The following is a 223185-nucleotide window of genomic DNA, read 5'->3' on the forward strand; positions in this document are numbered from 1 at the left end:
CCTCTCTTCTGTCTCTTCCTGCCATCCTCCCGTCCCTGACTTTCCTCTGTACTTGGAATAGATGCCTGCCCTCAGTGTCTCTATTCCACTGCTCCTGTCATCTCTGCACGACCACTGTCCATTTCAGACTTTTTGCCTCTGCCTTGCTCATTGAAATTACAACAAAATTCACACTACTAAGTGCTTGTTTAGCCAGTACATCTGCTGCCTTGTTCCCTTCCACCCCCACATGGGCTGGGATCCAAGTAAATCTTGTCTGTATACCCATATGTCTAACCCTGCCATGGGTTTGTAGTACCTCATACAGCAGGTCTTGTCTGCTAAGTGAGCTAAAGGACTGCAGACTCATCAACACTGCACATGAGTCAGAGCAAATAACTACTCTGTCTTGACTTCCTCCACCCATTGCAAGACCAACAGTATGGCCATCAGCTCTGCTGTATATACAGCCAGGTGATCTGGCTGTATATACGAGTAGCCATGGTGGGGTCACAGGAATAGCTATCGTGGGGCTAAACTCCCTTCCATACAGTCACATCTCCCTTGCCTGGGTATCACCCACCCACCAAAAACTTGTGTTCTGTCCTCGCTCATGTTCCCAGCATGCCTGTAGAATCCATTTTGCAGGATGAGACACCCGTGTCCCTGTAGATTGACCAAATAATTATTTGCTAGCTGCTGTCCCCTAATCTGCAATGGCATATCCCCCATCTCCACCTGTAGTGCGGACACTGGGGAGGTCCGAAACGCCCCACTACATATTCTGACTCCTTGTCCCTGTATGACAACTAGCCTTTCCAGTGAGGTCCGGGCTGCCGAATCATACACTGTAATGCCATAGTCTATTACAGATCAGATGAATGCAACATACATGGTCCTCAATGAGGAACTCCCAGCCCCCCACTCCTTCCCCGTCAGACAGCGCATCACATTTAGTACCTTCTTACACTTTCCCACCACTCTCTCAATGTGTTCTGCCCAGGTCAGCCTAGTGTCAAACAACACCCCAAGGAACCTGATGGTCCCCACCCTCTCCAAGTTTCTCCCATATAACCTCAAGCGTACCTCATCTCCCACCTTCCTCCTGGTAAAGAACAGAGTTTTCTCTACAGAGAACCTGAGTCCCCACATTAACGCCCAATATTATACCTCATCAATTGCTTCCTGCACCTTCCTGACTATGTATGGCACATTTCTTCCCCTCTATCATAAGGCTCCATCATCTGCAAATAACTAACTCCCAATATCCGGCCATACCTGAGAGTAAACATCATTGATCATGATTGAGAACAACAGAGGACTAATCACACTCCTCTGCGGTGTACTGTTATCCACCATTTAGCTGATTGATCGAGACTTCCCCACCTTCACCTGGATAGACCTTCCAAACAGGAAGTCCTTTATCCAGTTGTACGTTCTTCCTTCTACCCCCATAATATCAAGCTTGATTAGCAACCCCTCCTTCCACATTATATTATCTGCACATCAAAAAAAGACAGCCACAACAGTCTCCTTGTTCACCTGAGCCTTCCTGACCTCTGCTTCTAAGCAGAGCACTGGGCCGTGGTTCCCCTCCCCTTTCTGAACCCACTCTGATGTGGCGATACTAGCCCCCTGCTCTCCAGGAAGTTAGTTAGCCTCTCCATAATCATAGTTTCCATAATCTTCCAATCATGTGATGTTAAAACTATTGGCCCATAGCTTGTGGCCTTGTGGGCGCTTCCCTGGCTTCCGGATTGGTACCACTACTGCTTCCTTCCAGCTGCCTGACAGTTTCCCCTCCTCCCACACTCTGTTGTACAACCCCAATACCTTATCCAGTGCCTCATCTCTAAGACGGGTCAACATGACGTAACACAACTCATCTTTCCCAGCCTTGCCTATTGCCCTTTTCATTTCTTCCATGGTAAATGGTGCATTCAACAGATCATTTACATCCTCCCTATCCAGCACTCCAGGGTGCTCCTCTCGCGTTCTCTCTATACCCCCGTCTGTCTCTCCTCTGACAGATTAGCCGAGCTATGCACTTGGACAAACACTTCGGCCATCATCTCTGCGTTCTCATCTGTTACTGCCAAATCCTCCCCACTCATCAACACTGGATAATCCCACTCCCTTCTGACCCCACTCATCCTCTTGATCATCCCCCACACTTCTCCCACAGGTGTCGCCCTTCCAAAGGTGTCACAGAACTGATGCCAAAATGATCGCTTTGCCTGACGGATAGTTCTCCTCACCAGGGCCTGGGCCTGCTTATACTGAATCAGATGTTGGAAGTTATTTGTCCTTTTCAGCACTCTAAATGCCCTGTTCCTTTTCAGCACTCTAAATGCCCTGTTCCTTTTCAGCACTCTAAATGCCCTGTTCCTTTTCAGCACTCTAAATGCCCTGTTCCTTTTCAGCACTCTAAATGCCCTGTTCCTATTCCTCACCGTTGCCCCACACTCCTCCTCCTCCTCCCTGAACTCCTAGGTATAGCAACAGTAGCTGCCCCCACTAATGCTGTTCTCACCCAGTTATTCATACTACCCACACCCCCTCTCATATCCACCTGAGCCATCACCTGTTCACTCAGCTCCTGAAACTGGTCCCACTTTGCCCTTCCAAACACCCACCTGCCTACTCCATCCACTGACACCTCCTCCTCCCTCTGGGCCTACTGGGCATACTATGGGGTAATGATCACTCCCTACTGCCGACACTTCCCATATCTCCAACTCACAGATTCCTGCCATCGCACTAGACACCAGAGTGAGGTCCAAGGCAGACTCTTTCCCTGTGGCAACATCAATCCTGGTCCCTCGGCCATCATTCAGGCACACCAGGTCTTTCATTTCCACCAGATTTTCCATCACTTGGCCATTAGTTCACTACCACTAGCACCCCGCCTCTCAGCCACATCTCCATCATTCTCTTTACAGGCTGTTTCACATATTCCTGTTCAATTCCTTTGCCTAACATCCTGTAAGGAAGTCCTTGCTTTATGAAGGTGGCACATTCCTCCCCCTGCCCTTACATCTATGTCCCTATGAATCACCATGGGCTCCCGAGTGGGCAGCGGCCTAAGGCAGTGCATCTCAGTGCTAGAGGCGTCACTACAGAACCTGGTTCGATTCCAGGCTGTATCACAACTGGGTCTCCCAATCACAACCATGATTGGGAGACCCAGCTTCGTTCGGGTTTGGCCAGGGTAGGCTGTCATTGTAAATAAGAATTTGTTCTTAACGGACTTGCCTAGCTAAATAAAGGTTCAATAAAATAAATATCCCTGTATTATAAATGCTAAAGTCAGTTTGAGACATGTTTCCTGCACACAAATCACATCAGGCTTAGCTGGCATATCCTGCCCATTAGCCAACAGGCTTCGAGCGTTTAATTGTAGCATTAACACCATAACTAAGATACAATAATACATGACTCTACCCTCGGCTGATTGAGGTTATCTCAAACCTCGATCCTCTTCTCATGTCAACCCTGCCATACTGAGATGTCTCCCAGCCGCTTTCACTGTTAGCTGAATCCTCTCTGCTTTAGACTCTACTTTAGCAGTGCTATTGATAACTCCTGTTATGAATGTCCACCAGCTTTCTCTTGTTTATGTATACCATATCTCCACCCACCTGCCCTATTGTCCCCAATCTAGATCCTCCTACCCATCTTTCCCTAGAACCTGTATTTCCCTGGACATGGACCACCCTCACTGCCTCAGCATATGACACCCTTCTCTCCACTCTCACGTGTTGCACCTCCACTGCCTGTTTCATTGCCTCACACCCACCATGCGCCACACTATGAGCACCCCCACAGCTGCAGCACTTTGGTTATACACTTCCCATACTCATGCTCCCCTCCACGCCTGGCACACCTCTTTTTCTCTTTACAGGCTGTTGCCACATGCTCAAACCTCTGTCAGTTATAACATCTTAAATGCTTTGGTACATAAGCCCTCACATAATAAGTCATATATCCTATGGTTACTTTATTTGGCAGTATCCTGGCCTGGAAGTGTAACAGAATAGACAGGCTATCTACCTTCACTCAATCCCATGTTGCTTGCAATCTTTGAACATTCACTAGAGCTCCTCCTCTCAAGTTGTCGCTTACCTCTTTAATGCTAACACTCACAGGCACTCCTGTTATCAACCCTTTAATCATTCCAGCTGCTCCACACCACCTAACACTTCTCTATTTGCTTCACTCTGAGAGCTTTTTCCCTCTGCGCCATGTCCTTACAGAACACCAACCAGCTCCCATCTCTTAACACTTTAGCATTGACAACTTCCCCAATCAACTCTTTTATCACAGCTGTCAACCTTATCGGACTCATCGCCCCAACTCAGTGCTACTACACTGATCAAGCCACCAAACAAATGACCAGCCCTCTGTGTCAAACTGATTCTCCTGAGAGAGTTCAGGCTTTGGAATCATGACACCTCAGATGCCCTTGGCAGATAGAATAGCTTACTGTGTCCTGGAGCAATTCTTTAGGAGAGTCATTTTTTGAAGAAATGTACACTTAAAAATAGCATTGTTTTTTTTAGCTTGCTCAATAAGAAATGCAGCAGCCATGACTGAAGTCAAATAATACTTTAATGTGGGTGTCTCTTGTATGTGTGTTCGCACGTGACAAGGGTTTGCATATTAACTTTGCCAAAACAGTTAGTCACTCACCCTTTTAATTTGCTGTTTTTGTTATACTCTTGTGAATTGTTTTTTACTAGATTATTTGTAGTTTTTCATGTTGTTTGTATGTAATTTTTGTAATGACTTGCTGCTGCCCATCTTGGCCAGGACGCTCTTGAAAAATAGATTTTAAATCTCAATGAGCCCTTCCTGGTTAAATAAAGGTTTAATAATAAAATAACATGAAACAGTTTAGTTTATACTGAAATACAGTTCTCGATTGTTTACACATTCTGAAAGCATGCCTCATATTCTCAGAACTCTACACACAAAATCAAAAACACACACAATGGGCAAACCCCCTCAATTCTCCAGCAAAATTAAACTTTACATTCCAAACAAAGTTATTTCTTATCAAAATGGTATTTTGTTTTCAAATGACACACACAAACCATCATATGAATAGACATTTATAAGAACCAGTTGAACACTGATGTGCTCAATGTAAAACACTATGATGAATGGAAAACACTTCTTCTCCATTCATCATAATGACTTAGGCCTTTTTTTGGTTCAGTGTTGCCATTACTACAGACAGTACATACATAAGTGTGTTGTAAAATATTTGAGAATATTGTTTTTATACTCAGAACACACAAATAAACAGTAACAAATATATTTAATTTTCCCCACAAAAACAATGTACACAGTGTACATCCCATTCCCAACCAACACAAAGTTGCACATACAGTGGTCTACATACAAAACAGAAGAATTTAATGTACAGTTACAGTAAAAAAATGTAATTAAAAAAACTTTGCTACATCCTCTCTTCTGTTGCGGTCTGGCCACAGCACCTCATCCACATCACAAGCAATGTTTTCCCTGGCCAAGCAGCGAGGGAAATATCGCCTAGCATGGCGATTCCATAGCTTGGAGAAGAGGTATACGCGTTTGTAGATTTCGGTCATACACTTTCCATCTCCAGGCAGAAAAAAAATTACTCAATAGGATTGAGGAATGGAGAATATGGAGGGAGATAAACAACTAAAAAGCGTGGGTGGGCAGTGAACCAGTTACGAACCAGAGCAGCCCTGTGGAAACTAAACTTGTCCCAAATGACAACGTACCTGTAACGGCTGTCGTAGGAGAGAGAGGACCAAGGCGCAGCGGGGTGCGTGCTCATCATTATATTTATTAAATAAATGTGCTCATCATTATATTTATTAAATAAATGTGAACACGGAAAAACAATAAACAAAGAAACGACGACAGGAAACAGTTTAGCAGGCTATACACATAACAGCAGTGCTAAAACAACTACCCAGAATCTACGAACAAAACACAAACCTATATATATATAGGACTCTCAATCAGAGGCAACAGAAAACACCTGCCTCCAATTGAGAGTCCAACACCCAATACTAAGACATAGAAATACAAAGAACTAGAATGAACATAGAAATACAAAAACATAGAACATATCCCAAAACCCCGAAATAATAAATCAAACACCCTTCCAAACAAACCACCACCCCGAACCACATAAAACAAATACCCTCTGCCACGTCCTGACCAAACTACAATAACAAATAACCCCTATACTGGTCAGGACGTGACAGTACCTGAGCTGCTCTGGGCCATCTACCTGATCTGGTGGAATGAGTGTGTTGTGTAGGGTGTCCAGGAATGTGATCAGATGGGCGGTGTTGTAGGGGCCAAGGGTAGCATGGTGATGGATGATGCCGCGGTGGGTAATTCGCTGCACACATTGTGATGTTCCCTCCGCGCTGTCCAGGGACTTGCACAACGGCACGCTGGCCAATGATATTCCTTCCCCTCTTTCGTCTTTTTGTGAGGTTGAATCCAACCTCATCAATGAAGATGAACTGGTGCTCCACTGCAGCCACCTCTAGCTCAAGGACTCTCTGAAACACACATGACAATATCAGAAATAGACATGGAGTGGTCACTATTGTGAAGCACAATCATTATGATTACAATACTGAAATATGTATAATTTATGCAGTGTTGAGAGTATGCATAAATTGTGGGATTATATAGGACTCACTTGCACATAGTTATATCGCAATTCTTTGACTCTTTCTGAATTGCGTTCAAATGGCACCCTGTAGACCTGCTTCATCCTGAGATTATTTCTGCGCAAGACACGGTCCAGTGTTGATAAGCTTACCCTATCAATATTTTGAAATCTCATTGTTGTCTATTATTTTTCTTTGCATTTGCCGTAATGTTATGGCGTTATTTTCTAGGACCATGTTCATGATTTCAGTTTCCTGTTCAGGAGACAGAACCCGTTCCCGACCACCTTGTGTTGGTAATCTTTCAGTTCTGCCAAACAAATAGTAAAATACTGTAAATACAAAGTAGGAATACATTTCCCAAATACTTGAAACATACTTTATTTTTACAGTCCTACAGAACAGTCCACAGGCAATACTGTACTACTGTACTCATTGAGTACTGTATTGATATGCAGTACTGCAACTTTCTAGTGAGAGTAGATTTCTTACCTATTCTCATTTCGGAATGTCCGGATGATGGATGCTACAGTGTACCTGCTCAAATGTGTCTGTACTCTTTGCCCAGCCTCCCTCATTGTTAGACCATGGTTGACCACATGATCAACCAAAGTGGCTCGGATCTCATCAGAGATTACGGTCCTAGGCCTTCCTCATCCTTGTCCTCGTCCTTGTCCTCCCCGTCCTCCTCCTCTTACTCTCACTCCTCTGGCTCTGCCTCTGTTTCCAATGTTGGCATCCATTGCTCCAAAACAGAAGAGCTCACCTGTTGCCCTTTTATGCTAAAGCTCTGATTGCTAATTGTAAAACTGTGTGACGGGTGTTTGCCCAAGTGATGAGTCAGTGTGCATATTTGAATGGCAGTGTGTTCATTGTGAAAACAAGAGATTTTCTGCATGAAAATTGTGCCAAATGCAAAGAATTGTGTGTAGTGTTTTGAAAAAAGTGTGTTTTAGAACTGCAATTTGAGTGTAAAGCAGGAATTGTGCTTGTAGTTTAGCAGAATTGGTTCAGGGGGTTGGTGCATGAGTTACATGTTGTGGTCATTGTGTCTCAAGTACCAGTATATGTGTGTGAACAATTGAGAAAAACTGTAAGAGCAGTTAGTATCATGTCCAGCAGAAAGCAGGAATCTCAGGCCATAAAAGGGCATGCGTCTCATAGAGATGATGTCATCAGAACAGCCATGCGTGCTGGGTCTCCCCTTTCAGTTACAGAGAGAGAGAGAGAGAGAGAGAGAGAGAGAGAGAGAGAGAGAGAGAGAGAGAGAGAGAGAGAGAGAGAGAGAGAGAGAGAGAGAGAGAGAGAGAGAGAGAGAGAGAGAGAGAGAGAGAGAGAGAGAGAGAGAGAGAGAGAGCGAAAGAGAGAGAGAGCCTGTGTGTTACAGAGAAGGAAGATATTGTGTGTGTGTGGCCAAGGAAAAGGCAGGGTGTGTACGAGTGAGAGAGGATAGAAGCAAAAGGTTTGAGAAAGACTAGTTTACTAGAGGGAGAAGTGTGAGCAAGAGGAATAAAGGTTACAAAAAAATAGGAATACAGAAAGTGAGAGGGAGTGAGGGACAGAAACAAAAGTCATAGCAGCTGCTTCTCACCAGAACTGAGCCAAAGGGAACAGGAGAGTTTCTGCGCCATGGGCAAATCAGGTAAGACTACATGAGATTTAATTGTGTGTGTGTGTGTGTGTGTGTGTGTGTGTGTGTGTGTGTGTGTGTGTGTGTGTGTGTGTGTGTGTGTGTGTGTGTGTGTGTGTGTGTGTGTGTGTGTGTGTGTGTGTGTGTGTGTGTGTGTGTGTGTGTGTGTGTGTGATTACAAAAGAGGCTTAGCTCTCAGTTTGTGCCAATTGGCTGTTATCATGCAACAGGAAAAAGGGGTGGATTTTAAAAAGCTGTACATATTAATTTGACATGGTCTTGTAACGCCTATGCGCTAGGTCAGTTTCTTCTCTTCTGTGGTAAAGATGAAACCACTATTGAGAGTATCAGGAATAGCTGTGGTAGTAGGGGAATTCCCTATTTGCAAGCTGTGTCTGGTTATTTGAGTGTGTGTGTTTTGATATTGATTGACAGAACATTTTAGGGGCCAGTTTCCAGAACAATATTATCCTCCATTGAAAGTGGTATTTAGTTTAGGAATAAGCTAAGTCTGGGTCAAGGATCCAGCCCCAAGGACTGCAACCACTGATCCATCACAAGACCGTAACAGACTGTGTATTTCACTACACCCGCAATAACATCTGCTAAATATGTGTATTTAGCAAATAAAATTGTGTGTGTGTGTGTGAATCGCCTCATTGTGTGAATGCCAGAGAGAATGGAGATGCACGAGTAGGGCTGTGATTGGCACCAGGCTGGGGAGAGGGGGAGAGGGAGGATGTGTCCCCCATTCATTCATACCCTGGTTTTGTCTGTCTAGTAGTGTATAGACTCAGTCAAGCCTGGGAACAGCCATATGTATGGAGCTTACTGGAGATGTACTACTGCCTAAGTTACTGTCTGATTATCTGCAGCCTACCATTTTATTGAGTTGTATTAATGATTTGAAAATTTGATTGTATATTATAGTGAAAACAAGGGAAACAATAGACACTTATCCTTCAGTTTTTTCATGTCATCTTGTTTTATGTGATTCTCTCAGCTTCTAAGCAGTTTTCGGAGGAGGTGTTGCGGAGTCATAACGAGTATCGTAGGAAGCACCAGGCGCCCCCTCTGAAGCTGAGCAGCAAGCTGAGTAGAGATGCCACTAGGTGGGTCACACACACATTGGGCCCACCCCACACACACTTATCTATCTCCTCCACCCACCACCACCTTTATCAGAAACATGGCCAACTACACCCAAACCCTTACTTCCTTCCTTCCTTCCTTCCACTTCACCTAACCCCACCCATATATCAGCTGTCTTTATTTAACTATTACCACAACTATGTCCACCCTGTAGGTATGCTGAGTCTCTGGCCAGCACACGGATCCTGAAGCACAGTGTTGAGTCCAGTAGGGGGAGCTGTGGCGAGAACCTGGCCTGGGCCTCCTATGACCAACCAGGTACACACTCTAACCCAATGATTCTTAATGCTATGACCAACCACAAACATTGACATAGCCTGCATATGTGTAGATATGGAAATGAGGACAGACACATTATTCACTGTGTACGGTACAGATAGTAACATTAAAGAGGGCGATCCAGAGTCTCTGTAGGGTTAGGGTTTAGTTAGGTCTAAACTATAGAGTATCCTGTCCAGTGGCGGCCCAGGCAGGAACAGCTGGGGTCCGTTTCCCTGCTCTGTGTTTGGAGTGTGTTTCAGCAACAAGACCATGACTCAGAGCACAACTATGTCTGTGCACTGACCTGACAGTCTGCTGTGATTCATAAACAGTCTCCTATTGATACATACTATCACTGGGTCATGCTCAGTTCAACTCTCTCTGGACTTCTCCTCTGAAACTGGGGTTCTCAAACCTCTCCGTGTTCTTCTGACCCACCTAAATCTTTGGCAGCTTTTAGAGGGTTAGCACTGTTGCCTTGGACAGCTGCCATCTTGGATAATATTTCCTTGCCACTGTCATCTCTGTGGTTTTTGGCCCGAGTTGCTGTTAAACAATAGTCACAAAGGCAACAAACAAGTATAATGTTATGTGATAACCTGTAACCTTTGTCCTCTCTGTGTATAGGGAAGGATGTGGCCGACCGCTGGTATGACGAGGTACAACAATACAACTTCAACCGCCCCGGCTTCTCCTCTGGCACAGGTGAGACGTGTGCACACACACACATACACACACTCTGACTCGGTGTAGTGCTGCATGCCACAGTGTTGTGTTCACCCAGGCTGGGTTCAGGGTTGGACTGTGTGTTCTCTGTTCTATAAACGTGACGTAACCGTTCTGTGACTGTGTAGATCTGGGACTCAGCTCACAAACATGCATGTAACACTGCTGCCTGTGGGAAAATCACAGTTCTTTATAGCATTCCCAGTCTTTTCTGTCATTCCTGTTCCCTTCCTAAAGCTTCCTGCTCAGTGTGACCGACCCTGCAGCGTCAGGATCACTCCTATCAACTCATGTGCTGCTGATAGATAAAGGAGGAGAGGAAAGACAGAGGGGGAGAGATGGGAGTGTGCAATAGAGGGGAAAGAGTGTATATGGGGAGGACGATAGAGGGGGGGAGGAGATTAATATAGGGTTCTGTAGCTGTATATATTTAGAGGAGCAGTGCTGCAGACAGCTTCCTTCAGTGAATGTGTTTAGCTTGTCTCTCTTTTCTCTCTCTCATCAGGTCATTTCACAGCAATGGTGTGGAAGGGCAGTAAGAAGCTGGGTGTGGGGAAGGCCAGTGCGCCAGATGGCTCGTCATTCGTGGTAGCCAGGTACTTTCCAGCAGGGAACATCACCAACCAGGGACACTTTGACAACAACGTCCTGCCGCCCAAGGACTAAGGAACATATTGACCCATCACCCCCATCCCCCAGGAGCTGACCATCCAAAAGACATTTGCACTTTGACTTGTGTCCTTGACTTTATATACAGTGGCAAGAAAAAGTATGTGAACCCGTCAGAATTACCTGGATTTCTGCATAAATTGGTAGCACTGTTGTTACTCTCCCTAGGAGTGGTCATCCTGCAAAGATGACTGCAAGAGCACAGCGCAGAACACTCAACGAGGTTAAGAACAATCCTAGAATGTCAGCTAAAGACATACATAAATCTCTGTAACATGATAACATCTCTGTTAACGAGTCTACGATAGTAAAACACTAAACAAGAATGGTGTTCATGGGAGAACACCACGGAAGAAGCCACTGCTGTCCAAAAAAACATTGCTGCACATCTGAAGTTCGCAGAAGTGCACCTGGATGTTCCACAGCGCTACTGGCAGAACATTCTGTGGACAGATGAAACTACAGTTGAGTTGTTTGGAAGGAACACACAACACTATGTGTGGAGAAAAAAAGGCACAGCACACCAACATCAAAACCTCATCCCAACTGTAAAGTATGGTGGAGGGAGCATCATGGTTCGGGGCTGCTTTGCTGCCTCAGGGCCTGGACAGCTTGCTATCAGCGACGGAAAAATGAAGTCCCTAGTTTATCAAGACATATTGCAGGAGAATGTTAGGCTATCTGTCCGCCAATTGAAGCTCAACAGAAGTTGGGTGATGCAACAGGACAACGACCCAAAACACAGATGTATATCAACAACAGAATGGCTTCAACAGAAGAAAATACGCCTTCTGGAGTGGCCCAGTCAGAGTCCTGACCAGTGGCGGTTCTAGACCATTTCAACTGGGGGGGCCAAGCTGGGGCCAGTTGTACTGTTAGAGGGGCCAGTTACATTAGACGTTATTGCTGTCATATTGTTTTCTTCACTGCATTACAGGCATTAGCAGGCAAAATACCATGTTCATAATCATTAGTGTTCCGCGTTGCCACTGTCTAATAACAGATGTTAAAAAAGAACGATAGCAAAAATGTGTTATGTAAAAATTATTTCATACTCCACATTTAGGGGGGCCACAAGGGGGTCCAAAATTGTTGTCACAAGGGCACTACCCCCCCCCCCCCCCCCCCCCCTAGTGGTCTTGACCTCAACCCGATTGAGATGCTGTGGCATGACCTCGAGAGCAGTTCACACCAGACATCCCAAGAATATTGTTGAACTGAAACAGTTTTGTAAAAAGGAATGGTCCAAAAATCCTCCTGACCGTTGTGCAGGTCTGATCCGCAACTACAGAAAACGTTTGGTTGAGGTTATTGCTGCCAAAGGAGGGTCAACCAGTTATTAAATCCAAGGGTTCACATACTTTTCCCACCCTGCACTGTGAATGTTTACACGGTGTGTTCAATAAAGACATGAAAATGTATAATTGTCTGTGTGTTATTAGTTTAAGCAGACTGTTTGTCTATTGGTGTGACCTAGATGAAGATCAGATCAAATGTTATGACCAATTTATGCAGAAATCCAGGTATTTCCAAAGGGTTCACATACTTTTTCTTGCCACTGTATATGTGTGTGTGTGTGTGTGTGTGTGTGTGTGTGTGTGTGTGTGTGTGTGTGTGTGTGTGTGTGTGTGTGTGTGTGTGTGTGTGTGTGTGTGTGTGTGTGTGTGTGTGTATATGACAAAACCACTGTGACAAACAAATGCATAAAATATATATATATGCACACCATTGACCAAACCCAGACCATGCCAGCTGTGCCATCTGGAGGTGTATCAGCCACCCAACTGTGTTTCGACCTACTCATTCCATCGTTAGTGGGGATAGAGATTCACCTGTGATGTTCCTACAGTAATCTACTCAGACATTTCACGAATGCTAAACCCTTTGGTGACTGGATTGTATTTGTAAGGAAACAGTTGAGTTGAGAGAGCATATACAAACAATTAATTTCTAATGCTGGAGGATACATAGTAAAATCATTTCTGGTGAAATAAAATATATATATATATATACACACATACACACAGTACCAGTCAAAAGTTGACACACCAACTCATTCAAGGGTTTTTATTTATTTTTACTATTTTCTACATTGTAGAATAATAGTGAAGACATCATAACTATGAAATAACACATACAGAATCATGTAGTAACCAAAAAAGTGATAATTAAACAAATCGAAATATATTTTACATTCTTCAAAGTAGCCAGCCTTTGCCTTGATGACACCTTTGCACTCTTGGCATTCTCTCAACCAGCTTCACTTGGAATGCTTTTCCAACAGTCTTGAAGGAGTTTCCACATATGCTGAGCACTTGTTGGCTACTTTTCCCTCACTCTGTGGTTCAACTCATCCCAAACCATCTCAATTGGGTTGAGGTTGGGTGATTGTGGAAGCCAGGTCATCTGGCGCGGCACTCATTACTCTCCTTCTTGGTCAAATAGCCCTTACACAGCCTGGAGGTGTGTTGAGTTAATGTCCTGTGGGGAAAAAATTAGTCCCACGAAGCGCAAACCAGATGGGATGGTGTATCGCTGCAGAATGCTGTGGTAGCTATGCTGATTAAGTGTGCCTTCAATTCTAAATAAATCACCGACAGTGTCACCAGCAAAGCACCATCTCACCTCCTCCTCCATGCTTCACGGTGGGAACTACACATGCAGAGATCATCCGTTCACCTATTCTGCGTCTCAGAAAGACGGCAGTTGGAACCAAACATCTCAAATTTGGACTCATCAGACCAAAGGACAGATTTCCACCAGTCTCATGTCCATTGCTCGTGTTTCTTGGCCCAACCAAGTCTCTTCTTCTTATTGGTGCCCTTTAGTAGTGGTTTCTTTGCAGCAATTCGACCATGAAGGCCTGATTCACGTAGTCTCCTCTGAACAGTTGATGTTGAGATATGTCTGTTACTTGAACTCTGTGAAGCATGTATTTGGGCTGTGATTGCTGAGGCTGATAACTCTAATGAACTTATCCTCTGCAGCAGAGGAAACTCTGGGTCTTCCTTTCCTGTGGCGGTCCTCATGAGAGACAGTTTCATCATAGCACTTGATGGTTTTTGTGACTGCACTTGAAGAAACTTTCAAAGTTCTTGAAATTTTCCTGATTGACTGACCTTCATTTCTTAAAGTAATGATGGACTGTTGTTTCTCTTTGCTTATTTGAGCTGTTCTTGCCATAATATGGACTTGGTCTTTTACCAAATAGAGCTATCTTCTGTATACCACCCCTACCTTGTCATAATACAACTGAATGACTCAAACGCATTAAGAAGGAAAGAAATTCCACAAATGAACTTTTAACAGGGCACTTTTAACAGGTGACTACCTCATGAAGCTGTTTGAGAGAAAGCTGTAATCAAGGCAAATATTATCTCAAATGTAAAATATATTTAGATTTGTATAACACGTTTTTGGTTACTACATGATTCCATGTGTTATTTCATAGTTTTTACGTCTTCACTATAATTCTACAATGTAGAAATAGTAAAAATCAAGAAAAACCCTTCAATGAGTAGGTGTCCAAACTTTTGAATGGTACTGTGTTTATACAGTACCGTTCAAAAGTTTGGGGTCACTTAGAAATGTCCTTGTTTTTGAAAGAAAAGCAAAAGTTCTGTCCATTTAAAATAACATAAAATGTATCAGAAATACAGTGTAGACATTGTTAATGTTGTAAATGACTATTGTAGCTAGAAACGACTGATTTTTAATGGAATATTTGCATAGACGAACAGAGGCCCATTATCAGCAACCATGACTCCTGTGTTCCAATGGCACGTTGTGTTAGCTAATCCAAGTTTATCGTTTCAAAAGGCTAATTGATCATTAGAAAACCCTTTTGCAATTACGTTGCACCGAGGCATCCCACTCCTCTTTCTAATCTGGTTAGAGCCAGTTTGCACTGTTCTGTGAAGGGAGTAGTACACAGCGCTGTACGAGATCTTCTTGGCAATTTCTCGCATGGAATATCCTTCATTTCTCAGAACAAGAATAGACTGACGAGTTTCAGAAGAAAGTGCTTTGTTTCTGGCCATTTTGAGCCAGTAATCGAACCCACAAATGCTGATGCTTCAGATACTCAATTAGTCTAAAGAAGGCCAATTTTATTGCTTATTTAATCAGGACGACAGTTTTCAGCTGTGCTAACATAATTTCAAAATGTTTTTCTAATGATCAATTAGCCTTCTAAAATGTTAAACTTGGATTAGCTATCACAACGTGCCATTGGAACACAGGAGTGATGGTTGCTGATAATGGACCTCTGTATGCCTATGTAGATATTCCATAAAAAATCTACTGTTTACACCTGCAATAGTCATTTACAACATTAACAATGTCGACACTGTATTTCTGATCAGTTTTATGTTATTTTAATGGACAAAAAATGTGCTTTTCTTTAAAAAACAAGAACATTTCTAAGTGACCCCAAACTTTTGAATGGTACTGTATATACGTACGGTATATATAATGTTTTACTCATTATGGGCATGTTTTTGTGAGTTTGATTCAAACTGACCTGTTTTATGAACTGAACACTTATTTGACTGTATGTTTTGTATTCTGTTTGTATTTTAAGTTTGATATTTAACCAGTTTTATGTAATAAACGCGAATGCTTGTAAAATGCCCCATTTTCACTCTACAGTTGAAGTCAGAAGTTCACATACACCTTAGCCAAATACATTTATATTTTGTTTTTCACAATTCCTGACATTTAATCCTAGTAAAAATTCCCTGTCTTAGGTCAGTTAGGATCACCACTTTATTTTAAGAATGTGAAATGCCAGAATAATAGTTGAGAGAATGATTTATTTCAGCATTTATTTATTTCATCACATTCCCAGTGGGTCAGAAGTTTACATACACTCAATTAGTATTTGGTACCATTGCCTTTAAATTGTTTAACTTGGGTCAAACGTTTCGGGTAGCCTTCCACAAGCAGCCCACAATACAATGGGGGAATTTTGGCCCATTCCTCCTGACAGAGCTGGTGTAACTGAGTCAGGTTTGTGGACCTCGTTGCTCGCACATGCTTTTTCATTTCTGCCCACAAATGTTCTATATGATTGAGGTCAGGGCTTTGTGGTGGCCACTCCAATACCTTGACTTTGTTGTCCTTAAGCAATTTTGCCACAACTTTGGAAGTATGCTTGGGGTCATTGTCCATTTGGAAGACCCATTTGCGACCAAGCTTTAACTTCCTGACTGATGTCTTGAGATGTTGCTTCAATATATCCACATAATTTTCCTCCCTCATGATGCCATCTATTTTGTGAAGTGCGCCAGTCCCTCCTGCAGCAAAGCCCCCCCAAAACATGATGCTGCCACCCCCATGCTTCATGGTTGGGATGGTGTTCTTCGGCTTGCAAGCGTCCCCCTTTTTCCTCCCAACATAACGATGGTCATTATGGCCAAACAGTTCTATTTTTGTTTCATTGGACCAGAGGATATTTCTCCAAAAAGTACGACCTTTGTCCACATGTGCAGTTGCAAACCGTAGTCTGGCTTTTTTATGGTGGCTTTGGAGCAGTGGCTTCTTCCTTGCTTGAGCGGCCTTTCAGGTTATGTCGATATAGGACTCGTTTTACTGTGGATATAGATACATTTGTACCTGTTTCCTCCAGCATCTTCACAAGGTCCTTTGCTGTTGTTCTGGGATTGATTTGCACTTTTTACACCAAAGTACGTTCATCCCTAGGAGACAGAATGCGTCTCCTTCTTGAGCGGTATGATGGCTGTGTGGTCCCATGGCGTTGATACTTGCGTACTATTGTTTGTACAGATGAACATGGCACCTTCAGGCGTTTGGAAATTGCTCCCAAGAATGAACCAGACTTGTGGAGGTCTACAATTTCTTTTCTGAGGTCTTGGCTGATTTCATTTGATTTTCCCATGATGTCAAGCAAAGAGGCACTGAGTTTGAAGGTAGGCCTTGAAATACATCCACAGGTACACGTCCAATTGACTCAAATGATGTAAATTAGCCAATCAGAATCTTCTAAAGCCATGACATGATTTTCTGGAATTTTCCAAGCTGTTTAAAGGCACAGTCAACAATTCCCACTGGAATTGTGACACAGTGAATTATAAGTGAAATAATCTGTCTGTAAACAATTGTTAGAAAAATTACTTGTGTCATGCACAAAGTAGATGTCCTAACCAACTTGCCAAAACTGTAGTTTGTTAACAAGAAATTAATGGAGTGGCTCTAAAACGAGTTTTGTCGACTCCAACCTAAGTGTATATAAACTTCAGACTTCAACTGTACATACTGGACATGACGTGCAGTATTAGGGTGGTTAACAGTATCGCCCACTAGTGTGGTTATAACAGACAGTTTATTAGCAGGTAAAGAGAATGCAACATAGCAGCGATACAGATGTGACTGTGGCATTTATGCTTGGTGGGGGTCCTCTCACATTGTCAGCTCCTGTGGGAGAGAAGAAAGAGGGAGACAATTACTTTGGGTTGGATGCGTGACGAACGTATATTTCAAAACCTTTTTTTTCAAAACCTGTTGAAAAAGCACTGTTGCAATCATCAGCAGGTCATAACAACAACTGTAGGCCCAACGTGGACATAGTGTGTTACAACAGATTCCTGCCTTCATCACTCCCTCCTCACCATGATAGCGTTAACGATGTCGTTGGTGTTGTGTCTGAGGGCGCGGACAGCTTTAGAACGGGACACGTTTGCCTGGGCCATCACCAGCTCTATATCCCTCTGCTCCAAACCTCCCTCGTCCACCTGACAGACAGAGAGAGGTCAATGTCAAAGTCAGTTGCACTACTTCTGAACATGAAAAACAGTGCAACAGTTCTTATTAGCCACCAGGCTAACAACAGTAGAGAAGTGGTGTAAAGTACTTAAGTAACAATACTTGAAAGTACTACTTAAGTAGTTTTTGTGAGTATCTGTACTTGACTTTAACTATTTATATTTTTGACAACTTTTACTTCACTACATTCCTAAAGAAAAGTATGTAATTTTTACTCCATACATTTTCCTTGAGACCCAAAGTACTTGTTACATTTTGAATGCTTAGCAGGACAGGAAAATGGTCTAATTCACATACTTATCAAAAAAACATCCCTGGTCATCACTACTGCCTCTGATCTGGGGGACACACTAAACACATGCTGTGTTTGTAAATTATATCTGAGTGTTGGACAATGCCCCTGGCTTTCCGTAAGTTAAACAAAACAAGAAAATGGTGCCGTCTGGTTTGCTTAATATAAGTAATTTGAAATTATGTTTACTTAAGTATATTTTACCAATTACATGTACTTTAGTATATTTAAAACCAAATACTTTTAGACTTTTACTGAATCAGGATTTTCCTGTGTGAGTTTCACTTTTACTTGAGTCTTTTCCTATTAAGGTATCTTACTTGTACTCAAGTATGACAGTTGGGTACTTTTTCCACCACTGCAGTAGAGATGACTGAAATATAACAACACTAGACAGAATTGTTTCATATTAAGATCTAAAAGAACTACTGTACATGAAAGAGTAAGAATAGTGTAAAGATTGGTGTTTTTCCTTGACATAATGAGTGAGCATGCATGTCCATACCTCCTCCTCCTCGCTCTCCTCCTTGATGGTGAGGCTGGGTGGTGCAGGGGGCTCCAGGGGGGAGGGCTCCACCGGGACCTTAAACTTCTCTGCCGCTGCCTTGTGCACCTGTTGAGACAGGTCCTCTATCTAGGGAGGAAATAGGAAGAGAGAGAGAGGTCACCTTGGCCTCTGAACACAATGTAAATGAGAGAAAAGAGAGAGAGAGGGATAAAGAGTGAGGGGGTAGAGAGAGCAAGAGAGAGAGTGCGAGAGAGAGAGAGAGAGAGAAGGTTAGGATGTCACCTTGGCCTCTCCAAACACGATGTAGATGTCTGACGCGGGGCTCTTGAAGACGTCAGGTCTGCTGATGACAAACAAGATGCTCTTCGACTTCCTTATAGTGATCCTGGTCACACCGTGGACCGGCCGCAAGCCCAGCTTACCCATGGCCTAAACACACACACACACACTGGTTACACCATGATGCGGCCAAACACACAGAATACACACACATTTGCTCTGTGTTTGATTAGCTGAGTCTGCCACATGGAGCAGCTCTGTGTTCACATCTCGCCTTGCGGGCCTTCTTCTCACTGCGGCTCTGCTTAGGTCTGTTAATCCCCTCATCAGCAGGAGAGATGGGCTGAGAGAGAGAAGGGAGGACAACAAAATTAATTCAACACATCAAACCTGAGAACATTCTACAGTAGTTTACCCATATCCAGACTGATAATATGAACATATCTCTGAAGCTGCGACGCATTCAGAAAATACATAGCCCACAACACGCATCCTTCTTACCCCCCTACCTAAAGGTAATGACATCAATATGTTATTACATAACACACAGTGAACGCAAGGTTACCACCCTTGGAGGTGAGGCGACTTCTAGAGTGTTCTCTGCCCACACACGGTTGACTCACCTGGGGTTCTGAGGATATCAGTGGCACCCCCACTGGTTCTTCCAACTCTGGCACTGATCCCTCACTCTCCGACTCATTGCAGGAGCCCACTGTGGAACACACACACACTGTTACTCTCAGAGGACTGCATCACATCCTCATTGCTATGGTAACTAATGACTGAGATGTAGATGATGAGGACATGGTGTAGCCTGTTAGCACTCTGGTAATGGGACAGTCCATCATAAAGCTCTATGGCTAACCTAATCACCGATCTTAGAGAAGAAATAGATCACCTCATTAATTAAATAGCAACGACATTTCATCTCTATGCAATGGAACATGCATGTTATGACGTACAATTACATTCTGTACTACTGTGTTTCAACGCATGTAGCATTGTTCATTATGCTGCAGTGCTACCACACATACAGTACGCATAAATCCCCATCCATGATTCTATATACGTATCATCTACCAGGAGGTCAATTTTAGCTAGATTGACTCAGAGGTTTCAGGTTGACTGACGGTTGCCCTGAAATAACCTCTATTGAAAGATGTGCAATAACAGTATTCCTCCTGGATAAAATTATCCTCTCTCTGAGTATTTCTCCTCCATTATTCAGTAGCTGCAGCAGTGTTCTGTGGTCGATGGGGTATTACTAAGAAGCCTTCCTAGAATCTGAAGTATGTCCTTCATCAGGACCATAGCAGGACTACTAGACATATTCAGAGCCATCTGTGTGTGTGGAGTCCCTTCTCACTTCTCACTTCTAGGTGGAGTCACTTCTCAGAATCCCTTTCTCAAGGAGACAGGGAGAAACAGACAGACATAGAGAGAGATCTGGATTTGGAGATCACATACAGTTGTATTTGAAGGACAGGTCCAGCTCCTGTGAATCCTTGTGGCTGATTGGACAGTCTGTCTGTCTCTCAGTTGGTTGGCAGGAGGAGTGAAGCAGTATGTCTCGCTGATTGGAGGAGCCAGACTCATTATGAGAAGGGTTTCCCACAATCCCCCTGGGCTGAGTCATGTGACATCGTAGAGGAACAGCAGTGTCATCGTCATCACTGTCTGTGTCCATCCCATCTGCAACAAAAAGTTCACACAGGTTGGACTGATTCATGATTCACTGATTCTTGATTACCAAAAAGAGAAAATCAAATCACCCCCAACCCCTATCTCTTCTGCGTGTAACTCACCTCTGTCCTGTGGGCTTTGTGACTGACCTGTCTTGACCTGTCTGTTGGGCTCGGTGAGGAGGTTTGGTTGGGGTTGGGACTGGGACTGGGGCTGGAGCTGCCTGCGGATGTCTAGGACAGGCATTGTGGTTGGAGCCTCCAGCCGTGGCAGAGACTCCTGGGTGGGCTGGGTAAAGCTGGGGGTCGAGGGCAGGGCTGACGTGGGTGGAGATGGAAATGAGGAGGGGGTAGGGGACATAGGGACACTTTCGGTGGGTATAGGGGGGTGCTTAGGAAGGGCGATAGGGGTAGTAGAAAGGGTTGCAGAGGCTGCCTGAACATTGGTTGATTGAGGCTGAGTGTCTAGGAGTGGGGTGACAGGCTGGACTGTGGTGACGAGAGGCTGGGACTCCTGTATGGGGGTGGGGAGGTCCTCATCTGGTGGCATCGCGAAGGTACTGGGGGGAGGAGAGGAGGAGAGAGGAGAGGGGGAGAGAGGAGGAGGAGAGGAGGAGGGAAGAGGTGGGGGAGATGAGGAAAGAGGAGAGAAGGACAGGTGGGGAGGAGAGGAGGAGGGAAGAGGTGGAGGAGAAGAGGACCTATTCTGTTCTGTAGGGGAGGCATGGCCACTCCCCACATTGTTATCGTTGATATCCTTCCTGCTTTCTGTCTGGCAGCCAGACAGCGGCCTGTTATCAAGAATTTTCTGGTGCACTTCCGTTTTCACTTCCTGGTTGACTAGGAGAGTGGGAGCTATAGGGCAGAGGTTGGTAGGACTAGGGGGAGTCGGGGCAACGGAGACGTTTCTGTTTTCCCCTCTCCTCTCGGACTCTGCTTCAGGTTTGCCCTTCACAGGTGTCCTCTGTCTGGTATCTGCAACAGATTTTTGTCCCCTCATGTTCTTATTCTTTTGTTTCCCTGGTGGGGAGGCGTCTGCTAGGGTCTTGGCAGGGAGAGTTGGTTCCTGTGGTTGATCAGTAGACCCAGGGCCTGACGTAGATTGTCTGCGCAGCTGACTGGGTCTGTCTCTGCTCTGCTTCCTCTGCTTCCCTCTCCTCTCTGGCTGAGGAGGAGTGATGGCTTTCTCTGTGCTCAGCTCTCCCTCAGGTGCCTGACCCTGTGCAGGTTCTGGAATATTCTCTGTTGGAGAGAATCTCTCCTCTGCTCTCTCCTCCACCTCACTTTCCCCTGAGATACAAACACTGCTCTCCTGCCCTTCTAAGGCCATGCTCATCTTTGGTTGGTCAATGTGCCTGTCAGTCGTCTGACCGCCATCACCCTCTCTTTGGCTCACCGTCTGTGGCTCTGTCTCCTCTGGCTGAGGCAGTGAACAGAGTTTTTTCACACTTTCTACCGTGTCTTTGCCCACTGATAGGGATAGGGAAGTTTCATGGACAACTTGGACCTTCTCTACTGTGTCTTTGCCCACTGATAGGGAAGATTCTTTGGAGACTTGGACCTTCTCTACTGTGTCTTTGCTCACTGATGGGGAAGTTTCTTGGGACACTTGGACCTTCTCTACTGTGTCTTTGCCCTCTAATAGGGCCAATTCTTGGAATACTTGTACCTTCTCTACTGTGTCTTTGCGCACTGATGGGGAGGTTTCTTGGGAAACTTTGACCTTCTCTACCTTCTCTTTGCCCACTGATGGGGAAGTTTCTTGGGACACTTGGACATTTTCTACTATGTTTTTGCTCACTGATGGGGAACATTCTTGGGAAAATTTTACTTTCTCTACTGTCTCTTTGCTCATTGATGGGGAAATGTCTTGGGAAACGTGGAACTTCTCTACTGTGTCTTTGCTCATAGATGGGGAAGTTCCTTGGGAAACTTGAACTTTCTCTACTGTGTCTTTGCTCACTGATGAGGAAGTTTCTTGGGAAACTTCGACCTTCTCTACTGTGTCTTTGCCCAACGATAGGGATGATTCTTGGAATACTTGGACCTTCTCTACTGTGTCTTTGCTCACTGATGGGGAAGTTTCTTGGGAAACTTGGACCTTCTCTACTGTGTCTTTGCTCACTGATGGGGAAGTTTCTTGGGAAACTTGGACCTTCTCTACTATGTTTTTGCCCACGGATGGGGACATTTCTTGGGAAACTTGGACCTTCTCTACTGTGTCTTTGCTCACTGATAGGGAAGTTTCTTGGGAGACTTGGACATTCTCTACTATGTTTTTGCTCACTGATGGAGAACATTCTTGGGAAAATTGTACTTTCTCTACTGTGTCTTTGCTCATTGATGGGGAAATTTCTTGGGAAACTTGGAATTTCTCTTCTGTGTCTTTACTCATTGATGGGGAAATTTCTTGGGAAACTTGGAATTTCTCTTCTGTGTCTTTACTCATTGATGGGGAAATTTCGTGAAAAACTTGGACCTTCTCTACCGTGTCTTTGCCCACTGATAGGAAGAATTCTTGGGAAACGTGGACATTCTTTACTGTGTCTTTGCTCACTGATAGGGAAGATTCTTGGGATACTTGGACCTTCTCTACTGTGTCTTTGCCCACTGATGGGGAAGTTTCTTGGGAAACTTGGACCTTCTCTACTGTGTCTTTGCCCACTGAGAGAGAAGTTTCTTGGGAGACTTGGACATTCTCTACTGTGTCTTTCCTCATTGATGTGGAAGTTTCTTGGGACAGTCTGCCTGACTTGGAGTTGCTTGGTCTGATTTTATGGCTGAAGGATCCAAATGCCCCATCCAGCAGAGATAGAGCAAGGTCTGCCTGTTTGACTGCTGGTTTAATATCGGTGTTACTGTTGGGTCTGGAAATGGCTGCCTCTACTGAACCAGGGCTCTGGTCTGAGACAGTCTGTGGTTTACCCCCTGGTGGTGAGACACGCCCAGGGTTTTCCATGGACGAGGAAGCCTGTCTTATGTCCGATTGGTGTGTTGAGCTGTTCGTTGATGTTGTTGGCCTATCGGAGGCTGCAGCAGCCTGTGGTCTCACCTCTGTGAGTGGTATGTTTGAGAGGGACGCCCTCAGACTCACACTCTGGCTCTGGTGTCTCACCTCCTCTGACAGGGCATTCAGAGTCACACAGGTTGGCATTCCAGAGGATGGGAACACTGAGTCATTGTTGCTGTTTTCCTGCTCCTCCTTGTTTTCCGGGTGACTCTGCAGGTTGCTGACATCATCCTCTGGGAATTGGGAGCTTCCGTCCTCTCCTCCCCCTGCCTCTGATATCTCCTCGATGGACCTCCAGCTGGACAGGTTGGACTCTGGCACTCCCTCTCCCACAAGTTCAACATCTGCCATCTTGTCTGGCCGACCACACAGGCTGTTGTTGTCTTCTTCGTCCCCTATAATATCATCCACCTCATCCTCGTCTGTGCCAACATTGGGCAGCCCGGAGAGTGTCTGTCCAATCGTCTGTCCAATTGTCTGTCCAACAGCATGCCCCTCCACCTCACACAGTAACAGGCTCTGTGCCTCCAACCCACAGCCCTGCCCCAGAGAGAGAGATTGGGCCTCCCCTGCCCCCCAGGCCCCAGCACCTGCTCCTAACCCCCTCCTATCAGCCCTCCAGCCCCCATCCCCCCTCCTCCCCCCTGCGTCTGTCTCTGAGTTCTCCCTCTTGGGAGAGACAGCCAGGGGTGTGTGAGGGGAGCCCAGGGCCCCAGGGCCCCCGTCCTCAGTGCTCAGGGTGTTCTCCCTCAGGTTCTCCTGGGCGGGGTCACATGGGCAGATGTCAGGGGTCAGGGACAGGTTGTCAGCCAGGTCAGGTGAGCTCTCAGGGCAGGAGGAGACAGGGATGTTGCTGGGGTTAGGCTCTTTCGGGTACGAGAGCAGAGGGACCCCCTTGTTCAGGTCATTGGTGGCAGTGGTCCCTTCAAGGACCTGATGGGAGTCCACACCTTCAGCACTGCTGTTCTCATTCTTCTGGTCCAGTTCCAGCACTGACACCAGAAGCGGTTTGGACCGGATTGATGCTGCTGCCACCCCAAACACACGTGGGAGGGGCTTATGGGGCTCAGAGGTCTTCTGTTTAGGCCGGGGTGTGTCTGACTTAGAGGGGCGTGGCTTAATGAGTAGTTTGAACGAGTCTCTGTCTGTCTGCTCTGTGTGGTCCTCGTCTGAAGTCTCTGTGCTCTGTTCATCCTTCTCTCTCTCCGCACCCAGCTGTTTGTCCTTTCCTCTCTCCCCACTGCTCTGTTTGTCCTTTCCTCTATCCCCACTGCTCTGTTTGTCCTTCCCTCTCTCCCCACCACTCTGTTTGTCTTTCTCTCTCTTTGCACCGCTCCTTTTGTCCTCCTCTCTCACCATTCCAGCCTGTACTTCCTCTGCAGCTGCTTTGGCTTGACCTGCTTCTGTTGCCAGGGTCACAGGGCTGTTATGGGACGGCAGGGTTGCCAGGGTGACAGGATTGCTGTGGGACGCTGTCTCCTCGATTGTAGCAGCAGGGTTAGTGTTAGGAGTAGCAGCAGGGTTTGGGGTAGAGCATGTACCTGGTGTAGTTTTGGGGGTTGAGGCTGTAGCAAGGTTGGTGTTAGTGGTACAGGCCGTAGGAGATTTAGCGTTAGGGGCAAGAGCACTGTTAGTGTTAGGGGTAGAGACCGTAGCAGGGTTCATTTCAAGTGTACAGACAGTAGCAGGGTTAGTTTTGGGGGTGGAGGAAGTAGCATAGTTATTTTGTGGCGTTGAGGCTGTAGCAGGGTTAGTGTTAGTGGTACAGACAGTAGCAGATTTAGCATTAGGGGCAGGAGCAAAGTTAGTGTCGAGGTTAGAGAGAGATGCAGGCTTGGTTTTAGGGGTTGACACGGTAGCAGGGGTAGTCTTTGGGGTAATCGAGGCAGGGTAAGGGGTTGTAGAAGGTTTAGGGGTAAGGGTAGAGACAGAAGGGCTCTCCTGAGAAGGAGCGGGGACAGGAGGGTCAGAGGACTCTGAGGAGGTCTCCATTTCACTCCCACTGCCGCTGTTGGAGGACTTGGGGTGGGCTGATTCTGCAAGTTGGGCAGGTGCAAGTGCAGGTTGTGGTTGTGGTGGTTTGGGTCCTGGAGGATCCTCAGGCAGGGGCTCTTTGTCTCCTGGGGGATTGATTAGGCTAGGTCTGCTCTGGGACTGGGACAGTTCAGTGCTGTGGGCCTCTGGTCTGGTTTCAGGCTGAGGTTTGGCTTGGTGTGGTTCTGTGGGTGGTCCTGTGGGTGGTCCTGTGAGTGGTCCTGTGGGTGGTCCTGTGGGTGGTTCAGCATGTCTCTCTGTGCTGTACAGCCGCTCATCCTCTTCGCCATTATAAGAGGCGGAGTCTAGTGAGTCATCAGTGTCATCATGGAAACAGAAGGACTCATCCAGACCTTCGTTGATGGAAGTCTCCGACAGTGAATGAAGGAAGGAGGCCGAGTTGTCCTCTTCAGCTGGGTCATTTACAGCCTTACCCTCACCCTCCTCCTCCTCTTCCTCAACATCCTCACCCTCCTCTTCATCCACCTCTTCCTCTATCGCTATTTCTACCTTAGCCTCCTCTATCTCTACCTTAGCCTCCACTTCTTCCTCATCATCATCATCTTCATCATCATCCTCCACGTCCCCCTCCTCCTCTCCGGCCGCGTATGCATCCACATCGTTCCCTTCATTCCTGTCGTTTCCCTCTCCTCCCTCATTCCCCTCTTCTGTGGGGAAGAGAGTGATCTCCATGGAGTCTGCCTGAAAGAGGAGGCTGGTGTGGAGGGGAAAGTTAAGCAGAGAGGCTGGGATCATCCTCTCCTCCTCCTCCTCCTCCATCTCTCCATCATCACTGTAGGAGCCTGGGAACAGCAGGAAGGTACCCATCTCTCCGTATGGACTGGAGTTGTCCCCATCTGACACATCTGGAGAGCAGGTGTCCAGGGTAAGGTTGGGGGAGGCAGGGTTGACACTGGAGGTGTGATGGCTTAGGTTCCCCATGTCTGGGGCGAAGGGGAAGGAGATGGAGGTCAGCCGTGGGGAGTCTGCTCGATCCTCTGGGATGGTAATGGGAGGGTAAAGCTCCTCAGCCACACAGGCCTGCAGCTCCAGCTCCAGGCCTCTTTGCAGCAGGGGACTAGAGTACTGCTGTCCCCCAGCTAGAGCATCCTCTGCTGGAAAGAGCGAGCCCTCCGACTCCCCTCCCTCTTCCTGAGAGTCAGTGCTTCTGCCGCTGCTGCTCCTCAATGGGGAAGTGTCCTCTGTCACCCAGCGAGGGCGACAGCTACCTCTTGAGACTGTCGCTTCCTCACTCCTCCTCCCCCTCACCTCCCCTCTCAGCACCTCCTCCTCCTCCAGGATCACAGTCTCTGCTAGACCCTTATAGAGGCAGAACCGCCACTCTGCTGCTCCTCCTCCCTTCTCCTCTGCCCTCTCCCCTACTGCTCCCCTATCCTCTCCCACCTCGTCTCCGATTTCGGACAGTGAGCTGACAAAGCATGCAGGTGCCTCCTGCACCTCCTCTGCCAGGAGCAGATTGGGGGAGATGCAGGGGGAGGTGGAAGAGGTCCAGCTGCCCCCCTCCGCCGTGACGTAGGAGCCAGAGGGGGAGGTGAGGGGGGAGCACAGGTCCTCGCTGTCCGAGGGGGAGTTTTGTGAGAGGGGAGAGGCTGGAGAGCCGGGGTAAGAGCGATGTTTGAGGTGTGAGGGGTGAGCAGCCATCTTGATGGGGGTGGAGGGGGCGGTGTAGTACAGGTCAGGATCCAGGGATGAGGGAACGCCCACTCTCAGAGGGTCCACGGCATAGGCCGGCTCAGTGAAGGATAGGATAGCAGGGGGATAGGCTGGCTCGGACAGGGAGGGCATGGCATACATGGCACATACAAAAGGCATTTCAACATAAGGAGACAGCCCTGCCTCCAAAGGGCTTAAGCTGTCCGTCAAACTAACATCCACTGTGACCGGCTCTGAGGAGGGAAGGGAGGCAGGGATGAGGGGGGTTAGGAGAGGGGTGAGGAGAGGGCTAATGGGCAGGACAGGGATTCTCTCCTGCTCTTGCTCCATCTTTGGGGTCAGAGGTGAATTGTCTCTCTCCTGCCCTGTGTCCAGTTGGAGCTTTTCCCCAGCCTCGGCCTGTGGTTCTGAGGGAGGGTTAGGGACCTCCAAGACTGGGCCTCCGGGCAGGGGTATCACCTGGCTGCTCTGCCCGCAGGGGCACTTCCCTGTCAGGGTCTTCTTGGTCTTGAGCAGGGCCTCCTGGCCCATCACCACCCGTGTGTCCATGTTCTCTGGCTCCTTGTAGTCGCTCTCCACCTCTGAGCCCATCAGGACCTGGAGAACATAATGAGAACATTGGATGAACATTGGAAAAACATAAAGAGAAGAGGAGAACATTGGTAAACATATACACACACACACACCTTGATTCTCTCCATCTTCACGGGTCCGCTGCGGCGTCCACAGGGTCCGTGACCTCCAAACGTCCCGCTAAGCCGGATCGTGTTACTGTGGCGACGGTCGGAACCTTCAGGCTGGGGTCGCGGGGTCGCGGAGGAGCTGGGCGTGGCCCGGACCACCCGCGGCCCAAAAGGAGAGGTGCATGATGGGAGCAGCTTCTGAGGGGTGCTGGGGGAGGGACTAGAGCCGCTGTCACTAGGGGTGGAGCCACTGTCACTAGGGGTGGAGTCAGTGGAGGCATGTCTGGTCATGTCTGAAAGAGGAGCGAAAGAGAAGAAACTGTTTCTGTAAGGTAATGTTATGTCCATGAGGTCAGAATCACTAGCTGCTTTATGACGTGGCAACAGTAACTGTAAAGGAGAAAAGGCAACTGGAATTTCAGTTTACCTCCTGAATGTATTAAAAAGAATCAAATAAAAAAAGATCTGTAATGGATGCTGTAGCCTCTTTGCCTTTGTTGAATAGAAACAGTCCTTTCAGCTCTCTCCTTGAAGCTTGTTCTCCCTTCATTACCATTACACACACAGCCATACCTAGAGGGTCTAGAATGTGACCTAAATGTCAGAGAAAACATTTGACTGAAAAGACCACACTCACAGCAGGGTACACATCAAGTGGCATCAACATATCAATATATAAGGCCCCTACTGTCATTACTTGCAGTCCATCAACTACGGCTGGGTGAATGGAGCCCATTTACTGGCAGTGAGTTCTGAATGAATGAAATGTGTGCTCCCTCCATTTACAGGGCTCACTGCCCAGGGTAGTTCTTCTCAGGCTCTTTCCCTTCCACAGTAGTGACCCCTGACCCCCAAGGGAATGGAATACACCCCGAGTTTGCTGAAGTCTGGATATCTGGCTGTGGTACCTGCTGCAAGGGCAGTAGAGCCCGCACTGTGCATATTGGTGTTTTTCCCCTCTCCTCTGCCCCTCCTCTCATCTTTCCTCTCCCCTCTCTTATCCTATCAGCAAAGTCAGACTGACAGCTCTGGAGCCACAGGGCAAAGTCAGCAGAACAGACACACACACACATACACAAACACATACAGCAGAGCAGAGCACATAGATTAAAATAAGCAGAGCTCATAGATTCAAATATACAGTATATACAGTGCCTTCAGAAAGTATTCATACCTCTTGACTTATTCAACATTTTGTTGTGTTACAGCTAGAATTCAAAACGGATTAAATATATATTTGTATCTCACCAATCTACACACAATACCCCATAATGACAGAATGAAAACATGTTTTTAGAAATATTTTTAATTGTGCATGTTATTTTGGCATTAATATGTGTCACATATCAGTTTGCAAACAATGTAAAAAATAATATAAATCATGGATTTAATAAAGCCACATACAAACATGGTCTCTTTTTTGTTTTCTTGAGTAAGGCAGCTCCAAATTGCAGGTGTTTCAGCCTACAGTAGCTCAGTGCTTTCTGTGGTGGTGGGCAAGCCAGCAGAAAATATGCAGCGTTGCGGCGTGATTGGCTCAGTGTTCGGTCACTCATGGGGACTTTATGTCACTGCCAAGTGTAAGAGGAGACCTTGAAAATACTAGCCCTTTGGGTGTTACATTAGAAGTGCCCATCCAAGAAGGCTCAAGGTCATTGGCCACAGATAAAATGACGTCAAATCACATTATATCTACAGTAGCTTTGATTGGACTGATCATGTCAACATCATACTTTCACAATCTTAGCTAGCAGTCATCATCATGAATCAAGTCAACAATCCGCTGGTAAATCCTTTTTAATCCTTGTCATATGAAGAGAAATAATGAAGAGAAATTATAGATAAAATGTATTGGTGCTCATCGGCCATTGCACAAAAACATTATACAAAACAAGTTGGAAATCGCAAATTCAACGAGTGGTTTGGAAGGAATCAGTGACGGTGGCTGTGTGGTCCCAAATCTGGGATTAAGGGGCTCTTTTCCAAATTTAAAATGATAAACATTCAACGTTGGCCATGCTGTCAATGAAGCATTATTTGTGCTGCGCTCAAAACAACTGTTAACATGGAACTACGAAAACTTGACTTCACTTCAGTGAGTTCAAGAAAACTGTGAAGTCGGCAATAAATGAGTTCCGACTGGGAAAATACATTTTGAACGGTCATCCAACTCGGAATTGTAAATCCGGCCTCCGATGAAAGCACCATAAATCCAGAGAATGCCAGACTTTGTTGACAAAACTTGCCCACGAAGGACCACCGTGCCACCTTCCTGTTCAAGTGAGCATAGTGAGTCCAAAAATGTATTGTATGCTGCTGCATGCATGATGTAATATGCTAGGGAGATATGTATACTGTAGCTAAGTGTATTTTGTGTAGTAAAATGTTCGTAGCCCATGTGCTTCAACTTAATCATTTGGTCTATTTACCCCTCTTATTAATTTCATCTACTGTTCTGACTGTTCTACTGTAGCCTATAACCTGTTTCAGAGAAATGTAATCATCGAATATTGTAAGAGCTTTCATTGTCTGCTTATATGCCCCCTTTGTTAATCCTACGGTTCTGACTTAGAGTACAGGGAGAACACTGTAAGAACGGCCCATGTTCTGAATTCTGTTGCTGTACATTTCAAAAGTGCTAAACAAATAGTTATATTGACTAACGTTACATCCGTCCTAGTTCGCTCATTAATGTCTTAATCAAAATTACAGATTACCTCTTATCCGCTTGTCGTCCCCTTATGCCATAGTTTATATGCCTTGTAAATGAAGTTGAATGAACTGTTTCGCTGCCAGACAAGGCTCCACTGATAGCCAGTTGTATCAGTGGTAAGATGTTGGGACTGCTGTTGGGACAGCTTTATGTAGGCACTAACAGTTTGTGGGCACCATTTGTCACCGTTATAGTGCAATTAATGTATTGTTTAGTGTTGTGTAGTGGCTTTGCTGGCATGCATCCCACTTTTTATTTTTTTTGCCCCACCAAGATTTACATGCTAATTTCATCTCTGAATGTACATAGGTTTTCCACACCCCTGAGTCAATACATATTAGAATCACCATTGGCAGCTATTACAGCTTTGAGTCTTTCTGGGTAGGTCTCTAAGAGCTTTGCATACCTGGATTGTACAACATCTGAATATTATTCAACAAAGTATGAAGAAAGGTACTCTTGGAATATTTTTATTCTGTACATGCTTCCTGCTTTTCACTCTGTCATTTTGATTAGTATTGTGGAGTAACTACAATGTCGTTTTCTCCTATCACAGCCATTAAACTCTGTAACTGTTTTAAAGTCACCATTGGCCTCATGGTGAAATCCCTGAGGGATTTCCTTCCTCTCCAGCAACTAAGTTAGGGAGGACACCTGTATCTTTGCAGTGACTGGGTGTATTGATACACAATCGTTGGTGTAATTAATAACTTCACCATGCTCAAAGGGATATATTATGTGTCTGCTTTTTTTACCCATCTAACAATTATTTGTGAGGCATTGGAAAACCTCCCTGGTCTTTGTGGTTGAATCTGTGTTTGAAATGAACTGCTCGACTGAGGGACCTTACAGATAACTGTATGTGTACAGATATTAGGTAGTCATTCAAAAATCACAAAGTGAGTCCATGCAACTTATTATGTGACTTGTTAAGGTATGCTATAACAAATGGGTTGAATACTTTTCATTTTTTATTCATTTGTAAACATTTCTTTTAAAAAAATCCACATTGACATTATGAGGTATTGTGTGTAGGCCAGTAACACAAAATCTCAATTTAATCCATTTTAAATTCAAGCTGTAACACAACAAAATGTGGAAAAAGTCAAGGGGTGTGACAGAGAAAGGCCAAGCAAGAAAGTGAGAAACGTAGAAAGAGAGAGAAAAGACAAGAGAGAATGAAAGGAATTGAATAAAGAAGAATTCATATTGATTGATGGGTAACATTGAGAACATGCTGGTCCTGTGGGATATTCATCCCTGATCCTGAAGGGGCACTACATGCAGGGTGTCTGTTTGCCCTCTTCCGTTGCTTGATCGTACTACAGCTAGCACAGTTAAATAACTTCACAAGCTACTTCATGTACAATTTGAAAATATCATGCTACCACTGCTCTCAGTGCTTGGTGGTAAAATGATGGCCAACATGGTAGCTAGTTTATGCTACTCCTTCTCTTATTTTAAATTAGCCTAATGCTGCCTGCTCTCTTGTTTTCTCTTTACACTTTCGCTCTCTCTCCTCCTGTCCCACCACATCTTTCTCTCTCTTGATCTCTCGCTCTCTTTTGCTCTCTCTTGTGCACTCTCTCTCTCTCTCTCTCTCTCTCTAATCACACACTTCAGTGACTATGCCATCGTCTCCATAACCTTCAACAGGAACGAAGGATCATTTTGAGAGAAAATGACAGAATGGAGGAGAGGAACTAGGGCAAGAGTGCGAGTGGAGGAGGGAGTCTGGATCAGTCAGAGAGAGAGAGAGAAAGAGAAAATGAGAGAGGGGTCGACAAAGGGGGTATTTTCCATTCTATTATGATCAGCTCTGCTGTTCCTTACTGATGTTACGGTTCTGCATGGAATTAAGACAACACACTAAACTCCTTATGAGATTTCCCTGAAATACCCTGAGTCCTGTCATGTACTGTGAGTGCACAGACCAAGGTTATTATAGTAAATGAAAACTGAAACGAAAAACAAAATGAAAACTAATCATGAAAAAACTATTTAGTAACTGAAAAAAAATAACTAACAAATCTGTTTGAAAAACTAAAACTATTCTGAAACTATCTTTGACTCCAAAACAAACTCAAATAAAATTAAAACCATCATGAATTATCTTCAGTTTTAGTTTTTCTTCTAAACTTAGGGAATGTACTGTACTACTAAAGTAAAAAATGTATTGGACTGGTGTAAAAATGGCCAAGAGAGAGTTTGCTTCTCCCATATTTTTTGCACCAGTCTTGGCACTATTCATTTCAAATCCAAGTCACATTGAAATTGACTTTATCATTTAAACCTAACCTAACCTATGACCTGACCCATCACCTAATGTATTTACCAAAGAGTATCAATATACTGACAAGAGATAGACCTCAATGTTCTAACAATAGGAATAAATGTCCGGAAAGGCAGAAGGCAGGCGGGAGGAGGCGGGAAGAGACGGGAGGCTGGAACATTCTAGCCAATAAGAGAGCAGATTCGCAGTTGAACAATGGGCACATCTCCGATATAACATAAAATAAAATATATAATAATTCAAATGGCTTCAGCCTCCCTGAAACCTCCCTAGAAAATGAAACTAAATAATATACAACTAATACTAAATAAAAACTAGCAAATCAGGTCTGAAAATGAGCTGAAACTAAAGTGAATTGCAAATACAAATCGAAAAACGAATAGAAATAAAATCTCATAGAAAAGCACTAAACTATAATAACCTTGGTACAGACATAGGGATATGCACACATGCACACACACACACACACACACACACACACACACACACACACACACACACACACACACACACACACACACACACACACACACACACACACACACACACACACACACACACACACACTCTCTCTCTCTCTCTCTCTCTCTCTCTCTCTCTCTCACACAAACACTGACCAGAGAACAGGACTTTATTCTCTTCTCTCAACTGGGCCATCGCCATGCACAGTGACCTCAGACACACGTACGCATGCACACAAGCACTCACACAAGCACTCACACAAGCACACACACAAGCACACACAAAGACACACAGACAGACACAGACACACAAACACAGACACACACACACACACACACACACACACAGACACATACAGCGGGTGGAAAAAGTATTTGATCCCCTGCTGATTTTGTACGTTTTCCCACTGACAAAGAAATGATCAGTCTAATTTTAATGGTAGGTTTATTTGAACAGTGAGAGACAGAATAACAACAAAAATATCCAGAAAAACGCATGTCAAAAATGTTATAAATTGATTTGCATTTTTATGAGGGAAATAAGTATTTGACCCCCTCTCAATCAGAAAGATTTCTGGCTCCCAGGTGTCTTTTATACAGGTAACGAGCTGAGATTAGGAGCACACTCTTAAAGGGAGTGCTCCTAACCGCAGCTTGTTACCTGTAAAAAAGACACCTGTCCACAGAAGCAATCAATCAATCAGATTTCAAACATTCCACCATGGCCAAGACCAAAGAGCTCTCCAAGGATGTCAGGGACAAGATCGTAGACCTACACAAGGCTGGAATGGGCTACAAGACCATCGCCAAGCAGCTTGGTGAGAAGGTGACAACATTTGGTGCGATTATTCGCAAATGGAAGAAACACAAAAGAACTGTCAATATCCCTCGGCTTGGGGTTCCATGCAAGATCTCACCTCGTGGAGTTGCAATGATCATGAGAACGGTGAGGAATCAGCCCAGACCTACATGGGAGGATCTTGTCAATGATCTCAAGGCAGCTGGGACCATAGTCACCAAGAAAACAATTGGTAACACACTACGCCATGAAGGACTGAAATCCTGCAGCACCCACAAGGTCCCCCTGCTCAAGAAACCATATACATGCACATCTGAAGTTTGCCAATGAACATCTGAATGACTCAGAGGACAACTGGTGAAAGTGTTGTGGTCAGATGAGACCAAAATGGAGCTCTTTGACATCAACTCAACTCGCCATGTTTGGAGGAGGAGGAATGCTGCCTATGACCCCAAGAACACCATCTTCACCGTCAAACATGGAGGTGGAAACATTATGCTTTGGGGGTGTTTTTCTGCTAAGGGGACAGGACAACTTCACCGCATCAAAGGGACGATTGACAGGGCCATGTTCCGTCAAATCTTGGGTGAGAACCTCCTTCCCTCAGCCAGGGCATTGAAAATTGGTCGTGGATGGGTATTCCAGCATGACAATGACCCAAAACACAAAGCCAAGGCAACAAAGGAGTGGCTCAAGAAGAAGCACATTAAGGTCCTGGAGTGGCCTAGCCAGTCTCCAGACCTTAATCCCATAGAAAATCTGTGGAGGGAGCTGAAGGTTTGAGTTGCCAAACGTCAGCCTAGAAACCTTAATGACTTTGAGAAGATCTGCAAAGAAGAGTGGGACAAAATCCCTCCTGAGATGTGTGCAAACCTGGTGGCCAACTACAAGAAACGTCTGACCTCTGTGATTGCCAACAAGGGTTTTGCCACCAAGTACTAAGTCATGTTTTGCAGAGGGGTCAAATACTCATTTCCCTCATTAAAATGGAAATAATTTTATAACATTTTTGACATGCGTTTTTCTGGATTTTTTGTTGTTGTTATTCTGTCTCTCACTGTTCAAATAAACCTACTATTAAAATTATAGACTGATCATTTCTTTGTAAGTGGGCAAACGTACAAGATCAGCAGGAACACTTGCTCCACCAGGAACCCAGATATCACTTACTGATGGAGTATGTGGACTCGCTGTCTCCCTCCCTCTTTGTTTATCTCTGATAGCCCATCCTCCTCTTCTTGCTGCATTTCTCTTTGTCCTCTTTCCCTCCCTCCTTTCTTTTCCCTCTCTCTATTTCTTCCTTTTTCTCCTGTCTCCCCCTACCACCTCCCTTCCTTCCTCTCTCTGTCCCTGTGGTCTAGCTGATAGCTAATAGCCTCAGCACTTAGCTGCACTGTGTCTATCCCTTCCCAGGTCCAGGGTGGGAATGTTATCACTGGATTGTTATGCTGAGTCATGTCACAGAAGCTAAGCCCCTCTGTCACGTGCACGTGCGCACACACCCATCCACACACACACACACACACACACACACACACACACACACACACACACACACACACACACACACACACACACACACACACACACACACACACACACACATTTGTCACAGAGATGATTACAAGGACACAATAAGACAAGTGCCACTCTAAGATTTATTTGTTTGTTTGTTTGTATGTATGTGTGTGTGTGTGTGTGTGTGTGTGTGTGTGTGTGTGTGTGTGTGTGTGTGTGTGTGTGTGTGTGTGTGTGTGTGTGTGTGTGTGTGTGTGTGTGTGTGTGTGTGTGTGTGTGTGTCGCTCTGCCTACACACACCTACTTGGAGTGTGCAGGCCGCAGCAGGCTAGAACAGGCTGGAACTGCGTCACAGAGTGCTTCCACGGCCTGTCAGGCCCCAGAGGGAGCTTCTATTTCAGCCTTTGCTCCAAGACAGTCCCAGGCCTTGAGACAAGCCCCAGGAGCCAAGTGCCTCATAATACCTCTCTTCAGCTCTCTGCCTTTCCCCCTAACTCCCTCCCTCCTGCTCTCTCTCTCTCCCGCCATCATCCTATTCTGCTGCCTTCTCTACTCATCTAACCATAGCGTTCTCAGTGCAGGATGCACTCGTTGCAAAACAGTGATGTTTTGGATTAAAAGGCCTTCATCAGAACACTCCAAGTACAGTACAGACAAGACAGTGTAAGGATATGATTTATATTAAACCTAAACTAGTAGGATGGGTATTTTACGAAAAACTAGTGGCAGTGCAATATACTAGTCTTACTCCAAAAAGCCATCTGGATTACATCACAGCATTAGTGCCATACCAGCAGAGCTGATACGTGCTGTCTGAGACGTACATCTAATCCCTTTACTGTACGGTACCTTATACCATAAATCCTTTTACTATACCTGTACAGCACTTTATACCGTAAATCCCTTTACTATACCTGTACAGCACATTATACCGTAAATCCCTTTACTATACCTGTACAGCACTTTATACCGTAAATTCCTTTACTATCCCTGTACGGCACCTTATACAATAAATCCCTTTACTATACCTGTACGGCACCTTATACCATAAATCCCTTTACTATACATATACACTATAGAACCTATACAGGTGTTTGGGGGAACTTTTTGAGGCATTGTGCATTTACAGCATTGTCCACTAGTGTTGCTGCAGGTAGGAAATCCTAGAAAATGTTCTGTAATTGACTCGAGTTGTCTCCAATCAATCAATCACTGTCTGGTTGTGCGTGTGTCCAGCGACTGTCAAGCCAACAACTTAATTGTTACGCCAAGAGGTTTGAACCTCTTGATGGGCTCACTAGGTGTTTGGTTAAGGTCGCTTCACTAGCCTCTTCCTTCAGGAGAGTGTGTCCCTAGACTCCCCACACGTGTACACACCTCTTGGATGGCCTCACGGGCGCCATCCCACTTCTGACACCAATATAACAAATTTGGGGGGTAGCCCTGACCGGTACTTAAACCCAGATATAGTGACTGTCAAGGCAGTACCTTAATTGTTATGCCAACACCAAGAGTTCCAATTGGCATAACAATTAACTTCATCGGGGAAGGGGGCAGTATTTTGACGTCCGGATGAAAGCGTGCCCGTAGTAAACTGCCTGCTACTCAGGCCCAGAAGGTAGGAAATGCATATTATTTGTAGATTTGGATATAAAACACTCTGAAGTTTCTAAAACTGTTTGAATGATGTCTGTGAGTATAACAGACCTCATATGGCAGGAAAAAATCAGAGAAAAAATCCAACCAGGAAGTGTGGAAATCTGAGGTTTGTAGTTTTTCAAGTGATTGCCTATCTAATACACAGTGTCAATGTGGTGATTTTGTACTTCCTATGGCTTCCACTAGATGTCAACAGTCTTTAGAATGTTGTTTCATGCTTCTACTGTGAATGGGGAGAGAATAAGAGCATATGGAGTCAGATGACTGAGAAAATGACATAAGCTCAATCTCACGAGCTCCCGCGAGAGTTAGGTGTGTTCCTTTTCATTTCTGAAGACAAAGGAATCGTCCGGTTGGAATATTATGGAAGATTTATGATAAAAACATCCTAAAGATTGATTCTATACATCGTTTGACATGTTTCTAGGAACTGTAATATAACTTTTTTTACTTTTCGTCTGAACTAACTGCGCGAGCACAGTGCATTTGGATTACTCCATTGAACGCGCAAACAAAATGGAGGTATTTGGACATAAAGATGAACTTTATCGAACAAAACAAACATTTATTGTAGAACTGGGATTACTGGGAGTGCATTCCGATGAAGATCATCAAAGGTAAGTGAATATTTATATTGTTATTTGTGACTTCTGTTGACTCCAAAATGGCGGGTATCTGTATAGCTTCTTTTGGTGTCTGAGCGCTGTACTCAGATTATTGCTAAGTTTGCTTTCGCCGTAAAGCTTTATTGAAATCTGACACAGCGGTTGCATTAAGGAGAAGTGTATCTATAATTCTGTGCATAACACTTGTATATTTTATCAACGTTTATGATGAGTATTTCTGTAAATTGATGTGCTCATTCACCGGAAGTTTTGGGAGGCAAAACATTTCTGAACATTACACACCAATGTAAAATGGGGTTTTTGGATATAAATATGAACTTTATCGAGCAAAACATACATGTATTGTGTAACATGAAGTCCTATGAGTGCATAATCTAATGTTATGCTTTCGCCGTAAAGACTTTTTGAAATCAGTGTGGTTGGATTAACGAGAAGTGTATCTTTAAAATGGGATATAATACACTGCTCAAAAAAATAAAGGGAACACTTAAACAACAAAATGTAACTCCAAGTCAATCACACTTCTGTGAAATCAAACTGTCCACTTAGGAAGCAACACTGATTGACAATAAATTTCACATGCTGTTGTGCAAATGGAATAGACAACAGGTGGAAATTATAGGCAATTAGCAAGACACCCCCAATAAAGGAGTGGTTCTGCAGGTGGGGACCACAGACCACTTCTCAGTTCCTATGCTTCCTGGCTGATGTTTTGGTCACTTTTGAATGCTGGCGGTGCTTTCACTCTAGTGGTAGCATGAGACAGAGTCTACAACCCACACAAGTGGCTCAGGTAGTGCAGCTCATCCAGGATGGCACATCAATGCGAGCTGTGGCAAGAAGGTTTGCTGTGTCTGTCAGCGTAGTGTCCAGAGCATGGAGGCGCTACCAGGAGACAGGCCAGTACATCAGGAGACGTGGAGGAGGCCGTAGGAGGGCAACAACCCAGCAGCAGGGCCGCTACCTCCGCCTTTGTGCATAGAGGAGCAGGAGGAGCACTGCCAGAGCCCTGCAAAATGACCTCCAGCAGGCCACAAATGTGCATGTGTCTGCTCAAACGGTCAGAAACAGACTCCATGAGGGTGGTATGAGGGCCCGACGTCCACAGGTGGGGGTTGTGCTTACAGCCCAACACCGTGCAGGACGTTTGGCATTTGCCAGAGAACACCAAGATTGGCAAATTCGCCACTGGCGCCCTGTGCTCTTCACAGATGAAAGCAGGTTCACACTGAGCACGTGACAGACGTGACAAAGTCTGGAGACGCCGTGGAGAACGTTCTGCTGCCTGCAACATCCTCCAGCATGACCGGTTTGGTGGTGGGTCAGTCATGGTGTGGGGTGGCATTTCTTTGGGGGGCCGCACAGCCCTCCATGTGCTCGCCAGAGGTAGCCTGACTGCCATTAGGTACCGAGATGAGATCCTCAGACCCCTTGTGAGACCATATGCTGGTGCGGTTGGCCCTGGGTTCCTCCTAATGCAAGACAATGCTAGACCTCATGTGGCTGGAGTGTGTCAGCATTTCCTGCAAGAGTAAGGCATTGATGCTATGGACTGGCCCAGACCTGAATCCAATTGAGCACATCTGGGACATCATGTCTCGCTCCATCCACCAACGCCACGTTGCACCACAGACTGTCCAGGAGTTGGCGGATGCTTTAGTCCAGGTCTGGGAGGACATCCCTCAGGAGACCATCTGCCACCTCATCAGGAGCATGCCCAGGCGTTGTAGGGAGGTCATACAGGCACGTGGAGGCCACCCACACTACTGAGCCTCATTTTGACTTGTTTTAAGGACATTACATCAAAGTTGGATCAGCCTGTAGTGTGGTTTTCCACTTTAATTTTGAGTGTGACTCCAAATCCAGACCTCCATGGGTTGATAAATTGGATTTCCATTGATTATTTTTGTGTGATTTTGTTGTCAGCACATTCAACTATGTAAAGAAAAAAGTATTTAATAAGATTATTTCTTTCATTCAGATCTAGGATGTGTTGTTTAAGTGTTCCCTTTATTTTTTTGAGCAGTATAGTTGTATGTTTGAGAAATTTGAATTATGAGATTTTTGTTGTTTTGAATTTGGCGCCCTACTATTTCACTGGCTGTTGGCGAGTGTGTCCCGCAGGTGGGACGCTAGCGTCCCACCTACCCCCGAGAGGTTAAGGTGTTGGCTTGACAATCACTGGACCTGGGTTCAAGTCCTGGTCGCGGCAACCCTCCTGAATTCGCTGCAATATACTTCCAAGGTTGGTTTCATTGACTCTGCCCCTAATTGACCTATATTTAGCTACAACTTCCAATTCCGTTTGAGAGGATCAGCTTCAGCAAATTGAGGTGTAGAATCACTCATCTACAAATAGTATTCCCTGCCAAATATTAGGTTTGGTGCGATAAAGATTTTCAGAGCTACGCACAACTAGACATTGATTGATTGGAGGAGACAGCTTGTGTCAATTACCGAACATTTCCTAGGATTTCCTACCTGCAGCAACACTAGTGGACAATGCAGTTTAAATCACAGTGCCTCAAAACTCCTGTCCCTACCTATACCACATGTTCCTCTACTGTACAGTCTGAACCTACACAGAACCCTGGATGGAGAGAAATTGTGGGGGGCCTTGCTCAAGGGCAGGATCAGAGACCAGCAGCCTTCCAGTTCCATTGCCATTTTTGAACCAAAAACCTTTCGGCTGCTGGCCCGCCTCTTCTAACCTCTAGACTACTGTACCTTATACCCCAACTGCCTCTACTGTTGGAGAGATAATACCCTAACCCAGGGATCAACAACTACATTCAGCTGCAGGCCAAATTCGGACGCTATTTGGGGAACCCTGCCCTAACTCTTACACTGTATTTCTACTGTCTGACACATACATTTTATCCCCCGAGTAAACTTATCCCTCTTCACTTCAACACAAATAACTCACAAACATAATACACAGGTAAATACACAGTCTGGGAGATGCAACTCCTATACTCCAGCTTTACTGTCAAGTACAGCACCTAACAAAGAATACCTCTATTGTCTGCTAGATACAAACCTACCAGATGCAACATAACAACAATACCATAATAACCATATGGAAATCAATAGCTATGTTAGCAGTAAGTAGCATATAGTGAGATGTACACACACAGTTCCAGTAGTCGGTGTCTTATCTAACAAGAATAAGTTTTCAAATGCTCTGATTTACCCCTACATCTGTCCCTGTCTGAATCTGTTCCTTCCATATCTGGCCCTGCTGTTACTGTGTGGATGCTGCTGCTGAGTGCAGTGCTGTGTCATGTCCCTGCATGGTGAGACTGGGGGAAGGGAAGTAAAGTACAAGAGAGGGAGGGAGGAGCTGCTCCACTCTGCCCTGAGAAAACACACCGCCACTGGGCAGTGAGATGAGGCTGGGGAGAGAGTGGGGGAAGGGGATGTGGGTATGGGGTTAGTGAGGGGAAGGGGGAATATGGAGCTGGGGGTCAGGTAGGGGGAAGGGGATGTTTGTGGGGTTAAGTAGGGTAAGTGTTGTGGATGGGGGGTCTGGGGGTGAAGGCTAGGGTGCTGGAGCTGGAACTAGGACTGGGGATCACAGATAGACAGACACAGACAGACATGACCCAGCTCTACCGCTCTAATCCGTCTGTCTGTCTGCTTCCCACATGGCATTATAGAAGGTATCTATTATCCCTTCTTTACCAGCCTCTCTGTAACTCTTACATCTCCTCCCCTCCCTAGTGTCTCGCATAATCCTCACCCTCCCCGTCTCTCCTCTGCCACCTCCACTCTACCTTGTCCTCCTTCCCCTCTCTCATTTTCCCCTCACCCCCTTACCTGTTTCAGGCAGGCCTGTCTGCTCTGCTCCAAGCTCCGGATGTCTTTCTTTGGGGACAGATCTGTGAGAGCTCTCCCCCGGCATGGCTGTCTCTGGATCTCTTTGGCTCTGATGCAACAATAACTCCACACCACCCAGCAGCCAAGGTGAACAGAGAGAGAGTGCGCAGTAGAGGAAGGGGCAGAGAGAGAGAGAGAGAAAGAGGGTGAATGCTCAGCGTGCCTCTCTCTGTGGTGCAGCAGAGCAGTGATGATGCTATGAGTGAGAGTGTGTGTGGGTCTCGCGATGCTGCTAGTGTGTGTGTGTGTGTGTGTGTGTGTGTGTGTGTGTGTGTGTGTGTGTGTGTGTGTGTGTGTGGGCGCATATGTTTGTGTGGAATCTGAGAGTGAGCTGCAGTATTCTCTCTCATTCCCTGGCTGAGCAGCACCCCCTCCCCTCCCTCTTTCCTTTCCATCCCTCTCTCCTTCCCATCCCTCTCTCCCTCCCTCCCTCCCTCCCTCTCTCCCTGGTGATGACTTGATACTCAGCGATGATGTCAGCAGATTTCTGCTGCTGTCTGAGTGCTGCCCCCATCCTTACAGGAAGGTACTGCAGAGACAGAGGGCTGGAGAGAGGGTGTGCGGAGAAGACGGGCTATTGCAGAAAAAGTGATGGAGGAAATAACGGTAGTGAAAGGGAGCTTGAAGGAGAGAGTTACAAAGAAAGAAAAGAGAGGGAGACTTTCAGTCTCCTCCTCCCCCCTTTCCATTTGTTCCCCCCAAATCCCACAGATCACTGGCAGTCTCCATGGCAACCCCACGCTTCCCACGCTGGGTGCGTGAGTATGTGTGTATCAGGGGGTTTCTGCCTCTGCTCTGCCAGCTCAACAGAATCCCGTCTCCTCTCTCTGTCAATTCTAGCCCGGCTGGCATTCATACATCAGCGGTAATATCCTCCTCTCTCATCTGCTTACTCATATTTCCCTGCTCCTCGCTCACCTGAGGTCAGCAACACAGGGAAACACACTCCCCTCAGACAGGACCTGGTCTCTATGACAACAGTCAATACTGGGACTGCTGGCTGGCTGGGCTCAGCGGTGATGATCAACCAACCAATCAATGGAGTTACTTAGCAGCGAACTCTCTATACCGCAACATGAGCTCAACACTCATGGGGCCAGAGTTCATAAGGAACCATCTGAGCCTTTTTCATAATAACATATTTACGTTATTTACATATATGTTGGAACTGCTAGATAAATATAATATGTAGATCAGTCATGATTCTCTCATGTCAATTCTACAGCTAATTACTGTCATGTGTTACATTCTAGGCAGTGGTGTAAAGTACTTAAGTAAAAATACTGCTCTTAAACGCTAGTAAAACTAAATGCATGCTCTTCAACCGATCGCTGCCGCACCCACCTGCCCGACTAGCATCACTACTCTGGACGGTTCTGACTTAGAATATGTGGACAACTACAAATACCTAGGTGTCTGGCTAGACTGTAAACTCTCCTTCCAGACTCATACTAAGCATCTCCAATCCAAAATAATATCTAGAATCGGCTTCCTATTTTGCAACAAAGCCTCCTTCACTCACGCTGCCAAAAATACCCTCGTAAAACTGACTATCCTACTGATCCTCGACTTCGGCAATGTCATTTACAAAATAGCCTCCAACACTCTACTCAGCAAACTGGATGCAGTCTATCACAGTGCCCTCCGTTTTGTCACCACTACATATTCGTCGCCAGATCCACTGGCTCCAGGTCATCCAGGTCATCTATAAGTCTTTGTTATGGTGACCAGCTCACTGGTCACCATAACAACACCCACCCGTAGCACACGCTCCAGCAGGTATATCTCACTGGTCATCCCCAAAGCCAACACCTCATTTGGTCGCCTTTCCTTCCAGTTCTCTGCTGCCAATGACTGGAACGAATTGCAAAAATCGCTGAAGTTGGAGTTATATCTCCCTCATTAACTTTAAGCATCAGCTATCCGAGCAGCTTACCGATCGTTGCAGCTGTACATAGCCCATCTGTAAATAGCCCATCTGTAACTAGCCCATACAACTACCTACCTCATCCCCATATTGTTTTAATTTACCTTTTTGCTCACCAGTATTTCTACTTACACATCATCATCTGCACATCTATCACTCCAGTGTTAATTTGCAAAATTGTAATTACTTCGCTACTATGGCCTATTTATTGCCTTACCTCCTTAAAAGACAGGAAAACCGTCCAATTCACACACTTATCAAGATAACATCCCTGGTCATCCCTACTGCCTCTGATCTGGCAGACTCACTAAACACACATGCTTTGTTTGTAAATAATGTCTTAGTGTTGGAATGTGCCCCTGGCTATCCGTAAATTAAAATGTTGCCATTTGGTTAGCTTAATATACATTTGAAATGATTTATACTCTTACTAATATTTTTGTAATTTTTATATAACCTTTATTTAACTAGGCAAGTCAGTTAAGAACAAATTCTTATTTACAATGACGGCCTAGTGGGTTAACTGCCTTGTTCAGGGGCAGAACGACATATTTTTACCTTGTCAGCTCAGGGATTCAACCCAGAAACCTTTCGGTTACTGGCCCAACGTTCTAACCACTAGGCTACCTGCCGCCCCATTACATGTACTATTGATACTTAAGTATATTTAAAACAAAATACTTTTAGACATTAACTCAATTAGTATTTTACTGGGTGACTTTCAACTTTAGTCATTTTCTATTAGGGTATCTTTACTTTTACTCAAGTATGACAATTGGGTACTTTTTCCTCCACTGATTCTAGGTGAAACAATACATGTAAACAGAATCTTAAACATCCTGCTTTATCATTATAGCTGTCAGTACACGTTTCAAATCAGCGCTTAGCAACAACATACAGTGCCTTCAAAAAGTATTCACACCCATCAACTTTTTGCACATTTTGTTGTGTTACATTGAGATTTTGTGTCACTGACCTACACACAATACCCCATAATGTCAAAGTAGAATTATGTTTTTTGACATTTTTACAAATTAATCAAAAATGAAAAGCTAAAATGTATTGAGTCAATAAATTGTCAACCACTTTGTTATGGCAAGCCTAAATAAGTTCAGGAGTAAAAATGTGCTTAACAAGTCACACAATAAGTTACATGGACATGATATTTGAATGACTACCTCATCTTTGTACCCCACTCATACAATTATCTGTAAGGTCTGTCATGGAAATTAATTCTGAGAGAAACTTTGTCATTTCTTCAAACAATCATCTTTATTTAATATTGATTAATTATTGCAATAATGAAACTGGTCGGCCGAGAGCCTAACCTGTACAGAAATGCTGAGCTCTTTATATAGCTCACACTAACAATGCTTAGTCATGGCTGGTTCCACCCCTCCCATGCAGACCAAGGCTCCAGGCTCTCTCTATCTTGGTTACACCCACCACATCTTGTCTATGTAATGCAGTCTAACTCATTTGTCAGCTCAAGCCATCTCTAGTGACCACACGCCCAGATTAGCTGCAGGGGACTAGAGTGGAGACCATAAAAACACAGCATTATCAGGACAGAAATGTCATACTATTAATTAAATATTAATTGCTAACTATTAATATCAAACAGATCAGGTAAATACGTAATTTTTCTATCACAGGTCCCACAGGTCCCACAGTCGAGTGAATTTCAAACACATATTCAACCACAAAGACTAGGGAGGTTATCAAATGTCTCGCAAAAAAGGGCACCCATTGGTAGACGGGTAAAAAAAGCAGACATTGAATATCCCTTTGAGCATGGTAAAGTTATTACACTTTGGATGGTGTATCGATATACAGAGTCACCACAAAGATACAGGTGTCCTACCTAACTCAGTTGCCGGAGAGGAAGGAAACCGTTCAGGGATTTCACCATGAGGCCAATTGTGACTTTAAAACAGTTAGAGTTTAATGGCTGTGATAGGAGAAAAATGAGGATGGATCAACAACATTGTAGTTACTCCACAATACTAACCTAAATGACAAAGAATTTAACAAAAAAAATCCAAAACATGCATCCTGTTTACAATAAAGGCTCTAAAGTAAACATCAGAAAATGGGGCAAAGAAATAAACATTATGTCCTGAATACAAAGCGTTATGTTAGTGGCTAATCCAACAACACATCACTGAGTACCATTCTTCATATTTTCAAGCATGGTGGTGGCTGCATCTAGCCATACATGATGTCTTCGTAAGGTGGTTTGAAGCCAGATACAAATCTGATTCCTGGCCATGTGACTTGTGTCTGAATGTCAAATCTGATTTATTTGCTCTCAAGGTGGCTTTTTAGACTGTTATTTTGCATATCTTGTTGCTAGCTACTCTGTTGACAGTTTGACAGGAACACGTGGTAGCTAATTAGCTTGTTAATTGTTTACAAACGAGTGAATGTGCTAATGCTAAAGAGCTATCCAGCTAGCTAGTGGAGTGCCTTGGCTAGCCAAAAAGGTCTAATTTCAAAAGTTGGATAATATTATCCTTTGAGGCTTTAAAAGTGCTCTTATACTTGGATTTGTAATATTCAAATCAACTGGAAAATAGTCAATTGCAAGCATTGTCACCTTAGCTTGCTACATAACTTCTGCATGATAGGAAGCATGAGCACAACCACCAATCAGCTTACACTACCGTGCACACACCCGCCATTACTATGGCAACTAGTGTAGCCATGTCATCAAACGACTGCTGTCTGAACACACACAAATACGATTTGGTCACTTGTAACTTGCTGTTTGGACAGTCTGTATCCCAAAACTGATTTGAGCATTAAGACCTGCAGTATAAACAAGGCTTTAGAGACTTACCCAGAAGGACTCGATGCCAAAGGTGCTTCTACAAAGTATTGACTCTGGGGTGTGGATACTTAAGTAAATGAGACATACATTTATTTACATGTTTTCACTTTGTCATTATGGGGTAGTGTGTGTAGATGGGTAAACATGTTTTGATTGAATTCAGGCTGTAACAAAATGTAAATTAAGGGGTATGAATACTTTCTGAAGGCACTGTACGGCACAGACAACAACAGCTGTGTGAGCCGATCCCTCTTGGATACATTCAGCACCCCCCACAACACACACCGCTGACCCATGACGTTTGATAATAAATACATATTAGCTGTAACTTGTGAAGAGAAGCATCCTCAGGCTGAATACCACACCTCCATCAGGATGCCAATGATACCATTGAAGCTCATCCAACCCAATGTCCTCTCTAAACACACTGTGAGCGAAGTCAAGACCTACCAGAGCCATAGATAATGGGCTTGTTCCACATTGCAGGTGGATGATGTCTGACTGATCTACAAATAACCTTGCATCATAAATAACGACTTATTATTTGTAGATCAGTCAGTCACAATTGACCCACAATGGATCACAGATTTGATACTCTCATATACAGCCAATGTTATAGTCATGGAACATTGGTGCCAACATGGAAGACAGTGTGTGGAACATGTATATCAAAACTAAAACGTAAAATAATTTATTCAATCAAATCACTCAAAGCTCATATTGATAATTTAATTAGATCACTATTCACAGGTGATACACAGCTTTTAACATTCATTGGGGCATTGATTCTATGATGCTGCTCTCTATTCTCTTTGAGTGTCACTTAGGGACACATCCTTAGCAACAGAGGTCTTTCTTTCCTTGCTTTCTGCTGTAGGGCCCTCTTTCTCCCTCTGTTTGCTCTCTTCAGCATACAGAACTCTCAGGGGCCGTCTCCATGGTAACAAGGAAAGCCCCACGCATCGGCAAGGCATCCAAAGATAAAACGCCAAAAGAGATTTTCCACCAAGCGGCTTGTTTTAGAGTGGGTTGATTAGTGTGTGTGTGTGGTTGCTGTTCAGAGTTGTTTGAGACCAGATTGGTTCTGGTGAGCCGTCCTTGGCATCCTGGCTCTCCTCTTTCCAGTCCAGTTGAGTCTAGAACTGAACCAGACTTCTGCAGTTTGGCCTAGTTCACTTCGCCATTTCCTCAGCAATGGCCTTCCCCATCTTATCCTTCACATACGCCCCTTTCTGCCAATCAGACTTCAGCTCCAGCCACTCATAGTATGGCACCTAGAGAGGGACAGAAAGTACAGATTCAGGGGTTTGTCTATCAATAATACCCTTTACCTTGCAATACTATAGCTGACATACACCCAGTAGTGTTTTTATGCAAATCAGGTTTGGAGACAATCTAGAGGGTTCTCTCATTTGGGCAAAAGTCCATCCTCAGTCTTCTGTCCTCCGTCCCCCAGAAACCAATAAGTGGTCGAGGAGTGTGTCAATTCATTAGTAGGAAGAGTGTCCTACCCTCCTCAATAGCCACCTTTCATTGAGGATACTCATGTGTATCCTACCGCGGAAAAGTTTTCAAATCTGACACATACTTAAAAATTTTTTTTTTAAAACAGCTTTTGTTTCGTCTGTAGAGAAAAACATGCACGTTTAAAAACGATACGATAGGGCCTCCCGAGTTGCGCAGCATTCTAAGGTACTGCATCGCAGTGCTTGAGGCATTACTACAGACCCGGGTTCGATCCCAGGCTGTGTTACAACCGGCCGCGACCGGAGAGAATGTCAAGAGTGTGCAAAGCTGTCATCAAGAAAAGGGTGGCTACTTAAATATATTTTAATCTGTTTAACACTTTTTTGGTTACTACATGATTCCATGTGTGTTATTTCATAGTTGATGTCTTCACTATTATTCTACAATGTAGAAAATAGTCAAAAGAAAAACCCTAGAATGAGTAGGTGTCCAAACTATATATCTATATATATAAAAAAAAAAAAAAAAAAAAAAAATGATATGCTACTTATTCTTTTATATATAAAAAGTCTTGCACAACTCCTTACACATTTATTTTGGGATCCACCACTGTAAACGTCATTTGCCTAATGACGTGCAAGTGGAGAAGGACAGTCTCATCAGTTTACTAGTTTACCCAGCATGCACCACAGTGTTCTCAGGCTAACGCAATTGGCCTAGATGAGAGAGAGCGGTAAGATTGGCTAACGCGATTGTCCTGGATGAGAGCGAGAGAGAGAGAGCTGGGATTGGCTAAGGAGCTTGGCCTAGATGAGAGAGCTGCTGCTGCTATCCTCCAGGCTCCTGACTGACTATCAGGCCTTTTTATAACTGGCATCCTTCAGGGACAGACCAACCTGGCCCTGCATGATGCAGCATTACATCGCTTTCTATAGCATTAGCTAGCCAACTTTAGCATCATACGGTACACCGCTAGCCAGCGTTAGCCACTAGAGTTAATTTCTTGAGAAAAACTGTCCTAAAGTTGGAAACAAACATCATTATGTCGTCACCCAGAGTCCCATTATTCTATTTTCCAAGCTATATTCACAATATTTTATACGAGTGTACAAAACATTAAGAACACCTCTTTCCATGACAGACTGACCAGATGAAAGCTGTGACCCCCTATTGATGTCACTTGTTAAATCCACTTCAAATCAGTGCAGATGATGGGGTGGAGACAGGTTAAAGAAAGATTTTTAAGCTTTGAAACATGGATTGTGTATGTGTGCAAAATATTTAAGTCTCTTTGAACGGGTTATGGTAGTGGGTGCCAGGTGCACCAATTTGTGCGTCAAGAACTGCTGGGTTTTTCCACACTCAACAGTCTCCCGTGAGTACTCCCTGACAAAGGCCATGCAGCCGAAACGCGTCAGAGTTTTTAAACTTTGTTTCCATTGAACATGCCATACAAATAAAGGCATTTTAATTAATTATATGAAGAGTGCCTTGGTCCTCCTTTTTGTTTCCTGTGAGTATCAAGAATGGTCAGCACCCAAAGTGGAGGTGGTGTGTATCTCCCGCCTGGATTACTGCAACTCGCTGTTGGCTGGGCTCCCTGCCTGTGCCATTAAACCCCTACAACTCATCCAGAACGCCGCAGCCCGTCTGGTGTTCAACCTTCCCAAGTTCTCTCACGTCACCCCGCTCCTCCGCTCTCTCCACTGGCTTCCAGTTGAAGCTCGCATCCGCTACAAGACCATGGTGCTTGCCTACGGAGCTGTGAGGGGAACGGCACCTCCGTACCTTCAGGCTCTGATCAGTCCCTACACCCAAACAAGGGCACTGCGTTCATCCACCTCTGGCCTGCTCGCCTCCCTACCTCTGAGGAAGCACAGTTCCCGCTCAGCCCAGTCAAAACTGTTCGCTGCTCTGGCACCCCAATGGTGGAACAAGCTCCCTCACGACGCCAGGACAGCGGAGTCAATCACCACCTTCCGGAGACACCTGAAACCCCACCTCTTTAAGGAATACCTGGGATAGGATAAAGTAATCCTTCTAACCCCCCCTTAAAAGATTTAGATGCACTATTGTAAAGTGGTTGTTCCACTGGATATTATAAGGTGAATGCACCAATTTGTAAGTCGCTCTGGATAAGAGCGTCTGCTAAATGACTTAAATGTAAATGTGTATGCTGTGGTTAGGGTTTGTGTGTGCAATGGACAGTGACTGTCGTAATGACTGCCAGACTCTCTCTTTCAGTCCACCGCCCCCTCTCCTAGTCATCCCTCCATACCTCTACAAGGATAAAGCCAGCCAGTTTGAGGTGCCGTCTCATCATGGTGAATCGTCCCAGCAGATCTTTACTCCTGGAGCCATAGTTAGGAAACTCCCAGGTCAGGAATGCTAACCTGCAAAGAGAAGGACTGTCAGAACACATGCACACACACCCACCAACACAGACAACCTTCTTCTCTCACCTGCATGCCCCCTCAGGTAAGGACTTGGCTCCGCCTCCTCCAGGCAGGTGAGGGGCCGTCAGGGTCACCAGGTCCATTGGCTTAATGTCACTGTCCACCACCAGCTCTCCATCTTATTGGACACAACACATCAGTCACCTGTTGTTCCAGGCTTAAAGTGTTTGTGTGCGCGTGTATTCACCTATGGTCCAGCCATATATAGTGTTGACCCCGGTACGTAGGGCCTCTGCTTTCCCCCCCACCAGATTATCCAGGGCCCCCTTTAGTCCAGTCTGTAGAGGGGAGAGGGGGGAGTCCCGGCCCAGGGTGGAGGGAAGCAACATGGCCTCTGTAGGCAGGGTGGAGGACAGAGACTCTGGGTGTTCTAACTTGAGGGTAGCAATGATGTGGAGGAGCTTCAGGCGATAGTTCTCCACTCGAGTTTGACTGCCTTCTGTAAAACAGCAATATAGCAACGCAACATAAAATCATCAGAATCACCCAAGTCTGTACAGCTGAGAAAGTACAGGGCTATTAACACAGAACATCAGTGGATCGATCCTCTGCTGCCATCTCCTGGGGTGGACCAGTACTAGTGTGTGTGTGTGTTTACCTGAGAGTTTGGCAACATGTGTGTGTTGAGTGAGGGCCGTAATGTGCTGGGGCTTGGCCTGCTGTAACACACACAGAGACCACACCACGTCTGTCTGCAGGAACGCCTCCAGGCTCGGGAGAACACCCTCCAGGGCAGAGTGGACCTACATACACACAGAAGGAGACAGATGATAAACACTGACTACATTCTGGGAAGGTATTCTAGCCAAAAGCCTCTTCCCCTCATCAGCCAAAGTTGATAGAAATGTAATGAGCAACACTGACATGACTGAGAACCCCGTCTGTTCTACACATCATTTATCCTTGAGTATGCAGGCAGCATCACATCCAGCCGTGATTGGGAGTCCCATAGGGCAGCGCACAATTGGCCCAGCGTCGTCTGGGTTTGGCCGGGGTAGGTTGTCATTGTAAATAAGAATTTGTTCATAACTGACTTGCCTAGTTAAATAAAGGTTACAAAATAAATAAATAAACAGCATAAGGTAAATAAACAAACAAATTGCTACTCATTGTTTACCTTCTTGTAGAACTCCTCCCCCTTGCTGGGCTGGAAGTTCAGCCTGGCCAATGACATGAGCAGGTTACAAAGCTGCAGTGTGCTGTACTTCTGACTGTTCACGCTGTAGTGCTGAATATTTTTTTTTATCAAACAAAGGAAGAAAATAAGAGAGGATGAGTTAAGCAACATTGGTTATGGAGATGATGCTATCAGTTTAAGATGTGTTTAGCGGTGTCTGAGTGTGTGCAGACCTCAGCGAATGCCTCAAACAATGGGAGATGGAGCCACTTGAGGAAGGCTAGTGATTTGGCGCAGCGAGTGACATCGGCAGAACTAATCTCTGGCATTCTGGGTAACAACTCGGCTGCCAATCGCTGGAAGACCTGGGAGTGGTGGAAATTCAACTTCCCTGGGAGAGAGAGAGAGAGAGAGAATTTAAAGCCCCCATGCAGTCTTTGTAATTTTATTTTGAAATTATCACAGTCTAATAAATCACTGTTCAATGAATGAAAATATTTTTTATAATTTATTTCCCTGAACCTCCTTTGGCACTTGAAATGATGTCTGATTGTGTGAGCATTAGAAGGATGGTAGGATGGTCTAGAGCCCACCACTTACCCAGATGAACAATCATTGGTCTATTATAATCAGATCATGATGTGGGCCAAAAGTTCCATCCCACCAGAACAGGCTGAAATTCCAGGGGCCTCATTCATCAAACGTGTGTACATTTTTCTCTCAATTCTGGCGTACTTGGAGATTCTAGGATATGCATGTACGTCAAATTATTTGGATTTAGCAAACTGTCACAGTCAAGCAACATATACACGTTTTCATTCATATATATAAAATCATTGAACACATATAATGGCGCCCGAGAGGATGGGTGTGTTTTACGGTCTCCTAACCAACTGGGGTATTTTGCTAGTAACTTATTTTTAACATAAAGTCACTGCTACTGTCCCTTATGACCGAAAAGAGCTTCTGGACATCAGAACAGTGATTACTCACCTCGAACTGGACAAATATTTTTTCTTTAAATGAGTCCGACCTGAAGGATATACTGCTTCTCCGAGACCATCTCCGAGGTCATTCGCGTGAAGCAAAGACGGAAATACAGTGGGCAAAGGTCGGGGTGCCTTGTTGATTTACTAACTCGCCTACGAATCCTCACACAAGCATCAAATCAAAGTTTGTCACGTGCGAGGCCCTAACCAACAGTGTGATTTTTAAGTAAAAAAAAAAAATTGGTATTAGGTGAACAATAGATAAGTAAAGAAACAAAAACAGTAAAAAGGACAGTGAAAAATAACAGTAGCGAGGCTATATACAGGCACCGGTTAGTCAGGCTAATTGAGGTAGTATGTACATGTAGGTATGGTTAAAGTGACTATGCATATATGATGAACAGAGAGTAGCAGTAGCGAAAAAGAGGGGTTGGCAGGTGGTGGGACACAATGCAGATAGTCCGGGTAGCCAATGTGCAGGGGCACCGGATAATCAGGCTAATTGAGGTAGTATGTACATGAATGTATAAAGTGACTATGCATATATGATAAACAGAGAGTAGCAGCAGCATAAAAGAGGGGTTTGGGGGGGGGGGGGGGGGGGGGGGGAAGAGAATGATTACTTGTTCAGGAATTCTTATGGCTTGGGGGTAAACATTTTTTAAAAGCCTTTTTGTGCTAGACTTGGCGCTCCAGTACCACTTGCCATACGGGAGCAGAGAGAACATTCTATGACCGGGGTGTCTGGGGTCTTCTAAAAAAAATGTAGGGCCTTCCTGACACCACCTAGTGTAGAGGTCCTGGATGGCAGGCAGCTTAGTCCCAGTGATGTACTGGGCCGTACGCACTACCCTCTGTAGTGCCTTGCGGTCGGAGGCCGAGCAGTTGCAGTACCAGGCAGTGATGCAACCAGTCAGGATGCTCTTGATGGAGCAGCTGTAGAACCAATGCCAAATATTGTCAGTCTCCTGAGGGGGAAATAGGCTTTGTTGTGCCATCTTCATGACTGTCTTGGTGTGTTTGGACCATGATAGTTTGTTGGTGATGTGGACACCAAGGAACTTGAAGCTCTCAACCTGCTCCACTACAGCCCTGTCGATGAGAATGGGGGAGTGCTCTGTCCTCGTTTTTCCTGTAGTCCACAATCATCTCCTTTGTCTTGATTATGTTGAGGGATAGGTTGTTATTCTGGCACCAATCGGCCAGGTTTCTGACTTCCTCCCAGTAGGCTGTCTCGTCGTTGTGGCCTACCACTGTTGTGTCATCGGCAAACTTAATGATGGTGTTGGAGACATGCCTGGCCACGCAGTCGTGGGTGAACAGGGAGTACATGAGGGGACAGAGCACACATCCCTGAGGGGCTCCAGTGATGAGGATCAGCGTGGCAGATGTGTTGCTACCTACCCTCACCACCTGGGGGCGGCCCGTTAGGAAGTTCAGGTGTTTAGTCCCAGGATCCTTAGCTTAGTGATGAGCTTTGAGGGAACTATGGTGTTGAACGCTGAGCTGTAGTCAATGAATAGCCTTCTCACGTAGGTGTTCCTTTTGTCCAGGTGGGAAAGGGCAGTGTGGAGTGCAATAGACACTGCATCATCTGTGGATCTGTTTTGGCGGTATGCAAATTGTAGTGGGTCTAGGGTTTCTGGGATAATGGTGTTAATGTGAGCCATTACCAGCCTTTCAAAACACTTCATGGCTACGGACGTGAGTGCTACAGGTCTGTAGTCATTTAGGCAGGTTGCCTTAGGGTTCTTGGGCACAGGGACTATGGTGGTCTGCTTGAAACATGTTGGTATTACAGATTTAGTCAGGGACATGTTGAAAATGTCAGTGAAGACACCGGCCAGTTGGTCAGCACATGACCGGAGCACACATCCTGGTAATCTGTCTGGCCCTGCGGCCTTGTGAATGTTGACCTGTTTAAAGGTCTTACTTACATTGGCTACGGAGAGCGTGATCACACAGTCGTCCGGAACAGCTGATGCTCTCATGCATGCCTCAGTGTTGCTTGCATCGAAGCGAGCATGGAAGTGATTTAGCTTGCGGCTGTGCTTCCCTTTGTAATCTGTAATAGTTTGCAAGCCCCGCCACATAAGACGAGCGTCGGAGCCGGTGTAGTACAATTCAGTCTTAGCCCTGTATTGGCGCTTTGCCTGTTTGATGGTTCGTCAGAGGGCATAGCAGCATTTCTTATAAGCTTCCGGGTTAGAGTCCCGCACCTTGAAAGCGGCAGCTCTACCCTTTAGCTCAGTGCAAATGTTGCCTGTAATCTATGGCTTCTGGTTGGGGTATGTACGTATAGTCACTGTGGGGACGACGTCCTAGATGCACTTACTGATAAAGCCAGTGACTGATGTGGTTGTACTTCAATGCCATTGGAAGAATCCTGGAACATGTTCCAGTCTGTGTTAGCAAAACAGTCCTGTAGTTTAGCATCTGCTTCATCTGACCACTTTTTTTTTTTTTTTTTTTTTTTTTTTTTTAAATAGACCGATACACTGGTGCTTCCTGCTTTAATTTTTTCTTGTAAGCAGTAAGCAGGAATCAGGAGGATAGAATTGTGGTCAGATTTACCAGAGGGAGAGGGAGAGCTTTGTATGCATCTCTGTGTGTGGAATACAGGTGATCTATAATTTTTTCCCCTCTGGTTGCATTTAACATGTTGATAGAAATTATGTAAAACTGATTTAAGTTTCCCTGCATTAAAATCCCCAGCCACTAGGAGCACCACCTCTTTGTGAGCAGTTTCCTGTTCGCTTATTTCCTTATACAGCTGACAGTGCAGTCTTAGTGCCAGCATCCATCTGTGTTGGTAAATAAACAGCCACAAAAAGTATGGATGAAAACTCTTGGCAAGTAGTGTGGCAAACCTAAATCTGTTTTACCTAATATCTACCAGCATGTCACAAAAAAAACATACAAAGCTCTCCCTAGCAAACCATTTGGCAAATCTGACCATAATTCTATCCTCCTGATTCCTGCTTACAAAAAAAACTAAAGTACCAGTGACTCGCTCAATACGGAAGTGGTCAGATGACGCGGATGCTACAGGACTGTTTTGCTAGCAGACTGGAATATGTTCTGTGATTCATCCAATGACATTGAGGAGCATACTACCTCAGTCACCGGCTAAATCAATAAGTGCATTGACGACGTCATCCCCAGTGACATACATTTATTAATATTTTATTTATTTAAACTTTAATCGAACCAGGGTGTCTGTAGTGATGCCTCAAGCACTGAGATGCAGTGCCTTATACCGTGCGCCACTCGGGAGCCCGACCAGAAGCCATGGGTTACTGGCAACATCCGCACTGAGCTAAAGGCTAGAGCTGCCGTTTTCAAGGAGCAGGACACTAATCCAGGCGCTTATAAGATATCCTGCAACTCTTCCCTCTTCCCCTCTAAAATCTGACATTTTCCCCACAATTATTTTTATATTTTCCCAAATTATGTTCCGTTTAATTTTTCACTCTTAAAATTACAATTGTTCATAAAGAACCAACGAAATTGGATGTTCAGAATCCATGTCAATGCTTAAATTACATCAGAAGAAATTTGCAGTGAAGCACGTGAAAATAGCATGTACTTTCAGAATTGTTTGCCGAGCTACTCATGTGTGAACCACTAGAAGTTGTGTGCACGCATGGTTTGAGATTTGCGTGGAGACGCACACACTTTCCCATCAAGTTCAAAATGGATAAATACCAACCTTTGTGGTAAAACTGGCACACGCAAGGTTAAATACTTTTTTTGTGCACGCACCTTGATAAATGAGGCCACAGGCATTTTTTTCAAACAGCTCTTACACAAAAAGGGCATTTCATCATTTTCACAATTACAGAGTGTTATTTCAACCTCAGTGTGAAAATATTAATATACTTACCCCCTTTAAATCTGTTGCAAAACTGAAAAATTCACAGCTGAAATATCAGATGACCGCAGGTAGTTTGATGTTAGGAAGATTGTTAAAGGAGGAGGATAACACCGGTACCAGCATTCAACCCTGTGGCACATCCTTTTACATCTCCAGATTATGTGTGTGTGTGTATATATATATTACTGCGCAATTAAGACATTTGGGTTATTGTTCGGTTTTTAAACAACTTATCGACCTACATAGATTCAATTATTTGAATTCCATTACTTTCAAAAAATTCTGTGAAACTCAATGCGTACAGTGTCACTAGCGGGAAAAAAACAGTATGCCTTGTTTACTTTGAAGAACTACCCAATAGTGATTGTCAGACAGCATAGGCAGCAGCTCTATGGAGATGAAATGACTTGAAATAACAGTCATAAAATAAAACAAATGTAATATCCACAACAAGAGAAATATTTTAGTCAAGTGTATGTACCATATGCGTAGGCGAGGTCCAACAGTAGCGGTGTTGTAAGGTCTGTTGAGGGTTTCTGTAGGAGGTGGTAGGACAGAGCTCTGAGCAGAGGCACTGAACGGCGTCCCTGAGACACCAGAGACACACACACCCTGCGGATATCCTCCGCCCCAAACCCTTCAGCTAGCTCTAACGCCTGGGGTGGGAACAGAGAGAAACGAAAAGGAGCGTTGGGTTGAGAGATTTGTTGATGGTGGCAGTTAGTTACATATTTGGATAGTGAAGCAACTATATATTTTTTTTAATGGCTATATAGTCCAGCATTTCAGATTTTGAGATATGAGCCATTTTTCATATGAGCCAACAGTACAGATACCTTGAGGTATTTTCATACATATGTTTTAGTGTTTAGAAATGAAAGCACTATGTATTTAGTCTGCCCATGTGAAGAAGTTTAGACAAATTTACTTATACAGTAGTGTATCAAAGCAGTCAAACGTTTAGCATTTGGTCCCATATTCCTTAAATGCAATGACTTCATCAAGCTTGTGACTCTACAAACTTGTTTGATGCATTTGTGGTTTGTTTTGCCCAATAGTAACTGAATGGTAATTTTCTGTCTGAGTGAGTAGATAAGATGTTTCTGAACACTACTAAATTCATCCTGATAATGACCTGAAGAACTGTAATATCCTATGTTTCTCGGAAACTGATTCCTGCTTACAAGCAAAAACTCAAACCGGAAGAACCAGTGACGTGCTTAATATGGAAGTGGTCCGATGAAGCTCATGCTAAGCTACAGGATTGTTTCACTAGCAGAGACTGGAATATGTTCCAGGACTCAGCCGATGAGGTAAACTCCATCGTCACTTCATTAATAAGTGCATTGATGACGTGGTCCCTAAAGTGACCGTACGTACATATCCCATGGATTACAGAAAACATCAGCACTGAGATAAAGGCTAGAGCTACTGTTTCAAGGAGCGGGAGACTAACCCGGATGCTTATAAGAAATCCCGCTACGCCTGCCGAACCATCAAACGCAAAGCGTGAATACAGCACTAAGATTGAATCCTATTACAACAGCTCTGAAGCTCGTCGGATGTGTCAGAGCTTGCAAACTATCACAGATTACAAAAGGTAAACCCAGCCGCGAGCTGCTCAGTGACGCGATCCTACCAGACAAGCTAAATGCCTTCTACGCTCGCTTCCAGGCAAGCAACACTGAACCATGCGTGAAAGCACCAGCTGTTCCAGATGACAGTGTGATCACGCTCACCATAGCCGATGTGATGAAGACCTTTAAAACAGGTTAACATTCACAAGGCCACAGGACCAGATGGAAGGGTTGAGCAGTATACAGATTCATGTCGTCATACCATCCTTTTCTCACCCTGGGATTTACGGTATTACCGGCTTAGTACACAACAGAGCAAGAAAAACGCAAAAATGCCCATTGGCATCCATTACCAGAATGCTAACAGAATTAGCACAAGTAATCAAGAATTTCCATGGAGGCTGCTAGCCAAATATGCTAACGAGCGCAAACTAAAATAAATGAATTGCAAAGACAGGCAATCCAGCTCAAAGTTATACATACAGTGCCTTCGGAAAGTATTCAGATGCCTTGAATTTTTCCACTGTTATGTTATTCTAAAATGTATTAAATCATATTTCAATCTACATACAATAAAAAAAGCAAAAACAGGTTGACATTTGATAATTTTAAATAAACTGAAATATCAAATCAAATTTTATTTGTCATATGCCCACGAATACAACAGGTGCAGACCTTACCGTGAAATGCTTACTTACAAGCCCTTAAATATCACATTTACATAAGTATTCAGACCATTTACTCAGTACTTTGTTGAAGCACCTTTGGCAGCGATTACAGCCTCGAGTCTTCTTGCGTATGACGCTACAAGGAGTTTCTCCGATTCTTCTCTGCAGATCCTCTCAAGCTCTGTCAGAGATGTTCGATTGGGTTCAAGTCCGGGTTCTGGCTGGGCCACTTAAGGACATTCAAAGACTTGTCACGAAGGCACTCCTGCATTGTGTTGGATGTGTGCTTAGGGTATTTGTCCTGTTGGAAGGTGAACCTTTGCCACAGTCTGAGGTCCTGAGCATGTTTTCATCAAGGATCTCTGTACTTTGCTCCGTTCATCTTTGCCTCGATCCTGACTAGTTTCCTAGTCCCTGCCGCTGAAAAACATCCCCACAGCGTGATGCTGCCACCACCGTAGGGATAGTACCAGGTTTCCTCCAGATGGGCCGCTGGGCATTCGGGCCAAAAAGTTCAATCTTAGTTTCATCAGACCAGAGAATCTTGTTTCTCATGGTCTGAGAGTCTTTAGGTGCCTTTTGGCAAACTCCAAGCGGGCTGTCATGTGCCTTTTACTGAGGAGTGACTTCCGTCTGGCCACTCTACCATAAAGGCCTGATTGGCGGAGTGCTGCAGAGATGTTTGTCCTTCTGGAAGGTTCTCCCATCTCCACAGAGGAACTCTAGAGTCAACAGTGAAGAGGCGACTCTGGGATGCTGGCCTTCTAGGCAGAGTTGCAAAGATAAAGACATCTCAGAGTGGCCAATAAAAATAAAAGATTAAGATGGGCGAAAGAATTGACACTGGACAGAACTCAACCAGAATCCCGGAGTCACCTCTTCACTCTGACGTTGAGACTGGTGTTTTGCAGGTACTATTTGATGAAGCTGCCAGTTGAAGTCACTGTTTCTCAAACTAGACACTAATATACATGTCCTCTTGCTCAGTTGTGCACCGGGGACTCCCACTCCTCTTTCTATTCTGGTTAAGGCCAGTTTGCGCTGTTCTGTGAAGGGAGTAGTACACAGCGTACCAGATCTTCATTTTCTTGCATGGAATAGCCTTAATTTCTCAGAACAAGAATAAACTGACGAGTTTCAGAAGAAAGTTCTTTGTTTCTGGACATTTTGAGCCTGTAAGCCAACCCACAAATACTGATGCTCGAGATACTCAACTAGTCTAAAGAAGGCCAGTTTCATAGCTTCTTTAAAATCAGAACAGTTGTCAGCTGTGCTAACATAATTGCAAAAGGGTTTTCTAATGATCAATTAGCCTTTAATAATGATAAACTTAGAGAACATAACTTGCCATTGGAACACAGGAGTGATGGTTGCTGATAATGGACCTCTGTACCCCTATGTAGATATTCCATTTTTAAAAGATCTGCCGTTTCCAGCTACAATAGTCATTTACAATATTAACAATGTCTACACTAATTCTGATCAATTTTATGTTATTTTTAATGAAAAAAAGTGCTTTTCTTTCAAAAACAAGGAATTTCTAAGTGTCCTCAAACTTTTGAAAGGTAGAGTGTATTTTCTATCCATTTTAGAATACTTTCTGAAGGCACTGTATATAGGTAGGAGCTACCGAAATGTCATTTTTGGTGAGTTTGGACATTTACAAGCGGATGTGAACGATAACTTTGTTCATTTGCAATGTCTTTGACACATGCTTGTCTGAAGGAAGAACAGTAACCTCTAACGTTAGCATTTTTTGAGGGGGTATGATTTTTGTGCCTCTAACCTCCTCACAATTCATTCATGATTATCCATAATCATTGTAGCATCCACATTAGAGGTCGACTGATTATGATTTCTCAACGCCGATACCGATTATTGGAGGACCAAAAAAAGACGCTACCGATTTAAAAAATAAAAATTAAATTTTTTTTAAAAAATGTATATATAAAAAAATTACAAATAAAAAACTTTTTTTTTTTTTTGGTAATAATGACAATTACACCAATACTGAATGAACACTTATTATAACTTAATATAATACATAAATACTATCAATTTAGCCTCAAATAAATAATGAAACATGTTCAATTTGGTTTAAATAATGCAAAAACAAAGTGTTGGAGAAGCTAACGTTTAAGTTCCTTGCTCAGAACATGAGAACATATGAAAGCTGGTGGTTCCTTTTAACATGAGTCTTCAATATTCCCAGGTAAGAAGTTTTAGGTTGTAGTTATTTTAGGACCATTTCTCTATACAATTTGTATTTCATATACCTTTGACTATTGGATGTTCTTATAGGCACTTTAGTATTGCCAGTGTAACAGTATAGCTTCCGTCCCTCCCCTCGCTCCTACCTGGGCTCAAACCAGTAACACATCGACAACAGCCACCCTCGAAGCAGCGTTACCCATGCAGAGCAAGGGGAACAACTACTCCAAGTCTCAGAGCGAGTGACGTTTGAAACGCTATTAGCGCGCACCCGGCTAACTAGCTAGCCATTTCACATCGGTTACACCAGCCTAATCTTGGGAGTTGATAGGCTTGAAGTCATAAACAGCGCAATGCTTGAAGCACAGCGAAGAGCTGCTGGCAAAACGCACGAAAGTACTGTTTGAATGAATGCTTACGAGCCTGCTGGTGCCTACTATCGCTCAGTCAGACTGCTCTATGAAATCATAGACTTAATTATAATATAATAAACACACAGAAATACGAGCCTTAGGTCATTAATATGGTCGAATCCGGAAACTATCATCTCGAAAACAAAACGTTTATTTTTTTCAGTGAAATACGGAACCGTTCCGTATTTTATCTAACGGGTGGCATCCTAAGTCTAAATATTCCTGTTACATTGCACAACCTTCAATGTTATGTCAAAATTCTGGCAAATTAGTTCGCAACGAGCCAGGCGGCCCTAACTGTTGCATATACCCTGATTCTGCATGCAATGAACGTAAGAGAACTGACACAATTTCACCTGGTTAATATTGCCTGCCAACCTGGATTTCTTTTAGCTAAATATGCAGGTTTAAAAATATATACTTCTGTGTATTGATTTTAAGAAAGGGATTGATGTTTATGGTTAGGTACAGTCGTGCAATGATTGTGATTTTTTCGCAAATGCGCTTTTGTTAAATCATCCCCCGTTTGGCGAAGTAGGCTGTCTTTGTTAGGAAGAAATAGTCTTCATAGTTCGCAACGAGCCAGGCGTCCCAAACTGCTGCATATACCCTGACTCTGTTGCAGAGGTGACACATTTTCCCTAGTTAAAAGAAACTCATGTTAGCAGGCAATATTAACTAAATATCCAGGTTTAAAAATATACTTGTGTATTGATTTTAAGAAAGACATTAATGTTTATGGTTAGGTACACGTTGGAACAACGACAGTCCTTTTTCGCGAATGCGCACCGATTATATGCAACGCAGGACAGGCTAGATAAACTAGTAATATCATCAACCATGTGTAGTTAACTAGTGATTATGATTGATTGTTTTTTATAAGATAAGTTTAATGCTAGCTAGCAACTTACCTTGGCTTCTTACTGCATTCGCGTAATAGGCAGGTTCCTCGTGGAGTGCAATGTAAAGCAGGTGGTTAGAGCGTTGGACTAGTTAACCATAAGGTTGCAAGATTGAATCCCCAAGCTGACAAGGTAAAAATCTGTCGTTCTGCCTCTGAACAAGGCAGTTAAACCACCGTTCCTAGGCCGTCATTGAAAATAAGAATGTGTTCTTATCTGACTTGCCTAGTTAAAAAATATTTTTAAAATAAAATCAAAATTATTTTTTAAATAAAATCGCCGGCCAAAAATACCGATTACCGATTGTTATGAAAACTTGAAATCGGCCCTAATTAAAAAAAATCGGCCATTCCGATTAATCGGTCGACCTCTAATCCACATGAATGTAGAAGTGTTCAGAAACATCCATTCTTACTTGTAATAAAAAAGTGACTCCAAAATGGCACAAGATATTATTCACCATTGAGTTCCTATTGGGCAAAAAACAACCAAAAACAAACCGCAAATGCATCCAACAAGGTTGTTGAGTCACAAGCTTGATATATTCTAGGGATGGGCATGAGTAATCGAGTACTCAAACGGACATAAAGTCTTGATCTTCTACCAAAGATTTTTTTTAAATCTAATACTGTAAAACTATATGATAGAATGTGCTTTGTGGCTGCCCGAACAGGCAAGTAACATTTTGGCCCAAATCTTTTTTGAAATGTTTTCTTGACAGTCAATTTGCTTTGACTCTAATGTTCCATTTGTACGTGCATTTGCAGAGCATAATAAAAAAGAAACCAAGCATCACACAGTTCTCTCCCAAAATTCCCTTTCCCCACCGTGTCTCATTCACTTTGTGTTCCGACCGCTCCCTACACACACGGGTGCTGAGTATGCACAAGCTCCAGTTAGGCCTACAGAAAAAAAAATCTCTATAAAAAATAAATCTAACTGATGGGATACACAAGCTACATTCCTTGCCAAAGGACGACAGTTTAATCACATATTCAAAATGGACTGGTTGATTGATGTTGGAAAATGTGTTTCAATAACGAGCTGCAGTTTTGGAATAATTGTGTCCCGTCTATTTTCTGCTGAGGCTACTTTGTGAACTGATAGTGCCATTTAGAATTGTTTAACCTGAGCCATAACCCCTCTAAACATAGACAGGTTCCACACTGAAAATACACAAAAACATTCGTTTGATAAAGTTAAAGAGCGGGCCTACTCACCAAACAGAACTGGTGGCCGTAATTCCTCACCATGCAGTGTTCAATGTGGAATTGTTAATCCAATTACAAAGAACAGGCAAAAAAAACTAAATAGAACATCTGTATATTGAAAAGACAGATTTAGAAAACATTTATTGAGCCGGCTTCAAATGATCACTGAGAATAGCTGTTCTTGATCCCAAGATGCACATCACTTCGCAAAGGCAACTTTTTTCATTTGGAAAAATATTCTATTCAATTTTATTCTGTTATCTTACATCATGTTTTTTTTTTTACTATAAAATACGTGTCTTGACTGTGATAAGGGCCCGGGAAATAATAGCATCTTTGTCTGCTAAATTAACAAAGCAAGCCTATGCCATTGCACAGAGATATGTTTCTACAAGTAAGCGCCACTGCTGAGGTTACTGCATTTTTGAAGATCGTGTTCCATGATATAATATAACTAGTTGATATTAAGGTTTCAATAAATGAATCTTAAAAGGTACTTGCTTTTTTATTGACTGAATACTGTGTATATGGAGCAATTTAGCAATTAGGATTTGTTATCTGTAATGGTTATGACAAATGTGGCATTGTCGAGCACTGTTGGCATAGGCCTATAGATAAATGCGCACATTTCTTTCCAGTGCGGTCCTTGTGTTCTAAAAATATATTTAGAAAAATTAATTTGAGTACTCAAAATTATGCGAGTATTCGAACAGTCAAAAAAATGTAAAATGCCCATCCCTAATCATTGCGTGCAACGAATATCGTGACAAATAGTACTACATTTGACTACTTTAATACACTAAGTAAATTTGTCCAAATACTAATACATTTTTTAAATGGAGGGACTAGATACATAAAGGTGCTTTCATTTCTAAACAGTAAAACAGTTATGTATGAAAATACCCTAAAATAAAAGATTCTTTACTGTCGCCTAATATGAAACATTCTGTCTCAAATCTAAAATGCTGGAGTATAGGGACAATTTAAATGTATTCACTGTCCAAATACATAGACAGTAGTGTATGTCTATTTGATAACTTAATAAGCGTAGTGTGGGGTTAGTAGTATACAGTGCCTTGCAAAAGTATTCAACCCCTTGGCGTTTTTCCTTTTTTGTTGCATTACAACCTGTAATTTAAATTTGGATTTCATGTAATGGACATACACAAAATAGTCCAAATTGGTGAAGAAGTGAAATGAAAAAATAAAAATGGTTTTTTTTAAAATCCTCAAAATATGCATGCATATGTATTCACCCTCGTTGCTATGAAGCCCCTAAATAAGATCTGGTGCAACCAATTACCTTCAGAAGTCACATAAAGAGTTATATAAAGTCCACCTGTGTGCAATCTAAATGTCACATGATCTCATATATATATATATATACACACACACACACCTGTTCTAAAGGCCCCAGAGTCTGCAACACCACTAAGCAAGGGGCACAACCAAGCAAGCAGCACCATGAAGACCAAGGAGCTCTCCAAACAGGTCAAGGACAAAGCTGTGGAGAAGTACAGATCAGGGTTGGGTTATAAAAAAATATCTGTAACTTCAATCATCCCACAGAGCACCATTGAATCCATTATTAAAAAAATGGAAAGAATATGGGACCACAACAAACCTGCCAAGAGAGGGCCACCCACCAAAACTCACAGACCAGGCAAGAAGGGAATTAATCAGAGAGGCAACAAAGAGACCAAAGATAACCCTGAAGGAGCTGCAAAGCGCCACAGCGGAGATTGGCGTATCTGTCCATAGGACCACTTTAAGCCGTACACTCCACAAAGCTGGGCTTTATGGAAGAGTGGCCAGAAAAAAAGCCATTACTTAAAGAAAAAACTAAGCAAACATGTTTGGTGTTCGCCAAAAGGCATGTGGAAGACTCCCCAAACATATGGAAGAAGGTACTCTGGTCAGATGAGACTAAAATTGAGCTTTTTGGCCATCAAGGAAAACACTATGTCTGGCGCAAACCCAATACCTCTCATCGACCCAAGAACACCATCCCCACAGTGAAGCATCGTGGTAGCAGCATCATCCTGTGGGGATGTTTTTCGTCAGCAGGGACTGGGAAACTGGTCAGAATTGAAGGAATGATAGACGGCGCTAAATACAGAGAAATTCTTGTGGAAACCCTTTTCAGTCTTGAGACTGGGACAGAGGTTCACCTTCCAGCAGGACAATGACCCTAAGCATCCCGCTAAAGCAACATTCAAGAGGTTTAAGGGGAACCATTTAAATGTCTTGGAATGTTCTAGTCAAAGCCCAGACCTCAATCCAATTGAGAATCTGTGGTATGACTTAAAGATTGCTGTACACCAGCGGAACCCATCCAACTTGAAGGAGCTGGAGCAGTTTTGCCTTGAAGAATGGGCAAAAATCCCAGTGGCTAGATGTGCCAAGCTTATAGAGCCATACCCAAAGAGACTACCTCCCTCCTTGTGCAGCTGTAATTTCTGCAAACGGTGGCTCTACAAAGTATTGACTTTGGGGGCGTGAATAGTTATGCATGCTCAAGTTCTGTTTTTTTCTGTCTTATTTCTTGTTTGTTTCACACAAAAAAATATTTTGCATCTTCAAAGTGGTAGGCATGTTGTGTAAATCAAAATGATACAAACCCCCCAAAAACCTATTTTAATTTCAGGTTGTAAGGCAACAAAATAGGAAAAATGTCAGGGGGGGTGAATACTTTCGCAAGCCACTGTAGGTGCTCGTTACCTTATCCTCCAGTCTGTCCATCAGTGCAGGACTGAGGTGTCCAGCCCTAGCCATCAGGGTACTGACTGTTCTGGCATCAGCGATCTCAGTCCAGCGGAGCTCCAGCTGTTTCAGCGCTGCGCTCACCAGCAACACCTCCATCTGACCGTTCCGCCCTGCTCCCCAGTCTGCCAGGAAAGCCAGCTGTTTGTAGGAGAGTCTGCGTACACGCCACAGCACCTCTGTCTGGATGGAGCGTTGTACTGCAGCTGTAGGAGGAACACCCAGAGTAGAGAGGGAGCGCAGCAGAGAGACCAGCGTACCATTCCACACTGACGCTACCTGGGGGAAGAGACAGTCAATTTACACACACTCAAAAGAAACTCGGAGCACCGAAGGTTTTTGTGAATATTTTGAGCCGCCCTCAGTGTAACCTGCCCCATGTCTCTTGCTTTCTCCCCTCCTTACCCATCTTCATCCCCTCTCAACCCTCCACTTATCTACCCTCACCTTTCCTCATCCTACTTGTCCCTTCTTACTACACCCTCTCCTACCTGTGCAGTAACTGTGTCCATTATATCCAGCAGTCTGGGATCATTCAGCAGCTCAAATTGGTCCATTTTAGCCCCACCTTTCTCTCTACCAGCCAATCTGACAAGCTGAACCAGAGTCTTAGCTGCCTGATTGGCCTTTCCTCCTTGTGCCGCCCATGCCTGCAGGACATCCTGTGGAGATTGGGCCCTCTCTAAGAGCTCATCCAGCTGGGTGCGTTTGGGCTCGATGGGATACTCCTCTTTGACCAAACTCCTGCCCTCACATAGTCCTCTCACCACAGGCTGCCGCCAGGCCTGGGCCCACAGCGGCTCTGCTGGCCCAGCTGCAGGGGTAGGCAGGCGGACAGCGGTGGCTGAGGCCTGGGGGGTGGCCCTGGGGAGGAGACGGGCACATCGGCCCAGCAGACGGTTGGTCATGGAGGAATTGAGAGCAGCACGAGACCAGAGAGAGCAGCACGAGACCAGAGAGCAGCGAGAATCCTATTCACAACACAGCAGCCAAAGTCACCATGCTAACACCTGAGAGAGAGAGAAAGAGCGAGAGAGTTAATTCAAGAGAGTGAATATCACTCAGTGGTTCTCATTATTTTGGGGATTCTTAACCTACAATCACATGTTGCTATGCCCAAACAACCCCATAATGTGCAACTTTATGATATGGACTATATATTCTTATTCTCCGTAGTCTGCCGGACACGGACTGCTGTCAACAAGCTTAGCCTAGCTATCTTGAGACGCTTTAGAAATTAGTAACGCGGGGATTGTGTTATGTAACTTAACATTGTGTCAACAATCGTGTAGCCTGTACTACTACAAGCAAACCACTTGCAGGAAATCAATGAATAGACACGGTTGTGGCAACTAGTCATAGTAGACTGAACTGAAATAACGTTACTAGCAACATTTCTGTCTCAAAAGCTGAGATGCCATCAAGCGTATTCTGACCTTGCCGACACTAGGGTTTATGCCGTTCTAGCTATTACAATTATGAAACTCACAGACTGGCAACATTCTCTGCATTCACAAGTACATCTGTGACGGGTCTTGTGGAGACATATAAATACATGTAGCTGCCATTTCTATCTTTAAAGGACTGTTCTTACCTTGATAAATAAGCTAGATAGCTAGTGGACGAAGGCGACATTCACATGGAGATGTCAGCAATAGTCGCAAGAAAATGACCTCATCAAAGATACCGGTGTCACATGATTGTCGGATCGAAGCTGCGATTGGTCCGCTTGATTCAATGCACTTTAAGTCGTGTTTTTTAATTGCAGAACCTGGTCTTTATGTCTATGCGCGGAAACCATAGAATTAGATACACACAGTGGTGTAAAGTACTTAAGTAAAAATACTTTAAGGTACTACTTAAGAAGTTGTTTTGGGTATCTGTACTTTACTTTACTATTTATATTTTTGACAACTTTTACTTTACTACAGTCCTAAAGAAGATAATGTACTTTTTACTCCAAACATTTTCCCTGGCACCCAAAAGTACTCGTTACATTTTGAATGCTTAGCAGGACAGGATAATGGTCCATAATATGCATTTATCAAGAAAACATCCCTGGTCATCCCTACTGCCTCTGATCTTGCGTACTCACTAAACACACATGCCTAATTTGTAAATTATGTCTGAGTGTTAGAGATCCGTAAATTTAAAAAATAAGAAAATAGTGCCGTCTGGTTTGCTTAATATAAGAAATTTGAAATGATTTATACTTTTACTTTTGATACTTAAGTATATTTAAAACCAAATACTTTTTTACTTTTACTCTAGTACTATTTTACTGGGTGAAACACATTTTGAAACATATTTCATAGTCTCAAAACTGTAAAACGTCTCATTGTTTTCCCTCAAATTGCAAAACATCTAAAAAGAAATGTTATACCTTCATGTGAGATTTCTTATAAGCCACATTTACAAATGTAAAAGCTGTTGATGAGTCAGAAAAGTCAAACAAATACTATGTTAAAACACCCTTTTGGGAATATATATATATATATATATATATATATATATATATATATATATATATATATATATATATATATATTACATTTTAGTAATTTAGCAAACGCTCTTCTCCAGAGTGACTTACAGTAGTGAGTGCATACATTTTTGTACTTTTTCGTAGATTGGCGGAAACAATCATCCGTCCCATGACATCCCATGATAATAAAAGCAAGAAACATACACCAGACAGTACCAGTCAAAAGTTTGGACACCTACTCTTTCAAGGGATTTTCTCGATTTCTACATTGTAGAATAATAGCGAAGACATAAAAACTATGAAATAACACATATGGAATCATGTAGTAACCAAAAAAAGTGTTAAACAAATCAAAATATATTTTATATTTGAGATTATTCAAAGTAGTCACCATTTGCCTTGATGACAGCTTTGCACACTCTTGGCATTCTCTCAACCAGCTTCATGAGGTAGTCACCTGGAATGCATTTCAATTAACAGGTCTGCCTGATTAAAGGTTAATTCGTGAAATTTATTTTCTTCTTAATGCTTTTGAGCCAATCAGTTGTATTATGACAAGGTAACCCTATTTGGTAAAAAACCAAGTCCATATTATGGCAAGAACAGCTCAAATAAGCAAAGAGAAACGACAGTCCATCATTACTTTAAGACATGAAGGTCAGTCAATCCGGAAAACGTCTAGAACTTTGAAAGTTTCTTCAAGTGCAGTTGCAAAAACCATCAAGTGCTATGATGAAACTGGCTCACATGAGGACCGCCACAGGAAAGGGAGACCCAGAGTTACCTCTGCTGCAGAGGATAAGTTCATTAGAGTTACCAGCCTCAGAAATTGCAGCCCAAATACATGCTTCACAGAGTTAAAGTAACAGACACATCTCAACATCAACTGTTCAAGGGAGACTACGTGAATCAGGCCTTCATGGTCGAATTGCTGCAAAAAAAACACTACTAAAGGACACCAATAATAAGAAGAGACTTATTTGGGCCAAGAAACACGAGCAATGGACATTTGACCGGTGGAAATCTGTCCTTTGGTCTGATGAGTCCAAATTTGAGATTTTTGGTTCCAACCGCCGTGTCTTTAAGAGACACAGAGTAGGTGAACAGATGATCACTGCATGTGTGGTTCCCACCATGAAGTATGGAGGAGGTGTGATGATGTGGGGGGGATTGCTGATGACACTGTCTGTGATTTATTTAGAATTCAAAGCACACTTAAACAGCATGGCTACCACAGCATTCTGCAGCGATATACCATCTCATTTGGTTTGCACTTAGTAGGACTATCATTTGTTTTTCAACAGAACAATGACCTCCAGGCTGTGTAAGGGCTATTTGACCAAGAAGGAGAGGGATGGAGTGCTGCATCAGATGACCTGGCCTCCACAATCACCCGACCTCAACCCAATTAAGATGGTTTGGGATGAGTTGGACCGCAGAGTGTAGGAAAAGCAGCCAACAAGTGCTCAACATATGTGGGAACTCCTTCAAACCTGTTGGAAAAGCATTCCAGGTGAAGCTGGTTGAGTGAATGCCAAGACTGTGCAAAGCTGTCACCAAGGCAAAGGGTGGCTACTTTGAAGAATCTAAAATATATTTTGATTTGTTTAACACTTTTTTGGTTGCTACATGATTCCATATATATTATTTCATAGTTTTCATGTCTTCACTATTATTCTACAATGTAGAAAATAGTAAAAATAAAGAAAAACCCTTGAATGAGTAGGTGTTAGTGGATTCGGCTATTAGTGGATTTGACTATTTCAGCCACAACCGTTGATGACAGGTGTAGAAAATTGAGCACACAGCCATAAAATCTCCATAGACAGACATTAGCAGTAGAATGGCCTACATGAATTGCTTGGTGACTTTCAACATGGCACCGTCACAGGATGCCACCTTTCCAACAAGTCAGTTTGTCAAATTTCTGCCCTGCTAGAGCTGCCCAGTCAACTGTAAGTGCTGTTTTTTGGAAGTGGAAACTTCTAGAAGAAACAACGGCTCAGCTGACAAGTGGTAGGCCACACAAGCTCACAGAACGGGATCGCAGAGTGCTGAATTTTTGTATTTATACATGATTTATTTAACTAGGCAAGTCAGTTAAGAACAAATTCTTATTTACAATGAAACCCTACCAAAAGGCCTCCTGCGTGGACGGGGATATTTCTTTTTTAAATATAGGACAAAACACACATCACGACAAGAGAGACAACATAACATTACATTAAGAGAGACCTAAGACAACAATATAGCATGGCAGCAACACAACATGACAACAACATGGTAGAAACACAACATGGCAGCAGCACAACATGGTAGCAGCACAAAACATGGTACAAACATTATTGGGCACAGACAACAGCACAAATGGTAAGAAGGTAGAGACAACAATACATCACGCAAAGCAGCCACAACTGTCAGTAAGAGTCTCCATGATTGAATCTTTGAATGAAGAGACTGAGATACAACTGTCCAGTTTGAGTGTTTGTAGCAACTTGTTCCAGTTGCTAGCTGCAGCAAACAGAAAAGACAAGCCACCCAGGGATGTGTGTGCTTTGGGGACCTTTAACAGAATGTGACTGGCAGAACAGGTGTTGTATGTGGAGGATGAGGGCTGCAGTAAATATCTCAGATAGGGGGGAGTGAGACCTAAGAGGGTTTTATAAATAATTAACAACCTGTGGGTATTGCGACGGGTATACAGAGATGACCAGTTTACAGAGGAGTATAGAGTGCAGTGATGTGCCCGATAAAGAGCATTCGTGGAAAATCTGATGGCCGAATGGTAAAGAACATCTAGCCGCTCGAGAGCACCCTTACCTGCCGATCTATAAATTACGTTTCCGTAATCTAGAATGGGTAGGATGGTCATCTGAATCAGGGTTAGTTTGGCAGCTGGGATGAAAGAGGAGCAATTACAATAGAGGATACCAAGTCTAGATTTAACTTTAGCCTGCAGCTTTGATATGTGCTGAGAGAAGGACAGTTTACCATCTAGCCTTACTCTTACGTACTTGTATGAGGTGACTACCTCAAGCTCTAAACCTTCAAAGGTAGTAATCACACCTGTGGGGAGAGGGGCATTCTTCTTACCAAACCATATGACCTTTGTTTTGGAGGTGTTCAGAACAAGGTTAAGGGCAGAAAAAGCTTGTTGGACACTAAGAAAGCTTTGTTGTAGAGCGTTTAATACAAAATCTGGAGAGGGGCCAGCTGAGCATAAGACTATCATCTGCATATAAAGGTATGAGAGTGCTTCCTACTGCCTGAACTATGTTGTTGATGTAAATTGAGAAGAACGACAGGCAGATGTTCTGACTTTATACACTGCACTCTTTGAGAGAGGTAGTTAGCAAACCAGGCCAAAGACCCCTCAGAGACACCAATACCCCTTAGCCGGCCCACAAGAATGGAATGGTCTACCGTATCAAAACATTTGGCCAAATCAATAAAAATATCAGCACAACATTGCTTAGAATCAATCATTGAGGACCTTTAAGGTTGCAGTGACACATCCATAACCTGAGCGGAAACCAGATTGCATACCAGAGAGAATACTATAGACATCAAGAAAGCCAGTCAGTTGATTATTGCCAAGTTTTTCTAACACTTTTGATAAACAGGGCCAAATAGAAATAGGCCTATAATAGTTATGATCAGCTTGATCTCCCCCTTTAAATAAAGGACTAACCATGGCTGCCTTCCAAGCAATGGGAACCTCCCCAGAGAGGAGAGACAGGTTAAAAACGTCAGAGATAGGCTTGGTGATGATAGGGGCTATCACGTTTCAGGTAAGACCCAAATGCAGACTGTGTTGAAGTAAAAATGTTTATTACGGCAACAGGGGCAGGCAAACGACAGGTCAAGGCAGGCAGGGGTCGATAATCTAGAATAGTGTGGCATGGGTGCAGGACGGCAGGCAGGCTCAGGGTCAGGTCAGGCAGAGGTCGGTAATCCAGAGTAGGGGCAAGGTACAGGACTGCAGGCAGGCTCAGGGTCAGGCAGGTGGGCTCAGCGTCAGGACAGGCAAGGGTCAAAACCAGGAGGGCAAGAAAAGAGAGAATGGGAAAAAGCAGGCGCAGAGACAAAACACTGGTTGACTTGACAAACAAGACGAATTGGCACAGACAGACAGAAAACACAGATATAAATACACAGAGGAAATTGGGGAAGATGGGTGACACCTGGTGGGGGGTGGAGACAAGCACAAGTGAAACAGATCAGGGCGTGACAGGGGCAGCAACCTTAAAGAAGAAAGGGTCTAAACCATCTGGGTTTAGACCGTCACAGGATGCCACCTTTCCAACAAGTCAGTTTGTCAAATTTCTGCCCTGCTAGAGCTGCCCAGTCAACTGTAAGAGGTTCATGAAATGGGTTTTCCCTGCAAGTAACCCTGGAGTAACCCTGCAAGATCACGGTCGAACCATCTGGGTCAGATGGTTTAGACCCTTTCTTCTTTAAGGTTGCTGCCCCTGTCACGCCCTGATCTGTTTCACTTGTGCTTGTCTCCACCCCCCACCCTCTGACCCAGATGGTTCGACCGTGATCTTGCAGGGTTACTCCACCTCAAAAAACATGTTGAAAAATGTGAGAGCTCACATGCAGCTGTGTCTCTCTCTCTCTCCCTCTCCTTTTAAGTGTGTAGCGCGTAAAAAATGATCTGTCCTCGGTTGCAACACTGCACAAGAACTGTTTGTCGGGTGGTTCATGAAATGGGTTTTCATGGCTGAGCAGCCGCACACAAACCTAACATCACCATGTGCAATGCCAAACGTCTGCTGGAGATATGAAAAAATGACGCCAGAGAAGAAGGCTGACGTTTTACGTGTCCCCAACCGATTGTGTTTTTTTGTTTGTTTATTTGCGTTGTTTGGAACTTACTTTTTTTACTTATTTTGTACATAATGTTGCCGCTACCGTCTCTTATGACCGAAAATAACTTCTAGACATCAGGACTGCGATTACTCACCACGGACTGGCAGAATCCATTTTTTCCTTTAACGAGTCTGACGAGCCCGAAGCGAATGATATAGTGCTTTCTCGGGAACAGGCCCAAATCCCCGTGATTTGCGTGAAGAGCAGGCAGAGAAAATGGGGCCAGAGGGCGGGCTGCCTTCTGAGAATTCATAGGCGATCGAATAAAACCTCCACTTCCTTGCATTCTGCTAGAAAACGTGCAATCTTTCGAGAATAAAATCGATGACCTACGTGGAAGATTAAACTACCAACGGGACATTCAAAACTCTAATACCTTATTCTTCACGGAGTCGTGGCTGAACAGCGGCATCTGGTAAGACAAGGGGCGGCGGACTATGTATTTTTGTAAATAACAGCTGGTGCATGACATCTAAGGAAGTCTCGAGCTATTGCTCGCCTGAGGTGGAGTATCTCATAATAAGCTGTAGACCACACTATCTACCTAGAGAGTTTTCATCTGTATTTTTCGTAGCTGTTTACAGACTGAGGCTGGCACTAAGACAGCATTGAATGAGATGCATTCCGCCATAAGCAAACAAGAAAACGCTCACCCAGAGGCGGCGATCCTAGTAGCCGGGGACTTTAATGCAGGGAAACTTAAATCCGTTTTACCAAATTTCTATCAGCATGTTAAATGTGCAACCAGAGGTAGAAAAAAAAAACTCTGGACCACCTTTACTCCACACACAGAGACGCATACAAAGCTCTCCCTCGCCCTCCATTTGGCAAATCTGACCATAATTCTATACTCCTGATTCCTGCTTACAAGCAAATATTTAAGCAGGAAGCACCAGTGACTAGATCAATAAAAAAAAGTGGTCAGATGAAGCAGATGCTACAGGACTGTTTTGCTAGCACAGACTGGAATATGTTCCGGGATTCCTCCGATGGCATTGAGGAGTACACCACATCAGTCATTGGCTTCATCAATAAGTGCATCGATGACGTCGTCCCCACAGTGACCGTACGTACATACTCCAACCAGAAGCCATGGATTACAGGCAACATCCGCAGTGAGCTAAAGGCTAGAGCTGCCGCTTTCAAGCAGCGGGACTCTAACCCGGAAGCTTATAAGAAATCCTGCTATGCCCTCTGACGAACCATCAAACAGGCAAAGCATCAATACAGGACTAAGATCGAATCGTACTACAACGGCTCTGACGCTCGTCGGATGTGGCATGGCTTGCAAACCATTATAGACTACAAAGGGAAGCACACCCAAGAGCTGCCCATTGACACGAGCCTACCAGACGAGCTAAACTACTTCTATGCTCGCTTCGAGGCAAAGAACACTGAAACATGCATGAGAGCACCAGCTGTTCCGGAAGACTGTGTGATTGCACTCACCGCAGCCGATGTGAGTAAGACCTTTAAACAGGTCAACATTCACAAGGCCGTAGGGCCAGACAGATTACCAGGACTTGTACATCGAGCATGCGCTGACCAACTGGCAAGTGTCTTCGCTGACATTGTCAACCTCTCGCATGGCTGGGTCATTTGGGACGCAGTGGGGTTATTTGGGACGCAGGGCTGGGTCATTTTGGGACGCATGGCTGGGTCATTTGGGACGCAGACTGGGTCATTTGGATCCAGGGTAGTATTTTGTTTATGTGTGACTGGTATGGTGTTCCGGGGTCCTTGTTGGTCCCTGGTTTTATGGGGGGGGTCCCACTCTGTCTATCAAATTCTCTCTCTTTGCGCTTGTTTTCCTTAATAGGATGTCGGTGGGTGGAGCTGGGAGGGTCGTCAGCGAAATGGGACACAACTGGGTTCGGGTGTGTCCCGGGATAAATACACATCTTCCCCATTCATTGAGGAGACTCTCTCCATGCAGACACACTGTTAGATTATGGTTGTGGCATTTTTGTTTGCTTTGGCACCTTTCAACACATCTATGCACGCAACCACTCACTTTCACTACTGATTACTGACTACACACACCATTGTTAATTGTATTTAGGTTACTTCAGTTAATAAATATATTTTTGTTATTCCTTATCTCCACATTGTCTCCCTTTTTGTTATGGACTTCAAACCGGTTCGTGACACATGTAAATGACATCATGTACAACAAACCTTTTGATTTGCTCATGTCATATGGAGCAAGGGATTTTTTGACTACATTGTCACATGATCAATTTAAGCCAGGGCTGGAACTTATGGTTAGGTTGTGAGAAACATATTTGTTTTTAATGTAAATGTCAGCATTTTCCAACAAACCTATTGATTTGCTCATGTCATATGGAGCCAGGGATTCTTTTGACTACATTCTACTCTCACTTGATAACAGTTTAAGCCAGGGCTGGGACTTATGGTTTGGTCATAATAAACATATCTGAATGTTGAAACAGCTTTTCTTGAGTTTATTGTGAAATTCCAAGTGCTTTTACAAAATATAATTTCCATTTACATGGGGGAAGAGTAAATAAATTAACACTGAATAGATTTTTACTCTAATAGGAGTCACACTAGATCAACACAAGTGAGTGTCACTATAACACTCAGTGTTGATTACCTCTTAGTGTTACATTTTATCAACACCGGCCAGGATAGTGTTCACTTTTTGCATTACTCAAGTGTTAAATCAACACTAGAAATGTAACAGTTTCATCAGTGAGACGTTTTACTCTGTGTAGAGTGGGACCCTATGTACTCGCTGACAGTGTTAAATTTAACACTTAGTGTTGATTTAACACTTTCAAATTTACTGTGACCCATCAAGGAGAGACATGACACTCTTTACTGCTGTAGGTGCTGTAAGGAGTACTGTGTGTGGACCAAACCAACGCTGTCCCAACTAGAGGTCGACCGATTAATCGGAATGGCCGATTTCGAGTGTTCATAACAATCGGTAATCTGCATTTTTGGACACCGATTGTGGCCGACTACATTGCACTCCACGACGAGACTGCGTGGCAGGCTGACTACCTTTTACGCGAGTGCAGCAAGAAGCCAAGGCAAGTTGCTAGCTAGCATTCAACTTATCTTATAAAAAACAATCAATCTTAACATAATCACTAGTTAACTACACATGGTTGATATTACTAGTTTATCTAGCTTGTCCTGCGTTGCATATAATCGATGCAGTGCCTGTTAATTTCTCATCGAATCACAGCCTACTTCGCCAAACGGGTGATGATTTAACAAGCGCATTCGCAAAAAAGCACTGTCGTTGCACCAATGTGTACCTAACCATAAACATCATTGCCTTTCTTTAAAATCAATACACAAGTATATATTTTTAAACCTGCATCTTTAGTTAATATTAATAATAATACGTTTTAGGTTGTAGTTATTATAGGACTATTTCTCTCTATACGATTTGTATTTCATATACCTTTGACTATTGGATGTTCTTATAGGCACTTTAGTATTGCCAGTGTAACAGTATAGCTTCCGTCCCTCTCCTCGCTCCTACCTGGGCTCAAATCAGGAACACATCGACAACAGCCACCCTCGAAGCAGCGTTACCCATGCAGAGCAAGGGGAACAACTACTCCAAGTCTCAGAGCGAGTGACGTTTGAAACGCTATTAGCGCGCACCCGCTAACTAGTTAGCCATTTCACATCGGTTACACCAGCCTAATCTTGGGAGTTGATAGGCTTGAAGTCATAAACAGCGCAATGCTTGAAGCACAGCGAAGAGCTGCTGGCAAAACGCACGAAAGTACTGTTTGAATGAATGCTTACGAGCCTGCTGGTGCCTACCATCGCTCAGTCAGACTGCTCTATCAAATCATAGACTTAATTATAATATAATAAACACACAGAAATACGAGCCTTAGGTCATTAATATAGTCGAATCCGGAAAATACCATCTTGAAAACAAAACGTTTTTCCTTTCAGTGAAATACGGAACCGTTCCGTATTTTATCTAACGGGTGGCATCCCTAAGTCTAAATATTCCTGTTACATTGCACAACCTTAAATGTTATGTCATAATTACGTAAAATTCTGGCAAATTAGTTCGCAACGAGCCAGGCGGCCCAAACTGTTGCATATACCCTGACTCTGCGTGCAATGAACGCAAGAGAAGTGACACAATTTCACCTGGTTAATATTGCCTGCCAACCTGGATTTCTTTTAGCTAAATATGCAGGTTTAAAAATATCTACTTCTGTGTACTGATTTTAAGAAAGGCATTGATGTTTATGGTTAGGTACAGTCGTGCAACGATTGTGCTTTTTTCGCAAATGCGCTTTTGTTAAATCATCCCTCGTTTGGCAAAGTTGGCTGTCTTTGTTAGAAAGAAAAAGTCTTCACAGTTCGCAATGAGCCAGGCGGCCCAAACTGCCGCATATACCCTGACTCTGTCGCAAGAGAAGTGACACATTTTCCCTAGTTAAAAGAAATTCATGTTAGCAGGCAATATTAACTAAATATGCAGGTTTAAAAATATATACTTGTGTACTGATTTTAAGAAAGGCATTGATGTTTATGGTTAGGTACACTTTGGAGCAATGTGTACCTAAGCGATTATATGCAACGCAGGACAGGCTAGATAAACTAGTAATATCATCAACCATGTGTAGTTAACTAGTGATTATGATTGATTGATTGTTTTTTATAAGATACGTTTAAATGCTAGCTAGCAACTTACCTTGGCTTCTTACTGCATTCGCGTAACAGGCAGGCTCCTCATGGAGTGCAATGTAAAGCAGGTGGTTAGAGCGTTGGACTAGTTAACCGTAAGGTTGCAAGATTGAATCCCCGAGCTGACAAGGTAAAAATCTGTCGTTCTGCCCCTGAACAAGGCAGTTAACCCACCGTTCCTAGGCCGTCATTGAAAATAATAATGTGTTCTTAACCTCTATGGGCTAGGTGGGACGTTAGCGTCCCACTCTATTCAACAGCCAGTGGAATCGCGTGGCGCGAAATACAAATACCTCAAAAATGCAATAATTTCAATATTTCAAACATACGACTATTTTACACCTTTGAAAGATAAGACTCTCGTTAACCTGTCTGGGATAGGGGGCAGTATATTCACGGCCGGATAAAAAACAAACCCATTTAAACTGGTTACTACTCTTGCCCAGAAACGAGAATATGCATATTATTAGTAGATTTGGATAGAAAACACTCTAAAGTTTCTAAAACTGTTTGAATGGTGTCTGTGAGTATACCAGAACTCATATGGCAGGTACAAACCTGAGAAGATTCCAAGCAGGAAGTGGCCTGTCTGACAATTTGTAGTCCTTCTGTTGCATCTCTATCGAAATTACAGTATCTGTGCTGTACGTGACACTTTCTAAGGCTTCCATTGGCTCGCTAAAGCCTTCAGAAACCGGATTGACGCTTCTCGTGTCTCTGGGCGAATAACAGTAGCAGAGATTGTCAGTGGACTGCCTGGTGACAGAGAGACTGGAGATGCGCATTCACGAGACCTCGCCATTTTTTTCTTTCCCTCTTTGAATGAATACAACGTTGTCCGGTTGGAATATTATCGCTATTTTACGAGAAAAATAGCATAAAAATTGATTTTAAACAGCGTTTCACATGCCTCTAAGTACGGTAAAGGAACATTTTTTAAAAAATTGTCACGAAATGCGCTCGCGCGTTACCCTTTGGATAGTGACCTGAACGCACGAACAAAACGGTGGTATTTGGATATAACTATGGATTATTTGGAACCAAAACAACATTTGTTGTTGAAGTAGAAGCCCTGGGAGTGCATTCTGACAAAGAACAGCAAAGGTAATCCAATTTTTCTAATAGTAATTCTGAGTTTAGTGAGGCCCCAAAGTTGGCGGGTGTCTGAATAGCTAGCCTGTGATGGCTGAGCTATGTACTCAGAATATTGCAAAATGTGCTTTCGCCGAAAAGCTATTTTAAAATCTGGCATAGCGATTGTATAAAGGAGTTCTGTATCTATAATTCTTAAAATAATTATGTATTTTGTCAACGTTTATGATGAGTAATTTAGCAAATTCACCGGAAGTTTGTGGTGGGTATGCTAGTTCTGAACATCACATGCTAATGTAAAAAGCTGTTTTTTGATATAAATATGAACTTGATTTAACAAAACATGCATGTATTGTGTAACATAATGTCCTAGGAGTGTCGGCGTTCGGCGCTTTCTCCACACTCCCTGATGATGTGACCATAATGATAACATAAGAGGATATAAAATGAGGTCCCAGAATTTGTTCAACAATTTGATTGTAAGATTTACGGCGACAAAAGTATGACAAATGAATCCTTCTCTTTTGTATTATGTTTATCTTGCATAGACCACTAGTTACAATTCACTCACGTGCAAACTACTTTGTTATTCAGGACAAGCTATATACACATATAACAAACTGCATGTAAAATGTTTATATAAGAAAACATTTGCACATACTGCATTTCTCCACACAACTCCATATTACCTTTGGCATTTCATTAATCACAGCTTGCACCCTTCTGACTGGGGGTTAGGGGACATTACTTTTGCATTAATCATGCTCAATCTCTAAATAAATGGAATCTATGGATTTCACATGACTGGGAATACAGACATGCATCTGTTGGTCACAGATAACTTAGAAAAAAATAAAAGAGCACACTTTTCCAGTGTGCCAGTGGCCATCAAAGGTGAGCATTTGCCCAATGAAGTTGGTTACAATGCCGAACTGCAGTCAGGTCAAGACCCTGGTGAGGATGATGAGCACGCAGATGAGCTTCCCTGAGACGGTTTCTGACAGTTTATGTAGAAATTCTTTGGATCTGCAAACCCACATTTTCATCAGCTGTCCGGGTGGCTGATCTCAGACGATCCCACAGGTGAAGAAGCCGGATGTGGTGGTCCTGGGCTGGCGTGGTTACACGTGGTCTGCGTTTGTGAGGCCGGTTGGACGTACTAACGAGGGGAGAGTGAAACAAATGCTCAAGTAGGACTGCTTTCCTACGGCCATATACCATAATACATTGATCTCTGCCAGAAAAAAGATCAATGAAAATAAAATGCAGAAACAAAACAAATCTGTAGTGGTGACATGATCAAATACAACGACATCCACAGATTCCACACATTCATCTCATATGTCAACATTGATTGCATTGGTCTCTCAAGCGAGGCCCTTCCCCCGGGGACAAAGCTCCACACACGCCCCATCCCGGCTCCCGATCCAGGCATTGAAGATGTTAATAAAATATCTGTTTGTTATCTGCCCACAGGTGGCACAGTAGGCTACTCTGGCGAATTTCAATGATGTCCTGTCTGTCCATCAAATTGTGCGGCGTTGAATGATCATTGAGAAGCAAAATAACAGTTGTATGTTGTTAATACGCACATTGTTTTACTCCAATGCAATGTGTAGACAAGACTGCACGTTAGGCTACACAGGTTGTCACGTAGGCAGTGTAGTGCTGCTGGAGCACACGTCAGCCAGGGCAAAACATATGACCCCTCAAGGAAGGCCCCAGCGTGATCTGAACTCACAACCCCCTGGTTTACAAGAACATTGCGCTAACCATTGAGCTATGGAGCCATGACTGAAGCCATAAAACCCAGTAACTCGCCACAAAAATTCTCTTCTGGATGTTCTTCTGGGTGTTGGTGTTAAATGGTAACATGTTAACCTGATAGATGTCATTTCTGTGCTGGCTGTTCTGTTGACACGAGACATAAGCTACTACAACAACAACATAATTCTTCACAAGGTATGTATACATTGGGAGCAGAATTGAACACACATCGGGGTTGTACTGACCTGGATTAAAACATGTGACCCTTTAGTCAAGGCCCCAGCGAGAATTGAACTCGCGACCCCTGGTTTACAAGACCAGTGCTCTAACCACTGAGCTATGGAGCCTTACCTACTCACACCTTGAGACAACAGGTCATTTACATATCACAACTGGCTCTTGCCAATTCACAGACAGAAGGCCACACCTCATGCCACTCACTCCACCACACAGCTGCTAGGGAAGTCTGGCCCAACCAGCTAAACAGGCTGTTAGCATATGAAGCAAAGTCAACTACTCTAGGCTTGAGTGTCTGCTGGTTTTTAGTCTTTCTGTTACATCGTGATCTACATGAGATTTAGACCAGAGAAACACAATACACATTTTTACATGCCAATTGGACCTGCAATAAAACACACACACACACACACACACACACACACATCTGTGGCACTGCCAGGACTTGCCACTAGAAGGCAGCAACATACCATCAAATGCATTAACATTGACAGAAAACAGCCTACAACTGATCACTGCAATTTTATTGTCTGTTGCTGCGCTCTAGTGGCGAGTCCTAGCAGTGCCACAGAGAGTGTTTATTAGTCACATGCGCAGGGTTGCAGATGTAAATGCAGGGTACAGTGAATATCTTAAGCTACTACAGTACAGGTCAAAGGGAACTGAATCATACAATAGTAACATAATAATAATGACATATTTACAACTAACATGATAAATGTCCATTGGGTGGGGGCACTATCTGGCAGCACTTCTACCCAAGATCTGCAGGGCAGCGGGAACAACTACATACACAAATCACAGCATCAGGACCACGACAGTCCAGAAACTGGTCAATGCTGGTTTAGATGCGACGGAGATTATGTCAGTGAGTGGGCGTCGGTACAGAACAAAAAGAGTGGGTCGCGTCCATAGATACAGAACAAAAAGAACGAATGACTGGGTCGCGTCTCTAGCAACCCTAGATTTGTGTCGGGACTATATCTTGTGGAAGGATGAAATAGTACGAATAAATTAATCAAAATAACATTTATAATGAAAATATGTCTAACATTATTTGAATATGTTTGTAACCCGTTGTATAAAAGTGATAATGTCCTCGAAGCCAGTGTTCGGCAGATATATTGGGACGGTTTGCCGGCCCGAGTCGAACACCCATGCCAATATATCCTCCAATCACTGGCTTCTCGGGCATTATCACTTAAATGTCCTACACAGTTTTCGTGTAATTTTATGATTTCATGTCTATTGGCTGTTTAGTGATGAACAAAACTGGAAATTGCTTCTCTGATGTTTTCAAGTAGCATCCCTGAGATGACTAATACAATAAATTATGGACAGTGTAGCTCACACATGCATAATCTATGAGAATTACTGCCTTACCTCAATTAGCCACAAAATCCCTAGTTTGAAAGCGACTGTTTTCTGGAAGCTGTGCCATTCCATTTTCCCTAGATTTTCCCCCCACGTGGGCCAGCCCCCTATCAATTCGTGTTCCAGTCAATGAGTTCAGCCCCTCGCTACTTGAGTGACAGCTAGCAAGAATCAGAGAAGAGCGAGAGAGACCGCAATGACGTGGTGCACACATGTGATGTAGTACGCAATTGTCGGGGACAACTTTTGGCTCATGAGCGCTACTTTCAGAACTACTGGCTAAAAACTATTCAAAGTACCGGAAAATCCCTTTAAACTACATGTACAGTAGCACCAAATGTTCCAATAAAATAACATTCTAAATGTTGATACTGTCGGTGCTTTTTAAAATATTAAATCTCAATCTAGGTTGCCAAACTCACACAGAAACAAGCCTGGGCAGGATAACGAATAGCTTTAACACGGGAATAGTGTAAAACACAAAAACAAGTTGAATTTTACATCTAATGAAGGAATGAATGAGTCATGGGGGTTCTGGTCCTCAAGGAGGGAGCAGTCGTTTTCCCCCGTGTTGTCACAATTAACTGTCACAAATGTATTAACTCACGGCCTGTTTGCAATTATATGGTGTGGTTTAGTATGGGTATATATATATATATATATATATATATATAAGTGATTTACTGTCTACATTGGTCTGGGTTTAGTTCTGCTGTCCTGATGCACTTACCCAACATGACCACTAGAGGGTACCAAACATCCACAGGAGTGCCCGCTTTCTCCACCACACACTGAATACAGAAAACACAATGTTTTAGGTCTGAAAAATACAATTCCACCCCCCAGGGGGAGAAAAGTTGGAAACGCTTCCGGTTATGCGTGTCATCCTTGCGCTATTTGAAGGGCATTCTTCTCTGTTCCAAATGTTCTTAATTTTTCCAAATGTCTCCTCCAGTCAGAGCTTCAGCTTGTTTTAAATATGAGAAAGAGAGCAAAATCCACCAATGGAAGCCTAGCTTGTTCCAAATGTTTTTACCCAATCATCGTCCTACAAAGTTCTAGTAACGTCAACACATCACAAAAATCTTCATCTGGCAGCCATTGATTGATCATACCGAGTATCTGAGGTAATTTTACTTAATTTGCAGCCAAGTTAACATCAACGACTATAAATGTGGTGAAATATGACTATAACACGTGTAGCCAACCGATTTTTTTTTACTACAAGGGCTATCCGAACTGTGTAATTTAACAACGTCTGTAGATCGCTAGCTACTGTATCTATAGTATAGTGTGCTGAATGTTGCGCACAGACATTGATGATACCTGGTGAATATATGAGGGGATTGTGTGCTTAGTTGGCAAAGAAATAAAAATAATCGTCGAGTAAGTGTGGTGAAATATGACAACAAGTTTAGCCAATCGAATTGTTTGACTACAGGGGCTACCCGAACTGTGTAATTTAACAACGTCTGTAGATCGCTAGCTACTGTAAACAAGGTTTACAAAGCTCACAAACCTGTAAAATCGTAGCTAACATTTATATCAACTCAAAGTTGGAATTCTATACTATTTAATTGTCTATTTCCCTTCGTTTTTTCATGGCATGCGTTTGAAGTGTATGCAGTTGAATGCATTGTATGATATGTGTCTTTCTATGAATTTAACTCAACTGAATTTAAATGCATATGAGTGAATAATCAACCTAACCCTAAGCCGGCACCCCCCCAAACCATACCACTGATATCATCCTATGCCCTGTCCTCCTCCTAGGAGACCTATCAAGCAAACGTAAGTTCCTTTATATGTATCTAATACAGTTATGCTGTCACTTGTCACTGCACTCATCAGTCATGATAATTGTTTTGTTTTTTCTTGCATCCTAAGATGGAAACTCCAAAGTTCCGGTTCACGCCCTCACAGGAGTTGGTCCTCAAGGCCACACCTCAGGCAGTGAAGGTGGCCGCTGACGGCCCCCCTGCTTCGGGTGCTCAGGGCCCTCCTGTGAGGGCTAAGAAGTGGGAGGAAGTGGAGGCAGAGGCTCGAGCCCGCGTCATCTCCGAGGGAGGTGACCCCGGTGCAGAGATGGTCGTCCTGAGCCGGTGCACGGTTCAGTTCGGCAAGTACCGGGGTCAGACCTTCAAGTGGATGATGGAGAACGACGTGGGCTACATGGTGCACGTGGTAACAGTGCATCAGAAGGAGAGGGCGCGAGAGCGCAGTGTTTCCCAGCATCCCCTGATGGCCAACAAGGACGCCTTGACTCGCTACTCGTGCGCCTATCCGGCCTTCGATGAGATGGTCAGGTTCAACCGGGCGCACGAGGAAGCTAAAGTCCTGTCCTCCCAGCCAGGTGAGTTTGTTTAATTCTCCTCATTTTATGTAAGATGTAACTCTGTTGCTCTGACAGTTAATTGGTTCCCGTGCTGATTTCAGGCCAGGAGGGCAAGGCCCTTGTTGGCATCGGGAAGTACAAGTGGGACACGCTGCAGGACCTGTATGAGGCTACGGGTGCGGACAGGATAAAGTAAGGGGCGCGTGTCTTTTTGTGTTTTCTATGTTCATCTCTTTATTTTTTATGCAACATTTTACATCTGAAACGTTCCCTCTGCTTTGTCTCACACACAGATATGTCAGGAGCATGAGGACGCAGACACCCCGTTATCCTGGGAGTGCGATGGCCGCCTTGATTAGCTACATCCAACGCAGAGACCAGGAGGGGGTAGCTGCTGTGGCCAGGCCCGCCGCAGCCAGCACCAGCCCCACCAGCACCACCCGGCCCAAGAGTGCGGCTACGTAAGTGTTACATATCATCTTAAAGGAAAATATAACTCTACTTGTTGCACACAGTTGGAAATGATGACATATTTGCTATGTTTTGTTTTCAAAGGCATCTTGGTCCTGCGATCTCTGCGTTCCTTTCAAGGCGCACTCTCGCCCCTGGTGAACTGCAGGCGAAGATGAAGAAACTTATTGCTTCTCAGCCTGCAGTTCAAGGTGAGTGTGAAGTTACACATGTAAGATAAATATGAACTTTTTGGATAAGCTGTGTAGCTCACAATCCTTTCTCTCTCTACGTGATATAGGGGTGTCTTTCCCTCGACCAGCACTGCCATCGACCGATCTATCGGACGCAGAGCTGGTCAAAGCAGCTGCTGACATAGACACATGTATGTTTTTACGCCACTATTAATTGACATAGGATATTCTGATACGTTTTGATAAGTATTCAGTTGAAGTTTGCCGACATATTAGTGTTTTAAATATTTTTTCCTATCATCAGCCCAAGGAAATGTATTGGTAAGAGTCATCTGGGTTTAGAGGAGAGTCACTGCATGTATGCACTATTTAATATCTTACCTTGTCATTGTAGCTGTCATCCTGCATGTAGCTGTCATTCTGTATGTCACTTAATCATGACTTCTCTTTCTCTTTTCCATTTTAATCACTAATTTCATTTCAGTTTTACACTCAAACTTGACCAACACTCATTTAATATTTTAACTGAATCACTGTTATCTACATTTGTAATATGTCTGTCAATTCATGCTTGCATTTATTTTATTTATTCATTCATTCATTCATTTAACCAATTTATTTCTGTGTCACTGCAAAAGCCGTAGCCCCACAGGTCCCCCGATCGCTCCCTCGGCCTCTGCCTCTAACTTCACAGGTCCCGGTCCATGCCCCGGTCCATGCCCAGAGCGAAGAGGAGGATTTGCCCCGGCAGTCCTTCCTGCCTCCAAGGCCCTCCTCAAAAAGTGCTGAGGTAAATTCATCAACTGTAATTACTCCACATTGTTAAGATATTAAACACTATGCCAAATTGGACACCAATTTGATTACCATCCCTTCTCCCCGCCCCATCACTCTCTCCTCTCACTCAGCTGCTGCTCCCAGAGAGTTGGCGTTCATCTCTCACCAAGGAGCAGCAGCGGTGGATCGGCCACACGCTGTTCACCAGGAACAGTTTTGGGAGGTCGACACTCGCCACCGACCTGGTCACGTGGTGGACGCCTCCCCAACCGCGGCCGATCTACAATCAGCCACCCGCATCCCCTGACCCCTTCTTCGCATGTCAGCTGTTCCTTTGGATGCCCGTACGTATATGGGCATACAAGCTGGCATGTCCCCAGTCTGGGTGCAGAGGCACACTCTGCAAGGCTGGGCTCTACAAGACCATCCGGAGGGTCTTGGACATCGACCGCTGGTATCTCATGGCCACTGAGTACCTGGAATGCGGTCGGTGTAAGAAGAAGGTCGCGGGGTGGTCACGGGACCTTGTCAGTCAGCTGGACGCTCGGCATCGCTGCCAGTTTCCAGCAATATTGACATACAAGTAAGTTCACAAGATTTTGTTAGTTAGTAATAAAGTAAAATGAATGCATGTCATTCATATGCTTTATATCTCTCTCTCTCTCTCTCTCTCTCTCTAGGCTGTCCTGTGACCTGCGGGTTGTGAGGATGCTGAGGTCGCGCACTTTGGGGAACAGTGCGTCACAGACCTACAGCAAGCTGTGTGAAAGTCACAGCGAGTCGTGGATGCGGAGTTGTATACGGTACCTCGGGGAGTGCGAGCAGTTTCTGGCCTTGAGCACTGGGCGGCAGTTCACTTATCCACCGGAGATGCCCCCGGTGCCCTCACCCGTCTGGCTGCTGACAGTCTACAGCCATGACGTGCTGTCGCGGCTGGACGAGGTGAAGGCCAGGGTCACCTCCATCTTTGGGTCCATCTTAAAGATGGACTCTACAAAGAAGGTGAGTTTTCACTTAGAAATGTAAAGATAAGTCATGTCTGATTTTGTGTGTGTGTGTGTGTGTGTGTGTGTGTGTGTGTGTATGTTTATTTATATATATATATATATATATATATATATATATATATATATATATTAATTAATTAATTAATTAATTAATTAATTAAAATAACGTCTTGACCTTTCTGTCTTTGTGTGTCTGTCTCCAGGTGACTAAAAAGCTTGCGGGTACCGCTGCAGACACGGCCGCCTGGGTTACCAACGTTGGTAACGAGCATGGGCAGGTCCTCGTCAGTGTCCTCACTGCTGGTGAGGGCGAGGGCCTGCTCCCCATGGCGGCTGGTCTCATGGAGCGGTACCGGCTCGCCGGGGTGGCGCCCCCCCAGCTCATGTACGTGGACCGAGACTGCTGCTCCAGCTTCGGCGGATCAAAGACAGCTGCCATGTTCAATGAGTGGGACCGGCTGGTGGTTCGGCTGGACATCTGGCACCTGATGCGGCGGTTCGCGTCAGGTGTCACCACTGAGAGCCACCAGCTCTACGGTCCCTTCATGCGGCAGCTGTCAGTCTGCATCTTTGAGTGGGATGCAGGCGATGTCCGCAGACTGCTGGAGGCCAAGAGGTCTGAGCTGGAGGGGAAGCACGGGATGGTCGGCCTCACCGAGGCGGAGGTTTCGAGGAAGATCGGCAGGAAGGAGATGGCGCTTCACTGTCGGCGTCGTACGCGTGGGGCTGCGGCGACTGAAGTCCTTCTCCTTGACCTCCTCGAGACCTTCAACGGCGAGAAGGGGGTCGATACCCTGGGCATCCCGTTGCTGGACTCAATCCGCATCCAGGAAATCTGGAATGAGCAGAGGCGCCACCTCCACTGCATACAGGACCCACCCGGTGTACAGCTGTACACCGAGACTGGCAAAATCACCAAGGGCAGCGTGATTTTGCCGGTTTATCGCTGCGCACGGGGCTCCACATCCTTGGAGTCATTCCACCTCCACCTCAACCGGTTCATCCCAGGTAATTGTCATTGTGGAGCTTAATGTTTAATGTTAACAGCAACAGCTCTCCCACCCTAATCATGTATTGTTCTCTCAGGTACCAGGGCAAATGCAATGCATTTCCAGGCATTCCTGTTGGATGGACTGGTGAGGTGGAACGAGGACCGTGCGCAGACAGCAGTTGAGGGAAAGAACAGGCAGCCCCTGCTCTCCTACAGTGGCCACCTGCAGCACATCCTTAACCTTAGCAGCCAAAGGGTGCTTGGCAAGGAACAGGTTAAGGACTACTCCAAGCCTAGCAAGTACACGGGTAAGTCGAGTAAGAGAATGAACATTTACATCCCATTAACACTTCCCTACTCTGCTTTTGCCTGATTTTTTTTTAAATATATTTTTTGCTTTAATAGGGGAACTCCTCGGAGTGGAGTACCTGTACTCGCAGACTGGCAGAGTGCTGCAGGATGTCAGTGTGGACCCTGACTTTCCGGAAGAGGCAGCCGCCGTCGAGCTGCTCGACGAGGAGGACGAGGGCTTTCAGGAGGATGTGGACCCGACGGTCCACATCCCTCATGTCACTCCCATGATCGCCCCGTCCTCCAGCTCAGCGGCACCTCTGTCAGGGGAACCCGCTGACGCACCCAGGTCTGGGCCATCCAGTCCCACCGCCCCTGAAGACGGAAGCTCTCCTGAGGCCCCTGATCAACACGGTTCTCCTCACCCTGAACACTCCTCTGATTCAGAGGTAATTATAATTGACCTTTTCTGGTGTTGAGAACAAAAATACATGCTATTGCAACCTCTTTGAAATGTGGAATTGAGACCTAAACTCCATTAATACTCACAGTAATCATTCAGTAAACAAACAGGGTTATTAATTTTTTTTAAACCTAGTTTAATTTCAAAATAATCCGTCAGTGTGATTTATCAGTTACACAATGTAAAATAACATCTATTTCCTTTGTAGAAACATCTTATGTGTGACATCGTCCTCATCGATTCTTTCATGTCTCTTTATCTTCAGGGGGAGACTCAAGGCCCTGATGCAATGCCGGGGTACCAGCATGTCCGCAGGCTTGCCAGGGCCTTGGTGGAGGTGAGGAGCCGTCAGGGGCTGTCGGACCGCAGGGTAGACGGTCTGGTGGCGCTGTGGCTGGCGCTGCCAGACTTTGACAAGCAACGTTTGATCTACCCTGCCCGGCACCAGGAGAGGATCGTTCAGGGGCGGTTCAAGGCATCGAAGGGGAAGTCGTCCATTATCCTAGGAAAAGACTCTCTCCAACGGTATGTTGTTAGTGTTCATGTCCTCCACCTTACTATTATATTGCCTGCCTTTACATTAAGGTTCATCATTTTTCAATGTTCTCTAATTATTTATCTCCTCTGTTTCAGTTGCCTTCTCGGACTCAACTCGGGCCCTGCCAATTGGCCAGGCACCAGCCGTTTGGTGGAGGCAATTTGCAGTCAGCTCTGCCAAATCCATCCCAGCGCCACGCAGTCTGCCGGCGTCAAAAAGAGCAGGTGGGCGCTCATTCTGGCTGACTACGTGGCCATCCGGGAGGCAGTGCTGAACAGCCCGAGGTTGATGGCCCAGACCAACATTCAGCTCTTTGAGCTGAATCAAAGGACCATCAGTCAGTGGTAAGACATTAACTTATGGAAGACTTGTTACATAAAGCCATGTGACTAATGACAATCTGAGTGACAGCTTGCGTTTGTTTTCTCTACCTGTTTCAGGTACTCTCGGCGTCAGAAGGAGAGGGAGAGGATGGTGCTGCAGCAGGGATTGGGGCTCGCTGTTGCCCCCAGCGTCACCGCCCAGCCCCTCCCTGAAGCCAAGCCCCTCCACTACCAGCGGGAGGGAATCCAGGCACCCTTCCCTTTCCCTACGCCGCCCCCCCCGGTCCCACGCCAGACCACCCAGCAAGGACAGCCCGCCCAAGCGCCCATTCAGCCAGCCCACCTGGAGCAACAACCCCCCGCACTTCCCGGCCCCTCCCAAGCCCAAGGACAACATACGGGCCGCTCTTCACCTCCTCCAGTGCCAAGGACAACGGCTTGGAGGAGGAAGAGGATGGCGGACGACACAGAGGGCGTGGCGGCCGGGAAGAGAAGGCAACGTGAGCATTACGTCTGCGCCAAATGCGGGTTGCCGAAGCGGCGGGAGACGGGCCACAGCCGCTTCGGCGGCGTAGCGTTCTGCTCTGTGACTGCGGGGGGTAAGACCGTGGCCCAGTGGCTGGCGGAAATGAAGGACGCTAAAGGGAGAGGTGAAGGACACTGAGCCACTGGCTGGGTGGTTGGACGTTTTTTTTTGTAAATAGTTCACTGTTCCCCTCTACCTGGACCGAGACCTTGAGCGCGGTGTAGAGGCTTGTGTGTTATGATGACCCTCAGAACTGCCTGTAGTCTATAAGACTACTGGTAGGGTCACCCATGGTAGGCAGTTATGAGGCGAGACACCAGACTAACATCGGTCCGTTCCCAAGCAAAATGCATGTTTTAATTAGCACATTAACATTTTATTTACATAGTTCAATTAAAGGACTGTATAGCAAAGACAGACAGACAGGATAGTGATGAACCTGTAAAAAAACTAGGATAGACATTAAAATATACAAATCAAACATGATTTATCAATACATTTTCAAGTGAAAACTCAACTTTTTGGTAGAGCTAAGCTAATGTTCTTTTTCTACAGCAGTAGCTATAACACATGAATAGCTTACCTTTTGCTAGTATAGACATTTCTGTCCACAGGTCGGGCCAAGATGCACTAGCGCCAATGTTATACATACACATGACTGTTAAAAGAAATAGATAGAGCCTGTATGAATGCACACACACACAATATAATATATATATATACTGTAACATTACATTAATTACTGTGTGTTATTCGATTTGTAAAGATTGCTGACATTTGTTCATTGGATTTAAATTGCAATAATAATTGTCTTTCATTAAAACTCCAAGACTGGGCCTCTGTGTCTATTGTCATCACTGTTTAGACCTGGTGCACATGGCTACTTAATATGCATTGTTGACACACACAGCAGCTGCCAAACTCCTCCTCTCACCCAGCAAAACCCCCCCGTTTCCCTCCTCCTCGGACAGAGAAGAATGGGCAATATCTTTTGCGCAGGGGCCATGCTAATCTTCTCTGTATCGTTCCAATTTTAGTATATGTGCTGCCAAAGCGAGCACAAATAGTACATATTTACAGACCCTAACTATACGACCAGACTAGACTAGCAGTCTCATTGACGGTTAATCTCTGGAACCATGCTGATACTCACAATTACTTAAAACACAAGTCAACCACCGCTATACACACACAGCACTTTTGGAGATACTATTTAAAAGATTCTAACAGATGCCTTTCACCGACCCGGAGAGCAGGCTGGGGGTTATGTAGAGTAGCGGGCTGTGCTGTGATTGGTGTCGTTAGACAAAAACCAGGCTGTATCCCCCCTCCATTCCCCCATAACACTCTTTGCTAGGCTAGTAGAAACTAAACTTATCTTAAATCTGTATCTAGTGGCAGCTTTTACATAGAGCTATGACAGGTCAGGCTTAGTGTGTGTGCTTTGAACACTTTCACATCTGTAAACAGCAGAAACTCCTACCAACAAGGAGGGGATAAACTAAAGACATTTGTGATACACTCACAAGTCGCCATCTTGGATTCTTTTTTTTAAACCAGTCTTCTTTCACGTCCGCTGGTGCAGTACTGATTTTGTCCGCCAGATGGGGCTCCATCCACAGCAAATAAGACTTTGCAGAGGGCTGATATAAACGCTGTTCCACCTAGCAGCCAGAAAGTCAAGTCTGTTGACAGCAGATGGACATTTTAATAATTTCACACGTTTGACATCAACACATTTCTACAATTTAGAATAAATGGTAAAATACAACAACCATGTTTTCCCAGAGGAATCTATATATTAGAAGACAAAGTTCAAAGTAGACAAACTCCAAAATGGAGGGGAGTGAAACAGTTTTAATATAAATGGGTTGCACTTTAGAATGCAGCAGCACTGAATAAAGTGGTGGTAATTACATGTGGTAAGTAACAAGTTATAGCTAGCTACTCACACCGAAGTGCAGCGGAACGTGTGTAGCTAGTCTGAAGGTGCCCCAGTAACTGTTATCTGCGCGTTAGAGATGTCGACGATGTCTGAAGGGAATGCGTGGCCATAACATAGTTAACTTTGACTTTTCAACAGCAGCAGCTATAACATTAAGTATTTTATAGAACCAGAGCAACTCAAGCTTACCTTTCGCAAGCAAGTATATAACTTTCAGGGTGTGGTTCTGGTAGCTGCTAACCCGTATTTTCGATAGATTACAGTATCCCAAATGCGCTCTCATCAGAGATGGCTCTTCATAGTTCAACGCCAATCAACGCTCGAGGCGCCCTATCGCCGCAAATTGTCTACACACTCCTGGAGATGGTTGAAAGAAATAGACCCTGCTCTGCATGCATTATGCAACTATCCATGTACACACTAGGCCTACACACAAAATAAAATGTGGTGGTTGTTACTCCAGATATGACGTTTGAGAACCACGGTAGACGGTTTGAAGAACGTTTTTGAGTAGCGATTCTAGAGGCATGTTTCTAATATCAGTGCGCCATTCTATATTCTATCTGCCATTTCCAGAGAGGCAACGTGCAAAAACAACGGTATTCCAACCACTCAGGCTGACGTCAACATTGAAGGATCATACCTGAAATATTGATGTCATTATGTCAACCAATTTTCAACATAGATGGAAAATATTGTAGAATGTGTTGACTTTGTAAATCTGAAAAACGCAAGATCAGCTAATGTTTACTATCAGAGAAAACAATAAACTGGGCAAATTTACCTACAGTTGTTTATTCCATTCTAAACCCTATCCTGGCCTGCGTATATACACTACATTACCAAAAGTGTGTGGACACCAGCTCGTTGAACATCTCATTCCAAAATCATGGGCATCAATATGGAGTTGGTCCTCCCTTTCCACTAGATGTTGGAACATTGCTGCGCTGACTTGCTTCCATTCAGCTACAAGAGCACTGATGTTGGGCGATTAGGCCTGCCTCTCAGTCGGCATTCCAATTCATCCCAAAGGTGTTCAATGGGGTTGAGGTCAGGGCTCTGTGCAGGCCAGTCAAGTTCTTCCACACCGATCTCGACAAACCATTTCTGTATAGACTTCACGTTGTGCAAGACAAGTAACGAGTAGCAAAATCACTAGCCTATGTCAATCTACTATTCCCCCATAGTAGAACAGTTTACCTATTCTATTGGTCAGCTTGTTGAGAAAGCGTGAATGTTTGTTCCATAATGCAATTAGCAGGAAACCCTGTCAAAAGCGCACTGCACATCCAAGCTGTTTCCTATGACAGAGATTCAAATATCCATCAGAAATGTAAAAAGAGGGGAGATGTAATATGCAACAACTAGCATGGGTTGCTAATATGACTAGGATTGTGCCTTTGGCTATGGACAATGAAAGAAAGTTGATATAAAATAATTGCCTCCATAGATATGGTCTGATTTTGGCTAGGCTACTTTGAAGCAAGGTAAGACCTGCACATCATAATATGTATTAAAACTTTCAGGTTTCAAAATGCATACCGTCTTCAGCTCATTGCAAAGTGGTGTGTGACACGCTGATGAAGCCTGCCTTCCTTTGCCTATGCATTTGCTGAATGAGATGCTGTAGCAGCAGCTCTCGCGCTGTCTGACAGATTTTCCGCTCAAAGGCTCTGTATATGTATGCTGTACGAGTGTGATAAGATACATAACGAATATACTGTACACACGCCAATTTAATTCCACTAAATTATGCAAAATAACAGACTGATATGCATGACCAGTCAAATGTACACTGAACAAAAATATAAAATGCAACATGTAAAGTGTTGGTCCCATGTTTCATGAGCTGAAATAAAAAATCCCCAAAATCTTCCATATGCACGACAAGCTTATTTCTCTCAAAGTTGGTGCACAAATTTGTTTACATCCCTGTAAGTGAGCATTTCTCCTTTGCCAAGATAATCCATCCACCTGACAGGTGTGGCATATTAAGAAGCTGATTAAACAGCATTACCATTACACATGTGCCCCTTGTGCTGGGGGCAATAAAATGCCACTTTAAAATGTGCAGTTGTCACATGACACAATACCACAGATGTCTCAAGTTTTGAGGGAGCGTGCATTTGACATGCTGACTTCAGGAATATCCACCAGAGCTGTTGCCAGAGAATTTAATGTTAATTTCTCTACCGTAAACTGCCTCCAACTCCATTTTACAGAATTTAGCAGTACGTCCAACCGGCCTCACAATTGCAGACCACGTGTAACCACGCCAGCCCAGGACCTCCACATCCGGCTTCTTCACTTGCAAGATCGTTTGTGCTGGGGAGTATTTCTGTCTGTAATTAAGCCCTTTTGTGGGGAAAAACTCATTCTGATTGACTGGGCCTGGCTCCCACCTTATTCGTTTTCCCCCAAAAAAGGGCTTTATTACATGGCTGCAGGGCCTAATGAATTTATTTCAATTGACTGATTTCCCTATATGAACTGTGGAATCTCAGTAAAATCTTTCAAATTGTTGCATGTTGCGTTTATATTCTTCAGTATATTTCCAGCAATGAATAAGCTAAACAACATTTATTACTCTCCCAGATAATTGGCCGGCACCAATTTTAATTATCGCTTTTCTATTATTATTCTAATTATTATTATTATTTTTAATTAAAATCGGTCAAAAGTCAGCTATTACCGGTTAATGGAAACCCTGCACCGTGGATACCATTTGTGCCTTCGGAAAGTATTCAGACCCCTTAACTTTTTCCCTCATTTTGCTACGTTACAGCCTTATTCTAAAATGTATTTCCAAAATAAATATTATAGCTTGAATACATTTTAGGGTATCTGTGGAGTATATTGAAACGTATTTTGACTTGTTGAAACAAAGTTTAGGGGTATATTTTCTGATTCCTTTCTCTTCAAGTTGAACGAGTGGATTACTCAAATCGATGGCGCCAACTAACAGACTTTTTGGGATATAAAGAAGGATTTTATCTAACAAAACGACACTACATGTTATAGCTGGGACCCTTTGGATGACAAATCAGAGGAAGATTTTCAAAAAGTAAGTGAATATTTAATTGTTATATGTGAATGTATGAAACCTGTGCCGGTGGAAAAATATTTTGATGTGGGGCGCCATCCTCAAACAATCCCATGGCATGTTATCGCTGTAATAGATACTGTAAATTGGACAGTGCAGTTAGATTAACAAGAATTTAAGCTTTCAGCCGATATAAGACACTTATATGTACATACATGTTTAAAATCCATAATATTTATGATTGTTTATTTGAATTGGGCGCCCTCCAGTTTCAACGGAAGTTGTCCCGCTAGCGGGACACCTAGCCCTAAGAAGATTTATTAATACATTTTAGAATAAGGCTGTATTGTAGCAAACTGTGGAAAAAGTCAAGGGGTCTGAATACTTTCTGAATGCACTGTATGTCTTTGTGTCAACGCCTTCAAGAATGCAAAATTCTCTACGCCACTAAGGTACCTTTCGAGCTAATAGACTATGTTAGTTTACATTTCCTCTTCCAAGGAACTGTGGGGATGTCAAAACAATAACTGTCTACCAAATCTCTTCACTTTTAAAATGTTGATTACTTCTACTTGCCATTATCATTCACCTGATAAGACGTGATTTTATATTTTTGCTAACATATGATGAGGGTCCCTGGTTTGCCTGGCCGGGGGTCTCTGGGCAAGAAAAGTTTGAAAACCCCTAGGCTATATCATTTAAATACATTTTTTAAATATGTTTACTATAGAACTACACTTCTACTAAACTCAGCAAAAAAATAAACGTCCTCTCACTGTCAACTGCGTTTATTTTAAGCAAACTTAACATTTGCATGGGAAACAGTGTTTAAACCCTTTACAATGTAGATCTGTGAAGTTATTTGGATTTTTACGAATTATCTTTGAAAGACGGGCCTGGAAAAGGGACATTTCTTTTTTTGCTGAGTTTATATGTACAGTAGCCTATATATAGGCAGCAGCCAATAGAAGGGAATAGAGTAAAGCCGACTGTGCACTGTGTAAAGTATGCCATGTCATCTATCCTTGGGATGCAGTTATGCCCATGTATAAATTATGTGGTTCTCTGTAGCTCAGTTGGTAGAGCATGGCGCTTGCTATGCCAGGAGAGTGGGTTTGATTCCTGGGACCAGCCATACGTAAAATGTATGCAAACATGACTGTAAGTCTCTTTTGGATAAAAGCGTCTGCTAGATGTTATATTATTTGAGTCAGGAATATCTAATAGGTGGGAGAGGCACGTGTTCTTGAGTAAGAGAAGAGAAGATCAAAGTTAAACATGGTTGCAATGAAGAGCTCAATGGAGCGCATTCCTCCTCTGTTCCAATTGTCCAAATTGTTCCCATTACTCCTCTCCTCCAATCAGACGCTTCAGCTTATTCCAATTTAGAGAAAGAGAGCAAAAACCCGCCAATGAAGAGCCTAGCTTGTTCCAATTGGTTGTAAGCCAATCATCGCCCTCCGAAATTGTCTAACGTCACTTCATCACAAAATCGTTTTTTTGGCAGCATTGACGATACCCGGTGAGTATATGAGAGAAATGTTCAGAATTTGCAATGGATGTAACATCGACAGCTATATGTGATGAAATATGACTATAACACATCTAGCCATCTGACTTATTTGACTACAGGGGCTACCAAAAATGTTTATCTTAATGATGTTAGTGGATCGCTAGCTACTGTAGATATAGTATAGGGTGACGCTGCGCAGGAAAGTTAGCATTGCCTAACAAGGTTTACAAAGCTGACAAAGTGTATTTGACCGCTGACAACCCTGTAAAACGTTAGCTAACATTTATATCAACTCAGTTGGAATTCTATACTATTTAATTGACACTTTTCTTTCGTTTTTTGATGGCATGCCTTTGAAGTGTATGTAGTGTCTTTCTTTGTAAACTGAATTAAACTGCATTTGAAGTAATAATCAATGCCCCCCCCCCCCCCCCCCCCCCCCTTGCAGACCTATCAAGCAAATGTGAATTCCTTTATATGCATCTATTACTGTTATGCTGTCACTTGTCACTGCACTCCTCACTCATGATAATAGTTTATTCTTGCCTCCTAAAATGGAAAATCCTAGGTTCCGTTTCACCCCACACCCCAGGCAGTAAAAGTGGCCGGTGACGGCCCCCCTGCTTCGGGTGCTCAGGGCCCTCCTGTGAGGGCTAAGAAGTGGGAGGAAGTGGAGGCAGAGGCTCGAGCCAGCATCGTCTCCGAAGGAGGTGACCCTGGTGCAGAGCTGGTCGTCCTGAGCCGGTGCACAGTTCAGTTCAGCAAGTACCGGGGTCAGACCTTCAAGTGGTTGATGGAGAACGACGTGGGCTACATGGTGCATCAGAAGGAGAGGGAGCAAGAGCGCAGCGTTTCCCAGCATCCCTGATGGCCAACAAGGACGCCTTGACTCGCTACTGGTGCGCCTATCCGGCCTTCGCGGAGATGGTCAGGTTCAACCGGGCGCACGAGGAAGCTAAAGTCCTGTCCTCCCAGCCAGGTGAGTTTGTTTAATTCTCCTCATTGTATGTAAGATGTAACTCTCTTGCTCTGAGAATTAATTGGTTCCATGCTGATTTCAGGCCAGGAGAGCAAGGCCCTTGTTGCCATCGGGAAGTACAAGTGGGACATGCTGCAGGACCTATACGAGGCTAAGGGTGCGGACAGGATAAAGTAAGGGGCACGTGTTTGTGTTTTCTATGTTCATATCAGTGTGTTTTATGCAACATTTTACATCTGAAATGTTCCCTCTGCTGTGTTTCACAGATATGTCAGGAGCATGAGGACGCAGACACCCCGTTATCCTGGGAGTGCGATAGCCGCCTTGATTGACTTGATTGACTACATTCAGCGCAGAGACCAGGAGGGAGTAGCTGCTGTGGCCAGCCCCGCCGCAGCCAGCACCACCCCCGCCAGTAAAACCCGGCCCAAGAGTGAGGCTACGTAAGTGTTACATAACATCTTAAAGGAAAATATAATTCTACTTGTTCCACACAGTTGGAAATGATGACATATTTGCTATGTTTTGCTGTCCAAGGCATCTTGGTCCTGTGATCTCTGCGTTCCTGTCAAGGCGCTCTCTCACCCCAGGTGAACTGCAGGCGAAGATGGAGAAGCTCATGGCTTCTCAGCTTGCAGTTCAAGGTGAGTGTCTAGTTACACATGTAAGATAATGTTAACTTTTTGAATATCAATCATTGATAGGATGTAACAAAATAATGAAATGAGTGTTGGTCAAGTTTGAGAGTAAAACTGAAATGAAATTAGTGTTTCAAATGGAAAAGAGAAACTCATGATTATGTGACATACAGAATGACAGCTACATGCAGGATGACAGCTACAATGACAAGGTAAGATATTAAATAGTGCATACATGCAGTGACTCTCCTCTAAACCCAGATGACTCTTACCAATACATTTCCTTGGGCTGATGATAGGAAAAAATATTTAAAACACTAATATGTCAGCAAACTTTAACTGAATACTTATCAAATGTCCTATGTCAATTAATAGTGACGTAAAAACATACGTGTCTATGTCAGCAGCTGCTTTGACCATCTCTGCGTCCGATAGCTCTGTCGGTGGCAGTGCCGGTCGAAGACACCCCTATATCACGTGGAAAGAGAAAGGATTGTGAGCTACACAGCTTATCCAAAAAGTTAACATTATCTTACATGTGTCAGCAATCTCTATACACAAAATAACACATCATAATTCCTCTCATGGGAATTAACATTACAACACCAACTAGGCGAATCACATAATAGTAATAAATGGTAGGGAGAAGTGGTGAAGTAATGTAAATACATTTTTGCAAGATTCTAAATTCAAATCTAAGGCTTTTATACAAAATAAGTGCTAGAACATGTTGAATTTAAAAAAGTCAACATATTCTACAATATATGTAATCTATGTTGAACATTGGTTGACATCAATATTTTAAGTATGATTCTTCAATGTTGACATCTGAGGTAAAGGTTAAGTACATCCCAAGGATTCCTTATAGCACTATAAGCTTGTTTTTTTAAAACATTTAATTGTACTTTTATTTAACTAGGAAAATCAGTTAAGAATAAATTCAACGAAGACCTAGGAACAGTGGGTTAACTGCCTTGTTCAGGGGCAGAACGACAGATTTTGACCTTGTCAGCTCAGGGATTCGATCTTGCAACCTTTCGGTTACTAGTCCAATGCGCTGACCTCATATAACTCACCGGGTATCATCAATGGCTGCCAAAAAAAGTTTTTATAGGCAATGCCAACTTGCCAGCGCAGCAGCAGGCGTCACCCTATTCTATAGCTACAGTAGCTAGCGATCTACAAACGCTATTAAAATACACCGTTTGGGTAGCCCCTGTTGTCAAACACTTCGATTGGCTAGACGTGTTATTGTCATATTTCATCACATCTAGTCGTTGATGTTACATTCATTGCAAATTAAGAACTTTTCCCTCATATACTCACCGGGTATCATCAATGGCTGTCAAAAAAACGATTTTGTGATGAAGTGACGTTAGACAATTTCGGAGGGCGATGATTGGCTTACAACCAATTGGAACAAGCTAGGCTCTTCATTGGCGGGTTTTTGCTCTCTTTCTCTAAATTGGAATAAGCTGAAGCGTCTGATTGGAGGAGAGGAGTAATGGGAACAATTTGGACAATTGGAACAGAGGAGGAATGCGCTCCATTGAGCTCTTCATTGCAACCCTGTTTAACTTTGATCTTCTCTTCTCTTACTCAAGAACACGTGCCTCTCCCACCTATTAGATATTCCTGACTCAAATAATATAACATCTAGCAGACGCTTTTATCCAAAAGAGACTTACAGTCATGTTTGCATACATTTTACGTATGGCTGGTCCCAGGAATCAAACCCACTCTCCTGGCATAGCAAGCGCCATGCTCTACCAACTGAGCTACAGAGAACCACATAATTTATACATGGGCATAACTGCATCCCAAGGATAGATGACATGGCATACTTTACACAGTGCACAGTCGGCTTTACTCTATTCCCTTCTATTGGCTGCTGCCTATATATAGGCTACTGTACATATAAACTCAGCAAAAAAAGAAATGTCCCTTTTCCAGGCCCGTCTTTCAAAGATAATTCGTAAAAATCCAAATAACTTCACAGATCTACATTGTAAAGGGTTTAAACACTGTTTCCCATGCAAATGTTAAGTTTGCTTAAAATAAACGCAGTTGACAGTGAGAGGACGTTTATTTTTTTGCTGAGTTTAGTAGAAGTGTAGTTCTATAGTAAACATATTTAAAAAATGTATTTAAATGATATAGCCTAGGGGTTTTCAAACTTTTCTTGCCCAGAGACCCCCGGCCAGGCAAACCAGGGACCCTCATCATATGTTAGCAAAAATATAAAATCACGTCTTATCAGGTGAATGATAATGGCAAGTAGAAGTAATCAACATTTTAAAAGTGAAGAGATTTGGTAGACAGTTATTGTTTTGACATCCCCACAGTTCCTTGGAAGAGGAAATGTAAACTAACATAGTCTATTAGCTCGAAAGGTACCTTAGTGGCGTAGAGAATTTTGCATTCTTGAAGGCGTTGACACAAAGACATACAGTGCATTCAGAAAGTATTCAGACCCCTTGACTTTTTCCACAGTTTGCTACAATACAGCCTTATTCTAAAATGTATTAATAAATCTTCTTAGGGCTAGGTGTCCCGCTAGCGGGACAACTTCCGTTGAAACTGGAGGGCGCCCAATTCAAATAAACAATCATAAATATTATGGATTTTAAACATGTATGTACATATAAGTGTCTTATATCGGCTGAAAGCTTAAATTCTTGTTAATCTAACTGCACTGTCCAATTTACAGTATCTATTACAGCGATAACATGCCATGGGATTGTTTGAGGATGGCGCCCCACATCAAAATATTTTTCCACCGGCACAGGTTTCATACATTCACATATAACAATTAAATATTCACTTACTTTTTGAAAATCTTCCTCTGATTTGTCATCCAAAGGGTCCCAGCTATAACATGTAGTGTCGTTTTGTTAGATAAAATCCTTCTTTATATCCCAAAAAGTCTGTTAGTTGGCGCCATCGATTTGAGTAATCCACTCGTTCAACTTGAAGAGAAAGGAATCAGAAAATCTACCCCTAAACTTTGTTTCAACAAGTCAAAATACGTTTCAATATACTCCACAGATACCCTAAAATGTATTCAAGCTATAATATTTATTTTGGAAATACATTTTAGAATAAGGCTGTAACGTAGCAAAATGAGGGAAAAAGTTAAGGGGTCTGAATACTTTCCGAAGGCACAAATGGTATCCACGGTGCAGGGTTTCCATTAACCGGTAATAGCTGACTTTTGACCGATTTTAATTAAAAATAATAATAATAATTAGAATAATAATAGAAAAGCGATAATTAAAATTGGTGCCGGCCAATTATCTGGGAGAGTAATAAATGTTGTTTAGCTTATTCATTGCTGGAAATATACTGAAGAATATAAACGCAACATGCAACAATTTGAAAGATTTTACTGAGATTCCACAGTTCATATAGGGAAATCAGTCAATTGAAATAAATTCATTAGGCCCTGCAGCCATGTAATAAAGCCCTTTTTTGGGGGAAAACGAATAAGGTGGGAGCCAGGCCCAGTCAATCAGAATGAGTTTTTCCCCACAAAAGGGCTTAATTACAGACAGAAATACTCCCCAGCACAAACGATCTTGCAAGTGAAGAAGCCGGATGTGGAGGTCCTGGGCTGGCGTGGTTACACGTGGTCTGCAATTGTGAGGCCGGTTGGACGTACTGCTAAATTCTGTAAAATGGAGTTGGAGGCAGTTTACGGTAGAGAAATTAACATTAAATTCTCTGGCAACAGCTCTGGTGGATATTCCTGAAGTCAGCATGTCAAATGCACGCTCCCTCAAAACTTGAGACATCTGTGGTATTGTGTCATGTGACAACTGCACATTTTAAAGTGGCATTTTATTGCCCCCAGCACAAGGGGCACATGTGTAATGGTAATGCTGTTTAATCAGCTTCTTAATATGCCACACCTGTCAGGTGGATGGATTATCTTGGCAAAGGAGAAATGCTCACTTACAGGGATGTAAACAAATTTGTGCACCAACTTTGAGAGAAATAAGCTTGTCGTGCATATGGAAGATTTTGGGGATTTTTTATTTCAGCTCATGAAACATGGGACCAACACTTTACATGTTGCATTTTATATTTTTGTTCAGTGTACATTTGACTGGTCATGCATATCAGTCTGTTATTTTGCATAATTTAGTGGAATTAAATTGGCGTGTGTACAGTATATTCGTTATGTATCTTATCACACTCGTACAGCATACATATACAGAGCCTTTGAGCGGAAAATCTGTCAGACAGCGCGAGAGCTGCTGCTACAGCATCTCATTCAGCAAATGCATAGGCAAAGGAAGGCAGGCTTCATCAGCGTGTCACACACCACTTTGCAATGAGCTGAAGACGGTATGCATTTTGAAACCTGAAAGTTTTAATACATATTATGATGTGCAGGTCTTACCTTGCTTCAAAGTAGCCTAGCCAAAATCAGACCATATCTATGGAGGCAATTATTTTATATCAACTTTCTTTCATTGTCCATAGCCAAAGGCACAATCCTAGTCATATTAGCAACCCATGCTAGTTGTTGCATATTACATCTCCCCTCTTTTTACATTTCTGATGGATATTTGAATCTCTGTCATAGGAAACAGCTTGGATGTGCAGTGCGCTTTTGACAGGGTTTCCTGCTAATTGCATTATGGAACAAACATTCACGCTTTCTCAACAAGCTGACCAATAGAATAGGTAAACTGTTCTACTATGGGGGAATAGTAGATTGACATAGGCTAGTGATTTTGCTACTCGTTACTTGTCTTGCACAACGTGAAGTCTATACAGAAATGGTTTGTCGAGATCGGTGTGGAAGAACTTGACTGGCCTGCACAGAGCCCTGACCTCAACCCCATTGAACACCTTTGGGATGAATTGGAATGCCGACTGAGAGGCAGGCCTAATCGCCCAACATCAGTGCTCTTGTAGCTGAATGGAAGCAAGTCAGCGCAGCAATGTTCCAACATCTAGTGGAAAGGGAGGACCAACTCCATATTGATGCCCATGATTTTGGAATGAGATGTTCAACGAGCTGGTGTCCACACACTTTTGGTAATGTAGTGTATATACGCAGGCCAGGATAGGGTTTAGAATGGAATAAACAACTGTAGGTAAATTTGCCCAGTTTATTGTTTTCTCTGATAGTAAACATTAGCTGATCTTGCGTTTTTCAGATTTACAAAGTCAACACATTCTACAATATTTTCCATCTATGTTGAAAATTGGTTGACATAATGACATCAATATTTCAGGTATGATCCTTCAATGTTGACGTCAGCCTGAGTGGTTGGAATACCGTTGTTTTTGCACGTTGCCTCTCTGGAAATGGCAGATAGAATATAGAATGGCGCACTGATATTAGAAACATGCCTCTAGAATCGCTACTCAAAAACGTTCTTCAAACCGTCTACCGTGGTTCTCAAACGTCATATCTGGAGTAACAACCACCACATTTTATTTTGTGTGTAGGCCTAGTGTGTACATGGATAGTTGCATAATGCATGCAGAGCAGGGTCTATTTCTTTCAACCATCTCCAGGAGTGTGTAGACAATTTGCGGCGATAGGGCGCCTCGAGCGTTGATTGGCGTTGAACTATGAAGAGCCATCTCTGATGAGAGCGCATTTGGGATACTGTAATCTATCGAAAATACGGGTTAGCAGCTACCAGAACCACACCCTGAAAGTTATATACTTGCTTGCGAAAGGTAAGCTTGAGTTGCTCTGGTTCTATAAAATACTTAATGTTATAGCTGCTGCTGTTGAAAAGTCAAAGTTAACTATGTTATGGCCACGCATTCCCTTCAGACATCGTCGACATCTCTAACGCGCAGATAACAGTTACTGGGGCACCTTCAGACTAGCTACACACGTTCCGCTGCACTTCGGTGTGAGTAGCTAGCTATAACTTGTTACTTACCACATGTAATTACCACCACTTTATTCAGTGCTGCTGCATTCTAAAGTGCAACCCATTTATATTAAAACTGTTTCACTCCCCTCCATTTTGGAGTTTGTCTACTTTGAACTTTGTCTTCTAATATATAGATTCCTCTGGGAAAACATGGTTGTTGTATTTTACCATTTATTCTAAATTGTAGAAATGTGTTGATGTCAAACGTGTGAAATTATTAAAATGTCCATCTGCTGTCAACAGACTTGACTTTCTGGCTGCTAGGTGGAACAGCGTTTATATCAGCCCTCTGCAAAGTCTTATTTGCTGTGGATGGAGCCCCATCTGGCGGACAAAATCAGTACTGCACCAGCGGACGTGAAAGAAGACTGGTTTAAAAAAAAGAATCCAAGATGGCGACTTGTGAGTGTATCACAAATGTCTTTAGTTTATCCCCTCCTTGTTGGTAGGAGTTTCTGCTGTTTACAGATGTGAAAGTGTTCAAAGCACACACACTAAGCCTGACCTGTCATAGCTCTATGTAAAAGCTGCCACTAGATACAGATTTAAGATAAGTTTAGTTTCTACTAGCCTAGCAAAGAGTGTTATGGGGGAATGGAGGGGGGATACAGCCTGGTTTTTGTCTAACGACACCAATCACAGCACAGCCCGCTACTCTACATAACCCCCAGCCTGCTCTCCGGGTCGGTGAAAGGCATCTGTTAGAATCTTTTAAATAGTATCTCCAAAAGTGCTGTGTGTGTATAGCGGTGGTTGACTTGTGTTTTAAGTAATTGTGAGTATCAGCATGGTTCCAGAGATTAACCGTCAATGAGACTGCTAGTCTAGTCTGGTCGTATAGTTAGGGTCTGTAAATATGTACTATTTGTGCTCGCTTTGGCAGCACATATACTAAAATTGGAACGATACAGAGAAGATTAGCATGGCCCCTGCGCAAAAGATATTGCCCATTCTTCTCTGTCCGAGGAGGAGGGAAACGGGGGGGTTTTGCTGGGTGAGAGGAGGAGTTTGGCAGCTGCTGTGTGTGTCAACAATGCATATTAAGTAGCCATGTGCACCAGGTCTAAACAGTGATGACAATAGACACAGAGGCCCAGTCTTGGAGTTTTAATGAAAGACAATTATTATTGCAATTTAAATCCAATGAACAAATGTCAGCAATCTTTACAAATCGAATAACACACAGTAATTAATGTAATGTTACAGTATATATATATATTATATTGTGTGTGTGTGCATTCATACAGGCTCTATCTATTTCTTTTAACAGTCATGTGTATGTATAACATTGGCGCTAGTGCATCTTGGCCCGACCTGTGGACAGAAATGTCTATACTAGCAAAAGGTAAGCTATTCATGTGTTATAGCTACTGCTGTAGAAAAAGAACATTAGCTTAGCTCTACCAAAAAGTTGAGTTTTCACTTGAAAATGTATTGATAAATCATGTTTGATTTGTATATTTTAATGTCTATCCTAGTTTTTTTACAGGTTCATCACTATCCTGTCTGTCTGTCTTTGCTATACAGTCCTTTAATTGAACTATGTAAATAAAATGTTAATGTGCTAATTAAAACATGCATTTTGCTTGGGAACGGACCGATGTTAGTCTGGTGTCTCGCCTCATAACTGCCTACCATGGGTGACCCTACCAGTAGTCTTATAGACTACAGGCAGTTCTGAGGGTCATCATAACACACAAGCCTCTACACCGCGCTCAAGGTCTCGGTCCAGGTAGAGGGGAACAGTGAACTATTTACAAAAAAAAACGTCCAACCACCCAGCCAGTGGCTCAGTGTCCTTCACCTCTCCCTTTAGCGTCCTTCATTTCCGCCAGCCACTGGGCCACGGTCTTACCCCCCGCAGTCACAGAGCAGAACGCTACGCCGCCGAAGCGGCTGTGGCCCGTCTCCCGCCGCTTCGGCAACCCGCATTTGGCGCAGACGTAATGCTCACGTTGCCTTCTCTTCCCGGCCGCCACGCCCTCTGTGTCGTCCGCCATCCTCTTCCTCCTCCAAGCCGTTGTCCTTGGCACTGGAGGAGGTGAAGAGCGGCCCGTATGTTGTCCTTGGGCTTGGGAGGGGCCGGGAAGTGCGGGGGGTTGTTGCTCCAGGTGGGCTGGCTGAATGGGCGCTTGGGCGGGCTGTCCTTGCTGGGTGGTCTGGCGTGGGACCGGGGGGGGCGGCGTAGGGAAAGGGAAGGGTGCCTGGATTCCCTCCCGCTGGTAGTGGAGGGGCTTGGCTTCAGGGAGGGGCTGGGCGGTGACGCTGGGGGCAACAGCGAGCCCCAATCCCTGCTGCAGCACCATCCTCTCCCTCTCCTTCTGACGCCGAGAGTACCTGAAACAGGTAGAGAAAACAAACGCAAGCTGTCACTCAGATTGTCATTAGTCACATGGCTTTATGTAACAAGTCTTCCATAAGTTAATGTCTTACCACTGACTGATGGTCCTTTGATTCAGCTCAAAGAGCTGAATGTTGGTCTGGGCCATCAACCTCGGGCTGTTCAGCACTGCCTCCCGGATGGCCACGTAGTCAGCCAGAATGAGCGCCCACCTGCTCTTTTTGACGCCGGCAGACTGCGTGGCGCTGGGATGGATTTGGCAGAGCTGACTGCAAATTGCCTCCACCAAACGGCTGGTGCCTGGCCAATTGGCAGGGCCCGAGTTGAGTCCGAGAAGGCAACTGAAACAGAGGAGATAAATAATTAGAGAACATTGAAAAATGATGAACCTTAATGTAAAGGCAGGCAATATAATAGTAAGGTGGAGGACATGAACACTAACAACATACCGTTGGAGAGAGTCTTTTCCTAGGATAATGGACGACTTCCCCTTCGATGCCTTGAACCGCCCCTGAACGATCCTCTCCTGGTGCCGGGCAGGGTAGATCAAACGTTGCTTGTCAAAGTCTGGCAGCGCCAGCCACAGCGCCACCAGACCGTCTACCCTGCGGTCCGACAGCCCCTGACGGCTCCTCACCTCCACCAAGGCCCTGGCAAGCCTGCGGACATGCTGGTACCCCGGCATTGCATCAGGGCCTTGAGTCTCCCCCTGAAGATAAAGAGACATGAAAGAATCGATGAGGACGATGTCACACATAAGATGTTTCTACAAAGGAAATAGATGTTATTTTACATTGTGTAACTGATAAATCACACTGACGGATTATTTTGAAATTAAACTAGGTTTAAAAAAAATTAATAACCCTGTTTGTTTACTGAATGATTACTGTGAGTATTAATGGAGTTTAGGTCTCAATTCCACATTTCAAAGAGGTTGCAATAGCATGTATTTTTGTTCTCAACACCAGAAAAGGTCAATTATAATTACCTCTGAATCAGAGGAGTGTTCAGGGTGAGGAGAACCGTGTTGATCAGGGGCCTCAGGAGAGCTTCCGTCTTCAGGGGCGGTGGGACTGGATGGCCCAGACCTGGGTGCGTCAGCGGGTTCCCCTGACAGAGGTGCCGCTGAGCTGGAGGACGGGGCGATCATGGGAGTGACATGAGGGATGTGGACCGTCGGGTCCACATCCTCCTGAAAGCCCTCGTCCTCCTCGTCGAGCAGCTCGACGGCGGCTGCCTCTTCCGGAAAGTCAGGGTCCACACTGACATCCTGCAGCACTCTGCCAGTCTGCGAGTACAGGTACTCCACTCCGAGGAGTTCCCCTATTAAAGCAAAAAATATATTTAAAAAAAAATCAGGCAAAAGCAGAGTAGGGAAGTGTTAATGGGATGTAAATGTTCATTCTCTTACTCGACTTACCCGTGTACTTGCTAGGCTTGGAGTAGTCCTTAACCTGTTCCTTGCCAAGCACCCTTTGGCTGCTAAGGTTAAGGATGTGCTGCAGGTGGCCACTGTAGGAGAGCAGGGGCTGCCTGTTCTTTCCCTCAACTGCTGTCTGCGCACGGTCCTCGTTCCACCTCACCAGTCCATCCAACAGGAATGCCTGGAAATGCATTGCATTTGCCCTGGTACCTGAGAGAACAATACATGATTAGGGTGGGAGAGCTGTTGCTGTTAACATTAAACATTAAGCTCCACAATGACAATTACCTGGGATGAACCGGTTGAGGTGGAGGTGGAATGACTCCAAGGATGTGGAGCCCCGTGCGCAGCGATAAACCGGCAAAATCACGCTGCCCTTGGTGATTTTGCCAGTCTCGGTGTACAGCTGTACACCGGGTGGGTCCTGTATGCAGTGGAGGTGGCGCCTCTGCTCATTCCAGATTTCCTGGATGCGGATTGAGTCCAGCAACGGGATGCCCAGGGTATCGACCCCCTTCTCGCCGTTGAAGGTCTCGAGGAGGTCAAGGAGAAGGACTTCAGTCGCCGCAGCCCCACGCGTACGACGCCGACAGTGAAGCGCCATCTCCTTCCTGCCGATCTTCCTCGAAACCTCCGCCTCGGTGAGGCCGACCATCCCGTGCTTCCCCTCCAGCTCAGACCTCTTGGCCTCCAGCAGTCTGCGGACATCGCCTGCATCCCACTCAAAGATGCAGACTGACAGCTGCCGCATGAAGGGACCGTAGAGCTGGTGGCTCTCAGTGGTGACACCTGACGCGAACCGCCGCATCAGGTGCCAGATGTCCAGCCGAACCACCAGCCGGTCCCACTCATTGAACATGGCAGCTGTCTTTGATCCGCCGAAGCTGGAGCAGCAGTCTCGGTCCACGTACATGAGCTGGGGGGGCGCCACCCCGGCGAGCCGGTACCGCTCCATGAGACCAGCCGCCATGGGGAGCAGGCCCTCGCCCTCACCAGCAGTGAGGACACTGACGAGGACCTGCCCATGCTCGTTACCAACGTTGGTAACCCAGGCGGCCGTGTCTGCAGCGGTACCCGCAAGCTTTTTAGTCACCTGGAGACAGACACACAAAGACAGAAAGGTCAAGACGTTATTTTAATTAATTAATTAATTAATTAATTAATTAATATATATATATATATATATATATATATATATATATACATACACACACACACACACACACACACACACACACACACAAAATCAGACATGACTTATCTTTACATTTCTAAGTGAAAACTCACCTTCTTTGTAGAGTCCATCTTTAAGATGGACCCAAAGATGGAGGTGACCCTGGCCTTCACCTCGTCCAGCCGCGACAGCACGTCATGGCTGTAGACTGTCAGCAGCCAGACGGGTGAGGGCACCGGGGGCATCTCCGGTGGATAAGTGAACTGCCGCCCAGTGCTCAAGGCCAGAAACTGCTCGCACTCCCCGAGGTACCGTATACAACTCCGCATCCACGACTCGCTGTGACTTTCACACAGCTTGCTGTAGGTCTGTGACGCACTGTTCCCCAAAGTGCGCGACCTCAGCATCCTCACAACCCGCAGGTCACAGGACAGCCTAGAGAGAGAGAGAGAGAGAGAGAGAGATATAAAGCATATGAATGACATGCATTCATTTTACTTTATTACTAACTAACAAAATCTTGTGAACTTACTTGTATGTCAATATTGCTGGAAACTGGCAGCGATGCCGAGCGTCCAGCTGACTGACAAGGTCCCGTGACCACCCCGCGACCTTCTTCTTACACCGACCGCATTCCAGGTACTCAGTGGCCATGAGATACCAGCGGTCGATGTCCAAGACCCTCCGGATGGTCTTGTAGAGCCCAGCCTTGCAGAGTGTGCCTCTGCACCCAGACTGGGGACATGCCAGCTTGTATGCCCATATACGTACGGGCATCCAAAGGAACAGCTGACATGCGAAGAAGGGGTCAGGGGATGCGGGTGGCTGATTGTAGATCGGCCGCGGTTGGGGAGGCGTCCACCACGTGACCAGGTCGGTGGCGAGTGTCGACCTCCCAAAACTGTTCCTGGTGAACAGCGTGTGGCCGATCCACCGCTGCTGCTCCTTGGTGAGAGATGAACGCCAACTCTCTGGGAGCAGCAGCTGAGTGAGAGGAGAGAGTGATGGGGCGGGGAGAAGGGATGGTAATCAAATTGGTGTCCAATTTGGCATAGTGTTTAATATCTTAACAATGTGGAGTAATTACAGTTGATGAATTTACCTCAGCACTTTTTGAGGAGGGCCTTGGAGGCAGGAAGGACTGCCGGGGCAAATCCTCCTCTTCGCTCTGGGCATGGACCGGGGCATGGACCGGGACCTGTGAAGTTAGAGGCAGAGGCCGAGGGAGCGATCGGGGGACCTGTGGGGCTACGGCTTTTGCAGTGACACAGAAATAAATTGGTTAAATGAATGAATGAATGAATAAATAAAATAAATGCAAGCATGAATTGACAGACATATTACAAATGTAGATAACAGTGATTCAGTTAAAATATTAAATGAGTGTTGGTCAAGTTTGAGTGTAAAACTGAAATGAAATTAGTGATTAAAATGGAAAAGAGAAAGAGAAGTCATGATTAAGTGACATACAGAATGACAGCTACATGCAGGATGACAGCTACAATGACAAGGTAAGATATTAAATAGTGCATACATGCAGTGACTCTCCTCTAAACCCAGATGACTCTTACCAATACATTTCCTTGGGCTGATGATAGGAAAAAATATTTAAAACACTAATATGTCGGCAAACTTCAACTGAATACTTATCAAAACGTATCAGAATATCCTATGTCAATTAATAGTGGCGTAAAAACATACATGTGTCTATGTCAGCAGCTGCTTTGACCAGCTCTGCGTCCGATAGATCGGTCGATGGCAGTGCTGGTCGAGGGAAAGACACCCCTATATCACGTAGAGAGAGAAAGGATTGTGAGCTACACAGCTTATCCAAAAAGTTCATATTTATCTTACATGTGTAACTTCACACTCACCTTGAACTGCAGGCTGAGAAGCAATAAGTTTCTTCATCTTCGCCTGCAGTTCACCAGGGGCGAGAGTGCGCCTTGAAAGGAACGCAGAGATCGCAGGACCAAGATGCCTTTGAAAACAAAACATAGCAAATATGTCATCATTTCCAACTGTGTGCAACAAGTAGAGTTATATTTTCCTTTAAGATGATATGTAACACTTACGTAGCCGCACTCTTGGGCCGGGTGGTGCTGGTGGGGCTGGTGCTGGCTGCGGCGGGCCTGGCCACAGCAGCTACCCCCTCCTGGTCTCTGCGTTGGATGTAGCTAATCAAGGCGGCCATCGCACTCCCAGGATAACGGGGTGTCTGCGTCCTCATGCTCCTGACATATCTGTGTGTGAGACAAAGCAGAGGGAACGTTTCAGATGTAAAATGTTGCATAAAAAATAAAGAGATGAACATAGAAAACACAAAAAGACACGCGCCCCTTACTTTATCCTGTCCGCACCCGTAGCCTCATACAGGTCCTGCAGCGTGTCCCACTTGTACTTCCCGATGCCAACAAGGGCCTTGCCCTCCTGGCCTGAAATCAGCACGGGAACCAATTAACTGTCAGAGCAACAGAGTTACATCTTACATAAAATGAGGAGAATTAAACAAACTCACCTGGCTGGGAGGACAGGACTTTAGCTTCCTCGTGCGCCCGGTTGAACCTGACCATCTCATCGAAGGCCGGATAGGCGCACGAGTAGCGAGTCAAGGCGTCCTTGTTGGCCATCAGGGGATGCTGGGAAACACTGCGCTCTCGCGCCCTCTCCTTCTGATGCACTGTTACCACGTGCACCATGTAGCCCACGTCGTTCTCCATCATCCACTTGAAGGTCTGACCCCGGTACTTGCCGAACTGAACCGTGCACCGGCTCAGGACGACCATCTCTGCACCGGGGTCACCTCCCTCGGAGATGACGCGGGCTCGAGCCTCTGCCTCCACTTCCTCCCACTTCTTAGCCCTCACAGGAGGGCCCTGAGCACCCGAAGCAGGGGGGCCGTCAGCGGCCACCTTCACTGCCTGAGGTGTGGCCTTGAGGACCAACTCCTGTGAGGGCGTGAACCGGAACTTTGGAGTTTCCATCTTAGGATGCAAGAAAAAACAAAACAATTATCATGACTGATGAGTGCAGTGACAAGTGACAGCATAACTGTATTAGATACATATAAAGGAACTTACGTTTGCTTGATAGGTCTCCTAGGAGGAGGACAGGGCATAGGATGATATCAGTGGTATGGTTTGGGGGGGTGCCGGCTTAGGGTTAGGTTGATTATTCACTCATATGCATTTAAATTCAGTTGAGTTAAATTCATAGAAAGACACATATCATACAATGCATTCAACTGCATACACTTCAAACGCATGCCATGAAAAAACGAAGGGAAATAGACAATTAAATAGTATAGAATTCCAACTTTGAGTTGATATAAATGTTAGCTACGATTTTACAGGTTTGTGAGCTTTGTAAACCTTGTTTACAGTAGCTAGCGATCTACAGACGTTGTTAAATTACACAGTTCGGGTAGCCCCTGTAGTCAAACAATTCGATTGGCTAAACTTGTTGTCATATTTCACCACACTTACTCGACGATTATTTTTATTTCTTTGCCAACTAAGCACACAATCCCCTCATATATTCACCAGGTATCATCAATGTCTGTGCGCAACATTCAGCACACTATACTATAGATACAGTAGCTAGCGATCTACAGACGTTGTTAAATTACACAGTTCGGATAGCCCTTGTAGTAAAAAAAAATCGGTTGGCTACACGTGTTATAGTCATATTTCACCACATTTATAGTCGTTGATGTTAACTTGGCTGCAAATTAAGTAAAATTACCTCAGATACTCGGTATGATCAATCAATGGCTGCCAGATGAAGATTTTTGTGATGTGTTGACGTTACTAGAACTTTGTAGGACGATGATTGGGTAAAAACATTTGGAACAAGCTAGGCTTCCATTGGTGGATTTTGCTCTCTTTCTCATATTTAAAACAAGCTGAAGCTCTGACTGGAGGAGACATTTGGAAAAATTAAGAACATTTGGAACAGAGAAGAATGCCCTTCAAATAGCGCAAGGATGACACGCATAACCGGAAGCGTTTCCAACTTTTCTCCCCCTGGGGGGTGGAATTGTATTTTTCAGACCTAAAACATTGTGTTTTCTGTATTCAGTGTGTGGTGGAGAAAGCGGGCACTCCTGTGGATGTTTGGTACCCTCTAGTGGTCATGTTGGGTAAGTGCATCAGGACAGCAGAACTAAACCCAGACCAATGTAGACAGTAAATCACTTATATATATATATATATATATATACCCATACTAAACCACACCATATAATTGCAAACAGGCCGTGAGTTAATACATTTGTGACAGTTAATTGTGACAACACGGGGGAAAACGACTGCTCCCTCCTTGAGGACCAGAACCCCCATGACTCATTCATTCCTTCATTAGATGTAAAATTCAACTTGTTTTTGTGTTTTACACTATTCCCGTGTTAAAGCTATTCGTTATCCTGCCCAGGCTTGTTTCTGTGTGAGTTTGGCAACTTAGATTGAGATTTAATATTTTAAAAAGCACCGACAGTATCAACATTTAGAATGTTATTTTATTGGAACATTTGGTGCTACTGTACATGTAGTTTAAAGGGATTTTCCGGTACTTTGAATAGTTTTTAGCCAGTAGTTCTGAAAGTAGCGCTCATGAGCCAAAAGTTGTCCCCGACAATTGCGTACTACATCACATGTGTGCACCACGTCATTGCGGTCTCTCTCGCTCTTCTCTGATTCTTGCTAGCTGTCACTCAAGTAGCGAGGGGCTGAACTCATTGACTGGAACACGAATTGATAGGGGGCTGGCCCACGTGGGGGGAAAATCTAGGGAAAATGGAATGGCACAGCTTCCAGAAAACAGTCGCTTTCAAACTAGGGATTTTGTGGCTAATTGAGGTAAGGCAGTAATTCTCATAGATTATGCATGTGTGAGCTACACTGTCCATAATTTATTGTATTAGTCATCTCAGGGATGCTACTTGAAAACATCAGAGAAGCAATTTCCAGTTTTGTTCATCACTAAACAGCCAATAGACATGAAATCATAAAATTACACGAAAACTGTGTAGGACATTTAAGTGATAATGCCCGAGAAGCCAGTGATTGGAGGATATATTGGCATGGGTGTTCGACTCGGGCCGGCAAACCGTCCCAATATATCTGCCGAACACTGGCTTCGAGGACATTATCACTTTTATACAACGGGTTACAAACATATTCAAATAATGTTAGACATATTTTCATTATAAATGTTATTTTGATTAATTTATTCGTACTATTTCATCCTTCCACAAGATATAGTCCCGACACAAATCTAGGGTTGCTAGAGACGCGACCCAGTCATTCGTTCTTTTTGTTCTGTATCTATGGACGCGACCCACTCTTTTTGTTCTGTACCGACGCCCACTCACTGACATAATCTCCGTCGCATCTAAACCAGCATTGACCAGTTTCTGGACTGTCGTGGTCCTGATGCTGTGATTTGTGTATGTAGTTGTTCCCGCTGCCCTGCAGATCTTGGGTAGAAGTGCTGCCAGATAGTGCCCCCACCCAATGGACATTTATCATGTTAGTTGTAAATATGTCATTATTATTATGTTACTATTGTATGATTCAGTTCCCTTTGACCTGTACTGTAGTAGCTTAAGATATTCACTGTACCCTGCATTTACATCTGCAACCCTGCGCATGTGACTAATAAACACTCTCTGTGGCACTGCTAGGACTCGCCACTAGAGCGCAGCAACAGACAATAAAATTGCAGTGATCAGTTGTAGGCTGTTTTCTGTCAATGTTAATGCATTTGATGGTATGTTGCTGCCTTCTAGTGGCAAGTCCTGGCAGTGCCACAGATGTGTGTGTGTGTGTGTGTGTGTGTGTGTTTTATTGCAGGTCCAATTGGCATGTAAAAATGTGTATTGTGTTTCTCTGGTCTAAATCTCATGTAGATCACGATGTAACAGAAAGACTAAAAACCAGCAGACACTCAAGCCTAGAGTAGTTGACTTTGCTTCATATGCTAACAGCCTGTTTAGCTGGTTGGGCCAGACTTCCCTAGCAGCTGTGTGGTGGAGTGAGTGGCATGAGGTGTGGCCTTCTGTCTGTGAATTGGCAAGAGCCAGTTGTGATATGTAAATGACCTGTTGTCTCAAGGTGTGAGTAGGTAAGGCTCCATAGCTCAGTGGTTAGAGCACTGGTCTTGTAAACCAGGGGTCGCGAGTTCAATTCTCGCTGGGGCCTTGACTAAAGGGTCACATGTTTTAATCCAGGTCAGTACAACCCCGATGTGTGTTCAATTCTGCTCCCAATGTATACATACCTTGTGAAGAATTATGTTGTTGTTGTAGTAGCTTATGTCTCGTGTCAACAGAACAGCCAGCACAGAAATGACATCTATCAGGTTAACATGTTACCATTTAACACCAACACCCAGAAGAACATCCAGAAGAGAATTTTTGTGGCGAGTTACTGGGTTTTATGGCTTCAGTCATGGCTCCATAGCTCAATGGTTAGCGCAATGTTCTTGTAAACCAGGGGGTTGTGAGTTCAGATCACGCTGGGGCCTTCCTTGAGGGGTCATATGTTTTGCCCTGGCTGACGTGTGCTCCAGCAGCACTACACTGCCTACGTGACAACCTGTGTAGCCTAACGTGCAGTCTTGTCTACACATTGCATTGGAGTAAAACAATGTGCGTATTAACAACATACAACTGTTATTTTGCTTCTCAATGATCATTCAACGCCGCACAATTTGATGGACAGACAGGACATCATTGAAATTCGCCAGAGTAGCCTACTGTGCCACCTGTGGGCAGATAACAAACAGATATTTTATTAACATCTTCAATGCCTGGATCGGGAGCCGGGGTGGGGCGTGTGTGGAGCTTTGTCCCCGGGGGAAGGGCCTCGCTTGAGAGACCAATGCAATCAATGTTGACATATGAGATGAATGTGTGGAATCTGTGGATGTCGTTGTATTTGATCATGTCACCACTACAGATTTGTTTTGTTTCTGCATTTTATTTTCATTGATCTTTTTTCTGGCAGAGATCAATGTATTATGGTATATGGCCGTAGGAAAGCAGTCCTACTTGAGCATTTGTTTCACTCTCCCCTCGTTAGTACGTCCAACCGGCCTCACAAACGCAGACCACGTGTAACCACGCCAGCCCAGGACCACCACATCCGGCTTCTTCACCTGTGGGATCGTCTGAGATCAGCCACCCGGACAGCTGATGAAAATGTGGGTTTGCAGATCCAAAGAATTTCTACATAAACTGTCAGAAACCGTCTCAGGGAAGCTCATCTGCGTGCTCATCATCCTCACCAGGGTCTTGACCTGACTGCAGTTCGGCATTGTAACCAACTTCATTGGGCAAATGCTCACCTTTGATGGCCACTGGCACACTGGAAAAGTGTGCTCTTTTATTTTTTTCTAAGTTATCTGTGACCAACAGATGCATGTCTGTATTCCCAGTCATGTGAAATCCATAGATTCCATTTATTTAGAGATTGAGCATGATTAATGCAAAAGTAATGTCCCCTAACCCCCAGTCAGAAGGGTGCAAGCTGTGATTAATGAAATGCCAAAGGTAATATGGAGTTGTGTGGAGAAATGCAGTATGTGCAAATGTTTTCTTATATAAACATTTTACATGCAGTTTGTTATATGTGTATATAGCTTGTCCTGAATAACAAAGTAGTTTGCACGTGAGTGAATTGTAACTAGTGGTCTATGCAAGATAAACATAATACAAAAGAGAAGGATTCATTTGTCATACTTTTGTCGCCGTAAATCTTACAATCAAATTGTTGAACAAATTCTGGGACCTCATTTTATATCCTCTTATGTTATCATTATGGTCACATCATCAGGGAGTGTGGAGAAAGCGCCGAACGCCGACACTCCTAGGACATTATGTTACACAATACATGCATGTTTTGTTAAATCAAGTTCATATTTATATCAAAAAACAGCTTTTTACATTAGCATGTGATGTTCAGAACTAGCATACCCACCACAAACTTCCGGTGAATTTGCTAAATTACTCATCATAAACGTTGACAAAATACATAATTATTTTAAGAATTATAGATACAGAACTCCTTTATACAATCGCTATGCCAGATTTTAAAATAGCTTTTCGGCGAAAGCACATTTTGCAATATTCTGAGTACATAGCTCAGCCATCACAGGCTAGCTATTCAGACACCCGCCAACTTTGGGGCCTCACTAAACTCAGAATTACTATTAGAAAAATTGGATTACCTTTGCTGTTCTTTGTCAGAATGCACTCCCAGGGCTTCTACTTCAACAACAAATGTTGTTTTGGTTCCAAATAATCCATAGTTATATCCAAATACCACCGTTTTGTTCGTGCGTTCAGGTCACTATCCAAAGGGTAACGCGCGAGCGCATTTCGTGACAATTTTTTAAAAAATGTTCCTTTACCGTACTTAGAGGCATGTGAAACGCTGTTTAAAATCAATTTTTATGCTATTTTTCTCGTAAAATAGCGATAATATTCCAACCGGACAACGTTGTATTCATTCAAAGAGGGAAAGAAAAAAATGGCGAGGTCTCGTGAATGCGCATCTCCAGTCTCTCTGTCACCAGGCAGTCCACTGACAATCTCTGCTACTGTTATTCGCCCAGAGACACGAGAAGCGTCAATCCGGTTTCTGAAGGCTTTAGCGAGCCAATGGAAGCCTTAGAAAGTGTCACGTACAGCACAGATACTGTAATTTCGATAGAGATGCAACAGAAGGACTACAAATTGTCAGACAGGCCACTTCCTGCTTGGAATCTTCTCAGGTTTGTACCTGCCATATGAGTTCTGGTATACTCACAGACACCATTCAAACAGTTTTAGAAACTTTAGAGTGTTTTCTATCCAAATCTACTAATAATATGCATATTCTCGTTTCTGGGCAAGAGTAGTAACCAGTTTAAATGGGTTTGTTTTTTAACTAGTGGTCTATGCAAGATAAACATAATACAAATGAGAAGGATTCATTTGACATACTTTTTTCGCCATAAATTATACAATCAAATCGTACAAATTCTGGGACCTCATTTTATATCCTCTTATGTTATCTCTATGGTCACATCATCAGGGAGTGTGGAGAAAGCGCCGATAACATCTCGCGAGGTTTGGATATGGGATTTGACATTGCAGTGGGTGGAGACAGGATAGCAAGTCGAATCGAAATCGCCCTTTTGACAGCTAACATTTTAAAAAAAAACTGTCCAACTTTAAACTTGAATGAATGCGTTGGTATTTCGTACAGTTGCACCTACATTGAGGCATATCGTTAAGGAGGTTCATTCTATCACGTCAATCTTCTGGAACGTTTCTGCGGAGAGTATGCTCTGGAGCTAGTAATGCTGCCTTAGCTGAAACATTTCAGCTGCAGTGAAGAAAATACCTTTCCGTTTTATCGAAACTCCCCGGTAAGAATAATAAAGACGTTTTATTATTGGTGCATGTCATGTGTTCAATGTGGTGTTTGTTTGAAAACTTTTAGTTTCAGGACAAAGTTTCGAATCCAAAAGCACTGTGACTCTTGGCAAATGATCTTGACGCTACTGTATCAATGCATTCTGCTCATGGGCATGACACTATTTTAACGCAAGAATGTAACGTTAACAGTTTGCCTTGACAAATTACGTCATGGCTTCAAATATGAACATGACCTGTTGTGTATAAGTAGACCATGGAGTCTTTATGAATATCAATCAAGCTTATTCCTACAATGCTAGGCTATACGTGTTCAATCATAACTATGGTAATCTGAACCACGACATTGTTATCAATCGCGATTGTTCATGAACACAGTTTTGTCTAGGCCTAAACAAGACTGAAGTAGTAAACACTCATCTGTCAATACAAGGGTTATGTGTGTTCATCTCAATTCTGGATGACTTAAATGGTAACTTCTAACACAGTTTGGTCAGGTAGTATTGTCTGGGATTGAATGTTTTTCCTTCAAATCATTCATCCTGGAGAGATTTAGCCACACTAGGACAATCACACACCAAGTAATTAATCCCTTAGATTTTCAAGAATTACCTAAATCCATGTTGACTGAGCATTACCTTGAGGTTTTCATATAGTTTTTGAATCTACCTTTATTTTTATGAGATTTTATTTGATCTCTTATAAACAATACAACACATACACACGACTACATCCTACAAACATCACACCTGCCCAGACCCACTTGAATCCCCCTTTTGAATACACATGAAGTTTATAGTTTCGCAAATAGGCCTAGCCAACAATATTAATGATTAATTTATTTAAAAAGTAGGCTATCGTGACTTCTTCTGCAATATGGACCTCTTTCACCAGTTGCTCTTGGTTTCAGATGAGTGGGTGCTGCTATAGCCTACATATCATGATGTAGTGGGGGAGCATGGTAGTGTCAAACAGCCAACCTGTCCTAAATATGAATGCCTAATTTTCAATGCCTTGGCACTTCTGTTAGGAAGGTCATCTATAATGAATGGGAGCTCAGCCGGCAGCCTGTAGTTGAGGTAGATGAAGTGGAAGTCTGGGGGAGTCTATGAGAGGTGTGTGTGTGTGTCTCTGAGTGTCTATCTGAATATTAGCAAGGTAGCCTATTTGCTATCAGCTAATTCGTTGGTGTGTTATTGACAATACTCAGTTTCTGCTTTTTAGGAAGATCTGTGTAATGCACACAATTCCTCTTAGGCCTATAAATGGGGCGGCAGGTAGCCTAGTGGTTAGAGCGTTGGACTAGTAACCGGGAGGTTGCAAGATCGAATCCCCGAGCTGACAAGGAAAAAATCTGACATTCTGCCCATGAACAACCCACTGTTCCTAGGCTGCAATTGAAAATAAGAATTTGTTCTTATCTGACTTGCCTAGTTAAATAAAGGTTAAAAAAAAAGATTTATATTCTTCTCTACTATTTCATACTATTGCATTTAATTTTCTGGCCTTCATGTGGCTGGATTCTGTGCTATGCTGCAATATTTCCATAGGATGATCTGTCCTCCCATGTGTCTGACATTTCTCCTCACCCCCTGCAGAATAGATGCATCAGCACCCATTTCTCATGGGCCCCTGGGGCAACGACTGGAAACAATCTAGAGGTCAACCGATTATGATTTTTCAACGCCGATACCGATTATTGGAGGACCAAAAATGCTGATAGCGATTAATCGGAAGATTTTAAAAAAATTATAATAATTTGACACTTTTTTTATCTTAATATAATGCATAAATAAAATCTATTTAGTCTCATATAAATAACGAAACATGCTCAATTTGGTTTAAATAATGCAAAAACACAGTGTTGGAGAAGAAAGTAAAAGTGTCATTTAAAAAAGGCTAACATTTAAGTTCCTTGCTCAGAACATATGAAAGCTGGTGGTTCAATATTCCCAGTTAAGAAGTTTTAGGTTGTAGTTATTATAGGAATTATGACGCATCGACTATTTCTCTCTATACCATTTGTATTTCATATACCTTTGACTATTGGATGTTCTAATAGGCACTTTAGTATTGCCAGCCTAATCTCAGGAGTTGATAGGCTTGAAGTCATTAACAGCATTGCTAAGAGCTTCTGGCAAACGCAGTCAAGTTTGAATGAATGCTTACGAGCCTGCTGCTGCCTACCACCGCTCAGTCAGACTGCTCTATCAAATATCAAATCATAGACTTAATTATAATAAACACAGAAATACGAGCCTTTGGTCATTAATATGGTCAAATCCGGAAACTATAATTTCGAAAACAAAATGTTTATTCTTTCAGTGAAATATGGAACCGTGCTGTATTTTATCGAACGGGTGGCAACCCTAAATCTAAATATTGCTGTTACATTGCACAACCTTCAATGTTATGTCATAATTATGTAAAATTCTGGCAAATTAGTTCGCAACGAACGAGGCGGCCAAAACTGTTGCATATACCATGACTCTGCGTGCAATGAACGCAAGAGAAGTGACACAATTTCCCTAGTTAATATTGCCTGCTAACATGAATTTATTTTAACTGAATTTGCAGGTTTAAAATAATATATACTTCTGTTTATTGATTTTAAGAAAGGCATTGATGTTTATGGTTAGGTACATTCGTGCAACGATTGTGCTTTTGTTAAATCATCACCCGTTTGGCGAAGTAGGCTGAGATTCGATGATAACTTAACAAGCACCGCATTGATTATATGCAACGCAGGACAAGCTAGTTAACCTAGTAATATCATCAACCATGTGTAGTTAACTAGTGATTATGTGAAGATTGATAGTTTTTTTTATAAGATAAGTTTAATGCTAGCTAGCAACTTACCTTGGCTCCTTGCTGCATTCGCGTAACAGGTGGTCAGCCTGTCACGCAGTTTCCTCGTGGAATGCAATGTAATCAGCCATAATCGGCGTCCAAAAATGCCGATTTACCGATTTTGTTATAAAAACTTGAAATCGGCCCTAATTAATCGGCCATGTCGATTTAATTGGTTGACCTCTAAAATAAACAAAGTACTGTTAACTTTAAGGAAACTGGAAGATTTTTTTTTTAAGGAGAATAATCTAGGCTATAAGTTATTTTAGAATTCAAGGGGTGCATTTTAAATGATTGGAACCCTTACAGACTACAGTGGCTTTAACTGTATCTGGGTTGTTGTGGCAGGCTGACAGTGTGTCCCCAGCAGTGAGAAAGAGAGGGAGAGTATGGTACAGCCACTAATGTTATGCATTGGGCTGTAGCTCTAGCTAACATGAGCGCTAGGAGGCTTGATCCAACCTGACATGCCACAATTGGGCCAGGAATAAAAATAACAAGCCTGGAGGACACAGGCAATAAAGCAGCCGAGAAGAGAGGGCTATTAAGTGGTTCTTTGTGAGAGCGGAGAGGTGAGCAAGTTGTCCTTCAAAAGGATGAGGATACAGAGCAGGGAGAGAATCTCGAAGGTGATCCTGAAGGGACAAGCCAGCGACAGGCAGTGAGGAGAAATGCCAGAGTAAGATACTAACAGCGCTGTTTGCCTATTGTGGAGCGGGAGCCTTATTAAAATGCATTAGAATCTCCAGGCTGCTCCGCTCTACGCTACTTCTCCCATCCCCATCATCAGGGTGCTTATCGTCTCCAAGGCAAACGGCAATACAAAACACTAGGGAGCCGTGCAAGGCCTGTCAGCCAAGTCCTGATAGAAGAGACCTGGCACTCTCGGCCTTAGCTCAGTTGCTACAGCTGTGATGTCATCAGAGAGAGGCTTAATAACATTCTCCTTGGTTACTGCTACTACTGCTCACCCTTTTGTAACCAAACCCATATAGGAGCAGTTTGGAAACTGTCTCCTGCTCCCATCACTACAAATGTCAGAGGTGTGATCATGTATAGATGTAAGAGATTGGTGACTATGTGAAAAGGATATAGTGATTTCCATCTAAAGGAACCCATGAGCAGCAACGTGAAGTTCATAGAAGCATGTCAAATTTAAGCTGTCTTTTTTTATTATGGGGTATATAATTGTTTTTACAATTTTCCATCTTAAAATGTAGGAATATGCAAAGATGGAAAAGGGGTCTTTTTTTGGAAAACATCTACCAGAAATAGTTTTTAAAGGTATTAGAAATACATAACACTCATATTGAAGTAAAAGACCCCTTGCCAACAAATATCAACACTTTATATTTAGTTTTGGATATATTTGTCTGCCTTCTGTATGTTGAAGAACAATTGCCTTGTGCCTTAAAATTCTGTTACCAAAAACCCACATATATTTAAGATTTTTTCTAATTGCGCTCCCTCATTTGGAGGGGAGGATAATGAATGTTCAGAAATAACAAATAAAGGTAGATCTATTAATTAGTCAGTGTTTTACTGATATCAATTTTGTTTATTAATTATTGTGACGATAACTTGTTCACTAACTGAATTTCTGCAGTTTATTGGCTACAATGGTGGAAATCATAATAGTCACAAACCACAGTTGGGTTCACAAGTTTGGACAGCAAAGTAGAGTACAGAAAAGTATAGCACTGGGCAGTACTGTTCAGTAAATAACTAGAGTATAGTTCAGTAGAGCACACTAGAGTTAAATACACTATAGTACTGTACTCAAATGCACTCTGCTGTGCTGTACTCTACTGAGCTCTACTGTGGAATTGCCCAGATGCTGAATTGTCTTTACTATTTGAAAGACCTTTTCAGCTTCCGTGAAACAAGGGCTATTTTTCAATTGTCTTTCCTTGATTCCTCACGTCCTCTCTCTTCGCCTCCTCAAAATGCATTGGAGGAGAAGATTAGACAAAGGAACCTAGGATCTTCTGTGCATTTTGAGGAGGTGAAGAGAGAGGATGTGAGGAATCAGGAGGACAATTGAGAAAGAGCCTTGGGATTACTAGGTCACCCAGGGACATCTCAAAAAGACAGAACTACTCCAGGCTTTTTGTCTTCTCAGAGAGACAAAGCAGAAAGCCATTTTTTTACTGTAAAAGCATAGCGAGAAGTCAGGTGAAACATCAGGCTAGAAATGTGTTGTCCAGTCTGGCTTGTTTAACAGTTTTTCTACCCATAGCATATTTACTTACTGTACCGCCTGCCTGCTGCCTTCTAAGGGAATATTTACTTTTCTTAATGCTTTTTTCATTATTTATAAGCAGTATTCAGTATAACAAAGATTTTGGGACTATTAGGGGAAAGCGGATGTGGGCGAGGTGGTTGACTGAGAAATGTGGTGGGTGGGTGGGAGCTCTAGGGAGACTGAATACTGATGAAGTGGAGCTGGAGCGGTAACATTACGCCAGACAGAAATATAATTTAAATGTGAAGCATTCCCAGTTGTAGCCCGAGTTCATGCATGCATATGATTATGATGGGAACTATGCTGACCTTTCTCCAATTGGATCATGTTACTCTTAAGGCAACATTTACTTCCTCTCACAGAAAATGTCAAGCAAAAAGCGCTCTTTTTACTCTCCATTCAGATTGTGTTATTCCCCATAGCCTAACTTCTATTGCTATGTGAGGACATCCGTTTTCAAACAACCTAGGCTGTCAATGTCTATTTAGGCCTAATCATTTGTTTAGTAGAAGTGTAGTTCTATAGTATGTATATATAAATATATATATAATTTTTTTTATTATTTAGTCTAGGGGTTTTCAAACTTTTCTTGCCCAGAGACCCCCGGCCAGGCAAACCAGGGACCCTCATCATATGTTAGCAAAAATATAAAATCACGTCTTATCAGGTGAATGAATGATAATGGCAAGTAGAAGTAATCAACATTTTTAAAAGTGAAGAGATTTGGTAGACAGTTATTGTTTTGACATCCCCACAGTTCATTGGAAGAGGAAATGTAAACTAACATAGTCTATTAGCTCGAACGGTATCTTGGCGGCGTAGAGAATTTTGCATGTGCCCAGAATGCCCAGTTTCTTTTCTCCTTGGCTGTATAGCTTTTTTATTGTTAGTTCTCAAAGATGGTATTATAAAAAATAAAGTGTGTGTGTGTGTGTGTGTGTGTGTATAAATATCACACACTCATTCAAGGGTTTTGTATTATTTGTACTATTTCCCTCAACATGGGGGCCCCTCAGGGGTGCGTGCTCAGCCCCCTCCTGTACTCCCTGTTCACTCATGACTGCACGGCCAGGCACGACTCCAACACCATCCATTAAGTTTGCTGATGACACAACAGTGGTAGGCCTGATCACCAACAACGATGAGACAGCCTATAGGGATGAGGTCAGAGACCTGACCGTGTGGTGCAAGGACAACAACCTCTTCCTCAACGTGATCAAGACAAAGGAGATGATTGTGGACTACAGGAAAAGGAGGACCGCGCACTCCCCCATTCTCATCGACGGGGCTGTAGTGGAGCAACAAACTAACATGGTCCATGCACACCAAGACAGTCGTGAAGAGGGCACGACAAAACCTATTCCCCCTCATGATACTGAAAAGATTTGGCATGGGTCCTCAGATCCTCAAAAGGTTTTACAGCTGCACCATCGAGAGTATCCTGACTGGTTGCATCACTGCCTGGTATGGCAACTGCTCAGCCTCCGATTGCAAGGCACTACAGAGGGTAGTGCATATGGCCCAGTACATCACCGGGGCTAAGCTTCCTGCCATCCAGGACCTCTATACCAGGCAGTGTCAGAGGAAGGCCCTAAAAATTGTCGCAGACTCCAGCCACCCTTGTCATAAACTGTTCTCTCTGTTACCGCATGGCAAGCGGTACCAGAGCGCCAAGTTTAGATCCAAGAAGCTCCTAAATAGCTTCTACCCTCCAAGCCATAAGACTCCTGAACAGCTAATTAAATGGCTACCCAGACTATTTGCATTGCTGCTACTCTGTTATTATCTATGCATAGTCATTTTAATAACTTCACCTACATCCTCAAAAGGTTTTACAGCTGCACCATCGAGAGCATCCTGACTGGTTGCATCACTGCTTGGTATGGCAACTGCTCGGCCTCCGACCGCAAGGCACTACAGAGGGTAGTGCGTATGGCCCAGTACATCACCAGTGCCCTGCTTATTGACACATTGACTCTGTACAGGTACCCCCTGTGTATAGCCCCGCTATTGTTATTTACTGCTGCTCTTTAATTTTTTGTTATTCTTATCTTACTTTTTTACATTTTTGGGGGGGTATTTTATTAAAACTGCTTTGTTGGTTAAGGGCTTGTAAGTAAGCATTTCAGTGTAAGGTCAACACCTGTTGTATTCAGCGAATGTGACAAATAAAATTTGATTTATTTGGAGTTTTCCCATTTTTCTCTGCAGATCCTCTCAAGGTCTCAGGTTGGATGGGGAGCGTTGCTGCACAGCTATTTTCAGGTCTCTCCAGAAATGTTTGATCGGGTACAAGTCCGGGCTGGGCCACGCAAGGACATTCAGAGACTTGTCCCAAAGCCACCTCTGCGTTGTCTTGGCTGTGTGCATGGGGTCGTTGTCTTGTTGGAAATTGAACCTTCATCCCAGTCTGAAGTCCTGAGCGCTCTGCAGCAGATTTTCATCAAGGGTTTCATCAAGAGCCTGTGGTTCCAAACTTCTTCCATTCAAGAATGATGGAGGGCACTGTGTTCTTGGGGACCTTCAATGCTGCAAACATTTTTTGTAATACCCTTCCCTAGACCTTGCCTTGACACAATCCTGTCTCGGTGCTCTACGGACAATTATTTCAACCTCATTGCTTGGTTTTTGCTCTGACTTGCACTGTCAACTGTGTGACCTTTATATAGACTTTCCAAATCATGTCCAATCAGTTTATTTTACCACAGGTTGACTCCAATCAAGTTGTAGAAACATCTCAAGGATGATCAATGGAATCAGGATGCACCTGAGCTCAATTTCGAGTCTCATAGAAAAGGGTCTGAATACTTATGTAAACATGGTATTTCAGTTTTTTATTTTTTAGACATTTGCAAACATTTCTAAAAACCTGTTTTTGCTTTGTCATTATATTGTATTGTGTATAGATTGAGGAAAAACATTAATTTTAATACATTTTAGAATAAGGCTGTAACGTAGCAAAATGTGGAAAAAGTCAAGGGGTCTGAATAGTTTCTTAAGGCACAAATGGTATCCACGGCGCAGGGTTTCCATTATCCGTTAATAGCTGGCTTTTTGCCCATTTCAAAACAAAAAAACATAATAATAATAGAAAAGCGATAATTAAAATTGGTGCCGGCCAATTATCCTGGAGAAGAATAAAAAAATCCCATTGCGAAGTAATGCTTTTTAGCTTATTCATTGATGGAAATACCAATCAATGGAAATATACTGAACAAGAATATAAACGCGACAATTTGAAAGATTTTACTGAGATTCAACAGTTCATATAAGGAAATCAGTCAATTGAAATAAATTCATTAGGCCCTGCAGCCAAGTAATAACGCACTTTTGTGGGGGAAAATCGGAATTCGTTTTTCCACACAAAAGGGCTTTATTACAGACAGAAATACTCCCCAGCACAAACGATCTTGCAAGTGAAGAAGCTGGATGTGGAGGTCCTGGGCTGGCGTGGTTACACATGGTCTACAGTTGACCGAATACAAACAGTGTAGATATTCCCTCCGCAAGGCAATCAAACAAGCTAAGCATCAGTATAGAGACAAAGTAGAGTCGCAATTCAACGGCTCAGACACAAGACGTATGTGGCAGGGTCTACAGTTAATCACGGATTACAAAAAGAAAACCAGCCCTTTGCGGACACCGACGTCTTGCTCCCAGACAAACTAAACTTCTTTGCTCGCTTTGAGGACAATACAGTGCCACTGACACGGCCCGCTACCAAAACCTGTGGGCTCTCCTTCACCGCAGCCAACGTGTGTAAAACATTTAAATGTGTTAACCCTCGCAAGGCTGCCGGCCAAGACGGCATCCCTAGCTGCATCCTCAGAGCATGCGCAGACCTGCTGGCTGGTGTGTTTATGGACATATTCAATCAATCCCTCTCCCAGTCTGCTGTTCCCACATGCTTCAAGAGGGCCACCATTGTTCCTGTTCCCAAGAAAGCTAAGGTAACTGAGCTAAACGACTATCGCCCCCGTAGCACTCACTTTCGTCATCATGAAGTGCTTTGAGACTAGTCAAGGATCATATCACCTCCTCCCTACCTGACACCCTGGACCCACTTCAATTTGCTTACCGCCCCAATAGGTCCACAGACGACGCAATCACACTGCCCTAACCCATCTGGACAAGAGGAATACCTATGTAAGAATGCTGTTCATCAATTACAGCTCAGAATTTAACACCATAGTACCCTCCAAACTCGTCATTAAGCTCGAGACCCTTGGTCTCGACCCCGTCCTGTGCAACTGGGTCCTGGACTTTCTGATGGGCCGCCCCCAGGTGGTGAGGGAAGGAAACATCTCCACCCCACTGATCCTCAACACTGGGGCTCCATAAGGATGCGTTCTCAGCCCTCTCCTGTACTCCCTGTTCACCCATGACTGCGTGGCCATGCATGTGTCCAACTGAGACGACACTACAGTGGTAGGCTTGATTACCAACAATGACGAGATGGCCTACAGGGAGGAGGTGAGGGCCCTCGGAGTGTGGTGTCAGGAAAATATCCTCACACTCAACGTCAACAAAACAATGGAGATGATCGTGGACTTCAGGAAACAGCAGAGGGAGCACCCCCCTATTCACATCGATGGGACAGTAGTGGAAAAGGTGTATAGTTTTAAGTTGCTCGGCATACACATCACGGACAAACTGAAATGGTCCACCCACACAGACAGCGTGGTGAAGAAGGCGCAACAGCACCTCTTCAACCTCAGGAGGCTGAAGAAATTTGGCTTGTCCCCGAAAACACTCTCAAACTTTTACAGATGCACAATCGAGAGCATCCTGTTGGGCTGTATCTCAACCTGGTACGGCAACAGCTCCGCCCATAACCGTAAGGCTCTCCAGAGGGTAGTGAGGTCTCACCAACGCATACCGGGGTAAAAATTGTATGTAATAAATGTATCACTAGTCACTTTAAATAATGCCACTTGATATAATGTTTACATACCCTACATTACTCATCTCATATGTATATACTGTACTCTATACCATCTACTGCATCTTGCCTATGCCGCACGGCCATCGCTCATCCATATATTTATATGTACGTATTCTTATTAATTCCTTTACACTTGTGTGTATAAGGTAGTTGTTGTGAAATTGTTAGTTTACTTGTTAGATATTACTGCACAGTCAGAACTAGAAGCACAAGCATTTTGCTACACTCACATTAACATCTGCTAACCATGTGTGTGTGACCAATAAAATTTGATTTGAAGCCGGTTGGACGTACTGCCAAATTCTGTAAAATGAAGTTGGAGGCAGCTTATGGTAAAGAAATGAACATTAAATTATCTGGCAACAGCTCTGGTGGACATTCCTGCAGTCAGCATGTCAATTGTACGCTCCCTCAAAACTTGAGACATCTGTGGTATTGTGTCATGTAACAACTGCACATTTTAAAGTGACATTTTATTGTCCCCAGCACAAGGAGCACACGTGTTATGATAATGCTGTTTAATCAGCTTCTTAATATGCCACACCTGTCAGGTAGGATGGATTATCTTGGTAAAGGAGAAATGCTCACTTACAGTGATGTAAACAAATTTGTGCACAAACTTTGAGAGAAATTAGCTTTTTGTGCTTATGGAAGATTTTGGGTATTTTTTTATTTCAGCTCAGGAAACATGGGACCAACACTTTACATGTTGCATTTTATATTTTTGGTCAGTGTACATTTGACTGGTCATGCATATCGGTCTGTTATTTTGCATAATTTAGTGGAATTAAATTGGCGTGTGTACAGTATATTTGTTATGTATCTTATCACACTCGTACAGCATACATATACAGAGCCTTTGAGCGGAAATCTGTCAGACAGCGCGAGAGCTGCTGCTACAGCATCTCAAACAGCAAATGCATAGGCAAAAGAAGGCAGGCTTCATCAGCGTGTCACACACCACTTTGCAATGAGCTGAAGACGGTATGCATTTTGAAAACATATATACTTAATTGTTTGAAACCTGAAAGTTTAAATACATATTATGATGAGCAGGTCTTACCTTGCTTCAAAGTAGCCTAGCCAAAATCAGACCATATCCATGGAGGCAATTATTTTATATCAACTTTCTTTCATTGTCCATAGCCAAAGGCACAATCCTAGTCATATTGGCAGTCCATGCTAGTTGTTGCATATTACATCTCCCCTCTTTTTACATTTCTGATGGATATTTGAATCTCTGCCATAGGAAACCGCTTGGATGTGCAGAGCACTTTTGACAAGTTTTCCTGTTAATTGCATTATGGAACAAACATTCACGCTATTAGGCTATTTCTTTCTCAACAAGCTGACCAATAGAATAGGTAAACTGTTCTACTATGGGGGATAGTAGATTGACATAGGCTAGTGATTTTGCTGTTCGTTACTTGTCTTGTTGGTTGAGGAAAAGTAAATGTAGTATTTTGGTATTTATTAGGATCCCATTAGCTGGTGCAAAAGCAGCAGCTACTCTTCCTGGGGTCCACACAAAACATTAAACAATACAGAATGACATACAGAACATCAATAAACAATAACTGCTCAAGGACAGAACTACATACATTTTTTTAGAAGGCACATGTAGCCTACATATCAATGGATACACACAATATCAATGGATACACACAAACTAATAGGGGAGAGGCATTGTGCCACAAGGTGTTGCTTAATCTGCTTTTTGAAACCAGGTTTGCTGTTTATTTGAGCAATATGAGATGGAAGGAAGTTCCATGCAATACGGGCTCTATATAATACTGTACGCTTTCTTGAATTTGGGAACTGTGAAAAGACCCCTGGTGGCATGTGTGGTGGGCTAAGTGTGTGTGTCAGAGCTGTGTGTAAATTGACTATGCAAACAATTTGCGATTTTCAACACATGAATGTTTCTTATAAAAATAAGTGATGTAGTCAGTCTCTCAACTCTTAGACAAGAGAGACTGGCATGCATAGTATTTATATCAGCCCTGGACAGTTATTCTAACATCTTCAAAGTGCGCAACAGAATTAGGTAAGAAGGACCACACATTGTTGCATCCTCGACTTGCATGTTCTGTTAATATGAATTACCATCATCTAAATGTGATCTGTCATTCTCAGCATTGATATCAGGTTACGCACCCAATGCATATGGGTCTGGTAAATTTCTCAAATTTCCGGTAGATTTAAATGCTGCGGGTCAAAATGTCAGGTGTCACATTCTCCTAACGGAAACCCTGCCATGGTGGTATTCTGTTGCAGCTAGTGACATTAATAAAATATGTTTTCACATAAAATCACCCAAAAGACCCCTCCCCCCATGTTGAAAATTTAGTCAGATTAGCTAGATTAGATATAGCCTACTTTGTCAGTTGTTCACAAAAACACTTTACATTAGAACATGTATTTAGCTACATTTGATGGACTTCAAGGTTGTCTCTTAGTAGTGTGTGTACCGCAATATTATCTGGAGCACCAAAATGTAGGCTAATTGAAGTCATTGTGCCTGAATGGTTATGACTGAACGGTTGTGCAACAAATCTTATATAGAATCTCTTTCTAGTTCTGTGTTCCTAGTAACAGGATGACCAAGCTTTTTAACTTGTTCTGTAATTTCTGCATGCTGGTCACGGTTCTTAGAAAGTTCAGATTTATTGTCAAACTGCAGACTTTCCATTACGCTATGTAATCATTAATAATCCATTTCTTAAATTGAGACAGTGTTCTGTTTTGTCCTGAGTGCTAGCATCTCCAAATACATCCTACCATACTTTTTTATACATCTGTATAATTCAGAATTGAAATAAGCTATTACACAAAAGGATATTTTAATATGGAAAGCATCATGGGGCGCCTCTGTACAGGGATGCATACTAGTCATCTTTCGGCGAAATTCGCCGTTTTGAATCCAAAATATGCGACCTACGTGATTCGTGTCAATCCGATGAGAAACGTTTTGGGGGGGGGGGGGGGGGGGGGCGTTGGATGACTACTGGCTGTATGCGAACGAGTGATGCGTGTTTGGAGCAATACTGGCTGTATCCGAGGCTCAGCCAATCATTCACATAACAACAGAATGCAGCACACGACTGAAGAGAGAAGAGACAACCAATGTGCTAGATACAGCATCAGCGCGCGCTCTGGAAAGACTGCGGGAGAGTGGAATGGCAGACTGCCAGTTAATTTACAGCAGCGTGTCCCTGGCCTTGAACGATAACGAAGAGGTAGGTGAGAAACCTGACCACGGAGATGGGGGTGAGGAAGCGTACTTCATGAGCTGTAACCGAAAAACGATTGGCATTTGGAAAGTTTGAGGTGAGGGAGAAAGTGTGGTGGAACAAGTATTGTTAACTTTACTTAAAAATGCTATCTTGTTAGATGGATCGAATTCTCCGTTAGCTGGCCAGAGAAATGTTGAGCAACATTAGCCAACTTAACTGAACAAATAATTTAGTTTATGGTGTGAAAATTAACTAGCTAATAAAGTCAGACAGCTGACGCTACACCATCAGATATGCTAACATTAGTAACCTAACCAATTCGCTATAGTATTGTAGCGACCCTCACGGACAGCTGTGTGCTATGTGTTAGGCTATGGGTTGGTTGTGTTGTATTTACCAGTACCCAGTGTTCGCGGGGTCCGACATGCCAATCAACCTGCTATCTGCCAATCACGGGAATGCCTCGAATGTTCTGATGCCGGGCATCCTGGTGGTTGGCGGAGTGGCGTTGAGGGGGGTTGGGCAGGGGGATGGAGCATTGGGTTTTAGACCGGGTCTCGCCGTCACAAGAGAAGGTCACGGTTGTTTTATATGGTATCCTTCATTTATTTGGCGTGGGCTACGGCCAAACAGTAGCCTGTGTGAAGTTGGGTTAATAAACCGTAAATTCGTAAACTCAATCCTCTGTCTGGAATCTTGTTCCTTTATGATCTAGTCAGGTCATTACAGTATTAACTGGCATACGACTCCTTGTGCAGAAAAGCTCGCATGAACGCACACACGCTCAAATCTTCATTGCTGTGACTTTCTTGCTAGTTGAGATTTCTAATCACGTTCGGCTGCGTTTAATATTTTTTTTTATATCGGTTTGATCGCGGGGGAGGCACTAGTAATGTCTGCCGTTTTCTCTTTTCCAAAATTCGTCATCTCTCCCATGTCTTATTCGACTAGTAGTTGTTCTGAAATATGTATTGCTTGCCTACATTTTACTCCCTCCTCTGTTTAATATAACACGCATATATTAATTATTAATTTCGGTTGTCTATCCTGACGTGAAGTTTGTTCTATAGAAAGTATTTGACTCTGATGTGTAAGTTTGTTAACAAACATTAAATAACAAATACAAATGTCGATTTGCATAATAAGATATAAAATGATGATAAATCAAATATAAAAAGACAAATAACAAACAAATATTGGAAAGCTGCAACAGCTCGACTGAACATTTAGTCCACTTTAACTCAAGCCTAATCGAGTCCTGACAGGCAGTGCAGACATAATCCTCCAATGATGGGATGGTTTTCATACAGGACTGGTGGAACCATCGTGGGCAGCGGTCACAACCAATCTGAAATTTAGGATGAAAAATGTAAATATATTAAACATTAAATACATTTTCTTGAATTACAATTATTTCATTATCAGACAAAGTGGATGATGCTACCTCTAGAAATATTACTGCTTATACAAATTTGTACTCCTAAAAATGTGCCTTTAGAAGTGAACAATCAATTGCCCAGTTAGTGTCTTTCTCATTATTGTCCACCTCCCCACAGAAGTGGCACAGTTGGCTCAGGTCATCTAGCAAAACATGTCAAGTAGTCTATACATCTTTACATGTATTTTTCTGAGAAAACAGGGAACAAGGGAATAGTGTAGGTTTCTTGTAAAATAATTATTTAAATACATGTGTTTTCGTGGACATCTAGTCAGAAGTTGGATCACAGATAACCTTGAAAGATCCATATAAGTTGTTTTTTTTAAATCTACAATTATATTAAATTAGAAATTCAACATATGGGTGTTTTGGAGGAGAGTGACTGCTATTTCGTCTCTCATGATGTTAACATCTTTGTCCATATTTGAAAAGACAATCGACTCCTCCTTCAGAACACATTCAGCATACTGGGGAAAAAATTTGGTGGGCATTTCAGTTTTCCCCAACAAAATTATGTTACACTTAAGATTCTAATTCGCAAGTATACAACGACACAGCTATAATATAATTTGACAGTTCTGTTTTGCCTTTTAGTCAGTATACTTTCAGTAGGTTAATTGTACATTACTTATACTCTCATACTTACTTTCAAGGCAAAGACCCCACAAGAAGTAACATCTTGTTGGCATGGGTGAGGAAGGGTACCAAATGCCCATCTGGAGATATTACACCCCTTCTCTCTCAGGAATGATCTGAACATATATGTTAATAAAAGTACAGCATTTTGGAACACTTTATTGATTACAATATAGAGATTAATAACAGAGGGGAATCTGAGAAGGCAGGGATTCCAGCAGGGTGTGAGTTGAAGTAGTCAAATCTGGAGCTGACAAGGGCTGGAATGTAAATTATGTGATCATCATTATCTAACATCTGAGAATGGGCAGGCATTCCCTCGGATGAAGAGCATCTCCATCTTGCTGATTATGTGCTGTCATCCAGGTGAAAATGTCACGTGTATATCTGATGTAGGAAAAGAGATAAGAGATACGTTGAGTGTCCTGTGCATATGTATATGTACTGTGTATGTGTGTATATATATATATATATATATATATATATATATATATATCTTGGTATATATATATTTTTAATTTCTATTATTATCATTATTGTGGTTGAGGGGTGGGGGAGGTTGATGGGGATGGTGGAGGTGCTGGGGAGGGGATTCTTCATGGAGGCACATTGTCATAGTTTTGTTTATTATATTATTATACATTTATTCTTTTTTCTTTTTTTTCTATTATTTTAACAGTTTACTGTGATTATGCATGCATGTTGACTTATATATTTGAACTTTTTCGCGCAGAGTACAAATTGTATTATTATTATTGTACCTACATTCTTAAAAACTAAAACAGAAAAAGTTTAAAACAATGTAGGAAAAGCCATAAGAGGGAAAAGCACGATGGGATGGGGGATTGAGGGATGGGTAGAGAGAACAGTAGAGGGCTCTGAAAAATATTATTGCTGAAATAATCACTTCCTTTTGTGACTAGAGTCTAATAATTCCTGTGGTACACATCAGAGGGCATGATAGGTCACCAAAAATGATTCTGAAGTGTGCCAGGCCTTGCAGTCCCAATTAATAATTAATGTATGTGTGTTATATTAAACATAGAGGAGGGAGTAAAATGTAGGCAAGAAATAAACATTTCAGAACAACTACTAGTCGAATAAGACATGGGAGAGATGACAAATTTTGGCAGAGATTTATTTATAGACTAACACACTTGAAACAAATAGCCAAACTGAAAACGGCAGACATTACTAGTGCCTCCCCCGCGATCAAACCGACATAAAAAATGTAATGAAACGCAGCCGAACGTGATCAGAAATCTCAACTAGCAAGCAAGTCGCAGCAATGAAGAACTAAGTGTGTGCGTGTTCATGTGAAGGGGGGGGGGGGGGGGGATTCTGGCAGGGGGGGGCTTTTCAGCACACTGTTCCTGAAGTTATAACCCGTTAGTTGCTTACTGGACCCTGGCAAAGCTAATGAACTAACTACTATCTGTGAACTAATGTTTTCCCTCTACAATATGTGGTTAATGTTCAGAATGAGAGAATTAGGTGAAAATGAGGCATTGCTTGTTAAACAAGTGGATTCAGGGATCAAGTGTTGCTGGAGCTGGGCCTGGCTTAAGCTGGATGCCGCTATAGAGGTGAAAGGAACACCACACACTTTCCCTTTTTCTCACTTCGTCAATACAGTGGATAAAAGGGGTATGCCAGGTGTACTCTCTGCCTGAAAGAGCTCAATTATGCCAACAAAGGGTATTATGCTCTCCTGGCACATTGTAGAACAGATGTCCAAAAGCAGAAAGTGTAAAATGTAATAATGTGCAGTGTAGCCCAAAGATATTGCTTTTGTTGTGATGAACTTTACAGTAACACTTGTGTGTGTGAGTGAGGGGGATTATTACTTGTTTTACTCAGTGAACGTTATTTTTGCACACATGTAGCCTTGTGCACTTGATCGATGTCTACTATAGTGGGCAATTCTTTTGAGCAAAAATAGAATGCCTGTTTGTTTCATTCTAGTTCTACTTCAAGATGTTGTTTTCCCAAGTGCAATATTTAGATGTGTGTGGTCACAAGCCTTCTATTATAAAGGCTGTCATGGCTAACTGCAATATTAGTGTATTGTTTTTTTCTCAAGACTTGAGTGTCATTGCAGTAAAGTCTAGGCAACAAATAACCTTGGATTGCTTTCTTTACATTTTTTTGCTGTGAGTTAGGTTCACATTAACCACTTTTTATTTTACACACACAGAATGAGCATGTAGATCATATTCTTTTGTTGTTTAATTAGTTAAAACCTGCATTTCCCCCAAGCAGTGCCAAAAAAACAAACTTTTATGTCCCTCACCCGATTGCATCCCTGCTCTGTAGGGAGAACACTGGAGAGCTGAGCAGTGGAGTTTGATTCACATTTTCGCTCACAAAAACGTTCAATCTCAAGCCTGAAACCTCAACGGCTTGGTGCAGTGTTAGCTGAAGATGCTGCCATGGAATTGCCTGCTAATTTATCACAGAGGCAGGCTGACCTTTGGAATGCCCTTCAGTACTTGGCACAGTGGAATTGCAATAGGCCCTGCACGTATCCCTGTGGGCCGCCTGTGTGCATCGAGGAGAATTAACGCTCACCACTGGCACTGGCACCATTGCCCTTGTCCTCATGGATTGGAGGGCAATGCTGCTTTAGGTCTTCATGCTGTGACATTTAAGCAGCAAAAAAATGCATTGAGCACTATTAGCCTATTAGAAAAATGAAGTGGTATTGTCTGAATGGCATACCAACTTAAACACTTGTAGGAATTGGTTAAATGGGTAGGCTAAAAGGGAAAGCCGAGGGGTTTGGGAAAGCTGAGGAGTTTGTGCTATCAGCCTATACAGGTACATTTAAAATCTTAGAAGTAATTTCTGGACCTAAATCCCATGTAGGGGGCTTGGTCAAACTTTAGAGGAACCATGTAGGTAATTAATTTTTTTAGGGACTGCCAGAGGTTTCTTCCCAAATGGCACCCTATTCCCTTTGTAGTGCACTACTTCTGATCAGGTCACATCAAAAGTAGTGCACTGTAAAGGGGATAGGGTGCCATTTGGGAGAACCTTGTCCTCCTGATGACACCCAGGTCATGAAGCCTATAGGCCCAACTGTCAAGGTCACCAGCAGTGTCTAATTATGGGCTTTAGCCCCCTGTCAGTACAATATGGATCAGTGGGCAAAGTTGAGTTAACCAAACCTGTCTCCTCTGCCAGTGCCCTTTGGGAATGGCGATCCAAGTCAAACATTTGAGGAGAGGAGAAAAAAGGAGGCCCGAGTTTGGATGACAAATGAACGATGGGCTTCACTCAGTTTAACTTCAAATGTAGTGCAGTTCACATATGAGTATTATGAGTACCAGTACGTCTGCATTGCTATCATATTGTATCGATAGATGGAGATAAGGGCTTCCCCAAGACTTTTCTCACCTGAATTAGTATCATGCTCTTTTGGTAAACTAAATCTCAAGTCGTTATGAAAACATGTGGAAAAAGCTCTTGTGTAACTGATCTTTTTCCTGTAACTTAGCTAAAACTGCAGGGTATTGCCACAAAGACTGAGCCTACTACTACCACTGACATATTGTAGCCTAGGTATTTGGATGTCAAAATAGCCTGAGGACTTTTTAGCCTGCCTCTATTGCAGCATATGAGAGCAGATTTGGAAAGAGAGAATGAGAGCAGCAAGAGAGAGAGTGAAAGAGAGAGCAGGGAGGGAGAGATGGAGCCATTATGTCTTTGTTCAGTCTGGCTTCTTCCTCCAGGGCCCTTGGCTTGGCTGGCTGTTAGAGGAGATAGAGTCCGGGGCTTTAGGAGAGTGTAAGGTTGGCTGTGTCCAATGGGCCCTGGTCAAAAGTATTGCACTAAATAGAAAATAGTGTGCCATTTGGGATTTAGACAGTCAGGCCAGAGATACTGGAGTTCATTATGATCTCAGTGTGGAGAGGAGAGAGAGAGACAGGAAGACCGTGGGGGGATGGCTACTCTCTGGGGATGCTAGTGGCAAAGGAGGATTCTCAAGGAGTTTTTAGGATAGAGCAATTTGACCCAAGGAAAAAATGAAGAAATCAGAGGTGCATGTGTGTCTGTGCAAATGTGTGTTGGAAGTGGCAATGACCGTTCATTATGTTTCCATGATGTCTGCTGTATGAATCTTGTGCTCCATAATGTCTGCTGCTCAAAGCATTAGAGGCATTGAGGTAGGGTTAAACTTATTTTACTTAACCTGGGATTGAAGGATGGATAGGCTTGGCTGCAAGGTAGACTTGGGTGGTATCCAGATTGACCTACCTTCAAACCAACCTTGTGCCATCCTGGGATATTCGGTAATACCGGCACTGCACACAAGGGGCACTATTTTCAAACCCCACCGAGCTTCTAATCCCAAGGTTAGCAATGCTAACAAGTACATGGAAAATACCATAGCGATTGCTAGTCAAATGCAAACTAGCGCATGCAAACATTTTATACAGTCTCTGACAAACTGTTTGCAGGACAGATATCACAGCTCATAAAGTTTTATAAAAGTAACAAAAAAATGCTACTCACAGTTTTCTGCACGCACAAAACGAATATTAGAAGGCATGGTAGGTTTATTTATCAAAATAGTTTAACCTGCTTTTTTGGTATAAAAGTCACTGATCTGGCTTTCAAAGCGAAAATGCCCTTTTTGTTACAAATTTAACCAGAATAATGTACAATGCACATCCACTAATAATGACCAACTTCTGGTAGCAGGCAGCAGGCATTATAGAAAATTAACACGGTTTCATAAAAAATCTCTAAAGCGCAAGCCTACGTGCTAGTGAGTAGCCAGTGAATCTTTTATATTTAAAGTCAGCCAACTTGGATCTACAGTGCATTCAGAAAGTATTCAGACCTCTTGATCTTTTCCACATTTTGTTACGTTACCGCCTTATTCCAAAATATATTTAAAAATAATAATTCCTCATTAATCTACACACAATAATACCCCATAATGACAGAAAAAAAAACGGTTTTTAGAATAAAAATGAACTGAAATATGACGTTTACATACACTACCATTGAAAAGTTTGGGGTCACTTAGAAATGTCCTTGTTTTTAAAAGAAAAGCAAAACATTTTGTCCATTAAAATAACATCAAATTGATCAGAAATACAGTGTAGACATTGTTAATGTTGTAAATGACTATTGTAGCTGGAAACGGCTGATTTAAAAAAAAAAATGGAATATCTACAGTTGAAGTCGGAGGTTTACATACACTTAGGTTGGAGTCATTAAAACTCCTTTTTCAACCACTCCACAAATTTCTTGTTAACAAACTATAGTTTTGGCAAGTCGGTTAGTACATCTACTTTGTGCATGACACAAGTCATTTTTCCAACAATTGTTTAGAGACAGATTATTTCACTTATAATTCACTGTATCACAATTCCAGTGGGTCAGAAGTAGAGGTCGACCGATTAATCGGAATGGCCAATTAATTAGGGCCGATTTCAAGTTTTCATAACAATCGGTAATCTGCATTTTTGGACACCGATTGTGGCCGATTTAAATATTTAATTTTTTTTACCTTTATTTAACTAGGCAAGTCAGTTAAGAACACATTCTTATTTTCAATGACGGCCTAGGAACGGTGGGGTAACTGCCCTGTTCAGGGGCAGAACGACAGATTTTTACCTTGTCGGCTCGGGGATTCGATCTTGCAACCTTCCGGTTACTAGTCCAACTCTCTAACCACCTGCCTTACATTGCACTCCACGAGGAGCCTGCGTGGCAGGCTGACTACCTGTTACGCGAGTGCAGCAAGAAGCCAAGGTAAGTTGCTAGCTAGCATTAAATTTAGCTTATAAAAAACAATCAACCTTAACAGAATCACTAGTTAACTACACATGGTTGATGATATTACTAGTTTATCTAGCGTGTTCTGCGTTGCATATAATCGATGCGGTCCCTGTTAATTGCTCATCGAATCACAGCCTACTTCTCCAAACGGGCGATGATTTAACAAGCGCATTCGTGAAAAAAGCACTGTCGTTGCACCAATGTGTACCTAACCATAAACATCAATGCCTTTCTTTAAAATCAATGCAGAAGTATATATTTTTAAACCTGCATATTTAGTTAATATTGCCTGCTAACATGGCTTTCTTTTAACTAGGGAAATTGTGTCACTTCTCTTGCGTTCCGTGCAAGCAGTCAGGGTATATGCAGCAGTTTGGGCCGCCTGGCTCGTTGCGAACTGTGTGAAGACCATTTATTCCTAACAAAGACCGTAATTAATTTGCCAGAATTGTACATAATTATGACATAACATTGAAGGTTGTACAATGTAACAGCAATACTTAGACTTAGGGATGCCACCCGTTAGATAAAATACGTAACGGTTCCGTATTTCACTGAAAGAATAAATGTTTTGTTTTTGAAATGATAGTTCCCGGATTTGACCATATTAATGAGCTAAGGCTCGTATTTCTGTGTGTTATTATGTTATAATTAAGTCTATGATTTGATATTGATAGAGCAGTCTGACTGAGCGGTGGTAGGCAGCAGCAGGCTAGTAAGCATTCATTCAAACAGCACTTTCGTGCATTTGCCAGCAGCTCTTCGTTGTGCTTCAAGCATTGGACTGTTTATGACTTCAAGCCTATCAACTCCCGAGATTAGGCTGGTGTAACTGATGTGAAATGGCTAGCTAGTTAGCGGGGTGCACGCTAATAGCGTTTCAATCGGTGACGGCGCTCGCTCTGAGACCTTGAAGTAGTTGTTCCCTTGCTCCGCAAGGGCCGCGGCATTTGTGGAGCAATGGATAACGATGCTTCGAGGGTGGCTGTTTTCGATGTGTTCCTGGTTCGAGCCCAGGTAGGGGAGAGGAGAGAGACGGAAGCTATACTGTTACACTGGCAATACTAAAGTGCCTATAAGAACATCCAATAGTCAAATGTATATGAAATACAAATGGTATAGAGATAAATAGTCCTATAATTCCTATAATAACTACAACCTAAAACCTCTTACCTGGGAATATTGAAGACTCGTTAAAAGGAACCACCAGCTTTCATATGTTCTCATGTTCTGAGCAAGGAACTTAAACGTTAGCTTTTTTACATGGCACATATTGCACTTTTACTTTCTTCTTCAACACTTTGTTTTTGCATTATTTAAACCAAATTGAACATGTTTCATTATTTATTTGAGGCTAAATTGATTTTATTGATGTATTATATTAAGTTAAAATAAAACTGTTCATTCAGTATTGTTGTAATTGTCATTATTACAAATAAATAAATACATGTTTAAAAAAATCGGCCGATTTAATCGGTACCGAAAAATCATAATCGGTCGACCTCTAGTCAGAAGTTTACATGCACTAAGTTGACTGTCCCTTTAAACAGCTTGGAAAATTCCAGAAAATTATGTCATGGCTTTAGAAGCATCTGATAGACTAATTGACATCATTTGAGTCAATTGGAGGTGTACCTGTGGATGTATTTCAAGGCCTACCTTCAAACTCAGTGCCTCTTCGCTTGACATCATGGGAAAATCAGAAGAAATTAGCCAAGACCGCAGAAATCAAATTGTAGACCTCCACAAGTCTGGTTCATCCTTGGGAGCAATTTCCAAACGCCTGAAGATACCACGTTCATCTGTACAAACAATAGTACGCAAGTATAAACACCATGGGACCAGGCAGCCGTCATACCACTCAGGAAGGAGTTGCGTTCTGTCTCCTAGAGATGAACATACAGTCTCAACATCAACAGTGAAGAGACGACTCCGGGATGCTGGCCTTCTAGGCAGAGTTCCTCTGTCCAGTGTCTGTGTTCGTTTGCCCATCTTAATCTTTTCTTTATATTGGCCAGTCTGTGATATGGCTTTTTCTTTGCAACTCTGCCTAGAAGGCCAGCATCCCGGAGTCGCCTCTTCACTGTTGACGTTGAGACTGGTGTTTTTGCTTTGTCATTATGGGGTATTGTGTGTAGATTGATGTGGATTTTTTTGTTGTTGAAAAAGTCAAGGGGTCTGAATACTTTCCGAAGGCACTGTTGAACAGTTGAACTTTTATGAATACACTCTCCTGTCCGCCTCCAACTGTTTGAACAACATCCTGTTCATTTAGTTTAGATGTTGAAATAAAAAAAATCATAATAAATAGTGGCCTACCTGTAAGATGCCTATTCTCAGAATGAAAATGAGTTGCCAATTCCTTATATAAATGCATATTTTTATGCTCATTGCACATTTATAAAACATAGACTAGATGGCTAGCACATAAGTCTGTGGCTAAAATGCTGCTAGCGGTTCGTGGTACCCCGCCTGACAAACTGAGTATTAATTAATTTCCCACAATCATGTTCATTGATACTTCCATTTTAATAGATAACGAACTACTAAATTAGAAAACCAAATGCACAACTGTAGAGCATTTAGCGCTGCAAATCGCAGCATCAAATGATGCAAAATTCATCATACGGGCCAGATTTCTGTATTTTGAAAGTTACATATCTTGAAACCTTGATCGCTGACATGCAAAACATTTTGGGACTATATCAACAATGGACTAATGAAACAAATACCAAAAGATCGTTTTTGGGTGTAGTTGTCCTTTAATAGTTATACGATATCTAGCTGGCAAACATTTAGTTGTGAATTCCATACTTTAACTAGATCACCTGGCGCGTGCTCACAAAGCTCCGATCTCTTGTTGTGTGCTTGTAACCAAACGTGACTGGGGACTACCGGTAGGCCTAAACTTCATAATGAAAAATAATCTGACAGGTGAAATGAAGAACGTGATCTGCTTTATTTCCTAACCTACTGCACAAGTTGACTGCAGGTATTTACTTAAAGTAGCTAAAAATATTCAAATTTATATTAAAAATAAATAGTTTCAATGGTATTGAAAAACCATCCTGTGGCTATTACCAAATACTCTGGAATACGGCATATACAGTATACTGACCAAGCCTACTGCAGACAGTCATTCTGTCTCCAGGGAGAGGAAGGAAGTGTATTTAGTGTCTGCAGCCCAAAGTTGAAGGTTAGGGAGATAGTCTGTAGATTCTGATGCATATTATAGATGCCAATGACTACGCTAACTCTCTTGACTCTTCTTTTTGAGTATTGCTAAGTTATGGTGATATAAAGCATATTTTTAATTAATTATTTAAGTCTCAAACCTGTATGTTATTTACACACCCTCAATTTTTTTATACTGGAATAATTATATTATTTTAATCTCTATTATTTTATCTCTATTATGAAAAGTGATATTTATAGTATCCCAGGCAGAGGCTAGCCTATAGAAACATTTGTTCTTGTAGCAGTTAACCTTTAGATGACTATTTACCCCCTTAGTCTGGAAGCAGCTGCTTGGGATCCCAAATGGCACTGTATTCCCAAGATAGTGCACTACTTTTTACTGCAGCCCTATGGGTCCTGGACTAATGAATAGCATTTGGGACTCAGAGAGTCTGTCTCACCACATGACTCACTTGTTCTCTCAATATGCAGATTAGTGTAGTTTTAAGAGGAACTTTTCTTTTCCCCTTTCTATCCTCACAATGTCATTCATCAAGACATAACCAGGAGGGGAGTGTGATTTGAGGTTCTAGGAAAGCCTGTGCTTATCCACCAAGGTAAACAAAGGATACGTCCCAAATGGCACACTTTTCCCTAGCCTATAGAGTGCAGTACTTTTGATCAGAGCCATATGGGTCCTGGTCAAAAGTAGTGCACTTAAAATTAATATTTTGAGGTTTTGGCAATGAGGCCCTTTGTCTACTTCCCCAGAGTCAGATGAACTTGTGGATACCATTTGTATGTCTCTGTGTCCAGTATGAAGGAAGTTAGAGGTAGTATTGCGAGCCAATGTTAACTAGTGTTGTTAGTTCCCATAGACTTCCAGTCATTGCCTTAACGCTAGTTAGCCATTGAGCTAACGCTAGTGAGAAACATCCTTCAAACTGCACACAGAGACATAAAAATGGTATCCACGAGTTCATCTGACTCTGGAGAAGTAAGTAAAGGGCTTCATTGCCAAAATCCCGGAGTATCCCTTTATTTGGGACACAGACAAAGGCTTCTCCAAGGGAAGGGGCTCTGAGCCATGCTTTGATCCCTAAAATTGAAATTGTTCTACCGGTATGTAGACCTTCATAAATAGCACTTTAAATAATAGTCTTGCGCTTTGTTTGATATTATTTATATGATTACTTTGAGTTTGAATGTAATTTGAATTTGGAAAGTCTGAAATATATTATGTTCAGTTGGAAACATGATATCAGTAATATGCTAAAAATAATCTCTCTCCCTCTCCCCCCACCCCCTCTCTCTCTCCTCTCCAGGTGTATCAGCACCTGGCTAGCGGGAGACAGAGCATGCGTGTGAGGTCAGAGATCAAATTGAACGTGGAGCTGTGATGCGTGCGGCGAGCTGCAGGATGAATGTGGCGGCCATTCTGAACGGCCTACTGGTGTCGGTGGTGGCAGCACTGCTCTGGAAGTACGTGAGGCTAAGCGAGCATGCTGCAGTACTGGAGGAGGAGCTGCAGCTGACCCGCCAGTCCCAGGAGTTGTCCCAGGCCCGGATAGACTACCACACTGCTCTGCTGGCCCTCCAAGAGTATGGCACCCGTATGGTCTGCACCGGCAAGATGCACACTGATCGCATCTGCCGCTTCGATTACCTGTGCTACTGCACCGAGGCCGAAGAGTTTGTCTTCTTCCACAGCAACTCCTCCTTCATGCTGCCCAACCTGGGGCCCCGGCGCTTCCAGCCGGCCCTGCTGGACCTGTCCTCTGTGGAGGATCACAACACCCAGTACTTCAACTTCCTGGAACTGCCCGCAGCTGCCCTCAAGTTCATGCCCAAGCCTGTGTTCGTCCCTGACGTCGCCCTCATCCTCAACCGGTTCAATCCGGATAATCTGATGCACGTGTTCCACGATGACCTGCTTCCCATCTTCTACACCATGCAGCAGTACTCGGACCTGGACGATGAGGCCCGCCTGGTCTTCATGGAGGGCTGGAGTGAGGGCGCACACTTTGACCTCTACCGCCTGCTGAGCAGCAAGCAGCCACTTCTCAAAGAACAGCTGAGGAACTTTGGCAAACTTATGTGCTTCACAAAGTCCTACGTGGGCTTGTCCAAGATGACCACATGGTACCAGTACGGCTTTGTCCAGCCACAGGGCCCCAAAGCCAACATCCTGGTCTCTGGGAACGAGATCCGTCAGTTTTCCTCATCGCTGATGGAGAAGCTCAATATCACCACGCTAGGAGGAGAGGAGAGCCCAGTGGAGGAAAAGGATGAGTACATCGTAGTGTTCAGTCGCTCCATCAACAGACTCATCCTGAACGAAGCAGAGCTGATCCTGGCGTTAGCGCAGGAGTTCCAGATGAGAGCTGTGACGGTGTCTCTGGAGGAGCAGACCTTCCCCAGCATCGTCAAGGTCATCAGCGGGGCCTCCATATTGGTCAGCATGCACGGGGCCCAGCTGGTCTCCTCTCTCTTCCTCTCACGGGGGGCCATCGTAGTGGAGCTCTTCCCCTATGCGGTCAACCCAGAGCAGTACACCCCTTACAAAACCCTGGCCTCTCTACCAGGCATGGACCTGCAGTATGTGGCCTGGAGGAACATGGTGGAGGAGAACTCTGTGGCCTACCCAGAGAGGCCCTGGGAGCAGGGAGGTATAGCCCACCTGGATAAGGAAGAGCAGGACCACATCCTGGCCAGTAAGGAAGTGCCCAGACACCTGTGTTGCCGCAACCCTGAGTGGCTCTATCGCATCTACCAGGACACCATAGTGGACATCCCTTCTTTACTAGAGGCTCTCAGAGCGACAGTGAAAACCAAGCCCAACCTGAAGAAGGCCAAGCCTGCCAGCACGGTCCACCCAGGCCAGGTCAGAGAGCCCCAGTGCCAGACGTCGGTCCAGGCCACCAACGAGGCTAAGCTGACTGTGTCGTGGCAAATCCCCTGGAACCTCAAGTACCTGAAGGTCAGGGAGGTGAAGTATGAAGTGTGGATCCAGGAGCAAGGAGAGAACACGTACATGCCTTATATTCTCCCCCACCAGAACTATACCTTTTCTGAAAACATCAAACCCTTTACGACGTACCTGGTGTGGGTGCGCTGCATCTTTAATAAAAACCTCCTGGGGCCCTTTGCAGATGTACTCACGTGCAGGACATAATTTGAGTTGATATTTACAGTTTGAAGTATGTGACTGCTTGTTCCGGATGATCAGATATTGGGGCTGTGGATTATTGAAGGTGATGCTAGAAAGGTTCTGTATAATTTCAGCCAGTAGTTTTGAAAGTAGCGCTCACGAGCCAAAATGGGTCCCAGAAAATGGTGCACAATTGTATACGACGTCATTCATTTTGTATGATATGTTACGTCCTGCACAATAAATGTATGTTTCCTGAAATTCGTATGATATGTTCCGAATTTGTAAGTGCTTAAGATCCTGTTCAATCTCTTTTTAAAAGGAACATCTGTGATTGAGGATAGTCTCCAATTTGAGGATAGTTGATATGATGTAATCTGTATCTAGGATGAGAGACTGCTGTTTGATGAGACAACCATGTCCTCACACAGAGGAGAGTGGAATGCAGTAGACATTCAATGGCATTTAGCATGGGATGCAGGAATACATGAGTCACGATTTAAGGATGCATTGTCTGTACCTGCAGAAAGTGCTATACAACATGTATTTTTGAGATATAGGAATTTCTTTAATATACTTATTTCTGAGCAAAAATGTATAGTATAAATTAATGTATGTTTTTTTATTAGTCTTAAACACTGAACCTATCTATACCTGTACTTATTTGAGTATGTCATGTAGGTTTTCAGCAAAGCCCAGGTGGGACTTTAGGATGACTTGGTCTTGGTTTCATACTTATTTGATTGGTTTGTGATTTGTTATACAGTTATCTGATAAATCACACCTTTGTGGCTTAGCCTACCCTCCTGCACAAAGTTGTAGCTTTGTCATGTTGCCTTTCTAATTGGCAATTTACATAATTGCAGAATGTTGCCAAAACCTTAAAGGGATACTGTGAGATTCTGGCAATTTTCTACTTACCCAGAGTCAGATGAACTCGTGGGTACCATATTTATGCCTCTGCGTGCAGTATGAAGGAAGTTAGAAGTAGTTTCGCGAGCCAATCCTAACTAGCATTAGCACAATGACTGGAAGTCTATGGGTGTCTGCTAGCTGGGTATCTGCTTCAGGCCTGGGCAATTCCAGTCCTCGGGGACCTGATTGGTGTCACACTTTTCCCCCATCCCTAGCAAACACACCTGATTTAAACTAATTGCGTTTTTAACTGAAGCTCATGATTAGTTGATTATTGGAGTCAGGTGCGTTAGCTGGGGCAAATGTGTGACACCAATCAGGCCCCCGAGGACTGGAGTTGCCCAGGCCTGCTTGCTGCAGATACCCATACACTTCCAGTCATTGCGCTAACACTAGTAGCGCTAGCAACTTCCTTCAAACCACACGCAGAGACATAAAAAGGGTATCCATGAGTTCATCTGACCCTGGGGAAGTAGATAAAGGGCCTCATTGCCAAAATCCCGAAGTATCCCTTTAAGAGAAACCAAAGTGAATTTGAAAATATGGTCACCAGTCTACAGTACCATTAATTATGTGTTATTAGTTGTGATTTGGATTATCTTGTGCTTCATTGAGGCTTTAATATTTGCCATTTATCGTTTTGAACTATTGTGGCCCATGGATAATTAATTCTTCCCCTTCTAGATTATTTGAGATATTAATTCAAGGCAGATAAAGCTTTCAAAGAGTGTGTCCAGGAAAATATGTTGGCAGTTTTCTAAAGATGCTGACTAAAACATGCATTATTCATTCAAATGTAGCAGTCGTTTAAGAACAGGGTTCCTCTAACTGACAATTAAGAGAATCTATTATCATGTATTTATGTGAAAGGTTGCTATGCGGTGCGGTCACTAGATATGCGAGGGTAGTTCTATTTCTTTCAGAAAAACTGGAGTTTCTTCAATCAGTTTCTTTGTCATTGCCCTGTGTGTCAAAAGATAAATACAAAAAGGTTCATGTCACTTCAGTGTCCCCATTACAGCAATTCTGAGTTCAATTGTCCTATTCTTTTTTTATTCAGTCCACACAGTTACAGAAAATGATCAGAATTCCTTACTTACTATTAATGGGTACCATTTCTGATTGTGATCATTTACATTTTTCGCAGGTTATATGCATGCATAAACTTGTGCTATAATTAGCCTGTGATGCTTTTAATTTGAAAGGGTGGTAATTACTGCTCTGCCCCAAATCAAGCTGGAGGAATAACCCATTCTATGGCTCATCAGTGCTGCTAACCATACGTGATGCAGGGTTTGTATCCCAAATGGCACCCTCTTCCCTTTATAGTGTACTACTTTTGACCAAGACCTATAAAGGTGACCTGAGCCTAAAAATAGTGCTCTATATAGGGAATAGGGTGCCATTTTGGGACTCAGCCCAAGTCTATATGATGGTGTGCAAAGCTGCCTGTTACTTTTCATTGCCTTGTGGTGTGCAAAATTAAAGTAATGACTAGCTTCCCAGTATGTCGCAAGCCCCCAGAGTAAGAGTGCTGATGTAGGATCAGCAGCAGCCCTCCTGTTCTACTAAGCGTATAGACATTGCCTTCAGAAAGTATTTACACCCTTTGACTTTTTCCACATTTTGTTGTTACAAAGTGGGATTAAAATGGTTGGAAAAATGTACAATTAAATCCATCTACAAATAATCTGTAATGTCAAGTGGAAGAAAAATACTAACATTTGTAAAAAATAACACTAATACAGTATATCTTTATTACATAAGTATTCAACCCACTTAGTCAACACATGTTAGAATCACCTTTGCCAGCAATTACAGCTGTGAGTCTTTCTGGGCAAGTCTCTAACAGCTTTTCACACCTGGATTGTGCAACATTTGCCCCTTATTCTTTTTAAAATTCTTCAAGCGCTGTCAAATTGGTTGTTGATCATTGCTAGACAACTATTTTCAGGTCTTGCCTTAGATTTTCAAGCAGATTTAAGTCAAAACCGTAACTCGGTTACTCAGGAACATTCACTGTCTACTTGGTAAACAGCTCCAGTGTACAGTCGTGGCCAAAAGTTTTGAGAATGACACAAATATTGATTTCCACAAAGTTTGCTGCTTCAGTGTCTTTAGATTTTTTTGTCAGATGTAACTATGGAATACTGAAGTAGAATTACAAGCATTTCATAAGTGTCAAAGGCTTTTATTGACAATTACATGAAGTTGATGCAAAGAGTCAATATTTGCAGTGTTGACCCTTCTTTTTCAAGACCTCTGCAATCTGTCCTGGCATGCTGTCAATTAACTTCTGGGCCACATCCTGACTGATGGCTGCCCATTCTTGCATAATCAATGCTTGGAGTTTGGGTTTTTGTTTGTCCACCCGCCTCTTGAGGATTGACCACAAGTTCTCAATGGGATTAAGGTCTGGGGAGTTTCCTGGCCATGGACCCAACATATAGATGTTTTGTTCCCCGAGCCACTTAGTTATCACTTTTGCCTTATGGCAAGGTGCTCTATCATGCTGGAAAAGTCATTGTTCGTCACCAAACTGTTCCTGGATGGTTGGGAGAAGTTGCTCTCCAAGGATGTGTTGGTACCATTCTTTACTCATGGCTGTGTTCTTAGGCAAAATTGTGAGTGAGCCCACTCCCTTGGCTGAGAAGCAACCCCACACATGAATGGTCTCAGGATGCTTTACTGTTGGCATGACACAGGACTGATGGTAGCGCTCACCTTGTCTTCTCCGGACAAGCTTTTTTCTGGATGTCCCAAACAAACAAAGGGATTCATCAGAGAAAATTACTTTACCTCAGTCCTCAGCAGTCCAATCCCTGTACCTTTTGCAGAATATCAGTCTGTCCCTGATGTTTTTCCTGGAGAGAAGTGGCTTCTTTGCTGCCCTTCTTGACACCAGGCCATCCTCCAAAAGTCTTCACCTCACTGTGCGTGCAGATGCACTCACACCTGCCTGCTGCCATTCCTGAGCAACCTCTGTACTGGTGGTGCCCCAATCCCGCAGCTGAATCAACTTTAGGAGACGGTCCTGGCGCTTGCTGGACTTTCTTGGGCGCCCTGAAGCCTTCTTCACAACAATTGAACCGCTCTCCTTGAAGTTCTTGATGATCCGATAAATGATTGATTTAGGTGCAATCTTACTGGCAGCAATATCCTTGCCTGTGAAGCCCTTTTTGTGCAAAGCAATGATGATGGCATGTGTTTCCTTGCAGGTAACCATGGTTGACAGAGGCAGAACAATGATTCCAAGCACCACCCTCCTTTTGAAGCTTCCAGTCTGTTATTCGAACTGAATCAGCATGAACATGTGATTTCCAGCCTTGTCCTCGTCAACACTCACACCTGTGTTAACGAGAGAATCCCTGACATGATGTCAGCTGGTCCTTTTGTGGCAGGGCTGAAATGCAGTGGAAATGTTTTTGGGGGATTCAGTTCATTTGCATGGCAAAGAGGGACTTTGCAATTAATTGCAATTCATCTGATCACTCTTCCTAACATTCTGGAGTATATGCAAGTTGCCATCATACAAACTGAGGTAGCAGACTTTGTGAAAATTCATATTTGTGTAATTCTCAAAACTTTTGGCCACGACTGTAGATTTGGACTTGTGTTTTAGGTTATTGTCCAGCTGAAATGTGAATTAATCTTCCAGTGTCTGGTGGAAAGTAGACTGAACCAGGTTTTCCTCTAGGATTTTGCCTGTGCCTAGCTCCATTCCATTTATATTTTACCGTGAAAAACTCCCCAGTCTTTAGCGATTACAAGCATACACATAACATGATGCAGCCACCGCTATGCTTGAAAGTATGGAGAGTGGTACTCAGTAATATGTTGTATTGGGTTTGCCCCAAATGTAACACCTTGTATTTAGGACAAAACGTGAATTGCTTTGCCACATTTTTTCAGTATTACTTTAGTGCCTTGTTGCAAACAATGCATGTTTTGGAATATTTTAATTATGTACAGGCTTCATTCTTTTCACTCTGTCATTTAGGTTAGTATTGAGGAGTAACTACAATGTTGTTGATCCATCCTCAGTTTTCACCTCTCACAGCTGCTCCAAGGGATATTCAATGTCTGTTTATTTTATATATTTTTTAAACGTATTTAGGCTTGCCATAAAAAAAAGGGATTGAATACTTATTGACTCAAGACATTTCAGCTTTTCACTTTTAATGATATTGAACAAAATATAAACACAACATGCAACAATTAACAATTTTACTGATGTACAGGGAAATCAGTCAATTTAAATAAATTCATTAGGCCCTAATCTATGGATTTCACATGACTGGGCAGGGGCGCAGCCATGGGTGGGCCTGGGAGGGCATAGACCCACCCACTTGGGAGCCAGGCTCAGCCAATCAGAATACATTTTTCTGCACAAAAGGGCTTTATCACAGACAGAAATACTCCTCAGTTTCATAATGTTCGGGTGGCTGGTCTCAGACAATCCCGCAGGTGAAGAAGCCGGATGTTGAGGTCCTGGGCTGGCATGGTTACATGTGATCTGTGGTTGTGAGGCCGGTTGGCCATACTGACAAATTGAAAAATGAAATGATGTTAGAGGCAGCTTACGGTAGAGAAATTAACATGAAATTATCTGGCAACAGTTCTGGTGGACATTGCTGCAGTCAGAATGCTCATTGCATGCTCCCTCAACTTGAAACCTCTGTGGCATTGTGTTGTGTGACAAAACTGCACATTTTAGTGGCCTTTTATTTCCCCAGCACAAGGTGCACTTGTGTAATGATCATGCTATTTAATCAGCTTCTTGATACGCTACACCTGTCAGGTGGATGGATTATCTTGGTAAAGGTTAAATGCTCACTAACAGGGACTTAAAGAAATGTGTGCTCAAAATTGGAAGGAACATTTCTGGGATCTTTTATTTAAGCTCATGAAACATTGGACCAACACCTTACATGTTGCGTTTATATTTTTGTTCAGTATAATTTAGAAATGTTTTGAAAATCATTATTCCACTTTGACATTATGCTGTATTGTGTGTAGGCCAGTGGAAAAATCTCTATTTAATCCATTTTAAATTCAGGCTGTAACACAACAAAATGTGGAAAAAGTCAAGAGGTGTAAATACTTTCTGAAGGCACTGTATTGTGATCGAAAAGGTTAAACTGTCCTAAATCAGCACTCCTACTCTGAGACACTTAACATGCGGCCCCAGATCTTTCTGTTCCAGGGTTGAGTTTTCAGCAGAGGTCACAGGTTTGAAACTAGTTTGACGGATTTTGAGGCAACTGAGAGTGGTGACAGGAATCTGTGAATCAATAGTATTGGATTGGGTTTCTCTCTTCCCCTAAAACAGCACGAGTGACACATAGATTGCCAGTGCCAATTCATGGACTTTGCAATGCGTGTATTGGTGTAATAATTTAATGGACATTAATGGTGTCATAATAATCAAGGGATTTAAATGTAGTACTGACTGGCTGGTATGTGAATATCCTACCCGTTGTGCTGTACCCATTGAGGTATCTTACCGATTTAACTACATTTCTCATTAACTGGAATTTGTCCCTTTTTGATTGAGATATGTTTCAGTTTGAAAGTCAAAACTTGAACTGTTGTTCAAGAATATGTTCTCAAATGCAGTTCTGTCAATGTTGGGATTCAAGAGATTATTTTGAACTGTTGTTGTTCAATGTGATGTTGTGTTTTGTGTGTTTGTAATGCTTGTTAGGTTGTGTATACCACCTCCAGTAAATAAATTATATTTGCTAAGACTGAAGTGTGTCAGAAACTAGTGTACATGTATTATGTTTACTATAATGATAAAAAAATAAGCGCATTGAGTAATTGTGAGTTATTGAATTAAACATTATTTTATATACAGTACCAGTCAAAAGTTTGGACACCTACTCATTCAAGGGTTTTTCTTTATTTTCTACTATTTTCTACATTGTAGAATAATAGTGAAGACATCAAAACTATGAAATAACACATACGGAATCATGTAGTAACCAAAAAAGTGTTAAACAAATAAAAATATATTTTATATTTGAGATTCTTCAAAGTAGCCACCTTTTGCCTTGATGACAGCTTTGCACACTCTTGGCATTCTCTCAACCAGCTTTATGAGGTAGTCACCTGGAATGCAATTCAATTAACAGGTATGCCTTGGAAAGAAATTCCACAAATTAACTTTTTCATGCATTTGAGCCAATCAGTTGTGTTGTGACAAGGTAGGGGTGGTATACAGAAGATAGCCCTATTTGGTAAATGACCAAGTCCATATTATGGCAAGAACAGCTCAAATAAGCAAAGTGAAACGACAGTCCATCATTACTTTAACCTGTTATGGCTAGGGGGCAGTATTTTCACGGCCGGATAAAAAACGTACCCGATTTAATCTGATTATTACTCCTGCCCAGAAAAAAGAATATGCATATAATTATTAGCTTTGGATAGAAAACACTCCAAAGTTTCTAAAACTGTTTGAATGGTGTCTGTGACTATAACAGAACTCATTTGGCAGGCCAAAACCTGAGAAGATTCCTTACAGGAAGTGCCCTGTCTGACCATTTCTTGCCCTTCTTGATTATCTCTATCCAATACAGGGGATCTCTGCTGTTACGTGACACTTCCTACGGCTCCCATGGGCTCTCAGAAGGCGGCAAAAAGCTGAATCGTGGCTTTGCAGGCTCTGGCTGAAAAACATTAGCGCGTTTGGATAGTGGCTGGTCACAGTACTGTGAGACTCAGGCTCGTGCACGAGGGGATCCCATGCTTTTATTTTCTCTCTCTTTGTACGTATACACGCTTTCCCGGTCAGAATATTATCGCTTTTTTACGAGAAAAATTGCATAAAAATTGATTTTAAACAGCGGTTGACATGCTTCGAAGTACGGTAATGGAATATTTAGAAATTTTTTGTCACGAAATGCGTCGTGCTCGTGACCCTTATTTACACTTCGGATAGTGTCTTGAACGCACGAACAAAACGCCGCTATTTGGATATAACAATGGATTATTTTGAACCAAACCAACATTTGTTATTGAAGTAGCAGTCCTGGGAGTGCATTCTGACGAAGAACACCAAAGGTAATCAAACTTTTCTAATAGTAAATCGGAGTTTGGTCAGGGCTAAACTTGGTGGGTGTCTAAATAGCTAGCCGGGATGGCTGGGCTATCTACTCAGAATATTGCAAAATGTGCTTTCACCGAAAAGCTATTTTAAAATCGGACACCTCGATTGCATAAAGGAGTTCTGTATCTATAATTCTTAAAATAATTGTTATGTTTTTTGTGAACGTTTATCGTGAGTAATTTAGTAAATTCACCGGAGGTTTGCAGGGGGTATGCTAGTTCTGAACGTCACATGCTAATGTAAAAAGCTGGTTTTTGATATAAATATGAATTTGATTGAACAAAACATGCATGTATTGTATAACATAATGTCCTAGGTGTGTCATCTGATGAAGATCATCAAAGGTTAGTGCTGCATTTAGCTGTGGTTTTGTTTTTTGTGACATTATATGCTAGCTTGAAAAATGGGTGTCTGATTATTTCTGGCTGGGTACTCTGCTGACATAATGTAATGTTTTGCTTTCGCTGTAAAGCCTTTTTGAAATCGGACAGTGTGGTTAGATAAAGGAGAGTCTTGTCTTTAAAATGCTGTAAAATAGTCATATGTTTGAAAAATTGAAGTTTTTGTATTTTTGAGGAATTTGTAATTCGCGCCACGCCCATCATTGGATATTGGAGCAGGTGTTCCGCTAGCGGAACGTCTAGATGTAAGAGGTTAAGAGATGAAGATCAGTCAATCCAGAAAATGTGCAGTCACAAAAACCATCAAGCGCTATGATGAAACTGGCTCTCATGAGGACCGCCACAGGAAAGGAAGACCCAGAGTTACCTCTGCTGCAGAGGATAAGTTCATTAGCGTTACCAGCCTCAGAAATTGCAGACCGAATAAATTCTTCACAGAGTTCAAGTAACAGACACATCTCAACATCCAACTATTCAGAGGAGACTTCATAGTTAAATTGCTGCAAAGAAACCACTACTGAAGGACACCAATAAGAAGAAAATACTTGCTTGGGCCAAGAAAAATGAGCAATGGACATTTGACCGGTAGAAATATGTCCTTTGATGAGTCCACATTTGAGATTTTGGGTTTGACAAAGAAGGAAAGTGATGGAGTGCTGCATACATGACTTGGCCTCCACAATCACCCGACCTCAAACCAATTGAGATGATGGTTCGGGATGAGTTGGACCGCAGAGTGAAGGAAAAGCAGCCAACGAGTGCTCAGAATATGTGGGAACTCCTTCAAGACTGTTGGACAATTATTCCAGGTGAAGCTGGTTGAGAGAATGCCAAAAGTGTGCAAAGCTGTCATCAAGGCAAAAGGTGGCTACTTTGAAGAATCTAAAATCTAAAATATGTATAACACTTTTGGTTACTACACGATTCCATATGTGTTATTTCATAGTTTTGATGTCTTCACTATTATTCTACAATGTAGAAAATAGTAAAAATAAAGAAAAACCCTTGAATGTGTAGGTGTATCCAAACTTTTGTCTGGTACTGTATATTTTGTCCTTTTTCATAGCTCTGGAAAACATCTCATGAGAATAATCATTCTAAGCAATTACATTCATATTACACATGTAATCAATATCATTTTTGATTGAGAAGTAAATTGCACACACGAAAAAGAAGAGCAACCTAGATAACTTCTATAACTGATACTCCTAGACTGAGTCAAACTCAAAGCAGTATTTACCTGCTTATTTTTAGGTTCTAAATAAGGGCATTGCCTTGGTTCATTTTTTGGGGCTCTAAAGATATTTTTGGCCATACATACAGGTTTTTTAGTTACACATGCCCCCCAGAACAAACTGTACTGCATCAAAATGTAATTATAACAAACATCTGAGACAGAAAGTGAGTGCATGCACTCTTGGTCTCATCATCATACATTGTCCTATGAAAAGTAGACTACCTGCATTTCCCTTGGAAGACAATTCAGCTCCTGGCATCCCTCATTCTCTTCCCTCCCATCCTTCCCTCTTCTCCACGGGGCTATTTTCTGCCAGCTTAGCTTGGGAGATGAGATGCGCTCTGACAAGCCCAGATGGGCAGCACCGACGTATAGGGGTAAGTGACAGTGGCCTGCCCCTAGAGTGGAGGAGTGGCAGGGGGGTGCCGGGTGGCAGAGCATAGCAGAATGAGTGTGCGTCCCAAATTGCACCCCTTTCTCTATAAAGTGAACTACTTTTGACCATAGGGCTCTGCTCAATAGTAGTGCACTATGTAGGAAATAGGGTGCCATTTTGGACTCAACCTCTGAGTGAATGGCTGTAATGGAGGAAGAATGAGAAGAACTCGCACAGTGGCTATGAAGAACATTCAAACTCAAGTTTGGAGTTTGTCACCTTACCCAGTGTAAAAGCAAGCTGGAGAGACATAACATATAGTGTGACTATATGATTTGTGGGATGATGCTCATCATCAACATTTTATGACTCTTCTCTTCTACTCCCTCCCCATGACGCGAAGCAGCAAGCGAGCCTAATGTGATGGTAGCCGCCGTGGGGATACACCTTCTGGAAAGCCATTTATCGATGCAGACTTGGTGTCAGTCTAAATATAAGGGCGTTAGCCGCATTGTATCTAATCAGCTGGTCACAAAGGACTAGCCTGGGTGTAGAAATGTATTCTTTTTTTGTTTGCTCAAGGTCCCACCAGTGAGCCTCACTCAAGCCAAGCCACTCAACGTGCAAAATATGTTATTTAGGGAAGTCAGAAGTTGGCAGGTAGCAGCTACTGCATTGCTCGTGTAGACCTGTGTGTCCGACTGCAGAGGGAATGGATGTGTCTTTCTTATTTGTATTCAGATGGGGTTAAACCAGTGGCTCTTTTTCCTCCAAAAGAGAGCAGTTACTCACCAGTAGTATTTTTTATATTTGCAGAAATGACTCAACGCTGAAACAAGGGGAGAAGATTAATCTGCCGGCTTTTGAAGTCAGGCTTATGTCTCATTGACTATACACAAAAGGGAAAGCTACTCAAGGCTGCTTTGAACTCAAAATAATGCAGCTTTTCCATCTCTCTGTGTTTTATCTTTGAACTGCTTAGTAAAGGAACCTGTTGGAGATACCCCTTCCCGTTCGGATCCCGTTAACGGGATTGCTTGACAAGATACAATGCACGAAATTCAAAACAGAATAAATCGAATAATTTAAATTTCTCAAACAATCAACTATCTTACACCCTTTGAAAGATAAACATCTCCTTAATCTAACCACGTTGTCCGATTTCAAAAAGGCTTTACGGCGAAAGCATAAAGTTAGATTATGTTGGGACAGTACATTGACAAAACATTACACACAGCTATTTTCAATGCAAAGACAGGCGTCACCAAAAGCAGAAAACCAGCTAAAATGATGCTAATGCTAACCTTTGACAATCTTCATCAGATGACACTCCTAGGACATTATGTTAGACAATACATGCATTTTTTGTTCTATCAAGTTCATATTTATATCCAAAAACAGAATTTTACAGTGGCGGTGAAATTCAGAAAACATTTTCCCTCAAATGCTGCCGGTGAATCAATGCTACAATTTACAAAATTACTATTCGAAAACATTGGTAAATTATAATATTGTCATTCAAAGAATTATAGATTAACATCTCGTGAATGCAACCGCATTGCCAGATTTCAAAATAACTTTACTGGGAAATCACACTTTGCAATAAACGAGGTGCTATGCTCAGAAAAATAGGCAAGGCGATACAGGTTAGCGCCATCTTGGAACCATCTAAAATCAAATATATTATTGTAAATATTCACTTACCTTTGATTATCTTCATCAGAAGGCACTTCCAGGATTCCCAGGTCCACAACAAATGTAGTTTTGTTCGAAAAAGTTAATAATTTATGTCCCAATAGCTCCTTGTTAGCGCGTTCTGTAGGCTACTCAAAATGTACCGAAGCGCGCGGGACTTGTCGCCACGAAAGAGCAAAAAAAATTATATTTACGTTCGTTCAAACATGTCAAACGTTGTATAGCATAAATCTTTAAGGCCTTTTTCAATCAGAACTTCAATAATATTCAAGGCGGACGATTGCATTGTCTTATAAAACGTTTTGGAAAGAAAGGGTCCCCACACGCATGCGCGTCATAGTAGACATGGCCATCCGCCTGTGACCTAGTTTACAGCCTTCTCGTTCGGTCAGTTTTTACAGGAGAACACTCAAACCACTTTGTAAAGACTGTTGACATCTAGTGGAAGCCTTGGGAAGTGAAAAATGAATCCTAACTCACTGTGTGTTTCAATGGCAAAGGCTTGAAGTGATTCCACACATCAGATTTCCACTTCCTGTTAGGATTTGTCTCAGGGTTTTGACTGCCATATGAGTTCTGTTATACTCACAGACACCATTCAAACAGTTTTAGAAACGTTAGAGTGTTTTCTATCCAAATCTACTAATTATATGCATATTCTCGTTTCTGGGCAAGAGTAGTAAACAGTTTAAATCGGGTATGTTTTTTATCCGGCCATGCAAATACTGCCCCCTACCCCCAACAGGTTTTAAGGTGACTTTGGGGATTTAGCACACAACATAATGTAGTGCTGCAGTATACAATACATTTCCTCTGTAATATCACAATAATATCCTCATAGTAAACTCAAGGTTATTTTGACAAAATATGCTGCTAACAATTGTATAGCAGAAGTAGTGCAATTAACACTTTGTGGCCTGGTTTGGTTTATGTGCAAACCATGTTCAGGACTTGATATTGAAAGCTTGAGTTGGTTTTCATTTCCACACCTGATATTTTCCCACAGCACACCTGAGAAGTTTCAAAAACATGCATGTTGACATGTTCATTAGCAGAACACCTGAGACCAGCCTGAAGAAGGTGCTGTAAATGATGCTATGGCAATGCACCTTTCATCATTACAGCAACATACCTGAGAGAGGAGCCGTAAAGATTATCTCATTATTATCACAGACAGTCTCCGACTTGAGAGAGCCTTGGGTACATTTCCTCACAAAGTATTTATATCCCTTGACTTATTCCACATTTTGTTGTGTCAAAATTGATTAAATTGATTGTTTTTCTCACCCATATACACACAATTCCCCATAATGACAAAGTAAAAATATGTTTTAGAAATGTTTGAACATTTATTGGAAATTAAATTCAGAAATATCTCATTCATATAAGTATTCACACCACTGAGTAAATACTTATGTTAGAATCACCTTTGGCAGCGATTACAGCTGGGAGTCTTTCTGGGTAAGTTTCTAAGATCTTTGCACACCTTTATTGTTCAATAGTTGCACATTATTATTAAAAAATTCTACAAGCTCTGTCAAGTTGGTTGGTGATCATTGCTAGACAGTCATTTCCAAGTCTTGCCATAGATTTTCAAGATGATTTAAGTCAAAACTGTAACTAGGCCACTTAGGAACATTCAATGTTGTCTTGGTAAGCAACTAGGTTATTGTCCTGCTAAAAGGTGAATTTGTCTCCCAGTGTCTGGTGGAAAGCAGTCTGAACCATGTTTTCCTCTAGGATTTTGCCTGTGCTCAGCTCTATTCCATTTATTTTTATCCTAAAAAAACTCCCTAGTCCTTGCCAATGACAAGCATACCCATAACATGATGCAGCCACCACCATGCATGAAAATATAAAGAGTGTACTCAGTGATTTGTTGTGTTGGATTTGCCCCAAACATAACGCTTTGTATTCAGGACATGAAGTTAATTTATTTGCCACAAACAGGATGCATGTTTAGGAATATTTTTCATTCTGTGCAAGCTTCCTTTTTTTTATTCTGTCATTTAGGGTAGTATTGTGGAGTAACTACAATGTTGTTGATCCATCATCAGTTGTCTCTTATCACAGCCATTAAACTCTGTAACTATTTTAAAGTCACCATTGTGACTGGTGAAACCCCTGAGAGGTTTCCTTCTTCTCCGGCAACTGAGTTAGGAAGGACGCATGTCTCTTTGTAGTGACTGGGTGTATTGATACACCATCCAAAGTGAAATTAATAACTTCACCATACTCAAAGGGATATTCAATGTCTGCTTTTATATTTTTACCAATAGGTGCCCTTCTATGCAAATCATTTCAAAACCTCCTTGGTCTTTGTGGTTGAATCTGTGTTCGAAATCCACTGCTCGACTGAGGGACCTTACAGATAATTGTATGTGTGGGTAAAGAGAAGAGGTAATCATTAAAAAATCATGTTAAACACTATTATTGCTCACAGAGTGAGTCCATGCAACTTATTATGTGACTTGTTATTAAGCACCTTTTTATTCCTGAATTTATTTAGGCTTGTCATAATAAAAGGGATTGAATACTTACTGACTCAAGACTTTTCAGTTTTCATTTTTAAAGAATTTGCAAACATTTCTAAAAACATTATTCCACATTGTGGCCAGTGACACAACATATCAATTTAATAAATGTTAAATTCAGGCTGTAACACAATAAAATGTGGAAAAAGTCAAGGGGTGTGAACTTTAGCTGTACCTGGAATAATAGAAAGGGAATGAGGTTTTTCCTTTCCCTTTTCTTGCTATTCTTTCCTTTCATTTGCTTTCCTTTTGCTTTCCCTTCCTTTCCTTTCGTTCCCTCTGTTCCAGCATGACCTTTTCCTCATCTCTCCATCTTCACCTCCATGCCGAGGGAACAAGCCAAAAGACATCATCATCAATAAGACGTGGTGGTGTGCCAATACTAAATCCCCCAATGCAAAGAGAGAGAGTGGAGTCTGTTAAAAGTCTAAGTGAGGGACAAAGCAAAGACCATTGGAAAAAACCAAGAGCCAGAAAATAGTATAATTACCTCAAAGCATCTCTCTCTCTCTCTCTCTCTCTCTCTCTCTCTCTCTCTCTCTCTCTCTCCTCTCTCTCTCTCTCTCTCTCTCTCTCTCTCTCTCTCTCTCTGTGTGTGTGTGTGTAATCACAATATCTGTGTTTATGACAGTTAATCCCCTAGTTATGATTAATTGAAAGGTTTCCATAAAAAGAATTACAAGCTCAGGAAACACGTTGGAGACTTCTGTTGTGAGGACTAAGCTTGACTAAGCTTGAAAACACAGTTCATTCCATTTGGTTGAAGGCTGTGCCTTATTTCTGTTACGTCTGATGGTGTGTTTTTTCTCCCCTAAAAGACTAAATGTTAGTTTTGGTAAATAGATCCACTAAAATGCCACTTTTGTGGAAAGGCTTATACATACTCATTGGCAAACAGATCATAGAAAAATAAGACATGACGGAGGAGATTGAAAATAATAAAAGAGGACAATAAATAATGATTGCCAGTTGAAGATCAGAGATGAGAAGTGGAGGTCATTGCTTTTTTAAAACCATTAAAATGTTGCTCTTATCTGAGGCCAAATGACAAAGTGGCCCAATGGCAGAGGATGAGTCAGATTGAAGAGGGAGGTACAGGTGGCTCAGGGCCATGTCTATCTGCAATGATTAACTTTAACATTTACATGCAAATTAACTGGTAAGTGGCAAGTCCTCTGAGCATCAACACTGAGTTAGCCCGCTGAGCTGAAGCCTAGGCATTAGCTCACGGGAGCTAATACGAGTCCTCAAATCTCTGGCAAGGTTAGTCATCAGGCAAGCATGGTTCTGGACCACTTCTTACACAAGCACTCTACTAGGGTTTATTTGTGGTACATTAACGTCTGTCAAGAACATTTCAAAAGCTGAAGATGACAGCAAATGTGTAAACAGCCTTTTATTCATGTCTGGGTAGCAGTAATAAGAGCATGCAGGGAATGGACTACCAATCAAGGGAAGATTTCAGGGGGGACGAGGAGATTATAAAATGAGCTGAGCCTAAAGCTCTGCACTGTTGGAATAATCATGATTTACAGCGAGGGAAAAAAGTATTTGATCCCCTGCTGATTTTGTACGTTTGCCCACTGACAAAGAAATGATCAGTCTATAATTTTAATGGTAGGTTTATTTGAACAGTGAGAGACAGAATAACAACAAAACAATCCAGAAAAATACGTGTCAGAAATGTTATAAAATGATTCGCATTTTATTGAGGGAAATAAGTATTTGACCCCTCTGCAAAACATGACTTAGTACTTGGTGGCAAAACCCTTGTTGGCAATCACAGAGGTCAGACGTTTGTTGTAGTTGGCCACCAGGTTTGCACACATCTCAGGAGGGATTTTGTCCCACTCCTCTTTGCAGATCTTCTCCAAGTCATTAAGGTTTCGAGGCTGACGTTTGGCAACTCGAACCTTCAGCTCCCTCCACAGATTTTCTATGGGATTAAGGTCTGGAGACTGGCTAGGCCACTCCAGGACCTTAATGTGCTTCTTCTTGAGCCACTCCTTTGTTGCCTTGGCCGTTTGTTTTGGGTCATTGTCATGCTGGAATACCCATCCACGACCCATTTTCAATGCCCTGGCTGAGGGAAGGAGGTTCTCACCCAAGATTTGACGGTACATGGCCCCGTCCATCGTCCCTTTGATGCGGTGAAGTTGTCCTGTCCCCTTAGCAGAAAAACACCCCTAAAGCATAATGTTTCCACCTCCATGTTTGACGGTGGGGATGGTATTCTTGGGGTCATAGGCAGCATTCCTCCTCCTCCAAACACGGCGAGTTGAGTTGATGCCAAAGAGCTCTGTTTTGGTCTCATCTGACCACACCATTTTCACCCAGTTGTCCTCTGAATCATTCAGATGTTCATTGGCAAACTTCAGACGGGCATGTATATGTGCTTTCTTGAGCAGGGGGACCTTGCGGGCGCTGCAGGATTTCAGTTCTTCACGGCGTAGTGTGTTACCAATTGTTTTCTTGGTGACTATGGTCCCAGCTGCCTTGAGATCATTGACAAGATCCTCCCATGTAGTTCTGGGCTGATTCCTCATCGTTCTCATGATCATTGCAACTCCACGAGGTGAGATCTTGCATGGAGCCCCAGGCCGGGGGAGATTGACAGTTCTTTTGTGTTTCTTCCATTTGCGAATAATCACACCAACTGTTGTCACCTTCTCACCAAGCTGCTTGGCGATGGTCTTGTAGCCCATTCCAGCCTTGTGTAGGTCTACAATCTTGTCCCTGACATCCTTGGAGAGCTCTTTGGTCTTGGCCATGGTGGAGAGTTTGGAATCTGATTGATTGATTGCTTCTGTGGACAGGTAGGTGTCTTTTATACAGGTAACAAACTGAGATTAGGAGCACTCCCTTTAAGAGTGTGCTCCTAATCTCAGCTCATTACCTGTATAAAAGACACCTGGGAGCCAGAAATCTTTCTGATTGAGAGGGGGTCAAATACTTATTTCCCTCATTAAAATGCAAATCAATTTATAACATTTTTGACATGCGTTTTTCTGGATTTTTTTGTTGTTATTCTGTCTCTCACTGTTCAAATAAACCTACCATTAAAATTATAGACTGATCATTTCTTTGTCAGTGGGCAAATATACAAAATCAGCAGGGGATCAAATACTTTTCCCCCTCACTGTATAGTAGAAGCACTGACAATCATCCTTTCTGTACATTTACATCAAACTGACAAGAAAATATGATAACACTCCTCTTATCGTGATTAATTGAAAAAGTGCACAACTTTATTTAACAAGAAAAGACAGAATTTAGAGATCTAACGGTTATCATTCAGATTCAGGCGTTTCCTCTCATGTTGGAACGATATGGAATCAACATGAATGTGATTTCAGGGAGCAAACTCAATCACTATTCCTCAATATCTGTGATCCAATTAAATCTTTCCACATGGATTGGGAGTATTACTGTCTGAAGCTTTTAATATTTTTTTGAGAAAGAGACTACTTAAATCTGTAGATATTATGAAGTCACTTCAGGCACTAAACATTTTTTTTTGCACGTAGCATGCCATAAATGTTTTACCAATGATCAGGTTAGCTCTTATAATAAGTGACCCTTATGACCCTGGCCGTGACCCCAATTCCTGCAGTGTCTCAGGGGGGAGTTGGGATATGCAAGAACCATATTTCCATGACACACCTCCCACTGGACACAGACATCAATTCAACGTCTATTCCACGTTGGTTCAATGTAATTTCCTTGAAATGACGTGGACACAACATTGATTCAACCAGTGTGTGCCCAGTGGGTTGTGTGTAACAGGACAAATATAAACACCCTCAAAAATATTATTATTAATATTATTATTGTAAATAGTGCCCTTGTTTTGACCAGGGCCGTGATCAAATGTAGTGCACTATATTGGAAACACTTTAGTGTCCCATTCCATTCCATATCGCAGAGAAAAGACAGTCTTTCATTATCTTCATCAGATTTTTCTACAGCTGAGTTGGTTCAGTGGCTGGGTGTTCTATTGAATAGTTTTCTATTTTTAATAGAATAGGTAGCATGGATAAAACGCTGTAATAGCCTCCAAAGTGAGAGAATTTAGATTGAACACAATCAAAGAATGCAATTTGTGACTCATCTCTTTTAGAGATATTTTATAATTGTTTTTGTTTGCTCAGCCTCTTTATACCTTACAAAGTAGTTTTCCATCTTATTGTGAGATATTCTTCTCTGAAACAACCTGTATTCTGTCCCCAATTCATACGCATTGGCTATGTAACGATGACTATTCCCCCTGCAGTAACAAAGAAATGGATTAGCGATACACTACCGCTCCACACACAGAGGGTCAGTCTGTCATGATGAATAACATTGTAGCTGGGAGATGATTTTCTCCTCGTGTAATGTTGAGTTTTCATAGCATGCTAGCCCTGACCTGTCTCCTGTTACTTCAATTATGCATGGAGAGTACTGTGCTGTGCTCCTCCCTTAAGAATGTGTATGCGTGTTCAGTGGCGGTTCTAGCTTGTATGGCTCCCTGGGCGAACCCCCTGTAACTGTAATTTTTATTCAGACATTTGGAACAACACAAATAAATAATCCTAACATTTAAAACTATATAAGTATAAAAATATATATAAAAATAACACAAATAAATATCAAAAAGAAGTAGCAAAGACAAATAGAAACAAATTTGTGTTGATTTGGCACTCGAGCAGCAATACATTACCCATCCCCCAACACTGTCAACCAAGAGTCAAGACTAAACCAATTCACCTTGGTGGTGTGCTGACTGGTTTTATATTATTCTTAACCATTTCGCACAAACCAGAAAAAAATGCAACAATATGTCTGTGAAACTATATATTCACAGTATTATGAATGAATATTTGGTATCATTTCGTAGTGTGACTGATTTTACTAATTGCATTAGTACTATACAAAGTTAGAGGTGCTCTATTTGATCAATTCCCCCGCTCCCCCTACCTCAGGCTTCCAGTTGGGAGACCTGAGGTCAACCTACCCCCGCCCCCCTCCCCATCTCGTACTTCTGAGTGGGAGACCTTCCCAGGCAGTAGCCTGTCTAGCTCCCAAACTAGAATCAGGGCGCCCACTCCGACAAGGTTAATTGACCCACAGTCCCACACCGTGACATGATATCATTGACGTGACGTGCAAATGAGCGATAGAAAACAGATCGCGCAAATGTCACCATTCCTAATTTTTTGGTGCGGGCGCCCTGTGCCGCCCCCGGCAAGATGCCACCCTGGGCCATGTCGCCTATACTTAAATCCGCCACTGTGCGTGTTTGTCTGACATAGCGGGGTTGACAAGACACCAGACCAGAGACTCTCTTACTCACGACACATCCACCATGATGAGGACTCACCTAGCTATGCATTATAATGATACGACTAAGTCCGTATCCTTAATGGCACACTATTTCCTATGTAGGGCTTATAGGAAATAGTGTGCTATTTAGGACACAACCCTGTTTAACATCTGTGTACTGCAGATTCTCAGGGTTAAGGTGCCAACCATTATCTGATCATAGGGAGATACTGTATGAAGGATCTAATCTTTTTTCTTCATCTTTCCTTTCCTGCCCTACCATCCCTACCCTGATTGGAGTAAACTAACAGACAACAATACTTCTACGTTTACTTACAGTTTTTTTCACTCACATCTATGGTACCTGTAGTTAAATAATTATACATACAGCATATTCCTAATTTCCTCAAGTGCTCTTCTTTCTTTCACCTACAGCGACCAATCCACCATTCATTCTGATCTTAACTCCAACCTTCCGGATCTAATTGTCTTAACACTGGATAATATTTTAAGACCACGTGAGTTCTGAATTTGTTGACCAGATTGGTCTCTCTCCCTCTCTCTCTCTCTCTCTCTCTCTCTGACATTTTATCTGACAACAGCATGGGTCAATAAATGAAAAACAAGAAGAAGTCATCTTAACAAATACAACTACAGTGCTAATAATAACCATATTTTAGCTAACATGGTGAGAAAAGATGGAAAGCCACTGAAGTAGCGAAGAAGATGCAGATGAAACACAGTAGTTCAATATTTACAAAATGTAGACCGACCACTGTGTTTAAAAAAAGCCCTAATGATCAAATATGGCAACTAAGATATTAGTGGAGAAAGTGTGAAAAATAGAACAGTAATTAAAGTGCTTTGATGTTGTGCCACTTGGACTAGCAACACAGTGGATTAGTGTTTTGAGGTATTAAAGCTGGAGATGAAACATGGCCTGTGTGCCAAATGGCACCTTACTCCATATATAGTGTATTACTTTGCTCAATATAAAGGAAATAGGGGGCCATTTGGGACGCACATGGATAAGAAGAACAGTACACTCTGTCTGTACGTCAATTACAGTCAATTGTATTCACTCAGTAGTACAGAATGAAACGTCTTGTTCTTGAAATGCAGGAAAGGTTCATTATTCATAGAACATTGATAACATGATCACTTCTCAATCACTGTTGGGTACAAACACACCAAGCCAGTCATGAAGAGGGCACGACAACACCTTTTCACCCTCAGGAGACTGAGAAGATTTGGCATGTGTCCCCAGATCCTCAAAAAGTTCTACAGCTGCCCCATCGAGAGCATCCTGACCGGTTGCATCCCCGCCTGGTATGGCAACTGCTCAGCATCCGACCGTAAGGCGCTACAGAGGGTAGTGCGTACAGCCCAGTACATCACTGGGGCCAAGCTTCCTGCCATCCAGGACCTATATACTAGGCGGTGTCAGAGGAAGGCCCAAAAAATTGTCGAAGACTCCAGTCACCCAAATTGTAGACTGTTCTCTCTGCTGCCGCACGGCAAGCGGTACCGGAGCGCCAAGTCTAGGTCCAAATGGCTCCTTAGCAGCATTTACCCCCAAGCCATAAGACTGCTGAATAATTAATAAAATGGCCACCCGGACTATTTACATTGAAATAGATCCCAACAGCATGATACGTGCACATGCTAAAATAAAGGAACAAGGTGGGTAGATAACTAAGTGTGTCATTGTAGCAAAGTATTTATAAACTAAAAATCAGATCTCATTAAACATTTTGTTCATTTTTATTTTATTATCTACACAATAGGCCATCTTTGATTTTGGCCCAATAGGCCTGGCATATTCCCACGTTCAAGGACCTTTTGTTTTGATTAGGTTATTTTGCCTAAAATCCTTTCGAAAAATAAATACAAACTCTGCATCTCTGCCTAGACTGGCAAGAGTGGCCAAAAGGGTGTTTAGCATCCCCAGTGGCTCTGCAAGTGTGGAGAGGATATTCTCCGCTGTGGGCCGGCTCTCCAGGCACCATCGCATGAGCCTGAAGCCACAGAGTGGCCAAACTCATGTTTATAAAAATGAATTCTAAAAATGAACTCAAAGTCACCGCCCCATGAGAGAGATTTCCAACCATTCAACTCCCCTCACATGCTCTGGTCCCCATCCACCTGCCCTCATCCTCTCTTCCCGGCCGGAAACCATGCTTCCCAGGTATTCCAACTAAACTACTGAAAGAGCTGCTTCCTGTGCTTGGCCTTCCTATGTTGAACATAATAAACGGCTCTCTATCCACCGGATGTGTACCAAACTCACTAAAAGTGGAAAAAGCCAAACCTTGACCCAGAAAATATAAAAAACTATCGGCCTATATCGAATCTTCCATTCCTCTCAAAAAAAATTGAAAAAGCTGTTGCGCAGCAACTCACTGCCTTCCTGAAGACAAACAATATATACGAAATGCTTCAGTCTGGTTTTAGACCCCATCATAGCACTGAGACTGCACTTGTGAAGGTGGTAAATTACCTTTTAATGATGTCAGACTGAGGCTCTGCATCTGTCCTCGTGCTCCTAGATCTTAGTGCTGCTTTTGATACCATCGATCACCACATTCTTTTGGAGAGATTGGAAACCCAAATTGGTCTACACGGACAAGTTCTGGCCTGGTTTAGATCTTATATGTCGGAAAGATATCAGTTTGTCTCTGTGAATGGTTTGTCCTCTGACAAATGAACTGTACATTTCGGTGTTCCTCAAGGTTCCTTTTTAGGACCACTATTGTTTTCACTATATATTTTACCTCTTGGGGATGTCATTCGAAAACATAATGTTACATTTTACTGCTATGCGGATGACACACAGCTGTACATTTCAATGAAACATGGTGAAGCCACAAAATTGCCCTCGCTAGAAGCCTGTGTTTCAGACATAAGGAAGTGGATGGCTGCGAACTTTCTACTTTTAAACTCGGACAAAACAGAGATGCTTGTTCTAGGTCCCAAGAAACAAAGAAATCTTCAGTTAAATATGACAATTAATCTTGATGGTTGTATAGTCGTCTCAAATAAAACTGTGAAGGACCTCGGCGTTACTCTGGACCCTGATCTCTCTTTTGAAGAACATATCAAGATTGTTTCAAGGGCAGCTTTTTTCCATCTACGTAACATTGCAAAAATCAGAAACTTTCTGTCCACAAATGATGCAGAAAAATTAATCCATGCTTTTGTTAGGTTGGACTACTGCAATGCTCTACTTTCCGGCCACCCGGATAAAGCAGTAAATAAACTTCAGTTAGTTCTAAATACGGCTGCTAGAATCCTGACTAGAACCCCAAAATTTGATCATATTACTCCAGTGCTAGCCTCCCTACACTGGCTTCCTGTTAAGGCAAGGGCTGATTTCAAGGTTTTACTGCTAACCTACAAAGCATTACATGGGCTTGCTCCTACCTATCTTTCTGATTTGGTCCTGCCGTACATACCTACACGTACGCTACGGTCACAAGACGCAGACCTCCTAATTGTCCCTAGAATTTCTAAGCAAACAGCTGGAGGCAGGGCTTTCTCCTATAGAGCTCAATTTTTATGGAATGGTCTGCCTACCCATGTGAAAGATGCAGACTCGGTCTCAACCTTTAAGTCTTTACTGAAGACCCATCTCTTCAGTGGGTCCTATGATTGAGTGTAGTCTGGCCCAGGAGTGTGAAGATGAACGGAAAGGCTCTGGAGCAACGAGCCGCCCTTACTGTCTCTGCCTGGCCGGTTCCCCTCTCTCCACTGGGATTCTCTGCCTCTAACCCTATTACAGGGGCTGAGTCACTGGCTTATTGGTGTTCTTCTATGCTGTCCCTAGGAGGGGTGCGTCACTTGAGTGGGTTGAGTCACTGACTTGGTCTTCCTGTCTGGGTTGGCGCCCCCCCTTGGGTTGTGCCGTGGCGGAGATCTTTGTGGGCTATACTCGGTCTTATCTCAGGATGGTAAGTTGGTGGTTGAAGTATCCCTCTAGTGGTGTGGGGGCTGTGCTTTGGCAAAGTGGGTGGGGTTATATCCTTCCTGTTTGGCCCTGTCCGGGGGTATCGTCGGATGGGGCCACAGTGTCTCCTGACACCTCCTGTCTCAGCCTCCAGTATTTATGCTGCAGTAGTTTGTGTCTCGGGGGGCTAGGGTTAGTGTGTTATATCTGGAGAATTTCTCCTGTCTTATCCGGTGTCCTGTGTGAATTTAAGTATGCTCTCTCTAATTCTCTCTTTCTCTCTTTCTTTTTATCTCTCTCTCGGAGGACCTGAGCCCTAGGACCATGCCTCAGGACTACCTGACATGACTCCTTGCTGTCCCCAGTCCACCTGGCCATGCTGCTGCTCCAGTTTCAACTGTTCTGCCTGCGGCTATGGAACCCTGACCTGTTCACCGGACATGCTACCTGTCCCAGACCTGCTGTTTTCAACTCTCTAGAGACAGCAGGAGCGGTAGAGATACTCTCAATGATCGGCTATGAAAAGCCAACTGACATTTACTCTTGAGGTGCTGACTTGTTGCACCTTCGACAACTGTGATTATTATTATTTAACCATGCTGGTCATTTATGAACATTTGAACATCTTGGTCATGTTCTGTTATAATCTCCACCCGGCACAGCCAGAAGAGGACTGGCCACCCCTCATAGCCTGGTTCCTGTCTAGGTTTCTGCCTAGGTTTTGGCCTTTCTATGGAGTTTTTCCTAGCCACCGTGCTTCTACACCTGCATTGCTTGCTGTTTGGGGTTTTAGGCTGGGTTTCTGTACAGCACTTTGAGATATCAGCTGATGTAAGAAGGGCTATATAAATACATTTCATTTGATTCCCACCCCAACTCAGCCCCCCACCCCGAAGAAAGCATGCCTCCAACCACTTGATTGAGAGATTCAAGGGACTATCATCATTAAGTATCATAATAGATGGAAAGCATTGAATATTTAAATTAATGCACTTCGAAATGAATGTTGTAACTTTGCCCCAGAAGCATTTAACTGCAGGGCACTCCCACATCATATGAAGGGATGTTCCTACCTAATTTAGGTGACACAGTGAACAGTTGGGAGATGGGGCAAATTGAATTGTAAAATGTTTACTTGGTGTTAAATACAGCCTGTGAACAAATTTAAACTGTATAAATTGATGGTTCGGATTATGGGATGCAAAGGTCATATTTTTCCATATTCTGTTCCAGTTAAAGGGTTGTTAAGATTCAATTAGATCTGTGGACCATACTTTAATGACTAGCTCAGAATATGAGTGTAACGGTTGTCGTCGGGAATGGAGGACCAAAACGCAGCAGGAATGTGGATGCTCATCTTGTATTTTATTTTAAACCAAGAAAACACCAAAATAACAAAATGAAGACCGAACGAACAACAAAACAGTCTTGTCATGCTCACACACGCAAAACAAGAAACAATCTCCCACAACACCAAACCAAACAATTACCCATATATAGGACTCTCAATCAGAGGCAACGAGAAAGCACCTGCCTCCAATTGAGAGTCCAACCCCCATCAACCTAAACACAGAAATACAACAAACCAGAAAGAACATAGAAATACAAAACATAGACCAAAACACAGAAATAATAAATCAAACACTCCACGACACAAATCACCACCCCGAACCACATAAACAAAACACCCCCTGCCACGTACAAAACAAACATCCCTCTGCCATGTCCTGACCAAAATACTAAACAACTACTCCCTCTGCTGGTCAGGACGTGACAATGAGCTTTCCAAAAGTTGTTTATATATTATAAATCAGTCTTTTTGGGAGATTATTTATTTATAAATCCCATTATTGGATGTTTTGCTAGTTGGGTTTCCCAAGGGACACCATAGGCCAGCATAGCTGACCAAAATTATAAATATTATAGAAAAAGAAGTTGCTTGGTAATGTGTATGTATCTCTCACATTTTGGAATGTTCTTAAACCACTACATCGATAAGGGTACGGATTCCACATTTGGACCATTTGGGGTAATGCAAAAGGGCATCTTCTAGATTGCAAGGCATTATTGAGGAATATTGAAGTATGAGCATGCCATTTTGATTCTCAGTTACATTGGTTTTCAATTTTACGTCAAATAGAAATTGTGTGCACAATAACAGGACCAAAGCTTAGTTTAAATTGTTTAAGGGATATATCAGTGAAGACCACCTCTTCCAGGGCAATATGAGACACCATATTTATCCCTATACTCAGCCAGGGGCAGAAGAATCATGTCTAAACCAATTAAGGATGGGGTGAAATGCTAGAGCCTTAAAATAAAATTTAAAGTTTGGAACGGATAGTCCTCCTACGTCTTCCCTCTTTGTAAATGTATACATTTTATCCAGGATAGTTTACCTTGTCATATATCTTTTAAAAACACACTATGAATTTTATCCCAATAGAAAGAAGAAGGAGCCATGGGAAGCATTAAACTATATGAATTCAGTCGTGCCAATATATTCATTTTAACAGTAGATATTCTGCCGGTTAAAGCAACTGGGATATTATTACATCTACTGAGGTCACTTTAAATTGATTTGAGCATTCTGTTAAAGTTTCTGGTAATGGTTTTATCTAAAGAAGGAAATATATATAGTCCCAAATATTTTAAATAGGAAATGATTGTGATTCCATAAGTAGAGAGGGAGTCCTCCATCAGGGTCTTGAGAGACAGTTGGGTTGATTTGGTTAGATACATTTTAATTGGATCGCCTTGTTTGCTGCTTCTAATGACTCTGAACGAAGCAGAGCAGATAGTGCCTGTTATAACTACAGCTGAGGGATTGACATATATTACTTGAATAATTGGAGCCAATTCCCATATGTTCCAAAACAGACCATAGATAATACAATTCTATTCAATCAAATGCTTTTTCTGTATCAAGAGATAATACAGCCCAAATAGCTGTTGTTTCTGATTAAGCATCTAAGATACGTAATAGTCGACAGAGGATATCCGAGGATAAACATTTTTTAACAAACCCGCTTTAGTCCGTGTGGATCAATTTGGGTAAGTAAGTCTCGAGACAAGACGATAACATTTTGGAAAACAGTTTAATATGTGTTTATCAAAGATAAGGGGCGATAATGAGAACACTGGGTGGCATCCTATCCTTTTTTCATAAAATCAAAATTTGTGCTGTTTTCACATCTCTCCTAAATGAACTCTTGTGAACACCTGTATTAATAATTTCAAGCAATAGTGGACCTGATTCCAAAATGTTAAATAGACCTCAGGAGGAATATCGTCCCCTCCAGGTGATGTTCCTTTATCATGCTAGCCATTACCCTTTTGAGTTCATTGAGAGAGATTTGGGCTCCCAAATGGCTTCCCCTGTTAAGAGAAGAAGAGTTCTTAATTCTTTTAGAAAGGCTCTATTCAATCAGATCCACTTTAAGCGACATCCACATAGTGGTTGTTTTGATGGTGTCGGAGGTGGAACTGCGTTGGAGCTGCCACATCCACAATTGGCTCGTGGAATTATACCTAAAGCAAACATTCTCATTTTCTGCATAAAGAAATCCCATGCAGCCTTGTTCAAACACTTGTAAAAAAAAAAAGCTGAAATAATCTACACCTCGATTAGGATGATAGAAATCTTCCTTATTTAGCTGAATGATTTTTCAATTTGAACGTTATTATTATTTTTATATAGCCTACAAATTCTGAACTTCTAACTCGAGTGGCGCAGGTGTGCTTCGTGACAATGATCGCAAGAGCAGCTGCTCATTGATTTATGCGGCTGTCTGCTATCACCGGTTAAGGCTTGATCTGATTGAATCTAGGCCTTAGTCTGGTTTGGTGTGGATTTAGAATCAGAAGTGTACAGTTATTTATAGAAGCAGGAGAATCTTTGATTGATTAATTTGGGTTTTGATAGTAATTCCTCTGTTTCAGATCCAATAGTTGCTATATCAGCTAATTGATCATTACTGCATAGTTTGTTGGCCAGTAAACAACTAGGACGATTACCATGGAAGTAATGGTTAAGTCTTACTCGATGGATGGCTATTCTGCTCTCTGTCTTATACCTACCTGGTCTGAAAAGAGTGTTTGTTTAGAACGCTCTAACACAGTTAGCAACATTTCCAATTCTGATATCTTCATTCAACCCAGATGCAAATTCAGCTGCATTATTTTTAATAAAACCTTTGGTGGTATCCCATAGAATCTGGGGGTCATTAACCACATTTTTATTGATCATTATACATTTATTTAGTTCATTTTGAAATTGATTACAGAAAGTAGGATTTTGTAGTAATTTTGTAGTAATTATTGTGTTTCTTTAAGGAGATTCTGAAATGTAAAGTAGTAAGTGTGGTGGTCAGACAAGCTCATATGTCGAATTTCTAGTTTCTTGATTGAAGAAAATAGAGGTACCTTCAGAAAGTATTCACACCCCTTGACTTTTTCCACATTTTGTTGTGTTACAGCTTGATTTTAAAATCGATTAAATTGAGATTGTGTCACTGGCCTACACACAATACCCCATAATGTCAAAGTGGAATAATGTTTTTAGAATTTTTTACTAATTAATTAAAAATGAAAAGCTGAAATGTATCGAGTCAATAAGTAGGCTAAATATAACAACATAAATGCAAGCCTAAACAGTCAAATATCCTCATTATTATTAGCAATATGGTCTAAATAACCTTAAACATAGAAAAACATGTTAAATAAGTGAATTGTGTCGAAGCCTATGGGACTGGCCATCTATCCTAAACAGTTTAGCCCATAGGAATGCAATGTGCTGTAGCCCCACAAGGAAGCAACCCCAGTCTGTAGGTCACTATTCATTGATCTAAAATCTTTCATTTTAAGATTACAGCTGAACGCTTATCTCATAAAACAGACATTAAATCAATCGTTAAATCTGCTATTTTTTATTAGAAAAGACAAAACTCACCTCATAAACAGGCAGCGAAGAAGACGGTGCAATTTCAATAACATCAATCATAATAATAATATCAATGCTTGCCTTGAGGGATGTTGACAAGATGTATGGATACAACATGGATGGGAACCACAACCAGCATGGAACAGGCATACTGTATCTGCGGCCCAAAGAGCACCCTCTTCCCTATATAGTGCACTACCTTTGAATAGGGTGCCATTTGAGACACATCCTGTGTCTTTAGGCTACCCGGGACCTTAAGGAGGCTTCCACGTCTGTCACAGGCACCCCCTGCCTGGATGAAATGAATGTACTGCTGGGTGCTTTCTGGGCCATTGGATTCACAGATCCCTGTTCAGTCTCAGTCTCTTGTCGTGGATGTGCTGCAGCAGAATCCTCCCTCTCTGCTCAACAGTGTGGATGAGAGGTTTCAGGCCACGTGCCCCCCCTCGGCTCTCCCAGAATTCCTTGTCCATATACAGGGAGCTCAGGAGCATGCTCTCCAAGCAGCCAGACTGGAGAACTGATACGGCTCTCTCAGGAAACCTGCCAGAAAAATACAGTAAGACTGTCAAATCCTGACAAATACCAGACAAAGGATATCAAACCCAATTGACTGAGCATATTATGATGATGTGGCCTATTTTAGTTTCATCTACCAACAGTTATACTTCATCTCTGAAGAGTTATGAAGTTATGAAGATCCACCCACTCGCTTCACTGGATTTAGGAAACACACATTAAGGCTGTGTGATGTGGGGTGGATGTAGGGTTCAACTGAGCTTCTGTACACTAAGGTGCTTCCTAAATGGCACCCAACTCCCTATATAGTGCAATACTTTTGGCCGGAGTTCTGGCAGACTAAGCCTATTTCCATGATTCTGTCTATCCTTGAATAGAGATTGGATTATAGATGTTTGTACTCACTCATCGATGCCCTCTACTAAGCGGAAGTTGAGGTTTTCATGGGGATGATTTGGCCTGCCTGCATTGTCTATAAACACCAGTCTGGTAGGCTCTACTCTCCTCACCTGTAGAAAAAAACATAGACAGACACAGTATAGGTTAGCATAAAGTATCATCAACACTAACTCTATCTCTTTATATATATGCTATCTCAATAAACAGTAATAAAAAAAAAGCGGTGGGTTGCATGACATTTTTTACATGTGAAAAAGGGGCCCTGGTGAAAAAAGGTTGGGAACTCCTGATTTATAGGATCTTTTCGGTCCTTTCTTTATAAAGAACTTCAGACTCCAGAACAGCTTTCCAAGAGGAAAATCAAGGGTGACTACAAGAAACAAGTAGAAAATGTATTTACTTTCTGAAATCATCAACCATAGCAAATAACTCTTACCGCTTGTTCGCTATGCAGTCATTGATCATTTTGTTGACAGAAATCCAAATGCAGCCAAGAAAGGCCTAAGTGTTGATGGAGATAGTGACAGTTACAGTTTAAGCCTTTGGCATGAGAGCAGGAGCGAGAGGGAGGTGACAGGAGGAGTGGAATGGTGAGAGGAGGAGCGAGAGGGAGGTGACAGGAGGAGGGATGGTGAGGAGGTAGTTACTTGTGTGAGACAGACCCCTGCGGGAATTTTGACTACAGTAAGAGGTGGTTCAGTCATTGTAGGTCAATCACCTGCAGTGAGGGCAAACCACAGCAAGCTAGCGAAAGCAGTAAGTTTGCTTCTTTGCCACCTCATTTATTGCATTAAGTCCAATTCTATGATCAAGAATGCTATAAAGTATCATCAACACTAACTCTATCTCTTTGATAGATATTAATATAGTAATTATGAGATGAGATGAAGGCTCGGGAGAATAACTTTAAACTAGATATGACTTTTTTAGACCTCTCACTATATATCAAACTATAAATCAGTGACCAAAGTTTATTGGTCACGTACACAGTTTGGCAGGTATTATACTGCACATCAAGAAGATAGACTAAGAATGATATGCACATCACAAGATACACTATATTACAGTGAGCTAGAATCCAGTATATAGATACAAAGTCAACTCCTAATCCTTTCTACAACAGCTGAAATAATAAAGCGTAATGTGCTTAATAGAATTATATTTGTCTTTGTCAAGAGCGAGTACCAAGTATCAGCAATGAGTTCAGCAGGTTCAGTGGAAAGAGGGAGTCATTTTTCCCACAGAGCAGTTGTAAAAGAATAGTGATCATCTTTGTCCATCATCGGAATTCCCTTTGTTAAGAAGAAAAGGTCTGGATGGTAGCAATAATATTAATAAATGTAGAGGTCTGTTTACATTGTCCTATTAGATTATTTAGACAAGCCTCCTCCTAAACCTCCTTCAGGCTATTATCTTACATTATGTCCAAGTAAGTAAGTAAGCCTTGTCTGAGCCAGAATGGCCCATACATTATGTCCATATGATGGTTTCTTGGGTGTGATATGATAGTTACCAGGATGTGCACCAGCACTAGATCCTTTGAGTTCCTGCACTTGGTATGTAGCAGGTTCTCCACACATGGTTCTGCTGGGTCAGGCTGGAAACCGCAGCAGTACCGGTCCAGACGATCATTCACCTGCATGGGGGGATGGAAGAACATGGATTAGTTGGGATTGATCATCAACAATGACCTTTCCATAGAATTACATACAGAACTGTGATTTTTAGCAGGGGTTCCCAATTGTTTTTACAATTCCTGATTGTATACCGATCTAAAACAACACATAAATCTGTGATTCTTTAGGCTAGAAACAAGCGGTACAACACCCAAGGAAGACACAGCTCTGATGCACATGAGATTATATTTGGTTGGTCTCTATGACATTCAGAAGCTGAGCTACGACCTTCTAAAGTCGAGGAGTGAAAGAAATTAGACTATGCGTTGTTTTAGACTTTGCTTGGGAAGTAATCTTATACAATCTGACTCTGTGGCTGTCAATTGATCTATTCACTTTCTGCTAAATAGAATGTGAACAATTTAATTGAGTGTTCATATAAATTATCATAATAAAACATATTTGATAACGGTCTAGACTTTATTTTCTTCAAAACAACACCATTTTCTTAAGTCCCACACATGAAACAAATTCAAGCTGGTGGTGTATTTAATATATGCTATCTCAATAAACAGTAATAAAAAAAAGCGGTGGGTTGCATGACATTTTTTACATGTGAAAAAGGGGCCCTGGTGAAAAAAGGTTGGGAACTCCTGATTTATAGGATCTTTTCGGTCCTTTCTTTATAAAGAACTTCAGACTCCAGAACAGCTTTCCAAGAGGAAAATCAAGGGTGACTACAAGAAACAAGTAGAAAATGTATTTACTTTCTGAAATCATCAACCATAGCAAATAACTCTTACCGCTTGTTCGCTATGCAGTCATTGATCATTTTGTTGACAGAAATCCAAATGCAGCCAAGTAAGGCCTAAGTGTTGATAGAGATAGTGACAGTTACAGCTTAAGCCTTTGGCATGAGAGCAGGAGCGAGAGGGAGGTGACAGGAGGAGTGGAATGGTGAGAGGAGGAGTGGGGGGGTGATGAGAGGAGGTGAGAGGAGGGATGGTGAGGAGGTAGTTACTTGTGTGAGACAGACCCATGCGGGAATTTTGACTACAGTAAGAGGTGGTTCAGTCATTGTAGGTCAATCACCTGCAGTGAGGGCAAACCACAGCAAGCTAGCGAAAGCAGTAAGATTGCTTCTTTGCCACCTCATTTATTTCATTAAGTCCAATTCTATGAACAAGAATGCTATAGTAAAGCCAAACTTATAAGTGTACTTTAAATTCATATCTCTCTACTTCACCAACTTCAATAATCACTGTTTAAATAAGGAAGCTCTTTTTTCAGAGTTAACACCCATCATTTTACATTTGTTCATGCATGTATGTATTCACCGCAGTAGTTTTTTGTTGTTGCATATTCACACAAAAAAAATCCTTAAATAAAATGACGCAACATCAATACCTATGGCACCATTCTCTTCCTCATTGTACCGCAGAATAAACCAACTATCAGGGGAGGAAGGGAGCAATGTCATCCTTGTTGTTAAACTGAGAAGTGAAGGCATTGCCACACTTCTCTGAGTGTTACCAAGGTGAGATAAGCCCCCAGGTCTGTCTGGGCCTCTCTGTGGTAAAACTCACACCACACCATTTCGCTTCACTTCTTTAGCGCCTTCAGGAGTTCTCACATCCCTACTACATTTCACCCTTACACTAGAATACACTAATTCACGTAGGGACAGAGTACAAGAGTCTCCTGGATACGGTTTCAGTATTGACATACAGTATTACACCACCACCAAGTCTCTGGGAAACAGGACATGCTATTAAGGTCTATATCACACACAATAACATCACAAGCAAAACAACAAGCCTACTCACAACTAATTCATAGCAATACATCAGTAGCCTTCTTAGCCTACAATGGCAATTCAAAGCATCCAAGGCAATGACCAACAACGAGGACACTTGGCGCAAGGTCCTCTGTCTCCTCTGTTCTCCCCAGGCGAAGTGCGTGTGTGACTGTGTCCTTCACACTGTTCCCCTTGCTAATTGGTGTTAGGTTCCACATCAGAGCCATTAGATGTGTTAAATGAGCAGGTAGGAACAAGTGTTACAGGGTCCCAGTCGGCAATTCCATTGAATCAATACAATCAATACAATGCTATTAACAGTGGGCCATGTTACAGGTATTGACTTCTGCAAAGAGACTACTCATGTATTATTCATACAGTGGCTCGCCGCATCGCAAATGGCACTCTATTCCCTATATAGCGCACTCCTTTTGATCAGAGTCGGTCAAATCTAGTGCACTATTTAGGAAATAGGGTTCCATTTTGTATTCAGCCACTATTCTCTCTCCCTCCACAGTTCAGTTACCCATTCCATTCCATCTCATACAGAAAAGGCAGTCTTTCATTATCTTTATCAGATTTTTCTACAGCTGAGTTGGTTCAGTGGCTGGGTGTTCTATTGAATAGTTTTCTGTTTTTAATAGAATAGGTAGCATGGATAAAACGCTGTAATAGCCTCCAAAGTGAGAGAATTTAGATTGAACACAATCAAAGAATGCAATTTGTGACTCATCTCATTTAGAGACATTTTCCAATAGTTTTTGTTTGCTCAGCCTCTTTTCCTTCTCATTGTGAGACATTATTTTCTGAAACAATATGTATTCTGCCCCCAATCTGTATTGGCTAAATAACGATGACTGTTCACCCTGCAGTAACAAAGTAATGGATGGAAAAAGTAAGCCCCACGACATTTTTCTTAATGTTTTGTTTACTATGTGGTGTCCTTCATCCCCATAATTATTCTGCCAGTCATAGACCACCCTTTTCAAAGAGCACCTAATGCTAAGTCTCCATGGCCTTGTAGTTTTCACCCATCCGAGCGCACCAGCACACTCTTTATTTCCTCTGGGGTTTTTTTCTAAACAAAGAAATTGACTTTCTTTTGGCTATAGAGACAGATAGCGAGAGGAGCAGCTGCTATCACTTTCCTCTCAGTCCTTCCTAATGTGGACTTAGGCATCCGTGATTGCCGAGCATCACCATGGCAACCCTGACTTTGACTTCACACTGCCAGCGGCCAGTCATTGGGTCTTTAGAGGCCTGATGGAGACCGAGACTGGTGTGTGTGTGTTTGTGTGTATCAAATATTGTACATTGTACTCTGTCTATACCAAACGTACTAACTCTCTCTCACTTGCAATAAACATCATTGGGTTGTTGGCTTCATTGCCACCTCTCATTCCCTAATGGCAGCTTAGATATTCCACATGCAGAGTTAGACTGACATACTATCCATTTAGAGTGGCACTGTGGCAGAGCTGGCCTTATCAATCCTGTATTAATTACTTCCTCTCAGGATGGCTCAGCTTTCCCCCCCCCACACACACACACACACACACACACACACACACACACACACACACACACACACACACACACACACACAAAACGATTCTCAAGGACCATCAGCCATCATTTATTACACAATAAAGATCTCCAACTTCATTATAAATCACTGGCAGATTATAAATGAGTTTGAAGCTAAATTAGAGACAAACATTGTGTTGATTTTTTATTGAATTGCGCTGATACATTCATCTACTGTAGTAGGGAGAATGATATTGTTCATTCATCTAGTAGGGAGAATGATAATGACTTATTATGTTGTGTGTCTAGTAAGCTGACGGGATGCACTCACTACAATACCCTTCTACCTGTGATCCATGAAAAAACATAATTATCTGATAATCAATTACATTTATCGCTCCAGACAGAGAAAGTCACACTCTTTTCATTGGCCGGCATCTTTTAATCTAAGGCAGTTTAGTGAGTAGAGTTCTTCAGATGATAAGACCTTGGCAATACAATCCAGTGCTCAAATAGGCTCATTATCAAGGACTGCCAGCCTACTATTAGACAAGGTTGGTGGATTTCATCCAGTGAGAATGTTCTTTAATATAAATGCAAAACAAGATCTGCATCCCAAATGGCACACTATTTCCTTTGTAGTGCACTACTTTTGACCAGGGCCCATAGGGCTATAGCCAAAAGTAGTGAACTATATAGGGAATGTGGTGCCATTTGGGACGGAACAACAAACCGCTGGCTGCCATGAGTTTTCCCAGTCTGCCTGACCTCATGAGTCATTATCAACTAGGCCCTCCATAGTGACATTAAGTGAATCACTAGGTAACAGTTAGTTTATACAGCGTACTGGAATAACAACTTTACAAAACTTACATCTCTCAAGGTGAGGTGAGATTTCAATCAGAACTCTAGTCTATGCATTATTTCAATAGGTTGTCTTCACATGGTGTGATTGAAAGGATATAGAACGCTATCAGTTTGGATGTGTACGTTTGAGTGGCAGATCAGGATAAAAATGAGTTAAGGTTATGGCTAAGGTTAGGGATACGGTTAGGAATTAAGATCGGGTTAGAATGCCTGACATTAGGAGCCATATAAAATCTAACAGTCACATTCCACTACCTATCAGTTTTTCTGACCTCTTTACTCTAGCCAATGTATTTCTTAAAAGTTCAAATCAGTGCTGTCAATAAGTTAAATAAAAGGGTTTAACAAGTGTGATTGGAGGATACAGAGTGTTATCAGTTGTTCTATACCTGTAGGAGGAAGTCAAAGAGTGCCAGGCGCCCCCACTCTGCATGGTGAACTCCCACACAGGGGCTCTCGTTGAGGGCCACGCCACTGCCACTGCCACACCTGGCCCTCAGCAGGCTCTGGTACTGGGGCCAGGTGAGAGGGAACGAGTTCTGGTCATTGTCATCATCAGCCAGGTGCTGGATGCCTGGGTCCCACCACACTATGGGTCTGGCTGCCCCTCTGGTGTATTTATAAGGCAGGATGTCACTGTGGAAGGCCCTGAACACCGTGGGCAGACTCCTGTTCAAGCTGAGAACACGGTCTAAATGGAAAGCGAAGACTTCGAACCAGTCGTCTGGACGTTTGATCAGGGCACACAGACCCTGTTGGCAGTGCCCACTATGGTCAGCCAATGGAGCCCCAAGAGAAGGGGGATGATGAGGGGCACCCAGCCCTACATGGAGGACCTGTCCGTGGGCTGGGACCCTGGCCTTACTGACAACCTCGCTGCCCGAGAGGAACTCCATCTTGTGAATATCGTCCTTGCTGAGCCATGGCACAGAGTCAGTGTGCTCAGTCCTTATTCTCCGTGTGTCAGTGTCTGGAAACTCCCTCTCTCCAGCTGACATCTTACACCAGTGGGCCTCCCTCTCACTCCCTTTCTCTGCTTCTGCTGCTGTTTCCACTGTGGGCCGGGTCTCTTTATGCCCAGACAAAGACTGTCTGTCACGTTTCCTGAATTCTCTGGGGACCTTTTTCACAGCCTGCTGCTTGGTTAGGTTCTTCCTCCCTGCTTTCCCTGCCTGCCCTGCCTGCCCGGTGTGCCCCTGGTCCTGTCTCTGTTCATCTGGAGCACATTTGTGCTCAGAGTCAGACAGGCCGAGGTCTGCAGTAGAAGGGCGGCTCTGGCTACGAGCTACAGTCTGGGGCACGGCTGGGTGGACGTTCCCTTGTCTGGGAAGAGGTGGTGGCTGGGTGGAGAGCTCTGAACCACTGCAGTTGGTTAGATGGCTTCCATCATGCCTTATTAGCACAGCATTGACTGTCAATGGCTGGATATGACGTTGTTTGTCTCTACTAGAACTTGGCGGCATCTCTTTCTTCTCTTTCCTTTTGGAGGTAATGCCCTTAGTTTTACGATTCTTCTTGTAGTTGCTGTGAGTTCTCTCATCTGTCATGCTAGCTGCTCCCCCATCCAATTTGGGCTGGTCCTTCACCAGGTGATGCTTGGAGGACTCTTTGACTTTGTCACTCTGCTTCCAACCTCCACTGTGACCGTTGAGGGCTAGAGGAAGATGGTGGTGGTGAGGGGCCAATGTGGCCCTTTCCCTGGGTCTAGCCCTCGCTCTATACCCTCCGGCTCCAGCAGAGCTCAGGCCTCGTGAGGGCAGCCTGCGTGTCTCAGAGGGGGGGAAGGGGAGGGTGTTGATCACCACCACAGACAGGGTAAAGAGGAGGAGGAAGGCCCACACTGCCCACCTCTTGCAGCAGATCTTGGACCACACTCTCAAGGCCTGCATGCATGGGAAACAGGAAACAAAGAGAAAGTTAGGTCTGTAGTTGGGAGCAAACCACCAAAAAGCCATGATTATAATGGAGCAGAGCTATAAATAAAATGTATTTACTCTCTAAACTGTACGGTCGCTGGTCGGCCACTTGAACTGAACAGCTCAGATTCCAGTATGTGTTTACAGAAGAGGAAACTTAAATCTCTCAGAGGTTGAGAAATGCAAATATCAGTACACAGACTGAAGGACGAGGGTAAACAAAAAAATTAAACAACCTGTGTTTAAAAAAAAAACATCGATTTGTTAAGTTATTCTGTTAAAACACTAAGGAGAGAGAGAGAAAGAGAGAAAGAAAGAGTTGATCCACATGTATCCCATCTGCAATGCACACAAGTGTAAATAAAGCCCTTTTCAGTCATAGTTGGGCTTTCTTCTGCTTATACTGTAGGAAAGTTACAGTTACTGAGCTGAGACAAATACGATGGCACACACATAGATATTGTAGCATTCCCTTCTGCACGCCAGACCATCCAGAATGTGCTGACAGGTAGTGCATGCCAAATGGTATATAGTGCACTCCTTTTGACCAAGGCCCATAGGGAATAGGGTGCCATTTGGGACACAGACAGATTCTGGATGGCTTACTTCTACTGCAGCCTCTGTGATGATGAATTACTTTTCTGTGGCATAGGCCTAAATACAAACCGGTCCCATTCCATAAAGTCTCCATCGCATATAGAGTATGTATGCCATAGAGATATATCCATTCAGATGGATCCCTATGGAATATGCTCTCAATGTTATTCAAACCTATGGTAAATCCAGAGGCAGTTATTTATCTGAATCATATATCAATGAAAGGATTAGGCTATGGTATAGAGCTATAGAGGCTATGGTGTAGAGCTATAGAGGCTATGGTATAGAGCTATAGAGGCTATGGTGTAGAGCTATAGAGGCTATGGTGTAGAGCTATAGAGGCTTTGGTGTAGAGCTATAGAGGCTATGGTATAGGGCTATATAGGCTATGGTATAGAGCTATAGAGGCTATGGTATAAAGCTATAGAGGTTATGGTATAGGGCTATAGAGACTATGGTATAGGGCTATAGAGACTATGGTATAGGGCTATAGAGGCTATGGTATAGAGCTATAGAGGCTATGGTATAGAGCTATAGAGGCTATGGTATAAAGCTATAGAGGCTATGGTGTAGAGCTATAGAGGCTATGGTGTAAAGCTATAGAGGCTATGGTATAAAGCTATAGAGGCTATGGTATAAAGCTATAGAGGCTATGGTATAAAGCTATAGAGGCTATGGTATAGAGCTATAGAGGCTATGGTATAGAGCTATAGAGGCTATGGTATAAAGCTATAGAGGCTATGGTATAGAGCTATAGAGGCTATGGTATGAAGCTATAGAGGCTATGGTGTAGAGCTATAGAGCCTATGGTATAAAGCTATAGAGGCTATGGTATAGAGCTATAGAGGCTATGGTATAGAGCTATAGAGGCTATGGTATAGAGCTATAGAGGCTATGGTATAGAGCTATAGAGGCTATGGTATAGAGCTATAGAGGCTATGGTATAGAGCTATAGAGGCTATGGTATAGGGCTATAGAGGCTATGGTATAGAGCTATAGAGGCTATGGTGTAGAGCTATAGAGCCATGACTACATGGAACTCTTCCACCTCAGTTAACCCAAGCAATAAAATCAGATTGAAAAAAATCACCCATAAAACAACACCTCACGGCACAACGCTGACTTTGAACACACACACACACACACACACACACACACACACACACACACACACACACACACACACACACACACACACACACACACACACACACACACACACGCACACACACACACACACATTATTCTCAGTAATATAATATAGTATTGTAAATTTGTAATTGAGTGATGTATATGATGTTTTGTATGATGTAATGTTTCATTTCTGTTCGGACCCTAGGAAGAGTATCTGTTGCCTTGGCAACAGCTAATGGGGATCCTAATAAAATAATAAAGACTAAATATTATGGTTCCATTCGATCTTCACATACAGTGGAAGTAGGAAGTTTACATACACTTAGGTTGGAGTCATTAAACTCGTTTTTCAACCACTCCACAAATTTCTTGTTTACAAACTATAGTTTTGGCAGTTGGTTAGGACATTCATTTTTCCAACAATTGTTTACAGACTGATTATTTCACTTATAATTCACTGTATCAGTATGTATGTATTTCAGCGAGCAAGCCTTTCTAATCGACCTGGCCCGGGTATCCTGGAAGGATATTGACCTCATCCCGTCAGTAGAGGATGCCTGGTTATTTATAAAAAATGCCTTCCTCACCATCTTAAATAAGCATGCCCCATTTAAGAAATGTAGAACCAGGAACAGATATAGCCCTTGGTTCTCTCCAGACCTGACTGCCCTTAACCAACACAAAAACATCCTGTGGCGTTCTGCATTAGCATCGAACAGCCCCCGTGATATGCAACTTTTCAGGGAAGTTAGAAACCAATATACACAGGCAGTTAGAAAAGCCAAGGCTAGCTTTTTCAAGTAGAAATTTGCTTCCTGCAACACAAACTCAAAAATGTTCTGGGACACTGTAAAGTCCATGGAGAATAAGAACACCTCCTCCCAGCTGCCCACTGCACTGAGGATAGGAAACTCTGTCACCTCCGATAAATCCACTATAATTGAGAATTTCAATAAGCATTTTTCTACGGCTGGCCATGCTTTCCACCTGGCCACCCTACCGCGGTCAACAGCACTGCAACTCCCACAGCTACACGCCCAAGCCTTCCCCATGTCTCCTTCTCCCAAATCCAGTCAGCTGATGTTCTGAAAGAGCTGCAAAATCTGTCTCCCTACAAATCAGCCGGGCTAGACAATCTGGACCCTTTCTTTCTAAAATGATCTGCCGAAATTGGTTGCAACCCCTATTACTAGCCTGTTCAACCTCTCTTTCGTGTCGTCTGAGATTCCAAAAGATTGGAAAGCAGCTGCTGTCATCCCCCTCTTCAGAGGAGGGGACACTCTTGACCCAAACTGCTACAGACCTATATCTATCCTACCCTGCCTTTCTAAGGTCTTCGAAAGCCAAGTCAACAAACAAATTACTGACCATTTCGAATCCCACTGCACTTTCTCCGCTATGCAATCTGGTTTCAGAGCTGGTCATGGGTGCACCTCAGCCACGCTCAAGGTCCTAAACGATATCGTAACCGCCATCGATAAGAAACAATACTGTGCTGCCGTATTCATTGACCTGGCCAAGGCTTTCGACTCTGTCGGCCACCGGCAGACTCAATAGCCTTGGTTTCTCAAATGATTGCCTCGCCTGGTTCACCAACTACTTCTCTGATAGAGTTCAATGTGTCAAATCGGATGGCCTGTTGTCCGGGCCCCATGTAGTCTCTATGGGGGTGCCACAGGGTTCAATTCTTGGGCCAACTCTTTTCTCTGTATACATCAATGATGTCGCTCTTGCTGCTGGTGAGTCTCTGATCCACCTCTACGCAGACGACACCATTCTGTATACTTCTGGCCCTTCTTTGGACACTGTGTTAACAACCCTCCAGACGAGCTTCAATGCCATACAACTCTCCTCCCGTGGCCTCCAACTGCTCTTAAATACAAGTAAAACTAAAGGTATGCTCTTCAACCGATCGCTGCCCGCATCTGCCCGTCCGTCCAGCATCACTACTCTGGACAGTTCTTACTTAGAATATGTGGACAACTACAAATACCTAGGTGTCTAGTTAGACTGTAAGCTCTCCTCCCAGACTCAGATCAAACATCTCCAATCCAAAGTTAAATTTAGAATTGGCTTCCTATTTCGCAACAAAGCATCCTTCACTCATGCTGCCAAACATACCCTCGTAAAACTGACCATCCTACCGATCCTCGACTTCGGCGATGTAATTTACAAAATAGCCTCCAATATCCTACTCAATAAACTGGATGCAGTCTATCACAGTGCCATCCGTTTTGTCACCAAAGCCCCATATACTACCCACCACTGCGACCTGTACGCTCTCATTGGCTGGCCCTCACTTCAAACTCGTCGCCAAACCCACTGGCTCCAGGTCATCTACAAGACCCTGCTAGGTAAAGTCCCCCCTTATCTCAGCTCACTGGTCACCGTAGCAGCACCCACCTGTAGCACTGCGCTCCAGCAGGTATATCTCTCTGGTCACACCCAAAGCCAATTCCTCATTTGGCCGTCTCTCCTTCCAGTTCTATGCTGCCAATTACTGGAACGAACTACAAAAATCTCTGAAACTGGAAACACTTATCTCCCTCACTAGCTTTAAGCACCAGCTGTCAGAGCAGCTCACAGATCACTGCACCTGTACATAGCCCATCTATAATTTAGCCCAAACAACTACCTCTTCCCTTACTGTATTTATTTATTTATCTATTTTGCTCCTTTGCACCCCATTATTTCTATTTCTACTTTGCACTTTCTTCCACTACAAATCTACCATTCCAGTGTTTTACTTGCTATATTGTATTTACTTTGCCACCATGGCCTTTTTTGCCTTTACCTCCCTTATCTCACCTCATTTGCTCACATTGTATATAGACTTATTTTTCTACTGTATTATTGACTGTATGTTTGTTTTACTCCATGTGTAACTCTGTGTTGTTGTATGTGTTGAACTGCTTTGTTTTATCTTGGCCAGGTCGCACTTGTAAATGAGAACTTGTTCTCAACTTGCCTACCTGGTTAAATAAAGGTGAAATATTTGTTTTTTTTAAATAAAAGTATCACAATTCCAGTGGGTCAGAAGTTTACATACACTAAGTTGACTGTGCCTTTAATCAGCTTGGAAAATTCCAGAAAATGATGTCATGGCTTTAGAAGCTTCTGATACGCTAATTGGCATCATTTGAGTCAATTGGAAGTGTACCTGTGGATGTATTTCAAGGCCTACCTTCAAACTCAGTGCCTCTTTGCTTGACATCATGGGAAAATGAAAAGGAATCAGCCAAGAACTCAGAAAAAAATTGTAGACCTCCACAAGTCTGGTTCATCCTTGGGAGCAATTTCCAAATGCCTGAATGTACCACATTCATCTGTACAAACAATAGTACGCAAGTATAAACACCATGGGACCACGCATCCGTCATACCGCTCAGGATGAACGTACTTTGATGCGAAAAGTGCAAATCAATCCCAGAACAACAGCAAAGGACCTTGTTAAGATGCTGGAGGAAACGGGTACAAAAGAATCTATATCCACAGTAAAACGAGTCCTATATCGACATAACCTGAAAGGCCGCTCAGCAAAGAAGAAGCCCCTGCTCCAAAACCGCCATTAAAAAATCCAGACTACGGTTTGCAACTGCACATGGGGACAAAAATCTTACTTTTTGGAGAAATGTCCTCTGGTCTGATCAATAAAAAAAATAGAACTGTTTGGCCATAATGACCATCGTTATGTTTGGAAGAAAAAGGGGGATGCTTGCAAGCCAAAGAACACCATCCCAACCGTGAAGCACGGGGGTGGCAGCATCATGTTGTGGGGGTGCTTTGCTGCAGGAGGGACTGGTGTACTTCACAAAATAGATGGTATCATGAGGCAGGAAAATTATGTGGATATATTGAAGCAACATCTCAAGACATCAGTCAGGAAGTTAAAGCTTGGTCGCAAATGGGTCTTCCAAATGGACAATGACCCCAAGCATACTTCCAAAGTTGTGGCAAAATGGCTTAAGGACAACAAAGTCAAGGTATTGGAGTGGCCATCACAAAGCCCTGACCTCAATCCTATAGAAAATTTGCTACCAAATACTAATTGAGTGTATGTAAACTTCTGACCCACTGGGAATGTGATGAAAGAAATAAAAGCTGAAATAAAAACATTTCAGCTACTATTATTCTGACATTTCACATTCTTAAAATAAAGTGGTGATCCTAACTGACCTAAGACAGGGAATTCTTACTAGGATTAAATGTCAGGAATTATTAAAAATTGAGTTTAAATGTATTTGGCTAAGGTGTATGTAAACTTCCGACGTCAACTGTACATACAGTATGATTATGAATATAACTTAGCTTCTTCCATGTTTTTGTTTCTAATCTTTTCTATTTTGTCTGAGTTACATTTAGATTAATATTTGAATATTCTCCTCTTTAACCAAGCCGCTCTCTGAGTGACAGCCAGAAACTGCCATCAAGGATCAGCTGTACTGGCCCACAATGCAACTCTGTTTATATAACCAATAGTAGGGGAACGCAGTCATCTCTCAGAAAGACAACCTACATCAGCTGTCCCTCTGCCTGCCTCTCTCCTGTCCTCTCTTCCTCCCTCTCTCCTCTCTTTTTCTCTGAGGGAATTCAACGGAAGGAATGTTTCAAACCCATGAGATCTTTTCCCAGTCGGTGGCTGACGACAGTTTTACAGCTTTCCCATACCCCACCTGTGAATGGATTTCATTATGCTCTTCTGAAAGAATGTCATGCCAGTAGTTCTGACTGAGTCAGGGGTCCTGATGGGCTTTTAGATGTCCGTGGAGATCCCTGTCTGAATAAGATCTACTACTTACCCAGCTGACTCACAGGACGCAAACAAATCAACCCCTAACCCCCAGGCATATGTGTAGATCTGAGATAGTTGGATAGGTAGAATATAGTATACCACCAGAATATGGTGGTGGCTCCATCTTGCCCTCTGATAGGCCAGATGAAATTCCCGCCATATTGCTTGCACCTATCCAATCCTCTCATATCTAAAGAAGTGTCCATAGGGTGTATCTCTAGGGATTCATTTGCATAAGATATGTCCTGCACCTATACTGTACTGTAAATTGTAATAAACTCCTGAGCAGCAGAGATATTCTTTGGCGGTGGGTGGATAAAGCTGAAGTTTCACTATGCCAAGGTCCAACACCCTCACTCCAGTGACGCACTGCACCAGCCTCCACCTGGCAAAGCCAGAAGGCTCACTCACACTCACTGATGAAACCTGCTCTCCAAGAACACATTATACACGTTCCAACATTCTGGAATTTTGTGGAAGTGACACAGATGCACCCTGTCTTGAGCCTTTCTAAATCCTGCACAAAAGTAGTGCACTATATAGGGAATAGGGTGTCATTTAAGATGCACACAGGGTCTATTTTGTTGTAGGTTTTGTGCCACGGGCAGGTGAAGCTCAAAAGGCACCTTATTCCCTATTTAGTGCACTACGGCCCTGGTCAAAAGTATCGCACAATCTAAGGAATAGGTTGCCATTCGGGATGTAAGCCAAGTGTCGGCTCAGATTGTTTTCCCAGTGGTTTGACCAACCGGTTCTAATTAGTGGTCAGGCATGTAGCACCTTGTGTGTCTGTGTGACTGTGTGACTGTGTCAACATGAAGACATCGTGTTGATTTTTTGTGGCTTTAGCACTTCTCTATAGCAGACATGCACAGCAAGGGGGTATGATACACAGCTCAACACCAAACCACAGCACAAAAAAACAACAAGACAAATGCCTTGGTGTCACGTTTGATAGGAATTTTAATAATCACAAAAACAAAATAGTTTGAAATTGACAAAGTCATTGTTGTATTGCATGGCTGCAGATGAATGGTTTTCAGCTCACATTCTATATGATCTGTTACATGCCCACACAACACATTTTAGCACCTACGTAACACGAAGAACACTAGAAGAATACAGGAAGTATACAGTAGCTTAACTTTATTGAGTGGAGTCATCCTCGTCAATTACCTTTCTTGCAGTGATCTTTACCAATATTTGTTCAGCATTTGTCTGTGTTCCACGTCAGTCTAATGCCAGCTATGACAACCGCAAGGCTGGAATCCTAATAGGCTATAGCCTCCCACTCGTTTCAGCAGGCCAGGTGTCTGATGCCGTTACCTTCTAATCCATTCTTTTTACATCTCTTCTCCTTTAGTAGACGGAACGCTCGAGGACAGGTTTGCAGGAATGCTGAGACATGCAACAAAAATGCTTTACAGGATTCAAAGAAGATTAGGAAAAAATCTGTCTCATTATTTTCTGTGTTTAGCAGCGAGGGGGAGGAGGAGAAAGAGGAAAGGAAGGGTGGAAGAGAGAAAGGTGGAAGTAGGGAGGGTGGGAGAGAGTGGGAGGGGAGAGAGAGAAAAGGGGAGAGCGAAAAGGAGAGGGTGAATACTGTAGATGAATAGCATTAATATTACACAGAGAATAGCATCTAAAAAGAGCCCTAAAGTAGCCTTGTTCAGTGGGAGGACAACAGACTGGCTTGGTGGTCAGGCTTTAGGGACTGTCACAGTCATATTCTGGAAAAGCACTGGGCTGCAGCTCTATTAGCATAACCACGTACACTAGCATGTGGAGGGAGGCTCTCTCTCTCTTTCCTGCTGATACATTGTAGTTAATCACCCGTTGAGAATGAAACTCCTGCATGGCAGAACAAAGGAGTAAATTCTCTCGCCATTCTACCATGGCAAAACAGATACACTGTGACTACACACAGAATATTATTCAGTTAATGGGCATGTACGAATTGTATGTGTGAAATTGTGTAAAACCATATCTATTTGCATGAGTGCACATGTGTGTCTGTCTGTCTGTATGGGCACAGGAGGTTTAGGGGGTATTGACATTTTCTAACATGAAATTAATTGCTTCTATGTTCATGTAGAGTATTATTGTTTGCATTAAATAGATGTTCTAGTCAAAAAGAGGGAATAATTACTGTCTCACATGACCATTCAGTCCCAGCGCTGAGGCAACTTTGAAAGAGAAAAATAAGCGAGAACCCTTTCAATGAACCGCATACAACAAAAAGGCTAACAAAGAATGCAATAAATCCACTGACTGCTTTGGAAAACCACACAGAACATCACAACAAACAATTCTGCTGTAGTGTTGACTGGTGAGTGGTGAGGGAGAACAAAGTCCATCATCTGACAGTAATATGACATGATGGCATAGAAAAGGCAGCATGAGATCTCTCCACTGATATCAGACAGGGGAAGACCTTAATTGAATCCGTCACCACATCTCTGCTGCCTGAGAGATCCCACTGACCGGAAGTGTTATGGAGCAAAACACAGCCAAACATTATCGCAAGATGGCTATACTGAAAGGAAAGGAATAAACTGTGTGGTTGGTTGAACACAGATTCATGAGGGAGAGTGGGAGAGAGAGGAAGTGGTGTTTTGAAAGTGTACTAGAGTGGAAGCAGTAATGCACATGACGCTCTAGGCTGGATTAAAATAGTCTCACTGGCCCACACACACACACACACACACACACACACGTACACACACAAAACACACACACACTTACATGCACGCACACACATTCAAACACTCTCTCTCGCTCTCTCTAGATGTATAGCAATGCTGAGTTCCAAGTGACCTTGACAATACCTGATGATGCATATTTCACTGCAACGACCCCATCCCATGGGAAAAGAAACCTGCTCGTCCCATAGACTGAAATGTAAACTGCTGCTCATCATTCTCCTCCCCAGTCAGCATCAGCAATATCCTCCTTCCACTGGTCTCTTACTATACCACAGAGGGCCATTCTCATAATGGGCTAGTCATAGGTCTATATTCAGCTTTATACCCCGGGACCTGGGAGAAAGAGTGGTGAGATAGGGGCCCAAACAGAACAACAGTGCTTTTATTCTCCTCTTTAACCAAGCCTCTCTCTGAGTGACAGCCAGACTGATACAGGTGTGCTTCTCCGCTGCACACAGAGAGACCTTCAGTGTAATGACTTGATGATGTTAATCTACAAAGGGAACTCTGCAGGTGTGTGAGAGAAAGAGAGGACAGATAGAGTGAGAGAGTGAAAGAGAGATGGGGAGATAGAGAGGGGAAGAGGAGAAGTGGGGCAACCATCTGCTGCTTAGCCTGTCCTGTGAGTGCGTGTTTGTGTATGCGTGCCTGTGTGTATACGTGTCTGTGTGCATGTGTGTGTGTGCGCCTGTGTGTATGCGTGTACATGATCAGCAACGCCTCTTTGTTATGGCAGAGGCGTCAGTACTCAGTAAAGGAGTGTGACAACAGCCGATCTGCTGCAGTCAATGATTCACAGTGTGAGACTGAAGAAGTCAGCCTAGGCTGGTGCTAGTGCTGGTTATATCAAGTAAACACAGACACAAAAGAGACAAATAGAGACCACTACACATATTCTACACACACACACATACACACAACCTCCCGAGCAGCGAGCAGAGCGGGCCTGCCTGGAGAGATAGGTGGGGACAGCTCTGAATCACTGTCAAGATCCCGTTATCACAGTAGTCAAATCACTGCAGGTTTTCTGAATGACAGAGGAAAACATCCTTAAGCGTGACAGGCAAACTGTATGTGCAGCACTGTATGGATGGATGTGTGAGATACAGGAGAGTCATGATCTAAACATTCCCCAAGGCTATACTGCCACTGTGTCCGAGGAAAATCTACAAGGTAAAGCCTACAAGACAAGAGGATCAGTGTAGCCTGCAGTGAGGTCATCAGTCAGTTACTTGTCAAGATATACCCAAAGAACAATGGCAATTTGAACAGGACACTTTTGTGCACTAAATGTCAAATATTTCAGTTATTCAAATGATGTATGAGAGCAGCATGTCCGAGTGTGATGTTGAATTACAGATTAATATCACCCACCTGCAGCATAAACTGCTTAAGGTCAATTGACTGTCCTGTGGCAGTGTGGCTAGCTGCTGATAACATTGTATTCTATGCATGTAAATGAATACTGACAACTGACTTCCCATGGGGCACACTGTTGATGCATTTAGCCGGCTGAATACATTTGTGATTTATTACACACGCACACACTCACACAGACGTTAATCAGCAGCCTTAATAGTAGTCAGTGAGGCGCTGTTCTCTGCAGTACACTTTATAGGCCCCATGCCAGACCCTGCCTGCACAGTGATAAATAATGGGACCGACTTGAGAGCATGTTTGCCTTTTCAATTGTTGCAAGTTGAAATCATAATCTAAACCTTTCACAAAAAAAGCCTAGTCTAAACAATTTGATTTAGTTGTCATGCTTCCACCAAATCACGCATGTTAGTAAATTAAGGAATGATGCCTAGTGATATATGTTATAAACTCCAGGGCTTAGTAACAGCTATGAAAAACATGAATCCCCTGAGAAAGAATGTTCTAACCATATGGCTGCAGTGTGTGAGCACATTTAAGAAGGTCTGCTTTTAATCTGACACACCATGGCAAGAGAGGAACCTCAGAAGAAGGATGTTAGAAAGAAGGGTGACATTTTTGGTGCAAAATTGGCCCAGAATAAGCAACCTTACATTCTTTCATCATCGTAATGCAAAAACACAAGACAAAAGCTTGATTTACCAAGCAAAATCACCACTATTTGGTGATAGAAACCTCCTGCCAGACCTCCCCTCCTGCAAATGTATTTTCTATGTGGATTACTGAGATTATAAGCAATCTACAACCCATCAGCGTTTTTCCTGGTCCCCAGTTGGAACAACCTGTTTTTTCATCAATAAACACACTCTGGAAACCTCAGTACCACACACAGTCCTGCAGCCACATCCCCGGACTAATCTAACCACCAACCTTTTACCAGGAGCCATCTTTCCCCTAATGCTCTCTGGGACTGGGAGATGTAAAGATGCTCTAAACCCATCAGGCCTCATAAAACAGGAGCTTATAGCCAGAGCTCAGAGCTGTTATGACATGTTCCTTTCTTCCTAGTGAATATGTCAGCTCACAAGGTAGAATTCCTGCACAGTGCACACTGAAACCTATGAAAGTGTATACGTGTATAGGTTGCACTGATCGCACACAAACATTCAAGCACACGCGCACACACACACACACACACACACACACACACACACACACACACACACACACACACACACACACACACACACACACACACACACACACACACACACACACACACACACACACTAAAACCCAGATGAAAAGTGTGAGTTAAAAAAGTTCAGACGCCAGTGTTTGGATGGTAATTTTGCCTACTTCACGCAGTCCTACTAGACCATATAAAGAGATCCACAGGTAGGACTACTGTAGAACCTGTTTAGGACTAATATGAAACTGTATTTGACTCCAGTCTTTTCATCACAATTCAATCATTTTAAGTACTTAACCTTATCTTTAGTCTATGTCATAAGGGAAACCTAATGTTAAGTGTTAAGAGGGCGTTGTTTTGTCACCCTGAACTGGTGTGGTGTGGAGTGCTGTCCTGCTAACAGATTTACTTGGAAGCCAATATTACATGGGTAATTCATAATGCATTGAAGCAACGAGCATTCCATCCTGTCTGAGACAGGAACCATGGGATTATTTGGACTGCTCTGCTTCGAGACCCGATAATGCCTGGAATATGGTATTTGACATCGGTTGTCCTTCCCTTTAAGCGCACAAAGTTACGGCGCTGCTTTCACTTTCAAAGCAAACCCAGGAACTGAAATCCCAGCTGAGAATACAACCAAGGATGGACGGCACTCACAGTGCCCTGTGTCTAACCAATATACTGTGGGGTTTGAGTTTTTGTGTGTGCCTGAGTACAGCAGTGAATTCCAATGGGGCCCCTTGAATGACTTGAGGCAGACTTGAGGTTGATGGTGTAGTCAGTGCATGATTGTGTTTGAAGAGAAAAGATGCCTCTCTCTACCTCACTTGAGCTGGCTGAGCACAGAAACATTGCATGCAGATGGAGGTGATCACTATTCAAATACAGTCTAGGGTGCCAAACCCTTTTTTTTGTTGTTGCCAGGAGTGAAGTAGTGCTCCTCAAAATATAAAAATAACACAATAACTAACAGGTTGTAAAATCCATGACACAATACTCCTTATGCTTCATTTAAGGTCCAATAGATGAGAAGTTGGAGTTATTCTTGGATTCCATGGAGCTGTTCAAACCAGGGTCTCCTGTCTACATGTATGGAATCAATTAAGAAAATATGAGACTGCAGGGGCTGGCTGGTGGAACTGGGAGACTTGATTCCTGATCACCCAGTTGAAAGAGTGTTTTGACTAAAACTTTTTTTTTACTTTCTGTAAGAGGGTTGACTATCAATTTGAATATTTGTAAGGCATGAACATATAATGTTCTTTCAGATTAATATCATACATTCTCATGCTCTCTCAACATGCAAGATAATCAGAATATTAACGTTTATTACTTCTAGTCTCTCCACTCATTCTACTGATACTTTTACCATAAGTAATGACACTTCACACGTTTCTCTGATCAGGAGTCAATGCACAACAGACATAATGGGTAGTGGAAGTCAGCTCTTGGTGCTGATGTGTCAACATATGAACAATAACAAATGCTCTGAGCTGACCACTTTCTTGCTTACTTTCCTTCAGACTAAATAGGATTACAATTCCGTATCACATGAAATAAAGGCACACATCATTTCGGCGATAGTGTAGCCTACAGATAGAATTGATTTAGCTTTTTTAGCCAAACGGTTTGGAAGTTCGCTATTCTGCAGCTTTATCGAGAACAGCATAAACATAATTGCAGCAAGAGTATGCAAATTCAGCACTTTCACGTGGATGCATAGCCAAAACAAAAGTTTGAAATTGTGCTATCGCGCAGCAAAAGGAGAATTCTGATTTAAGGAAACATGAACCACACTTACCATCGTTTTCCCCACCCTGGTGCATTCCACAAGGAACGTTTACAGCCTTTATTATAGTGCAAACACGTCCGGTGACACCATGTAGATATGGTTACACAAACGTTATTGAAGACTGGACAGCATTGGTTCTGAAGATGCAGCGTGCATAAAGTCTCCAGCTCCTCCACAATGCTTTTTCCATATACTATCACTTTTGAATTGAGCTATGTTTCATCTCCATCTATAGGCTACATTGCGGTTGTCATTAATTGTAGGGTACCTTGGCATTAATAAAGGTAACAATAAATCTCGCAAATTACAATACTTAAGTAGGCTACAGTACGTTTCAGTGGCTTCAAACTTTTGTGGTACCCTACTTCTGCAGAAGAAATTCCCAAACTACAGTTTTGCTTTAGCGCAAAGTGGAGCAAAGGCATATCAAAATCAGCCCTCACTCCCGAGGGACCCGTGCGTTTTGGAAAGTTTATTTCACAGTAAAAGTCCTCTTTCTGGGACGAGATGGGTATTTGGTAGACTCTTGGAATGCGCTGTAATTTGAGAGCAGTCGGCCTGCCCGCGCAGCGCTTGCGTGGTCTTGCTGTCCATACATTGGATACAGGCGCCTTGCAATTGCAGAGCACGTTTTTAAATGACTCATGAAGCCTAATTTAAATAACGACACGCACATAGCCTTGATGGATGAGAGCAATAAATGATAAGAACCAGACCCATAAAAACGAATTAATGTTGCTTTTTATCCACTTTGAAATGTGCTTGAATTGTAAAGTACTAGGCTCACTATCCATCCCCTGGCAAAGGAGTCACAGGGGACAGATCTAACAGATACCCCTTACCAATTAGGTATATAACCTTAACTAATAACACATAGAGCAATTTTTTGGGACAAATATTAGGCCTAGTCTTGGACTAAAAAACATGCTCAATGGATAGACCTAATCTCCATTGAAAGTGATTTTTAGTCTAGCACTAGGCTTGATCTGTGTCTGGGAAACTGGCCCATAGGGTTCTATCCTCTTCAGAGATGAAGAACAAACTGTTACATTTCTCTGAAGATGAGGTGCGTTTCAACCATAAACGGATTAAAAGCCAACGGACAAAGGACGTCAATTCTTGGTTCACTAATAAATCTGTATGGTCAAGGACTGCCCCCTTCTGGTAGCTACTGACCTAGGGCACATTGAATTGCAGTCAAAAACGGATAAAAAAGGAAAATGCATCCCAATTCTCCACCCTTCTGAAGGGGAAAGTACAAGTGCATGCAATTGTGGAGAATCAGAACACATACCCAAAGGCTACAGGGGGAAGTAGGCTAGGTAAGGTAAAGAAGAGGGAGGAAACAGATATAACTAGCTGGAGTCTGGAGATGTTAACATCATGGGTAATGTTCAGTTTATTGTTAATATGGAACATTCAACCAACAAAAAAATGACTGCATGACAAGGATTTGCTGATATAGTACATCAGACGAGAAACATGCAAGATCTCTGAGGTAGATGATCACATAACCGGTAATGCCATGCCATCCAGCAAAATATGTAATAAAGAGATTGTAGTCATTTCAGGTGTTTACCATGCTACCTTCAACCTTCATTCAACCTCCTGATCTACAGTACTGTATAGCTGATGACTTAGTGCAAACGGCGATCATTTTTGCTCAGCAGTTCATTATGCAATTAATACTTTTATTTTACTTTAAAGACCAATTGAGCATTTGAAGTCAATGAATCTCTTAGAAATTGTCTCATTTGTCTGTTTGGGATGAGCCTAAAGCAGCGAACAAGATCTTATAATGCATTACTGACCCTCAAGTGTATCTTCTCACTGAAAACACTCAAACAAACACATGGAATGGAGATCCTTTAAACAGGTTAAGATACATTATTATGTTTTGTATAATTTCAGCCAGTGGTTTTGAAAGTACCCCGAAATACCCTGAAAATGTTGCACAATTGTATACAATTGTATCCATTTTGTATGATATGATACCTCTTGCAAAATGTTTTTTTTAATTCTCCTGCAATGAATATGATATATTACAAATTCCAATTTGTACAATATGTTATGCATTTGTAAGTGCTTAAAGAGGCAGTGCAGTCAAAACGTGATTTCCCGTTTTTCAGTATGAGGTCAAAACAACACTGTTCAGGTGGGAGGGAGTGTTTGGCCCACAGCATGACATCACAATCTGATCTGATTATTTTGATCAATGACCAGTCAACTTTTATTAGCATATGTATCATACTACTTTGAAGGTGTAAGCGGGGTAGGCTCTAGTCCAGAGTCTAGATGATCCTATCTGCCAATCAGGGCTGTGTATGTAAATATATTTACATTTGTATCAACACACCCACACAATCAGACTGAGCATCTCAATGGCAAAGGAGGCTCGAAATAAATAAAAACTAATATATTTTGAGTTATTTTCATGGAATAAACACACACAGTGATTTATTAGACATATAGTGATGATTTAAAAATAAAATGAATAAGACTCCATGTGGGCTTTAAGATCCTGTTAAAGCTCTTTAACTGATGATGATAATATCTGGTGATAATACATTGCACCTGTCAGTGTTCTATTGTTGCCTGCTGTAACTGTGTCTGGGTGGGACCAGAAACACTTTCCTCCATCGGGTGTAACTAGGGTTGTACATTTTCTGTAACTTTCCCAAAATTCCAAGGTTTTCTAGAAATCCTGGTTGGAGGATTCCATTCCCTCCTGATTCCAGGAATCTTCCAACCCGGATTTCTGGAAAAAACACATTTTGGGAAAGTTACTGTAATTTTGCAACTCTAGGTTTAACTGTAATTTGAACACTCTGCCCTCTAGTGGGGGTCAGTAGCAGGCGCGCACAGCCTTGATGATCAGAAACATGACACTGACGATGGTGAGGGCGGTGAAGAGGAAGAGGAGGCCACCGAACACAGAGTTGGCCATGGGCAGACGCACCAGCTTGGCCTCAGCAGGGATCATGTTGGATGTATGTAGCATGTAGCCCAGACTCCAGCCTATACTTGTGTTATGTACCTGGAGGGTACAGAGAGACAGCGTGAGGAGAGACAGACAGACACTCACTAAAAACAGACTACTGACCACTTGCCTGTACACCTGTCGAATAGGGGTTCCCAGACTTTTTCACTCAGGTCATTTTACCCTCGCGCCCCCCTGCCGACCCCTAGGGGGCACACCACACAGTAGAGAATTGACAAGACAGTTTGAAGACAGACAGACCCATTTGTAATAAACTGTCATAACACCAATTAAAAAAGTTAATATTGGCCGTTGATTACATCACTTTTTTTGCATGGTGGGGTGGCGAACATTTTATTGATATCAAAATGGGATCACAGGCCAAAAATGTTTGGGAACCCCTGCTCTACACCATAGCCCCTACACCAGATGTGATCAAACTTCTGGGCTTGGTGGGCCAAAAAATAATCTGAGTGGTGGGCCTCAGGCCGAACAAATAGACATTATCTATTTTGAAAAATAAAAGGTAAACAATCGTTTTTTAGGGTATTTAAACAATAACTTTTTAGTAAGCAATCATAAAATCACACTTCAAACATTAATCAAATTGTAGCCATATAACTTGACACCTATCAACACATTCTTATTACCAGTATTAAAGATGTATGAAAAATTGTAACCGTTGCGGCACAGAAACTGCTACCAAGTTTATATGAAGCGCCATTTTGGGGGCCCTAATCGAGATTTGGATGGGAGGCCCACCCACTTCGTGGGCAAAACATTTTAGTGCCCCACCCTCTTGGTAGTATTTTTTTTTGGTTTCATGCAGTGTTAAAGTAAATTCTCTGCAATTCTACACATGTTTCCAAAGGACGGTGAGAAAATGTTGCAGTTTCAAAGGTAATATCCTGAAATTCTACACATTTTGCCAAGAGTTTTTTTGTTTGTTGTTGTTGCAGTTTTAAAGCGAATTTCCTGCCATTCTACACATTTTGCCATGACTTATGCCATGTTCATATGTTTTCTGAGCGGGTCAAACCAAACAAAATATATTCTGGCGGGTCAAACCAAACATTGGCCCACGGGCCCCAGTTTAATCTGCCCTGCCCTACACCCTAGGTAATCTCCGTTAGCCCAAAACTAAATTCTTTGGTCAGCTTCTCAATTAAGTTCTGGGTCCCATACGAAGTGATGAAAAGATGATAAAACAAGGACCGGAACCAGAACGAGGAGCTCCACCTTCTCTTTTTGCAAGTTACGGGCCAGTCTATTGGCTGAATGTCCCCTCTGAATGTCAACTCACCTTCTGAAATTCCGAAGATGCTAACACCTGTGAAATCGTAACCAGTGACGAAAAACCTAAGCACCGGAACTATTGCTGTTCGTTATCCATCGGTGCCCATGTTTAAACATAGCATTTATGTTCATGTTGTCTGCCTACAGGAGATTACACCATAGGAGATGGACAAGAATGCATGAAGAAAGACAGACTCACTTAAAACAGACAGACTACTGACCCCTAACCCCTACACCAATGGTATGCAAACTTTTTCAGTTGGGACTCCTTTTTTTTCACCTGAATTTCTGGGTGCCCCATTTTTTTCGTTAGAAATTATGGCGATCCCACCCCACCCCAAATCTAACGATACAACCTTAAAATCAGCACATTTTGATTTTCACATCACCAAATAACCTTCAATTCATAAAATGTTCAGCACTCTTATAAAATTAAGAGAAGCAATACATACATTTATTCAATAAAATTATAGGTTTCAAATGATCTTTCTTAAAAAACGTTTGTATATTGTCCCATAAAATAGAATGTACTCTTAATTTTTAATTTGTCAACCCCACCTTTGAATACCACTGTCCCCTACACCCTAGGGGACAGACAAGACAGAGTGAAGAGGGGATACCTAGTTAGTTGTCTAACTGAATGTATTCAACTGAAATGTGTCTTTCGCATGTAACCCAACCCCTCTGAATCAGAGATGTTTGGGGGGCTGCCTTAATAAACATCCAGGTCTTTGGCACCAACTGCTTAACTGCTTTGCTCAGGGGTAGAATAACAGATTTTTACCTTGTCAGCTCAGGGATTCAATCCAGCAACCTTCCGGTTACTGGCCCAACACTCTAACCACTAGGCTACCTGCCACCCCTATAAAGACAGAGGTCCTCATAAATTAACCCCAGATGGTTCAGCACAACTGACTTGTTCTCCTTAGTTAAATACCTACAGTAGTCCCAGTAGTCATGGAATGCATTGCCTCTGTTTATTTAGTTGAGGAGTGCTCAAATGCTTCACTGCCACACCTATAAACCGCTATCTCCTACACCCCAGCCAATGGGATGAACAAGATTTATGGGACGAACAGACTTAAAACAGATTATTGCTCAATTCCAAATGGTCACCTAGCCTCTACATCCTAGGCACTACATTCGATCTGATAGGATTGGATGGATACAGTATAAAAATTATGTCAATATCTTCATATTACCTTCTGATTGGCTAGGTGGAAATATCTCCTTACTGCTTCCACCTATCCAATCCTCTCTGATCTACATGAGTGGCAGGAGAGTAGGGGCTAGTGGTCGATTTGGAGTTCAGAAATCCTGACCCTTTTCCCAATTCTGGCATTCTCTATCATGTCTTTTTTGCTACAAGCTCTCACAGTCTCACATCAGAATTAGATGTTCATCCATGTTTCTCAAACGTCAAATTTCGAAGTTATAGATGCTTATGCCCATCCACCATCCCCGTTCACAACGCCCTAGCAAAACCGAAACCTACTTGACGATAACAGCGCTCATTGTTGCCCCTAGTGGCCGGTTTCCACGTCATCTCCCGACGTCCTCAGACATGGATGGAAGTTGAATAATGACTTGTGTCACGGGTGACCTGCCTGCTTTTTTAACATCAATAGTCTATTGGAAAAGGCTGAAAGACAACAATGCATAACGAACATTACAAGTTAGAAGAATGTTTGCCGTTTATAAATAATTGAGGCAAACTATGCCCCCCAGGGGGAAAATGACTCTAAAATCTGTCTTCCCTTCCACTGAAGAAGTCATGTCTTACAACCCCCTCTGATGATGGGACGAAAGGCATCAATTTCTCCTGACACCCAAAACACAAAGGACAGAGAGACAGTAGCTTGCTTGTGTGTAAGATTGAAAACAGAGAATCATCATGGGATCTCGGGGGCCAAATCCCCCATTTTTCATAATGTCAAACAAGCTACTGTAACCAGTCTGTATTGTGCTTTGATTTTGAAAGAAATACTTAATGTTACACTTTATTGAGTCTAACAGACTGAAAGACTTCAGCTGGAAGTTTCAGTCTGGACTTCCATCACGAGTTCCATTTCCTGGGGGCATAGGAAACGATTCTAACTGCTTCCTTGTCAATATCTTGGCCTCTGTTAATTATAGTATACCCAACATTTATATTGGTTTCCAATGGAATGAGTCACTCTCTACTTGTATGTTTCTCTTTTTGCCGTACAGTATATGACCATGAAAACATTCGTAACTACAAACTATGACAATTTTTGCACTTTCATTTGGAAGCATGTGTTTGGATCCTCCAAGGTACCTGGCTGTATTCTGCCACACTTACCTGTTTTCGGAAGTCAATGTGTTTCCAAGTGTCTTTATTGAACTTGTAGCCATTTACAAGTAATGTCTGGACGTAATGTGCTGAATAGCAGTAGGACTTTCTGTATTTTTCAGTTATCCAGCCTTTTTTTAGCTTGAGCTAAAAAAGAAGAAAAACAAACAAACATTCCATTTGTCTATCCATTACATTTTCCATGTGTTGAGGCAATTTTCTAAGAATTTATTCTAACAATACATTTCTAATAATACATTGCAATAGCCTAGATAATTGTTGGGCAGAACCCCTGTCTTACAAACAATGTATCTGTTGTCTGTGTGTACAGTAGTTCCATTTAGAACACCACCCAGGAAAGGTCCTCATAAATTAACCTCAGATGGTACAGTACAGTTGACCTGTTGTCCACTTTTTTATATACCAGCAGATCCCAATAGTCATGGAATGCATGGTCACCTTTTCTCAGGTGGAGTAAGCTTACACCACATCATTAAATAGAACATCTATTTACTCATATTTTACTTCTATGCTCACCCCTATTTTAGCTAATGTCATCCTCTTCCCTTTCTCTGTCACAGCTATAAATGTGAAAATTGCTATACAGATGTATGATCTTAATTTGATCACTCTTTCGTTGCTGAGAAACTTGTAGTGTATTTTAGTTTTAAAAAGGCTTCTAAAGTTTGTAATTTCCACTTTGAAATTTCAGACTTGATTTGCCCTAACGAAAAATGTATAAACCCCTACTGTCACGTTCGTCGTACTGATTAGATCAAGGCGCAGCAGGAATGTGAATACTCATCTTCTTTATTAAGATGAAAAACCAAAACAAACACTTAAACAAAGACGAGAAAACAGTCCTGTGAGACATACAGCTACACATGGAACAACTACCCACAAAAACCCATGAAAAAACACCCCTACTAAATAGGACCTTCAATTAGAGGCAACGAGGAACAGCTGCCTCCAATTGAAAGTCAACCCAATAAACTAAACATAGAAATAGAATAACTAGACACAGACATAGAAATAGACTAATATAGAACAGTAACCAAAACAAAACAAAACACATAAAACAAACACCCCCCTGACCAAACTACAATAACAAATAACCCCTTTACTGGTCAGGACATGACACCTACAAAAAAGGGGTTATTATTATGTGGATTAATTATAATCCACATAATAATTCACATTTCCTGTTGCTGCAGGATTATTTTCCTGCTGTAACACACTGGCTCAAATTAAGATTCTACATCAGTAGCTGTCAGTGTAAAAGGACTCCCAGTGGGCCAGTCCATGGAGCAGAGTGACAACTACCATCACCACCAACAACTACAACAACAACATGGACTCACGGTGGGCCAGTCCCAGGAGCAGAATTCCCAGGTAGAGGAGTTCCACTGGTCCAGTTGTGAAATGCCTTTCAGCTCGACAGCCTGAGCAGTGTAAAAGAACCCAGCATAGGCCTGAGGGAGGGAACATGGGTTAGGAGCTCAGACAGACACAATATTTATTAGATAACTGCAGAATATGCCCTATATATACAGCATGTCTGTCTGTCTGTCTGTCTGTGTGTGTGTATGCCTGTACCAGAAAGTCCCCGGGTCCCACGGATGGTTGGTAGACTCCGTCAAAGGAACAGTTCTTCGTGCAGGAGGTCACGTCAAATATAGATTGCACCACGTCACTACAGGCTCCGTTGTCTGATGACCCCTTCAGGGTGATCATCTGCTTGGGATCGTAGTCGGCAGGCGTCTCTATGCACTCAGTCCCAAAGATGGACTCAGCCGACACAGTCATGTTGTAACCAAGATTGAAGCAGGGGTTGGTCACATGTGTAGCATTCTTAGAGTTCTGATCAGTGAGACAAAGAGAGTACAGTAAAAGTATTTACAGTATGTCACTTTAACATTCATGAAGAAGGAATCCAAAGGATCAATAGCTGAGCTTGAACCTCTTTTCTACTGTAGTAATTACAGTGTTACTAGGCTACACAGGTACAAGAACAACTATAAGTAAAGTGGGACCACTATTTACATTGTTGTCTCGTCAAAATGGTTGTCTTCAGTTGCGCATGCATTATCTACCATCCTAGCAAAACAGACACTTTTCGACCAAGCTTGCAAAGCAAACCATATAGAAATGGACAGATCAATATGGTTAATACCTTGATGCACTTTGCCTCTTCTCCGAGAGACATTAAAGTGTCAAGGTAATGAGGTGTCCTCAGATTTCTTAGGATGTGGTAATTAGATATTAATGGGTGTTATGGACTTAGACAGAAGGATTGCATTAATTACAAAAAAAGGCACTTAGCTAAGTATAAAAGCATCATCATCATCATCATCATGTTGACAATGCTGCCAGGAACGAATGTGAGGGATGACATCATAACAGATTCTGGGTTCAAATAGTATTTCTTTTTCTTTACTGCTGGAATAGTCCCAAAACTCCAAACCCAGCCCATTTAGCACTCCAGGCATGACCAATCAGGTATTTGGAAGAAAACAAATACTATTTGAAGTAAACCCAGATTTCCTTTACACAGTACCTTCACTAAAGCAGCGAGGACTCTCTTCTCTGCCTCGTTCTTCCCATAACACAGGAAGCTGTGAGTGTAGATGTTGTATTCATAGCCATAGAGGGAGACCTGTACGATGTCTGTTCCCTGGGCGTTGGGATCTGGGAGGGTGAACGCTATCTGGGTGGACGCCCCTCCTAGATCCATGGAGCCCACCATCTTCCCTCCAGCAGGCCGCACCCACATATTCCATATGTTTCTCTACAAACCAGAGGATAGATTGATGTTTTCAAATCAATTATAATCTTTATGAAAAACAATGATAAGAACTGTACTGTATTATGATAAATGCATTCTGATAAAAACCCTACACTGCTAGAATAAACGTTGCTATATTTAAGGGTTCAATGGCTCGCTTCATACATGGCCCTCAAAAAGGTTCAATATAGAGCCGCAAAACAATCTTATTTTAAGCATTGTAGAAGCTAAGGAACTTGTCTGTCGGTCCTGCATTGAAGACCAAAATTGGTCAAATTATTTTTTATCAATAAAAAAATATACCAGTTCCATTTAAGGACAAAAAAATGACAGCTGCGCCATACAGGTTGCAAAATAGTTGGGAAGATATTTTTGATGTGCTGATTCCATAGCACATGGCTTATTAACTGATATACAAAACAACCCCGGATTCAAAACTAGATTCAAAGAGTTTTTCAATTTAAATGATTATACAAAATTCTTTCAACCAATAGAATGTATTGGGGATAAAAACCATCCCAACTCCGCAGATTTTGCTGTGAAGAGACAGAATCATTAGGTCACTTGTTTTGGTACTGCACATATGTAGCTTGTTTTTGGTCGCAGGTTCAGGAATGGCTGAAAAAACTTTACATTTACCTAAAGCTAACTCTGCAAAAAGCACTGCTGGGTGACATGAAAAGCCATAGTCATTCAATCAATAATATAATAGAACTCTTATTAAAAATGCTCATCTTTAATTTACAACTAGAAACTATGAGAATAGATTGGTTCAGAATGTTTGTGAAACATCACAGCACAGTTAAAGAATATATGGCAAATAGAAATCAAAACTGGATGATTTTCAGAAATAAATGGGAGGGGTTGAGGGTAGCTGAATGCTAAAACATTTATAAAATAAAAGATCACTGATGTAAACTGTACCGTGTCCGTAAAATGTATAAAATATGTATAATCTGGAAGTAGAAACCTAAGTATTGTCTTCCATTAGTTAACTCCAGTTAGGGGAGGGGTAGTAGGGTTATGGTCAAATAAAAATAAGTAAAATATATTTAAAAAATAAGAAAAAAATATGTGGGGGATTGAAAATAATTGTTTGCATCATTTCCAATCCCCCATATATTTTTAAAAATATATTTTCCTTCAAAACCATCCAGTTTTGATTTCTACTTGCCATATAATTATTACACTGATATAACCCACAATCTAGCTGCAATATTAAAGATGATCTACCTCCTACATTTATATATATATAAACATTGATTTTGTGTTAAAATGTCCATTATTTCTTTGTCTTTATTTTTGATCCCCATTAGCTGTTACTGAAGCAGCAGTTACTCTTCCTGGGATCCACATAAAACATAAAACAAAAAACATGACATAATACAGAACATCAATAGACAAGAACAGCTCAAGGATAGAACTACACACAATTGACATAAGAACAATAGAACTAAAAATTGTTCCTACATACATTTACACACAATACTGACAGTTACCCACACATCAGTACATATACATACAGTATGCCTAAGAGTTATTTAGGTCATTCTAAAGTTATTGTAAACATTTTGAAGTTAATGTACATTTGTAATGTACCTCCAGGAAGTTTCCTATCAGGTAGTTGAAGTTATTGTAAAGGTTTTGAAGTTAATGTAAAGTTGTAATGTACCCCCAGGAAGTCTCCCATCAGGTAGTTTAAGTTACTGTAAATGTTTTGAAGTTAATGTAAAGTTGTAATGTACCCCCAGGAAGTCTCCCATCAGGTAGTTTAAGTTACTGTAAAGGTTTTGAAGTTAATGTAAAGTTGTAATGTACCTCCAGGAAGTTTCCCAACAGGTAGTTGACGGTGATCCATCCGTACAGCCCTTCCTCTTTCCCTGACATGATGGAGGCGTTTTGGAAGTTAAACGGCAGAGATTGGAGGTAGTTCTGCAGGTTCCTTAAGATCTCATTGGATTTTGTTTCATTCTGTGAACTTGTAATCAAGAGAGAGATACATTTTGAGGTTGTATATTATCTATAGTCCAGTAGAGAATTTAGAGATCAATAAAAGGCCTACAGTAGGCTGATTAAATACGGTGTAAAACCTATTAGTATTCTGTGTGTGGGATCAGTATGTGAGTCATATGTGTGCATGCACACGTCTACTTCTGTATCTACCATAGATCCATTCCCAAAAGTGCAACAACAGAGATTGGTCAGCCAGATAGACTATAAAGGACTCCATACCTAGAAGATTGGTGAGGTACGCTCACACTGGAGGAAGACAAACCCACAACTCACTGTAGCAGTCTCATCCCAGCAGTTGCCCCAAGGTAGAGGACGGTTGAATTGTGTTGGTCTGCGGGGATGATTTGTGTGATGTTGTTCATACATTCTCTGATCGACGCCCAGGACTGTTGGTCCTGTGCATTGTCAACTAACATATCCGAGATACCAGGGCCTAGGGAATCAAATCAGACTGAGCTCAGAGTCATACAATACTTATTATCTAAGTCACAAGCAAATTGTGCACTAGATAGCTAGCAAGACTGCATCACTAGACAAAACTGGATTACATTTATAGTGCTTTAAACCAGGTACTTAAAGGGCAACTCCACCACTTTTCAACCTCATTTTTATTATCTCCAGCACAATACCAGTTTCAACATTTGTGAAAACGGTACAAGTTTTGTAGAAAAAAATATAAAGTTAGAAAGTTCTACCCGATCGCTTCATCAAAAGTGAAAAACGGTGATTTTCAAACACTATGAGATTTACGGTGACAGGGGGAGCAAGAAAATACCCTCCATTGGTCTAGAAACTTAGGTTGCTGCTTCTGAGAATCACCGTTTTTTTACTTTTAATTCTACCCTGTGATGTCACAGAGAAGCATTCTTTTAGGAACTTTCTTCTTATCTTTTTAACCACATATCATAGAAACACGCTTTTTCACATATGTAGACATTGGTTGGTGCTGGAGATGATGAATATGAGGTTTAAAAGTGGCGGAAATTAACCTTTAACATATTATATAACAAGGAGTATGACACACAGTACTGAAAGGCTGTATGAGGATAAGTGCATTTCACATGCAAGTCCTTTTCCAAAAAGTCATGTATTATGGCATCTTCATAAAAAAGATTATGACAAGGGCATCCCGAGTGGCACAGCGGTCTAAGGCCTTTGCCTCCCGAGCCCACTGGAGAGTTGCAGCGATGAGACAAGATCGAAATTGGGGAGAAAAAGGGCATAAAATACAATTAAAAAAGAGCAAGATTGTGACCTTTGTGAGAATGTGTCGGATTCATCACATTACGATGCAGACTCACCAGTGACACTGCATCTCATTATGAACATACAGACTCCGTTTTTAAATGTCAATTATTATACAACATTCTTGTCATCAACAGAATGTTAGACAGCATACGGTATATGAGGCATACAACCATCTCAGCTCTGCAGATTTAGCTGCGAAGAGACAGAATCATTAGATCATTTATTCTGGTTTTGCCCCCACGTAGCTTGTTGTGGTCACAGGTTCAGGAGTTGTTGAAATATCACAACATTCATCTAAAATTAACCCTCCAAAATGCACCATTGGACGATTTGGAAAGCAATAGTCAATATATCAGCAATATAATAATACTCTCAGCAAAAATATTCATCTTTAACTTACAATTTGTGGATACTATTCGATTGGAAAGGTTCAGAATTGAGGTAAGACATCACAGCGCAGTTGACAAATATATGTCATATGGAAATCAAGAGAGGGTGGTCTACAGAGATAGGTGGGATGGGTTGAGAGTAGCTGAGGGGTGGGATTAAAAGCTCATGCTCTATAATAGTTAGGACCGAAAACACTATCATGTACACCGGATATGTCTCAGTACTATGTATCCACATTTAATGTGTTTAACCCAAAAATATATTTATGTTTTTGTAATACTGTGCATGTATGTAAAATGTCTATTTCACAAAATAGCTGTGAATATGAAGTTTCTTTAGTCCTCTGAAGAGGGTTGGGCCAATAAAAACATGCAGACTCACCAGCGACCATGCATCTGAGTGTCTGGCTCACCACTCCAGTGTTATTTTGCTTCTCGGCTGGCCATTGATACAGATGCACAGTAGAGCGGGAGGAGCCTGAGTCGATTACTATGCCATACTGCACACAGAGGAGAGCAGGAAAATCACACTACATATTCAAGATGCTAGTTCATATACAGATGTTTTGTCTTAATTTGATCACTTTGTTGTCGCAGATAATCCTTATGATTAATTCACCGAAAACCCGCAGTTTTCTTTCTCTCTCGCTCACTCAAACACTAAAGCACCAGACAGATTAAATGTCCTACTACTGTAGGTCCTACTGCTGCGACATTCAAATGTACAGAAATGTATCTGAAATGCAGCCATACACAACTTTTGTTTCATATAGCTTAATAACACAAGATAGATATTGATCTCTACTATGATATACAAGTGTATCCGAAATGCAACCATAGGCTACACCTAAATTATAGCCTACTCTAGCCTATCAAAACTAATTTCCCGTTAGAAATGATCAGTTTTTCTTTTTTTGGATAATCAAATCCTCCTGCTGCAGGATTATTTTACTCCTGCAACAAAACATTCAAAGTCAATTGATACAGCTATAGTGGATCTGAACCTAAGGAGTGAAAACATACTCTTTACTGCTGTCCAAGAGTAGGAGGATTCTATTAGATCCAGAAATGATGCAGTGGCACGCACATAACCATTGTATAATGAAAGGCAATAATGTATGTTATGGTAAACAACCACTATCCCCTAAAGTACAGTCCATAAAATACCTCACAATTATTGCACTCCGTTCCTGATTGGCTAGAAGCACAATGATTGCACTCCATTATGGTATGATTATTACTTCCATAAAGCTGAGAACAGAGACAGAACGTGAATACATTAAAAAAAATGCAGCTATTCTGTAATCACAGGAAACACTCACTCAGGCAGGAAGACAAATCCATAGAAATGTTTTGCTCTGCCTGGAACTAGATTCTGGTTCAAGTTTGTCCTCACATCAGTCCAAAAGGACTGATTATGTTTATTTTTTGTGTGTATGTACTGACATGTACTGATAGATGCAAACACATACGCACACTACATGTTATTGTTTTTAAATGTATGTAAATTGTAAATGTCATGTGTCAGACCCCAGTAAGACTAGCTGTTGTCATTGGTGTTGGCTAATGGGGATCCTAATAAAATAAAAAAGGCAGCAATAATACATATTCCAGACCCAGACCTGGATTCAAACAGGCCAAGTATTTGCTATCTTTGAGTGTTTGGTTGAAAACAGGCCAAGTATTTGCTATCTTTGAGTGTTTGGTTGAAAACAGGCCAAGAATTCGCTGTCTTTGAGTGTTTGGTTGAAAACAGGCTAAGTATTTGCTACCTTTGAGTGTTTGGTTGAAAACAGGCCAAGTATTTGCTATCTTTGAGTGTTTGGTTGAAAACAGGCCAAGTATTCGCTATCTTTGAGTGTTTGGTTGAAAACAGGCCAAGTATTCGCAATCTTTGAGTGTTTGGTTGAAAACAGGCCAAGTATTTGCTATCTTTGAGTGTTTGGTTGAAAACAGGCCAAGTATTCGCAATCTTTGAGTGTTTGGTTGAAAACAGGCCAAGTATTTGCTATCTTTGAGTGTTTGGTTGAGCCTGCCCTGGAGTGGTAGATGGGCAGGGTTTTCACTTTTGTGGACTACTTCCATCAGTACCATTCCATTGTGTCAAGCAAGATTAAATAAAGCACAGCTACATTGTTTTGGAAAGTAAACAAATACTATTTGAACCAACCTCAGAGTCTCAGTTCCTGCAGTGTTGAAGTTAGTTTTCCCTTCTCTTATATAGACCTGGTGTGCAGACTAAAGGTGATTGGCTTTCATTTCACAGAGTTATTAAACGTTAGTCATCTTTTGATTAATAAGAAATCATGTGTTAACCCTGTTACCCAAAGCTGTATCAAGTCAACTAGTCAGGTGTCCCTTCGTCCTTCCTTTTGAGTGTGTCCCACTCACGTCAAAGGTTTCCCCAACACAAACCTGCCTTGAATACAAACCACCCAGGTCTTTATAATGCCATCTATGCTAACTGCCCCCATTCACTGTAGTTTGGCCTGACTCCTAAACAGGCTGTAGAGACCCAGTCTGATCTGTCAAATTCTCTTTGTGATGATTGTCTTGATGTCTGGGTAATACATTTACATTTGATTCATTTAGCAGATACTTCACACTGTCAATACAGCTATTTGAGCAGAGAAGGATGAGGAATGGGGTTGTTGTTTTTACCTTCAGACGTGACTCAAAGACACGCTTATGACCCTGGATCACGGATATTGTAATGATGACAGCCAGACTTGCCAGGAGAAAGAAGAAAGCTAGATATGTCCCAGACTTGCATGCCATTTCCTGTAGGGCAGAGGACAGCATGTTTTAGCTGTTGACATTTGACATTTATTATGTTGTCCAAGTCTTACACAGACTGAACAAGCCCCAACGCAATAAGCAGGGCTGCTGAACCCTGTTCCTGGAGCACTACCATCCTATAGGTTTCTGCACCAACCCTATAATCTAGCACACCTGATTCGAATAATAAGCTGGTTGATAAGCTAAATACACTGTCTGTTTTTTGTTTTGTTTCGTTTTTTTGAGAACGTGTGGTTATAAACGGTTATGACACAGTAATTACATGCTTGAAACTGCCGATAAATACAGCAATTATATCACTAGTATCTCTTTCTTCTGTGTGTCAATGTCATCACCTGTGGTGTACGTCCCAAATGGCACCTTATTCCCTACATAGTGCACTACTTTTGACAAGAGCCCAGTAGGCCCTGATCAAAATGAATGCACTATACAGGGAGTAGGATGCCATTTGGGACTTAGCATTGTGTCATCAGCTACAGGACTGTCAGTGGACTAGTTTAGCCATAAAGTGACTGTTTCTGTTTATCTCTCTGAACAAGCACACTGGTCACAGTTGTCATTTATGAGATGAAAGACTCCGGTGGGAGCTATTTCCAGAGCTGAAGCTTTTCACAAACTCAGAGGTAATCCAATGTGTTTCACACCTTGTCAGGAATGTTTGATCATGTTAAATTAACGACAAGGCTGTTGTTCTTTCTTAAAAGAATACTGTAGGCCACTCAAACTCAACTCTGGACCTCAAAACAAGTTCCACTGTATTTTGTCATTGTTCCCTTCTAATCAGGGAGTGATTTAGACCTGGGACACCAGGTGCTTGCAATGCATTATCAGGTAGAACAGAAAACCAGCAGGCTCCGGAACTCGAAGGGTAAGAGTTGAGTACCCCTGCTGTAGATCTTTTCTAATTGCATAGCCATCTGATATCTAATGTAGTGCAGTGGTAATATTGGCCACCCCCCCAAACAACACTAAACTCGAAGTTTTTGCCTGCTGAAAGACATGAAGTTTCATACAAGGTTATATTCCTAACCTCTGACCTTTTAATTCAGACCATCTTGGTAACCACTGGTATAACTGCATCCTTATCAAATCAAATCAAATTTATTTTTATATAGCCCTTCGTACATCAGCTGATATTCTCAAAGTGCTACTACAAAGTAGCCAACAACAAATATATGGAGTATACACGATATCGAGGTCACTAAGCATTAGGCCTACCTGCTTTGAAAGAGCTTACATAATCACTGATTTGAATGAATTAAGATACAGAACACATATTCTTGTTTCAGTCACTTTATCTTCTTACATAGAGATAAGAATACACACCACCCTGGACTTTATAATGCCATCTATGCTAACTGCCCCCATTCACTGTAGATAGGCCTGATTCTTAAACAGGCTGTAGATACCCAGGGCTCTATTCAATCCGTATCGCAGTAGTTCAGCATTACAGCGCGATTGAAATTTAAAGGCAATGTTCCCACATTAGCAGAGACTGCATTCACGGTAAACGCTGCATATGTCTTCTGTCTCTAAAATGACCGTTACATTTCTATTGCGCAATCTGTAACGCTTCAGGGAACCAGACTGAATAGAGCACCCAGTCTGATCTGTCCCCTTCTGTTTGTTATGATAGTTTTGATGTCTGGGTAAATAAAAGGTAATACACTGTCAATACAAAATCAAGCACACAAAGCAAATACCTGCTTTAAAAGAGCTTACATAATCACTGATTTGAATGAATTAAGATACAGAACACGCTGTTGTTTCATTCACTTCATCTTCTTACATGGAGATAATACAAACCACAGTGTCTTAACTGTCCTGAGAAATGTGTATACTGAAGTAGAATGCATATCGATTCAGTAGGTTAACTAACTAATAATCTTTCATTGGGAACAGTGAAAATGCATTATACCGCTGCTTTCTATGTATCACGTTGCCTTCAGTGTCTGAGGGTGAGATGTTGACCTACCCCAACCTATTGGCACTGTGCCCCAAGCACCTTACTATTCTCCGTCTCTACTGAGCAGTTTCCGCCCCAAGGCAAGGCACAATCTCAGCTGTTTTTATTCACATGACTTGCTATGGTTAAAGAGTTCCATGAGAACATTCACACCAAGACAGTGTTTCTTGCTGTGGTGCTGGGAATAAGACAAAACCTGTCCTTCTGCAACTCTTTACCTAGTTAAACATGCATGTTCATTTTGTTAATCTCTTTAAGTTCAATATTTTCTTAGTTTAACATAGTATGGTTTGAAGCTGTATTCCTTCAAAGGAAAATAGAAAATTGGAATAAAGCATATTGTTATTATTAATAGATCGTTATTACATTACCTTCACTGAATTACTCAAATGAACTGCAATACACAACAACAAAAAACAGATAGAAAAGTTATAGGCTTAAATATGAAAGGTCAGAGTAATCTCACACAGTATCTTACCCTGCTGATAACAATACATCCCCCCTGGTCTTTTCTGAATGAATGAGTAGATCTGTTAGCTTACCTCAGAGTGAGTGTGGATCTTCCTTCGTCAGTTGGAAGCAGCAGTAAGTGTTCTGAAGAATACAGCTCCTCATTCCTCATTGATCAGCCTAACAAGAGGGAGGGGCCTCAAGCACAGGCCAGCAACAACCAACAGAGGCCCCTTCCATCTGAGAAGAGCAAAATCAAGAAAGCGGTGGGATGTTTGTTGAACTTATATTAGGAGAAATAGACAATAGAGATAATCTATCACACAACAGCCTTTCTTTAACTAGGTAAGTCACTGAGAACACATTCTCTTTTGCAATAACGACTTGAGTTAAATATTTACAGTTGACCACTCTCATACACAGATTGCAGTTGGGTGGGAGGTAAGTGTTTAATTGATTGATTGTTTAAACACAAGGCAGAGGACTTAATGCAAAGGTCTACGGAAAGTCCAGTGAAGAAAACAATGCATGGAGCGTTAGTTAGGATTCGACCCAATATCGGGTGCACTGTGGAAAGTTTAGTTTTACCGTCCGACACAGGTGAGGGGAATCAACCCAACCTGTTTAACATACAGTACAGTACACTCTTAGAATTTGTGGTGACTTGAGGAACCCTGGAGATCCTCAAGGAACCCCTGGAGTTCCTCAAGGAACCATTGCTCGTCACTTGTTCATATTTGCACCTTTGGTTGGTTGAGGGGTTCCTGTAGCAAAGGGTTCCTGGAGGAACCCTGGACTGGAGGCGTGGCTTAGTAGGGGCGTGGCTTACAGATTGACCTTTTTTGGCCACCCGTTAGAGTAAATTACATTCCTGTTCATCTGTTCATCTGTTCTGTTGTATTGTTATTGCATGTTAAGGTTGAACACTGACAGTTTTGCAGCTTCATTGAGGTGTACAGAGATGTATGAATTCTTCAAGAGCTTATGGAAATCCTTAAATTGGAATAGTTACCATTTTATGACAATATGTAATCAGCAACCTTATTAATATTATATTGGAATATGTATTATGCATAAATATTCAAGGAAATAGACATTTGCCGTGTACAAACTTAACATGATGAACAGGAATGACATTTACTCTAACGGGTGGCCAAAAGTAACTATCTGAAAGCCATGCCTCCAATAATCCATGCCTCCAAACTTCTGATAGGCTACCGCCTCTACAATATATTATTAAAAAGGTTCAAAATGTAACCTCTCCCATCACAAAAAGGTTGCGGTTTATACCTTTAGACAGAGGTTCCTCGAAGACCCTTCTCAGAGGGGTTCCTCGTGGAACCTTTTTTACCTGGAAAGGTTCCACTGTTGTGGCAATTTTTTAACCACAAAAGTTTCTTCCAGGCACCTTTACTGTTAAGAGTGTAGAGTAGAACCAATGCTGTAATATCCTGATAGAGAAAGTAAAGCAAACAGATAGGCTACTGTGTATGAGCTGCTAGCTAGCTAACTTTACTGTGGAGCTAAGTGAATTAAATATCATCAGCTAGCTAACTTCCTATTAGCTAGCTAACTTGATGTTCTTAGAATTGTAAGGTAAAACCACAGGCTACAAATGCATGTAGATGCCATGGAAGAGGGTGAAAGGAATGTCGCTCCAGCTGTCAGAAAAGGGAGACAGTAGGGTACTAAGCCAAATGCCAGAAACAAACTGTAAACCGAAATAAAACTGCTTGGCAGGGAAAAACAAATTTGAATATAATAATGTAAAGAGTTAAATCCTTTGTTGTTGCTGTAATGAATACAGCCATGTTTTTTCATCTGATTTTAATGACATTATGTCAATAGGTGTTATTGGTTTAAACTAATTTTTATTGTTTCAGTTACCACTGGACAAGTAGTTAGCCAAAATGTACCATAGGACCATATTGTCCTAGTCAAAAAATACCAGTGGTATACAGCTACCACACAGTTTACCATTACCACAAACATTACCACAAAATGTGGCACCACCAAATTACCACACAAAAACCACAGGATTTGTAATGAGAGCAGGCTGGGCTGCCTCCCAGTCATGCTAATGCTAACATGCCTGTGCAAGGGTTGAGTTTCTTCCTTGGTTGTTTGATGGACAAGGTATTTCAAGTTTCGTAATTTTTTCTACTTTATTCTCATTTGAAAATAAACAAAAACCAGTTGCAACTGTCTACAGTCCTTTTGTCCAGTATTTTGGCACCTTAACACAACTCCAGCCGGGCGGTGTCTTTACAGTAACCATTCTAACCAAGGTGAAAGATAATTTTATGTGCAACATGCCTCAGCATGGGGCTGTCAGAAGCGACTGTTAACTAATCTGACACTCAAATATGTTTGGCGTGCTTCACACACTCCCCCCCTCAGAAGGGCAGGCTGGACAGGCTTCCTTTGATAGCCTACAGTAACAGTATGCGGTGTCGAAAGTACCACACAAAGACAGCTAACTAGACTACTGCTGCCTGCATGGAAATCTACTAGACTCGTGTGTGGTCCAAGGCTGAGTACAATACAAAGCAAGGGGCGATGATCAAACTGAATTTGATTTGTGATTCATCATGCAGAGAGATTTACTGGGGTATTTTTAGCTACTGGGAGTGTGATCTGACACCCGTTTGTCTGAGGGAAGTGGAAAGGCAGCCCCTTACAATTAGATTTAGGAGGAAGATGCAGGAAAGCTAGCAAGGCTCCACTATCTCCTATACTGACTGAAGCTCTCTGTCTTCATAGTTCTGCACACAAACAATAGCTCCTGCGAACATCAGTCTTTTAGATTGTGAACTTTAATTCAGTTAGCAACGCAAATTGATGGTGTGTGTGTGTGCTCATTACATTTACATTTACATTTTAGTCATTTAGCAGACGCTCTTATCCAGAGCGACTTACAAATTGGTGCATTCACCTATAATATCCAGTGGAACAACCACTTTACAATAGTGCATCTAAATCTTTTAAGGGGGGGGGTTAGAAGGATTACTTTATCCTATCCCAGGTATTCCTTGAAGAGGTGGGGTTTCAGGTGTCTCCGGAAGGTGGTGATTGACTCCGCTGTCCTGGCGTCGTCATCTTACACTGTGACAGTAAAGACATTTTTTGCAGTTGTTTTATCATAATTATTCAAAATGTTAACCCAAACTGAAGCGTTGTCTTACCCCAAGAGGAGTTACGCGGTTGTCTTACAATTTTAATACAAGCTCTACCTACAGAAAATGCCTGCAGTAAACAATGCATGCAATGCAAGCATAAAAACTTTGCACACTGAAATGCAATGTACATTGCAACAATATCTATTGAGAACATCTGTGATTTACTTTTTTGGAACATAACTGTTTTGATCGCATTGCAACTATAAAATGCTCCATGCATTGTTTTCATACCAGGGCTTTCCGTTGACCTTTTTATTCAAATTCTTCTATCTCAGTTCATCAGCATCAACATCGCTACATTAACAACTGCATTACGACATCTGAAATCCACAGAGGAATATACCCCAAAATTAATGACATTGAACTCAATGTTCTCAGAGTGCACTAAACTCCCCATTTGGAGAAGACACTAGCGTGAATAGTATGTGGTCTTGCTTGTGGCCTGATAAATTAGAACAGAAAGCTCTTTGGATCCTCGGTTGGGTGACTGTCAGGAGCCACAAAAGAAAACAGAAGGATAAGCTAATCAAAGAGGATCATTAGAGAAGAGACAGATCATATATGGTCTCTCTGCGGCCAGCAGCACTAGGAATCAACTATCAATCAATTATGAGACAACTGCAATTAAAATGGCCTCTAACAACCTGAGTTACTTCAGTCTAGAACAACGCTTAAGGTGTCAAATTAGTCTTTCTGAAAATGTTATTTTCTCATAATGACGTTATGAGACATTGAAACAGTGAAACACTATACAATACCAGGCAATGGGACAGAATTCCTGAATTCAAATCTATCTAAGTTAGGTTACCTTACCAACATTATCTTAACATTGTAGTCTACTAACTCCTGAAAAGTATGTAATGATGTAAGGCAAATGCTACTGTTAGATACATCTCTGCTGTGTATACATTACTTGTGTCTCCCAATACAAAGACAGTATTATTAGAGGAACGTTGGATAGCCAGCAGTTCAATGTATCACAAGAAAAGGGCACTGTATATTCCATGAAATACCCAACTACTCAGAAATGTGGAATGACTCAGAAAGTACAGTTTGTTTGGAGTAGGCCCACATTCCATCCATGATATCCACCAGATATGGGTTCAAATAACATTTTTAATATTTCATATACTTTGATAGTTTGCTTGAGGCTGCCTGGAGTGCCAGATAGGAGATGTTTGTGAATTCAGGACTATTCCATTGATTTTAATGATTCCATTGCACCAGGCAAGATCAGTCGAACACAGTATAAGTATTTTAAAGATTTCAAATACTATTTGAACCTAGGTCTGATATCCACTAGACATCTACCCCCATTTGAACTGTTTTCTCCTGTTAAATACAATCAGTCATCTGAAAGTATGTTGCTAATGTCCCCCATGTGTAGATGATGCATTTAAAAACCTGGGGGAGAAGCCTGTTTGATGCTAACAGGTTTAATGTTTCATTAAATGTTAAGATACTTATTTATACAAGTTCATTATTCTTGTTATAACAGCATCATAATGCATGATATATTTCAGCCTTACTTCTACTATATTACTGAAGCAGCTTCTCCTTAAAGGATGTTACATAATACAATAGGTAATAGGCTTTGCATGTAAAGTTGTGAAATACCAACCTTCATTAGCATTAAATTACTGGGGCACTTTGTGCTAATCTCATTTCATTGTGGTACTACAGCAATCAAAGCACAGTTCAACACAAGCATTACACGCAAGCTCTGAAACAGGATACGCTAGTTCTCGGATATAGCTATGACTGTAAATTAGATTTGCTTCTTATGACTTGCAATGATTTCCCATTCGGGTCTGTGACAGTGTCGAAACACATTATCTATCGAGTCTACTCCCAATTAACAATGTCTAATAGGGAAATGGCCACGCTGGATTACAGGGACATTTGGGATTGGGAACAGTTTTTAATACAACTTTGTGGATGCAGGAAGTCTGTGTGTAACTTACATCTGCATCTATCACTTGCAGTTTAACTTCCTGCGTACAACATGGGCTTTCTGTTTCACTAAGGGCGGAGGTCATAGACCTGGCAGTGTGGTGCCAGGACAATAAACTCTTTCTCAATGTCATTAAGACCAAGGAGCTGATCATGGAATACATTAAAGAGCATCCTGACTGGTTGTATCACCGTCTGGTATGGCAACTGCACCGCCCTCGACCGAAAGGCAGAGGGTGGTGCGGACGGCCCAGAGCATCAGTGTGGGCGAGCTCCCAGCCATCCAGGACTTACAGTACATGCCAGGCGGTGTCTGAGAAAGGCCCGAAAAATTGCAAAAGACTCCAGACAACCGAGACATAGACTGTTCTCCATGCAGTTCTCCATGCAGGCGGTAACGGTGCATCAAGGCTCAGACCAACAGGCTCCTAAACAGCTTCTATCCCCAGGCTATAAGACTGTTAAATGGCTAACAATTACTGCTCTCCCTCTCACACAGACTATCCACACTGACTCTATGCCCATCCACAGGTCTCTACACACTCAAACACACACCTTCACTGTCACTCCTACTCACACGCGCACACACATATACCCTCACACATAACTGACACACACTTACACCTCCTTACACCTACGCTGTTTCTGAAATGATTATTGATTCGATTATTTACCAGCATTACACTGCCGTTCTTTGATGATTGATTGCCATTACCATGTATCTATTTATCCTGCTACTAGTCAGCATTACTTCTGTTTACATGTACAGTGCCTTCAGAAGTATTCAGACCCCTTGACTTTTTCCACATTTTGTTAGGTTACAGCTTTATTTTAAAATCGATTAAATAATTTCCCCCCTCAATCTACACACAATACCCCATAATGACAATGCAAAACAGCTTTAGACATTTTTTTCAAATGTATTCAAAAATAAAAAACTGAATTATCACATTTACATGAGTATTCAGACCTTTTAATTTGTTGAAGCACCTTTGGCAGCATTTACAGCATTGAGTCTTCTTGGGTATGATGCTACAAGCTTGGCACACCCGCATTTGAGGAGTTTATCCCATTCTTCTCTGCAGATCCTCTCAAGCTCTGTCAGGTTGGATGGGGAGCATTGCTGCAAAGCTATTTTCAGGTCTCTCCAGAGATGTTCGATCGAGTTCAAGTCCGGGCTCTGGCTAGGACACTCAAGGACATTCAGAGACTTGTCCCGAAGCCACTCCTCCGTTGTCTTGGCTGTGTGCTTAGGGTCGTTGTCCTGTTGAAGGTGGACCTTCGCCTCAGTCTGAGGTCCTGAGCGCTCTGGAACTGGTTTTCATCAAGGATCTCTCTGTACTTTGCTCCGTTCATCTTTGCCTCGATCCTGACTAGCCTCCCAGTCACTGCCACTGAAAAACACCTCCACAGCATGATGCTGCCACCACCATGCTTCACCGTAGGGATGATGCCAGGTTTCCTCCAGACGTGATGCCTGGCATTCAGGCCAAAGAGTTCAACCTTGGTTTCGTCAGACCAGAGAATCTTGTTTCTCATGGTCTGAGAGTCTTTAGGTGCCTTTTGGCAAACTCCAAGCGGGTTGTCATGTGCCTTTTACTGAGGAGTGGCTTCCGTCTGGCCAATCTACCACACAAGTCTGATTGGTGGAGTGCTGCAGAGATGATTGTCCTTCTGGAAGGTTCTCCCATCTCCACAGAGGAACTCTAGAGCTCTGTCAGAGAGACCATCGGGTTCTTGGTCACCTCCCTGACCAAGGTCCTTCTCCCCTGATTGCTCAGTTTGGCCGGGTGGCCAGCTCTAGGAAGAGTCTTGGTGATTCCAAACTTCTTCCATTTAAGAATGATGGAGGCCACAGTGTTCTTGGGGACATTCAATGCTGCAGAAATGTTTTGGTACCCTTCCCCAGATCTGTGCCTCAACACAATGCTGTCTCAGAGCTCTACGGACAATTCCGTCGACCTCATGGCTTGGTCTTTGCTCTGACATGCAGTGTCAACTGTGTGACCTTATATAGAAAGGTGTGTGTCTTTCCAAGTCATGTCCAATCAATTAAATGTACCACAGGTGGACTCCAATCAAGTTGTAGAAACATCTCAAGGATGATCAATGGAAACAGGATGCAACTGAGCTCAATTTCGAGTCTCATAGGAAAGGGTGTGAATACTTGTGTAAATAAGGTGTTTCTGTTTTATTTATTTTGTATAAATTTGCAACATTTTCAAAAACCTGTTTTCTCTTTGTCATTTTGGGGTATTGTGTGTAGATTGCTGAGGAAAATTGTTTATTTCATCAATTTTAGAATAAGGCTGTAACTTCAAGGGGTCTGAATACTCTCCGAAGGCACTGTATATATTATCATTAGTATACTACCATAAGTATTTCTATATTCCTACTACCAGTCACTTTTTATGCATAAACCCACCTC

The 223185-nt window shown here is 42.6% G+C and overlaps 9 protein-coding genes, 2 long non-coding RNA genes, 2 other non-coding genes and 2 pseudogenes across 21 annotated transcripts; 7 read left to right on the plus strand and 8 right to left on the minus strand.

The window, feature by feature from the left end:
• Positions 1 to 8056: 8056 nt before the first annotated feature.
• Positions 8057 to 12527, plus strand: LOC106605424 (Golgi-associated plant pathogenesis-related protein 1). The gene is made up of 5 exons (XM_014201066.3): positions 8057 to 8307; positions 9299 to 9407; positions 9602 to 9705; positions 10336 to 10413; positions 10940 to 12527. The coding sequence occupies exons 1-5, from the start codon at positions 8295 to 8297 to the stop codon at positions 11098 to 11100; spliced, it is 465 nt and encodes a 154-aa protein (XP_014056541.1). The 5' UTR covers positions 8057 to 8294; the 3' UTR covers positions 11101 to 12527.
• A 4900-nt stretch (positions 12528 to 17427) lies between these two features.
• Positions 17428 to 42168, minus strand: nacad (NAC alpha domain containing). The gene is made up of 10 exons (XM_014201065.3): positions 41937 to 42168; positions 28052 to 28341; positions 20771 to 27962; positions 20433 to 20657; positions 19589 to 19677; positions 19240 to 19308; positions 18969 to 19115; positions 18684 to 18812; positions 17733 to 17855; positions 17428 to 17538 (listed from the first exon to the last, which is right to left on the minus strand). Exons 1-10 carry the CDS (start codon positions 42019 to 42021, stop codon positions 17524 to 17526), a joined length of 8364 nt encoding a protein of 2787 aa, XP_014056540.3. The 5' UTR covers positions 42022 to 42168; the 3' UTR covers positions 17428 to 17523.
• Positions 42169 to 47471: 5303 nt separating this feature from the next.
• LOC106605422 (FAST kinase domain-containing protein 4) lies at positions 47472 to 68104 on the minus strand. 2 transcript variants are annotated; one of them, XM_014201063.3, is made up of 11 exons: positions 68002 to 68104; positions 66899 to 67417; positions 66366 to 66686; positions 57144 to 57318; positions 52030 to 52187; positions 51797 to 51907; positions 51278 to 51422; positions 50867 to 51118; positions 50686 to 50797; positions 50502 to 50616; positions 47472 to 48030 (listed from the first exon to the last, which is right to left on the minus strand). In XM_014201063.3, exons 2-11 carry the CDS (start codon positions 67313 to 67315, stop codon positions 47929 to 47931), a joined length of 1908 nt encoding a protein of 635 aa, XP_014056538.3. In that variant the 5' UTR covers positions 67316 to 67417; positions 68002 to 68104; the 3' UTR covers positions 47472 to 47928. The 2 variants fall into 2 exon arrangements, with proteins under 2 accessions (XP_014056538.3, XP_014056539.3); XM_014201064.3 differs by lacking the exon at positions 68002 to 68104 and adding an exon at positions 67897 to 67993.
• Positions 68105 to 80071: 11967 nt separating this feature from the next.
• Positions 80072 to 95379, minus strand: LOC145879538 (uncharacterized). 3 transcript variants are annotated; one of them, XR_014392368.1, is made up of 4 exons: positions 92962 to 95379; positions 92780 to 92861; positions 92354 to 92512; positions 80072 to 80713 (listed from the first exon to the last, which is right to left on the minus strand). It is a non-coding gene; the product is annotated as an uncharacterized LOC145879538 (long non-coding RNA). The 3 variants fall into 3 exon arrangements; XR_014392366.1 differs by having other exon boundaries at positions 92780 to 95378; XR_014392367.1 differs by lacking the exon at positions 80072 to 80713 and adding an exon at positions 91397 to 91485 and having other exon boundaries at positions 92780 to 95378.
• Positions 81596 to 81668, minus strand: trnat-ugu (transfer RNA threonine (anticodon UGU)). The gene has a single exon. It is a non-coding gene; the product is annotated as a tRNA-Thr (tRNA).
• On the plus strand, positions 83885 to 90966 carry LOC106608449 (uncharacterized). Of its 2 annotated transcripts, XM_082975385.1 has the most exons (16): positions 83885 to 84059; positions 84706 to 84723; positions 84820 to 85285; positions 85369 to 85459; positions 85561 to 85728; positions 85823 to 85929; positions 86019 to 86102; positions 86550 to 86701; positions 86820 to 87271; positions 87369 to 87690; positions 87899 to 88703; positions 88782 to 88994; positions 89092 to 89426; positions 89706 to 89965; positions 90074 to 90322; positions 90419 to 90966. In XM_082975385.1, the coding sequence occupies exons 3-16, from the start codon at positions 84820 to 84822 to the stop codon at positions 90963 to 90965; spliced, it is 4251 nt and encodes a 1416-aa protein (XP_082831511.1). In that variant the 5' UTR covers positions 83885 to 84059; positions 84706 to 84723; the 3' UTR covers position 90966. The 2 variants fall into 2 exon arrangements, with proteins under 2 accessions (XP_082831511.1, XP_082831512.1); XM_082975386.1 differs by lacking the exon at positions 83885 to 84059 and having other exon boundaries at positions 84431 to 84723.
• On the minus strand, positions 91801 to 91888 carry LOC123731965 (uncharacterized; annotated as a pseudogene).
• Positions 95380 to 97123: 1744 nt separating the features above from the next.
• LOC106605421 (uncharacterized) lies at positions 97124 to 100284 on the plus strand. Its single transcript, XM_014201061.3, has 5 exons — positions 97124 to 98307; positions 98390 to 98480; positions 98574 to 98750; positions 98845 to 98951; positions 99119 to 100284. Exons 1-5 carry the CDS (start codon positions 98196 to 98198, stop codon positions 99121 to 99123), a joined length of 492 nt encoding a protein of 163 aa, XP_014056536.1. The 5' UTR covers positions 97124 to 98195; the 3' UTR covers positions 99124 to 100284.
• A 1946-nt stretch (positions 100285 to 102230) lies between these two features.
• Positions 102231 to 117516, plus strand: LOC123739482 (uncharacterized). 3 transcript variants are annotated; one of them, XR_014392372.1, is made up of 4 exons: positions 102231 to 104648; positions 104749 to 104830; positions 105098 to 105256; positions 106125 to 106213. It is a non-coding gene; the product is annotated as an uncharacterized LOC123739482 (long non-coding RNA). The 3 variants fall into 3 exon arrangements; XR_014392371.1 differs by lacking the exon at positions 106125 to 106213 and adding an exon at positions 116875 to 117516 and having other exon boundaries at positions 102233 to 104830; XR_014392370.1 differs by having other exon boundaries at positions 102233 to 104830.
• On the plus strand, positions 105722 to 105809 carry LOC145879616 (uncharacterized; annotated as a pseudogene).
• On the minus strand, positions 106629 to 113712 carry LOC123743043 (uncharacterized). 2 transcript variants are annotated; one of them, XM_082975387.1, is made up of 16 exons: positions 113537 to 113712; positions 112873 to 112890; positions 112311 to 112776; positions 112137 to 112227; positions 111868 to 112035; positions 111667 to 111773; positions 111494 to 111577; positions 110895 to 111046; positions 110325 to 110776; positions 109906 to 110227; positions 108907 to 109711; positions 108616 to 108828; positions 108184 to 108518; positions 107645 to 107904; positions 107288 to 107536; positions 106629 to 107191 (listed from the first exon to the last, which is right to left on the minus strand). In XM_082975387.1, the coding sequence occupies exons 3-16, from the start codon at positions 112774 to 112776 to the stop codon at positions 106645 to 106647; spliced, it is 4251 nt and encodes a 1416-aa protein (XP_082831513.1). In that variant the 5' UTR covers positions 112873 to 112890; positions 113537 to 113712; the 3' UTR covers positions 106629 to 106644. The 2 variants fall into 2 exon arrangements, with proteins under 2 accessions (XP_082831513.1, XP_082831514.1); XM_082975388.1 differs by lacking the exon at positions 113537 to 113712 and having other exon boundaries at positions 112873 to 113161.
• Positions 115920 to 115992, plus strand: trnat-ugu (transfer RNA threonine (anticodon UGU)). Its single transcript has one exon. It is a non-coding gene; the product is annotated as a tRNA-Thr (tRNA).
• A 1423-nt stretch (positions 117517 to 118939) lies between the features above and the next one.
• LOC106605419 (protein O-linked-mannose beta-1,4-N-acetylglucosaminyltransferase 2) lies at positions 118940 to 153357 on the plus strand. 2 transcript variants are annotated; one of them, XM_014201055.3, is made up of 2 exons: positions 118940 to 119206; positions 144862 to 153357. In XM_014201055.3, the coding sequence occupies exon 2, from the start codon at positions 144936 to 144938 to the stop codon at positions 146709 to 146711; it is 1776 nt and encodes a 591-aa protein (XP_014056530.1). In that variant the 5' UTR covers positions 118940 to 119206; positions 144862 to 144935; the 3' UTR covers positions 146712 to 153357. The 2 variants fall into 2 exon arrangements, with proteins under 2 accessions (XP_014056530.1, XP_014056529.1); XM_014201054.3 differs by lacking the exon at positions 118940 to 119206 and adding an exon at positions 132245 to 132492.
• Positions 153358 to 171553: 18196 nt separating this feature from the next.
• On the minus strand, positions 171554 to 197853 carry LOC106605418 (uncharacterized). The gene is made up of 5 exons (XM_045718533.2): positions 197395 to 197853; positions 182267 to 183760; positions 177583 to 177705; positions 176076 to 176179; positions 171554 to 175694 (listed from the first exon to the last, which is right to left on the minus strand). The coding sequence occupies exons 1-5, from the start codon at positions 197395 to 197397 to the stop codon at positions 175490 to 175492; spliced, it is 1929 nt and encodes a 642-aa protein (XP_045574489.2). The 5' UTR covers positions 197398 to 197853; the 3' UTR covers positions 171554 to 175489.
• Positions 197854 to 198766: 913 nt separating this feature from the next.
• On the minus strand, positions 198767 to 215787 carry LOC106605417 (ectonucleoside triphosphate diphosphohydrolase 3-like). Its single transcript, XM_014201051.3, has 10 exons — positions 215718 to 215787; positions 213072 to 213191; positions 210793 to 210910; positions 209047 to 209206; positions 208579 to 208738; positions 206533 to 206763; positions 205572 to 205835; positions 205337 to 205447; positions 203985 to 204122; positions 198767 to 200422 (listed from the first exon to the last, which is right to left on the minus strand). The coding sequence occupies exons 2-10, from the start codon at positions 213186 to 213188 to the stop codon at positions 200231 to 200233; spliced, it is 1491 nt and encodes a 496-aa protein (XP_014056526.1). The 5' UTR covers positions 213189 to 213191; positions 215718 to 215787; the 3' UTR covers positions 198767 to 200230.
• Between the last annotated feature and the right edge of the window lie 7398 nt (positions 215788 to 223185).

The sequence above is a fragment of the Salmo salar genome, chromosome 05 (genome assembly GCF_965601325.2).
Source record: "Salmo salar chromosome 05, fSalSal1, whole genome shotgun sequence".
Lineage (NCBI taxonomy): Eukaryota > Metazoa > Chordata > Actinopteri > Salmoniformes > Salmonidae > Salmo > Salmo salar.

Bases quoted from the DNA above. Each gene is read 5' to 3' on its own strand.
- LOC106605424 (XM_014201066.3), top strand. The intron at 9,706-10,335 runs GTACACACTCTA...CTCTGTGTATAG, and splicing joins GGCCTCCTATGACCAACCAG to GGAAGGATGTGGCCGACCGC. The intron at 10,414-10,939 runs GTGAGACGTGTG...CTCTCTCATCAG, and splicing joins CGGCTTCTCCTCTGGCACAG to GTCATTTCACAGCAATGGTG.
- nacad (XM_014201065.3), bottom strand. From the start codon at position 42,021: ATGCCGGGGGAGAGCTCTCACAGATCTGTCCCCAAAGAAAGACATCCG. The intron at 19,309-19,588 runs GTGAGTCAACCG...TCTCTCTCTCAG, and splicing joins TGATATCCTCAGAACCCCAG to CCCATCTCTCCTGCTGATGA. The intron at 17,856-18,683 runs GTATGGACATGC...TCTGTCTGTCAG, and splicing joins AGGAGAGCGAGGAGGAGGAG to GTGGACGAGGGAGGTTTGGA.
- LOC106605422 (XM_014201063.3), bottom strand. From the start codon at position 67,315: ATGACCAACCGTCTGCTGGGCCGATGTGCCCGTCTCCTCCCCAGGGCC. The intron at 66,687-66,898 runs GTAGGAGAGGGT...CTCTTCCCCCAG, and splicing joins TGGACACAGTTACTGCACAG to GTAGCGTCAGTGTGGAATGG. The intron at 50,798-50,866 runs GTGAATACACGC...GTGTCCAATAAG, and splicing joins TATATATGGCTGGACCATAG to ATGGAGAGCTGGTGGTGGAC.
- LOC106608449 (XM_082975385.1), top strand. From the start codon at position 84,820: ATGGAAACTCCAAAGTTCCGGTTCACGCCCTCACAGGAGTTGGTCCTC. The intron at 85,460-85,560 runs GTAAGGGGCGCG...TCTCACACACAG, and splicing joins ACGGGTGCGGACAGGATAAA to ATATGTCAGGAGCATGAGGA. The intron at 89,966-90,073 runs GTATGTTGTTAG...CCTCTGTTTCAG, and splicing joins GGAAAAGACTCTCTCCAACG to TTGCCTTCTCGGACTCAACT.
- LOC106605421 (XM_014201061.3), top strand. From the start codon at position 98,196: ATGGCCAACAAGGACGCCTTGACTCGCTACTGGTGCGCCTATCCGGCC. The intron at 98,308-98,389 runs GTGAGTTTGTTT...TGCTGATTTCAG, and splicing joins AGTCCTGTCCTCCCAGCCAG to GCCAGGAGAGCAAGGCCCTT. The intron at 98,751-98,844 runs GTAAGTGTTACA...TTGCTGTCCAAG, and splicing joins CGGCCCAAGAGTGAGGCTAC to GCATCTTGGTCCTGTGATCT.
- LOC123743043 (XM_082975387.1), bottom strand. From the start codon at position 112,776: ATGGAAACTCCAAAGTTCCGGTTCACGCCCTCACAGGAGTTGGTCCTC. The intron at 110,777-110,894 runs GTAAATTCATCA...CCTCTCACTCAG, and splicing joins CCTCCTCAAAAAGTGCTGAG to CTGCTGCTCCCAGAGAGTTG. The intron at 108,519-108,615 runs GTAAGTCGAGTA...TTGCTTTAATAG, and splicing joins CAAGCCTAGCAAGTACACGG to GGGAACTCCTCGGAGTGGAG.
- LOC106605419 (XM_014201055.3), top strand. From the start codon at position 144,936: ATGCGTGCGGCGAGCTGCAGGATGAATGTGGCGGCCATTCTGAACGGC.
- LOC106605418 (XM_045718533.2), bottom strand. The intron at 177,706-182,266 runs GTATAGAACAAC...CCCCCCATGCAG, and splicing joins TCTTTGACTTCCTCCTACAG to GTGAATGATCGTCTGGACCG. The intron at 175,695-176,075 runs GTGAGTACAAAC...TTTTTCTGGCAG, and splicing joins TTAGTAGAGGGCATCGATGA to GTTTCCTGAGAGAGCCGTAT.
- LOC106605417 (XM_014201051.3), bottom strand. From the start codon at position 213,188: ATGGCATGCAAGTCTGGGACATATCTAGCTTTCTTCTTTCTCCTGGCA. The intron at 204,123-205,336 runs GTGAGTCCATGT...CTTCTTTTTTAG, and splicing joins GCTCCTGGGACTGGCCCACC to CTCAAGCTAAAAAAAGGCTG. The intron at 200,423-203,984 runs GTAAGTGTGGCA...TGTACCCTCCAG, and splicing joins ACATTGACTTCCGAAAACAG to GTACATAACACAAGTATAGG.